The 288358-nt window shown below is 40.8% G+C and overlaps 5 protein-coding genes across 10 annotated transcripts; 4 read left to right on the plus strand and 1 right to left on the minus strand.

Moving 5' to 3' along the window:
- The first annotated feature begins 3407 nt into the window (after positions 1 to 3407).
- PRICKLE1 (prickle planar cell polarity protein 1) lies at positions 3408 to 45833 on the plus strand. 2 transcript variants are annotated; one of them, XM_072146862.1, is made up of 8 exons: positions 3408 to 3562; positions 39606 to 39781; positions 40671 to 40784; positions 41100 to 41237; positions 41778 to 41981; positions 42314 to 42500; positions 42802 to 43668; positions 43955 to 45833. In XM_072146862.1, exons 2-8 carry the CDS (start codon positions 39656 to 39658, stop codon positions 44812 to 44814), a joined length of 2496 nt encoding a protein of 831 aa, XP_072002963.1. In that variant the 5' UTR covers positions 3408 to 3562; positions 39606 to 39655; the 3' UTR covers positions 44815 to 45833. The 2 variants fall into 2 exon arrangements, with proteins under 2 accessions (XP_072002963.1, XP_072002964.1); XM_072146863.1 differs by lacking the exon at positions 3408 to 3562 and adding an exon at positions 35812 to 35923.
- A 3576-nt stretch (positions 45834 to 49409) lies between these two features.
- PPHLN1 (periphilin 1) lies at positions 49410 to 117314 on the minus strand. 2 transcript variants are annotated; one of them, XM_072146865.1, is made up of 10 exons: positions 117290 to 117314; positions 113017 to 113056; positions 112675 to 112769; positions 104326 to 104469; positions 104144 to 104205; positions 79329 to 79534; positions 75902 to 75984; positions 74936 to 75067; positions 73264 to 73404; positions 49410 to 50098 (listed from the first exon to the last, which is right to left on the minus strand). In XM_072146865.1, the coding sequence occupies exons 2-10, from the start codon at positions 113024 to 113026 to the stop codon at positions 49913 to 49915; spliced, it is 1059 nt and encodes a 352-aa protein (XP_072002966.1). In that variant the 5' UTR covers positions 113027 to 113056; positions 117290 to 117314; the 3' UTR covers positions 49410 to 49912. The 2 variants fall into 2 exon arrangements, with proteins under 2 accessions (XP_072002966.1, XP_072002965.1); XM_072146864.1 differs by lacking the exon at positions 117290 to 117314 and adding an exon at positions 116839 to 116982.
- Positions 117315 to 125619: 8305 nt separating this feature from the next.
- On the plus strand, positions 125620 to 133797 carry ZCRB1 (zinc finger CCHC-type and RNA binding motif containing 1). The gene is made up of 8 exons (XM_072146867.1): positions 125620 to 125777; positions 127350 to 127438; positions 130530 to 130558; positions 131287 to 131398; positions 131477 to 131584; positions 132698 to 132804; positions 132884 to 132959; positions 133459 to 133797. The coding sequence occupies exons 2-8, from the start codon at positions 127355 to 127357 to the stop codon at positions 133588 to 133590; spliced, it is 648 nt and encodes a 215-aa protein (XP_072002968.1). The 5' UTR covers positions 125620 to 125777; positions 127350 to 127354; the 3' UTR covers positions 133591 to 133797.
- Positions 133798 to 140550: 6753 nt separating this feature from the next.
- Positions 140551 to 152591, plus strand: YAF2 (YY1 associated factor 2). 2 transcript variants are annotated; one of them, XM_072146868.1, is made up of 4 exons: positions 140551 to 141008; positions 141146 to 141271; positions 143270 to 143422; positions 145598 to 152591. In XM_072146868.1, exons 1-4 carry the CDS (start codon positions 140983 to 140985, stop codon positions 145833 to 145835), a joined length of 543 nt encoding a protein of 180 aa, XP_072002969.1. In that variant the 5' UTR covers positions 140551 to 140982; the 3' UTR covers positions 145836 to 152591. The 2 variants fall into 2 exon arrangements, with proteins under 2 accessions (XP_072002969.1, XP_072002970.1); XM_072146869.1 differs by having other exon boundaries at positions 141006 to 141080.
- A 3474-nt stretch (positions 152592 to 156065) lies between these two features.
- GXYLT1 (glucoside xylosyltransferase 1) lies at positions 156066 to 184839 on the plus strand. 3 transcript variants are annotated; one of them, XR_011854919.1, is made up of 10 exons: positions 156066 to 156328; positions 160275 to 160367; positions 165800 to 165980; positions 167550 to 167675; positions 168312 to 168563; positions 169693 to 169816; positions 169984 to 170153; positions 179866 to 180018; positions 180815 to 182830; positions 183307 to 184839. XR_011854919.1 is itself a non-coding variant. In XM_072146870.1 (9 exons), exons 1-9 carry the CDS (start codon positions 156171 to 156173, stop codon positions 180872 to 180874), a joined length of 1317 nt encoding a protein of 438 aa, XP_072002971.1. In that variant the 5' UTR covers positions 156066 to 156170; the 3' UTR covers positions 180875 to 184839. The 3 variants fall into 3 exon arrangements, 1 of the variants encoding a protein (XP_072002971.1); XM_072146870.1 differs by having other exon boundaries at positions 180815 to 184839; XR_011854920.1 differs by lacking the exon at positions 160275 to 160367 and having other exon boundaries at positions 156068 to 156328.
- Positions 184840 to 288358: the final 103519 nt, after the last annotated feature.

Consider the following 288358-nt stretch of genomic DNA (forward strand, 5'->3'; position numbering starts at 1 on the left):
GCAATACTGGTGGGGGGAGCTTTTTTTTTTTAGATTTACCCTCAAGAGTAATTTACCTAGAAACTGCCCTACTCTGTTATAGGCTGTGATTCATGACCACTGCAAAGCTAAGTATAGCAACCTAGTTACTAGTTGCATCCTGTATACTGCTCAGAGGTGGCCATTCCACTAACTTCTGATCTAAATGGATGATATTTCATCACTTTGTTGTATCCGTGTTCTCCATGTGGGGGAATTCCGTTCTAGTTGTATATGAAAAGAAAGGCAATTATGAGGCTTCCGAGTCTTGCACCGGTGAACTTATTGTACATTCCTAGTCCTCATAAGCAGAGGTGAGCAGCCGGTGACTGAGTCTGGACTGAAGCCGCAGCCTCCTCATTGTGTGGACACGCACCCCCTGCAAGGCAGCAGCTCTGACAGTACTGTCCCTCTTATCACTAACATAGAAAAGACACCCACACAGAGAGTGCACATCCGAAATAAACCAATAACTACAATACTTTATTAAATGTATCAAAATAGAAAAGGAAAAGCAAAACACAAATGGACAGTCCTCCCAAAAGGGGCAAGAAAGAGTTAAAAACACTTAAAATGCTATAAAGGACAAAAGGAGATACTGATGTAACCATTCTCCCCCCTGAAATTACCTGGGCCAGAGAAAAGACTAAAAAATGTGCCGCCCACTGCCCCCACCCCCTTAAATATGGGGGTGGGGGCAGACAATCAAAAGACGGAAGAAATGGGGAGCAGACAATTGGCCTATAGAAAACTAGCTGCAAGGGGCACAAGAGCCAAAATAAGGGGAGTTATTAAAAGCTTAAAGGGTTAATGAGTCACAACACAATTCACAGAATAGGGGCTAACTTGCTCTTCAGTGGGGGTCTCAGTGATGAGACCACCACAGATTATGAGAACAGGGGTCCGTTCTACCCCTATTGCATGCCAAAAGGATGGAGTAGCTGGTCACCTGTGTGCTGTTGCTCCATTCACTGTCTATTGAACTAACTGAATTCCTCAGCAAGTGTCATGGGCAATATAGTCTAATGCACCTCAATTCCTCAGTAAATACTAATTTACTTAATATAATTTAAAAAACATAATTAGAGGAAATCCACCACCAGGTTGATTGATAGTAAACCAAGCACACTGGCATACTGAAGTGTGCCCCCTCTGGCAGGATCTGCTCTTCTTTTATATTATTTATGTTCTTGTTTTTACAAAAGAAGGTTTTTAAAATTATGCAAATGATATTGAGGGTCTCCAGGCTCCATAGGTGTTAATGCAGCCTAATGCCCGTCAGGCTCAGTTGCATAATTTTTAAGCCTTTTCTTTCTTAAAAACGTTTGCATAGGAAGCTAAATGAAGAGCTGGTCCTGCCAGAGTGGGCACACACCAGCATGTAAATTTGCTTGGCTTACAATCCTTCATCCTGGTCTCAGATTTCCTTTAAATATACTTCTCTCGCCAAATAAACACTGCAGACAATATAACATGAAGCACATCTATGATTATATATTCTTTGATATACAGCCTATAACAGAGTAGTAGAAATAAGCGACATAATTCAAGTATGAACTTATACAATTGTTACTATATTGCCCATGATATTTACAGAGGGATTGGGATGCATTAGACTATCACCCACTATATTTACAGAAGAATTCACTGCTTGAACATTAACCACACTGCTGACTCTTACTATACCGCTATTGACTGCTTTTCAAGGTGCATTCCATTATACTGCACATAATGTTTACTGAGAAATTCGCAGCTTAAGCTTTTAACCCTTTCACGACCCATGACGTAATAGCACGTCATGGGTCAGCTACGGTTGCATGGAGGGGGCTCACGGGCTGAGCCCTCTCCATAGCCGGTAAGTCTTTGCTGCATATCGCAGGAAAAACTTACCGATAATACCCGCACTTCGCTACCAGCGGCCTTAAAAAGATGGCAGCGTGTGGGCGGCGCCATCTTGTTGGAGATCGTCGTACCCCGTGAAGTCATCAGGGAGCGGTGATCGGTTGCCATGACAGCATCAGGTCTTCCGAAGTCCCGAGGCTGCCAGGATTTAACCCATTCATTAGTATGTGCTAATTGCACATATGGGGATGAAAATCCCCATATACTGCCATACTGTAGTATGGTAGTATATGATAGGATCAATCAGACAACCGAGGGTTAAAGTACACTAGGGACTCTGAAAAATAGTAAAAGTAAAAATATAAAAATTAAAAAAAAATTATAATAAAAAAACCCTAAAAATTCAAATCACCCCTCTTTCCCTAGAACTGATATATATAAATAAACTGTAAAAAACACAAACACATTAGGTATCGCAGCAATCGAAAATGCCCAATCAATCAAAATATAATAACATGATTTTCACTGTGTTTAACCCTGTAATGGGTTTGAAAAATATTAAAAAAAATCAATAAATCAAAAGTGATCAAAAGGTCATGCAGTCCTGAAAATGGTAGCATTGAAAACTTCATCAAAAGTCGCAAAAAATGACACCACCCACCGCTCCATACACCGAAGTATAAAAAAGTTGTAAGCACCAGAAGATGGCAAAATAAAAAAAGAAAATTTCTACACATGTTTTTAATTTTTGTAAATGTATGAAAACATTATAAAACCTATACAAATTTGGTATCCCCGTGATCACACCGACCCACAAAATAAAGTAGACATGTCATTTGTGGCGCACAGTGAAAGCTGTAAATTCCAAGCCCACAAGAAAACAGAAAACGCAGTAAATGCGTTTTTTCACCAATTTCACTTTATTTGGAATTTTTTTCCCTCTTCCCAGTACAAGGCATGGAATATTCAATACCATCACTATGAAGTGTACGGTAATTTTTTACACAGAAAACAAGGCGTCACAGAGCTCTTTACGTGTAAAAAAAAAAAGTTAGTAAAAAATGAATGTGAAAAAAAACAAAAAAGGGCGAGGTCCTTAAAGGGTTAATAACGCTAATTATTTTGACCCTTGTTCCCCCTGTCTTTGCCAGGATGCTGTTTCATTCATACTTGATGCCAGTACTGCTTTTTTTTGTGTGTCACTTCCAGCACTGACTGTAAACTGTCTGAGGAGACTTGTCTGTTTTCTTCCCCATTATGACCCTTTTTATTTGTATAGTGCAGACTAAAGGGTGGCGCAGGTCATGTTATTGGGGTGTCTGTCACCCCAGTCTCCCCTCTGTTCATTATAACATGTTATGTTTGGGGGGGGCAGTGTTTCTCTCTTGGTATGTGATACATTTGCCCTGTCTGCTTTGGGTTCTGTTATTCGGGATGTTGTATGTCAGTGATTGCTTAGCACAAGTTAGAGTAGCACTCCCTCCTAGCAGCCTGTGCTCTGATTGGCTGAGGGATGTGCACTGGAGCCAATGAGTGGCGAGGAGAGCCTTGTCATGTTAGCAGTGAGGAGAGCTCCGTGTAGTAGTAGTCAGTGAGGAGCGAGCTCACCTACAGGCAGCAGCAGCAGGACTCCTCCATGTGCTTGTGTGACAGGGCTCTGCGGACACCCGATTCTCTGCTGGCTCTTCTGCTACAGCTAACGGTAGGTTGTTCTTCCATTGTGCACTTTTCTGTAAGTCTTCCCGGTGCTGAGCAGTGTCGCCCCCCCATGTCACCCAGCGGCCCCCAGCCCTGTCTGACTGGAGTTTGGGCACCAGTTGCTTCATTAACCCTTCACTCCGGGGAGTCCTGCGGCGTATTGCTCTGGGGCTCCCTCTCCCGGCGACTCGTAGCTATAGCACTTGTGTTCTGCTTAGTGTAAAACATGAAATAGGAGCTGAAGATGAAATATTCCTCCAAGAAATGAATGTGTATGTGTAAATGAGTATAAACTGTGGTTGTGCTAGTATGTCAGAAATCCACATAATCCTATGTACTGGAAATGTGTCAGGAAGAATGAGCTGGAAAATCCTCTCCTATTGGAAAGTCTTTCCCTGAGGGGATGTAAAGGAGGCTTAGGAGTTTCTCAGACACTCGTATAATGCTGGACTGGAGCCCCTCTAGCTGTACACCGCTGGATAGAGAAAGCAGACCCTAGCCAAGGAAAACCTGCTTCACATTGCATCAAGTCTCCAGGACCTGTCACATCTCCTTCCATGCAAAGACCTCTAAGGGCTGCCAATGCTGAGCGCAGCTCCTCTGTGACATACAAGTGGAAGGACGCTGCCACAATCTTCATGGACATCTGTGGGAGAGAATTGAGCGACTAAAGTCCCAAACGTTTGGTGTGAAGTAAGTTCATGGTTGAACAATAATCTGGTGGACGATCCATCCCTCTTCATTCCCATTTCATTCTGGCTGAGGGATGGACAATCTTTCTAGGAATGACCTGGGCACACTCTTCTGTGGAAAGATTGTTGACCAGTGAATATCGGAAAGGAATTCTAAACTATTCTGACTTCTTTCCAAGAGATGATGGTCCGTCAGTTTTCAGATAATACAATTGTTCTTTGTTAAATTTTGTGCCATAAACGGTTAGTTTGATGAATGTGTATGGCCCGTCTGCGCCTGATCACCATACATCCCCAACCAGATGCTAGAGTTCCTGAGAGCTGGCATCGGGCTCGGTCCGGTGCTTTGTGCCCAGTATTATGATGGGATAAGACCATGTTGAGAAATTCCAGATAACTATCTAAACTTTCTATCCTGTTTATGCATGTTTCTATGTACATTGCGACCTCTCGGTGGGGATAATGCATTTCACTTCTTGTATTGATTCTCACTTAGTGCTGGTGGAGTCCTGGAACAAGATGATTGATTAGAAGTTAGGAGAGGCAGACTGGGTGGATGGGAGCCATTCCCTGAATCGGAGCTGTTTCCCATTGTGCTTAAAATTTCTCCACTCCTTGTGCATGCCAGTAGACATGGTTATATGTGGGCACCACTAACCAAGCTTATTTTTTTTATCATTGTGCCTGTATTAGCCTCTTACTTGTATATCCGATTGTGTGGCTTTGTGTACAGAGCTTCCAGCTGTCTCTTTAACAGCCCAACATTATAAAAGTGTGAGTTTCTAAGTGTTTACCCAATTGAGACTCCAGATGTAGTAATTCAGCTGTTCTGTCACTTTGGGGACAACTGGTCGTATCCCAATAAGCTTTTGCTTTCACCATTCTCTTTAACTAGATGTCAATGTTTCGGCCCATGCCGTTGTAAAGAAAATATACTAGCCCACAGGGAGACTCAACATGTTTAGCAATTTTTGTTCTTCTATTTTACTCTGCTGTATTGTTGGGAATTTGCCTTTTGTTGTCCTCTATTTAGGATTATAAGACTTGTCGAGTTTGATTCTTGTTGCCTTGACTATATGAACAGGACTCCAGGAGAGTGATGTAGCCTTTAAGGAATCTTCTCTCTTGAGCAATATTTACTCTTGCTGGAGGTATTAACTGGTGACCATCTATCATCCTGTCAGTTTAGTCTGCCTTCAATGTACTCTTAGTATTCTAGGGACTATCTCTTAGCCTGTGGACAGGGATCTATCATTTTACCTCTGCTGGGGGTCTGATGGACAAGGAAGAGAAGGATGTGGGTGATGTTGCAGTTATTGGGCCCAGAGCCAGGAAGCATTAGGGTTGGGGTGTGGGAGGTCGGCTGACATCTAGTAGATCTTATCTTCTATAGGGCTGTGACATTTTAAAACCACCAAATTTTCAGCATGTATGAATTAATTTTGATCATGCAAAAATTGTTATAAAAACTGTTATTAAGAGAACAAAAAAAAATATTTTTATTATGCGGTTAACCTAGTGAATTTTACTTTTTTTGTTGGTGGAAATGTTCAATCTCCCCAGTAGATGCCATGACCATTTTTCTGCCTGTTCTCCAGTCCCTGTTACAGGGGTGGAATTGGGTCATGTTTGAGAGACTCTCTTAAAGGGGGTAAAAGGCCATTTATATCCATCCACTGACAGATGCAATCTGTTCGGCCCAGACAAAGACAAAGCCCAGACAAGGAAAACTCTCATGTTTTATAATCAGATGGAGATGGAGCTGTTTGTCCACATAATAGGAACTGGAATGGGTTAAGATTTATGAATATGCACCATCCGTTCAAGAGGAAAGAAATGTTGTGTATGGTTAATGGCTTAGCTATTAAGATTAGAGGCAGATGTGTGCTTAGAAAAGGTCTGTTCTCAGCACTATCCCATAGGGAGCCGGGCATCGAGGTAAACCTTCATTAGTCTGTGACTTCTGTACTCTGTGGGCCTGTTAGGAGTAAAGGTAATTATTTATGGGAATTCCCTAGTAGCAGCCAGAGCATAGTAAAGGCTCAGCCTCTTCCAGTCCAGTATCTTTACTAGTCTTCTTGCCATGTGCTGTTTACACTGAATTGACCATGTGAGCCGAAATGCCTCAGATCCGTCTGTCTCATGGAGCTGTTGTCCTCTAAATGGCAGACAGAACAGATATAGTGCAGGACTTATCATTGTTTGGATGCCATAGGCTGCTATCTGGAGGACTGTGTCCATTAAACTTTTTTTTTTTTTTTTTCCCCTCTTTACCGTGTGTTAAACTCTACAGAAACACATACTAGAGGCATAAACCATACCTCAATATTTTATTACAGGCCCAATGACATAATGTGTAAAGAATTGTGGATATATTGATGTAAAACCTGTGTCGAACCCTCTGAAGGGCATAGATCTTCAACAACACCTTCCAGTTTTTTAGACCACAAGTTGCCAGTTGCAGGCCTTGGTGTGACAAAAGGAGACGACTCCTTGAGGTCTATGGAGTGTTTATAAGGCGGTATGCCCTGTGGAGGCAGGGGAGCGTCTCTGCTATGGCCTCACCAATTGTTGGTAGTGGATGTTATGTTGCTTACTTTAGACATGTTTTTATTGCAATCTTGTCAATGATGTAAGTGAGGTAACAGCTGCAAAAAACACCCTACAGAATGGGTGTTTATTATTGGGTTCCTTTTTAAAATGCCTTTTTAATGGGTTTTATAATAAAACCTTGGTCATTATTTGGTGGCACATTCCAAGTATAATATTTGATTCCTGTAGAATTTGGGAAGGGTTGTCTGCCTTTATCCATTCATTTCTACGCAAACATAAAGCAGCGTGCCTTGAGGACATTTTGACAGTCCATGCTGAGTGTATGGTAGTCTGACCTATTATGTAAGTCTTGAATGATTGAACAAATGCCAGCATGGAGCTCTAGATCCGTCTAGACCAGTGCAATATTTACAGCCCCCTAATAACATGGGAATCCAACCAAAACGGATAACCCTCCTTAAAATGGGATTACCAACTGAGAAAGTGAGCCTAAGAGACGGTTAAGTTTTATTAAATAGCTTTTGGAGTCTTTAGGTTATTTAGCATCTTTACAATTTTGAGCTTAAAGACCAGTTGTTTCATTTGGTCACTACCTAAAACCAGAAGAAAAGTTTTGCCCTTGTTGCTGAAAACTATGAAGTGTCAATCATGTAGTCACACTTTAATCATAGAGCCTGCTATTTTTAGGACTTATTTATCAGTGGACCAATATGTAGTTTAGAATTAGTAACAGTCATCTAAAGTGAATAAGTGATCCAGTATTGACTCCAGTTGCTGAACTGTTGAACAGGCTTTGACCACTTTCTCAAAGAGATCCTTAGCAGCTGCAAGGTCCCAGGGTAGTTATCTTGTACTCTAACAGCATACACTGCTCCTTAAATGTCATAGTGGCTCTTTTTGGTTACTACAGCTCAGTCCCATTCAAGTGAACAAAATAGGGGGATTTACCATGGCATGTTCTCCAGTATACTGGAATGTAAGCCATGGGAAAAGTTGCAATTCCTGTCTATGTCCCTCTTTTTATCCCTCAACTATACTTCCATACAAAGTGGGCAGGGGTCAGATCCGCCTGTGCCAGGCCACCCGGGAGCATGATCGTGCACTGTATAAATGAATTAGCGTGGTCCTCTAAGTGTAGCGGGCCCATCATGTGCATCAGTGGGAGTATCGCAATGGTGATACAGGATTCACACACCATGTAACAATGATAAATCTGGACAATCTCATCTACATGGCTTCTGTTTGTTAGCTTAGTTTTATGCCACAATTTATGTGCCAAACTTTTGCCTCATGACCACTTTTTTGGCACACAATTTATCTGCCCAAATCTTTTGTGAAACCATGCCCCCTTTTCATACACCAGAATTTCAGGCAATTTTAGAACTAGTATGGTATTATTCTTGTTAAACCTCCTACAGTTTATAGAGGTTGTGCCCTCTTTCACAGGAGTAACGAGGTCCTTTACTATCTTTCCAACATGCCATGTATAGTGTTATGTGGTGATTTAAAATTGAATTCTGAGAACTAGGTATGCCATACATTGTAGTATACATGGAAGGGATCAGTCAGGAAATCCTCCCAAGTACTTTGATGGCACACTTACTATTGAAGGACTCTAGAAATCGATTTATATCGGTGTGTCTGTGGACGGCTTTCATGGGCCAAAGCTGCAAGGTCAGTTTATTGACAGCTGTAGAAAAAAAATCTGCTAAACAAATTGTGTTTTTGTTTCAAGGCAATGTTGGGTAGTGTGTGATCTTCCCTAGTTTTGAAGGCCGTTCTCTGAAGTTTGTCCCGACACCAGATTGTGTCCAATATTTGTTTGTTTTGGAGTGACTCTTCCTATCCTGTTTCACAGGGCGCTCCCAACTTTTTGACAATTTTGCATTCTTTTCTGTATTTTATGTTGGAAGTTAACAAAGTGATCACATTTCCTTGGCCAACCAAGCATGTTCTCCAGCATGCAGATAAGTGAGCAATTATTGGCGAGAAGGTAGTCTGTAGTGACAGCCACTTTCAACAGATTGCACATCAAAAACTTACTCTGTTATTTCAGTTGCTTTGGTTTTAAAGTGTCACTATTTCCAAGATCTTGTCTGACTTCCGTCACTTGAACAGAGATTCTTTATTTCATGGTCACTCGTAGATTCTACCGAGTACTGATGTTTTAGGAGCCTGGTGGCATTAATGAGAAATGTTTAAATTTGCTGATTTCTCCCACGTAGGAGGGGGAACATGGGAGAACTGAATGACTCCTGGGACCCTGGTAAACTATGCACCTAGAAATTGGTTACTGGCTCCTAACTCTTTGGATTTTGTCTGGGTGAATTTTTATTACTAGTCCCCTACAAAATAAAAATAAATGGTAAACTAGCTCCTGGAATGAGCTTAATTGGCTTCCAAATTCCGTAGTATTTTACCAAAGCTTATGGTTATGGTTATTTTTAATACTTCTGTTGCTGGACTATGGAAAGTCTACCCCAAAATTGTGTATGGGTGTGCATGCTTTTATATTGAATCTATATTAGTTTGTCTGAAGTTTTATTTTGTGCAGATGTTTTTCTCCTTCAGCTGCCTTTGTTATCTGAAGCAAATATCCTGTAGATCACAATTACGTTCATTTGACTCTGGCGACAATTCTGTTTGAAATGCTTCCAGTTCCACACATTATTGGCAGCATAAGACAGCTGCAAGCCAAGAGTGTTTTCCAGTCTTCCCCGCTAGACTGATGGCATTCCACTTTAATAAAGTCTGTTGCAAGGTTCCCTCTGATGTATTTTAACACTTTTTTTTTTTTTTTTTTTTCCCCCTCTTTTGAGGAGATGACCTGCATAGAGTGTTTCTATTACATAATGTGGGCACATTGCCCACTTTTGTAAACTGTTGGCACTGCCCAGAAGGTGCAGTAGTGAGAAATAGTCATGGTTAAAACTGGCTGTAAAAGAAAATCTGCTGCATTACTCAAGTCTTTGCCTGGGGGTTAAATGCAGACCCCATGGTGATTCATGGATTTCTGGACATTCAAAGACTTTAGATCTTTGATGAGATTTTAGTTCTAGTGTAATTGATTGCAGATATCTCCTACATTCAGCCCACTCCACTCAAATTTGTTGGAAATTACGCCATTGGGCAAGTGCCTTCCGTCTCTCACATGAATTACAGTATTAAGGGATACTGCCTAACATCCACTAAAAGCAATCCGTCAGCAAGATCTGCTTTGGATGCTCTGAAGTTGTATGACTTCAGCAATTGATGATCTAATCAAGAATTGTCCTATCTATGCTGAAACTTTAAAAATGTTTGTGTATGAAGCCTTATACAGTGATTATCCAAATCAATGTATTGTTTAATAATAGGACAGGTCTTTAGAAAAAAACATCTACACTCAAGAGATGAAAATCCTGAAAAGTGGACCTTTTTATTTATCAACTTCCAGTTTTCTAATATGGAAGAGTGTTCAAGTCTAGAAAACCCAGTTCTTTTCCCAGACTTGAGAACACACTTACAGAAGTTTCTTGAAATCTGAGAATGTTTTGATCGTGTATTGACACCTTAAGACAGCGATGGCGAACCTTTTAGAGACTAAGTGCCCAAACTACAACAAAGACCCACTAATTTATCGCAAAGTGCCAACACAGAAATGTAATTTGTGGTTATACTCCCTTCTCTGTCACAGTTTTCATTTATACCAGCACCTGAGGACACCAATAAAGCAGAAAATAGTCCCAGGTAGAGCTGTCACTTTAAAATAGCTCTGTCCTGGGCTGTCTGGGACTGCAGGAAGTTACCTGGAGTCATCTCTGGTGATGGCCTGAGTGCCCACAGAAAGGGCTCCGAGTGCCACCTCTGGCACCAGTGCCATAGGTTAGCCATCACTGCCTTAAGAAGTTCATGCAGTAGCAGATTTCCACTACAGCTACAAGAAAGGTGATTGTCTATGGCCACCGCTTTTCTTTATCATTGTTAAAATCGTGACCTGATCAGTAGTGGAGAAGTGTTCCTCTAGGCATGGGAAAGGGATTTATTTGTAACCTGAGGCTAATGGTAGTTGTGTTCTTGAGGGAAATGGTAAGGATAACACTCTTTGTAACACAAATACAAGCAAATGGTGTTGAGGAAACGTTAAAACCTGCTTACTGTCTCACATTTGGAGAAGGCAAATGGGTACTTGCAGTCTTTATTTACTTAAGTTTTAATACAAGAGAGAAGCGAAGAACAAACCCTGTACCTTCCTACCCCCACTGTTTTTATTGGTGACTGCTTTATGAAGGCTGGTGTGATTTAAAGCTTCGTTTCAAGCAGAGATTTGTTATTTCAGTTTTCTTAGTGATATGCACATTGGAAACAAGCCTCATAACATAGTTATTGTCATATAATAATATGCAGTTTTTCTGTATGGTATATTAACTTGTGAATTCTTGAAACAAGGCTTTGGCTTGAACTCTGGGTGAATGTTGAATAATAAAGGGTTTTTCTATCTGAACAGATAGCGACTCTATTTCTTTCACCCTTTCATAACCAAGGGTCATGGGTTCCTCAATTTGGGGGGGGGGGGAGATATGCAAAGTTTTCCAGGATGGGATAAGGAAAACCATGCCTCTTTTAGCCACTCACTCAGCTAAACCAGTTCCCTATGCTTTACTGAACAGACCTAACCAGGTGGAAACAGCACTGTCTACAGTTGGGAGACTTTTCCTACTGGAATAGATATACTGGTTTTCATCATTCTAAGGCTTCCTGAAGGTCATGATTAATGTAAAAAAAAAGCTGCCTTACAAGATGGCTAAAAGAGGTGTGGTTTTCCTTATCCCATCCTGGAAAACTTTGAATATTTTTCCAGAATCCTCCTAGTGGAGCATCCATAGCTATAAGACTACACAAGCCTAGACGGCAGCCTTAATTGACAATCTCCATAAGGAGAACTCTTACTTTCCGACGCAGGTCAGAACTTTAGTTCTGCTCTTCTTTAAATGATGATAGAACAACTTTACATAACATAATTAAAATTGATATGCTTTCATGACTTATGATACTTAGACTTGAATCAGATAATTTAAAGGGAACCTGTCACCAAGAATCTTATTTTCACTAAAGACAGGTTACAGAAGCCAATTACGGCTGCATTGCAAATTAGCCTTTCTGCTTTCTCTAAGTATTTGATTTACAATATACAAATTCGTTTGGTTAGCCCGGCTTGTCATGTGATTTGTCTGTGCTGCAGGCTGCTCAGCTCTTGGCCCCCACCTTTGTGCTCCTTCAGAGTTCACATCAGTGGGAGAGGGAGGAGCACAAAGATGGGGGAGGGGCAAGAACTGATCAGTCTGCAGCACAGACATTGTTTTGGAGGCATTTCAAAAAACAAGTCCAACCCCTGGGACTACACAGAGGATTCTGTCACACACAATTTTATATTGTAATGCAAATGCTTCTATTTGTCAGATGCTAGTAGAAGTAAAGAAGTTAAATAAAAGTATAGATAAAGACTGTGCCCTGATAATCTAATCAAGTTGTCAGCATACGTCATAACATAGCAGTAGAGGGATCATGAAGTGTCTGCTTAGAGTCCCCACCCACACTCTGAAACTTTACACTGACCATCACTGATTGATGGGAGCCAAAACTGTGCAATAAAATTGTAAAGTGGTTAAAAATCATTTTCTTAAAATCTTTCTTTCATGGCAAGCCACTTTAAAAGGGGAGATTCCTCTTTTTACAATTTTGCCTAAAGTGTGCCACAGTTCAGAAAATATACCTGTTTAATATGTGTCCCTGTCATGACATCGATGCGCGTGCTATCTCCATGGGATGTGCGTATTTGAGACATGTATAGTGTATAACACTCATTGATGGATTGGTGGTTTATGTTCTCTTTTAGTGGTGTTAGGGCAGTGCACACTGATGGGGCAATCGGTTCCCTCAGATCTGATATAGGAGATGGTTCACCTCTAAGACACTCAATTGAAGAGAAAGACCTCCTCACTTACAATACTCCCTATTCCAAACACTTAAAATTGTCCAACTTCCAATTCTAGTCCAGTTCAGCTCTTGGTATATTTGTATCTGTTGGGCAGCCAAATCTCCAGAAAAAATTCAAGGGGCTCTACAGTAAGCCTCTCAAGTAAAGGCTTTACCCTTCGGACTTCTTCATACGGACCTGTGTGTACGTGTAATATCCGCATGTGTGTTGTGTGTGGTGGTTGAGGTTTTTTTTTTTTTTTTTTTTTTTTTTTTGATCCATTGATGTCCATGGTCTGCATGTGAGAAAAAAAATGGTGCATGCTGCAGTTTCTTTCTCCGTCTAAACATCAGTTAAAAAAACGGACGTGTGAACAGACCCATAAAAATCAATGGGTCAACATGCTATCTGCAAAAAAAAAATAATAGCATATTGATGTTAAAAACGCCCGTCTGAATGAGCCCTCGTAGTGAGGCTACGTTCACACATGGCATTTCCATGTGTCTTGAAATGCAATACAACCGCTGAGGAGAGAAGATTTGCCTAATAACATTGTGTTAACATTTTTGTTTTGTTCCTCTCTTCAGTTTCATAACGCAATGGAAACGCCACAAGTTAACCCAGTCTGAGGGTAAGAGGGCCCTCAAGTATCCAACAAAACTCTCTTCTATATCTCTTCTGATCTTTACTTTAAAGCTATATAGGAAACCTGTCACCACAATTTGTACATATACAGCCAGTGGCAGGTTCCTATAGAGCCCTATTAACTGACTGACACCTTTCTTTTAGCTTAAAATTGTTTCACTTACATTCACATAAATTACCTTTTTATCTTCTATTACCTGGCATCAGAGGGGGGGGGGGTGTCCTACTCGGGCCAGCTCCTCCCATCTAATCCTCCCCATGCCTTTTACTGGTCACAGTTTGTCATGTGACCAGAATGACATCTTGGGTACTTTAGCCTCTTAACGATTGCAAACTGTACCCCATGCATGTGTCTGACTTGTAACCCTTTATCAGCAGGCATTGTTAGTCAGGGGGGTCAAAATATGGTGACAGGTCCTCTTTAATATTTGACTTTCTGTTAAAACTGTGGATATAGATGTCAATATGGTCTGTACATAAAATTGTGTAAACTGTTTGGTGCTAAATCCTATAATAAATTGGTAATAATCCAGTATTCTGCACAGTATTTGCTAGCCGCATTTGAAAGCCAAAACTGTGAGTGAAATGGAAACCTGAAAGGATGGTAAATCACTGCCATTGTGGTGTCTTGGTTTTGGTTTACATATACTGAAAGAAAATCAGGATGCCAACTTCTAAATTCCAGAGCTTTCTAAAAGTTCCCACTTGATAATGCATAATGAACAGAGGAGAAGTATCTGAACGTGAAGACCCCCTCACTCTGGTGTGGAGATCCAGGTGGACCACCTTCCTTCTTAGTTTCTGTACAGATGGCATGGCGGGGGATTTGTGGCTGTTGCTATGACTGTCTGAGAGCTTAATAATTTCCAATGATGCACTTTCTACAGAAAACAGGGTTGTTGTAATTTTTGTAATTTGGTCTGGTTTGTGTTATAACTTGAGATTTTTTATGCATTGGCTCATAAGCCACAAACCTGTCCTAAATAATAAGGCACATTCTGATGACCTATCCCCTTTATTACTGCTTTGATTAGATTAAAGGTTGTACATTAAATGATAGACTTGTAAGTTTCTGAAGTGGACAGAATGCCGTGTATATGGTGGCCTTCAACTGTTTTTATGTTGTGTGTGTTTTTTTTTTTTTTTTTTTCAGCTGGCCAGACATATTTTGGTTGAAGTGAATGTGTGATTCAGTGTAACAGCTGCAGAGCCTTTAGTCATTCTATAAAGGCCTAAAATTACCATCCAGCAAGAATGCTGGCTTTATACTTACAATAACATAAGGAAAGCAGTCCTGGATGAGGGAATGTTCTGCTATGAAACCTTAAACAAGCACCTAATGTGTATGCGTGTGCCCCTAGCAAGTTGGCTCTTCAGTTTATTATCTATATGGCATAGAAATGCCATAGATGCCGAAAAACCGTTTTATATTCGGCTACATGTATAATCTTTATCACCTTTTTGTGGGTACCTCTCGCCACATTTGTCAATTGTTAATAATAAATAATAATAATTCTTTATTTATATAGTGCACACAGATTACGCAGCGCTGCACAAGAATGTCAAATCAGTCCCTGTCCCCATGGGGCTCACAATCTAAACAACCTAACAGTATGTTTTGAAGTGTGGGAGGAAACCAGAGTACCCGGAGGAAACCCACACATACACATTTATAGTGAATATCTGAATTTATTGTGAACTAATTCTGGAGCAACTTGTCTTCCAGACTTATGTTGTGTTGTACTATTCCTTTGTTATCCCTTCTGAATATTTAGAACTCGACAACTGGGTGTTTTACAGTTTTGTCTATAAAAAGAAAAAAAGCCTTGTATGGAATCTTACAGGCCACTCTGCTGGGGAATCCGGGTATGGAATATGCAGATAAGTGCCCCAGCAGAGAACACTTAGGTTACATACACCTGAAAAGGTGGCTAGTAAAAATCATCAGCATAAGGGGGGGGGGGGGGGGGGGTTCACATTAATTTTTTTCACATTAATTTTTTTCACTGAAGTCATTTTGGCTAATGGACATGTAGAGGTTGGTTTTCTCTTCCTGGCTTCAGTGATTTTATTTATTTATTTCACTTCTACCTTACTGCACCAATGTGTGCATAATCCCAAATGGCTTCAGTGGAAAAAAAAAACCACAAATGTGAATCCACCCCAAGTCTATAGCTTCTTGTCTAACCAAACCAGTTCCTATAGTCTGTTTCCAGACACTTACTGGTATGATTTCCACCATGGAAAACTTATTATACATGGTATTTAATATTTACATAAGTTATGGATGTTGTAGTCATATTCACTGTTTCAGATTGTGTGTTTTTGTTGACCCTGAATAGAAGACTCTCTTGGCAACTTTCAGAAAGCAAGTGTTCATGTGGTAGCCATGCAGTTGAAAACCTCATGTACCTCTTATGATTGCACCATTTTCTCCATGCTGCACTTCTTTTCTCTCTCCCCTTCTTTCTTTCAGCCTTCTATTTCCTTATTCATGTAAAATGAGGTCTGGTTTATATAATGTACTTTGAACCTCTTTTGCCGTTTTGGCTTTTTCTTTAAAGTTGTGTTTACACAGACATCTCTTGTAGCAATTATAAAGCTGCAAGGGATTTATGTGACAGAAAAGCACTAAACCAGTTCATCATAAATGTTTTCCTTCAGGGCCTCACATGTTTTGCTTATACTCTTTTTGACTCATTGTTGGGGGGGGTGAAGAAGAATATACAGTACCCTGACAAATATTTGACTATATAGTTCTATTTCTGATGTGAGACTCTACATCTGGACATTGTTCAACATGGAAATGTTTAAATGGAAAAAAAAAGTTTAACTTCATAAGCAAGGCACAGAGATGGCATTCATGTGCAGGGAATTTAAATGGATGCCTGTATTTTGTAGCTTGCTATATACCCAGATCATGTGGATACTTCTTGTATATGGCCATCGGAGCCTCTACTCTTATTAGATCAGCCCAAAGAGTGGATATCCACAGCCCACCCAGTGGTTATCCAATATAACTCCTAATCTACTCAGCAAGGATTGGTAGCATAAAATAACAGGGAAACCTCACCCCAACACCCCCTTGCTCACACTCACTAGTGCTTGCTTACTTGGCTGCAGTGGTGCTATGCCCACGTGTCTGTCAGTCACTACCATGAGTGGTGTACATCTCACTACTGTTGAGTCCAGTGATTAGCCGCAGGCGTTACATCTTTGGATAGTTAAGAACACGAACTCTAGTAAGGACACCAGACAACAAGGGTTTAATTACCGACTTGTCCACTGCGTGTCTTTCTGACTTCTATTGTCAGCAAATGTGGGAAAAATGGGGAAAGGGTTTAATTTATTATTTTTTTTTTTTTTTCTGATCATTTTGAAATAAACTGACATTTGAAAAAACCATTAATATAAAGCATTGTATGCAATCCGTGAACGTCACAAAAAGTAAAGAAATATATGGATGTGTGAATAAGCCCTAAGAAAGTAATCGGTATTGTGGTAATAGATCTGTGTTACTATTTGATGGTACAGTCATGTATGCATCTGGTCACTCCTAGAACATTATGATTATATCTTAAAGGGATTTTGTTTTACTGCTGGCCTAACTCATTTTTGGAACAAACTTTATCTTGACATAGTTGTATACATTTTTTTTTTAATTTTTTTTTTATCAAATCTTCCGAATGCCTGGTACAAATAACAAACATGAGGGTTTACTGCATGAAGCCCTTTACTGCAAATACAGTGAAAAGAGGAGTTACTGTTAAGTTGCTGTGTATTAATGTCTTTCTTTATCTACTTCTTAGTTGTTACATTCCTATAGTATTGACTTCCCGAGCAGGCCCTTTATCTTCCAGCCTTTTACTATTGGAGGGAAACATGGGCTAATGTGTTCTTTCTTCCTCTGTTTATCTATCTATCTAGACCTCAGTGAGGTCACAACAAAGTAGTCAGCATGAGGTAGCCTTTGGGGACAACATTTAATTATATTGTTCAGCAGAGGGTAATAAATTACAGCTTTCTGCATTAATGACCTTAAGCATATTGTTTGTCTTTGCTGGTGACTACTCAAAGTTACAATCTATTTCCCTGAACAGTCGTGGCTGATGGGAAAAAAAATGATGCGTGCCCATATAGGGTCACTGGTTCTTTCACCCCTTCAGTAATTGTATAGATTTCTTTGTTTCTAATGGAGATAAATTGTGTTTAACGCTCTTGACACTAGGTGGCGTATCTCAGCTATACATTGAAAGGTGGAGATATTTGTCCTTGCTTGGCATCCTTCTAATACAGCATGTCTTAGCAAGGTCATCTGCTTGTAACAAATGAAATATGCCGGTATTTTATGTCAGGTGCAAATGGTGTATACCAGATATAAGCCGCCTGCCCCCCCCCCCCCCCCAGTTTAAATTTTTATAGTGGTTAACCAGCCCACCAATCTACCATAGACGGGAGATTCATCCAATTATATTTAAGGCCTTTCATTGAATTAGGCATGTCCCGTCAAAGGATGTTTCCTAAAGAAAGTGATTCCTTTAGCACAATACAATCTTCTATAATTAAACTTGTACTTTATTCAGAGCATATAAAATCAAATGCACACAGAGGGTCAAAGACTGGTGCGTTTTGAGCTTCCTAGTGCTTATTCATAGTATTCTTCGTCCAGGGGTTGTAGTGAGCATTGCATTGCTTTGTGTATACTCTAGAACAGTGATGGCAAACCTTTTAGAGACCGAGTGCCCAAACTACAACAAAGACTCGCTTATTTATCGCAAAGTGCCAACACAGAAATTTAATTTGTGATTTATACTCCCGCTCTGTCAGTTTTCATTGATACCAGCACCTGAGGACACCAATAAAGCAGAAAATAGTCCCAGGTCCAGCTGTCACTTTAAAATAGCTCTGTGCACAGCAAGTCCTGGGCTGTCTTGGACTGCAGGAAGATACCTGGAGTCATCTCTGGTGATGGCCTGAGTGCCCACAGAAAGGGCTCTGAGTGCCACCTCTGGCACCAGTGCCATAGGTTAGCCATCACTGCTCTAGAATGTTTCCTGTCTGACAAGGCTCTGCCAAGGCTTTAAGACCATCTGCACACCATTGGTATTACCCACAGACCTTCAACACCAACTTTCCTTGTGGAAAATATACAGCGTAAGGCTATATTCACATGAACATATGGAGGATGTATATATGTCCCCCATACGTTGCAATGGGCGCACAGTGGCGTATGGGTGTTGTACTGTGCAGCATACATGTGGCACCGTACCTTTCTGTACCCGGGAGAAAGATGGGACATGTCCTATCTTTCCCTGGAATACGGCGCTGCGCTCCATATATTACTATGAAGAGGGGGTGGTGCCCATGTGTGCCGGCTGTAATACGGCACGGCAGGCATACATCGTGTGAATGTAGCCTAAGTCACACAGGACATGGATGCTGCAACCTGTTCTCACGCGAGGATGATGATGATGATGATGATAATAAGACTACAATGGGACATTCTATCTTTTGCTGTTAGGGCAGCCGAGGACACACATCCTCAATTCCTGGAAGTCTGCATGAGCTCTATTACATTAGCAGCATAAGAAGTGGGATTCTACCAAATCCCATACACACAGCAGGAAAAATGTCACACCAGGTCACTTATTTTCATATTTTGGTGTAGAATTCAACCTGCAATTTATCCATTTTTACTCTTCTCTTTGAAATAATCTCATCAGATCTGAACATTTGAACTCTACCGTTAAAATGAAGCACGATAAGCCAGGGACACTTACCCAGACACTGGCCTCATTCCTTTTGAAATCAACTTTTAGAACTCTGCTAATGAAAGGCTCTGGTGAATATTACTAGAGCCTTAATGTGTTTTAGCTTCAGCCTGTTTAAACTCTATAACCGCCCCACCCCCTTCCTCTGCATGGAGGAAGGAGCAGAGAAAGTTTCATTGCACAACGGGAGGGGGGAAATGCTCCTGCACCTGTAACAGCCTGTGAATCTACAGCATGGAGGGGCTCTGGGATGGAAGGAGAACATGGATAACAATTACCGTATTTTTTGGACTGAAAGGCGCACAAAAAATCCTTTGATTTTCTCAGAAATCAAAGGTGTGCCTTATAGTCCAGTGCACCGTATATATGAACCGTACTAAGACAACAGCTGCCTTGAACTGTGCACAGGTCTGCCACCTGATGGTCATTCATGCTTATAATCATGTGCGCCTTATAATCCGGTGCACCTTATATATGAACTTAGACATTTTTGCAGGCATTTATTAATGGTGCGCCTTTATAGTCCGAAAAATATAGTTTAACAAGAATACCCTTGTTATGCTTCCTCTATCTATGAGTAAGTGTCCCTTGATTTTAATGGCAGATTTTCATTACATTTTTTTTTTTTGTTTGTTTGTTTTCTAAAAGTAGACTTCAGATGCATCTTTTAACAATGTAGCTTTTAAATAGTAAAAGGTGGCTTTCTTTGAATGTACTTGTGATGTGGTTCCACCACTGAGGAGACCTGGTATATCCCTTCTGCTTGTGGCATTCATTTTCCATCATTATTATGCACAACATACTTCTGTGGCCACCTTCTTATGCTCCTATGGTCTGTGTTCAGTATATTAAAGCCTCTCCATACTGCTCAGCCTTGTAATCTGTCGAATGGGCCAGTCTTGTATTACTGATAGGCATTCGGAGCATGTTGTTTTGATAAAACATGCACTTTGCTAACTTCCCTTACATAATCTTTTCAGTGCTTTGAAATGTTTTGTCTGGCAGTGTAATGTGTATCAGCAGTTACTATAAGTATTTCCCTATTAACCAAGTCATTTGACATACTATCCACTATTTGTCTATACTTTTTTTATTTTGTATCTTAGTGTTCTCTTGAGAATGAATGCATTGAAATCTATCAAATTAGGGAATTGTGTAGAATAAATGAACAGTCTAACCAGTGATGGTGAACCTTTAAAGACCGAGTGCCGAAACTACAACCAAACCTATTTTCTTAAATGCAAAGTGCCAACATGGCAATTCAAGCAGTAACATGTTACTACCTGTTTTGTCATGGCTTTTAATTTTGTCAGTGTCCTGAAGACACCAATACAGTTAATATGAATTTCTTCCCTTTCTTTTATCATTGTAGCTTCCTTCCAGGGTCCCCTGAACAGGAAGAATCAGGGGCCCAGTGCAGGAGCTCCAATAATGTAGCCTTGTCTGCACCTCCTTGCTCCTCCTTTAGTCCCAGAAAGCTAAGGATGTGTAGCTTCAAAATGGCAAGGATCAGAACTAATCCTGGAAAGCCGGGGACAGCAGGAGAAGGTTTTGAGTCATGCCTGAAAACTCTGTGCTGGGATGATGGCTTGGCTGCCCACAGTGCTCAGAGTGCCACCTGTGCCATAGGTTTGCCACCACTGGTCTAGACATACCTTTACAAAGTCCCACAACTCCCCAATGCTTCTCTGTAACATACTGAAATGGCCTTTACTTGCCTTTGGTCTTAATTATTGGGTCCTGATCATTCTAGTTACGAGGCTAGAATGACTTCACTTGACCACCCTGGTTGTTCACCACTTTTGGGTCTTGTTTCCATGTGAGGGTTTTCTTTTATTTGATGTAGCCAAAAGCCAAGTATTTTATTTATTTATTTATTTATTTATTTATTTTGGTCTCTTGGACTTTCAAGGCAGTGATCGACTTGGGATACTCGTTTACCAAGGGAGCCAAGCATCTGTCAGGCAGCTTTTGCTTTGGCCTGCAGCTGTAGTTGATCTGTAACTGGGCACCTTTTTCCTGTTAAATCCTATCATACCATTATCCTTTTAATCTACCTTCCCATGAGAGGATCCAGACCTCTGGGAGAGATGGAAACGGGCAGCTTTCCAGGAAGAGGAGTTGGCAGCCACAGCCCAGTCTTCTTTGACAAGGCAGCTCGGTATACATGAAGAGGCTCACCATGCGACCTTACACGGCTGTGAGCTTAAGTCTGGCGAAGAAGAAATTGCAATGCAGTGATATCATACCTTGCAGAAAAGATCTGCTTATGTAAGCAAAAACGTTTGCAAGAAACTTAAAGATATTAGACCTGTCTTGAGTGCTATAGAAATGAGAGATTTGTGTACTTCATAACTAAGGATTTGTAGGGATCATTCTCATGGGGAGGGAGCTGTCTGAAACCTAGCTAACAGACAGATGTACAGTCATGAGACAAAGAAAGTACACCCTCTTGATATTCTATGGTCTTCGTATATAAAACCAAACATCTGGTCTTTAAAGAATTTTTAAAATTGGGGGAAACCTCGGATGAACAGCGACTCATGACATTAATCAGTGTCCCTATTTATTGTGCAAGTACAAAATCCATATCTGAAGACTTGTGGATCCTCCTTTAACTATACCTAGTTTTGAAATTATACGGTTAATTATCTGGCTGTTTTATGCCAACTAAACAGGACCTATTATTTTTTTATACAGCGAAGAAGCAACAAATATATGGTTGTGTGTGTGTTTTTTGTTTGTTTTTTTTTATTCCTAGAAATACAAATAACTTCCCATGGGCTTATGCACACAGCTGTGGTTTCAACAGCACTTGAAAATCTCCTTATTTCATTTTTCAAAATTGAAAGGCAGTGAGGCTTGCTGTGATAAGATCTTGGGTGATGTCTGATCTCCTTGGCATTGCTTGGGACTAGCAATCAGCCACAACTTGTGCTCTTATTGAGGTGGTCACACTTACTCATGATCAATGAATCAGGGACACTTGATTAGAAGCAATAACGGTGAAAGGAATCTTTTACACATCACTTCTGCATCTTGTTGAAGGGCGACCGCAGAGTCTGTTCTTTATTGTGTAAGAGGTCAGTGGAGCTAGAGGTTGTAAGGGCTATAACATTCATACAACCCCTCTAGGAGGTTGTAGTTGCCTAAATTTAAGACGTTCAAGGGACCATATAAGTTAAGCGAGAATTCAAAGAGGGTGTTATTCTTTTATAATGGGATTGTCTTAGTTTTTGTACAGGTATCAAACAAAATATACTGTATTTATAAAGATGTAAAATGTTAGTCTTCGCTTGTGGCGGTCTACTTTTAAACGAGTCAATATTTATAGTGCAAGGCAGAGGAGATTGTTTCATGTCCTTCTTAAAGAGCCAATGAAATGCCAGAATTGAAACAAAAGCCATCCATTTTATCTGTGACCCCTGACATCTGCTAACAGTTCTGATTGTCCCTATCACTGACTATTTACTGATATGGTCAGTTCAAAGGAAGACATTTATTCCGCATACTTCAACCATTTCTCTTGGAGGGGGATTGTCTGGGCTTGAAATGTCAGCCTGGATTTGTTTAAAGTCTTCCACACATTATGTTTAGATGATGGTTGATAAAATGCGCCATTCTTCCCTCAGAGGGTTACATAGAGTAGACTACTTCTAGTAAGTCATATAGTTGTAGTACAGTCCTGAAGCGTGTGTTTAGAATGGAAGTATTGAACAGTTTGGAAAGGGTTTTTTCTTTTCTTGGTCTAACATGTTTCCTTCCTGTGTCTCTTGCTCACTGTATCACATTTTCCCCACCAATAATTACAGCATGGCTTTATCATTAAGCAGATGTTTTCTATTCTGAATGAAAGTAAATGATTGCAATTAACCAGATGCTGAACTGTGGAGCTTGGACGTTCTCCCTCCACTCCCGGGCGTGTGCAATGAGGAGGCGTTCTTTTACTCAGAAAACTAAATCTATCTGAAGACAGTCGTACGAAGTAGGAATTGCCATGGGCCCCTACATTTGTTTTGAGTCACGTTCATCTCCAAACATCCATCATTTTTATGAATACAGGCAGTCCCCGGGTTACATACAAGATAGGGTCTGTAGGTTTGTTCTTAAGTTGAGTTTGTATGTAAGTTGGAACTTTATATTTTATCATTGTAATCCCAGACAGAACTTTTTTGGTCTCTGTGACAATTGGATTTTAAAAATGTTGGGTTGTCGTAAGAATCAGGATTAACAATAAAGCTTCATTACAGACACATTTGATAAGTTACAGCTGTTTATTGTAGCCTAGGGCTAAAGTACAATAAATTACCAATATCCAGAGGTCCTTTTGTAACTAGGGGTCATATGTAAGTCAAGTGTTCTTAAGTAGGGGACCGCCTGTAGTGAACCAGGCCAGTTATTTAATCGAATGGTTAGAACATTTTAGACTCCCCTAAAAATTTCAGAATGTGAATGATGCTACCAGCAGTTTTGACCATACAGAGCTACAGTGTCATGTAGCAGCTCTGGCGATCTCTGTAATCATACCACTTAGTGTGGTTAGTAGCAGCAGGGCTGTCTGAAAAAAAATGCATTTATATTCCAGGATTGTATCTGGACTTAAAGCATCAGGGGGAGTCTAACATTACTTTAGTGTTCTTTGAGCTGTGTACAAGGTCCAGCTACAATCCATCCATTTTTCAGTCAATGTTTTTCCTTCCTGAACTAAATGCTATGTTCTATAGGGCTATGTCCCCTTTCCCAAATACCTTTTGATTTTATTGCCTAGCTGCTCCTTCCATACCAAAATGTCACTTTAGAAATATGAAAATGAGGCTGAAGGGAAGGGCGGTGTTATTGCTGAGGAGCGGGGCCCAGCAGCACAAGTTTGTGTTGCAGACTACATCAAGTAATAGGTTAGACTAGACTGTAATATTCCAGCAACTTTTATCACGTTAAAGGCTGTCTAGTCTACATTTACACCATTTACATTCCACCACAACTTTTAGACCGTTTTGGTATATCTACTGCAGTTTGTCTACATTCCAACTTTTATTAGGGTATGTTTCATTGTAATATATATGCAGAATATAAGATCGTAGCAGACTGAAGTAGTAACCACAGTATTGTCCAGCCTGAGCGGTATGAGATTGAGATGTAATACAATGGCGAGTGATCCTGTCCTCCTTCCAAGACAACAATATATAGAGTCACTGGGTGTTTTTTGTTTGGTATCCACGCTAGCATATACCTAGATGAGGGATTCTTAGGAGTATATTAAACTCGTTTGAGATGGCGATGTACTTGATGCGGTCTTTACATTTGTATCAAAAGTTTGTAAACATATAAAACCATATAAAGAATAAATGTAAAACTAGATTGTAATAAATGTGTAGCATTAAGTGGATGTAAAGTGGCTAATATGTGTAATGCTTTGTCTTGGGCATGGGTTGCTGGTTGTCAGGGAACTCTATATACAAATACAGCATGCTTTGTTGTATAATAATGAGGGCGATTATACGTGGGAGATTTGCATTTTTATTTGTGGCTACCATACATAAGGGAATCTCGGAACCCTAACAAGCCTCTTATTGATTTGGTTGTGCCGGCCTGATATTACATGGTGAACCACCTTTCTGTGGAGGACTGGAAAACAATAGCTCCATACACTCTCTAACAGGCCAGAGCCAGCCTCCCATTTAATAGAAAGATTAATAGGTCTATTTCCATCTCTCCACGTTCCACCTTTGGCCTACACCATAAGCTCAACATCTCTGAGGGTTGGTATTTTGATTTATGGAATTCGCCATGCATCCCGTTTCATGACCTAATATTTGTTTAATCAACTGTAGTTACGGACTGAGCTCACCATGTATTATATCAATTTCATCATGTGGTAAGCTCCTTTATTAGATGATGTATGGGTTTCAATTTGCTAACTCGTGTATTCACAGCTTGGATGAATTATGTGGGCATTACAGCCATCCCTTCCTTAGACAGCAGAGGGCGCCCGGTCACATGAAGCTTATGCAGGTAGACCAATGCTCATTGACGCAATGGAAACAATGAAATGGCTGAAGACTAAAGTTTCTATTCTTAGTTGAGAAGTAAACTCCTTACTATCAGGTTAAAAAAAAAAAATCTGGAATCTAAGCGGATATTAGATTTTGTATCCATTTGATTTGTGCTGGGGCAGCAGCTTTGGAAAGTTTTTAATGCTCTTGGCTGCGTCCATACAGTATGAATATTGCACTGAATATTTAGAAGGCTGCATTTTATGAATATAAATAGTAAAGTAATATCTGGAGAGGCTTGTCTCCCTCCCACCTTGACATTTTCCTCCTGTACTCCCCTGCAGTTGGATAGCAGACAGGTTCAGTCTCATCAGAATTGGCTGCTAGGGATTTGTCCGCCTTCAGGAAGCATGTGTTTTTAATAAATCTAATGTAAACTCATGGATACCGAGCTAAACTGATTTCTAGAACTTTTGTAAAAGGAGTTTTATATCCTCCCTAAAATTTCTACCAGGGTTGTTACTGCCAACCTGGACTTCAGGGGAATACTGCAGCTTCCCAGCTGACTCTAAAAGATGTATAGTGCCACAGTTTACTCTCCAAACACCACCAACATCTAGGAAAAGTCATTGGTTGACTTGTTCAGGAGGATATAATAGATCCTATCTGAGGATCTAGAATAATGCATTGGCATGCTGATCACTTGTCTGTTACTTGCATACGAAATCTGTAAACTTCCATAGGAGGAGGTTTTTTTCTTGGACAATTAAGGTTGTTGTAAATATTTCCTGTGGAACATTTCGTTACAAATAAAAGTAGCTCTGAGTAGTTCCTCTTTGAAGAATCCGATCTATTCACTTTTACTGGATAATTCTTTTAGTTCTCTTATTGTAAATGTTTCCACATGTAGCCTGCTCTGCATTACTAGGTAGCCAAAATGGTGTACTGTAAGGTTTTGTATGGTACAATAAAAATACCATAAACATCCTGGCAACTGATGGTCCAGAATTCCTTCATTTACATGTTCTAGGGATCTTAAAGTGAATTGAAAGGATCCAGCAGCACAAAAGCAAGTGGACATCCCTTTATAATAGTAACTTATGAAGGGAGAATATTGTGAAATATTTTTGTGTATTTACTTTAAAAAATTTTTAACAGTTTCCAAGAATGGCAGCATTTTCCCTATTTCTACTCCTCCTGTACATTTGCCTGTATCTGGCTGTAAGGTAACTGGCTGGGGCAGGGGCCTCCCTCTGCTGGTCTTTCTGCAGTATTACACAAACATAAAATAACCATTTCCTCAGTTGTAGTCTAACTATTCTTTCAGAATAAATTACTTGTATTACACATTTTTAAAAAACGTATGGTTTCCTTTTAGGAACCTTTTAAGGAACCGGTAAAGTGCAGGTAAACCACGACTGTTTCCTTGATTTTTAACATCGCATGAAATTTTATATAAATGGGGGGCAAGGGGGATAAAAATCTTGAAGTACAATTTTTTTTATTTATTTTTTTTTGAAAGTTTGAAAATAGATATGTAGAAGGTGAATGTTGGTAACCTAGGCTATTCTAGTAAAGAGAACTTATTCTATAATAGATCTAAATGTTGGCAGGTGTTGACATGGAGGATTTTGAAGTGGAAAAACAAGAAATATGCCTGTAAATGGGCCACTGCCTTATATAGAAGGGTCTGTCCAAGTATAAAATGGAATTATCACCTGATTCCATAAAAAAATTGTGAGACCTCATTCATTTCACTTATTGTGGTGCATTACCTACAAACTAAAATACTGTAAAATAGATTTCCTGATACATAGTCTTCAACTGGAATGGATAACAGTAATTTTTTCCAATGCTCATGAATGTACACGAGTAATGTATGTACATATTCCCAGAGGGCACCACATACTATGTATGACGGCCATGTTCTAGAAACACTGTTCCTACAGTACAAGCTTGTAATGAAATCTATGCTTGATGGGAGATGCTTCTTGTCACTTTTGGATTGGAGCACTTCTGCCATTATATATTAAAGGAGTTGTCAACTTTTAAGCACATTCCATGCAATAGGAAGCTTCATTCTTTCTGTAGATGAACACTGGTCCATGGTCATGTGATGTCACACATGTGCACATGGGCTCATTATAACATATAGTGTAATCAGAGCTGCGTGATGCTAATGAGATGTTCACCTGTGTGACATCACATGACAGTGGACTGGTGTTTATCTACAGGATTTTTTTTTTTTTACACAATGTACTTAAAGTGGACAACTCCTTTAAGTGGCTCTCTCATAATTTCATCCCCACTTCAGAGTGGTCTTTGTAACCATTGGATGTAGTCTTGAAGTTTTCACAGCAAACACATATTTTGCAAATACTGTACATTAGGATGTAGACTAGTAGAATTTACAATCACAATTTCGAAGTTTCTTTAAAAGAATACCTAAAATCTGAGACTTGTGCCTGTCCTCTCCATATGGCCCATAATTCTTAGTTGTTTTCTGTGCTATATATAAATATACATTTTTGTCTTCCTATATTTTGGCTTTTAGTCATAATTTTTTTTTTTTTTTTTTTAATTTCTTTACTCTGTAATCTGCCCTTCACCCTACTACCACACAACCCTCTCAAAGTACAAGTTTACAGAGACCTGGTTAATGCAACCTCTAGGCCTCGGGATCACAAACTAGAACGGACTAAAAATAGATTTTAATGACTGCAGCTAAAGAAGTGCACCTTTGTGGAGTGAAGTCTGGTTCCCTACATGGCAAGTTGCCACCAAGTTAATGTGGCCAGACAACATGTAGCGCTAACACAGCACTGACTAAATGCCTTAGACAAAGTGCCATAGAACATAGACGAGGCACATGAAGCATTCTAGGAAGGCCCTGAATTTTCTGCATGGTTTAATACATGTGGCATAACCTGAAAACTGGTTGTTTTAGACCAATACAGACTATCCTATTGGACACTTTGCACTTTGAAGTGACTATGGATACATTATAATCCATTCCAATGGGGGTAGCCTTTCAGATTTTACAGAAGCTAGATGATGCTGTAATGGCTGCCACCAACACCTTTCTAGGTGATAGTCACAGAATTGGATGAAAGACAACTCTAAGACCTGCTTCATATCTGCAGTGCTTTTCCATTTGTCTGATCCCTTACATGAACACAGATCTTCTAACATCATAGGGCTCTTATAAGGTAGCCATCTTTTTTCTGGATGTAAAAGTGGAGCTTTATGACCAAAACTTAGGCCCAAGGCTTGTAACAGAATTTCTTAACCTGATATGAATGTGGACGATCATCTGATTTTACTCATTTATTGGGAGATGGAATTTATAGGAATTGTCTACAACTCAAAATCTGGGAAACTCAAATCTGTTGTACTGTGGAAGAAATCTGCTGAGCTTGTACCTAGATGGGGTCTGTCTATCCCACAGGTAGACATGTAGAGACATGATCTGAAGTGAAGGGAAGTCATGTAAATGAGTGTAACTGTAATGTCTGGGTGTATGTTTAGCCTCTCATGACTGCTCCTTTGTTATGCTAATACAAGGTGATAGCTTCTTTAACAAATGCAAAGGTCAGCAAAATAAGCTGATAATGTCTGTGATCCTGGACATATAGACTGGAAGCAGGTGAATCTATCACCTTCCCCACACATCCCTGAGAAGAGCAACTTGTCACTTTATGTAGCCACTTCACATCTTACTGCAGAGCCCATACAATACAGCCTACTACATGGAGCTTTTGTATAAAGGTGACACTTCCAAGGAAGGAAGGAAACCTAGAAGGCAGCAAGAATGTTAATGACTGGTGTTACCTATTTACACCTGCTTCCCCCAAATAATGGCATTTATTATTCATCTGACCACTGTTGTTGGGCTCTAGTGGGAATAATATAATGTACAGTATGTAACAAACTTCTAAACGTCTACATTGATTCCTGGTGCATAATATGTAGTTGGTGTTCTTGGATTAGTGGTCTCAGAATTTCCCATAGATAATTGATGAGTGATTTCTACCAATCTATAAAGCAATGCTGAAAATTGATCTACCAACCACCCACAGCCCAATCTAAGTGTGAGGGACAAATACAGTGTTAATATAGCACTGTGTTCCAGAGATACTGGAAGTTCTAATTTCGTTAAAACTACTTAGCTACGATAAATTAGAAGCTGAACGACACAAGGAAAAAGAAACAAACCCTCTTAAAAAAATGGAAGGAATTTATTACGATTCGGTACACACCAAATGAAATTCAAACAATGATGCACATGTTTGGTTACACGTCATGGTACAGTGCGCAGCACTTGAGAGGGAGGCTGGGGGCTTTGGAGTGTAGAGGGGCAGAGCAAAGATCACCAGAGGGGAACAGTTGGGTTAATGTTGTATTGGACTTATTTACCATGTGACAAGTAAAATAAATGAAAATGATGCCTCCGGAGAGGATTATAGATGTCACCTACTATATAATGACAGGAATGTGTGTATTGTTATGCACTGTATAAATTAACTCTACGTTTTTGTTTTTTTTTTGTTCGTGTTAATAAACAATCTTTATATTATAATAGAAGTCTATTCTCACAAAGGCTATAAATTGCATAATAACGTTAGTAAAGCTTTAACAATAAATAATGAAGTTTCCTTATCTAGTTTTATTACGAAGATTGTAAACTCTAGTGAACCACGCCCTCATTCGTATTGTTTAGTCTGATGTGATTTTTAATGTTATTTTGTTTGTTTATATATCCTATAATCTGACGTAATGCAGAATTTGATGGTGCTATATGAAGACTTATTTCTAGACCCCCTGTGATTTACCATTAATAATGTGAACATGTAATAAATGCCCTAAAAGGTATGGTGTGTGTGAGTGTGAAATTACCAGAGAGCAAAGGTCATCGATGGAGGAGGCCACAGCACGCAGAAGGTTCCAAAGAATGAAGGCTTTATTCACATAAAAGGCATAAAATTTGCAACGTTACGATTCGCAATGAATCTTTCTCAAGCATAAAAACATGGCCGATAGATAGATAGATAGATAGATATACACAGGTGTGTGTGTGATGACATAATTTCCTTGCGTGACGTAATGTGTAAAACTTGCAATAGTGAAATGTTCAATTAAAATACAAGATGATAAAGTGCTACAATGTGCAAAGAGATATTCAACAATTCATATCTATATAAATCTAAAACAACATTTCTTGTGGGAATCAATTGAGTGCAGCGAGTCCGTGTTAAGTTCAGGTGCACATGCGTCGCTGTTCTCATAGTCATGGCGATCAGGTCTGGTCACATGGTCCATGTAATGTAGGACAACCTGGGAGCAAAGGTAACATTTTATATATAGTGGACGGCAGTTTGTATATTTTCTTTAATATTGGTGTACATTTACCAAAGGTGAACCTAGACTTTAATAGCCAGCTGGGAATTTTCCTCTATATCCCCTCCCAGGGGACGAATGGCCTAATCACAGAGCACCTGGCATTGAAAAGTACTATATAACATATATATTTTTTCCTGTAAATCCTATTTTTTTATACAAAAAAAACACTTTTAGCAGTGTATGTACTATGCTCTATGGGGACTGGGGGGAGGTTCTAAAAATCCCCTCTCCATAGAGCAGCGCAGGGCCGACGCTGCAACACTGCAAAATATAGGACTCGTCCTATATTTTGCTGTGCTTGGTCACATGTGTGGTGAAACGACGTGTGCTTACCGCACAGTGACCGGGCGCCATAGACGTCAATGAGGACAGATATGGGACAGATTGTGCAAATTTTGGCACAAATATACTGCTGCCCCATACAAATTAGCTTGGAACTGATTGCAACTTTTGGAGACTCTTCAATACAGACTAAAAACCACATCTATCAAGAAGTAAAAACCACGACCAGCAGAATCTGACCAGCAAAAAAGTTCCAAAGCCAGACTTATGATACATGTGCCTTTTTTATAGTGTTTTTGTTTTTTTGTTTTTTTAAGTTTGTCAAATGTTTGTTCATGTAAAAGTCTCCAGAACTTCTCCACCAGCATCCTCACGTGTTCATGTGTGGATGTTTCTTAAATGAAGGAGACAAGTCATTGACAGATCTGCCAGCTGCTTATCTCTTGGGTAGGCCAAAGCATTCAACATTTTTGAAACTGGACATGCCCAATCCATGTTCCCTTTAACCTCTACTCTTGATAAATACTCGGATGTGACAAAATAATGTTAGCGTATTGGCACATTCTACTAAAATCCAAAGCATTGGTGACATTAATTTGTGTTCAGTAACAGTACAGCGGTCAGAAGGGGAAAGATATTCAGGGTAATGGTGGAAACGCTCTCTGGATCTGCTGAGCATGTGCTTGCGTGTGACTTTCAGCACAAAGGGAATAATATTGTTGTATTTGTCACCTGATGGTAAAAACACATTTCCCTATCCTTGCATTTCTTTAGACCACCTACTGATAAAGGGATGTTGTGTTAGTGGTGGTCTTTATTTATGCATAAGCATACATGTCTGCATTGCTGTCCAAAAGAAGACATGCCTTCTAGTGATGTGTTTACTCATTTTGCATTTGAAATGGAGAATGGTGGTTGTTTGGAGAATCTCTTCATATTCTGCTCATTTGGACCTTTTTTAATGCCTTCATAAAGATAATATAATGGCTACGTTTGTTTGGGGTATAGCTCTGTCACAGACTAACATTAGTCATCAGTCAAAAGTCTCTATTTTGTGTTATTACCTTTTTTTTTGGGGATCTTTAGTATTTATTACAATGACTTAGATGGTGTCTGGTTTGTGGTTAAACCTCTGTCTGTCCACATCAAGAACAAACCTCTACAGTGTAGTTATTCCGGCAACAGGCAAATGAAAGGGTAGAAGGAGTGACACAATTTCCTTGTATGACCCACTCCTTACTTTAAAGGTTTTCATTAAGTATTGTCTTTGTAGTCTCCTTATCCCACAGGTGTTTTATGTTCAACATGATCTGATAAGACCGGTCCGATGGCATCTTCATGAGAAGAATCTCCAACACGATACAAACCATATTCACATCTGACTTCTTGGATAACTTTTTTAGTGTGACCTGTAGGAAGCTGTCCAATAATTATTCTATGTGATTTACAGTATCGTATAGATCTGTTAGAAGCCAGTAACAGATTTTAATTGTAGAGCCAGATCATTGATCAGATGCCTTCTAATAAAGTAGTGAGGACCACTAAGGAAGACTCTTGGGGGTCATACTATTTTGAAGCTTTGGTGCCGGGTATTGTGAGGTTTGCAGAATACCAGTGTGTTGTAGATAAGCACCAGGTGTGAAGTATTGTTAGGTGACCTCTTCTTGGTTGTTTGGAGGGTAGGTCTTGTGTATATTTACCACACAAACTATAAATAATAGTGCAAACACCCCACATCTGTTTACCTTTATTCCCCGCTATAAAACCCTTGTCTGTACACAGTAATACTGTAGAAGTTATTACACATCCCTCATAAACCAATGCCTGCTCTGCATTCCACCTCCAACCCAAACCATTCCCAATTCCATCAGCACTAGCCATTGGAAGACTGGATTGCATTTATAAAACTCCTTTGGATATAGTTGGGTCTTTCAGATTCCTATTGCTGTTAGTGTTACAAGTGAGTGAAAGATATGTTGTCTAACATGTGTGACAGAATCCAATGTTGGTCCCACAACCCAGGGTACGGGTATGTGGTACGTTTTCCGATGAGGGCATTTGGGTTGTCAACAGAAAAACCTGTTAAAACACATTTTCTAGTGTCCCTGTAGCCAAGATGTGCGCTTTCTGCTAATTGTCCCAGATACAATTCCTCGCCATCTGTTTTGTGGGGGTGGTAACGTTGGTAAGATCACTGCTCATTGCTTTATTTGTGAGATTGTTTAGCATAGGTAAATTTGTAACTGGATAATCGGCATTCTGGGAACCGTTTAAGAGTTCTGGTGTAAGATCCATAGACCTCCTTGAATAAGGTTATTATAGGAAATGCCTGAATAATCCCTGTTCCCATAAAACGCCGTACATGTATATGCTGTCCGTTAGTTTGAGCTTCAGTGGTGCAAAGTGTTTTGTGATGTGTTTTTGCCGGGATTATTGAAGCCGCATTTGATTTCTACAAGGCTGAGCACTGTAAATTACTGGATGCTAGAAACCACCAGCAAAGTTCTTCTGTGTTGTTGACTTATGTCCAGAAAATCCAGTGCAGGAAGTCTGCAGGAGGAATAGCACTCAATCATCCCTGGCTGGCCAGGAAGGTAAACATACTCTGTATGGCTAATCATAGCCCATCCTGGACATAATGTGGCCATTCATTGGAGAGGAGAGAATTCTTATAGTAATTACAGGTGTAAAATGCCTTCATTCTCTGCATTGCCATCCATTTGTCACCCGTGATGAGTTTGTTACAAATTTTCTGTTTAGAAATCACCATTTAAAAAATTGTTGCCCTTGCTGCTAATGGAACAAGATGGTGATGTAGAAGAGAAGTAATGTACACTCCTGGATGTGGTTCTGTATGTTTGTGTGTGGGTGTGTAAATATATATAAATGAAATGCTTTGCATCTACTCATTGCTGGATACAGAGGCAGGTGCCTTGTAGTTAGCTGTCATCACACTGTATTGGGGCAGAACACAACACGCGCTTCTATTTCATGCATAGGCATAGAGAATGGCTGCATATCAACTTCCCATCGCCTTTACATGAGTCACCAGTTCTAGCCAGCAGGATACTGATTGCAAAATGCACGGAGGTATATTTTATATGAAGAGGTCCTCAAAAATGATAAACTGGCTTGCAAAATCAGGAATATCAATAAAAATATACAGTCTGGTTCAAAATATGCAAAAGTTCAGTTCACAGATTGGACTTTATTACAAAAACTCAATAATCTGCACCATTGTTACCATGAATGTAACGCATTGTGATGTCTCATGGAGTGTATTATTATTATTTACCTTTTGACCATGTTATGAATCATGAGGACATAGAGTATAGGTGAGAAATAATTGCTATTGCATGTACTTCTATGCTTATGAGTCTGTACAGCTGTACACTGTCTAGGATCTCCTACTAAACTTCTATGTACTGCAGGAGCAAGAATTTCAATTAGTAAATGACAAGTTATAGTACATGTTATCAAGCATCCTATATATCAATCTGTCTTCTAGAGAAGTTGGTCCTCCAATAGCTTATTAGGTTTTAGAAAATTAGGTGATCTATCCCATCAAATGGTTAAATCGCCACGGTTTTCAGATTTGGTTTCATGGCATTTACAGTACCAAAGGCAAGTAACACAGTTGAGACAGTTGTCCAGAGACTAGGCTCCTCTCTAACCATTGACAATAACCATGCATTTGAGATGGAAGACTAGAGATATCTCCAGTATTGGAGTGAACAATGGGCTGTGATCAGATCATGACGGAATACATTCACGGTGACAATGGTGCTGATTGTGTCCCATCTGTGACGCACACTGGTGCGAAAAATCCTCAGAAATCTCAGGACACGTACAGTTTGGGATTACATCTTAATTGCATAAAAAGAGGTTATTAAAAAGAGACTCCTCTCTGTTGTAGCAATCAGAAGACAAAGTATGTAAAATGCTGCCTCAAATACACTCATCCAAGAGACCAGCTTACCCTGGTCAGGTGCACAACCAACCTTTCTAAGTAGCCCAAATCTCATTCCATATGGATGGCCATCTGTTAAGAACCAATCATATGTGACCTAGGGCTGTCTGCACTGTATTTTATGTAGCATTACAAACCTACAGTAATATATGAAAGATCATGGCTATGATAGTCTAGCCTTGCATGATGGTGACATAGCTGCTTCGGTTTTGTTTTAGTTTTCTTGTTAAAATGTATGCTCTTATTTTGAACACTATATTAATAATCCACATAAAACTTGGTATCTTTGTAATGCATTGCTGCTTCTGGCTCTCCTCTTTAAAAATGATGAATTTTAAGGGTTGTTACCTTCACCTTTTTTGACCCTTCTTTCCCCCCAACATCTTCTTGGATAAGTGGAGATCCCCCCCCCCCCCTCCATGTGGTTTGCAGAAGGTTTTACACATTAATGTTGGTAATCCTGCTAATTTCAGTGTATCTACAAATGTACTCCAAGTTTCGACATGGCTTTCCATTGCAGTTTACAAAATGAGAGGCCATAGTGATAATGGGATTAAACTGATTAAAATAAAAGCATATGGCCGTAGTGAGAATCCATTGTCGGACAAGTACTTTTTAAATGAGGCTGGGGGGCATATGAAAGGATTAAAACTGTAAATGACATGAACGTATTGTATACTGATGATAAAACCCTTCAGAGTTTCCCTAAGTACTTGTTCATACTGTGCAGTGTCCACATTGTCCAGTAGGAGAGCTCTATGTATAAAGAAGGCCACCTGGTGGGACATTGGAAGGTCTTCCTCTCTGAGGAGTGGCCAGGGTTCACATGTAAGAGCTTTAGGTATAGGAAGCTGGGGTTGCTGGTGGCCATCTGAATCTGTGTTGTTGGAATTTGGTGCAATCAAAGGGATGAATGGGTGGGCAGGGCCAGTGCCAGCATGAATAAGTAGAGGGGCTGGCCCTCCTAAGTACAGGTATGGGATGGCTCCCACTGCTCAGCCAGACAGGATGGAAACAAACTAGGGGGAAGAACATCTAGTTATGTGTATAGCTGCCAATAGGATAAACAACTGGGAATATTCACATATCAACCACTGAAAAAGGTAAGACTAAGACTTTTAAAGCATTTATGTTGCATGTTTGTAATGTGGTGTGTGGGTTTTTTTTTTTTTTTTTTTTTTTTTTTTTTTTTTTTTTTGTCAAATACATAGTTTTAATGCCCTTCTATATTTTCCCTTTTTTTATTTATTTTTTTTTTTTCATGTTCTTAATTCTGACCTTTTACATTTCTAATTGAAAGTAATATGAATTACCCAGTGGCCTGTAGATACCCGGAGCTCAGACACTTAATCTCAGGGCTTTATGTAAGTGAAGGTTAATTGGATGTTGATGCCTGAACCACAAAGCTGTAGGCAGCAAAGGGTCAGGTGTGCTCAGGTTGTTCACTGTGCCTCTGTTCTAGATGACATACAAGATGGCCCCACATTTGATCCCTTTTATGGAACAAACGTTGCATTTGTACGTAGCATGTCCACGTTTGTTGTCAGCTGCCCTGTCTGATCTGCAGGTGGTCTGGGTAGGCTTTAAATTTCATCTGTGCATTCATGGGAATGTTTCCTGCTACATGGCCCTGTGTAATATGCCACACAAGATTTCTAAAGAGTCCATATAGCTACATAGGGTTTCTTATGTGTCCTAGTGATGGATGTATCTATACAGCTGGTTTGTAGAAGCTGATATCAGATCTGGTTACTTTATGGACTTCTTATAATGATTATTTAGGAGGGTTCCCTTAGCATTAACTATTCTGTAAAAACCAACTTGTGGATGCCCCTTTTTCCTGTAAATCAGTTTCAATGGGTCCCGTAATATAAAAGACAAAAGGGTGTTGTTCAGTCCAGCAGGTGACATTGTGAGATGTAAATATCTGTGCACATTGGAATAGTTGGTTTGCTGTTTCCTAGAGGTCATGACAGGACAGATCCCAGAAACCAGGGAATGGTGGCTACTAAAAGTTTTATTGTTGCTGGGCTTAACTAACTTCTTGTTGTGGTTTCAAATCAATCTCTCATTGCTCCACCTCTACCCCGGTGTCAGGGCTGCTAGTACTTGCTCACTCTTTTGAAGTGGAAATGTGGATGATTTACTACAAGTTATTAGAGAAGCAATCTGACCTTATACAACTTAATTGTATTGGGCCTCAATGGAATGAAAAATTCATCAGCAATGGGGAAATGGTCTTTATCTCACTATTCTTTTGTTTTGGACATCTGTCTTGATAAATAGTAAAAATCCATGTGTAGTGTTTCTAGGAAATCAATGTAATGGAAATACAATGACCCTAGATATAGACTGTGTTACGAGGGCAGCAATGGACTTTTTTCTGTGAGTTTGACCGACTTTTGTCTTGATTCATATCTGTTGTCAGGTTCAGAAAGGGTTGTGTGATGATGGACATGAACGTTACTGAATGATTAACCCCTTGTGGTGTTGCTGGTATTCAGAAAATGTCAGCCTGCATGTTACAAAGCAGAATTGTATTTATTCTTTGCAGGTTTTGCCCTAAAATAGCCTTATATGAGGATTAGTTTTTACAGCTGCTTTGCTGGTTTGTTCATGCTGACTGTCACTGACCGCTTCCTTTGAAGAACATGTACAACTGTAAAAGCATTCACTTGTATAAGCGCCTCCGCTCCCACAATCCTGTTCAACAGATTGCTCAGTGTAGTCCTTTCCTGCGATGTAATGTAGCCATTCCGTCAGGCCAGTGTGTCCTATTGCACCCCTGTTTCCAATGTGTGAAAGTTATTGAACTTAATAAAGAGAGGCTACTATATATGGGTCTCTCTGGGCTTGCGTGTCTTCTATATCCAGAGCGGATTAAGCCGCTGCCAGATACTACTTTCCAACTAGCGATTGATGGATCGGTTATCGAGAAGTTGGAATACAACCGTCCAGTCCTGCTTTCCCCTGACATCATCTACTTGGAGACAGTCATGGACACTGTTAATATGTAAAAATGGACAATATATGTAGTGATAGATGTAAAGATTATCTGTTGTCAATGATATGGTAAAGCTCAATATTACTGAAATCACTTACAAGGATCAGTAAAGAAGATGTAACATGTATCATTAAGGATTGTGGTTGTCCACCTAGTAAATGGGTTTCACACAGTCCTTTAACGCGGATTATGTTTTACAGCCTTATCCAGTAATCCTTGTAAACTTGCTCCGTACTTGTTATCCTTTCAGCATACTTCTAGAACATCTGCTTTGGAGAGGTTTTCCCTTTTTCAGTATAAAGTGACTAAACCCCTTTACTGTGTGTTAACAGCTCACCCTGTAAATTAAATTAATATTTCTTGTATAATCTACATCACATGGCTGCAATGAAAACTTGTGAAGAGGGGTTATAACAGTCAACATCCAAATTTTGTGATGTAGTGCTTTTTTCTGTATGGGTTTGAATATACCTATTGCATCCTGTGTCTTTAAGATGTCTGTTGGAAAGCTTAAGCCTTGACCTGCGTGTGAGCAGCTGTGAAGACAACTCTGCCATTATACGTGGATCACAGTGTCTGTACTGTATGCAGATGCTAATATTTCAGTCTGGTTAAACCATCAGGTTTCATATGGATAAGACCTTCTTTATAACTGCTCCTGAATGTAACACAGTGGAGCTTTACTGCTTTTGCCAAGGTGATGTCTCCACCGTTGGATCCCCCAGAAATCTGAATTGGCTCAGTAAAACAAGAACATATTTTCATATAAAAAAAAAAAATTCTTTTTGCTTTGGTCTCCATCACACACAGTGACTATGTTCTTTACTTTTTGAAATCCTAGAAATAAGCATGTTTTTTTATGATATTTTTTTATTTTATTTTTTTCTCTGTGTTCATGGTAGGCAATCTTTCCAATAGAATGGAAAAAAAATTGAAAGTGGTAAATTGTAAAAGTTCTATAAAGAAATGTCTGTTCTCCTCTTGAGATATAAGTGTGATGTCTGATAAATGACCGTGTGTGTGTGTATATGAGTATATGGTTGGTTTCTTCATGCAATATTCTGATTGTAGATGTGAATGGCAGGAAGAAGCACCTGGTAATATTATACTACTAGTTGTGCGGAGGCAGAAGTTACTTGTGAACAGTTGCTTGGTGTGAATAGCAGAGCTGCACCTGTTGGAGGGAACGTTTGTTTAACTGTTAGCAGTGGAAAGAGCAGCCCGGTATTCCGGTATTATCCAGGGTCAAAAGGTTAGAATCCCTGGAGAGAGAAACTGAAGCTTCCTTTGTTGGCGTGCTCTCTATCTAACCCTAATCTCTTATAGGTTCTGCTCTAATCTCTCCATATAGTAGCGGTAATCTTCTGCTGGTTTATAAAGCATGTGCTGGGTTATGTAGTGTATAAAGAACTAACTGTGAACATTTGTATTCACAGTTCAATAAATGGATTTTATTACAGCTTTGTTCTGCCAGATTTACCCCCAAAAGCCTTGTTCTTTTGACCTGTACAGTTTTCCACCCGTAAACCTGTGAGAAAATGAGCCTCTGATGTAGCAAATGAACTTTCCAGACCACCAAGGTCCCTTCTTCAGAGGTGACATCTGAGGAAGTGGCTTTTGGTGCCATGAATGGCATGTATTCATTTCAAAGTTGGCCTCTGACATTGCTGCGTGGATATAGATTTTCTTCTAAACCAAATACACAGTAAAACATTCTCTCAGCATGACACTCTCTTCAGGTTTGATGTGTTGACTTTGTTTTGTCTCATTTTCTTCCTTAGAGCAATTAATGACTGAAACATCCTGAAATAGAAGATCCCATTATCTGCCTATGGCCATGGAGCAGAAAGTCAGTAAGCTCATGTACGGGTGTCAGCGAAGCTCCACATCGGATGATGACTCTGGATGTGCTATGGAGGAGTACACTTGGGTCCCACCAGGCCTTCGTCCTGAACAGGTAGGCACAAACCAGTATACATATTGCAGGGCAATGTCTGTAATGCTGCTGTCTTGGACATGTACAGTATATGCTCTTATTTGCATCTGTATCTCTGAAGCACATCTTGTGAATGAACAATTTAAATAATTTTGGGTTATTCCTCACAGTAGCAAAACCTTCAGATTAAGAAAAGCCACAACATTACAGGGCAGCTGGCCGTTCTTTAAAGCACATAAGAACGTAGGCCTTATCTGGTGTAGTACTTGGGAGAAGATGCAGTTAAACTGTACCTCTTTAGAGTACAACCTGGCATCTGGCTAAAACATGTTTGGATTTGACCCCTCCTGTGAAGTTGACTTCAGGTCCTCTGGAAAAAGCTCAGATGGAAGCAATGAAAGCTGTGGCTTGGGATGAACCTACCAGCAGGAGTTGACAAAGCAGCTTTTGTCTCACCAATGTGTAAAATGCAAGAAGCAAATGAAACCTGTTTATAGGGGCTGTTTTCTAGATGGCTTCTCACGTTATGCAAAGTAATTGTAGGTAGAAATGTTGGAATTTCTATGGACTTGTTGACTAGTGGTAGAGGAGGTGGGTATAATGGTCACATTAAATGTGCATAATTTATGGTAGCCCCTAATAGTCAGTAAGACTTGCATTCCAGAAGGCAATTCAGCAGCTGGGTGCAAACAGGCCGTCTACTGGTGCTGACTGGGCTCATCTGGTGCTCATTATCGCATAAGCCTAAAGCCTCCTTAGTCCTAATGTCGCATTGTTTGCTTTTCTTGGCCATTTCACCTCCATTATACCTTCCCTTTAACACATCTTAAATACAAAGACGTCCATTGTTTACAGCACACGCTAATGTCTTATAAATAATAATGCTGAATGGTTTTGGTTTACTCTACAGGTTCAGTTATATTTTGCCTGTTTGCCAGAAGAAAAAGTCCCTTATGTAAACAGTATAGGTGAAAAGTATCGGATCAAGCAGCTCCTCTATCAGCTGCCCCCACATGATAATGAGGTAAGACTCTTCCCCATCGAAGTGGGAAGAATTTCAGTCTTCCTTCTACCTTTTACAGGGTTGTTGCACATTCTAGGAATTTTATAGGGTTTTATTTCAGCTTTTACTCACTCGGCATACTAAAATGCTAATAGATTTACTTATTTAGCTCTGTTTGAACTTTTTTTTTTATGGTCACTTGCTGTATTCTTTATTGTATCCTGATAGGAGCCATACAGTTTGTTTACCCATCTGTAGAATGTGTCGGTCAAGTGTCAAATAATTGCTAAGAGTCTGCGAATGCCAAGTATTGACCAAAATGGTTTGTTCCCATAGGTACGTTATTGCCAGTCATTAAGTGAAGAAGAGAAGAAGGAGCTGATATTATTCAGTACCCAACGTAAAAAGGAGGCCCTCGGGAGGGGCAATATTAAAATCATGTCGAGGGCTGTAATGCATGCAGTCTGTGAGCAGGTAATTTGGATCATGTACAGAAATGGTATAAGCTCATATGAGATGACTTGTGTGTTGCCGATCTTGCAGGCATTGTACTTGTGAGGGCCTCCCCGAGCTGTCCCCAAAACTGTATTGTAATCCCTCCACTTCACCTTGGCTCATATAGGGATTCCCTCCTGGGTACGTGCGCATCCCTTGTGCCTGTGCAGACTTTGGAAGAGTGTGTTCTCCATAGGAGAAGTGTCAAATTGTAGCCAGATGGCTAACTTTATTAAAACCACATTCAGCTAATGAAAGCCAGCTTAAGTGCTTCTTTATGTATCTACTTTACATTGGCAGTATTTTTCTTGGTTTAGAATCAGTTTATGGTTGGGGATTATTAGACTTTTCTCCCTTTAGATTTTAAATGGGTGTTTAAATTCCTGTGTAAGTTTTATGTCACATGTAGTATTTTTTCTTTTAATGTGAACAGCATCATATGTGCCAACTTTCAATCAGCAAGGTATAGAATATTAAATGTAATATATTTTACTATTTTCTTATTTTTTTTTTCTCTAGTGTGGTGAGAAGATTAATGGAGGCGAAATAGCAATTTTTGTTTCGAGGGCTGGTCCTGGGGTGTGCTGGCACCCATCATGTTTCGCATGTTCCACATGCAATGAGCTACTGGTCGACCTAATTTATTTTTACCAAGATGGAAAAATACACTGTGGCCGGCACCACGCTGAACTACTCAAACCAAGATGCTCCGCATGTGATGAGGTATGTAACCCCTGCAAGTTTTCTTTAGTTTGCACTAAAACTATTTTCATATTGTCATTACTTGCATATGGTCAACTGCATTGTGTTAGGGTTCTTTAACAGTGGCCAACTGAAGACCGTGTTCAGGAATGACAATCCATAATAGTTGTCTGCTTGATTCTGCACTTATTTGTACGGGATAAATGTTACATTCAACCACGTAGTTTGCATTTGCTGGCTGCACATTGCCCTGTTGACACCAAACCCTGCACTAACCATACTTTGTAGAAAAGGTCCTATTAATTTTGAGGGCATATATTACTTGTGTGGTTCTGACTGTTGTGTTCTTGTAGATTATATTTGCGGATGAGTGCACCGAGGCTGAGGGACGTCACTGGCACATGAAACATTTTTGTTGCTACGAGTGCGAGACGGTACTAGGAGGACAAAGATACATCATGAAAGATGGACGTCCCTTTTGCTGCAGCTGCTTTGAATCCCATTATGCAGAATACTGTGAATCCTGTGGAGAGCATATAGGTATTGTGGAACTTTTCTTGTAATCCCACTTACACATTACAATACATTAGACTGAAATGGATCCCTTTTTGGTTTTACTTTGTTAATTACAATGCTCTAATCAGCAAAACTAAACTATGTAATACACAAGTATGCAAGTTGATTTCAGTATGTAGTTAAAGGTACTGCTTTTTTAATCCACAAAAACCATGTTGCTATTTAGTATTTCTATAAATGTATAAACCAATAGAACTGACATTTTTTGGTACTAGTCTGAGATGATTACTTGATATTTATCTACTTATGTTTGTTCACCTTCTAGGTGTTGACCATGCCCAGATGACCTATGATGGTCAGCACTGGCATGCAACAGAAAGCTGTTTTTCCTGTGCACAGTGCAAAGTTTCCCTACTTGGATGCCCTTTTTTGCCAAAGAAGGGCCGAATCTATTGTTCAAAAACATGTAGTCTGGGAGAAGATGTCCATGCATCTGATTCTTCTGATTCCGCTTTTCAGTCTGCCCGGTCTAGAGAGTCGAGAAGAAGTGTAAGAATGGGGAAGAGCAGTAGATCTGCAGATCAGTGTAGACAATCCCTCTTGTTGTCTCCGGCATTAAATTACAAGTTCCCAGGAATGTCTGGCAATGCTGATGATACACTGTCTCGTAAGATGGATGACCTCAGCTTATCAAGGCAGGGTGCCAGTTTTGATAATAATGACTTTTGGAAAGGAAGAGAGGAGCAGGAGGCTCCAGAAGATCCCGAAGAATGGGCTGAGCACGATGACTACATGACTCAATTACTTATAAAGTTTGGAGAGAAAGGACTCTTCCAGCAGCCTGCTGAAGACAATCGATCCAGTGAGCAATGGATGTCAGAAAATGTCAAAATCTGTAGCGATTTAAAAAGAACTGGGCGCAATCAGAGTTTGGCGAGCAAAAAGTATCAGACTGATATGTACTGGGCACAGTCGCAAGATGGCCTTGGAGACTCTGCTTATGGCAGCCACCCTGGACCAGCAAGCAGCAGAAAGATGCAAGAAGTGGACATGGATCATACCACATCTGGTTACAAACATGACAAGATCCCATGGTATAAGGACTCATTGGAGTGTTTGTCTAAAGACCTCAAACCACAGCTTGAAAACATCTGCACCTCTATGGATTCATTAGCATTGTCCAATATCACAGGTATGTTCTCTTTACTCTGCACATGTGGTACTTGTACTTTGCCATCTAATTAAAGAAAATAATTGTAGTGGCTATAAGCCTTGTTTCACTTTGTGAAGATACATCAGCGTTTTCCTTCTTATAAGAATGTAAATTATGTCTTGTAGGTATAACTTGTCTTTGATTTTTTGGATCTACTTGGAAGTTCTATTTTTTATAAGAATTTGTTTTCTTCTTGAGCTTTAGGGTTCTTGAAAATTGTATAGATTACTTATTTAAACTAATACATACTTCTATTTTTACTTAGGTGCTTCAATGGATGGAGATAAGCCACGCCCATCACATTTCTCTTATCCAACATTCCAAGACTTGGACACAAGAGACTGTGAGAAAATGAGCAACATGGGGACTCTTAATTCATCTATGCTGAACAGGAGTTCAGAATCTTTGAAAAGTCTGAGCTTGGAAATTTGCCAGGAAAAGCCACTTCCAGAAGAAAAACCTGTTCACACATCTGCCCTGAGAAGGTCAAAATCGCAGACAAGACCACAAGTGAAATTTTCAGATGATGTCATTGATAATGGAGATTACAGCAGCATTGAAGTCCGACAGCCTCCAATGAGTGAGAGAAGTCGGAGAAGGGTTTATCATTTGGAGGAACGCAGTGAGAGACCCCGTCATCATCATCGGCGAAGGAAAAGTAGGAAATCCCGCTCTGAAAATGCACTTCACCTTGCAGCAGACCAAAAAGTACCTGCACGGGAGAAACCTAGATGTTATACTTCAGAGGATTATGACCGTGTCTTTCAGAACAAATCCCCTCAAGAACTTCAGGCTTACATTCAGAACAGTGAACTTTTTGGACAGTATGCTAATGCATCTTCAGACTATGGATTGCAAAGCCAAATCATGGAGAAGTTTCTTGGTCTTTATGGTGAAGATGAAGACTCCTGGTGCTCAACATGTTCTTCATCCTCCTCTGACTCTGAAGAGGAGGGATATTTTCTTGGACAGCCTATTCCACAGCCAAGGCCACAAAGATATCAGTATTTTTCTGGTGACCTGCCTAGTCCCATGTCTGCACTATCAAATAGTCATTTTGGCCAAAGGACCACTAAATCCAAAAAGAAAAAGGGACACAAAGGCAAAAATTGCATTATTTCCTAAGACTTGTGGCCATTTTTAGTTTCATTCGTGTGAAGACCATGCATTGACATTCTCAATCCACAGAGACATTTGTTATTTCGTAGTTCTGCTATTTGCTAATTAGTGTAATTTTTTTTTTTTTTTTTTTATGCTTTGCCATTTGTACCAAAACAGGCCGGCTGATGTTTGCAATGTGTAATTGCTATTGAAGATTTTGTGTAGCAGATTATTTACTTAGCCAATCACAGGTTTACAGTTCAGGTTTGCTTTGTTTTATTGCTTTGCACACAATACTGAAGGTAGAATGTAGACTGCACCATATGCTTGGCGTCCTCTACATCAGACTTTGTAACCTGGATGCCACCTTTTACAACACTTCTTCCATTTGTAGCTTCATTTACTCCTGAATATGATCTATTTTCATATGAATGAGGCTTGTTTGCTCCCAACAGTTTCCTTAATCGGTGATGTGTGTGTATGTACCATTATGCAAGCTGCTCTTTTGTTCCCGTAGAGGCAGAGCCAGATTTTCTCATTTGCAGGCATTGTCTGAAGCCTTGTAGGCCCCGCTAAGTTTAGAATATTTAGCTGCAAGTTATTTATAATGTTGTGTTTAAACCAATTTAGCCCTAATTTAACTGTGCATATAATAAGTGTAAATATTGTATATGTCAAATGTAGAACATGTTATTTTTTATATTAATTCTTTGCAAGGTTTCATTGAATTTGGGTCCAACAGAAGAGTTTTGGTTTGTTTGCCTTCTCTATTTGTTCTTGCAGTTACAGTATAGAAGGCAAACCCCAGCAGTATTTAGTGACAATGTTTCTTTCTTATTCCACCCCCTCTTGAGTTATTCTGCCCTATGCGTGGCACTGCAGTGGTGTAACACCCATGTAACCTATAGATTTTATTTATAGAGCAACTAGCAGATGTTGGAACAGCAATAGTTTGTGTCGCGGATGTATGTTTTTAGATACAATAAATCACTTGTTTGATATTTCTAAAAGACACATTTTGTGAATAAAAAATATATAGAACATTTTGCATTTGTTTTTCTTTCCATTTATTATTTATCTAGGATGTGGGGAAGTTCAGGCCACCAGCAGCAGATTATTATTTTTTTTTTTTTTTATATGTTCACTACATCCAAATACTGAAAAAATAAAATTGAAAAATATTTTTATATAATTCATTAAGAAATTATGCTTGGCTTGTAAAGAAACAGACTTCAATGCCCCCCTTGGTTACAATGTTACTTCTATGTTGCTATGGCAAATCTGTCTCAAACAAGTCTGTTTCTTTACAAACTAAGCAGAATTTCAAAATGAAGTATATCATAAAAATGTTCACACTTCTCCCCCAACAAACATTTATTAAAAATTCATCTCAAATGATGACTACACTTTAAGTTTACCATCGCGTCAAAGGTTCAATTTTATATCTGCAACAACAACCCCCCCCCCCCCCCACACACACACAATATCAAAAATTTCGCCTGAAATGATGGTTATGCTTTAACACTTAATATGGAAAGTAAAGTCCATTGCACAGTCAATATTGTGGGTTTTCCTTTGACCAAACCTCAAATCGCTGAACTGAATTTGGTGAAGGACATTCATCAGGACCTTTTTGCCAGGATTTTGGCGTACAAGCCCAGAAATCAAAGTTACTGGCAAACGCAGATTAGTGTGGAGGAGGAGCAGGGACTTTATCAAATGCCAGAGCATTGGTGTATAAGAAATTTCACCCGTTATGTCTGAAAGCCCTCTGAAATCTCGAATCACTGGCCTGAACAGAAGTACTTGAATGTAACTATACAAACACAGCATAATGGAAGCAAAAGGAGGTTTGTATTTCTAAAGATGTTTCCTGGTGACTGTTCCAAGACCAAAAAGTAATGATCAAAGTGGCTGCATATTCTCTACTGTCACTTTCCTAGATTTCAGAAATCTGCATTCATTTTCTTTTCACCCCATGCTCTCCAATTTTTTTTTTTTTTTTTTTCAAATATAATTTAATTTTCCAATTTGAAGAGAATCATGTAGGAAAAAAAACAAACTGCTTAAGTTTCACTTTTTCCATTGCTGAAGAAAGGCGTATCCTGCTTTTTAGATGTGGTAGCAGCCCAGAATTCTAGAATTATGCAAGCACCCAAGTCCAACTTTCTTTTTGGTACTATTACTTCATTTGAATTTGAAATTCTTCACAAGGTGCCCTACAAAGGCATAACTCAATGGAGCATTGGCTCCAAAAACAAAGATTCATTTAAAGGAAACCTACCACCATGGATCTACCTATTAAGGTGGCAGGTTCCTCTAATGTATAGTAGTATAGCCAGTTTTAGGGCTAATTCTTTCGTGGCCCAGAACTTTTATAAATTTTAATTCCCCCAAAATGCAAATTTCCTAAAGGGGCTACTGGGGCCTGGAGTAGCCGGAGCCGAGGCTACACGGTGCAGCTACTCCACGTCCCAGTAGCCCCTTTAGGAAATTTGGGGAATTAAAATTTAACCAAGGCACCTTCAGCGCGCAACTACTAGGAGCTTAGCACACTCGTATGCGAAGCTGGGTTCTGCACTTATTAGGTAGTTCCTTTGTGGTAGTTTTCCTTTTGAATGGGGCTGAATTCAAATGTTTACAACTTAAAACTTTTCATTCTTTTGGGTTATTATGGGTTTTGGCAGACAATTTTTCTGAAAAAGTATCCTTGTAAGCAATTGCCTGTGATAGTATGTGAACGTCTGGCGCGTGTTGCCTCCAGTGTGAAAGCTGGCAGACACTCAAAAATAAGAAGGCAATAGTATTGTACATCAAATGCCTGCATTACTAAAGCGTTTACCTTGTGTATCCCAGATCTATGTACTCATGACCTATCTGCTTGGATTTGTCTACAATACACAATCAGGCTAGTGGCACACAACTGTATTCAGTTTATCATGATCATGAGTGCTGGCAAGGACCCCGGATCCCATGCAGTGAAGAGTATGGGACTATGCATTAAAGTGATAGATGCTGCAAGGAGTCCCTTCTTCCCTGTGTAACTGTATCTTACAATACACAAATAGCTCATTGGCACATACCCTTGGTACTCGAACACAGTGCAGAAGACTGTACTCCCTGAGCCAAATCTAGCCTATTTGCTCCTCTCTCCAAAATAAATTATATGCAGTCCCCTTTATTATATTATATACAGCCTCTTTATTATATAATATGCAATCCGATTTATTATAGACAGCCCCACTTATAAGGGGATGGTAAATTATTGGGGTGATATATAATGTATGATACTACAACTTCATAGAATATGCAGACCCCATCTATAATATATAGCCTCCCTTATGTTAGAATATGCGCCTTGTTAAAGCCCCTTTTTTAAAGTTGATGCAGGCTGTACATACCCTCATCTTCCCTGCTCCTCTCCTACCTTCTGCTCTGTGTCGGGACCAGCAGCGTGATGTCATCTCACGCTGTGTGGGTGTCCTTCAGAGTGACACAGACAAAAGCTTCTGTGCTGCCATGTACATCAATCGCACCTATCTTAAAGATACAGACGTGATTGATTTTCCATGACGGCGATCATTACCCACATTATGGTCCCATATTTTGCCGTCTCCCTTGGGCTCTGACATCTGCTACTTGAGGCAAGATTCTCTTCTCGCTTCATGGCAGATGTGGTCCTGGTACTCAATGCATCATATGAGCCCCTCTCCTACGAACTCTGTGAGTTGTCTGGATTTCTCAAGCAAACCAACCTATGACCCACAGACTGACCACTCATATGCTGCTGCCAACCCCCAGTTCTACCCTTTAATATAGATTGTAAGCCATTAGGGGAAGTGTCCTCCTTCCACCTGTCCCATTTCAGTCTAGGCGTGTTTGTATGCAATGCATGTGAACCTCTTTTTGAATATCCATGGAATAAATGCTGCTCTATAAATAATCACCACCAAATGTGGAACTCCCACCATGGGAGCAAGATATGGCAAATTATTATGTGGAAACGACATATTTGTTTAAGACCAAGGAAAAGGTTTGGATCAATACTGCTCCTGTGTAGATAGTATCAACTTATGAGGTTACGTTCCTTTCAGTGTCACATTAGGATAACTTTTGGGCATTTGTAACCAACCATCACCTTTCACCTTCACAATCTCTTAAGAGACAGTCCTGGAAAGTTTTTCTCCTTCCTTTTCCTGGCTGTAAAAACTGCAATAGCCTTTTTTTGGAATAAGGTGATTATAAGGACGGAACTGAAATATATAAAAAAAAAACTGAAGTAAAAACAACCGATTACACAACATGGTCGAAGATGAAGAGGCCAAGTGTCACAAGTGCAGTGGCCTGTGATTAGACTACACCAGAAATATATCTTTGACACTTAAAATATAAGACCATAACGTCCACCTAAGAGGTCCCCCCCCTCTCTCCATCAGCTTTTCTTTCTCTGGATCTCCACATTCCTTTATTTAGAGTTTGAGCTACTGGGATTATTACACCTACTACACAATGTATTAGCATTTATAAAAAGGAAACAACAAACACAGATGCTTTTTTTTAAAATTACAGTTTATAAAAAAAAAAAAAAATATTGTAAAAGAATGACGAGTGACAGATCGTGCGGTAACATGAGGCCCATATTTATTTCTCAGTTCTTTTCGATGTCATTTTAAAATATACAATATCAGATTGATTCAAAATCACAAAACTCTTTTGCATGGATAGTAACAAAATAAGTTAGATTTATGTATATTCAGAAATAGATGTCATAAACATTTATTAAATAGAAGTCAAATTCTAGAAATATTTAATTTTTTTTTTTACTTGGTTTAGAAATACCGGGCAGATACTTGAATGAAAGTAATTTTACTAAACACATAAAAAAAACAATGGAGTAAAAAAGGAAACATTAGATAAAACATACATATTCCAATGCCATTATTATTTACATAAAACTGTTCAGGCAGCATACCAAAGAACAAAATATTAACAAAACATTTCTACTCTCTAACATCTACAGTTTGACCCATTTGCCTTGACCATATTCTTACACACAATAATTACATGAGGAACAGTAATAAAAAGAAAGTAAAATGGCCCATCTATCTTTTCAGCTGAAACTTTATGCCAGGTCTTGATGAGCAGCATCATATTCTGCAATGTACAATTTCAACTCATCGATACATCTCTCTCCGATCTCATTTAAATTCTGCCGTAAAGCAAACTGTATCTGCTTCTCCAGAGAGGGATCCTTGTCTATGAGCATCTTTACAACCATGCCGAAGGTCTCGCAGTCCTGCCTGTAGACCTGTCCCAAAGAGAAAAGCAGGAATAGTCATGAGCAAGGGTTCAACATATCACAATGAAGCCAATGACTGGCAGTAGGGATGACAAGTTCAGCTCGGAGACACACCTGCTGAAAAAACTTCAAATATGGTGGTTACAGTAGGGTATGAAAGGTATACAGATGTAACAGATACCAAACATTTACACATTTAAGCCCAGAATTCTAGAGTAACAGCTTGCCTGTAACATAAAGACTTTCTGGTGAAACCTTCAGAGAAGACTTCCAGCCACCTCCATGAACTGGACCTGTCACCAGGTTTTACCCCACTAAACTACTAGCACCCTCAGGTAGCGTATGAAATATCCTTTCTAGAATTCTAGAATTTTTTTTTTTTTAAACCATACATTTTTATTAATTTTCAGCTTGTTACAGAAAGAAAAAAAGATATAGTTAGTAAGGCTGACGACACAATGGACAACACTTCAGCATTTATACAATCTCGTTTCGGTATTATAAGTCCTTGTAGGGCCAAGATGGAGGCCCAAGGCCAGCAACAAACTAGCCTAACTAGTACTGTTGCTATTGTACTTTTCTATGGCGCTTTCTATGGCAGTTGTGTTTGTGCATCCATTGCATGAAACAACAAGAACACACGAAGGAAAGAACTCTAACCTGCCGAGGGGAGTCCACAGGATTAGGTCCAAAGGTGTAGAACAGAAATAATACTTGGAGAACACAACATCTAAGACAAGACTAGACATAACATCACACATAATAGACTAACAGGAAACAAAAGGGGCTACATGGAATTATCTCTCTGCTGTAAGACTAGAGGCATGAGGTTATACATCCCAGGGAGGCCATCATCATGTCCCGGAGAACCTTTAGGCATTCATGCCAACACAAATGCAGTAAGAATCCCATGGTTCCCAGATTCTGCTAAAGGTGTCTATTGTATTGTTCAGGGAGGCTGTTATCCGCTCCAAAAGAGTAGCTCTCCATTATTCGGACAAACAGGTCCGATTTAGATGGGGGAGCAGTTTGTTTCCAGGCCCTAGCAATCAAGCATTGTCTGCTACACAGAGCTTCAGGAACAGTTTAAATGCCTTTGCATGTTTGCTGGGAGTAAATTAAGGAGATATACGATAGGATCTAGCTGTATCTTAAAACCAAACAATTCTCCCATCAGGGATTCCTCCCATAAAGGAGTAATAAATGGACAGGTCTAGAATATATGGTATAATGTACCTACTTCTGCTAAACACCTCCAGCAGGTAGCTGGTATCATAGGGTGTGTGGAGTAATGCTGGGGTGTGTTACCAGTGCAGTAATACCTTGTATTGAGTCTCTTTAGAAGTAGTACAAATAGTAGAACATTTGGCGGTTCTGTTCCATTTAATCTGCCACGTCAGGGGTAATTGTTCTAATGTAGGAGGAGAGATTCCTATGCAGAGGTGGATAGAATCTGATAAATTGAAGATATGGTGCCCTTCTCTGAGGTGCCCCTTCTACACAGCCATTCAAATTGAGTTGGCTTAGATATTGCAACAGACCCAAATTGCTTCATAACAAAATGTTGTACCTGGCAATACCGGCACCATTCCTCTCTTGGTAAATTGCGCTCTTGCTGTAGGTATTAAAACTGTTGCAGCTCTTACATAAGGGGATCCACCATATCCGCCAGGTGAAACACCCCTGCCCTGGAGAATTCCCCTCATGTCATATCTCCCCCTCCCAAAGGCAGGCAAATACAACTCTTCCCATCCTATTTTCACAGAAGATGAGTCAAATTTAGTGGTTGTAGGGGTTGTGTCTCTTCAGAAGTCCCTATCTTCAGTTCTATAGTACCTAGAAACACTCTTTTTTCAGAGACTCAGACAGCTAAACACATAGGCCCACATTTATTATAGTGTTTGCACCAGTTTTCTGTATGACTTTGCACTCTCTTTCAAGTGCAAATTGCATGCACGTGTATTTATTAATTGTCTGTGCCAAATGTTTTGTAGCATATGCAGCAGCAAGTTTGCTACATACTAGGTTAGGTACCATGGAACAGAACATAGGGGCTTCTGAATGGACATTCCTACTTCAACCACTAAACTTGGCTTATTTCATCTGAAAATGGATATACCATGTATCATATGTGCCTGGCTTTGGGGGTAACATTGCACATACACTCACTGGCCACTTTATTAGGTACACCTGTCCAACTGCTCGTTAACACTTAATTTCTAATCAGCCAATCACATGGCGGCAACTCAGTGCATTTAGGCATGTAGACATGGTCAAGACAATCTCCGGCAGTTCAAACCAGTATGGGGAAGAAAGGTGATTTGAGTGCCTTTTAACGTGGCATGGTTGTTGGTGCCAGAAGGGCTGGTCTGAGTATTTCAGAAACTGCTGATCTACTGGGATTTTCACACACAACCATCTCTAGGGTTTACAGAGAATGGTCCGAAAAAGAAAAAACATCCAGTGAGCGGCAGTTCTGTGGGCAGAAATGCCTTGTTGATATCAGAGGTCAGAGGAGAATGGGCAGACTGGTTCAAGCTGATAGAAAGGCAACAGTGACTCAAATCGCCACCCGTTACAACCAAGGTAGGCAGAAGAGCATCTCTGAACGCACAGTACGTCGAACTTTGAGGCAGATGGGCTACAGAAGCAGAAGACCACACCGGGTGCCACTCCTTACAGCTAAGAACAGGAAACCGAGACTACAATTTGCACAAGCTCATCGAAATTGGACAGTAGAAGATTGGAAAAACATTGCCTGGTCTGATGAGTCTCGATTTCTGCTGCGACATTCGGATGGTAGGGTCAGAATTTGGCGTCAACAACATGAAAGCATGGATCCATCCTGCCTTGTATCAACGGTTCAGGCTGGTGGTGGTGGTGTCATGGTGTGGGGAATATTTTCTTGGCACTCTTTGGGCCCCTTGGTACCAATTGAGCATCGTTGCAACACCACAGCCTACCTGAGTATCGTTGCTGACCATGTCCATCCCTTCATGACCACAATGTACCCAACATCTGATGGCTACTTTCAGCAGGATAATGCGCCATGTCATAAAGCTGGAATCATCTCAGACTGGTTTCTTGAACATGACAATGAGTTCACTGTACTCAAATGGCCTCCACAGTCACCAGATCTCAATCCTATAGAGCATCTTTGGGATGTGGTGGAACGGGAGATTCGCATCATGGATGTGCAGCCGACAAATCTGCGGCAACTGTGTGATGCCATCATGTCAATATGGACCAAAATCTCTGAGGAATGCTTCCAGTACCTTGTTGAATCTATGGCACGAAGAATTGAGGCAGTTCTGAAGGCAAAAGGGGGTCCAACCCGTTACTAGCATGGTGTACCTAATAAAGTGGCCGGTGAGTGTATGAGAGTGCATACCCGGTGCTAGTAGTTTAGTGGTTACATGCTCTCTTTAAATGGGTTTGCCCATGAAAGAAAGTTCTCAAATTTTAATCCCCTAGTGATGTTCACACAATAAAGATCATTTTAACCCTTTACTTTACAATGTTCCTCAGTTTTATTGCCGTTTTAGCTCCTATCACTCCTATTCCAGAGTGTGGGCGGGGACTCTCTTAGCAGACACTTCATGATTCCTCTAGTTCTACAAGTCTCTATTTAACTGTAGCTGGTTTGGCTTAATTCCACAGCATGTTATTAGACTTCTTGTTGGTCATACTTGGTGTTAAGGGGGGTTCCTTTCAAGGTATGAAAAGGAGGCATTGTTTTCCATTTAACATTAACACCCTGGAAACCTTATTTGCATTCTTCCATTTACCAGTAGCTGTGATTGCCGTCTCTGTGTTGTTTATCAAGTGCAGGGGGGCTACTTTTTAAAGGAGTTAAACTGCCAGTAGAAAAAGTGTCAATCTAGCAACCTATGAGTGACAGTGACGGTGTGCCCATAGAATTGGGGTGATAAATGACATATTTTTGTACCTGATTTGAATGGGGTAGGAAGTAGGCACGAGTATACACTATGGGGAAAAAGCACGCCATAGGAAGCAGAGTGAAACCTTGGGTCATGACCTTCATTTGGATGCAACATTGTTCCTAACCAAGTATATCCCTTCATGGCAGTAATACCTAATGATGTGACCTCTCTAAGCAGGATAATGTGCTGAAAAAAAACTGTTAAGTATTGAAAAATATGCTAAAAAGTTCAAGATGTTTAACTGGCCACCAAATCTGATAAAACATAAGAGGAAAGATATCCTATTGGACAAGCTCATATTACTGCTCAGCAATGGTTTGGGTTGCTAGAGGTCAACACAATTCATCAAAGAAGGTATTCATTTAAGGAAGACTTTTTTCTTTCTGTTTGCAAAGCAGAATTTATGTTTTACAGTGGTGGGAAGTATTACTTATGGACATGAGGAGCTGAGGATTTATTAAGCAGAGTGACACAAGTATAAGGACCTGATATCCAGATAGATTCAATTATAAAGCCAGCGCACTTACACAATGATAATTTAAAACACACAGACATGACAAAGGAACATTTCCTGCTATGGTCCTTACAAGCTTGAAAGCTTTTTGAGGTCACATAACTTTAATGTAGTGGTTCACTTCCAGATGATGGATTATACCACAAACTGAAAAATTAAGCTCATTGCATTCCCAAACCCTGTACAGGAAAAATTACCTAGATTATTGATGATATTTCATCACTTCACCCCAATACATGGAATTAACTCAAATCCAGGTACTTGTGTAATGATAATCCGATAGATGCATTAAAACATGATCACAATGGACCTGTGATGTATTCTAGGCAGTAGCTTTGATGCATAGGATCAAATGATCTTGTGACAGATGTTGTCCTGTGAAACTCCTCTAGGAAATAGCCACCAAGTTCCCCAAACATCTTAACCATCGCTGAGTCAAGATGCAGCTTACAGATCTTTTTGTCATCAATCTCAAATTTACTGGGGGGTTATTTTCTTTTTTTTTTTTAATTGTTAAGAAGAAATGTAGTCCTGTGGAAAGTTCTGGGAAGTAGAGGCCCTCTCAGTATGGGAGACTCACATGGTATGTGTCGAAACACTGTAACATACACAAAGCTGATTGCGTTTAACATAACACCAAGTCAACAAAACTCTGTGGGACACCAAGGATCACAGGTCTGTTTCCAAACAATGAAACCACATTTCCATGAGGTCATCAGGTTTCTCCACTAAGCTGTCTTAGCCTATGGAGCATTAGAAATACTAAAAATCAAGTAATGAAAGGCTGATAATGCTTATGACTTGTACTGCTAACATCTACAGAATTAGACAAGTTGGACAATTTTCCATTCTGACAGCTGCAGACTGGTAGTAGCCATCACACATTGAGGAGAGAGCCTATCTGCTGCATACAGCTGGAGGCCAAGGAAATTAACTGCTGAGAACGGATCACTTTATGACTCCAGAGGCTTTTCCCTCTTATCAGCTCTAGGCAACTTGTCTGGAGCAGGTGAACCACCTGACCATTAACATTTCAACACTCCTTTACATTTTTGTGGGCATCACACTAAATGTAGAGCACTTGTTATCCTCATTAACTACAAAGGAACAAGTGACACATGCATGAATAAAGGAAATTGTCCCCCCCCCACCCCACCCCCGCACACACAATCTCCAGGACGCCGACCTTCAACGAGGAGGATCCGGATTGTAGTTGGGTGCAGCTGGGGCCCCTTGCATGCCGGTACTGTTGTTCTGCCCCATTTCTTAGCAATTAAATTTCCTATTTTTGAAGGAATATGAGTCATGTTATTTTCATGCTTGCTTGAGTCAGGGGACACTAATTTTTCATTTCGGTAAAATCTGCTCTTTACCAGCAAATAACAGATTGCGGCCCTCGCCCACAAACTCCTTTCATATTTAAAACCTTTCAAACTGAAACATTTTTGTCCTCAGAAGGAACCCACAAAGATCAACATCAGCGCCAAAGGAATGTTTAATAATTATTAACAGATGGCAGTAAGGCAAATACACTGAACAGAAATCTGTGGTTGAAATGGTGTAAATGTGTCTTCATTTTCTCCTGTGAAGGCTCAGAACACTGCAGTACTCAGTGTAACACTACAAAATGTATACATCTGGGCTCACAGGAACCAAAGTAAGCTAAAACAAAGGGAATGTCACCTGCTGTTCTATGCATGGGAATGGGGTGTTTTTTGTCCATTTGACCTGAACCTGCTATTTGAAGCAATGTCTACATCTACATGCAACGTTTGATTCAATTTAGGACAGATCTTGTTTTCTAACAAAAACACTCAAGTTGTCTGCATTGTAACATATATTTATGTTCAGGTCGTCCACATAGCGTCTGTACATTTAAATAATAAGACTATATGGGGTATCTACAGTGTGACTGTGTTATGGTCTATCAGCCTCAGTATGTAAGGTAGCATTCTAGCCTAGAAACATTTCTGGGAACTTAAGGCCACCTTCGCATGCTGCGTTTTTTGAGGTATAATCCAAAGGCTCCAACCATGATACATGCTAATGTAACATTGTGTTTCCATTGTGTTTGCTAATCGCAATGGTTTTTTTACAGAGCCATGCATGTGACCTGATATACAGCACTGAAGATATGTTTCCCTTATCCACAAATCTAGGAAAGGCAGCTGAAGAATGACCAGATTATCCTTGTATGGCCTTCCGAATACATCATTGTGTAACTGATCACAGAGCTATAGAATATGCAGCCGCCTGATCCGCACATTAACCCTTTCATACCATAGTGTTCTCGTGTAAATTAAAAAATGTTTTTATAGAAGTTTTCTATATAACAAAAGTTTGAGAGTAGATAAGGAAGTCTTATGCCAGAAGTCACGCCACATTCTTACTATGTGTGATTCATGCAATTGTTGATGAAGAGAACATCCAAAAACAAGACCTGAGATAATGCTCCCTTGGTTTTGATGGCTCAACTGCAACATCTTAAAGGCTTTTTTATAAACAACTTAAGGAACAAGGTATTACAAATACTAGGATTAGTGAAAATAGATAGTTCTGCACAAGTAACTCTACCCTCATTCTTTACATCTGCTGTAGACAAGCTTTGGGCCACACACAAACTGGTATTTAAGATAGTACGGACTTCATAAGGATGTGTTTCTAATCATAGCATCAGATACACATAGCCATAATAAGTAACTTAGTGAACAGCAACGTGAAATCAGATGGTGTCCTACAAGCAAAGAAGCTGATCAGGGATGAGAAATTGCCCATACTCCATACTTTATTTTTTCACTTATTTGCTGTATGCTGTGGGGGTCATTTAGTCTGGAAATTTGTGCCCATCTTGTGTGTGTCGCCAATTCTTGAGCAGCCCCTAAAAAATAGGTTTTACAGAAAAAAAGATATGTTCTATTGTACCTTTTATTAGCATCTTCTGTGTGAATAGGCAGTTGCCAATTGGGAGGGGCTGGAAAGGACCTTTTCAAATATATGAATAACTCCCAACACTCGGGATTGGCTGTAGAGGAGCAGGGGGCGTGGCTAAGCCCAGTGATGGGTGTTTTCATATATTTGAAAAGGTCACATGGAGAAGCAATTTCCCAAAGGTGGGGGGAACTGCTCCTTTCCAGCTCCTCCCAAAAGGCAACTGCCTAGTCACACAGCAGATGCTAATGAAAGGTACAATATAACACATCTTTTTTTTTTGTAAAACCAATTTTTAATACAAAAACACTTTTGCAGTGTATGTACTATGCTCTGTGGGGACTGGGGTAGTGCTAAAAATGGGTTTCCTGGTGACAGGTTCCCTTTAAAGAATGGCTGGACCATTGTACAAGTCTCCTTCTGTGTCACCCCTTCATCCTCAGACTGCAAGCTATTGCATGTAGGGCCCTCACTCATATTGCTTGATTTGATTATGTTCATTCTCTGTAATGTCTGCATCTGTTTTATTTGTATATATAACCTATGTTCTGTACAGCGCTGCAGAATTAAATGGCGCTATATTTACCCTTCAGACCACCATGACATTTGTGTGGTTAAACTACATTGCCATTTTTTTTAACAACTAAGCAAAAACCTAAACTAAACTAAAATATAGTATAAATGTGAAATACATGTCATGAAAAAACAGTCAAAAATAAAAATCATAAAAGAAAGTGTTCCAAAGATGAAAATGAGCTTGAGGTGTCCTTAAGGTATACTATTATTATTATTATCATCAATTTAGAACAGTTCCAAAGTAATTTCCTAACAATTTCAAGTCCACCCCAAGGGAGACAATGACTCAAGACATTCAGAAATGGACATCCCCGAAAATTCACACCTGGATTTTCCATTATGGAATGGTAACTCTGCTGCAGTTCCCATGGCTGGCTAATGCATAGAATGCATATATACTTCCGCCTCTGTTCTGTGTCCCCACTGTGAAAGTGTTGGAGCCCCACCAATCTGATGCCGATGACCTTAGCTGTAGATAGGTCATCAATATCATGAATCCGGAACCCCTTTAATAACCCCTTACAAACAGTATATTGGACGCCGGCATTATCCATACATGTTAATCAGAATGGCAGAAAATTAGAGATCCCTTCAACACTTCTGACTGTTTCATATCATATCATCACATCTAACAACACACAAGATTAAGCAACTACAGGAAATAGAACAATTACCTTCCTACTCTCTGCTGAAAACCATTTCCTATACCTTATCAGTAAAAATTTGCAGAGCATTCAAAAGCTCTTGCCTCTTTTCACCCTCAAAGAGTGGAGAAAGTTGGAACTTTTTCCCTTCACTTAGTATCTAGGGCTGAAAGCAGTGTGTCTTTGCATGCTGTATAGGTAATCAATTTATTTACATCATGATTTTTCACAGATATTGTGTTATTATATAGTAATGAAGGTAGTTGGGACCTGCTCTTAGCAAACTATTACTGCGCTTGAGAAATGCTTTTTGGTACAACTGAAACTTTGCAAAATGTAGGGAAATTAAATCCTCTTCATTTTATTGGAGTGCTGTGCTTTTTCATCTTTTTCGGTTTACATCTTGTAGACTATATAAAGAGAAATTATCAGGTGTCACACCCTTTCCCCTGTTTGGGATGTGCAGTGTATTGGGAAAATGTGTAACTACATATATACATACATATACACACATACATTATATAGTATATGACTAGAACATATTATGATATTGTCAGATAACCAGGAACAACATTAGAACATCAACATCTGCTATTTCAAAGGGAACCTGTCATCAGGAATGGTCCTAATAAACCACTACCAGTATATTGTCAAACAGCGTAACGCCTTCTAGTTTGTGTTTCTTTCATTGTCCAGTGTGGCTGTATCATCCAGGAAATCAACTTTTAAGTCAGATATAAATTGGTTGTATAAAGTCAAGGAGGCGTAGAGTTTAACACTGAAATCAAGGTGGGGAGGTCGGAAGTGATGTGATTGACATTGTGCATTAGGCTTCAGGAAATCTGAAAAAGTGATGTCCTTTAATGCAGGACTATTAATTATAGCTAAGAGGCCTTGCGGAGGAAGAAAGAGCTCAATTTCAGTGTTAAACTCCCCATGGACTTCTAATCCTCTCCATGCAGGCTGCTGTGATTTCATCTGCTCAGATATATGCATGGTGTACTGTTTTGTAATGTTAGGAGGCTAAAGGACCTGCAATGATGTCACCCTGGTCACATGACAGTACCACTGCATGCTGAGAAAGCATCGGGATGAGCTGCTGAATTAAGCCAGAGGAGGCAACTCCCACCTCGACTTACTATAGATACCCCTGGATACACACTACCTGTATTTGTGAAACGTGGTGACAAGTTCCCTTAATATGTAGAGGCTGCCACACATGCCCAATATTGCCCTTCTCTCTGCCCCTTTGGGTATTTGATGTATTCCTGTGTAGTGCCTGCTGCTTCGGTAGCAGTTATTTCTCTTCTGCTTGTCAGAGTGTAAATACTTAGTATTTTACTATAGACTGTATGCTTCATGGAACAACATGTTTAACTACTCATTCACATTTGCCTGTATGGAGAGGGCTTACAGCCTTAGCCTTCATCATACAGGTTGAGTGTCTGCTGTATCATACCTTTAGGACATGTGATCATAGCTGTCATGGATGATGGGTCACTTAGCGGGACACGGACCGCAGCCTCTGCATACTACCATCTTAAATCCATTCTGTCCTGCACAAAACAAGCCCTGATACCTCTCAGTAAATGAGACCAAAGTCCACCCAAAATAGTATAAAGGCAGTAGGAGCCTGGGATCGAGGGACTCTGGGGCAAAGCTCCAGGTCCCAAAAAGAGTGACAAGAGGTAGAAGCAAGGGAAGAAAGGCGCAGCTATCGTGTGATATCGTAATGGTCAAATGGTATAGAAGAGTAAGTCAAGACTCTCACCTTGATGAAGATGGTACTAGCATGTAGTAAAATAGCTACCAGCAGCTGCCACTCCTAGGAAACCACGTTTGCCAAGGACCAGGATCCCGGAACGATGTGGAATGGAGGAAGAGCCCGAAGAGAGGTTTAGGAAGGCGCTTGGTGCAAACAGCAGGCATAGAGATCCAATAAAAGAGATTCCTTTATCCATTGGATCTCTATGCCTGCTGTTTGCACCAAGCGCCTTCCTAAACCTCTCTTCGGGCTCTTCCTCCAAAATAGTATAAAGGAAAATGGTAGCACTCCTATTAAATTGAAAAAGATTTAAAGTGGTTTTCCCATGATTTTAATCGCCTAGTGGTGTTTACACAATAAAGCATTTTACAAAATAAACATTTTTAACCCGTTATGGTAAAATTTTATTCTGTTTTAGCTCCTATCACTCCCTAGGCTAGTCAGTGTAAAATTCCATAAAGTCTCTCTAATCAGACACTTCATGATCCCTCTAGTGCTGTGAGATGCTCTGTGCTGAAATAAGGTTATATTATCAGGGTACAAGTTTATATAAACTTTCATTTAGCTTCTGAACATTCACTAGTATCTGACACAGAAAGAGAGATGAGATCCATGATATGCATATAAAACATGATTACATTCTCAGTTCTGCTATATCTCACCTATAACACATGCAAGGAATGCAAATGTGGGGGCTGGTACAGAGAGGAGCTCAGTGCAGCGTCAGACATGAGAACAATCTGTCCTGCCCGACCCTAGATTTCTGATTTAGGGTCGGATCCCGAGGCAACCAAAATTGTATACACCAGGTAGATTGGAATTGGAATCTGTTAAATGCTGTATTTTTGTTAATAACACGGAGTTAGAGAATGTGATACTTTGTTATCCTGAGTATATTTAAGAATCTTGTCTTCGAGGGAATATCCCTTGAAGGTACTTCATTTACCATGTGTCCACAATAGTTTGAGGGAGGCTCCAGCTACTAGGTGCCAAAACACTGCCGTTGTAGACACATGGTAAATAACGTGCCATAAATCTATTCCACTAACTGAAGTGCTGCCATTTTCCTTTGTACGTCTCTGTAAATGAGAAGTATTACTGTGACTCGGGTAAAAGTCAGAAAAATGGAAAGTGATGTAAAAGATATGGTTCTTCCAATGTTGCTCTTCTACGGGTAAAATGATTTCTCTTCTAATCTCTATACAATATAACTTCTGGAAAAAGATCTACTTGGCAACATAAAAAAGAAGATTGCATTGTCACATTGAGATCTTTATCCCATTAAATGAAAACAGAGAAGAATGATACTAGGACACAATACTAGAGCTACAAATAACAGTATTTCATATTGCTCAAGCAAGAGCTCCATCATGAATAAAACCAGAAATCATAGTTACATGAGGGATATGGTAAGACAGCCGGGAGAAGTTATATAGGAATCAATAATCATTACAGTGCAAGCGGAAATAATATCCACAAGATAAAGCGCATAATGAGCCAGGAATCTCCATAGGCAGAACAAAGCCCTCAGTAAAACAGCATCCTCTCTTCTGAACATGGATTCCCAGGGCAGGATATGTGAATTCCACACTGGGCTGTGAGCTTATTCATGGATTGCTAGCTCTTGTAAAATGAGACATTCTGACAATAAATATATATTAGAGAACGGCTGCTAATGCAATTCTCTAACTTTTAAGGGTTAATTCCACTTTAATAAAATGTAGGAACAGAGGTATTACATTTATGAGGCTAATTAACGGGGTTCAATGGCCCTGGAATAACATTTTATAACATACGCGGTGTTAACATGCGGCCCCCAGAGAGGATCTCAGGAGCTTGTAGAAAGCATTTATTTCCCATACAGTCCATTGGAGGCACGCAGCTTTATGAAAATGAATGCTCTGTGTTATAGTGCCCTATAGTCTCCCTTCTCAGGGGCTAACGTTAACCCTTTCTATACTGTATAACACGACTTTTCATCTTTTTAAATGATTGTACTTGTAAAACAACAGATCCTAGATGACACAATTAACAGAAGCCATGATGGCAGACTTTTTATACAAAGCATTGACCTAGTTCATGTTATAAGACTATATAATTATTTACATTACTATTGCTAAATCTAACTCTGTCACCAGAGCTGTTCAATTTCAGACAAACTGTAATAAGCAGTTTTTATTGTGTCCCCATTTCCTGATTTATGCTCCAAACTGTTTAGAATGGAATGTGCAGGGGAACTGGAGCTGAGCAGCATGTATATAGCCATGACTGAAACCTTCCAAATATTTACTGACTAATCATTAGGGGAACTCACGGGATCCACATTATTTGTCCCAGCAAAAAAATTATATTCTAAACATCAAATTAAAAAAAACATATATAGAAAATTGTACATCATACATAAATACATTTTTTTTTTCACAAACAACCAAGAGTTTAACAGCTCAAATATTCCTTTCCAGGGCTAGTTAAAGAATGCCATATTTACTCCAGTGACTTTAGAAGGATCTTTCTGTTATGATCAAGAACCCCAATTGTTTGTCTAAACCATTTACCAGAATTTCCTTTAGGCTACATTCACATTAACGTGTGCCCACCGTACCATAGCATGGCTGGCACACGTCAGCACCAGGGAGAGGAGGAGGGGATGAACACTGCCCAAATATGGAGCATGGCGCCGTATTCCGGGAAAAGATAGGACATGTCCTTTCATTTCACGGGGTACGGAACGTCAAGGTGCCGCACTTGTGCTGCACCGTACCGCTCCCGTAGGCCGCCTTGCGCCCATTGCCCTCTATGGGGGGACATATATACATCTGCCATATATTTGTCCCCCATTCGGCTGTGTGAATGCAGCCTTAGAGAGGTCATGCCTTTAAGAAAATTAACTACTATTTGATTGTCGCTGTGACCCCAATCATGTCAAAAGATATGGGAATTCATAATGAGGGAAACATCCTCGACTTGGCAACTTTCTGCCAACTTTCTTCAATATCCAATTTTAACAATTCATCTTTTCCACTATCAGAACTTTCCTTCTTTCTTTTACTATCAATAATCCTTTTCCTTCTCAGAATCCTTCCACCTTCCTAACGGGAACCCATAGCGGTACCATGGATACTCACCAACTCCCAGAAACCTTGCAGTCTTAACTGTGCCCCATCTCCTCCTTTACCTGTCTACTAACCACTATAATCATACTGTCATCCTCATAGACTGTAAGCTCTTGCAAGCAGGGCCCTCACCCCTATTGTTCTGTATGACCGTTTGTACTCTGTAATGTAGTATTTTATATATATGTGTCCCCTATGATTTAAGAACTACTTAATATGATGGCGCTATATTGCTAAAGATTATTATTATGAATTACTTCATGGTAGAGAACTGCTTTGTATAACTGCTTTGGCTCTTTATAAGGGCAGCATATTATAGAACAGAATAAATAATTTGGTGGGGAAAAGATTAGCATAAAGGACCCTTTTCAAACATACGATATTCACCTATGGCGCCCGGCCGCAGTACTTTTTCCAGGAGATAGAGAGAGAATGCACCTCGTGTCCCTATGGAGAGGGGTGATCAGCACTATACTCCTGTGTCCTGGCCCAGCTGGAGCATAGGGTTGTGTGAAAGAAGTGCAGGCCCTAGGCTCAGTTCACACCTGTGTTGGGGTTGGACTCTCCACTTAGTGGTGTAGTCATCCCGGAGTTTTGCTTGCGACTGTTTTTTGATCTTGTAAGTTGGTTTATATCTGTTATTCAAGTATTTTTACTCTGCGGACAATTATTGTGGCAGATGCAATTTATTAACGCTGTTTAGACACTTGTACATAAAAGACCAATGCATCCGTAGTTCCACTATCCACAGCAATCCCTGTTTGTATTTATAAGTAAGAACTGCCAGGCATTATTGTAATAAAAAGGTTACTTTACTAGCCTCCAATCCTGTAATATTGCATTTTTATTCTACATAACATTGATGTGAATCTAATATTTTTATGTAATACCATAATAAATATTTATAAATAAACTTTATTAATTTTGTTGTGGTGTAGTTATTATTTATTTTATAGTTAATAATGTACTTGCCACCTTGTATATGATGTTATAATTGCAAATATTTAGGGCCAACATACATTATGTTATGATATAAGTCTGGATGACAATAGTAGTGTTACAATGGACCCCAGTGCTCAGCTGTCCTCTATTTTTGGTGTACTAGGAATTAAGGACAGAAGGTGAGCCTAATTTCTTCTGTTCCCCACCGACTTCGATGTATGGCAAGTTCCTCATGGTTGTTCTCAGGACTTGCGCCATTTACACGTGAGATCTGCTTCCACGCTGACAATCTGCTCAAACATGGTTTAGTGGAAATCACAGCCATATGTATGAGCCCATAGAAAAGCATTTGTTCATGTACTAATCTTTGAATCAATGAATAGCAAATGTACAAATTCTACATCCATGTACATGGTACCTAACTTCTTGGCTTAGCAGTGGAGTGGGTGGGTGGATCACCAATGACTGGTGGCCCCCAACATGAGTGTGTATACAGAGAGAGTTGTCAGTAACAGAATAGGCATATGTCTAACTAACACGTCTTGTCTTCATTTGACTATTGTAAAGGAACGTGTACTTTATATCAGAACATATATATGTACAAATGCTGACAATCTTATCCTTCATCCTTCTCAATGTATAGTTTTTTTTCTTACATGTCAAATTATTTTTCCTTGTGCCAGAAAAATAACATTAAGTGTATCATAGTGATGTATGTATGAATAGTCTTCCAAGTTTCGGCAAGCTTAGAGCCAAAGACAATAGAATTAGTCAGTCATCGCATGCTGCGTCTCTCGTTGATACTTTGCACTTTGCCAAGAACATGTCTGACTCATTTATCAATGATAACATTGATGTAAAATTAGCTAGGGGGTGTTTAATAGCATATTGATGGTGTTCACATCATATGGTACGCCTGTCTTATGAGCTATTTAGTGTCAGCGTAATATATACGCTATAATATAGAATTGTCATCATCCACACGTGCAATTGCAAGGTGCTAGTCTTGGATCGGGCTCTGTTCACTGTCAGAGACACCCAATTATTTCTGTATACCAAGGAGTTTCTGTTTGGCATATGGGGAGCTTTTTGTATTTGTGTTGTTGTTTTAAATCTTCCCAGTTAATTGCATGCAGTGATAGATACTGAAAAAAACAAGTAATATTCCATATTTTTACCTCTTGTAAAACCTCTGCGTAGTATAGTAATATATACTATGAAATTGAAGCAATGGTATGCAATTTCTGAACTCCCTTGCTAACTGCTTGCTGGGTGCAAATGGCTTGAGGATAGTGGCTTAAGGATTTAACCATTCAGTAACATATACCTGTGACTTTCATTTGCATATGAATGTGGTGCCTTATTGTGGTGCCAGTAGGACAATGAAGATGGTACTATAATCCATTTTAAGGCTTTATAAGTAAATAGAATACCTAAGTAGCCATAGATGAACTTATTATACATGTCATAAAGACAAAGTTGTACTAGAAGATGTTGTATAGCATTTTCCAGAAATATTTCTGTTCACAACTCCACTAATAATATGAATTTTTTGCCATGAATTATCTCATTGAGAAGTCACCCGCTTTCCAGGAAACTAGTCAGGCAGTTAGAGGTCCTTTCACCACCTGTATGTTGTATGTTTTAATAGGTGCTGCACCCATTGGCACAGCTGGGGTTTTCTCTCCAACTCCAAAATTCTAAGCAATCAGAACCATTAGTTTCATCATCCAATATGGTAATGAAACTCTCTGTTGTGAGGTAGGTGGTTCTGGGTTGTGGCACACAGCTTTGTGCCAGTCAAAGACATATTGAGATTATGAAGGTCTCCTTTCATGGTGGAGCTCCAGCTTGGGTCAAGCATATTGCCAGTCACCAAATCCAGTACCACTATTTATGTCAAATACTGCCAGTCCAAGCAACCGGGCAACTAAATGTCATTACATTGCTGTGAGCAGATGCATGGTATGGACCCGAGAAAAAGGACAGAAGTGTTTTATTTCCTTCCAGAATCATAGCACATAAGAGTGCTGGGTATAGAACAGACACAGTGACAGCTCTACCCTGTGCCTAGGGGAAAAGTGTGATTTGTGGTCAACCCCCTCTAGGGCCTGAGCTGGTGTCAGATTCCCTTTAAAGACAGTGTAGGCAGCATCCCAGTTGGTAGCAGAAGGAATATGTACTTAACATTTTAGCTCTTACCTTTCTGCATTGCAGTGTTCCACTGTCTCTCACCTCTTAGCGACCACTGCAGTATCCAACCATAAGCTTTTTAAGTTGACTTAACACAAGGAATTTGCATTGCTGGTCTCTACAAATGTTACCAACTTCAATAATGAATGTACGTCATCTTGGTATTTTCTGTCCAAAACCACAACTCAGTCTATTATTTTCCTTCACACAATAAATGTACATGATGTATAAAATAATTTAATTAGTAGGAGTTTGGAGATCGTACAGATGATAGCATGCGGATATCTAAAAACATGGCTCCTAACTTGTACTGGGTTCTAGTAAAATCCTGTTCTTTTACAGTGGTACATGGCGATCTGTGCTATCAGCATAGAAACACAGTTTTGGCAACAATTTTGTCTAAATCTTGTTTTAATTATGGCAATGAGACAGCCAGAGGAAACGTTGTGTAAGAGTAACTGAAGCAGCCTGAATAAGAATGTCTGTGCATAAAGAGGGGCCATACTGTATGTGTAGATGGATGTGAAAGTCAAGGAAACCCTTAACTGGAGCCCTTTCTTCAAGTAGATTTTTTTTTTTAAATCAGCAGACACATGTATGGAACAAATGATCCACTCAGATTTCTCCAGGAAATACAAACATGAGATTCCGTACAAATGAGATTTAATGAATTACTGAAGGAATAAGATCATGAAAAGAAAGTGAAAATATAAAACCAGCCCAGCTAAATAAACAGGCAGACACAGCACTGGATTCCTACTGGTTTAGTCAATGAACTAAGGCTTAGTATGAAATGTTATTCAGTGTCTGTGCCACAAGCAGAAGCAGCTACATGTCATAAAACTAACTCCAGACACAGAGGCTGGCGATTATAGATTTTCTACCTATCTCCATAGCTACAATCATGGGATAAAAGCCAGCATATTTGAGTATTGTACTTTTACATATCTTAACATTAGGTAAAAACAACCTAAGATATATTAAACAGATTCCACAGTGTCCTTATTTCCCAAAAAATTAGAAAGGAACATTAGAAGGGTCATTAGAGAGAAACTAAGCACCGCCCTGACTCGATAGTTTGTAGATACCCCTCACCAGCAATAACTTGTAGTAAGCATTTGCTATATGACTTTCCTATACAGCGTTGCTTCACATCATTGAGGCTAGTGGACATCTGTTTCTGCACAGCTGTCTTAAGGTCCCACCACAGGAGGCCAAGCCCTTCGGCACTGTGCTTTACAGCTGGTTTGAGCTGATGCTGTGTTTGCCAAACATTGCACTGTGCACTATGGCCAAACATCGCCATTTTGGTATCTAGCTAAAGGACTTTGTTCCTAAATTCTTCTGGTTTTGTTTAGTAAGCTGTGCTGCCATGTTTTGTTTTTTTTTACAAAGAAGTTTATCTACTTGCAACCCTTCCAAACAAGGCTGCCCAAGAGAGAAGTTGCTCTTGGCTGTAATGCAACTTCTGTGAGCATTGCATTGGTGTAAACTTGGCATGAATATATAGAGATATCAACTTCTGAAAGGATTGTACTGACTGTTTTCCACTTGTGAATATAATTTAGAATGTAGAATTGTGAATGTAGAATAATGGACTAAAATGATTTAAAAATTGCCTCACAAAAGTTCCCCAGATTTATGTGTTATGAGATCAGTACGAATGCCTTTCCTTCTTTGTATCACGTTATCAGACCAACACACTGACAAAACTTCTGCTTTTATAGAGTTGGTCCCAATAATTGAAAAGGTCAAAGGGGATGTACTCAATGTCCACAGTGAATTAGCTCCTTGCAGGGTGAACACTGGAAATGTAAAATGCATTCAGTTGTATGCTTAGAAGAAAGCACCAAGAGGTTAAAGTGGTATTCTAATCTGGGCATTCACATTTAATTTAATTCATCTTTTGTATATATACATTTTTTCAATTGGATGTTATTTAAAAAAAATAATATGACAATATGAAGAAGAAGGAAAGTCCTGAGTGGTCACTACTCCTTATAGACAAAAACTTTAACAAACTTCTTGTCACTTTGGCTAATGGTATTTATTCCTTAAACAGTGGTGCTCAGCTCTGATACAAGTAAACTGGAAGACGTGCCATGAGTAGGAAACAGTCATGGTTTCTTGTATATTACGGATGTCCTGTACCATCCCCTTCCTCCCGAGGCACAAGTATGTTACAGTTTCGTGAGTATTTGGAATAAATTTGAATTTTAAAGCAGACAGATGTGGTGAGTGCCGTTCTTCGGTTTTACTAATTGCTACAATATTAAAAAAATGTCCCTGTGTGAGAATTTCCCATAAATGTAGCTTATTGAGGCTTTTGCCCTACCACCGGGATTCATTACCACAGGATTTCTGTGGGACATTCCGTAACACCCGGACATTTAAGATAAAAAAATTAAAAATGTGTTTCTTTGTGCAATGACTGGTTGCACAAAGGAATGGTGGTTGTATCAAAGGACAACAATCTCATTTCTAAGGGACAATATAGCTACATTTAAAGGAACTGATCTTCACACAGGCACATTTTTTAATAACATCTAAATGAAGAAATGCATGTATGTGGTAGGTGTGTTAAATTAAATGTCAGTACCCAGGTGAGAATGCCCCTTTAAAATGACTCCCTATCATCAGTTTTAATGTCTGCTTTTACCACCAGACAGTAAGAGATTGTGTTTGTGTTCACCCTTTCACACCCTTTTCAGGACACTTGGGAAAATTCCCTACTACTTATTTGCAGACACTGCTGGAGAGCACAGTAAGGCACCACCCAGTAGCAAAGGTGAAACCACCACCAGGGATTGGGCCTCTTTTTCCAAAAGGGACATGTATTGCGGCACAGTAGTTATTCCCTTGTATAACGTACATACCATTTTAAATACAGGACTATAACATTAAGCATTTCATGAATAAAATACACATATAAAATAAACCTCCAGACAGTATGTTCCCTCAAAGTCTCCACATAAAATGACCCCGCTCATGTCCCTAATAAATCTAATTAGTAAAGTATTTCCTCTGCAAGTATTTACTGAAATAAAGTCACCAAGATCCCAATAATATGCTGCAGAGATCCCGCATTCTAGTTGTGAGCTAGAACAAGGATTATTCTGTTGAATGGATATCATTTATTCTGCAATGACAAAGATATGCTTTTAGCTGGATGCTGAAATCAGTGAAGCAGAAATGTGCAGTATGGAGCTCAACCAAAATAAACAGTTCACAAGTCTCTGGGCCAAGAGGTTGAAAGCTTACCTTCCACGCATTTATTTAATGCCTGTGTTTATGTAGACATTTATATCGCACTCTCAACAGGAAAAAGAAGCAAATATTTCAAAACGCCACTTCAAAATACAGAGGATAAAATGTAAACAGCGTACTGTATATGGGGTGCCTGGATATAGGGCTTCTGAGGCTTCAGCGTTTATTTCCTTTAGAAGGAGGTATATTTTATCAGAAACACAGCTCCAGAGCCTTGCCTTTGATCAGCAGTAAACTCCTTCCCATTATAAAAAGATATCATTGGACTTAACATAAGTGGAGCTCAGTCCTGCGTTAGAACGAATTCCATAAGCTGCATTCTAATGTAAGGGGTGAAAAATATTCTCTGCATTAAATGTGAACATGTACTAATATTTTCAAGATCTTTGCTGGCAGTCCTTCTTCAAAAACATCCGATTTTGACTTCCAAAATCATGGATATGTGATGGACATTAAGGTTACAATCACATCTTGTTATTGCTCTCCATTGTAAGGATACGTTGGGACGATTCATGACTTGTCCTTTCAATGGAGGGCAAGGATGTACCTCACTCTACGCACGTAGAGTCGGTTACGCCGTACTGTTCCTCCTCTTCCCCCATGAAAGAGGGAGGAAGAGCTGTAGCAAGCGATGTTCACGGTGCTTCCTCAGTGATGTTACTGTTATATGGACAGTTACATCACTGGCAACATCCCGGAGCATATGCTCAGCGGAGGCTGGGGATGTATGCCATACAATTGCATCTGTCCCCATAAGTTTTTATGGCCACGTGCTACACCTTTCCATCCTGTGTTTCCTGCAGAATGGCACGTATATTGTGCAAATGGAGGCAAAAAGGTCCTGCCAGTATATGTCTAATGATAAGCCAAGCCTTCTTCTGTGCCCTAATGTATGTGTCGATAACATGACTAGGACAGATTTGTATTCCCTAAGCGTCAGGAAAAACCTCCTGAAGGCCACTGTTCCTTTTAAGCCTTTGTAACTAATCAGTGTGGATATTCGTCACAATGTTCCTTCTAAACAAGGTTATATAAACAGCTGCGAAATAAGAGTATTACATGGGTTTATGGTAACATCTGTAAAGGTAAAGAAGAAAATAACATAAAATAACTGCATTGTAGGGGGTCAACCCTCTCTATCTGTGTATATATGAGTGTGGCTCGTACTGTCACTGAAAGTTTAAAACATTAGTGGGCCTCAATTGCCAGACAGACTTTGTGGCCTAATATACAGTATGTTGCAAAATTGAACATCTTTAGTGAACAGAACTAAAAGTTAACGGTGTATGAGCTCATCTGGGTGGTAGAAGAGCATTGTGTGAATAGTATAGAATAGAGAAATGTAGTAGATATCTCACTTTCCTGATATAAAGTAAGCTAAATAGAAGGGTTACAGGGTTTAGTTTACATCTGAAACTAATCCTACACATTTGTCAACCTGAAACTTGGATTTATAAGACCATTCCATGGAATAAGGTCGGGAATACTTCATCCAAAAGAAGGATATTACAAGGAAGAAAGGGAAAGATAGAATGTACCATTGACATTAAAGGGGTATTCCCACAAAGACAAGTTTCTTAAATGTACTTAGGATAACAAAATAACACATTAAAAAATACAGCATTTCACAGATATAAGTCCAACCTGTTTATCAGTCCTGGTGTACACAATTTCAGTTGCCCATGGTTTCCGACCATGCATCCTCTGACTTTGGCAGCCATTTTATTTTTCTGTCTTAAACTGTGGAGCTGAGCTCTTCTCTGCTACCTGCAGCGGACCCTCCCCCCTGCATCCCAGGACAAGCTCACACTGACACACACTGACTTCCTGCTGGCAAACAACAGCAGCAGCAAGAGAAAAGCTACAAATTACAGATAAGCAGATAAGTTCTTTATCACGCGAGGGGGAAGGAGGCACATCAGATCTGATAGTGTGAGAGCAGAGATATTGTAGAGTTTACTGTGCCATTGAGTGTAATATTCATCTTGCGGATCTTATCATCTCATCTCTGATCTGTCTCATCAATTCTTTTTCTGTGTCAGGTACTTGTGCAATGTTCAGAAGATAAATGAAAGTGTACATAACCCTGTATTCTGACAATCTAACCACATTGTCAGCTAACAGTACTAGATGGACCATAATGTGTCTGCTTAGAGACTCCCTACCCACACTCTAGAATCTCACACTGATCATCACTGAGTGATAGGAGCTAAACAGCAATAAAACTGAGATAAATTGTAAACTAAGGGGTTTTAAATGAACTTTATTGTGTAAACATCACTAGGGGAGCGTTTAGGATCACATGACCCTCTATTTGCTTCCATTTTGAGGACAGGTTGACTTCTTGAGGAAGTAAAAGACATTTTTGAACAAAGGGGTTTTACTTTACATATCACGAAAGCAGTGCAGAACTTTTCATAGATGTAGTAGATGAAGTAAAGTGGGCAACCCCTTTAAAACGTCTCTGCTCTAGATTAAATTTCCATTCTTGATTCAATATTTTAGTGTATCCAACACTGAGACCTATGTTTGTGGCAATCTTATAACCAGATAAACCTATGTGTTCATAGTTTACATTATCACTCCTATTCCTAACAAATAACAACAGATCATCTAAAAAAAAGTTCCATAACCGTCTCCTTGCCATAACACCCTTTATATATTTTCTTTTCAGGCTCAACTGTCAAATGAAATAAAAGTGGGGATAAAAGGGAGAATAATACCTGAACCTATTAGATATCTCATTTGGACACGTTCCCTCTCAAATTCCACAAGACTAGTGGGTATGTACTCAATGGGGAACATATTGTGCTTCAGCCCTGCCCCAGCCTACAAGCTTACACTCATGAAAGTTCACAAGCTGTGGCATAAAGGAGGAAATAATCACACAGATAACTGCCATAAAAGCCCTGGTAAATCTGCCCCAATTTCTAAGGCTAAGGTGAGGATCACCAGGGCAACAAACTGCAAAACTTTCCCTAGCCACTCACATTTCTAAAGCAAAGAATTATTGAAAGGAGTGGGGAAACAGACTGCAGAACAGCGAGGGGAAGGCAATGAGATGGATTTATCTATGTATTATAGTAATTCATTTTGTGTTCCTTCATGTGACACCCTAATGGTTGGATGTTTGTTTTTATAAAAAAAAAAAAAAAAAGTTGTAACATTAAATAAAAAAAAAAAGAGGACAAGACAATAGTCACACAACTGATTAGTGAAAATATAAGAATATACAAGATATTTGAGCTTTATGATGAAGTACATTGCTGGGCATAAGTATAGCCTTACCTCTTCAATCTCCTTAGTCTTTGCTGCAATTGCTTTGGAGCGATTGCCAAGTGGAGACATCTCGTACAGTTCTGGATTTACTGAAAGGCTTGCTTCAGTGTCTGCTGTTTGATCTGCATATAATGCATATGATGAGCCAGCCTTGGAAACAAAAGTACAAGATTTTACTAAAGGACAGCAACTCACGTGTTACTAATCTAAAGTTTTAGATTGAAAACCCCAAATGTTTTGTAAAAATAGACCATGAACCAGCAGCTATTGAGTGACCATCCCTTCTCAAAACGGCAAAGAGATATTCTTACATGGTGGGCAATAGTATGCTTGTGGTATGCTCATTTCTTAAAAATGCCACTTTTTGGATAAGTTCCCCAACATGCAAGTATTCAGGAGAGATGTACAAGATGAAACATCTGAGAGGAGGTGGATAGAAGGCCTCACAATACATTTCGTTGAATATAAGATAGATGAGTGTAATAAATGACAAGATCTGCTGGGACCCCACAATCTGGAGAACAAGCAAGTCCAGTCCATGTTTCTGAAGAAGTGGCTCCACAATGTTCAGTCATGTTCCACTAAGTACTTAAAATACTCAATTATATTATATACTGAAGCCACTTCAAGGAACACTAAATACAGTAAATGTACAAAACACAAACAAAATCATCCAGCATTTCCTCCTTTAATTTTCATCTTTGTATTTGTCTTTTCTTGTTTCTTATTATAATTTCATCTGAGAAATGAATAAATATCTATTCTCTGTGTGTTGCCAGTGCTCAGCAATGTTCCCCTCCTCCTGACAGACTGTAATACAGCTGGCTACAGCAGAAGCCTCCCCTGACTTCAGTAGGATGAAAAGTCTCCTGACCAAGTTGGAGCATTGCAAGACTGACAAACAGAAAAGCTTCAATTAAGTGTTCATTGTAAGGTCATCACTAGGTTTCAACATGAATGAAAAATTATCTTTTATTATGTTGTATGATACAGGCAGTCAGGCAACCCCGCCTCCTGCAGTCAGGCAACCCCGCCTCCTGCAGTCAGGCAACCCCGCCTCCTGCAGTCAGGCAACCCCGCCTCCTGCAGTCAGGCAACCCCGCCCACTCCATACATCTGATAACCCAGCCCTGCCTCCTAGATCCTCAGATAGACAAAGAATAACATCACAATTAGGAGGCTGAGCTGGGACGCCAGATGAATGGAGTGGGCAGTATAGCCAGATGCATGGAGTGGGCAGAGCAGCCATACTGCAGGAGGTGGGGTTGCCTGACCGCTTACTTCAAAAGATTAAAAGAGGACTTTTCATTCAGGTTGCAAACTATAAACATACTAAAAACACCTCTAGGCAATCTACATATTACAGAAGAAGGTATTGTTTGTGGGGATGGGGGGGATAGTGTGGTGACAGGTTCCCCTTAAAGGGGTCATCACAGCTTAAAGTTGTTTTCTTAAGACAGTCAAGGGCTGTAAAAACAAGAAAAGACGTATACTTGCCCCTCTCTGGGCCAGTGCTGTGCCTTCTGTCACCACCATTCTCTGTATGTATACAGCCCTCCACACCAGTCTTAAAAAATATTTGAAGCCCAGACAACCAATATAAGGTATTGCACTGTGCAATATTGCCAGTCCTGTAACAATCATAACTTTAGTGAGAAAATAATTTAACATAAATAAGTACTTTTGCAAATTCTTCAGCTGCATCTTGTAAGTTGCCTTCAGACACTTTGTCCATTTTCTCAGAAACCCATTTGGTAGCAGATTCTATCAGAGCACTGTCCGCCAGGCGACTCCCTTTCTCTATTTCTACATTCTGTAAAATGCAAACCAAATATGTTGTGATGCGGCTAATAAATGATGTTTAACCATTTACATGTGTCAAACATGTGTGAAGGTCTAGGTAGCCTCTCACCCACCTAAAAAAGTTCCCTACACTGTACTGAAAAGATGCAAACACACTGAAACAGCACAGGAAGTCTTTCCTTCCTGAATAGATATACTGGCCTGGCTTTAATCCCACATCATCTTATTAGGCTTCCTGAAAGTCATGCTTGATGGTAAGGGGCTGCCTTCCAAGGTAGCCAAGAAGCAATGCTATCCCATCCTGGAAAACATAATTGAATATCTTCCAAATATATGCAGAGAGATGGACTGTTTGCCGAGAATAGGTCCTGGAGAGGCAGAGGCAATACCTATAGTACAGTCTGCTTTTACTCTTAGCTTGGACTGATTGTAATCTGTCATGTAGATCACATGAACATTCACAAGAGTCATAGGGGACATTTGTGAAAGTTCATGATCTACTTGGCAGATTACAATTATTCCAATCTCTAAAGCAAATATGATAATTTCTGCCATGAAATGTGACTAGGTCTATACATACATTTATTACGCATAGCAATGACACAGTTGAAAATTAATATATTCACTTGTAATCCTCTGAGATTATTAGAACAGAGTTGGAACACGTTGGATTGTGTATTTAGCATTGTTTATGTTGGTTTGCTGTGTGCACCAGCATATACATATCTCACTTTAGGGGTGCCATCTAAACTTTGTTTCATCGTACATATCAAGTAGTAGCTTCCTCTATTGTAGACTTGCATTCCTCCAGTAATCTACTAGAAAAATTGTTAATAACACCTACCTTTGCTGGAGGAACACCTACTGAGCTTGCTGGGGATGGATCTTTAGATGACCTTACAGGATGTGCGAGAGGCCTTTCTTTACCTGAGGGATAAACAGGTAAAGTCTCATAACATTTGCGCAAGAATATTTCAGTTACAGTAACAACTTATTTACCCCCAAACATATAACAAACCACAGAATTTAACCTCTAAATTGTTTCTGAACTCTCAGATAGTTTAATATAAATCATTCTGGAGTATCTTATGATAAATGTCTCGGTTTTTGATAATTTTGCTTACATTCCTATTATTGTGAGCTTTTTCTATTAGGGTCCTCTCTCCCCTTTTGTTTCATCTGACCATGTTATTGCTCTGTAATGTCTTGTTTTGTGTATGTATCCCATGCACTGTGGAATATGATGGTGCTATAAGTATAAAGATGTTTTATTATTATTTACAGTTAAAGGCTGCACAAAAAATATGCCGGTCTAAAGGAGGTCACAGATATTTTTAGGAACCTTGTTGGAACCAGGGATCAGCCATTCATCTATTGTGTATGGGCAGTGTCCTGATGGGATAATTGCTATGAGACATATAAAAACCCTGGATCAGTCTCTTACATGTACAGAGTGGTTCCTGGCAGGGGGTCCCCAGTAGGGAAGAACCACAAAGCATCTGGATAAGTTTTGTTATCATGGCTCAGAGCAGGACTGTGCAGTCTGTTCCCATAAACAGAATGGCTATTGCAATAGGAGAGCTCCTAGACTCCCAAATACAGTAGGTATAGGGATGCCGGATGTAAAGTGATTCTACTGTGCTGGCTTATATGGGAAATACTCAAGTAGCCTGCAGAACAAACAGAGGCTGCTCCATACAGCTACTTAAAAGTGAAATCTGTCAAGTTACATAGATTTTTTTTTTTAACCGTTTTTACTAAGAGATTTTGCTTTTAAATAAAGCATACAAAATAACAAACATTTGGTCAGATTTATCAACCTGTTTACATCAGAATTCTGTAATAAATTGTGCACATTTATTAAACAGGGCGTGGTCTCCAAAAATAATGGGACATCACTTAGCATAATTTTGTGCACACTGGCAGTTATTGCAAATGTTGCCAGAATTTTGGTGCAGTTTTGTGGCATAATCTAAGCCAACTAAAATGAGCTGCAAAGTATGCTACGGCAGATGTATCGTCCAGCATTAGAAACGTTGCTAAACATGGAGCTGCACAAGACTGACTAACTTTTCATAAATCTGCCCCAATGTTTCTATGGAATTGGAGGTACATTTTAAAAACCAATCCCATTTTAGAAACACTGAACCAAAACTGCACTGTATGACTATGGCTTCATCCAGTGTTGGTGGCCAGGACCTTTTCTCTATGACAGAGCACATGTTTGCTATGTGGTCTCTATTGACCTAAAAGATCCAGCAATGTGAAAACACTTATCTTAACCAGATTAGCAATCTGATACTTCAGCACAAAAAAGGTCCTGTGTTGTCTCTGTGAAACAAAAGCCGTTTTCTGTAACACATTTATCATATGTATCTTGTCCCAAAATTAACAACGACAACAGACAACAAGAGAAATTTTTTATACATGTGAGAGAACACTAGAGAAAATACCCATAAAATTCTTAATTCAGATGTCATCAGATTCTACCCCATTATACTAGCCCCCTTGGGTAGGGTACAAATTGTTCTTTCTAGTATTCCAACCTTAATTTAAAAAGTCTCCCATTTACAGCTAATCGTTTTGGTGTCAAAATAAAGATGAGAATCTCATCTTTCAGACCCATCTGCCTTTGGTTCTGTGAGCTGCAGTGCTGGAGACACCAGCAGTTAAAGAAATAGGGAAACTGAGTTACAGATGAAGCTCACATTCCTAGCTATGTCTTTTAATTGCCTTAATGGACATCTACCACAAGGATGAAGGTTTGTAAACCAAGCACACTAACATACTGGTGTGTGCCCCATCTGGTAGGTTCTGCTTTCTTGTAGCATCTTATGCCCTTGTTTTTAAGAAATAAAGGTTTTAAAAATTATGCAAATGAGACCGAGACCCTGGGACCCCTCAGGTTCACTTGCATAATTTTTTAAAAACCAGGGCATAAGATTCTACAACAAGAGCAGAACCTGACAGAGGGGGCACACACCAGTATGTTAGTGTGCCTGGCTTACAAACCTTCATCCTATTGGATGTCCTTTAATCTCCGGTACAGAACCACAGGCCTAATATAATCTGAACAATGAGATGCTTTTGTTTTATATGACACCAAATTTTCTAGGTACTACAGAACCAAAGATAGGGGTGTCTAAAGTGACACTATCCCTGCAGTCACCAAATTTGACTCTTCTCTGCTCATTTCACATTTACTAACCTATTTTAGGGGGCTAGTATTTTAATCACCAGTATTACTAGTATTGCTTTGCATATAACTTCTACTTCAATGATACATGGTATTAAACCCTAACATGGGGCTATTTTACTTGATTTATGTGATGTATCTATGTTGTATAGTAAATCCAGCATACACAAAGGAGCAGAGAACTTTGTATTATTTAGGGCTTGTTGCAGTTCTCTTAGCTTATACGAGGAATGTATGATTCCAACAACTGTGCCTCCTTCTCCTCCTTGAGTAGTACAGCAATAAGAGCTTCATAGCTAGGATGCGAGAAGGCAACCCTCTCTAAAGCTCTTTTGCAGCGTCCCTCGCCACTGATGTAAAAATCGGTCACCAAAATCCTTATAGACTTCCATAGATAGTCCATGTATCCCTGAAGCCATTTCATTAGCCATGCTCCCTGTCTACTATTCTAGCAAATTATTATTTTAAGTAGACGACAACTACTCCTTTAAAAAGACATGTGGAATGTTGTTCTTTAATGGGAACCTACCACCACAAATCTACCTATAAAGGTAGAACGGGTGGTAGGTGCGTGTATAGGACGTGAGGATAGCCCTTTTTAGAGCTAATCCTCACGTCCCCGCTATCTTTTTAAAATCTTTATTGCCCTAATATGTAAATTTTCTAAAGCGGCTACTGGGGCGTGGAGTAACCGGACATGAGGCTACACGTCGCGACTACTCCATGCCCCAGTAGCCTCTTTGTTCCACCTACCCTGACATATTCGTCCTAGAAGCCGGAGTTCTGCGCACACGCAGAAGATGTCAGGGTAGGAGGAACAAAGAGGCTACTGGGGCATGGAGTAGCAGCAACGTGTAGTCCGGCTACTCCATGCCCCAGTAGCTGCTTTAGAAAATCTACATATTAGGGCTATAAAGATTTTTAAAAGATAGCGGGACGTGAGGATTAGCTCTAAAAAGGTTTATCCTCGCGTCCAATCCATGCACCTACCACTCGTTCTACCTTTACAGGTAGATTCATGGTAGTAGGTTCCCTTTAAAAGCAATATAAATATATAAAAAACACCACCACGTACTTCTAGGCTGATGAGCAGGAAGTGCTTTGACCCTTTCTGGAGAATAACTTCTGCTGCTGACACTTGAGCCGGATCTACTGTGTGGAGAATCTTTTCGAGTAACTGGGGATTCCCTGAAAAACGGAGACTCTCTTCTGTGAGGCGAGCGATCCCTTACATAGCCGGGGTGATAGAGGGGCTTTCTTCTTAAGCCTTCCCTGCTTTCTCTATGGCAAGATATAAAAATAAGGAAAGTAGACACAATGCATATGTAGTAATACCACTTCAATATAATCACTTAAGGTATTGGGGAGGTAAAAAGGGGGAAATACAGAGAGAAATAGCGCTACCTAGTGCAAGATTACCCTTGGTATGTTGGGGTTATGTAAATAGGTGAGGTTTAGTACTCACCTTTTTAGGTTGTGTTGTTTGCAGGCACAACACTGGTATAGGCATATGTGGCGATTGACCGCTGCCTTGTCTTCACCCTCACCCAAGGGTTGGGTATCAAGGGAGTGTAGCAATGAATAGGAAGGGTAGGTTACAAGCTGTAACCCCCCTGGTAAAAAAAAAAAAAAAAAAAAAAAAAAAAGAGACGTTTGTGGGGCGCAGATAGTCAATAAAACAGGTTTTCTTTATTCAATTGACAACGCGTTTCGCACTATACAAAGTGCTTCATCAGGTCTATTTTGTGGATAGTGCAGCCTATGAACGTCTCTTTTTTACCAAAAGGGTTACAGCCTGTAACCTACCCTTCCTATTCATTGTTACACTTCAATATAATATAATAAGAAGTAATATGATAAATAATATACTCTTAATAAGCATATAATAAATACATAATCAAATTATTTCTATGAATTGGTATGATTGACTTCCCAGGAGCTAGAGGTCACTGCAAGGAAACTGTCTGGTAACAAACAAAAACATCCTATCTGGCAGCCATAATCCAAGAATGGACTAAAAAGGCAGATGCTGAGGCAGTCAAATGACCCTGCTTTCCCACAATGCAGTGCAGCATATTTCTGCAACGTGGATTTCATCAAAGCAAACAAACATTTTCAATTAGATATTTATGAACATTCAGGGCACTTGCCTAAAAGCAGCAGCCGATAGAAGGACAATTTTGCCAATAAACCTGATATCAAAACCCCACTGCCACTATCCATCAGAGGCAAGTTTCAGCTACAAGCCAAGTATTAGAAAGTGCAGACTGTTAAAAGGTCATCCGTTATCTTATCATGTGGGAGAAAAAGGAATGTGGCTCATTTCCAACCATTTAGAATCTGATTTGTAAGTTTTATAGGGCTGAACAATTGCCGGGCTAATGATGAACCACATCTAAAAATAAACGCACCTGTTAATAGCTCCATGCAACATTCACAGTGTATGGGAGAAAGAAAACACTGAACTGAGCATGGGGACAGGTGGCCAGGGGTCTCTGCATGGACAATGACAACAGCTTTAATAAGGGCTTTTTCCCAGAAATAAGAAAGTATGGAATGAACTTCTTCTTGGATCACATACGATATGCTCCACAAAAATAACACCCCTTTTGTAAATGGTGATCAGCTGATGCTCTGGCAGGTATAGTATGGCAAACCCAGGCATATAATCTGCAATACATCTCTCCAGCTGTGAACATACAGGAAGAAGAAATATAATATCACATAGCTTGTCATGAAATATAAAGAGGGGCACGAGCTGCTCTTTGTGAGGGTGGTTTCTAATGCAGCTATATCTATATCTGAGAATATATATATATATATATATATATATATATATATATATATATATATATATATATATATATAAGAAAAGGAAAGTCCACAGCAGCACAATGTCCAAAGTTCCCCTACAAGGGGGGGGGGGGGTGCAGAGGCCTCAGAGTTTGGGGTGGGAACCCATGTATGCATGAAATCCAAAAAATGAAGCAGCACTCCAAATCCAATCCAAAAGTGAAGAAGAGTTTATTCCAAAACTGGCAACGTTTCGGTATGTTACCACATTTCTCAATATAGCAGTGTTAAGAGGAAGCTGAAACCACTACCATAAAAATAAAACAATGATAAAAATTTGTTTTCACAGGTATGTGTCTTTTCTACCCTCATTTAATGGGGCGAGAAGTCATTAGCACGGCTGTGTCACTTCCACAAGTAGAATACAAATAAACATTAATAAACTGGTGGAGAAGACCCCTCCATGAAGATGGGCAGCAGATGTGGGGTCCAGTCTCTTTTCCAAACAATAAACAAGTACAACCATTTTTACACAACAGGAAAAAGAAAGTGACATCACACAAAAGATAAAATCAGTTTTTTTAGGGGAAGCATGCAGTTTGCTCTAAGTGATAAGGTTGCCTACTAGGAAGTCAACCAATGTATAGCAATATGCAATACAACAGAACTTTACTACCAGCCACAACTTAAAGTGGTGATTGTCAGAGCGACTTCAGACACTGAACCACTCACAGGTGAAATAGTTTAGTGTCCCAAATCACCCTTTACTTGGGCCCTGGTCACATGAAGAAGCCTGTGTGCTACACCCCGGCTTCACTGCGTATTGATCCAACTTCACTGAATTACTGTGCAGGTGCTATGAGCACCAGTTATGGGCCTGATGAACCTCACGAGACCTATCTCTAGTTAAGTAATGTATATATATTTTTTTTATACTCCTAGATCCAGGCACCATGACAGTGGTAACCATCTTATATTTGTCCTTGGCTTACTGCCTTCTTAAATCAACTTTCAAAATTATAATAATGAGCCAGAGAGGCGTCACGAGAGCCTCTCTGTAATGTAGCATAAATGATAGATTTGCTTTAATAAATTATCAATACACCATCATCTTTCCATGGCTAGCCGCAATCATGGTTTTATGGAGGCTGGTGATGGCTCATTTACTTATTTATTCCGATACCTAATAAAGAATGGCTGGACCATTGTACAAGCAATGTCACCACCGGTGTCACTCATTCTTCATCATAGATTGTAAGCTCTGGTGAGCATTCCTAGTTCATCTGCTATTGCTTGTATATGTGCCCCATGATTTATAAAAGTGCTGCTGAATATGTTGGTGCTACGTACATTTTTTCTCTTTATTATTAAGATTGGTTCAGTGCTAATACAAATGGAGAAGTATGTTCACATAAAAAGACTTGTTTTGTAGTGTGAGAGTTAATCCTTTTAAACATTAAGTAAAAGAAAACAGATAATAATAGAATATTATCAGGTAAGGTCTGAAATCCATTGAATTTTGCTATTCCAAACTGATGACCTACGGAAGGACAGATTGCAGGTGATTTACTATACAAGATGAAGTTTTGTCACTCAGATATATTGATGTATGAGGGAGGTATATACAGTAGCTACATACTGTCTGCGTAACTTATTGTTACTGGGTAAAATAGAACAGTGAGAAGGCAATAACCATAATAGGTAATTATTATACCACATATATAAAATGCACCTGGTAAGAGCGACCTTTAGGCGAACTGTAAGCACGCTGCAAACAAAGCTCACTTTATGGCAATTGCCCTAACAAAGTTTTATTACCAAGAGAATGTTTATAGTATGTAAACTGGGGACACTGCAGCCAGTCACAACTCCTACCCTCCCATCAATTGTCCTGCCTTTATGGTAGCCAGCAGACACTAGCTATAGCGTCTACAGGGCCACAGCGATGACATTGTGTAACCTTACAGTCTGTACTGCATTGGTTATTGCATGAAACTAATGGCTCCTCCAAGCTCCCTCACTGACTGCTGACAAGACTTGGGCCAGTGACAATACTTTTGTGCCGTTTTGGTGCATTTTCAAACGCATTGAAAACGCATGTGTTTGGTTGCGTTTGCATTTTAAAAACGTAATGCCCGATGTGCTTTAATTGAATACATCGGTGTCTCTTGGAATCTGTTAAAACACAGTGATCTTGTTCTCCCTGCTGTTTGTGCATGTAAATCACATGGAAGTTTAAACACAGACCACTAACACATGCGTTTTCAAAAAACACAAGCACTTTGAAAAGCGCAATGAAAATGTACTTCAAAAACACGGACACAAAAAAAGCAAAAGAGAAAACGCAAAAGTTAAGGCGCTTTATCCAAAAACCCAATGTGCAAAACTGTTGCGTTTTACAAGTCTGCAAAAACACAATGAAAAAAAAAAATGTGCCAAAAACGCAACGTGTGTCACCAGCCTTATGTGTTAGCCAAGATGTACAATAGCAGAGGTACATGGTGAAGTCTCTTTCTTGCCTACTTTAAAATTAATCATACACATTAGGTGCCTACTTAACTGGATTTTAAGCTCTCAGTCTCCATATTTAAAGTACAAGAAAAAAACGCAGGAAAAATATACCAGTAAGCGAGGAACATGGCTGGTGCATGGCGTTCCTGCCCGATGCTTAGCGTAGTTTTGGCCGCTGGTGCAGCCACCTACTGGATACTTTTGATGTATCCGGTGATGCCGGGGCATGAGCTTCGGTTTATGATAAAACTCTCCAATAGTTAGTAGCTGCTGGTACAGAAATGACAGAGTATCTAAAGGATACAGGAAGATATTGGAAACCACCAAGAATTTTCAGTTCCAGTTTTTCTTATGTTTTATGTCAAAATATTACTTTTTTTAAACTGTTAAATATTATCTGACTCTAATATTCATACTTTTAAAGAGGACCTCACACAGATTAACATACCAAAATGTAGGACTTTTTCTATAGCCTCCATGGTTGCCCCATTATCTGACCATTATTATCCTGTGTACTGTCAGAGAGGAGGAGCTGGGGCTGGAAGAGGGGGCATGTGTTACACTGATCTTCTCTCATACTGTCCAATCAGCAGCCTACAATGTCACAGAAGCTACTGTGGAGTACACGGTGTGTTCTATGTATACTCATCTAGATGCAGTATTCACACATTGGGGCAGATTTCTCAAGCTGTCTGAAAGTCAGAATATTTCTTGTTGCCCATGGCAACCAATCACATCTCCCCTTTAAAATATTCATGAGCACTGGTAAAATGAAAGCTGAGCTGTGATTAGTTGCCATGGGCAACTGGAAATATCCTGACTTTCAGACAGCTTGATAAATCTGCCACATTGAGTTTACATTCCACTAATATTCTGTCAGAAACCCAATGTTATGAAATTGTAATGTAAACGCAAATGCAATGTTACTGCTAAGGGGATGCGTGCAAGGTCCTTGTTATGGAAAATTACGGAGTGACAAAAACTCTCTCGGTTTATACAATTACAACTACTGAATAATTCACAAGTCAAATATCAGAATGTCCGATTCCAACAGTATACAATCTGAATGGCACATAACCATATTCAACCAATGAATTTGGTGGATAGGATTAGACAATATGAGAGGGTATGGTTTCATAGGCATGGAAGGAGTGGAAGGGAAAAGTGGAGTTATATCTGGGGAATATGGAGATGAGATATAATGATTTGGTTTTATGGTCTCCCCTTCTCTCCTCTCTCGATTAAGTAATTTTTTTTTCCTTCCATCGGTACCGGTGGGGGGAGCGGTGGAGGTTGAGTGGGAATGAGTAAGAATACGCACAGAATATTATGAATAACCCTAGAATTGGTGGGTTGGCTTACTCAGAATTATTATGTGGAATATGCATAAAACGATATTAATGTGAAGATTTTGTGATGTGACAATTAAGTCAATATAGTTTGGGGAAATAAAAAAAGAATGGCACATAACCATGAAAAAAGCATAGCAATGATAGCATTTTCATGGCTTCTGTAAGTTGGCAAAATTAATGGCAATTTGGCATAGTAAAAGTCCCCAGTCCTTTTCCTTTCCTAAAAAAGAGGGAGTCATGGGGACCAGCAAGGGTTACTTACGATCCTGCATGCCAGTTTTTCCCTACTAGAATTAATTGTAGCGAGCTGTGCACCAAATATATGACAAGGCCGGCACATCCTCATATATAAGGCACATGCTGCACGGAGGTGATGAGGCATTAAGACAAATGTGAAATTATCCTCAAAATTGTATGTTTGCTATCCCTTCACCCAAAGAATCAACATATGTATATACATGTGATGAAAGTGGGAGAGATGTTGCAAGGATGAGTGGTTTTCCATTACTTATCCCCTTCTATGTGTTGATTAAGATTACACTTCTTATCTAGAGAATATCTTACAGAGCTGAATCCCTACTCACGTAATCAGTAGTTACATGGCTTTGCTAGATGCCTACACTGATAAGAGAGGTGACTGCTGGCTTTGAGAATTTCCTTAGTGTGCTGCTGACTCAGTATAAGCAGGTTCCTATCTTTAATGTCTTCTGAGTTGCATAAGACTTTACAGACACCAGCAGAAGTCATGAAGCAGCATTTGGAGCCTGCTTAATACTCCCTCTTTATGCTTTTCCTAGCCTACATCACCAATGGTACCAATACACAGACTGAAGCTCAACTATAAATCTAAGTTTATACTCTACCATACAAAGTAGACTCTTACATTCGCTATCTATAGACAAGCTTATTAATGCAATGCCACTTGTATAAAATGAGGAACGGGGAGTACAGATTGACTATCCTATTTCTCACAGTATCCAAAAGAAAGTGGTGCCGTACATTGTTCTTAACTTCACAGCATCAAACGTTGTTATGAATACTATAGTTCTGTTCAGGCCTACAGTTCTGTTCTAGCCTACATGTTTAGGCTAGAAAATATAACCAACACAGAACCAGGCCTGATTCATCTTATTTATTACCATTCAGATGGGTGTAAAGTATTGCACCAATGAAGGCCTGTCCTGTCTATGATTCTCCCTGGCAGACACAAGTACAATATGTAGCATTTTGAGAGTAAATGGACTTCTATTCTGCATATATTATCATGAGATACACTTATTACGGTGTTATTTTCAATTAAAAAGTTTGGAAAAAGTTTTTTTTTTAACCATTTTCTATGTTAACGGCCCAGTAGCAGGGAAATGCTGAGCTCATATTAACCCTCAATGATGACTTATCGCTTTATGGAGGAAATATAAAAATGAAAGTGTCAGTAAAGATGTTCAGACTTGTATATTTCACCAAGAACCTTTGATGCTATAAGCACATGTGGATCAATGAACACTGTACATACTTATAACAGTAAACCCAATTCCAATATTTTTTTAGAAATGGAACAGCAGTGACCATCTTTGGCCAGCACATTCTGTGGCCATTGCCAATAAGAAGGATCTCACATCCTCTCCTGAGTCTTGTTTATATATGTGGTTTGCACAGGACAGATACAAGCAGCAGGAACAAACAATAAGATAAGGCTTTTAGCTAATCTCAGCTATCTGTTCTGGGTTCAGGAGGGGGTAAAAAAAACATCACCACAAGCCACAAGACAGTTATATGTTAGGGTACAGCATTTTCTACAGTAAGGATTAAATGGCACCTACCACCCCGATTCTACCTATAAAGGTAGAATGGGTGGTAGGTGGATGAATGGGACGTGAGGATAGCTCTTTTTGGGCTAATCCTCACGTCCCGGCTATCTTTTAGAAAATTCATCCATCCTTATTTAAAAAGGGGATACACCACAGGCAATTTATACGAAATAATTTAAAAATTAGCTTTGCATTGTTAAATATTTTCCAGAGTATCTGTTTTACAGATAATTTAGGTATATTCAGTAATAGTGATTATGCTAATTTAAGATAAAAAATATTATAAAAATATTATTGAAATGAAGCACCATGCAAATAGCCCAGGATACACCATGTTCCAAATTATGCAAATCATATTTATTGATTTTCCTAAATGGTCAAAAGTTACATGTAACATAGGGACCTTTTGTGGATATCACATTCACAATTCTTGTACCTGTTGAACTTGTGAGCTTTTGGAGAGTTTCTGCTTGAATTTCTTTGCAAGATATCAGAACAGCCTCACAGAGCTGCTGTTTTGATGTAAACGGTATCCTACCCTCATAGATCTTTTGCTTGGTGATACTCCAAAGGTTCTCTATAGGGTTAATGAAGATCGTAGCCACACCACGGGGTGGCACAGTGGCTAAGTGGTTAGCACTACAGCCTTGCAGCACTGAGATCCTGAGTTCAAGTCCCATCCAGGTCAACATCTGCAAAGAGTCTGTATGTTCTCTGCGTGTTTGCGTGGGTTTCCTGGTAGGTTGGTTAGATTGTGAGTCCCATAGGGACTGATCTGGCAAGCTCTGTTCTGCGCTGTGTAATCTGTGTGAGCAATATAAATAAAGGATTTATTATTATTATTCTCTCCTTTTATCCCCATAGCAGCCAATGACACAGAGGTATCTTTTGCAGCATGAGATGGTGAATTCTTATGCATGAAGATGATTTTGCTGGATTCTTCTTTTTGTACCATAGAAGAAAAGTGGTCAGTCAGAAACTCTATATACTTTGCCAAGGTAATTTTCAAAACCTTCAGGAACCCTAAATGGGCCTACCCACTGTCTCACCATGATTCAGACCCAAAACATGACTCCGCCACCTCCTTGCTGATGTTGACGCCTTATTGGGACATGGCGGCCATCCACCAACCATCACTACTCCATCCATCTGGACCATCCAGGGTTGTACAACACTCTTCAGTAAACAAGACTGTTGGAAAATTAATCTTCACGTATGCAACCATTTCTGCTTGTGAGCACTGGTTAGGGGTGGCCAAATAGTATGTTTATGCACCACAGCAAGTCTTTGAAGGATCCTAAACCTTGAGCTTCGCCGGACTCCAGAGCCACCAGCAGCTTCAAATATCTGCCTGATGGTTTGTAATGGCAATTTAGCAACTGTTCTCTTAATCTGATGAACTTGCCTGGCAGAAACCTTCCTTATTCTACCTTTATCTGCACAAACCAGTCTGTGCTCTGAACCGGCCACAAATCTCTTCACAGAACGATGATCACGCTTAAGTTTTCGTGAAATATCTAATGTTTTCATACCCTGGCCAAGGCATTGCACTATTTGACGCTTTTTCGACAGCAGAGAGATCCTTTTTCTTTTCCATGTTACTTGAAACCTGTGGCCTGCTTAATAATGTGGAGCATCCTTCTTAAGTAGTTTTACTTTAATTGGGCTCGCTCACCTGGAAAATTAATTAACACAGGTATCTGAGATTGACGTCATTGATCCAAAGAGGCCTGAGACACAATACCATCCATAAGTTTCATTGAAACAAAAAATTTAATCTTTATGACACTTGCCATATATTCTTTTCCATGTATTTTTTGAATAAATTGAATTGTTTATATCATATGAAACATGTTGATACCCATTTTGTTGTGGTTTTATTCATTTTTAATTAATATTTTTTTTACTTTGTGGTCAGACACTTTCTAAGCGAATTGGATTAATAGTTACATTTGTATTGAACATACTATGAAATCTATTAACTATAAATTATATCACTTAATTTTATGAAAGCATTTAAACCCCTCTCCAACACATTAAATGAAGCCAGTACTTCTTGCTGCATTTGTGTAAATGTTACTTTATAATGCTTCATTAGCCAATCACTGTGGAAAGCTGTGGACCTGGTTATGGCATTGGCCTATTTTATCCCCTACATGACGCACTAAGATGACAAATGTCTTAATTACACATTACCTATGCAGTAACCAAATTTTTTCACCAATTTTGCTGCATTTGGAATATTCCCGCTTCCCAGTACATGGCATAGAATATTAAATACAGTCACTGCAAAGTGCAATTTTATTTTTGCAGAAAACAAGCCATCACACAGCTCTTGGAAAAAGGATGCAGAAAGTTGATGGAGGTGGTAAATAGACCTCTTTTAATGTATATAAACAAGAGAAGGGCAATTCATCCATTAATTAACAATATTATACATTTCACAATTATTACTTATAAAAGTGGAAGTACAGAACAGGACGACATTTATGAGTTTATTCTCACATTGGCAGCCTACCTAGTGGCTGCTTACTCATCCTGCCAGCCTGCTAAAGCCTGCACTGTAAATACACTATGATTCAGGCCTTTAGGGTCCTCAACTAGTTAAAAGATATATAAATGTAAAGTTATGCACTTGGGCCAAGGAAACAAAAAGTATAATTATGTTCTAAACGGTCAATTACTTGGTAAAACTGAAGCTGAAAAGGACTTGGGGGTATTGGTGGATGGTAAACTTAATTTTAGTGACCAGAGCCAGGCGGCTGCTGCCAAAGCCAATAAAATTATGGGATGTATCAAGAGAGGAATAGATTCTCATGATAAAGACATAGTTCTGCCCTTATACAAATCCCTGGTCAGACCACACATGGAATATTTTGTACAGTTTTGGGCACCGGTGTATAAAAAGGATATAGTAGAGCTGGAACGGGTGCAGAGGAGAGCAACCAGGATTATTAGGGGAATGGGGGGACTAGAATACAATGACAGATTACAAAATTTGGGATTATTCAGTTTAGAAAAAAGACGACTGAGGGGAGACCTCATTACAATGTACAAATACCTGAACGGACAGTACAAGGATCTCTCCAAAGATCTTTTTATACCTAGGCCTGTGACCAGGACAAGGGGGCATCCTCTACGCCTAGAGGAGAGGCGATTTTACCATCACCATAGACAAAGGTTATTTACTATAAGAGCAGTGAGACTGTGGAACTCTCTGCCGCAGGAGGTTGTTATGACGGACTCTATGTACATGTTCAAGAGAGGCCTGGATGCCTTTCTGTAGAGTAAAAACATTTGTTTAATTCTTAAAGGTTGGACTTGATGGACTTTTTTCAGTCTTATATACTATGATACCATGTATGTATTATCCATTGCTATCATCCAGTACATGTGGCTGGCTGACATGTTATAACCAGTTTTCTTATTGTGACTCAAGTTGCCACCCATGCAAGTTGTTAAAATAATCTCATCAGCCAACTAGTTAACCCGTAGGTTTGGAATTTCACTAGGCCTTGTGAAATCCCCCAGCCCATTGCTGCTCGGTGCTATAAAGCTAGCAAACACTATGACAATGGCAGTTGCTAAAGGTGGCCACATACATAGCGGTAAAGACAGCTGAGCCCACTGATGAAACCAGGCTGCTATGTGTATGGAGGAGTCTGGGCTGAATTTCATCATATCCCACCCTTCTGTTCTCACAGGGGACAATACACCACCAGATGTGTCTAGCAGAAACCCCTCTCCTCAGTAAGAACACATGCACACACAGCCAAACCAAATGTTCATGGATACACAGGTGTCGACAAAGGTAACGTTGACGCTTTAGCCAGAAACTATTGAGGGATTGCGCCCACACGTTCAGCTTTTCAGATGCAGTTTTTGAAGCCAATTGCAGATGTGGATTATAATGGGGAGAACATCTTATTGAGAAAAGCTGCAACTCCTCCGTTTTCCCTACCCTCCTGGTTTGGACATCAAAAACTGCATCTGAAAAACTGAACGTGTGGACGCACCATGAAAGTATCTGTCCTACTTACTAAAACAGCTTTACTACTCTTCAAACGTAGTCACTTGGGCACATTTAGTTACAAGGTCACCAAAGTTCACTAAAAGTGCATTGTCCGTGTATACTGCTGCGTGCAGCGATTCACTATGATCGTGCGCCAGAAATCATGAATCTGGCACTTCCCTGCAATGGTCTGACAGAGTTCACCATCTTTTTTGTGGTGCTCCTTTAACATAGGGCGTGCAACACAATTTGCAAGTTAAATATGGCGCTTGGTCCAAATCAGTCAGACCGACCGACGGCACACCCCCTAATTTGTGTCTCATGGAAGCCAGCGCCGCTGTATCACAAAAGGGTCGCGTTCGACACAATTCAAGTGCAGACACTTCTTAAATACCTGTGCAAGACGTTTTAGCCATGGATAATGTGCACGATCCGACAAAAGTGCATTGTGCGATCCTTAGTAAATGAGCCCCACTGTGTTTGTGTCCTGCTCTTTGTTTAAAATATTCTCAGAAATGAGAACACATGGTGCACGTTCCTCTTCACGAGTGTTTAGGTGTAAATGCACATGTTATAAGGAGAAACTGCTCCCCACAGCTTGGGAAGGAAGCCTTAAAGGGAACCTGTCTCTAGGAATGTGGTTTTAAGCTGGTTCCTTTGCTGTGCAGATTTCTAAAAATGCCTTTGTCAGCATTCTGAATCATTTCATTAGTTTATACAAGTTTAATTCACATTATCTGGCTCCCTGCCATCAACGTGTGGCGAGTCCGAGAAAGGGGGCAGCAGCAGCTTGTATGTGTCTGGGTCAGCCTCCACCACACTCACTCACCCCTACCCACTTCCTGTCCTGTAGCATAGAGCAGGCAGGGGAGGGAGGGGATGGACACAGGCACACATAGGCTGCAGCTGCCCCTTCCCAGGATTCAAAACATGCTGCTGGCAGGACAGAAAGTTGAATGGTAGGATTGTTATCCCAGTTGCTCGTTCACCTTTTTCTACCACATTTTTTCATATCAAGGCTGTGGTTAAGAAAATGGCTGTTTATAATTTGGGTGAGAATCAAAAGGAGTGGACTGCTGCTTCAAAAGCCACCACACACAGATGTATCCAGGACATGGGCTACATGTGTGACACTTGTAACCCATCCTGACAAGCCAATCCTGACCAAAAGCATCTTACTGGGGCCAAGGAGAAAAAGAACAGGGCTGTTGCTCAGTGGTCCAGGGTGTTGTTTTCAGATACAAGTAAATTCTGCATTTTATTTGGCAGTTAAGGTCCCCAAGGAAGAATGGAGAGGCACAATCCAAGCTGTTTAAGTGAAGTTTATACAATCAGCGATGGCATGGGGAGCCAGGTCCTCTGCTGCTGTAGGTCCACTATGTTTTATCATGAACAAAGTCAGCACACATCATGCTTTCCCAAGCTTTTTGGAGATGGGATTTTCATTTTCCAGCAGGACTTGGCACCTTTCATTGGCCAGAAAACTCAGGTATTTGTCAAGAGGATAAGGAGAGAAAACAGACCATATGCAGAGGTTGCTATCGAAGCAACCGCGGCCTCCATAACACCTCACAGTTCCATCAGTTGATCGCTTCCAGATAGTTAGATCTTAAATGAACCAAGCATTGAGGGAATTTACTTGTCATTTGTCCTATATTTCTGTGTTCAAAATTTTTATACACTTAGTTTTATATAATAATCTTATTTTCTGAGATAATGACTTTTGGGTGTACATTGTTATGGTAAAGATTTGGACTGGTGATCATTATATTAATGATAATGCCTAGAGTTACCACAAGGGGGAGCTCACTGAATATTGTTAGGACACTGGACTAACAAAACAGTTTGCAGTGGCTCATATGCAGCCCCTAGTGGTGGCAGCAGGCAGCACGATCAGCTCTGGGCTAAATCTCCTTTTTGGATTAAAGCTACAGATTCTGCGGTTCTGGAAGTCCACAGGCAGCAGTAGGTGTCTTCTTTGAAAACTGGCCCTTGTCCTATTACAGTAGTCTATTGCTGTGAGTGTGGACACTTACTACATACTATTACTTTAACCCCTTAGTGCTCCACGCCATACTAATACGGTGCTGACTCCTGCGATTAGCGCTCAGTGCAGTACTAGTACTAGACATCACCAGAACAATCGGATCGGTCCCACCCACCGACCGTTGCGATCGGCCAGTTAATCCTGACTGGCCAATTGCAATGTTTATAGGATGAAGACTTGTTTTCAGCTCCCTCCTCTTCCTCCAGCGGCTCCATTGTGGTTTGGTATCACTGGAGAGAGGAGCAGTGTGCTACTGTTTGCACCAAAACACTATTTTCCTATCTGATCCTTATTGATACCTATCTATTCCCTCCTGCGTCCTGTGTGTTCACCGTGCGTGATCACACCTGTCTTCCCTTTTTTCCCCCTATCCCTGTGTCTGTCCCTTCTGAACCCAAACACAATTTTCAGTGCGCTGTGTTAGCGGTGTTCTGCACTGGACGCACTTTTCAGTGCGCCGTGTGAATAGTACTGCTCAGTATCTTTAGCGGTAGTTAGGTTGCCTTAGGACAAGCTAGGTGCATTTGTGCAGTGCACATAGGGTTTTGTGTCTTTTTTGTGCCTGGTATTATTTTTTTTTAAAGCGCTGTAGGTGTACCCATAGTTGGGTACACTTATCTATTTTTTTTGTGTACCATCTCAGCGGCTTGTTAGTGTGGTTTGGTACGCATTATTTCATTTTTTTTCAGTGCCGGCTAGAGGGTAGTTGGGTGCATATAATTACATTTTTCTGGTGTACATTCTCTAGTTTTTTTCTGGTACACATCCTTATTTTTTGTGTGCAATGTCTCAGAAGACGCACACCATGTTGGAGGCATACAACATACTTGCTTCCAGTGACCTGGAAGGACCTCCGAGAAGGCGCCGGAGGGGGCCTGGGGCTTCTACGACTGAAGGGCCCGGGGCTTCTGTGACTGAAGGGCCCGGGGCTTCTGTGACTGAAGGGCCCGGGGCTTCTGTGACTGAAGGGCCCGGGGCTTCTGTGACTCCACATGGGTAGCCCCAGATAATTATATCCCTCAGGTCCCCCACTTTGTGGGCCAACCTCGAATTAAATTTGACACGGTAGGGCTCAGAGCTGTTCACTTTAAGTTTTTTTTTTATGAGGAGCTGTTGAATTTAATTCTAGTCCAGACCAATCTCTACGCTACACAGCAAATTGCCCAAAACCCCACTTCATTTTATGTACAACCCCACAGCTGGACCCCTATCACTGGAGATGGAGAAGTATTGGGGCATAATACTTCTTATGGGGATTGTAAAGAAGCCATCAATCTGGGACAACAGAAGCACAGACATTCTGTACCAAACCCCGAAGTTCCACATGGAGATCAGCAGTATGCGCTTTGAAACCATCCATAAGATGGGTGCACATCGACCACACACAGTGCCCACACAGAGATGACCCGAGTTATGATACTTTATTGAAGGTCAAGCCCATTTAAGATCATTTTAGTGCCAAGTTTGCCCAGGCATATACCCCAACCAAACATGTGAGCATAGACAAGTCCCTGGTACAATTTAAAGGGAGACTTCAATGCCCAATAAGAGGGCAAGGTATGGCGTGGATTTGTATAAGCTGTGTGAAAGTTCATCAGGGTACACATACAAGTTCAGGGTATATGAAGGGAGGGACTCCACTATAGTGCCCCCAGAATGTCCCCCCTTCCTGGGTGTTACAGGGAAGATAGTTTGTGATTTGGTGCACCCCACTGCTGGACAAGGGCTACCACCTCTACCTGGACAATTTCTACACCAGCACTACCCTGTTTAAGTGCCTCGCTTCCAGAAATACTGCGGCATGCGGCACTGTACGCAGAAATCAGAGCGTTCTCCCTATGTCGCTCTTTGGGAGAAAACTTAAAAGGCATGAGAGCAGGGCACTATGCAGCATCTCTGTATTGTGTGTTAGGTACAAGGACAAGAGGGAGGTCCTTGTATTAACCACAATACATGGGCACACCACCACCCATGTCCCAGTACGAGGTACCAATACAGAACCCCCAAGCCGGACTCTATTTTGGATTATAACAAGTACATGGGAGGGGTGGACTTGTCGGATCAGGTGCTTCAGCCATACAACGCCATGCGGGAGTCGAGGGTGTGGTACAAGAAGTTGGCCGTACATATCATGCAGATAGCACTATATAATTCTTATGTGCTACATAAATGTGCAGGCCAAAGGGGAACTTTCCTGGAATTTCAAGAGGTGGTAATAAAGAACTTTCTTTTTGGAGACCAGGAAGGGGGTAGCACTAGCACTTCTTGAAGCAAGGCCATATCACGCATTGTACCAGGGGAGCATTTTCCAGGAGAATCTCCCCAAACTGCCTGCAAGGGAAGGACACATAAGAGGTGCAGGGTGTGCTCAAAAAAAGGCATTCGGAAAGACACCATTTATCATTGTGAGACAGAAAAACCAGGACTATGTATGAAATATTGCTTCCGAATTTATCATACATTCCTGGATTTTTAGATTACCAGGTTGTTATCCTGATGTACTATGCACAGTTTATACATTATGCCGCACCTTCCCTTCTAAGCCCTGCCATGTACCCAGCCTGTAGATTACTGCCCCATATGGGGTATTTGCGTAAGACCTGGGAGCAGAGTGGATTGCACACTATGCAGTCTCCCTCCAAGAGAATAGGAGAGAGAACAGGGGAGATAAAAAGACAAGAGCGCTCTCCTAGTGTATTAACAACGATGAGCACGTGTAGATAGAAGATTTGTCCAGGTGGACTCTCACCTATTCCATGGTTAGTATCAGCATATCATCCTTATGGTCCAATGGGTCCTGGCAGCTCGATTTTTTGGATTGAAGCCCGTCCTCCGTATTCCAGGGTCACCGGGGATGGTATTCCAAATGAAAAAATGCAACCTGACTTCTCCACAATCACGCGGACCCGAGCGCTCAAGAACCTTCAGGACACTCGATATTCTACTATCAACGTATGTTTATTATTTAAAAAATAATAAAAACGCACTGCTGCGACGCGTTTCGGTCCGGTACTCGGACCTTCTTCAGGCAGTATAAGAAATTACACAGTCTGCTGTTACAAATATAGGGAAATACCGGAAACAAAGGCTTTCGGTGACTGCTTTAGCTTCCGGTTCGGAGGTTAACCGGGAACGGTAGGACATAAATAACTGTTTTTAAATAAAAATTCATAAAATCTTCTATGTGTGATAAATATTAAAAACATTTACATATCCACGCAATGGTAAAAAATACATTAATTCAAAAGTAAAAACTTTTTTTGTGTCTTTTCAGTGTGTGTCAGATGATAAGCTAATTGTATCAAACTAGATAGGAGAAATGGTAGGATTTTACCTTAGCGGGCCTCGTGTTGGTAAAAGAGTGGCCCCAGGTATTATTCAAATTAATTCCATCTCAGGGAATTTAGATATCACTTTGGCCGGTAGCCTTGGTGAGGCATGACGCTGTTGTAATGTGCGCGTCAGCTAAGGAGGCCGAGAGGTTACACTTCGGCTGGTAGCCGTGGTGATGCATGACGCTGTTGTTGTGTACGCGTCGGCTACGGAAGCCGAGAAGGATCAAAGGACCACTCGCGGCAAGCGGACTGGCGCTGCCATTACAGCGCTGCAGAGTTGCGCTGGAGAATAGATGAAAAAAGCTCCCCTGATTCCTCACAAGTGAACCATAATACAAATGGACCATAGTGATTAGAGGTAAGTATGATTAACCTTTTTACGGGGGTATACTAACTTGTTGGATATATTCAACATTAGTTATTAGACGGATTCGATCACTTCGTTTAGACCTAAAGGGTGAAGAGTGCTAAGCTTAAATATCCAGTAGGACTCTCTTCTATTTAGGCTTTTGACTCTATTCTTTACGTCGATTGGAATTTGCTCAATGGGGATTACTGTGATTGTTCCAAAGTTTAAACCTACAGTCATCTTTTTTAGAGATTGGCCCGACCAGACCCCTCACCCCGCAGAGACCCCCTATCGATCCCAGCACTCCTCAAGACAAAAACACGAGAAAATCGAGTCTATTGAACTACTTCATACCCCTAAACACTCCAAAAGCGGAAAAAAGAAAAAAACACATAGAGGAAGAAGAGGAGGAAAAAAGAGAACAGGGAGACAGGAAAAAAATCGAGACAAGAGAGATACACACGAAACGGTCAACCTATAGCCCACCAAAAAATGGGAATGAAGGGACAGTGAAAATCTTTAATCTCTCTACCCATAATCTTACTAAGGAAGAAGAGAGCCTCTTAACAAAAGGTTTAAACTTCTGCCCAGATAAAAATACTGATGACTTTGAACTTTTTGTAGATTTAAACCTCTACATAAAAAAGTTAACACAAAAAAGATATTTTAAAATTAAAGAGAGAAAGAACGCGGGTGCAATGGAACCAGCCCAACAAGTAGACCAATTTTTACACCAGAATGTAAAGGGAAAGTCCAATTTTAATCCTATACAACATCGAGGACACTATATAGACACTTTCTATAGTCTGGTCTCAGAAGACTTCAAAAAGATTCGAAGTCAACAAAAGAAAAAAGACAAAAAAAACTTAACCGGAGCTGAAGAACTAGCTCTGAAAAATCTAAAACAAAACACGAATATAGTTATAAGATCGGCAGATAAAGGTGGAGGGATAGTGATACAAGATCGGGAAGCATATATTAAGGAAGCTCTAAGGATCTTAGACGATCCGGTTTATTATGCACAATTAAAGACAGATCCTACCAAAAATTATATAGAAGACTACACACTTCTGATAGATAGAGCATATAAAAACAATCTTCTAAACACGAAAGAGAAACAATTTCTAAAAGTTAAATCACCCTGCCTTGGCTACTTTCTATCATTTACCAAAAGTACATAAGGATGCAATAAACCCACCGGGACGCCCTATCACTTCAGGGATAGATTCGCTAACATGCAATCTATCACACTACATCGACCTATTCCTGCAACCACTAGTAAAAGAGCTTCCGTCCTATTTACGAGACTCTACCAGCCTAATAGCGGATTTAGAAGACTTTCGATGGAAAGAAGAATATGGCTTTCTTACTCTCGATATCGCATCACTGTATTCTAATATTAAACATTATCTTGGACTGGAAGCATCCCGCTGGTATCTGGAGGAAACTAAAAACATACCACCAACACAAGTTGATTTCTTGATAGAAAGTCTACAATTTGTACTTGAGCATAATTATTTTCAATTTGAAGAACAACTCTATTTGCAAAAATGCGGTACGGCCATGGGAACTCGAGCCGCCCCAAGCTATGCAAATCTTTTTATGGGGCGGTTCGAGGACCAATATATCTATGGCTCGACCCAATGGACAGCGAACGTCGTCTACTATAAAAGATATATAGACGATCTGTTCTTCGTATGGAGGGGAACAAAAGAAGAAGCCAGATCCTTTACAAACCAGCTAAACGCCAATTCATGGGGTATCACATTTACAGAAAATTTTAATAAAAATACCACAATCTTTTTAGATTTAGAAATCACTCACAACAAAGAAAACATTGTAACTAGAACCCATTTTAAGAAAGTGGATAGTAATGGTTTTCTGGATTATAAAAGTAGCCACTACCAAAAATGGCTAAAAAATATTCCATTTAGCCAGTTCCACCGTATAAGGAAAAACTGTACCCACACTGCAGACTACACAGAACAATCAAAAAAACTAAAAGAGAAATTTAGGGAAAAAAATTACCCGATACCTATTATAAATGAGGCATATACAAAGAACCTGAAACGCACACAAAAGGATTGTCTGAAACCAAAACTGAAAAACAGAGAAACATTACAAACTTTTTCAGCTAATTTTCTCACAACTTTTGACAAAGGGAGCAATCATATAAGGAAAGTCCTGAACAAACATTGGGGGGTACTTCTAAAAGACCCCTACCTAAAAGGGCTAATACCCGAACATGCGAAAATTACTTTTAGGAAAGCAACTACCGTAAAAAATATAATTGCCCCCAGCAAACTACGAAAGATCAAAACCAAAGATACCAAAAAACAATCTACATCTGGCACTAAAAAATGCAGGCACACAAAATGTATGTGCTGCGATGTAATCCAAGATGGAATTACCACTTTCTCGTCAAATAGTACAGGAGAGGTTTTCAATATAAAACAAAATTTATCATGTGCCTCTGATTTTGTTATATATCTTATAAATTGTAGTTGTGGTCTACAATATGTGGGGCGTACCGTTCAGACACTTAGAGTTCGGATGAACGGCCATAGACATAAAACAAAAATAGGGTATCTAAAACACAGTCTGTCGAAACATTTACTTTTAGAGCACGAGAAAAACTTTGGAACAATCACAGTAATCCCCATTGAGCAAATTCCAATCGACGTAAAGAATAGAGTCAAAAGCCTAAATAGAAGAGAGTCCTACTGGATATTTAAGCTTAGCACTCTTCACCCTTTAGGTCTAAACGAAGTGATCGAATCCGTCTAATAACTAATGTTGAATATATCCAACAAGTTAGTATACCCCCGTAAAAAGGTTAATCATACTTACCTCTAATCACTATGGTCCATTTGTATTATGGTTCACTTGTGAGGAATCAGGGGAGCTTTTTTCATCTATTCTCCAGCGCAACTCTGCAGCGCTGTAATGGCAGCGCCAGTCCGCTTGCCGCGAGTGGTCCTTTGATCCTTCTCGGCTTCCGTAGCCGACGCGTACACAACAACAGCGTCATGCATCACCACGGCTACCAGCCGAAGTGTAACCTCTCGGCCTCCTTAGCTGACGCGCACATTACAACAGCGTCATGCCTCACCAAGGCTACCGGCCAAAGTGATATCTAAATTCCCTGAGATGGAATTAATTTGAATAATACCTGGGGCCACTCTTTTACCAACACGAGGCCCGCTAAGGTAAAATCCTACCATTTCTCCTATCTAGTTTGATACAATTAGCTTATCATCTGACACACACTGAAAAGACACAAAAAAAGTTTTTACTTTTGAATTAATGTATTTTTTACCATTGCGTGGATATGTAAATGTTTTTAATATTTATCACACATAGAAGATTTTATGAATTTTTATTTAAAAACAGTTATTTATGTCCTACCGTTCCCGGTTAACCTCCGAACCGGAAGCTAAAGCAGTCACCGAAAGCCTTTGTTTCCGGTATTTCCCTATATTTGTAACAGCAGACTGTGTAATTTCTTATACTGCCTGAAGAAGGTCCGAGTACCGGACCGAAACGCGTCGCAGCAGTGCGTTTTTATTATTTTTTAAATAATAAACATACGTTGATAGTAGAATATCGAGTGTCCTGAAGGTTCTTGAGCGCTCGGGTCCGCGTGATTGTGGAGAAGTCAGGTTGCATTTTTTCCATATGGGGTATTGGTATGGGGTACCCGGGAGAACCCGCATCATGATTTTTGACATAATGAATATTTTTTACTATGCATCATGCTTGGGGTCCACCTGTGGGGTTAAAATTCTAACTATACCCCTAGATTAATTCATGGAGGGGTGTCGTTTACAAAATACGGTCCGTTTTTAGGGGTTTCTACTGTACTGGTCCCTATTGGCATTTACAAATGCTTCATGATGCCAAAAACAACAAAAAAAAAGTACAATGCCTGTGATTCAAATGCAAGTTATTCCCTTTTGAGCCCCGCCGCAGATTATTGCAGCCTATGGGGGTAACCTGCAGAATGATTTTTGATGTGTTTCCCCCAGTGGCATGAGTTGGGCAAAATGCTTTTGTCAATACAATGGCATATTTGATAAATTGCAATACAATTTTTAATCTGCACTACAGTACTCACTTTGAATTACATTTGAGCCAGCATCTTAGGGGTTAAAATTCTCATACAACCCTACGTAAATTCTTTGAGGGGTGTCCTTTCCAAAATGGGGTCACTTCTTGGGGGGTTTCTATTGTACTGGTACCTCAGGGGCACCCCCAACACCAATCTAGTGAAAACGGAGCTCCAAAACCTAGATTTTGCTCCTTTCCTCCTGAGCCCCGCCGTGTCACCATCCTGCAGATTATTGCCGCCTATGGGGTACTGCCCTAACCGGGGTAACCCGCAGAAGTTGCTACTAAAAGCAGGGACAGCGGATAGCTTCAAGAAGGGTCTAGATGCCTTTTTACACCTAAATAACATAGATGGTTATGTTATATAGAATTGTTTCCCCTAAATCCCTTCCTCATCAAATCCCTTCCCTTCCTTGGTTGAACTTGATGGACAAGTGTCTTTTTTCAACCGTAGAAACTATGAAACTATGAAAACTTGAAACCTTCTCACATCCTTAAACAAAAAAATGGAAACGTAAAATTATGGAAATTAAAAGAAGACCAATGGCAAAAGGTTGCTACAAAAAAAAAAATTTGTGGTTGGTTTTTTTGTCCAAAAAGTATAACATTTGAAACTTTAAAATATGTAATTTTTTCGAATTTTTCCTAAATTACTGAATAGTTGCCCCGAAAAAAAGAAAATGATCACAGAAATGACACTGCTAATATAAACTACAAACAGTCTCAAAATCACAGGGATATCTTAAAGCGTTGAAAAGTTATTATCAAGGAAGAGACACTGGTCAAATTTTAAAAAAGGTCTGAGCCTTAACGTACAAACAGGCTGCGTCCTTAAGGAGGTCTTTGGTTGCCAGGATGGTGTTTTTGTACCTGATCCCTTCACAAGTGAGTATTTTCTTCTCCTTTGTTATAAAGTCTTATAAACTGATATTAATACCCACAAAGTACCTTACCATGCCCAGTACCCCTGTGAAGCAGGACAGGGATACGCTGGGTCAACACTGATCACACAGAGGCATTGGGCATGTGTGAATATTTGGCACCAGAAGAGGATGATGTCGCCGTGTAGGGGGCAAGGTTAGGACTGTAAAAGAACTACAGGAGGCAGGGTAGCTTGACTCTAAACTGGAGGTCCCCCGCCTCCTTGAATTTAATCAACGGTGGCATCAAATTACTATTTTTGTTTGTGGAAGTTATGGCTGCTGACAGGTTCCCCTTAAGGACATCTTCCATCAGTTTGACTAATGGTAGATGTGCAGTACTTACAAGAAAAGTGATGAAGTGTGATGGAAGGTGCAGTATTCAAGAAAAAGAATTTTTAAAATATTTAGATTAGCCAGAGGCATGCAGCTTACTTCACTTGAGCACCTTTTGGAATCGCCGTATTTTAATCTATGCACACCACACACTGTCATAGTCCTGCCTAAAGACCTTGGGGATAGCTCACCCCCACACTCACCGCTCTCCGGCTCTCTCCAAGCTCTTAGGGCGTTGCCAAAAGGAGCCCAGGTGACGTAAGCCAAGTGTCTCTGGCTTATCTGAATATTTTTTAAAAACCCAATTCCTTGAATACTGTGCCATTCCATCAAATAATAAGAACACTTCCACTCCGTAATAAAGACAACAATCAAGTAAGTTCTACACATCTACCATCAGTCAAGCATCAGTTAAGCTGCTAGTGTAAGCTTTGCATATGTTTTCAGCTTTGAATCCTAATGTTCTAATTTGCTAAAGATCAAAAAATCCGTAGCAGAAAGCCATTTCCATTGCAAATTTTTCCATGTGTGTACGGGATGCAGATACCCTAATTGTTTGCTACAAGGCTTCAGGTGTCAGGAGGATAAGGTACATTTAACAGAGTCTGCACCATCTTGTGGCTTACGAGTCACAAAAAACTATTCCCCACAATACAGTCTTGCATAACAATAACTAGAAATTAATTACATACATGGTAGTGCTTTGTGCGATGGCGTTTGATGAAAGCTCTGCCCTTCTAGATACATGAGGCTGAAATATACCGATGCATCTGGCGGCCAACCAGGCCCTGCCTGGTGCGGAGTAGAGCTTTTACCAGCAAACGATAAAGGCAGGAATGTCCCCAGCTGACCCACTCCACCGCTGGATCCTCCCCCACCTATTCCTTGGTGTGGAGGTGGTAAAGGCTTAAATAACTGCATTGCTGAAAACTGACACAGATGCCGTAATACCGTACGGGCAATGGCAGTGCATGGGGAGAGGAGGAGGAGGTGAGCGCAGCTCACCCCCGCCCCTGTCCATAGAGATACATGGCGCACGGCGGCGTATTACAGGAAAAGATAGGATATGTCCTATCTTTTTCCCGGGTACGGAGCCGCACGTGTGCTGCACCGTACCGCTCCCGTAGGGCGCCGTGCGCCCATTGCCGTCTATGAAGGACGTATATCGGCCGTATATACGTCGGCCGCATATACGTCCTCCATATGGTAGTGTGAATGTAGCCTAACTTTACAGCTTTTTTAAAAGGGAAAACTAAGATATATGGATTAAAGAAAACTTTAATAACATTAAACTTATCACTTAGTACTCCTGAGATTAAATCACTATGGATTTAAAGTGGGGGAATAGTATTTCAAATCAAAAGTAGAATGGTTGAGGGTTAAAAATGTGTCAGATTTCTTAATTAAAGATGTCAAACATGTACCAACATTGTTTAAAGGGGTATTCCAGGAATCAGCATAATTCATATACAAATGGGTCCTTAAAATATAAGCTAATATGTAATTAGTTGTTATTTAAAATGTTGCTCCCATTAGCAGGAAATGCTGGTGACATAGACTGTAATGAAGAATTAAAATGCTACTGGCCCTTTAATCAGTCCGTTAATTTCCTCCGCGCGGTCCGTTGTGGAGCAGACACAGGACAGAAGATGGCCGCTGGTCACATGTCCACATCACATGTCCAGCACCTGCCTGGGCAGGTCATGTGATCACCACTAAGTTTGGCCGTAGTTGGTTGGTTACAGTGCATCCAGTATGACCAGTGTTTTGGGATGGCAGTACACACCATTACTATGGTAACAGAGCAACAAAACCTGTTACATCATCACTGGGAGCAGAGCATAAGAGGGAGGAGGAGTTACTGAGAACTAAAGCATCTTGGGACTTGTAGTTTCCAGTATCAGCCATCTTGGTGATAACTCTGCATACTTTAGATAGGCCATAAAAATGTGAATCATAAAATCTAACTATTTAAGCTCCGTTTTGCGAATAATGACATCGAGTTTTGTTACATTCATTTATTTATAGCATTATGGGTTTTTGTATTAGACGTTCATATTCCCGGAATACCCCTTTAACAGTAAATGGACAATTTTTACAACATTTGCTACTTTTTATACTAGTTCTACTTTTTAAACTGATTGTATCGGACATTGAAAGGCTTGGATTCTTACTGTCAAAATGTATAGCACACAACACCCACTAGATGTCACTAGAACACCACGTAAAAGCGTGAGCATGGTTTGCCCATACAGCAATCCTTTGCCTTTGTATTTGTGTTGCACTAGGGAAATGACAGCTGTGTATAGGTGGTTACCTGTATTCTGGGTGGCGAGTCACAGGTGGCTCTCCTCTTGCCCACCTGTATCCTGGATCTTCCTATAATAAAGTAGTAAAATAAATAAAACAGCATGAATGATTGCTATTGTAACTTTTAAAGCTTATGCAACAATAAGATACTTTAATAATTAAAAGTAAACAAACAAAATAAAAGCATACCCCTCTATATGGTGGCGCATTTCTTCTTTCATATGAATGGGAATCATCAAACTCTCTGTAATACGGTTCATTGTACTCTTCATAGCGATGATATCCTTCATCATCTGGTCTCCGGACCATACTTACAACTCTGTGATAATCTCCCTGTATGTACATAAGGAAAAAAAAAAAAAAAGATGTAACTTCTACATATGTATCTGCGTACAATGCAATGCAAAATATGTTTGTTTAACCAGCTATTTCCTTGCTGTTCAACCCAGATTATATGTATTACTGACTTGCTCTTGGAAAGGAGATAAATATTTAATGTTGAGGTGCTCTGCAAAAAAGTTTGTGCCGTCGAGACCATCTTAAGTCCCCAGGACCAAAATCTGTCCCTTGCTCCAGAAATGAGTCTTGCAGTCAGAGAACAGGCTGAGCATACTATCCTGGAGCGGAGCAATGGCCGCTTTGGCAATGCACCAGTGGCTGACCGTGCCTGACAGCTCGTGCAGGCAGCGGACATCCTAATGTGGCGAGTGTTTTTCCGGGAACGCTAGTGTAAGCCGAGTGCAGTAGCACAGTTTTGGGTTGCTGCTAGAATAAATTTCTTTTGGTCTACTTTCCACCAGTTTACAGCACCCAAAAATGGCTATGACAAATTAATTGTGTCAAAGTTTCCACGCCCCTTTTCGGAGCAGAGTCGGAGCAGGCAGAAAAAGCCATTTTTCTGGCGCCGCCAGCTAATAAATGTGTCAGAAAGCATTTTTTCCAGATGTGATCATTTATTAAAATGGTATTGCCAGGTCTACGATACATCACTTATATTCAGGATAGGTGATAAATGTCTGTGGGACGACATAAAACATCTGAGCACTAAACTCCACTTCTTCTCTGCAGTCCTATACAGATGAGTTAGGCAGCATTGTGCGACCTGTTCTTGCAATCATATGGATTATAGGTCTATAGGTGACAAGTTCTGGGAAGCAGAGGTCTCACTACATTTGTCCCAGAATAATAAAAATTAATCTCTTATCATTTTTAAAGGGAACCTGTCACCAGATTTTACCCCTCCAAAAAGCTTAAGATAAAGAACTGGACATACAGGCAATTAAAAAAAAACTAGGGGGGGTGCTCAGCTGTGTGTGCTCTATGCGAATAGACTGCACCAGTCGCATGTATGTTTAACATCTGCTCAATTTCTGCCTTTTTGTGATGTTTTTGCACAGGAAATTCTCAGATTCCTTAAACATAAAACTGAGCAAAAACTTCCCCCTGTAGTAGCAGTGGACCCACATACACCACCTCCTATGTGGTGTAGTTTAGTGATTAAATCTGCGGTCTATTGAAAATTTTCAGTTGATAAATGTGGTGTATTTTTTCCGCCATCGCGTGACTTGTTGCGTTTTTTCCCCTCGCTAAAACTCCCCCCGACAATAATGCGCCAAGCAGATAAATAGGACTAATGATAAATCTCCCCCTAGACCTTTATCTGCAGCTGCTTGCATTTCCAATTATATCTTTAGCTGCCTGTATCTCTGGTTCAGTAGCTCACAAGGCCATAACCTGATGTGATCTGAAAGATGAGATCCTTATCTCATCCTTTTGACACAAAACGTTTTTTGGTTTCTAGGTACTATAGAACAGAAGATAGCGGCTTCTGAAGTGACACTACCCCTGTAACTTTGGGGGACATTTTTTATAGGTAAGCAGAGGAGATTTCACATAAACTAACATGTTTCTAGTATACGTTCACTCTTCCTCCCTCAATCTTTCTACCTTCTGGCAAGTATTTTGGTTGCTAATGATGAAACTCTATGGACTGGAGGATATTTATGTGTATAGGTTACTGTAGTGGTATAGTATGTTAGTATGGATGTGCAGAAGTCAGCATTATGAGGGAAAGTGAGGGAAAGTTGCTCTGGTCTCAGTATCCTTAGCTGATGTCAAAACCAAGTACTGCCTATCCACCTTAGGAGAAGCTGGGATGATCGGTATATCAGGCTGGATCTCAGGCTAGGAAGAAGCCAGCAGTATGATGTAGGCATTGTTGGAATTCTTGTCATCTCTCCAGCTGTGCTAAAAGAATTTTTGGCTCACTAACTTTAGAGTTAGACTTTAAATTAAATCTACCATCAAAATCAAGCATGGATAAACCAGGGACACTTACTCATAGACCCAGGCACTGGTAATCTTCTTTTGCAGTGGGTACGGAAAGTATTCAGCCCCTTTAAAGGAAATTTACCACTCGGGTAGGCGTGATTTAACAAAGTACACTTACAGGAGGGCCTTTTCTTCTTGGTTCAGGAACTTCTCTTCATTAGTCCTGAAACACCAAAGATTAAAAAGACTTTGTAGAATATGCTAATTGGGGCCGGGCGCTCCTGTGGACGTCGCACAGGCGGCCTGGCGATCTGACAGTTCCTAATCATGCATGCCTACAGCGTGCTCTATGGTACCCACCCACCCCCTGGCTCTCGGGAAGTCTTGTGCATGCGTGGTCCAGGTCTCAGTTAAGAAGCTGGCTTGCACTCACAAGACAATGGCACGATTGTGCACACTCTAGGTGTGTATAATTAGGAACTGAAGGAGCGCTGAGCCACCAGTGTGATTCTAGAAAGTATTTTTTTAATCTTTAAGGACTAATGAAGAGAAGTTCTTGAACCAAGGGAAAAAAAACCTGTAAGTGTACTTAGTTCAATTCATGTGTACCCGAGTGGTAGATTTCTTTTAAATTTTTCACTCTGTTTCATTGGTAAGATTGTAAAAGTTCTTATTTTTGCTCATTAATGTACACTCTGCTTCTCCCCCCCCCCCTTGACAGAAAAAAAACAGAAGTGTAAATATTTTTGCTAATTTAACTCCTCTCGGACTGCCCGCTGACTTTAGACGTCAGCAGGTGCAGGTCCGGAGTCTGCAGCGACGTCTTTAGACGTCGCTGCAGTTTCTGCTGCTCCCGCGCTAATCGCGGGAGCAGGACCCGGTCTCCGGGTGTCAGAGGCACCCGGAGACCCTAAGGAGAAGGGAGATGCGGTTCGTTACCGCTTCTCCCTTCTCCGATCCTCCCTGCATTGCGCTGAATGAGCGCTATGCATAGAGGAGCTGAGCGACTCGGCGGTCACGTGACCGCCGGGTCTAAAAGGGTTAATCAGAGCTGCTGGGCCTAATTAGACCAAGTACAGCTCTGTTCACCTGTGCCAGTGACAGGTGGGCATTTACCCTGTAACTGAGGCTCTTATAGATGCCTCAGTTACAGGGGAAAACTTGTAATAGAAAATAAAAAAGTAAAATGTAAAAAAAAGTGAAAATGTCCCCCAGGGGTCTTTTATGACCTCATGGGGGACAAAGTAAAAACACACTGACACACAAAAATTAACCCATTCACGCTCTGCATCCGATATATCGGATGCGAGCGCTACTTGCATGGCATGGCAGGCGTAGCGTGGAGGAGCAGGCGTAGCGTGGAGGAGCAGGCGTAGCGTGGAGGAGTAAGCGTAGAGCACGCAACGCCTGCCCCTCCACGCAAAGTGCTGAAGTGCCTAGGTATAAGGACAAGAGAGAGGTTGCATCATGATTCTTGGGATGTTTGTCTCCCGTGGCAGGAGCTGGGCACAATATGGCATAATAGCTATTTTGTACTATCCATTATGCATCATCCTTGGGGTCCACCTGTGGGGTTTAAAATGCTCACTACACCCCTAGATTAATTCATGGAGGGATGTAGTTTTCAAATAGGGTCAGTTCTCAGGGGTTCCTACTGTACTGATCCCTGAGGGCATCTACAAATGTTTTATGGTCCCAAAAAAAATGTAAATGTCAGTACTCCAAATGCCATTGTCTTCCGAGCCCTGCCCTGTCTCCATCTTTTAGATTATTGACATGTACCCGGGAGAACTTGCATGATGATTTTTGGGGTGTTTGCCTCCAGTTGCATGAATTGGGTAAAATACTTTTGACACTACAATTACAAATTTAGAGAAATTGCAAAGCTAATTTTACTCCACACCGTTCAATTTGTGTTACATTTGAGCCAGGATCTTATGGGTTAAAATGCTCATACAACCCTAAATAAATTCTTTGAGGGTTGCTCTTTCCTAAAATGGGGTCACTACAGGGGGGTTTCTATTGTACTGGTACCTCAGGGGCACCTCAACACCAGTCTAGTGAAACGGGTGCTCCAAAAGCTAGATTTTGCTTGTCCCTTCTCCGGCCTGCTGTGTCCCCAGCCTGTAGACTATTGCTACACATGGGGCATTGCCATACCTGAAGTAACTCACTGAATGATTTTTGGGGTGTTTATCCACAGTGGGATGAGTTTGGGCTGAATACATTTCTTCCTACTTTGGCACATTTGAGAAAACAATGCAATTTTTACACTGCCCCCATCATTTTGTATAACATTTGACCCAGCATCTCAGGGGTTGAAATGTTCATACAACCCTAGATAAATTCTTTGAAGGGTGCCCTTTCCTAAAATGGAGTCACTACTTGGGGATTCTAATGTACTAGTACACCCCAACACCAGTCTAGTGACAAGGGTGTTCCAAAAGCAAAATTTCGCTCCTTCCCTTCTCAGCCCTGCCGTGTGCCCAGCCTGTCAATTTTTTGTACATGTGTGGTATTGCCGTACTCGGAACAACCCAAAGAACTATTTTTGTGGTGTTTGTCTTAAGTGACATTATTTGGGCACAATATATTAGGTGCTAAAATGACATTTTTGAGATAAAAACTCAATTTTTAATATGCACCATTTACTTTGCATTAAATTTTGACCATCATGTTGGGGGTTAAAATGCTCACCACACCCCAAGATAAATTCTTTGAGGGGTGTAGTTTCTAAAATGGTATAATTTCTTGGGGGTTTCTATTGCACTGGTACCTCATTGGCCCTGCGAACATGACATGACCCTCTAAATCCAAACGTGTGAAAGCAGAGCTGCAAAAGCAAAATTTCGCTCCTTCCCTTCTCAGCCCTGCCGTGTGCCCAGCCTGTCAATTTTTTGTACATGTGTGGTATTGCCGTACTCGGAACAACCCAAAGAACTATTTTTGTGGTGTTTGTCTTAAGTGACATTATTTGGGCACAATATATTAGGTGCTAAAATGACATTTTTGAGATAAAAACTCAATTTTTAATATGCACCATTTACTTTGCATTAAATTTTGACCATCATGTTGGGGGTTAAAATGCTCACCACACCCCAAGATAAATTCTTTGAGGGGTGTAGTTTCTAAAATGGTATAATTTCTTGGGGGTTTCTATTGCACTGGTACCTCATTGGCCCTGCGAACATGACATGACCCTCTAAATCCAAACGTGTGAAAGCAGAGCTGCAAAAGCAAAATTTCGCTCCTTCCCTTCTCAGCCCTGCTGTGTGCCCAGCCTGTCAATTTTTTGGCACATGTGTGGTATTGCCGTACTCAGGACAACCCAAAGAATGATTTTTGGGGTGTTTGTCTAAAGTGGCATGGGTTGGGCACAGTATATTAGGTGCTAAAATGACATTTTTGAGATAAAAACACAATTTTTAATATGCACCATTTACTTTGCATTAAATTTTGACCATCATGATGGGGGTTAAAATGCTCGACACAACCCCAGATAAATTCGTTCAGGGGTCTAGTTTCCAAAATGGTATAATTTCTCAGGGGTTTCTATTGCACTGGTACCTCACAGGCCCTGTGAACATGGCATGGCACTCCAAATCCAGACAGGTGAAAATGGAGCTTCAAAAGCAAAATTTTGCTCCTTCCCTTCCCATCCCTGCTGTGTACCCAGCCTGTCAATTTTTGGCACATGTGTGGTATTGCCATACTCGGGAAGACCCGCAGAATGATTTTTGGGTTGTTTGTCTAAAGTGGCATGGGTTGGGCACAATATATTAGGCACTAAAATGACATTTTTGAGATAAAAATTCATCTTTTACTCTGCACCATTTACTTTGCATTAGATTTTGTCCAGCATGTTGGGGGGTTAAAATGCTCACTCCAACACCAGATAAATTCTTTCAGGGGTCTAGTTTCCTAAATGGTGACATCATTGGGAGTTTTCTATTATACTGTTACTTCAGGGGCTCTTCAAGTACACTGTGGCACCACAAAACATTTGCAGTCAATTTGGCCTTCCATAAACCCAATGGAACAAACTCTGTTCTGGACAGCACTGTACGACTAAAGAGCAGTTGACATCCACGTGTCTGGTATTACCGTACTCGGAAGAAGCAGGGCAAAAATTTTGGGATGTATATTTACCTCAAATTCATTCTGAATTTTTCCATTTTAGGGCTAAATGAAAATAATCTTATTCAAAAATTGAAATTTCAAAATTTTCAATCCATTTTTGTTTGCTTCCAGAGAAAGATTTAAAGGGTTAACAGACTTCTCAAATGCTGATTTGAATAGTTTGAGATGTTAGGTTCATAAAATGGTGTTACTTGTGGAGGTATATAGTACATAAGCCTTTATAGGGCACTTCCAAACTGAATTGGTCACTAAAAATGTATCATTTTTCAAATATCTTGAAAATCTGAGAAGTTGCTACTAAAACTTGAAACCTTCTCAGATTTGTAAAAAAAAATGGAAATTTAAAACAAATTATAGAAATAAAAATAAGACCAATGGCAAAAGGTTTCTACAAAAAAAAAATTGTGTTATGGCTTTTTGTCTAAAAAGTATAACATTTGAAATTTGAAAATTGTCATTTTTATTCAAATTTTTCCTAAATTATTGAATTTTTACCACCCCCCCCCCCAAAAGAAACAGATCACCAAAATGATAATACTAACATAAACTACAATATCTCACGAGAAAACAATCTCAAAATCACAAGGATATCTTAAAGTGTTGAAAAGTTATTACCACAGGAAGAGAAACTGGTCAAATTTTAAGAAAAAGGTCTGAGCATTAACTTAAAAACCGGCTGCGTCATTAAGGAGTTAATAAACCAGAAAAACGGAAATATCACATGGTCATAAGTATTCAGACACTCATCATTTTTATTTCCTTCTGTCCCTCCTTGAGGTGGTTCTATTCCTTCATAGGAGTCCAGCTGTGTTTAATTAAGCTGATTGGACTTGATTAGGTAAGGCACACACCTGTCTATATAAGACCACACAGCTCACATTGCATGTCAGATCACATGGGAATCATGAAGGAACCGTCCAAGGAGCTCAGAGACAGAATTGTGATAAGGCACAGAACAGACCAAGGTTACAAGAATTTCGGCAGCACTCAATGTTCCTAAGAGCACAGTGGCCTCTATAATCCTTAAATGGAAGAAGTTTGGGACGACCACAATTCTTCCTCAACCTGGCCATCCAACCAAACTAAGTAATCGTGGGAGAAGAGACTTAGTGGGAGAAGTAAAGAAGAAACCCAATATCACTTTGGATGAGCTCCATATCACTTCGGCACTTCAGTAGTCGGGGGCTTTATAACAGAGTATGCAGACGTAAGCATCTCCTCAGTGCAAGAGATATGAAAGTCGGCACACAGTTTGCAAAAATACACATGAAGGACTCCCAGACTATGAGAAATAAGATTTTCTGATCTGTGAGACAAAGTTTGCACTTTTTGTTGTTAATTTTTGCACTGCTCATAATCTGCCAAATACAATCCCAACAGTGAAACAAGCATCATACTATTGGGGGAGGGGGGGCAGAGCAGCTGGTTGCAATTCAAGGAAAGATGAATGCGGCCAAGTACAGAGATCTCCTGCATGAAAACCTCTTCCAGAGTGCATTGGACCTCAGACTGGGCCAAAAGTTCACCCTCCAGAGCCCTGACCTAAACCTAACTGAGCATTTCTGCGGAGACTTGAAAATGGCTGTCCATCAATGTTTACAATCCAACCTTAGGGAACTGGAGAGGATCTACAAGGAAGAATGGCAGAGGATCCCCAAATCCAGGTGTGAAAAACTTGTTGCATCATTCCCAAGAAAACTCATGGCTGTACTAGTTTAAAAGTTGCTTCTACTTAATACTCAGCAATGGGTGGCTGAGGGAAAGAAAAGTTTCAAGCATATTTATACGGCTAGGACTTTTTTTAGAACGTAAAATTGCCTGAATAATCTGCTACGATACATGTACAGCCATTGATGTGACCTCTTCTGAGAAGGTTTTTTTTTTTTTAATATTAAGAGTTATAATTGTAATGTTTTGGCTGTGTCTTTTATCAAATAGCATCATGTGATACTACTCCAAGGCTTTGGAACTGAATAGGAAATGAGCATATGACTATATGCTGGGTAAACACCACAACACAATAATTATGATGAGTAATCCTACTTCTGTAGTACGTTGTCAGCCTACCTGTCACAAATATGTTTTTAGACATAGTGTACAATTAATGACAGATTCTTTAGTACTTACTTCAGGAGGAACTTCACGGGGTGGAAGCCTATGTCTTGGTAACCTTTCATATTCATATCTACCATCGTTCCACATTTCCTCTTTTCTGTAGTCCACTTAATTGTAGAGAAAAAAATGTATATTAATGGAAATGTAGCATATGTTTTATTCTACTAATTATAACCAGATACTACATGTTTTCCAGTAGCCACATGGCTATTACATATTATCAACAGTGAAGCCTGTGTAATAAATATACAGTTTTCTTTGTAATATGATAAAAAAGGCAGGACTGATGAAGACATAACAGACAGACAGTACCAGGGTTCAAAATTACAGGAAACATCTTGTTCTTCAACTTACTCTGATTCATATGATATACTATTCACAACACATTCAGTTCCTGTTGTAAGAAAAATAGAGAAAACAAGAGTTAACAAAAGAAAAATTTTTTTCTCTACAATGACTTAAAGAGAACCCGTCATGCAAAATAACCCCCCATAATCTAAATAGATTTTCATAAACTGCCATTAGAGAGCATTGCCTCTATCCCTTCATTGTCCCTCTACATGCCTGTAAACCTAAGCAATGAGGTCCTAAAGCTGTATGCAAATGACCTATGAAATGTCCAATGAGTCATTAGCATATTCAAGCTGTCCAGTTTATTCATGAGTGGGAGGCACAGCCACACCCACAGTGCATGACTGACAGTATTATGATGTAATGGCTGCTCCATGTGCTTCCTGGTGCTGGCGGCCACGCCCCCTGCAGCCTGTGTGTATGTATGTGAAAGATACAACAGCTCCAGGCTGCAGCCATGTTACAGCAGAACATGTCAGATTCATGTGTAGCTGATGTCTGTGTCTCTCACCTGTATATTAGGAGGATGCAGCATGTCAGCAGATGCAGCACACACACTAGCAATGCTTTACTATACATTACACACAGACATGAGCAGGGGGATGAGAGGGGAGGGGTAACAGGGGTGACATCACTGCCTCTGACCATGTGCCCAGCCTCATTTACATAATAAAGAAAAGAAGATTTTATAATGATTAATGTATGAAATAACTAGATAAAGGTTGGGATGGGATCCTTGTGAGCTGCTCCAACAGGTAGTAGTGACAGGATAAGTGACACAGACCTGATGACAGGTGTCCTTTAACACTGGACTGCGTGGTATTTGTTAAAAAAAACTAACAAAAAAAAAAAAACAGGTTTATTTTGACAATATAGACAAGAGGCATGGGTATATAATATTAATTTTTTTTTTTTAAATGATAAAAATAGGACTACACTTTGTGGGGGTGGATTGTTCCCTTCCTTACACAACAAAAAATACACTGGCTAGACAGGGTGTTGTGAATGGTAACTTTGACCCAAAAAGAATCGAGTGTCAGCTGGCTATAGCAGTACATCTGCTATAGATGTACTATAATAGTGAGGAGGCCTCGGTAACCAGGCGTACACACAGTGTATGAACATTCGACTGAAAGGTACTATACAATCAGTTATGGGCAAACAATAACAACAATTTCATATCTATGGACATTGTCGCGTAGTTGGTTAATCGGGCCTGTTTGTGCTGCCTGGCTTTTATAGCTTGGTTTGCTCATTTAGGGAGTTCACTTCTGCTGCCAAACATCCGTGTAGTAGGAGGGACTACAAAGTGATAGTCATATAGTGAGAAGTGAGCCAGCAGGATTCCCACTATGGCACCTCTGGTTTACAGGACTGTAAGGGGCTGGTAACTACAATGTAATGTAATACAATGTAAGGGGCTGGTAACTACAATGTTTCTTCCCGCATCACATAACCATGGACTATATCAGTGGTGGCGAACCTATGTCACTGGTGCCGGAGGTGGCACTCAGAGCCTTTTCTGTGGGCACCCAGGCCTTCACCCCAGCATAGAGTTTGCCAGACAGGAATCAAGGTTTCCTCCTGCGGTCCAAGACAGCTCAGGATGTGCCATGCCAAGCGCTATTTTAAAGCAACATCCTTGGCTGCCAGGACTACAGGAGGAGCAAGAAGGTGTGGCTAGACATGGATTGTCATTAGAATTCCTGCTCTGGGTCTCATGATTCTTCCTCTTCAGGGGACCCTGAAGGTTATCTACAATCCAAATTTCTCCATCTTCTTTCTATTGTATTGGTGTCCTCAGGTTGCCAATGCAGTTGAAACTTTTGATACAGCAGGAATCAATAAATAATTGCTTAAATTGGCATGTCAGCACTCATAGGTGGGTTTTGGTTGTAGTTTGGGCACTCTGTCTCTAAAAGGTTCGCCATCACTGGACTATATTGAAGAAACCTGTGAGCAGGGACACTGAACATGTATTACTGCCTGACTGTCACAATAATGACAAGCACAGAGGATTGTTTCTTCCCGCAGTGATAAGCCATTGTCTAAAATGTAATTCTCAGATAATAGCTACTTTTCAATAAACTTTTCTGGGCAAGTACAATACCCTAATACAATATTTATCCTTGTAGAGTTTGCATAAAGCTAAATGCTGCTGAAGGGGGCAGTCCTGTCATTACTGTCTGCATGCCCCCTCCATCATAACTAATCCCATGACCCACCAACCACTGCATGAGTGGATCAGAGGTCGCACAAACTATTTCTAAGAAGGGTAATAATATTCTTCTCGCCATTTTTGAGAGGATTATTGAGAGGAGGAATATGAAATTTTCAGTTATACAAATAAATTACTTCAATGGGTATATAGTGTTAATAGACGTCTGTTTATACAAGAAAATTGTTACAGACCGTTTTCCATGCTTAGATACTCCCCCCCCCCCCGTGCTTTCCTGAACCAGACTAGGGCTGACACCAGACCCCCTCCCCAGGATCAGGGCTAACACACCAGACCAGACTAGGGCTGACAGTAAAGCAATGGTAACAGTCAGTGATCTGTATACAAACATGCAGAAAGGATGCACATTGTATCTTCTCGTGATGTCTCTCACCCCCTCAGAGCTTAGAATGAGTGTCATAAATGGGGATTTCTGTGACAGGAGACTTATGATATCTGCCCACCTGTCACAGTACAGGCTGGGGATGTCACACAGACAGCTTGATCCTGATGATTACTTTGTTTACAGGAGGGCAAGCTAAACGTCATGTAGAAGGTCATGTGACCGAGTAACACATGACTCTTTATCAGAGCCAAGAGCTGCAGCGAAGAGCACAAATGACCTGCCTCTCACAGCCCTGTGGGGATGGAAAGTCCGACATGAGTAAATCTGCATGGGCCTTTTTTGACAGAGTAAAATTCCCTGTACAAGCATTATACAGGTGTTAAAGGGGTTCTCCAGCTACTGCCAGCCCCATTCACAGGGTATGGCCTAACTTGCTGATTGGTGGGGGTCTCAGTGATGACACGGATCTTGAGAACGGGGATTCATTATACCCCCATTGTGTTCAAGATGTTCATCTATTTGATGCTGATGGAGATAGCCGAGCGACACACTGGACAATGTTCATCAGCGCCATAGACATAAATAGAGCACAACGGATCCCTGTTCTCAAGATCCGTGGGAGATTCTGTGATTAGGGCACAACTTGCAATGGCTGGAGAATCCCTTTAACACAGGTCCTTTGGAGTGGATAGAATGTACCCTCCATACAGGACATACTTCACAGGAAGTCCCGAGTACTGCAGCCGGTGGGTCACATAACCCGTTGGCCCCAGCAGCTTTACACAAACTTTACCAGGGTGAGTACTACATGGGTGACCCTACTAGGATCTTGTATTTACCTTGGTAAAGTTTGCAAACAGTGGCGAGCCCCTGTGTAAAGAGCCTGTGTTTTGGAGCAGCTAGGAATCATTTTCACTATTTTTTGAAGCTAGATCTGCAGTCATAAGCCTACAATGCATGGGATGAGTGTAGGGAGGGCAGGGGCCTGAGCAGCACTAAAGCCGAGAGTTGTCTTCCAAATAAAACCTAGCCCTCCCAGACATGTATGACACCCATGGGTGCTGCTACTTCCGGGAGTAACGAGGCGAGTGTGAAAGTAGAAGATGCGGTCAGACAGAGGGCTGTGTGACTGCACAGGATGCACATGTCTCTGTGGTGTATCACATAACAGCTCCGGATCAGTACCTTCAGTACTACACAGAGCCGTGCCGCACAGTAACAAGAAGCGCCCGGGCAGCGCATCAGTACCATCAGTCCTCACCTGTACACAGCAGCTCTCTCCTGCGCTCTTATCATCACAACTTCCTGCGCACTCTACTTCTGGTCATGTGACCAGGTGACGTCACGCGCTACAGAACGCTCTGTGGGACAGAAAGCTCGCGCATGTAGGGGGCTTCCAAAACAATGGAGGCAGGAGTATGGATGAAGAAATGTTCCATTTTAGATGTACCGCCTAATAATGTCCTCACTACCAACTTACATGATACAATGTAACCAACTAACTCTTTTTTATAGTAACCAAAGATAAAAAAAAAGGACCATACAAATCATATACCACACAGATATATCAGGCATATTATATAGTGGAAACATGGCAAACAATGTACCACTCTCTTTCTATTATATTTCCTTTTCTTAGCTTGATAAATGACCAGCACTAATTATAGCAATAATTATTAAACCCAAATATATCTTTAAAGAGGACCTGTCACCTGTAAAAACGGCACTAGGAGCTGCACACCAAAGTAAGCAGCTCCTAGTGCTACAACCGTCCCAGCAGTGTTACACTGGTAGTGTTATCGGGAACCTCTCTCAAAGCGGTCCTACCTATTGAGAGGGCGGTCCGAGGCGTTGCCTCTTTCCCAGACCCGCCCCGCCCACTCCATAGGCCACCAATGACTGCCGACCATTATGCGGCAGTCACCACCCCTAATCCCGCCCCCTCATGAATACCCCAGACCACTTTGAGAGCCGTCCGGCGTTTCTACTGTACATCGCGGCAGTATCTGCTAGTGTTATCGGAGGTGTCAGATAAAGCTAGCTGTGTCTGTTGTAGCACTAGGAGCTGCTTACTTTTTTTTTTTTTTACAAGTGACAGGTCCTCTTTAACACAATAAATTCTAAGTCACGGTCTCGGTCTCATCATTTTTTTCAAATGTTAATTGAGAGTATGTAAAGAAACAGGTATCCAGTATGCCCATTTCTAGTTTTAGAACTGAAAAGACTTATATCAAAACTTTTTCCATAATCTGCTGTAAATATAAAATATAATGACTTACCCACGGGGCATAGTTAATATTTTCTGGCAGGCCTAGAGAAAGATTGCCCAATATTGGCATAAAGTAACCCTTCCCCGCACCCCTTCTCTACCCTAAAACTATTAACGGCCAAACAAACAAAATTCATCAAATAAATAGTTGGCCAACTTTACTTCTTTCTCTTCCCCCACTAAACACCTATTTCCAACCCCATCTAACTCCAGAAAATCTTAGGGAACCTATTCTTGAAACAAAGACTTATGATCCCAAAACAGAATGGGGGTCATTTACTAAGGGCCCAATTCGCGCTTTCCCAACGTGTTACCCGAATATTTCCGATTTGCGCCGATTTCCCCTGAATTGCCCCGGGATTTTGGCGTACACGATTGGATTGTGGTGCATCTGCACTGGCATGCACGCGACGGAAATCGGGGGGCGTGGCTGAATGAAAACCCGACGGATTCGGAAAAACCGCCGCATTTAAAAAAAAATCTGTCGCGGAGCTTGCACTTACCTTCACTCAGCCTGGCTCGGTGAACTCCAGCGCGTTCCGATACTTTTCAGCGCAGCAGCGCCACCTGGTGGACGGCGGAGGAACTGCCCTAATGAATCCCGGCCAGACTCGAATCCACCGCAAAGAACGCGCCGCTGGATCGCGAATGGACCAGGTAAGTAAATCTGCCCCAATATATTTAACTTGAGCAGCCCTAAAATAAGTCAGAAGATAGGAAACTCCAAGGACCCCCTTTTCCACCCTCATCCTCACCTTTATCAAAAAATTTGGACACTGACACAATTTTTTTACCAGTTTACTGAAACATATTCAGTAAAGGTGTGGTGCTTGAATTTGGAAGATTTTTCTGTGAAGAAAATGTGGTAAAAAGAGCTCTCAATGCAGGTGAAATAAGCCATCCTTAAAGGACATCTACCACCAAATTACCGCTGCTAGACTGTCCTAATACTGATGCTACCTCTAGGGGATGATGGGACATCTTTTTCACTAAATCCTGCTCCTCCGTTGTTGCAAAAAAAAAAAATAGTTTATTAAAATGTATAAATTAGCCTGAGGCGTTTAGGCACACATCACCTGAGCGCCTCATGCTCCGCTGCTCTGTAATTATTATTCATATTCACATCTCCGTTCCTCCCTTGTCTTTGAAGAGAGCCAGTGACGTCAGCCAGCTGTCTGCAAATCTTGCGCATGCAGGAGAACTCGTTCCTGACGGACAATTACCCAAACATAAAGCCAAAGCAACCCAGGTGTTTATTAAAGGAAACCTACCACTTTAAAATGACCCTTCTGACCCACAAATACCTTAAGCTAGCTCAGGATGAGCTGATGCCGAACCATATTTTCAATTAAACCAGAAACCGCTGTATTTGTAGAAAAATGATTTTCTTGTGGTAGTAAAATCTGTCTTTGGCGCTTCTGTAAGCGTCATGCGGCGCGCACCCCGGACCCTGCTCCGCGGTCACGCTCTCGTCAGCGCCGCTCCCGTCACTAATTTTGCAGTGCCCGAGAGCCGGTGACGTCACCGAGCTCTCGGGCACACTAGCGCATGCGCACCACCTCCTCCCGGCGCGTCGCGGCCGGATCCCATTGCGCATGCGTGAAGTCCCGAAGCCTCGCGATACTACGAGGCTTCGGGACTTCGCGCATGCGCAATGGGATCCGGCCGCGACGCGCCGGGAGGAGGTGGTGCGCATGCGCTAGTGTGCCCGAGAGCTCGGTGACGTCACCGGCTCTCGGGCACTGCAAAATTAGTGACGGGAGCGGCGCTGACGAGAGCGTGACCGCAGAGCAGGGTCCGGGGTGCGCGCCGCATGACGCTTACAGAAGCGCCGAAGACAGATTTTACTACCACAAGAAAATCATTTTTCTACAAATACAGCGGTTTCTGGTTTAATTGAAAATATGGTTCGGCATCAGCTCATCCTGAGCTAGCTTAAGGTATTTGTGGGTCAGAAGGGTCATTTTAAAGTGGTAGGTTTCCTTTAACCCCTTAAGGACGCAGCCATTTTGTAGCTTAAGGCTCAGCCCGATTTTTTGGATTCTGACCTGCGTCGCTTTATATGGTTATAACTTTTGAACACTGTTACTTATCAAAACGATTCTGAGATTGTTTTTTCCCCACATGTTGTACTTCATTTTAGTGGTAAATTTTGGCTGATAAGTTTTGCGTTTACTTACAAAAAAAAAGAAAATATGATAAATTTTTTGAAAAATTTGCCATTTTCGAAATTCTAAATCATTGCGTTTTCAGGCAGATAGATTTACCACCTAAATAAGTTGCTGAATAACATTTCCCATTTGTCTACTTTACATTTTCATAATTTCTGAAATGTCTGGATAATTTATTTTGATGTCACGCGGCTTACAAAAAGAATATCGCTTTTCCGGATTTTCAGAATTGACTATTTTGGGGATAAATACAGTTTTGAATGAAATTTTACATATTTAGCATCAAAACCCCCTATATAATCTACCCATTTTCAAATCTGCACCCCTCAAACTATCAGAAACCGCTTTTACGAAGATTGTTAACCCCTTGAGATCTTCATAGTAATTGAATCAAAATGGAGGTGAAATTTAGAATGGTCATATTGTTCCCTTATACGTTCATTTAGCACTAAAATTTACACATTTCCAAAATATAAAAAGAGAAAACCCACCATAAAATTTGTTCTGCAATTTCTCCCGAGTACAAAGACCCCCCACATGTGGCCATTACTTGTGTTATGGGGGCACAGCGAGACGCAGAAGGGAAGGAGAGCCCTGCAGCTGCCAGGATTTTAGTTTCCTCATTGGCCCCTTTTGAAGGCTATAAAATTTTCGCTTTTTCGTTATTTGGGCCATGTGATGCCATTTTTTTTGCGCGATGAGATGCTTTTTCCATTGTTACCATTTTGGGGTTAGTATCACCTATTGTTGAAAATTTAGGAACTTTTTTTGAGGGCAGGAGTAGAAAAGCATCAATTCTGTACTGGATTTTTTACTCTTTTTTTTTTTTGGTGTTCACCGTATAGACTAATAATCGTGTTATCTTTATTCTATGGGTCGATACGATTACGGGGATACCAGACTTGAATATATTTTCTTACGTTTTACTAAATTTGTCAAACAAAACCCTAATGTGGGGAAAAATCTATCATTTATGTATTGCCGTCTTCCAAGTGGCATAACATTGTTACTTTTTTGGCTACGGAGCTGGTTGATGGCTTATTTTTTGCGGGACATGTTGTACTTTGCACCAGTATCATGTCGGAGTACACATGGTTTTTTGATCACATTTTATAGCATTTTTTGTGGGATTGAATAGCTAAAAATCATAATTTTTGGAAGGTTTATAGCAGTTTTTTTTACGGCGTTTATCGTGGGGGTTCAATAATGATTTGCTTGTATTCTACGGGTTGTTACGGACGCGGTGATACTATATATGTGGGGTTTTTGTTATGATTTAGACTTTTTTGGGGTTATATGTCTCTTTATATGTTATGGGGCTTATGGGCATTTTTATTGATTTATTACTTTATTTTTTATTGAATAACATTTTTTTTTTTACTTTTTCACTTTTCCACCATGGGAAATGACCAAGCAATCATCTGATTGCTTGTTCATGATAATACTCTGCAATAATCATGTATTGCAGGGTATTATCAGTGTTAGCCTATGCACTTGCATAGGCTGGCACTATGCCAGTAAGATGACGTCACAGACGCCATCTTACTGGCAGTGCCTGCAGGCAGTGCTGGGGACCAGATCGGACCCCAGCACTTCCATAGCAGCGATCGGTGCCCCCCGAAAATGGTTCGGGGGGGCCGATCGTGGGGGAAAGACACCCTAGAGACATGTTAGATGCCGCGGTCGTGCTGACCGCGGCATTTAACGGGTTACACACCCGCGATCGGAGCCGACTCCAACCGCGGGTGTTACACTGGGGTGCCGGCTATTAGTTACAGCCGGCACCCCGTGTTTCCCGATGCCGGTTCGGCTCTGATCCAGAGCCGAGCCGGCATAAGCGCCGTGGCGGATATATCCGCCACTGAGCGCTAACTCACTGCGCTCCGTGGCGGATATATCCGCCACGGAGCGTGAAGGGGTTAAAGCAAAGAAGTGGAATAATCTTTAATGGATAGTCACCTGATTTAAACCAAATTGAGCATGCATTTCACTTGTTAAAGACTAAACTTTAGACAGGCCCACAAACAAGCAGCAACAACAAAAAAAAAAACTGCTGCAGTAAACGCCTGGCAAGAGATTAAAAAGGAGGAAAGACAGAGTGAGATCCATTATGTGTTCACATACATCTCCTATTCCCCAACAGGTTTCTGGTTATTCCAACTTGCAGGCCACTTTTCCTGCCTTTGGAGTAAAACCCTTTGCAGACTGTAGAAGAAAACGCTGACAGATAAGACCCTGTCTAAGCAGCTCCAACCTGCCTGTATTTAATAAGAGGCGAGAGGCTTTTAGTAGATATAGGCACCACCGCGGACGATGACGTAAGCCGACAATTCGGACCGAATCTAAGTGGTACCCGGGTTTTCACCAGAGCCTGCAGCCAAGCGGGTTGGACTTGTTGCAGCGTGGTACAACCAGGTCGTTTCACAGGTCCAACTTTGTCCACGGTGGCAGCTAAGGCGAAGTATACAGACGTCTGGCAGAATTGTAGTCAGGGACAGGCAGGAGGTCAGCATGGGATCAGAGTCGGGGACGTAGCAAAAGGTCAAGGCAGGCAGCAGAGGAGCGTAGTCGGGAATAGAACCGTGGTCACAATGGGAAAACACACTTATAGCATGGGAACAAGCTTTTTCTAAGGCTGCGAGGAATGGTGCGCAGGGAGAGGCTGGAATATAAAGGATTGTGGGAAATTGCCAGCAGCAATTAACGGTGTACTGGCCCTTTAAATCTTTTTAAGCCACGCCCGCTGGACCGGAAGCAGGATCGAGAACAGGTGAGTAGTGCGGGCGCCGCGCAGGTGGGCAGCGGAAGACACGGGTGAGCCGCGGGTGAGCCTGCAACAGTGCCCCCACCCACCTTGTGCCTCCCCCTCTTCATGGTAAGGAAAGTCTCAACCTCAGCGGCAGGCAGGCACACCGGAGTAGCAGAACACGAGTCTCAGGAACCTGGCGCTGTTGCTGAGTAGCCATCACCTGCTGCAGCATGGTGGTAACTTGTCCAAGCTGTTGTCCTTGCGTTGCAATCTGCTGGGATTGCTGGACCACGATGGTGGTAAGACCAGCTAGTTCAGGAAGCTGAACCTTGGCGGGATCCATGGCCGGATCTTACTATCAGGCTCCAGGGGTACACCGCGGACGATGGCGTTAGTCGTCACCTGGGACCAGAATCTAAGTGGTACACAGTTTTCACCAGAGCCCACCGCAAAGCAGGTTGGACTTGTTGCGGCGTGGTACCACCAGGTCGTTCAACAGGCACGACTTTGTCTGCTGTGGCGGGCAAGGCGAGATACAGAGACATTGAGGAGAACCGTAGTCTTAGACAGACAGGAGGTCAGGACAGGCAGCAAAGGACCATGGTCAGGATCAGAACCAGGGTCACAACGGGAATTCAGAACATGAGCACAGGGTATCAGGAACAAAGCTTTCTCAAAGGCACAAGGCACAAAGATCTGGCAGGGAGAGGCTGGGTTATAAGGGATACTGGGAATGGGCAGCACCAAACAACGGTGCACTGGGCCTCTAAACATTCGCGAGCTGGCGCGTGCGCCCCTAGGAGACAGAGACACCAGCGCACGACCGCCGGAGGCGGAACAGGTAAGTGAAGCAGGCGCCGCATTGGAGCATAGTTGAGCCCAGACCCAAGATGTGGGTCGTGAGGGCACCCGTGACACCAGCACATCTGGGACAAGTCCATCCACCAATGCCACATTCTACCACAGACTGAACAAGAGTTGAATGACGCTTTCATGGAGTTGTCCAGAGGTTTAAAAACATGGATGTTTTCTTCCAAAAACACCTCTTCTCCTTACCAAGGTTATGTGTGTTATTGCTCCATTATTTGCTATAAATAAGAGCTGCAGCACCAACACAAACCAAGGTCCGGTGTGGGACTGTTTTTTGAAGAAAGCATCCAGGCTCTAACTAAGAGAGGCTGGGCCCCATAGAAGATTTCTGGGGCCCCCTCTCCCCTTTAAAAAATATATACATATTTGTAAAATCATACACATTTATATACTTATATACAATCACTTAAAGTTCTACACATATACACACATTAAACTCATATGCACACATTTCTGTACTTATATTTATTAATACACTCATACATACATTATATACAATTTCATAAAGCATATACACACACAAAATATGTACACATATTTATACATTATAGACATGTATAGTATATACACATCATATACACACATTATGTATAGTACATATACATTATAAACACATATTCATATACACTCATACAGCATATACATAAACACACATACAGCATATACACACCATAAACACACACATTATATACATGCATCGATAACAGCCACTATGCAGCTGAGGGTTTGTCACAGTTGAATCCCACCTGCCAGGTGTGCAAGGGGTTAATTACTGCACACTGATTAAACGTTACTTTTCAGGATCTCTGCTTGTTGTCAGTGACTGAAGACAATGGGGCACATTTACTAAGAATGGTTCAAACTGCACTAAGTGTGGCTTGCCTGTGTATAATGTAGGGTGACACACTTCTGTTGGACTTGCATGTTAAATCTGGCGCTCGGTCCGACTGAGCACCGGAACGCCCCCTAATTTGTGTCGCATTATTCCTAGTGCAGCTGCGCCACAAAATGGTGGTGCAGACACTTCTTAAATACCTGTGCAAGCAGTTTGCACTAGAAAGAAGTGCAGTGTCCACCAGAAAACTGGCGCAAAGTCCTTAGTAAATGTGCCCCAATGGCCTGAGGAGTTCCATTCATTGAAAGCAACAGAGGTCTTGTAAATGTAAAGTAATATTTACACTCTGCAATCATATGTTGTGTCCCAGGGATGGTGCAACTCTTTGGCCGGCATGTGCTGCACGCTGTGTGGCTAGGGCTGCTGCTGTTCCCCGAGACTCTGGTGGATCAGCAGCCCTGTGTACAGACAGTGCGGCAGCTGCTGTGTTAGCATGTGCCGGTGTAAATTGTGGGGATCTGACGGTGCCCCTACCTTGCATTTATCATATGCTGGCTTATCATAAGGGCAACTCCCCCATCACGACGGATACATCAAGAGGCACAGACCGCTCCCTTGCCACTGGGCAAAACTATGCCAGGTCCGACCTGGCATAGTTTTGCGTAAGTTTTAGAATGTGTGCAGGCACAGGGCAGGAATGCTTCATGCCGCCCACTCCGCCGGTGACCCCTCCATGCCCCCATGGTGTGGGGTGGCGTTTTTAGGAAAATAATAGCAATTTCTTGCAGTGCACAAGAATTTAATTATTTCAATGCTTTTATGCCAGAAAACTGGTGTAGAAGCAATGATAAATATCCCTCATAATTCACATGTAAAATATTTTTTAGATATCCAGGAAATGTGTGATCAGTGGGTTCCTCTTGCCTGCACAATTCTGAAAACATATATGCCTGGTCCAGTGTACATGATAGGAACAATATTCATTTTTATTATATTCTATGAAAGACTCTGCCCAATACAATCATCTTCCACCGAACAGACACGAATAAAGTAGCTATATGTAACCACCTGACTACTAGAGGATCTCTACTATTGCACAGTGTACATTTGTCTTAGTGAGTCTCCATTTTTCCATAGACCAACGTCACCAGGGTCTCCACCAAAATGGCTCCGTCACTGGAGACGGAAGTTTACACGGAGCTATCCCCGCTCCCTCAAACAGCGTGGGGTTTGGAGGAAGCTGCTGAGAGATTGGGGTGATGGATGGGTAAATCAGCGGTGACCCGCTGCTGAGCCCAGTAGGTTGGTAAGTAAGGCTTCATCTTTCTGTATGTGGAGACTAGAGTTCGGTGAGGTTTACAGATCCCTATCACACTGGAGTCTAGTTTACATGAGAACTACTACACTTCCCTCCCCAGTCCTGTGTATAACATTCGTTCTTGAAGTGCTCTTTGATAAGGCTACAATGGTGTTTGTTTATGGGTGACATACTGCCCATTGGATGTAGTGCGCTGACTGTGCAGTAGTGTACTGTAGGCAGAGGGAGCTGTACTAATATTAATAATTAAAGGGATCAGAAAGTAATGCTGTATCCTTCCCTTCTTGTCAGTCTGCTGTGTACACACATTACAGCTCACAACACTGCTGATGGTGATGGGCACAAAACAGCTACCACATTGAGTTAAAATGTGATTTCTTATATGTTACAATGTAAAGGTATATTTAGTCCAGTAATTTGCTCCAAAAAAACAGGGATGTGACTAAGAATCTGCCTGGTTAATTCTATGCCGAGCCCTGTCTGGTGTAGAATTGCACTATAACCTGCATCCAGATTCAGCATAGGATTCAGGATGCATATAGTCAATGTGGCTGGGAGGGCGAAGCCAGCCCTCTGGGCATAAGGGTGGCGTACGCTTGTAGGCCGGTTTTGTCTCACCATAGATTCCCCACAATGTGTATTCATATCTAAAGTGTATGTTCAAAAGAACGGTCTGGGAAATTATGTGGCAAAATCCCTTCCCTATTGACATAAAGGGTTTTCCGACTTTCATAAAAACTTTACTGGTGGGCTGTGAGGGAAAAAAAACTATAAAAATGTATTTGCACAATTTTCTTGTGAGCACAGTTTTTACGACTGTGCGTTCCAAATAACCTCTACTTTATTCCTTGGGTACAATCATGGGGTTATCAAATTTATATGACATGTCCTGGAGGCTCGTACGGACTCCAGGCTGCCATGTGAACAGATCGTCGCTTCCCAATGATGTCATGGGAGCGACGATCCACCCCAAGATAGAGGTGCCATTTTACCCCACTAACCTAAAACTACTAGCCCCATCATGTAGGGAATGAATTGTCCTTTCTAGAATTCAGTCTTTCATTTGGAGGGGAAGGTAATCAATTGCACAATTTTACACCAGGTAGGACCTGGCTTAGAAATGCGAGAATGCCGGTGTATGATAAATGTCCCCCCCTCCCCCCTATATTTGTAAATGTACACTACATTTAAAGATCCAGTTCCTGCCTATTTTTTGTCTGCTTGCATGTTCATTTCTGTAGCTCACACAACCATAAGGTTTATGTGATCTGAAAGATGAGCTCATTCTCTTTAATATGATACATGTATGTTTAGAGGTACTTCTGATGTGACGCTACACACACAACACTACTGAAGTAGATAGTTACCTAGTAGTTTAGTGGGGTACAACCTTTCGGTTTAAGTAGTATGTCCCTTGGCTTATCTTCGGAAAAGAACTTAAAATAAATAGGCTGATTTTTTTTTTTTTGTCTGTCATAATCTTCCTGTATGAATGTATCCTGAAAACTTGTGTGTATCTTTTTATATGACTGCACATGTAACATGTAGATTTTTCTATAGATGCCATGAGTGGAGGCCTTGCACCAAGCAAGAGTACTGTGTATGTGTCTAATCTTCCATTCTCCCTCACCAATAATGACCTTCACAGGGTAGGTATCTGCATCTCTTAAGCACATCTAAAATGTTTTTATTAAAGGGGTTTCCCAGTTACAACAAGTTAGACCCTATCCATAGGATAGGTATCGGTAGGGGTCTCAGTGGTGGGCCCCCCATGGATCACAAGAACAGGGGATTATTGTTCCGACATTTTACCTGAAAAGAATGGAGGGGCAGGTCGGACATGTACCCTGCCACGGTCTATGGAACTGATGGGGGTAGCCAAGAACGGACACCTGTTGTCATGATCCGTGGAGGTCCATCCACTGAGACTCCATCAATAAGCAAGTAAGCCCCTATCCAATGGACTGCATTGGAAAACCCCTTTAAAGCGGAATTGTCATTTCACTTATTTTTCTTATGTGTAGGGGATATGCGTCAAAAAATTTCTAATATGACGCATCTGGGTGGTTTGTGAACTTTTATTACGAATGTACCTTGAAAGCTTCCGCTGTTCTGTAAATGCTTGTTGCTATGCAAAAGCCGTCTTTATCACCCTCACTGCTCCTGCCTATTTGTATATTTACAGCTAAATCTTTCCCTGCACGTAAAAACCTATTTATTCTTTGTTTATCTAGACTGTCAGACTTGATAGCCGACATCGTCCAGTAACACACTAGTGATCTGCTGGGAGAGACGAGAGCCGGAAAGTGAGTCATCAGAGGTCACAGTCAGAGGAAAGCTAAAGATTTTACTACAAAATTCATTGAAAATATGAAGTTTCCCTCTGATGACTCACTGTTCAACTCTCCTCTCTCCCAGCAGATCACTAGTGAGTACATTGACTATACCAGTGAGCCATCTTCATTCTGTATAGCACATGATGAAGATAGATTTTACGTAGCAACAGGCATTTACAGAACAGGGGAAGCGTTCAGATAAAAGCTCACAAAACCCTCTACTAAACTATATTAAAAATTTTTAAGCATATCCTCGAAATGATTGGTTAATATTTGCCAAGCAGGCAGATGGCAGGGGTGTATATGCACGAAAACTTATATCAACGTTAGGTGTACAGGCAGTCCCCGGGTTACATACAAGATAGGGTCCGGAGGTTTGTTCTTAAGTTGAATTTGTATGTAAGTCGAAACTGCATATTTTATAATTGAAGTTCTAGACAATTTTTTTTTCTTTTGCCCAAGTGACAATTGGAGTTTCAAAATTTTTGGTGTAATTGGACCAAGAATTATCAATAAAGCTTCATTACTGACACCTTACAGCTGATCATTGCAGTCTGGGACTATAGTAACATCCAGAGAGCTTTACCAGAGGTCACAGTGGGCAGAGGGGTCCATCTCTAACTATGGGTTGTCTGTAAGTCGGGTGTCCTTAAGCAGGGGACCGCCTGTATATGGAAGGAGCTACGATAAAGAATCAAACTTCAGAATGCTGGTATGAGTCTCCCAGCATTTTCTGTTTTGTCAAAAAAAAAGTCAAAGGATCTATAAAATTCTAGGCTTTCTTCCCTTAGGAAAAGCCATTTCAGGTCTCCTTGTCAGAGCTAGCTGAAGGAGAAGAGATCCATGGTGCAGATCCAACAAACAGCTTTTCCCCTTCACCATGGCAGCACCACCTGCGAGAGAGGGATCTGTCCCCTGGATACTGAGACACTGCTCCCTCCTAGCCTCAGTGGTTTTCTGTCCCTGAAGGAAACCTGAGTGTGCCTAGCATGGCGAAGAGGATTGCTATCTAGTATCTGTCTGAGGGCAGATCTGACCCCCGGCCGATGAGCTGGAGTTCGTCCAAATGTGGAGTTCTGGATCTGATCCAAAGTAACAATCGGGGTGCCGCCTGTACGTCAGCAATGATGACAGCTGCCATGCGATGAGCCCAAGCCCTAGAAGTATCTTGCTGAATCCGGTTGAGAGCGCCTGTTCTAGTTTCCTGCTGGCCTCTGTATAGGAGCGGGTGTAAGGGGAGACGGGTCTGGCGCCTCCAGCAGCAGATTTCAAAGTTGCGTGTGTGCAACGATCCCTCTTCTCCAGGGCAACTTGATAGTTGTGAGTGCTTTGGTGCTGAGAGGACGGGTCTTCTGGTGTGGCAGGACATGTGGCCATACTGGCATCCCACACAGAAATTTCCAGTTGGATTGTGTCTAGTCTGTTAGGCTACATGCACACAAATGTTTCACTGCCCGGCCGTAGCGGGACATGTCCTATCTGCTCCTGTATGCAGAGTGGTAGCACCGTATTGCTCCATCCAGTCAATGCCATCTATGGGGGCCGTATGTACGGCCACAAGTTTGCGGCCGTACATGGGTCCCCCTGACGGTCGTGTGCATACTAAAGAGTTGCATACTCTCAATTATTGCCTGTGAGTGTCCTCTACAGCTTAGAGCAACAAAAAGGTTTCTAATCTCTCAGGCGGGTGCTGTCGTGGTGATGAGGAAAATATGAATTGCTTACCGGTAATGTTCTTTCCACAGCACTGTAGTAATTCCTACCCTGGAATTGTTTCTGGTGATGGTTATCACATATGGAAAAAAAAAAAGTTGGTATACATTTTAAGATGTTATTTCACTAAATTTAACTATAAGTGTTCTTGAAGACTCTGTAAACTACTGAGGTTAAGAGGGAGGCATGTCTCTCTTTAGGGTTTCCGTACACGGTGGGCGTCAGCTGTATTATACGCTGGCAATTAAAGGGGTTGTCTGACTGTAAACAAAAAAAAAAACCTTGGTGGCCGGGAGTGGGCTGCTGAAAAAAAAACATTTACTTGCCTCTCGGTGTCCTGGGGTGTCATCTCTAAGGTCCATGCCCCATGTAAACAAACAGTAGCACGGGAGCCACGCTGTGTTTAGCTGCCAGCAGAGGGGGCCTTCCACTCCCTGTAGCCAGCCTGTTCATTTACATGGGGCACAGACTGGAGAGACGGCAGGGAGGGTGCCAGGAGGTAAGTAAATGTTCATTTTTATTTAAGCAGCCACCTCCCGGTCACCAAGGAATTTTTTTCTTTTTTTACAATCGCTTATACTTGACTATATATGGTACTTACTCTAGTTGGTGCCCTAAAAATAAAGCTCTGTAAAGTGATGAAGCGCAGCTCAGTTGGATTTACTAATAAAATCCTTTCCTTTTTTTTCAGATCTTTTCTAAATATGGAAAAGTAGTGAAGTAAGTAAATGTATATAAAAAAAAAACACTGATTGCATCTGTGTTTTAAACTTACAAGTATACATGCATTTTATACCTTGTTTAGTGGGCCACTGGTGATAAAAAACAAATCTAGGGACTTTTTTTTTTTAATTTCAAATACCTTTATTTCTGTTAAGTATACGATTTTCTAATACATGATAATCCATACCTTACCATCTGGATCACTGCTATTCCTACCTTAACTATACCTTGTCAGAGTAGACATAACAAGACACCAGTGGGTCAGGTGGGAACTTTGGATTGGGGTTCAATACTTAAACTCTCACCGCCTCTCCCCATGCCACACATTACACTTGATAATACAGATATATGCTACAGACATATACACACAGCACTGTATTCATACACCTCACATGTACTTCCAGCAGCCTCCCCTCAGTTATGCAGTGTCCACCACCAGCCTTCCCTTAGTGATCACATATTCTCGCAGTGCCCCTTATATTTAAAAATAAAAAGAGTACTATCCTCCTGCGTTCTGGCTTCCTCTTCCCTCCCTTGTCTTCCAGCATCAGAAGTATTGTATATATCATATTATAACGCTTGGTGGAGGTGGTACACTTCCTTTAATACACTTAGGTGGTGGAAGCAGTTGCCATGTGCTGATTCAAGGCGCACAACAATAATTGTTGAACATCTGCTTGGATATATTATATATTTTGAATGTTCTTTTCATTTCTGTGTTCTAGGGTCACTATTTTAAAGGAGAAAGACTCCCGGAGGAGTAAAGGAGTTGCCTTTGTGCTGTTTCTAGATAAAGAAGCAGCTCAGAATTGTGTCCGAGCTCTGAACAATAAACAAGTATGCTTTTTCATACTGCATTTGGGATAATTGATATATAAAATAGGTATTTTATATAAATGCTTTCTTATCTTTCAGCTCTTTGGCAGAGCAATAAAAGCAAGCATTGCCATTGACAATGGTAGAGCAGCAGAATTTATACGGAGACGTAACTACACTGACAAATCCAGATGCTATGAATGTGGGGTGAGTAAATATTCCCTGCCTTGTAATGCTCTCGCCATCCATTTGGCTTGTGAATATGCCCCATAGGAGGGAACTGTTCAGTGGTACAGCCTCCTTGCACATCCTAGCAGGAATTATTATTGTGTGGCTTCTGACGCACTTTGTCCTTTAGGTGCATCTGGGATTTTCACAGAACAAAGTTAAGATAGTTCCCAGATTCCTACAGTAATGAGAAACTCTATTTTTATTAACAGAGCTTGAATATACACTAAACTTGTAGCTGAGTTACTAGCAGTCAAAAAAGTCAATTTTAACCCCTTCACAACTGCCTTTCAACTATATATATATCCTATTTGAACATGGCCCGTGCAGACAGCACATATATATACATTAGTGTCGCACTTAATCTGGAGCTGTGGCACTTAGAAGCACAATTCTGGTGTCCTATAGAGGAGAACTTTCATGTAACAGCGGGATTGTGTTTCTAGGTGAAACCTGAGATATGAATTGCTAAATTTTCTGAAAAAATAAAAATTAAATGCAGTCGGTTCCAATCGCAAATATCAGCGTGGTGTCAGCAGTAATATACAGCTGATACCCGCTGCTTTTGGTGCCAACTCCGTTTGTGAGCCAGTGCCAGAAGCGCAACGTAATATAATTTCCCGGTGTGGGAGGTATCTTCCCACAGGGATGTTCTATTACATCCAAGTGTGGGAAGGGATTAAATATGATAAAAAAAAATTTTTGGGCAAAAGTGGTAACACCGCACTGTGATTCAACCTGATATGGCAGGTCATATTTCTGCCAAAATTTCCGTCACAGCAACTCTGCTGGCGAGGGGAGGGGTGAAGAGCCATTCTTTTCCACCCAGCGGGGTGCTTCGGCACAGGGGAGCACCACCTCCATAAGTTAGTTTTTTTTTTCCCTACAATTTTCTTATCATTCAGCAGGAAGCTTCATTGTTTACTTCCTGTGGATATGAAGTGGCCTGTGTTCATGTGATATCACACAAGTGTACGGCTCATTACATCAAACCAATCTGATTACTTTGTGTAACATCACAACACTGCAGACTGGTTAGGAGAAAAACATTTTCACCACTTGTTACATGTTGTTTTCTTTTATAATCTAAAGGACACGGGACACTTGAGTTATGCTTGTCCAAAAAATATGCTGGGAGATCGTGAACCTCCACAAAAGAAAGAGAAGAAAAGAAAACGAAGGGTTGAAGTAGAAGAAGTGTAAGGAGAAAAACATTTTCGACATCCAGTAGAGTATTATTATTACATGTACCATCCTTAGACTTATTTTATCCTTCAGAGTCGAAGAAGAAGAGAGTGAAGACGAAGGTGAAGACCCTGCTCTTGACAGCCTTAGTCAAGCCATAGCTTTCCAGGTACAGTTGCATGTGTCTCTTCTGTTCTCTATTTGTCCCTTCATCCAAGTCTGTGAACCTGCACAACTTTCTTTTATCTCTCACCTCTCCTCAGGCTACACCACATATTCCTTTACTATTTGCAGCTTCCTCCTCCCTGTCCCTGCTCTCCAGGCACTTTACCTATATAGCAGGGATGCTTTTCATTCTTAGTAATTGCACAGTACAAACTAGACAATTCAAGCAAGTTCATTTAGCTGCCAGTTTCTACTACTTTTCCATGGTCAATAAGAAATAATAACAGCATGAAATACATGGACTTCTAAGGCAAATATATGAAGAACACAATATGGGCATCTATGTAATGTGTATCATTAATGGGTTAAAAATGAAAAGAAGGGCTCCTGTTATGCTGGAAAACACAAAAAACAGCCCAGTCATAGATGGCCGAAAAAAGAAGTTGGTCATAATGTGATTAATAGAAAATACATCCTTACGGTATTTCTTATTTTCATTATAGCAAGCAAGAATTGAAGAAGAAAAAATCAAAATCAGACAAACACGAGGGGAATCATCTACATCAGACGACTCAAGACGACCTAGAATAAAAAAGAGTGCATATTTCAGTGATGAAGAAGAACTAAGTGACTGAGTATATACTACAGATCAGTGTTACACACACAGTCTTGCTAATATTTCACTTACAGATGGCACCTGCCATTTAAATTTCATCTTCTAAAGTGATCAAAAGATTTTCCCCCATGGTTTTTATCCATATGTGTTATTTTATTAATTTCTTATTTTAGTTGTACAGTTTTGGTTTCTATATAAACTTTCTGAGCTTTGCCAGATTGATATATGTCAAGTAGCTGATTCACACAAAAAGAATAACTGGTTGGAAAGTGATTACAGGCAGTCCCCAGGTTACATACAAGATAGGGTCCGGAGGTTTGTTCTTAAGTTGAATTTGTATGTAAGTCGAAACTGTATATTTTATAATTGAAGTTCTAGACAAATTTTTTTCTTTTGTCCCAGTGATAATTGGAGTTTCAAAATTTTTGGTGTAATTGGACCAAGGATTATCAATAAAGCTTCATTACAGACATCTTACAGCTGATCATTGCAGCCTGGGACTATGGTAAAGCATCCAGAGAGCTTCACCAGACGTCAGAGGGGTCCGTCTGTAACTATGGGTTGTCTGTAAGCCGGGTGTCCTTAAGTAGGGGACCGCCTGTAATAACTACACCAATCATCTATGTAGACAATATGGCAGACCAATAAGCATTCTAAGCCACCTTTGTTGATCAAGGATAACAAGTTACTTGTTATCAGTTACTTGATCATAAGTAACTGATGAAAAGTTAGTGAGGTCATTTATCTTTAGACTGGAAAGGTGTGCGTGCGAGTAGTATATTTGGCATCTGAGCCTGTTGTTTATTTGTGAATTTTTGACCAACCCCTCCTTCTCTCGTCTGCTTGAGAGTGAAGATTATTTTCACAAAAAATTGTCCACATCTGGATTCTAAAGATAAATAGGGCACAACTGTGAAAATCTGTGAAAAAGTGTTTTTTTTTCTTTTTTCTTTGCAAAAAAGTCAATTATAAGAAAAGAAAAACTAAGATAAGCAGTAGACAGGCAAAGTTGCCAACCACTGCCTTCACCTGTTGGTTAACTAATCCACACTAGGTAAACATATCTTTAAAAACTACTGTACAGCAATATAACTATCCCTATATTGTTCCTACCAATGACATGTCTACGTTATTCTTTGGGTCGGTACAATCATAGGGGATACCAATTTTTTATAGGTTTTATAATGTTTTCATACATTTAAAAAATTAAAACCTCCTGTACTAAAATTTTTGGGGGGGATTTTGCCATCTTCTGGCGCCAATAACTTTTTCATACTTCAGTGTATGGAGCTGCGGGTGGTGTCATTTTGCGCGACTTTTGATTACGTTTTCAATGCTACCAGTTTTAGGACTGTACGACCTTTTGATCTTTTTTTTTAATTTTTTTTTAATATTTTTCAAAATGGCAAAAAAGTGCCATTTTTTTATTTCAGGCACTTTTTTCTGTAATGGGGTTAAATGCAGTGAAAAACCATTATTATATTTTGATTGGGCATTTTTCGGACACGGCAATACCTAATGTGTTTCTGATTTTTACTGTTTATTTATATCAGTTCTAGGGAAAGGGGGGTGATTTGAATATTTAGGGGTTTTTTTTATAATTTTTTTATTTTTACTTTCACTATTTCTTACACACCCCCTTGGGTACTATAACCCTAGGTTGTCTGATCGATACTACCATATACAGTATGGCAGTATATGGGGATTTTCCACCTCATTCATTAAAATGCACAAATCACACATTGTAATGAATGGGTTAAAATGAGACAGCCTTGGGTCTTCTGAAGACCTGAGGCAGTCATGGCGACCGGCCGCTGCTCCTAGATGATGACACGGGGAGCGGCGATCATCACCATGATGGCGGCGCATCTTTTTGAAGCCGCCGGCAGCTCTGGGCAATAATGCAGCAAAGAGCAGCCGATCGCATGCGTTTCTCTGGAAACGCATGTGCATTCGGGCCGAGGACCTCCCCCTGTGCACTAGTGTCGCGTTATGAACGGACGTCTAGCGGTACGTGTGACCGCGGCTTTAGGGTGAAGACACACGTGGCGTTTTTAGGCCGTTTTTAGTTAGTGCGTTTTCAGATCGTGAAAAACGCATGCGTTTTTGACCAGTTTGAATTAAGATAATTGGTCAAACCGTTGATTCGCCGTACACACGTGTGCGTGCTGATAAGGGAACATTGAGGACTCTTTCCAACAGGCAATTACGTTCAGTTAAAAGAGCAGCTGCAAAAATGCCTTGTAAGGCCGCGGTCACACGTACCGCTAGGCGTCCGTTCATAATGCGACGCTAACCCAGAGAAACACATGCGATCGGCTTAACAATCACATGCGTTTCCCTGGAAACGCATGTGCACTCGGGCCGAGGACCTCCCCCTGTGCGCTAGCATCGCGTTATGACGGACGCCTAGCAGTACGTGTGACCGCGGCCTAATAGCAGCAGACAAGTCTTTGAAGCTGCTGGTGCCTCCAACATGCCCCGAACAACAAGATGCAGGGTCCTTCAGAGGTTTGCAGCTGTGCGTAAGACATCTTGTCGACCTCCTCTATCAACTGCTACAAACATAAATGGCTCAAGTGGGCCAAACAATACATGAAGAGTGACTTCAAAACTGTTTTGTTCACTGATGAGTGCCATGCAAGGCTCGATGGTCCAGATGGATGGAGTGGAGGATGGCTGGTTGACGGACACCCCATGCAAACACGGCTATGGTGCCAACAAGGAGGAGGTAGATTAATGTTTTGGGGTGGAATCTTGGGGAGTGAGATTGTCGGCCCCTTTGGGATCCCTGAAGGGGTAAAGATGAACTCCATAATGTATGTGGAGTTTCTCAAACAGCACTTCCTGCCATGGTTCAAGAAGAACCATGCATTCCACAGCAAGATCATTTTGATGCATGATAATGCACCGTCTCATGCTGTAAATAACACATCTGCATCTCTGGCTGCTATGGGCATAAAAGGGGACAAAATGATGGTGTGGCTCCCATGACCTCAACCCCATTGAGAACCTTTGGAGCAGTGTTGGCGAACCTATGGCATGGGTGCCAGAGGTGGTACTCAGAGCCCTTTTTGTGGGCACCCCGGCTGTCACCCCAGGACGAAATTCACCAGTCAGGACTCTTCCTGCAGTCCAAGACAATTTTAGAGATGTTGCTCTCTGCGTTCTTTTAAGGGCGCGTTCACACGTTGCGTTTTGGTTGCGTTCTCATTGCGTTTGAAACGCATATACAACAGCGGATGTGAGGTAATTTGCCTAATTACATTACCGTTTACGTTTGTAAACGCAATGTTAACGCATGTGTTAACAAAATGCATGCGTTAACGCGTTAACATCGCATTTACAATGCGTTTTGTAAACGAAAACGTTTACAGTGATGTAGTTAGGCAAATCACCTCTCTTCAGCTGTTTCAAACGCAATGAAAACGCGACCAAAACGCAAAGTGTGAACGCGCCCTGAGGCGGCGATTGGAACTGCAAGAAGAGTGAGAAGGTGTGGACAGGGCCGCATTATCTTTGGAGGTCTTCCTGCTGGCCCCACTATTCTTCCTGTACAGATATACCCTGGGGAGGCGCTATAAAGATGCGCACATGAAGTACACATTGTGCCAAAATCTTAGTTGAGGATGTAAGTTATCTTCAAGTTTTCTCTAGAACAGGGTGCACAACCCTTATTGGTCCTATGACTGCATTGTCATACCACTTAGCTTCAAGGGGCCGCACTAGTAACCAGCTCCCTAGATGCACCAACATCCACAGTACAGCAACCCCAAAAATCAAATACGGCATTTGTATCCCCCCAGACCAAACACAATATAATACACAACCCAGTGGAAACAAAAAATCCAGTGCTCAGACCTGAGGGCGCGGTCCCACGTTGCGTTTGCAGACGCAGACCAAACCGCGGTCCAATCGCATCGGCGTTTCTCTATGTTTCTATTGAAAACGCCGATGCGATTGGACCGCGGACCGCCCGGTGGGCGCGGTTTGGTCTGCGTTTGCAAACGCAACGTGGGACGGCGCCCTGACAATAATAATGGAGATCACCTGAAGCTAATAATAAGGGGTTCTCCAGTGATAGAGGCTAACTTGCTGATTGCTGGGGGTCTCAGTGATGGGCCCCTCACAGATCATGAGAACTAGGGTCTGGTGTACATCGGTTGTACCCAGAAATGAAAAAAAGCAGCCGGTCATGCATGTGCTGGCTGTTCTATTCATCTCTATGGCGCTGAGGAAGATATCCAATTATGGCCGCAGTCACACGTACCGCTAGGCGTCCGTTCATAATGCGACGCTAGCGCACAGGAGGAGGTCCTCGGCCCAAACGCACATGCGTTTCCAGAGAAACGCATGCGATCGGCTTAACAATCGCATGCGTTTCCGTTCGGGCCGAGGACCTCCCCCTGTGCGGTAGTGTCACGTTATGAACGGACGCCTAGCGGTACGTGTGACCGCGGCCTATGGCGATTGGCCATCTCTGTCACCACCATAGAGTAGAATGGATCAGCCGATGCATATGTGACTAGCTGTTTTATTCATTTGGGATACACCCATGTTGATCAGAGCTAAGCTGTTTGTCACTGGAGAACCCCTTTAATAATGCCCCCCCCTGCATACAATAATATTGGTGACCCTTTGAGCAGACCGAAACTGGCGAAGCCCCCCCCAGAGCTGACTATTATGCTGCAGAACCTCCAGAACAGATTATTATACCAGAGACCCATAAGAGTAGACTGGGCTATACATTAAATTGTCTGATGACATGTCATTTGTGGTCTTGTGTAAATGTATATGGTTATGCATGTAATAGTTAAGTCATATATAAGAGTATGTGTTAATACTTAAAGGGATATTCCCATTTCAGCAAACTAACATTGTTTTTATGGTAAAAAGCTTATACAATCTTTCAATATACTTTCTGTATCAATTAGAAAGCTTCTACATAGGCATCCAGTGGACAGATCTCTGACCTTGGTCACACAGGTGCATGGCTCGTTAGTATCAGGGAGTAATCAGAGCCATGTGATATAACGAGCCGTGCACCTGTGTGACCATGGACAGATTTCTGTCCACTGGATGTAGAAGAAGAAGCTTTCTATAGAAGGAAGCTAGCAGAGATCTAGAAAACCACAAGGAAAGTATATGGGAAAGTTGTATAAATTTTTATAATACAAACAATAACATTAATTTGCAGTAATGGGAATACCCCTTTAATCATATTTAATATGATCTTGTTATACATGTAAAGGGTAAGTAATATATCAAAGTGTCTGGTGATAACATGTCATGAATTTCATGATGCCTGTCATTTGTTGTACACTGGGACGCAGCTTATACCCCAGGTTGGGATTCAGGTTTAGAGAAGGTGCAGGCCACTCTATTTGAGATATTTAAGTTTCCAGCAGCCATCCCCCAATGATGCGACCTTGATGAACTGTAATAGTATTGTCCATAAAGATGAAATAAGACCTGGAATGTACATGCAGAAAGCTGACTGCTTACTGATGTTATTAGAATAGTATGGCTTGTCACTGTACAATTCACAAAGTGTAGGGAAGTTCCGTATTGAGTAGACACAGCAGCCCATGCTGTAACACCACCACCACGTCACAACGGTGGCTGATGGTAAAGCGCTGTCCTCAATGTCCCTAACATTTCTGCTCCTCGTGAATCACCGAGGCCCAAGGCCTTTATATGCTGGAGTGAATCCTGTGTTTTCCAAAAGAAACATAATCTAGCTTTAGCTAAACCTACAATACTTTCTAAGCTAAATTCTACCTAGCTAATATGTTCATTTGCCACATAGGCTACTGGGGCATGTAGTAGCCTATCCGGACAGCGAGAGTATAGGCATAACATTTTATTTTTAAAGGAAACCTACCATTTGCTTTTATGCATTATGAACCAAACATACCTTTAGAATGCTGTAGCTTCCCTGATGCAGAAAAATATCTTGTTTAATCCCTGATCTGAGTGGTTTTTCTGAAAAAACAATTATAAAATTCAGGATAATGAGGCTCTGTTGGCGCTTCTCCTCTTACACTCCTTCAGACAACTAAGTAATAAATCGCTGCTTAATCACCCAGCTGCCGTGTACAAGTCATTCAGCTCAGGTTGATTAGTCCTGTCTGGACAGTTCAGTAGCTAGAAGCTCCACGTAATGTGTTTGATTGACAAGCAACATGCAACCCAGCTTTCCCAAGGTCCTGAATTTTATAATTGTTTTTTTTTCACTCAACGCAGAGATTAAACAAGATATGTTTCTGCATCAGTGTTGCTACAGCACTCTAAAGGTATGTTTGGTTCATAACACATGTAATCAAATGGTAGGTTTTCTTTAAAGGAACTCTTCCACCCAAATCCATCATGATAAACCAGGGACACTTACACATAGATCCAGGCACTGCGACTGTGGTAATCTTCTTATACTTGTTATCCGTGGCCACCTTCCTTCTAAAATCAACTTTTACAATTATACTTATGAAAGGCTCTTGGGAGTCTTACCAGATCCCCTCCATGCTGTAGCTTAGCTTGACATGCTATTAGTCTGCCCATTCTCCCTCTCTACTCCATCAGGACTTGCTCCTGTGATCTCTGGGCAGCAGCAGAAGTTTCACCAAACAGTGTAACAGCCTGTGAATCTACAGCATGGACTGGATCTTATAATCCCATTAGGCTCATTATCATAAGTTGATGTTAGAAGGAAGGAGACCATGCCTGGTCTATGAGTGGCTGTCCTGGTTTATCATGATAGATTTGGTAGATCTATCTACCATGATGATGGTAGAGTTCAAACCCAACAAATGCAAATGGATGTCCATTCATGAAATGCTACAATGTTGGCTCCTTGAAACGTCGCAGAAACACATCATGTGAATTGGTCCTTGGACTGACATTTCCTAAACGGAACGGAATCACAAAGGGGTCCTGACTAGACCCACCATGGGAGATCTGAACATGTGGGATTTCAATAAGACTGGTCCTTTGTTCTGACAGGAAATCAGTGGCGCCAGAGACCTCCCCTGGCTATAGACACACATGCATGCCCGGCACTACAGAGCGTGTGTGTACCAGGGCTGCAGGACTGGCCGCCATGTAATGTTCCATCACTAGGCCCTGTGCACTGGAGGTGTTACACGCGGCTGCTGAGGAGCTGTGTACAGCGCTCCGGGTCACATTCCCTGGGATGCCCTGAGCCCAGGACGCCGGGGCCCGCTCCATTACAACCCACTCAGATGATGAGAGGACGCCTCTCCCGCTGTTCGGACTCGGCCAAGAGCGTCCTGTGATTGGAGGGACTGGGTCACGTGTGGCGGCGGACAGCTGGCTGCGGCGGATCGCGGTCGGTGCTACCGCTTGTGTGCCGGGCTCTGCTGCTCGGCCCCCGCTTCTCGTCCTTTGCCGCAGCATGGGAGACAAGAAAAGCCCGACCAGGTGAGCAGAGGAGGAGGACGAGCCGACCACGGGAGGGGCTCTCCGCCTAGAGCGCCCGAGGCCACGGCAGATGTGAGCAGGCCTTGTTGTGCGCTGCCTGTAGACATGTCTGCGTCTCACACTTCTCTCTTCTTCAGGCCGAAGCGGCAGCCGAAGCCGTCGTCAGACGAGGGATACTGGGACTGCAGTGTGTGCACCTTCAAGAACAGCGCCGAGGCCTTCAAGTGCCTGATGTGTGATGTGCGCAAGGGGACGTCCACCCGGTGAGAGCTCACACCTCCTCCCGGCCATGTCCGAGCACAATGCCGCCGCTCACATGGGCCGGAGCGGCCTGCGCTGTGCCGGGGCACCGGGACATGGAGCAAAATGAAAGCAGCGGCCTGATTGGTCCCTGCCTGCAGCATTGTTACCTCAGGTAGCAGTACTGCTGTCACTCTGGCCTACAGTCATGAGAGAGCTGGGCTTATAGCAATCTGCATTGTGTATGGGGACACGGCTTCTAACCTCCGGTGACATTGCTCCACAGGACACAGTCTCCCCGTGTGGTCAGACCAACCAGTGTGACAGGGCCAAGACTCCATGATACAAGGAGTCCCTTCTTACACTCCACTGCTGCTGTTTTGCCAAGAATCAGGGACTCCCTGCATCACTATGATGCTAGGAGCACCTCCCCATCACTGTGGTTGGTCTGTTAGATTGCCCAATATATATCAGTAAAGTATCCAGATATGGGAAGGAATAAGTAATGCACTGACATGTTTTGTTGCGGTTATTTCATTATTATACCACAGTATCTTCTATTGGAGAAGATTTTTGCCAAATTGCCTCCGCTTCCCTGTAATGTTACAAAAAATGACGTGTGACTGATTTCTGCTTATTTCATAAATAAGGTGACAATATCATTTCTTTTTAGAAAAGGGGCAAAATATGTTATTAAATAAAATCCATGACTTATCAGTCCTCTGCTGATACCCGTGTCCTCACAGGAGTTTGAGTTATTACTTACTGTTTTGTCGATACCAATACAGTGGAAATTTGGACTACCATTGTAGCCTCTCTTCAGGGTCCCCCTGTACGGGAAGAAATGTGAGGGCAGCAGGAGGACCTCCAAAAATAATGCAGCCTGTTACACGACTCTCCCTGTTTATGTCATGTGTTGTTTTGATATAGCGCTGAGAGCATCTTGAGGCTCCTGCAGGAAGATTGAGTTTGTTTGGTGAACTCTGTGCTGGGTTAATGGTTCGGGTGCACGCAGAGAGGGCTCTGAGTGACACCCCTGACACCCATGCCATAGGTTCGCCACCACTGGCCTAGAGAGTATGGAGCAGTGAGGCAGCTAACAGAAACTGGGTCAATTAGGCCCTTTTTACACAGCTGTATTAAAACGTGTGTGCTTCCTGTACTGTAAAATTTTCATACAGTAGCACGCGTCCACACTCACTACAATGGGTATTATGGTCATGCATTTAAATGGCCGTATTATCCACCGTACCATACCATTAGCAAGATGTAAAATACTATACAGCATGCCTACTTTCTCCTGTATTTCTGTTCCATGCACCCCATAAAAGCTTATGGGAAGGTTTAAAATAAATGTTGCATACTCTTGCGCACCATATGCGGCTTTATATGTATATGTTTGTATGTATATGTATGTGTGTATATATATATATATGTATATGTGTGTATGTATGTATTATCCAGGGATTTTAGGGTTGGCCCAAGCTGATGATATTATTTGCCAACTCACCGTATTTTATACGGATACGGTGACATAAGTATCCATATATGGATACCCTTTACCATTTTCTTAGATATTTTACACCAAAAGAGAACTCTTTTAATAATAATCTACATCAGCAGCTTTATGGAGAGGCCCCATAGGTGTTAATGGAGCCTGGAGCTCGTTAGGATCATTTGCATAGTCTTTTATCCTGTTGTAGAAGTCCCAGTTACTTGTAATTCGATAGAATATAACCTTGCAGCCCCTTCAAGTTTTTGGGTGGAGGGGGGGGGTCCAATGTAATCTTGATGACCCATCCTAAGGACAAACCATCTACTTCAGGCCTCCTGCACTCAAGTATAGAGTTGCCTGTGTTTAGGGCAGTCTTTTATCCACAGCCATGGGTGTGTGAGCGGACCTCACGGTTCAGTTGTTTGTGGCATAAGCATGCACACATTTGTGTACAGGTGGGCATAAAGTTCAGGCAAACCTCTTTATCCTATAGCAAGTGCAAGAAATAACTATGTTTTCTTTGCAGGAAACCACGACCTGTTTCCCAGTTGGTTGCACAGCAGGTAACGCAGCAGTTTGTGCCTCCCATGCAGTGCAAGAAAGAAAAAAAAGACAAACCAGAGAAAGAAAAAAGTGAAAAAGAGACGTCTATTAAAAAGAACAGCAACAAGAAAGCAAGGTATATTATGCTTTAAAATGGTTCTTATTCTCCATTGAACTAACAGCTACATTTACCTAACAAATACAGAGCATAAAGGAGATTTTTTTACTTTTAGGTAAATAAGGTAAGACTATGAAATTATGTTAGAGGTCCTAACTCCCTACTATGCTTACCATTAAATGAAAATGATAATAATGATCTTTATTTAGATGGCACTACCATATTCCCTAGTGCTTTACAAATCATAGGGGACAAATAGAATTTAAATGACAGAATATGTATAATTAATCAACAACAAAAAGTCCAGCTCACCTCCCCTATTGTGTTTCCTGATGCTCGGAAAGCCAGCCCCGAGGACTTCAGGCACAAAGTGAGAAAAGCGAAGGTATCCAGCACTCACATGAAAATTACTATTCCAAATCTTTATTCCAGTGAAAGCACATTACATGGCAATATGAAAGACAACACACGGTATATTCCAGGTAAAACCGACCTAAGTATTTCGCTTTATAGCTTAATCATGGTCTGATTTCATATGAGGTCTACACTCATTTAAAGGACATCTACCACCAGGATGAAAGACTGTATCCAAATAATCCTGAGGGGCTCCAGGCTTCATTAGCTCCTCAGGCTTATTTGCATGCAGTCCTTATCCTGGTGGTAGATTCCCTTTAATTCATCGCACTCTGACAAAGGTGTATGATGTCACTATCACGTGACAAAAAGTCACCAGACAGGTTTACGCATACCCCCCCCCCCCCCCGCCTCCTATCATCGTCTGTGATTCATAACAAAAATATTAAAACTTTTTATACAAAGTTACAAAATCGTATTGCTTTACAAGTTAAATAGTTTAAAACTTTATCAAACACCCAATACAAATTCTCAGTTGTAACATGATCAATATATATCCCATATACAGGCGGTGCCCTACTTAAGAACACTCGACTTACATACGACCCCTAGTTACAAACGGACCACTGGATATTGGTAATTTATTGTACTTTAGTCCTAGGCTACAATAATCAGCTGTAACAGTTATCACAGGTGTCTGTAATGAAGCTTTATTGTTATTCCTGGTTCTTATGACAACCCAACATTTTTAAAATCCAATTGTCACAGAGACCAAAAAAGTTCTGGCTGGGATTACAATGATAAAATATACAGTTCCGACAACTTAAGAACAAACCTACAGACCCTATCTTGTATGTAACCCGGGGACTGCCAGTATAGGGTTATTTCTTCTTATCATTTTACTGAAAACATAAAAGAAAAATTACCCTCTATAAAGAAAAACCTTGTTATCATATATGAGTAAACATTCAACCTTTAGAAAATAGTAAATGATATCCCTCATAACATGTTAAACAATTACACGCATATTGCAAACCTATTATGGCATAAGATCAAGTCCTGCCTCAAATTCAAACCCAAGGGGTTGTCCAAGGGTATAAAAAACAAACGTACTTGCCTCCAGCGCTGTGATCTCTCCGGTTTGTTTACATGGGGCACGGAAGTGACACTTTGCTCAGCTTCCGGCCGGCTGGAGAGATTGCAGCGCTTGACGCAGGGAGTGCGCCAGGAGGTGAGTACATGTTTATTTTTTTTTTTTTTAATCCGCCCCATCCAGGCCACCCAACGGGTTTTTTATACCGTTGGACAACCCCTTTAAAACAAACATCCAATATGTTTCTCTATCCATCGATTTATTTCTATGGTCCCCTTCTCTTGTAGGGTTTTTCACTTTCTCTATTCCTTTCCAGGATAAAGAACTAAAGTCCCCCCCCCGATGACATTCACGGAAATCTTTAGAAGCCACAGATATATTAGTATCAAATTAGTGTTTTCTAATCCGTGTTTTCAAAGAATTAATTTTACAACGTACGTTACAAACAGTCATGTTACAATGGGACTGAGGGCCCGGCTGCAAGAGCTTACAGTCTATGCTTCTGTACATACAGTCTTCTAATTTATCTTTACAACTCTAATGTCTCGTAATAAGACTCATTACAATTTGTGATGAGGCTGGAACTGAAAGAATCAAAGCCTTCCCATCAAACTAGCTGTGAGTTTGGGTCAGAAAACTGCTTTCAGTTATGGCTGACACTTGAAACACATTTCCTAGACTGGACATCATCACGTGAGTGAGCCCTATGTTTCCCTAATTGCTTCTTTCTTTTTGTTATTGCCTAGGCCCCGGTTGAAAAATGTGGACAGAAGTAGTGCACAACATTTGGAAGTTACTGTGGGGGACCTGACGGTTATTATTACAGACTTTAAAGAGAAAACCAAGTCCCCTCCTACATCCAGCGCCACTTCTGTGGACCAACATAGTCAAAGTGGATCTGGCTCAGAAAACACTGAGCGGGGAATATCCAGGTCATCATCGCCCAGGGGAGAAACTTCATCTGTAAATGGAGAATCTCATTAAAGATTCTTTAGTGTTTTCTAGATATTGTGACAAACTTCTTTCTGCCAATATTCACCACAGTTACATGGGAAAAACCTGACGCAAATCTGATATTTTTGAGAAAGAGAAGTGAGTATGTATGCACTTATTTTTTTAATTCTATATTTTAAGTGCGCTGTGAAAGATAAGTCTTTCAAGATAAGGGACACCAAAAGATGAAAAATGGTTTGCATCAATGGAAACATGTATAAATATTCCTGGTTCACGTTGCTTGACGTAGGATCTTTTTCATAGTCCACACTGACTACCATCTCTACCCTGTGTGATATTTGCTTCATTAAACCCAAGGTACAGTAGTTACAGGGATACTATCACAGACTTCTTCATCCAGTAAGTTTGACAGCCTAGCTTCCTGAAATCCATTTTGCATAGGTAACAAAAATCAATGGCAGACATATGACTACATGTTGGAAGTACAACTCTTGGTCCCTTGTAAATAGGAGTTGCCCATCTCCTAAGGCTAGATTGTTGATACATCCTGAATATTTTATTTTTCCACAGTTGGGTGTGACAAGGAATGACTTCATAAGCCAATTTTACCCATTGTGAGTTGGGTGGGTTGTCTTCTACAGAACATCTGTGGTGGTGAGCTAGTCAGAGAATTAAATGAGTGTTGTAACTAGGAGATGGAGCCTCACATCAGTAAAACCCAGGGAAACCGTACATTGGAAGTCGCACTATGGATTTTAAATACAATATGATTTTATAAATTCCAATAACCCATTGAGACCAGAATAGTCCTTCAGCAGTTGCCTGCTGTAATACACATGTATAATAAGCAAAATGACATCACATGAAAACTATAGGGATAGTAATGCTTATGTACAATTCCTGTCAGTCATGGGGAAATGTATTTACAGTAGACCCTTTAAAATGAACTGTCTACTATTAGATGTCTTTTAATTTATTGGTTTGTATGAGACACCATCGCCCACTGTTTTAATAAATCATGTCAATTTTAGCAAGGAATTTTTGGAATGTAAATCAATTTTAGTTTGCACTGGGTTATGGCCTATTACTGTAAAGCTTCTTTACTTTAGCATTAGTATGGCCTTAAAGGCAATGGAGTTAAACATTATTTTGAAAGGAGAGGGGATAAATTCACACTATCCACAGGATAGGTGCAGGTCCAAGAGACTGGACCCATATCTCCGCAGCAGTGGTCCACTGAGCATCGGGATGAACGGACAGCTTGGTAACGCATGTGCACACTTTCCATACAACTCTGTGGGAGATCCAAGCCCACATGGGCAGCACACCCTCCATTCCTAGGATCGGTGCATGGCCAGAGATGGGACCTGCATCTTTCACCTGTGGATGTGTCATACATGGTCTAGATAAGAAAACCCCTTTAAAAGCATGCAATATAATGAAGTAAGTTCACCCTAAAATTTGTTATTGTCTTAGTCATGACACTGTTTGTCTTCTCTGTCTTCTGCTTGTTGCCTTGAGATATTACTGATTATCAGGTTTCCTACCATGCTGACCAGTGCTGGGTTAGGAACACTTTACTATAGTACTGCCTTGCTGTATTTTTGCATACATGTATTTGTGTTTCAGTAAGTACAAGCCAATAAATTAAGGCCTTCTAAAAGGAGAATCCGTTTGTAAACGATACACTTAATAAACCAGCTTATACACTGTGAAAAGGCAGTAAATAAATTAAATTGAGTCTTCAAAAAGTTTTAGAACGTTCTTGTAGTTCACTGCTAACTTCTTGTACACAAAGTTTTAAAGACCATGAACACATTTGCACTTTTAGTATTGTTCAGTTGCTTCCTGAATGCAAGATTAAGTAACTCAACAGTCTTGTTTAAGGTGTCCCACTGTAGAGTCTGTACAGCTCCTTCACAAAACTGACTGTACTGACGATTGTGATTCAAGTGAGTAAGGGCTGAGCCGCAAATCCTGGGTTGAAGTTTAGAGCTAGTCTTCCAGCTGCCTTATCTGTTACCTTTCCAGAGATGATTTCCAAGGGTCCTGTGTGACTGCCCCCGCTGATCTTACGTTGGTGACGTTTAGGCTACATTCACACTAACGTATGGGGGACGTATATACGGCCGACGTATATACGGCCGATATACGTCCCCCATACACTTCTATGGGCGCATGGCACCCTACGGGAGCGGTACGGTGTAGCACACGTGCGGCACCGTACCGTTCCGTACCCGGGAAAAAGATAGGACCTGTCCTATCTTTTCCCGTAATACGGCGCCGTGCGCCATAGGTTGCTATGGAGAGGGGCGGGGGTGAGCTGCGCTCACCTCCTCCTCCTCTCCCCATACACTGCCGTTGCCCGCTATGGTACGGTACGGGCGGGCAACGGCAGTGTGAATATAGCCTAACTATGACTATTACTATGGTCATTAATATAATTTTCCTGGCAGGCCCCGTTAATTCAATGTAACCGATAATCTACAACATCCCTTTTTCCATCCATAGCCTTTAAACCTGGAGGTTTACAATATTCCTTGAAGAAACTTGAGATAAGTGTGGAATGTTCTGTACCTTATAAGGAGTGTAACCATTGGTTATCCTGTGTTTTTAGTGAATGGTTAGGGCAGCTGAATCTGTAGAACTTGAATTCTTCATTTAAGCAGTTTCCCCCCCCCAATCTACTTTTATCCCATTTCTGTGAGATCTAAATGAGAGATTGAAAAGCAATTGGTGTTTGAAGGGCTTGTTGTTCAGTCGAGAAGGAAGATCTTTAAATCTACTCTGAATATCTTGAAAAAATGGTCATACTTCATCGCTTTCCAGCCCGGGCTGATCTCTACTTTCTGCTGCAGAGATGTGACTGTCGCTGCAGAAAGTAGAGACTGACAAGGACCTAGAAAGTGATGGGATGGGAGCTGCAAGGGGAAATAGATCAGCATTTTCCCGGTTTGCACGTCAGTCTAGCTTTATGTACAGTTTAGTTAATCAACCAACTATTTGCACACATTGCAGATTTTCTTGCGTACCATTAAAGTGAATGTGATTTGGAAAAAGTAAAGACAATATGTCTTTTTTTCATGGAAATTGTTGCTCAATGCAGAAAATAAAATACTGAACATGTCACTTTTCTTGCACATCCATGTAGTTTTTTGCATGCTTTTATTTTGCAATGAAGTGTATGGGCATGTGAAAATCTGCATCAAATCTGCCCCACAACGTGGATTTGATAGGAATTTCTGCTCGATCTAAGTCAGATCAGATAAAACTGTAAAAAAAAAAAAAAAAAAAAAAAAAAAAAAGCATGTAAAACGAGATCAAAAACACACTACCAATAATACACATCTGCAACAAAATTGCTCTTAAAGACTGTGTAAGTGGATTTTCATCCAGATTTTCTTCTTGACAATCTGCAACGTATGCCGATAGCCTAAAAAGTATTATTTATACAATTAAGCCTGGTAATTTCTAAGGTTTCCACCATTTTGGTCAAGTTAAGCATATTTTGTTATGAAAGACTACCCCTATGAAGATTTTTATTTTTAACTGCATATTCCCTACTTTTGTTGTATTTGGTAATGAATGAGATGATGGCTGTCAGAACTACTGACTTTTTTATCTTCTAACACTGGAGTTGCACAGCCTTGGTAGGTGAAGCAAGTATAAAACATTTTATTTATATTGGTCTTATGATGATGGTGTTGATGGGTGTGTATACTCTTAGCTTGGGTAAATGTCCTACTGCTGTCACAGATAACCACAGAGGATGTAGTGGAAGGAAGACCTCCAGGATTCCCTGCACTGAGATGTCTATATGATGTTTACAAACTGCTGAAAGTACAGAAAAGCTTCTGGTGATCCCCTATATAGCCAATTGTGTTTTGATCTCTTTTGGCACAAAATGTTTCCAGTTAATGTTGAAGTGCCATGGACATGTGGTGACCATTTTGTTATGCAGTGTTATTAGTAGTTCCATCTTCACTTTTAGGTTAGTGAGTACTAACACATCTTCAATAGATTTCTATGGGCATGTATTGAATTTACATTTTATTACTTAGATGAAGCTGCCTACATATGTATTCTTTGGGAAATTGTAATGCATAGTTACGTTTAACAACTCACAAATCGGCGTCAAGAACTTACCGCTACAGGAATTTCAAAGTGACTATCTTAAATGCACCTGCTGGTACTTGGTGTGAACTACATAGGAAAACTATAAATAAAGCCTTTGTATGAAATTTTGCCATTTATTTTGTTTTTATACGTGTATTTTTGGCAACTGTTACTCAGAATTTTGCTGCTGGCTATTATACTTTGTCATGAATTAAAATGCTGGCACGTTTGTTTTTATTGCTTTACTGAAATGATTCCTTTTACTTCCATAAATTATTAGTGCAAAATAATCTGTATTTCACCCTAAACTGAACGTTTTCTCTTAAAGGGGTTATCCGGGTTTAAAACATTTTTTATGGCCGGGCTGGGGAGGGATAGTTAAACATAATAAACATGGACTTACCTCCTCCGGCGCCGCCGATTGTCCCGCGGTCACTTCGATCCGTGCCCCTGTAAACAAACAGGGGCACGGAAGCCGCGCACAGGGAGCTTCCGGTCCGCGTTGTGGACGGCTCCTCCCATCCGTCCCTATCTCTCAGCGTTGTAAGCGCTGGGAGATGGTGTGCATGGGAGCATCCGGCCGGCCGGAAGCTCCCTGTGCACCGGTGTAATGAAACCGGCGCACCGAGAAGACGGGCTGCGGCGCGGGACAATCGGCAGCACCGGAGGAGGTAAGTACATGTTTATTATGTTTAAATACCCCTCCCCAGCCCGGACATAAAAAAAAAATTTAAACCCGGATAACCCCTTTAATGTCCTGTTTCCCCAAACATTTTGTTTGTGTCATTTTTTTACCCTTGATTCTCATAAGCTTTAGGGGGGGAGGTCTAAAATTGCACATCAAGGAAGAAATTAAAATCTTTGGTTTTCTATTGATGTTCACAATTTGATGTAATATGTATAGTCATCCACAACACATTGAACGTATTATAACAGGTTTTTCATCAGAGACCTAAAATGGGGGAAAACGGGCATTAGATTTCTGAACGGACAGAAGACATCTGCAATAAATGCAAAACTTTTTAACAGATCCATGCACACTTGGTTATTTTAGGGGACTGTGTATCTGTTGTGTTAAAAAGTTGAAATACGTTTCATACTAGGTTATGTTCATGGATCACTTATAGATTGTAGTTTATGAAGGTCCATATAAAAATACTAATGCCAAATGGATTCAAAATGGATATGTAAAACAGAACTTCCGTTTTTCATGGATGCAAATTGGCTTGTCTGTGTGCATCCAGTCTGAAGATGGGAGCTGCCTGCATATTGAGAAACCAAACTGGGCATCCCTGTTGTGTGGAGAATTGTTTGCACTGCATATGCACAGCTCACCCATTCATTTCTACAAGGTACATGCCACATCATTCAGTTACGTATGGGTTTTATTCTCTTCATAATACCACAAGGTTTAGTGCCTTCCTATTATTGGTCACGGTCCTGTCAGGACGACAATGCCTGGTTACCATTCAGATGGACCCTGGTCAATCCTTTGTGTAACAAGTTTTAATCAGGATTTAGGTCATTTTAATGGCGAAAAATTTTCTATTTACACAATGGGGCTGCACAATGAGAAAAAAAAAATAATAATGAAAACTCAAGATGTGCTCAGAGATGGTCTTTGGGTATTCAATACTACTGTTTTAAATGGAAAAAAAAAAAAAATAATCTAGAGCACCATCCCGAGTGTTCAGCGCCTTTTTGTTGTTGATTCTCTAGATATTTAATTTCTTCTTTTCCATTTTTGAAAAATAGTTCTATGTACATCAATATTCTTCAGAAATACATAAACTCTTAAGAATGCTGGTGTGAACGGGTGCTAAACCTTGGTGGCAATTTTTAAGAATTCCTTTAACTAAAAACATATGGTGCTATACAAGTATATTCCCTTCAGATTTCTGTGAACTGTGGACACATTACGATCAACTCATCAGAGAATAATTACTTTATGTTCCTCTTTGTGCTATACTGTACAGTTTACCAAAACATACCTTGTGCTTCCTTACTTTGCTTGTGTCATTGAAAATCGGAGGGTTCATATGAATGTCCAGGAATTGCTTTTCCTGTATTTTTAAACTATTCATAGTTTGTTCCATATTAGCTGAATATTGCTATGGCTGATCTTCTTACATCTCAATCCAATAAGTCACATGTCTATGCTGATTGGGTTTCTGAGCTAGTATATATACTGACTTGTAACTAGTAGATGCCTATGGCTATTATTTCTTCAAAAGACACCAAGGCAGATTTACATATGTGTTATAAGGCAAGACCGTCTTCTGCTGCACAAGATGTGTACAAGTGTCTGGTGCTGGATGATAAATCTATCCTAGTATAAGACTGTCTAGTCATACTTTGGATTTCCTATTCAATTGCTTATTTTCTGTCTGGCATTATTTTGGCAAAACACCCCTTTTTGTCAAAGTAATCCTAGGAGTGCCTGAAAACTGTATAAAACACTTAAAAACTGTGTCCACTTTTATTCGGTGCAAATTGGGACAGAATTATGTATAGACAGATTAATGTCCTCTGATGTGTATGTATTCTAGACTATTGGTAAGAAGATCTGATCATTGGAATATCTGGTAAATGACTATTCCCAACCCTAAGCATATGCACATGTAGGCCAGGGTTGCCTTGTACCATGAAGACCATTGTAGAGTACAAAAATACCCCCAAACCCCTTTTGCTTTGCTCGTTCTTACCTGTTGTGAAATCCATTATTTGGCATCCTTTATATGTATCAATAAAATATTTTTATGAACAAAGGTTTTGCATTTTTGTTTACAAGCACCACTTACAATAAACATGCAATGTTCCCCCTTTGAAAGCCTTTTGTATTTCCTGCCATTTGTGATGTATTCAATTCTGTAAGTAATGTTTGAAGTCGGTCCACTATGCACAGTGGTACTGGATTTTGTAAGATGTTAGCTGTGAAATATAGTTAGTTAAAGAAAATAAGTCTTCTGTGTTATGTTACCATATACATTGTACATATCCATGGCTGGAAGCTTAAGTGATGTCTCTCTCAAACCATCTTAGAAAACTGACTTGATCTGTGCACTACATAGAGTGGCCATCTTCATATCCGGCAGTTACATTTTTTTTTTTTTCTTCCTCATTCAGTTGTTAAAGGGGTGTTTTTTGGTGAATAAAGATCGTTTGCATGCTTAATAGTATAACATTTTTAATATATTTCTTGTATGAATTCCTCACTATTTTCTAGACCTCTGCTTGCTGTCATTCAGTGTTTACTTTCATTGGATAGAAATCTGTCCATGCTCATGTGATATCACACAGGCTCAGGGCTCGTTATCGTTGAGTAATCAGGGCTGTATGTTATAATGAACCGTGCACCTGTGTGACATCTCATGACACTGGTCAGATTTCTATCCACTGGAAGGAAACCCTGAGGGTGCGTTCACACGTTCCGCTAACGCCGCGTTCATAACGCGACGCTAGCGCACAGGGGGAGGAGTTTGGGGCGATCGCATATGCGTTTCCTTAGAAACACATGCGATAAGGTTATTAATCGCATGCGTTTCCCGGGAAACGCATATGCGATCGGCCCGAGCCCCGCCCACTGTGCGCTAGCGTCGCGTTATGAACGCGACGATAGCGGAACGTGTGAATGCGCCCTGAATGACTGCAAGATCTAGGAAATTGTGAGGAATTGACAATCTCTTGTGGAAAGAAGGGTGTAGAAAGAGGAAAACTGGTGCACCAGCTGCCATAGCCTTGTTGCTGGTACATTAAAAATTCTTTAATTTTTAAAATTTGGACTGGAGACTTCTCTAAAATGGTAGATGACTGGGACTTTAAAAAAAAAAAAAAAAAACTTAGATTAACATGGTACTTTTTTTTTTTTTCTTGACACACACTGCACAGTATTGATTTATTTTATGAGGTTTATGTGAAATCTTACAGACAGCTCCTCCATGAACCTTGACATATTTGTACTTCATGGGAATAGACCAGTTGTGTCGAACCTATAGCACGGGTGCCAGAGGTGGCACTTAGAGCCCTTTCTGTGGGCACCCAGGCCACATTGCCCCAACAAGTTCACCAGATACAACTCAAAGAATTGACCTGCAGTCACCGGGAATGTCGATGGCGCTCTCAGCATTATTTTAAAGCAACACATCCTTGGCTTCTTCAGACTGTAGAAATAGTGAGAAGGTATGGGCAGGGGCTGTTTATCGATGGAGGCCCTTCTGTTTAATTTGTGGTAGAACAGAGAGCAATACGTTACAGCTTAAATTGCTGTGTTGGCACTTTGCAATAAATAAATGGTTTTGGTTGTAATTTGGATACTTGCTCTCGAAAAGGTTAGCCCTCATTGGAATAGACTATTTGGTCTATAAAGCATTAGTCTATACAGTGGTGGGGAACCTATGGCACGGGTGCCAGAGGTGGTAATCGGAGCCATTTCTGTGGGCACTCAGACCATTGCCCCAGGACAGAGTTCAACAAATCTTCCTGCAGTCCCAGGCAAAAGATGCTGCTCTCAGGGCTGTTTTAAAGTTGTTTGGAACTGTATGAAAAGTGAGAAGGTTTTGACAGAACTGCAATATCTTTGGAGGTCCTCTGCTGGACCCACTATTCTTCCTCTACAGAGACACCCTGGAGAGAAGCTACAACGACTGAGTCTGAATTTACCCTTCCTTTTTTTATTGTATTGGTTTCCTCAGGGGGCCGATACGACTGAAAGATTAAAAGAACAGGTAGCAATAAGTTACTGCTTAAAATGCCATGTTGGCACTTCACAGTAAATAAGTGGATTTTTGTTGTAGTTTGGGCACTCTGTCACCAAAAGGTTCGCCATCACTGGTCTATAAGCAGGCGTTAACACTGTTATTGCATGTTTTAACATTGCATTAACAACCTCATGTGTTTTGTAAAAGCAGAGTTGACAGAAAGTTGGCAAATCTCCTCAGCTTTTGTAATGTATTTGAAAATGCAGCATGTGAATGCAGCCTAAACCAACTTTAGGTCCTTTATGGTTTAGGGGACCAAATCGACCAAATTGAAGGCGGTAGGTGGGCAAAAAAAAAAAAAAATTCACTCACCTAGATTTGAGTCTGATGAGGCACATAGGGCTCACTGTGACCATGCTACCAATGCAGAGCACACACATCTTTAATTAGGGTGGCAACGGGACATGGAGCTACTGCGCATACACAATAAACAAGGTGGCAGAGACGTGCAGTGAAGCAGCAGTAGGCAGTGCAAGTGACGGCTTTAAAGCTAATTTGCATATTACGAAACAATGCACAAATATTGATACTGAAGACCCCTAGAGCATAAACAAAAAAAATCCTCTCCTTTCCTGTCTCCTCCTCCATGTGCCTCTGCTCTGTGCCCTGTGCTGGTGGCATGCAGCAGGAGAGGACCTGAGAGCAGTACAGTACAGCTGGCAAGTACTCACCACTCTCAGCTGCACTCACTGCAACCCGGCCTCCTGTACCAATGAACACTTCCATCTGTTATGTTACATCCATTATGGAAGTGTTCATTGGACTCTGGCAGCAGGGTGTGCACCACTACTCATGGCACAGGAGCGCCCTGTGCACTCCTCATCCACCTTTTAGTTCAGTTGAATGTAGCTGCACTTTATGTACATGCTCAGAAGTGAAGCTCCTCTGCTATAGATTACAGGAATAAGGCACTAGGAAGGAGACCTGCATTTATCTCAAGCACTGCTAGAGGAACCAGGAAAGTAGGACTTGGGACTAGTATTTGGGAAATTGAGGAGTCAGAGTTGTAGTTTTGGCTTAGGGAAGCCACATCCCTGGTGTTTATCATCTGATTGCGGTATAGAGGACACTGCTTTCGTGAACAAAGTAATTTTTGGTTTTAATTTTTCACACTCATCACTAGTGTGAATTGAACCTGAGTTCTCTGTTCTAAGGCATGGGCCCAGGCCAATAGATAAGTGATAGATTATCAGACCCCATTTCCATAAGACAATATGAGGAATAGAAGAAATATTCTGGCATTCCAATGTTGCATGAACCGTGTTCTATGACAATGTCTGTATCCGCCAGGTACACTGCCACTGCCCGCGTGCCGAACCGCTCTGTGTGCACAGCCCGCCACGCTTCCGTGGAGAATATTACACGTCCGTATTTATGTTTCTCCCTCCAGTCTCCGCCCACCACAGGCCCGGGCTCAGGATTTGGAGTGAGCTCCCGGAAGGAAGCACATCTGTTGTGGCAGACGAGCTGGCCCGGGCCGTGGCGCAGTGTGATGAGGCGGCCGGCATGGCGCCTGGTGCTGCTGTGCCTGGTCTGCGGCTTCTGCTCGCTGCTCTACGCCCTTACGCAGAGGGGCGGCGGGAGCACGGAGGCGCAGCAGCCCGGAGCCGCCGCAGCAGTGTGGAGAGGGGCGCTGGATGGGTGGCAGAGGTAGGTACAGCGCGCCGCGTCACGTGACCCGAGGGTTCTCCCTCCTGGTGCTGTCCTTTCACAGCCTTGGTGCACTACTAGTCATATGGGGCAGGTTCTGTTACTAACTGCTATTACTAAACTGATGTATACAGAATATACACTATATACACTAAACCACCCACAGGTTCTTATGGAGCGCTGGTTTAGTGTCCAAAATCATCCTGTGTGATTTTTTTTTTTTTTTCCTTTTCTTCTTCTAAGCATATAGGTTAAAAAGCAAACGTTATACTCTTGTTCCGTCAGCGCCTGCACATTCAAGCAAGTGGAGCCGGCTTATTACATCCCGGCTTTACTGCGCAAAGCGTCGTAGGTACAGCAAAACCGCAGTGAAGCCGGGACACTGTCCTGGCTTCACCTCCCACATGGCGAGATGAGGCACAGGATCTACTGTACTCACATCCTAGGTAAGTTGCAACGTTTGTTATTTTTTTTCTACTTCTACAGACTTCAAAAGGGTCGATTTGGGACCTGTGGTTGGTTTAGGATCCCAAATCAGTTCTATCAGGAAGGAAAGATTTTTAATCCTTCTTACTTTTTTTTTTTTTTTTTTCCCCATAAAATAGCCTCAACACCGATGCGCCATGTGCGGAGGATCACATAAATATATAATTTTACACTCCTTTAAAGAGGACCTGTCACCCTTCAAAATGGCACTAGGAGCTGCTTACTTAAGTAAGTACAACAGTCCCAGCAGTGTTACACTGCTAGCGCTATCGAAAAGGGGGCGGGTTTAGGGGCATGGCCCGCGGCAGTCACCGCTGGCCTATGGAGTGGGGGGTCCATTGAAGAGGTAGCGCCAGCGTTTCTAGAGGACAGCGCAATAGTGTCTGCTAGCGTTCTCAGAGGTTTCCGATAACAATGTAACACTGCTGGCACTGTTGTAGCATTAGGAGCTGCTTACTTTAGTGCCGTTTTTGAGGGTGATGGGTCCTTTTTAAACAAATGTAGTGTAACACAAATTAAAAACTATATATCCCTAAACCAAACTACTGAGATACTAAATGTATATTCAGATTGCACACCCATATTTCACTTTAATTGTGAATATCTCCGGTTCTCTGACCACTATAAACACCATCCTGGTATCGGGTGCAGAGGAGGTTCTCCTTTATCAGAACTTTGTCAACAATCCAAAGTTGTGGCTCTCTATAGCCAGGATATATTACATTAGTCCTTGACAGGAAAAGGTTAAAGACACTGCTACAAAAATGTAAACGTTCTGCAAGTCGAGAACTTTTCATTGGGGTTTTCTATATAGAATAGCTGTCTGTTTCATAATTAATTTTTTTAAATGGAAATCGTAATCTATACCTCTTGAGATTTAAAGAACATCACCAAGAATTCAGGAAAACCCTTCAATGGGTTGGGCAGAGGTGCCAAAAAAAAGTCACTTCTGCCTTTCAATACCTCTTTCTGGCCTACATGATTATCACTTCCCCTCAAATGTGTTGTCCCATGGTCTGAGGAGGCAAGAGAAGGTCCCCGATCCTGTCTATTTAGTCTTTGTGCTGGTTACTTTCCTGGTAAACCTACAAAGCATTAGCAATGTGAGACGACCCTATGATCGGTTTACTAAACCCGTCACCACCACCTGATCTTTGAACAATGGATGGATCTTTTGTAGTGTGGGCTGCATTTTGCATCTGTTGTCCACAATATGGCAGATTGTGAAATCTGAGGACCAAGTGTAAAGTGCAATACAGATGCCTCTTGGTAGAAAGACTACTAATGCAAACAAGAATCCCTTCAAGTAAAAGTGCTTGCATCAGTATCATTAATAACTTGTACACTACCACTCAAAAGTTAGGGATCACCCAGACAATTTTGTGTTTTCCATGAAAACGCATACTTTTATTTTTCAAATGAGTTGCAAATTTAATAGAAAATAGAGTCCACACATTGATAAGCTTTGAAATATTTTTCTTCATTTGAAATAATAATTGTCAGACCTTTGGCATTCTAGTTGTTTATTTGCCTAGGTAATCTGTAGACATTTCACCCCATGCTTCCAGAAGCCCCTCCCACTAGTTGGATCGGCTTGACGGGCACTTTTTGCATACCATACAGTCAAGCTGCTCCCACAACAGCTCAATTCTGTTGCAATCTGGTGAGTGGACTGGCCACTCCATTACAGATAGCTGCCTGCTTCTTCCCTAAATAGTTCATGTATAATCTGGAGGTGCGCTTTGGGTCATTATCCTGTTCTAGGATGAAATTGTCTCCAATAAAGTACTGTCCACAGAGAATGGCATAACGTTACAAAATGAGTGTTTGCCTTCCTCAAAATCCCTTTGACCTTTTACAAGCTTCACCAGCACCAGAGCAACCCCAGACCATCACATCACCTCCACCATGCTTGACAGATGTCATCATGCATCTTCCGGCATCTCTTCAGTTGTTCTGCATCTCATAATTCTTCTTCTGTGTTTTCCAAATACCTCAATCTTGGATTAGTCTGTCCATAACACTTTTTTCCAATCTTCCTCTGTCCAACATCTGTTCTTTTGCACATATTAATCTTTTCCTTTTATTATCCAGTTTCAGATATGGCGTTTTCTTTGCCACTCTGCCCTGAAGTCGCCTCTTCTGTTGTGCTTGACACTGGCGTTTGGTGGGTGCTATTTAATGAAGCTGCCAGTTGAGCACCTGAGAGGTGTCAGTTTCTCAAACTATAAACTCTCCTGTACTTGTCTTGTTGCTTAGTTGTGTAGTGGGGCCTCCCTCTTCTCTTTCTACAGGCCTGTTGGAGTCTGCTTGTGCTCTCCTCTAAAGGAATTAGTACACACCGTTGTAGGAAATCTTCAGTTTTTGTCAATTTGTTGCATGGAATTGCCTTTATTTCTAAGAACAAGAATAGACTGGCGTGTTTCACGTGAAAGTTCTCTTTTTCTGGTCATTCTGAGAGTTTCATAGAAAAAACAAATGTGATGCCCAGATTCTTAACCAGCTCAAAGGAAGGTCAGTTTTGCAGCTTCTCTTTTCAGCCAAACAGTTTTCAGTTGTGCTCGCATACTTGAACAATGTTTTCTAAACATCCATTAGCCGCCTTACACAGTTGGCAAACACAATGTACCATTTAACCACCAGAGTGGTGGTTGTTGGAAATGGGCCTACATACCCCTATGTAGATATTATGTTCAAAACCAGTCTTTTTCAGCTAGAATAGTCATTTACCACATTTAACAATGTATAGTGTATTTGATTAATTTAATGTTAGCTTCATTAAGAGTGTGTGCTTTTCTTTCAAAAATAAAGATATTTTTAAGTGACTGCAAACTTTTTAACAGTAGTGTATATTGCCACTGTTTTTAAGCAATCACGACAGAACTGAACCTGTCATTTAAAGGGAGTTTCAGCTTCTTGATGTTCTATCAGTTATAAAAACAGCCATCTTATATGCTATTCAATGGAGCCTGCTGTTAAGGACTGTTACATCTTTGGGTGGTCATAACACGCCTGTTCTCTTGAGGCCCAAAGGTATTTTCACACGAGTGAACATGTATTCTGGCCATAAGTCCTGATCAGTGATCCAAGTAGATAAACGTACCAAATAAGCCTAGCGTGATTTTGCGCACACACCCTGACTTCAATTGTCGAATCTGGTCCACAAAATTCCATTAGGGGGAAAACTATGTCTGATTAGCATCGTGAACTTGTTTGCATCTGTGAGATGTCTTGTGTTAAAATGGATGGTATGCAGACCATAAATGTTTGGGGTAGTAGGTGTACTGCAGCTTCTCTATGCCTTGATCTTGGGGGGGGCAGTGCAGGACGTCTTTAGAGTCCAGATCACGTGTTTGAATTGTGTGGAAGCCTTTGCCTTTATATTTTTACACTTAATAACTTTGTTTTCTTGAATGTCAGCTCTCTAATAGCTGGAAACTTTTGTATCTTATTCTGTCAGGTGTAAGAATTGCTCTGTCTCTTTCTGGAATCCCTATTGGATGCTGCCCACTGGTGTTTGTGGAAAAGACTGCTTTTGGGAAGCTGCTTTTAGGTAGGACCTGACTTTATGGATTTGTTAAAGGAGTAGATCACTGTTTTTGGTTTTGTAAGTGATTTTAATGTTCAGTTGAGTGTTTTGGCTCAGTATATGCTACTGTTCTTTGCAGGCATTGATTGAATAAAAGGTGCTGTCCGATTTGGGAGACAAGTGATCAGTTGGAATGGGGACTGCAGTGCTTCTGTAACCCTGACTAAAGAACTGGTTAAGGCTTGTTCCAAATTTGACATGAAATATGCAAAATGAAAAGGCACACTTGACATCCCTAAAGTTATATCTCTGCTTCGTTGGTTACGTTCTTTAGTTTCCAGATTAATATACATGTATATGTTCCAATCTGTCCCCTAAAAGCCATATTTCTTACATCAGCAGTTATGAGAGTCTTGAACACCAAATATTTTAAAGGAAACCTACCACCATGGATCTACCTATTTAGGTTTCTCTGATCTATAGTAGGATAGCCCTTTTTCCATGGAACTGCGCACACTCTTCTACAAAGCCGGGTTCTGCACATACCGCAGGCCGGCGACTGTGCGGTCTCAGCTCCGAAGCTACTGCACATGCAGACTAAATGCTTAGCCCTGAAAAGGGCTATCTTACTATTGGCTACTGACATCAGTATATGCTGCTGGCTTGTCTGCTTTGATCAGCCAATAGTAGTAATCATAAAGGGGGGAGGGGGGTGTGAAACGCCTCTGGTCCCTGAGGCAAAAAGGGACAGCCGCCATCTTGCCCCGTTCCCTGAAATCATGTTGGCAAGTCGCTACCCGCCACACCTCTCTATTGCGGCGCACATCAGGAAGGGGTTTATAGGCTATACAATCTTTCTTTTTTTTCCCTATGGGGCAATTTGAACAAATAAGGGCTTATTCTTTGCATGACGAACCAGAACCAGTGGGAGGTGCATTCTGTCATCCAGCCATCCATCATCTGCTAGCCCACTGTATTTTATACGGATACAATGTAATACGTCACCATACTGTTGCAATATGTCCCGTTTTTACGGCCAGAATACAGTCGCGTATATACAGAACCGAAAACGCCATACGGTCATATGCATGAGGCCTCAGTGAGTCTTTGACTTATTGATGAAATTTTATTAACTCTTTAATGTATGAAGAAAAATCAAATGATCAATTCTTGTTTTGGATTTTAGCCAATTTTGTGGCAGGGCCGTTCACATAGAATAAAGATCCTATATTATTTTTATCACAACGATTCTGGTGATACCTCATTTATAGTTTTATTTATATTTGTCCAATTTTACTGAATGAAAAGCTAGAAAAGAGACAAGAGCTGGTTGTGGGCTTATTTTTTTGCTTGACAAGTAACATTTTTTTGATCATTTTTTTTAGAACATTTTTTGTAAAGCGATTTTGTTGAAAAAGTTTTTCAGGTTGATTTATTTTACAGCTTTCACCAAGTGGGTTCAATTCTGACAAATTGTTACGGACGCAGCAATACCATATATGTGTGTTGGTTTTTTTTTTTTTTTTTTGTTTGTTTGGGATTTAGTGGGGTAGTGGAGCTAGGAGCTTCTTGCTTTAGTAGGCAGCTCCTAGAGGGTTTATACAGGGTGACAGGTCCTCCTTAAATGAGATAAAGATTTAATAAAAATATTTACATAAAGTGCTCAAAGAATGCACAAAAAATAATTAGTAGTGCAGTTTGTGAATTCTAAATGTGAAATAATTTGACCAGGTGAGAAACATTTATTGAATGATTTTTTTTTTTTACTACAGCTGAACCAAACTCAGTATTTAACCAGACCTCAGCTCTTTGCGTTGCTTTTGTGGTTCAGTTTTAACTGCAAGATGTTAATGCTGCCTCACATGTGATATTTAGTAGGGAAATAGTGTCATCTTGTGGCCATTTTCATTACTACACTTCTAATGGTTTCCAAGTACCGTAGCTGCTTGTGGTTTGAATGCACTTTTAACATTATTATTATTAAGATGTGACAACATAATATGAATACCATGTACACTGGAGATCAACATTAGAGAACACACACCATTCCCTAAATGTCAAGATCACTGTGTATTCCTATGTGAATATATCCTAACATGAGTAAAATAGCAGTATTTTTAATCTTATTTCATAAATTGTGTATATTCAAAAGCACAGAATAAAAATGTAAAAGAACACTGATCAAAATTCGAGAACACTCTCAGATACCTTCAAGTTATTAGTGATAATCTGTCACCCTAATCCCCATTTTTCTACATGCACATTTTCCGAAAGTCCATAACATGACAATTCCGTAGTTGTTTTTGTCATGTTTGTGCGTAGTATAGGTTCACTATAAAGATTAGCGTATTTTAACCGGCTCCCTGCCAAGCTCCCACACTGATTTCCGGGGGCAGGAATTTAAAATCAAACTTCTGCTCCTGGATCTTTTCCCCAGCCAAAAAACTCCAAAGATCCAGTAGCAAATGTCTATTTGATTTTGAATACCTGCACCCAGGACTCTGCGTGGAAGCTTGGCAGGGAGCCAGGCAAAACACTCTATATGATTATAGTGAACCTATACTACTCACAAACCTGACAAAAGCAACTGGGGGAAAAAGGGGGGATGTGGTGACAGGTTCGCTTTAACTGGCAGCCTAACTTTCCAGTTTTCATTGAGTTTGCAAAAAGGATGTGTCGTTCCAAAGAGTGTGAAACCCTCCGGCAACAGGATGTCCACGTGAAGGCCAATGGGGTGAATCTTTACAACATTACAAACTCATTCAAGTCCCTCAAAAAAGCTGGTCACCCTCAAAAAAAACAAATCCAAGAGAGGACAGGAGAAAACAGAGAAACTTTTCCACTCTGCTGCTGGAATTGCTCGGCAATTTAGCACTGAACGGGGGGTGGGGGGGGGAGAGATCTGTTTTGTCATAGTGTCTCGACTGCAGAGCATTTGGACTGAAAGCCCCCTCTGCAGTGATCAAACCTCTCATCAGTAGAAAGAATCAAAAGCCTAGACTTGCCTTTTCTGAGGAACATGTTATGTGGACAGTAGAAGTGGTCCACAGTTTACTTGAGTGTTGAAAGCAAATTTTTTAATTTTGGGATCTGATTGGAAACTTTGTTGACAAAATGGGAAAAGAATGAACCCAAAGTGTTTAAAAAAAAAAAGTCACAAAGTTGATGGGGGAAGTGTCATGGTTAAGGGAATGTTTTCTGCAGCACAAGTTTGATCTATCATAAAATTAATGCAAGTGTGTATCAGAACCTTTTTCAAAACATGATTTCTTCCTTGCCTTCTTCACTCAATCAGCCAGCAATTTTCATGCACGACAATGCCCCCTGTCACATGGCCAAATGTGTAAAGCAGTTCCTTGAAACCATGAAATGGCCATCCCAAAGTCTTGATCTAAACTCAATAGAAAACCTCTGGAAAATTATTGGTGGCCAAGAAACCCACAACAGTCACATAACTGTGGAGGAGACTGAAAGAAGAGTGGCCCAAAATCCCACCAGGGCAGTGTGCTAGACCAGTGATGTCCTGTGGCCAGAGATGTACTGAAGTCATTCAAAGCAAAGGCCTGTGCAGTACTGATTGGTGACTTGTAACCTTCAGAAAATGTAATTATTATCTTTCTCCGTGCTACAGTCATTGCTGTTCTCTAATTATATCACCATGTTTTCAGCAAAATAAAGTGTTGATATACTTTTAAAACACTGTTCTAGTGGCATGGTGCGCCCCTGAGAGAAAAACCCTTAAACGTGTTTACGTTATTTCTGAAAAAACTAGTGATCATACATTGTTCTCTCATTTTGATCTTCAGTGTTTTATAAAAATGCACATTCTTAATAGCATATTTCCCACTTGGTAGGAAGGGATAGGGCTGATTCTTGCGTAACACTTTCTTTTACTATCAGTCCATAACATACATATTTTTCTTTTTATACAGTTTTATCTGGTTACTGTACTGTAGATGGGGTGAATAAATTTGTATTTAGCAGGACATAGATGTAATATTATTGCGTTTGTGCTATCCTTCTGAACACTTCTTTTCTGGGAAAACCTATTGACTAGGGTGGGAAATGCATAGATCACAGCCTCCCCCCAGTATATAGCCATCTCCATTATATAGCGAACCCTCTGCCCCTGTATATAGCCAGCTAGCATTTCCCCATTATATAGCCAGCCAGCCTTTCACCAGCCCCAGTTTGCCCAGTTCATTAAAAAAAAGTCAATGTTATGGTCCGGCGCACAATCTGTGACGTCGGCTGCCGGCACACACAATATTATAGAATCGGCGGTTGACGCCACAGCTTGTCCGTCAGACCGTAACATAGACCTGCCGCTATCGGGCGGATCGTGGAGAAGATTTTTTGACTCGAATAAGCCGAGCACATTTTTTGTGCAGAAAAACTCTCCCTATACTCGAGTATATACGGTAATACCAAAACTGTATTGGTTGAACTTGATGGACAAGTGTCTTTTTTTTCAACCGTATAAACTATGAAACTGTACCTCTTTTTAATAAAATAATATAAGTTTAATACATACAAAAATCTTTTAAATGTTGTGCAGCACTCTTCACCAAAGGAGCTGCAAAAACGGCCCATGACTGATCCAGAAAAATAAACAGTCCCCAAAAAACACTTGTAAAAAGAGAAAAAAATAATTCTGACCGTAGCTCCGAATGTAATAATCGTCCTTTGTTTTAGAATGCTTCTATGTTTAGTCCAAAGAAAGAAGAAAGTTGTTCCACAATTTGCAACCAAACGACCTCCAACAGGAATAGACCACCATTCAGAACCTCCTTAGTGTGGTTTGCCTTCCTCGACTCCACCACTAACCATAGCGGACCGCTAGAAGAAAATAATTGCACAAATACCGTAGTATTTGTGCAAGTATGTGGGTATCTTTTATTAAAATATACTCCACTAAAGAGCTTTAAAACTGCGCACAATTTACAGAAGTCGCCAGCTACACATGCTCGCCCGACCCTGGGTTTCGCCAACCTCAACTTCTTCCGGGGTGTTCTTCCGATTATTGGCAAAACGCAGGGTCGGGCGAGCATGTGTAGCTGGCGACCTCTGTAAATTTTGTGACTTATCCCCCTGTATAAATATACAGTGGAACACTTGTAGCTTTCCATTAGAAGTATTATTAAAACTGAAGGCAAAAACTAAATATTTACATAGTCTTAGTTTTCCAACACAGAATACAACACGATAGGCACATCTTTTTTTGGGGGCCCATGACCAAATAATAAGTTACTGATTGTAAAAAATGCAGGATATACACACTGCTTATTAAAAAGTTGTGTGTGACAGACTTTGTAATAATTGTGGCACATTTGCCGATAAATTCTAATTATTCTATATTAGAATCATTATATTGCAATTGACGCAGTGAGTATTCTCGTATTTAAGACTGTAGACCCCTATAAGCTACAATGTTTGTTGTTTTTTTGTTCTTGAAGATACCACCGCCCAGAACAGCATGAACTGGATCCGGACCCCATGCACTTGGCAGTCGTGGCTTGTGGGGAACGACTGGAAGAGACTATTACAATGCTTAAGTCTGCACTTCTTTTTAGTATAAAGCCCCTTAAGTTTCATATCTTTGCTGAAGACCAGCTGCACATTGACTTCAGCACAATTGTAAGTAATTTGCTAGAACTTCATTTAGCTTATTTTGTACTTGTGAATGTTGTAATTTAAGTAGATGGCGCTGGCAGCAGCTTTCATTCAAGGCTTGTGTTTTTAGAAGGCTCCGCTGTGGATTGAAGGCTTGATCCATTCTTCAGAGGTTCCTTCTGGCCTTAAGCAAATCCTTTTCGCAGATGATTGCAACTATCTACCGTAATTGATAATGGCTGGTGGAAGAAATTTTGTGTGTTTGTTTCCTTCAGTCTTGCAGTCACTATGAAGATGTATTTGTAATTTTTCATAGTGATTGCTTTTTCATAGCTCTTCTATTTTCAGTGCTACCATACAATTGAATAGTGGCTGCATGTGTGTTGCAAGCCTATCCATTCGGCCAGGCTGTGGGAAAGCGGTTATCAGAGGAAAAGACACATGAGACGGATCAGAGATGAGAGATGATGAGATCCATGAGATTGATATAACAGACAATGACTGTCAGCTTTATTATATATATCATCTCTGAGCTATAACACACACAGTCAGCTCTTCTTTAAGGCTCCTTCCTCTGCTATAAAGATATTATATTGCATGTAGAGAAAGTCTGTGCACACTGCTTGCTGGCAGAGAGCCCACAGCATCCTGCAGACAGGAGAAGCTATTCATAAGAAGCTTCTCCATATAGTCAGATCCCGGGGCAACCAAAATTGTAAAATTTTGTTAAATATACTCAGGATAACAAAAGAGCACTTTCTCTAAATCAATGTTATTAAGAATCTTGTCTTTGTGGGAATACACCTTTAATGGAGGGTGTAACAGAAAGCCGAGACGCATTTGACCATTTTATTACAGGATTTTTACAAGTTAAAGGGGTTGTCTGAGACAAATGAAAAATGCATATGTGGCTCGTGGGGGCTGCTTAAAAAGAAAAAAATAAAGTACTTGTATTTGCCTCCCAGTGTCCCACGCTGGCCACACCCACCCGACACTATTCTCTGCACTGTATCAGGAGCTGAGATATAGAGACGATTTGGCGTGGCCAGCCACCTCGGCATTCCAGAAGCTGTTCACAGCGCAGCTTCCGTGCCCATGTAAACCAACGGGCGCAGGCGGATAGATGGCAGCGCGGGACACTGAGAGGGACCGCACAGGTAAGTTCAACTTTTTTTTTTTTTTTACTTTTTATTAATTTTCAACTTGTTAGAGAGAGAAACAAGTAAAAGTAGTTGGTAAGTCTCAAGATACATCGGACAGCATATGAACATCACAGCAATTAACATCAAATGTAACACTACACAAGTTCACATGCTCTACAGTTTTATGAAGTATTGATACAATCTCGTTTATGTATTATAAGGTCTTGTGAGGGCAACTTAATTTTTTTTAATAAGCCTCCCCATCAGTCACTTTTGTATTTTTATTTGCCTATCCATGGCAAATGAAACATACAAATGTGACTGGGGGGCTTATTAAAAAAATTAAGTTTGCCTTACAAGACCTTAAACAATCTCGTTTAGGTATTATATCTGTTTACCCCTTTGATTAAATGTTATGAACACTCAGAGTAATATACTCCTTGTTTTACAGCTCAACAGTTGGGGATATTCCGAAAAGTTTAAGTATACAATATACCCTATATCTTTCCCATCAGAAAATGCAGCCGATTGGAGGAAACTTTTTAAGCCATGTGCATCACAGAGATTGTTCTTGCCGGTAAGATGTATTACATCTCCCCAATGCTGGATTGAAAATGTTGCAAAATATGACATTTGTGATCATATATTCTCTCACTTGACAACTCCAGTCTTGGAAAGTCGATGAGAAGGTAGAAGTGGTTACACTATACACTATGTTTAGAACTAAAGAGGTGTTCTTAATTCTGAGAATACTGCAAGCTTGCTTGATAAAGGTGCTATGTCGAAAGCTTGCAGTATTCTCTGAATTTAGAACACCTCTTTAGTTCTTTACTGGATCCATAAGTGCTGTTGCTCTTTCCTTTTGGATTGTTTTGGCTCCTGGCAACATGGACTTACAGCTTCGAGCACCTGGACTTCTTTAATGGACCCTACTGGGCATTATAAGAAGTGCTGTCTCACCTTTTTCTATTGGAAATATGCTAAGAACTCCATTAAAATTATTTGGAGAAAAAAAGTACATTTTAGGCATGGATTTTGACAGTATTTTGAGTAACTTCCACTTGATTCTGCTTGAATAAAGGACATTCCCCTCAAAACCACTGAAGAGATGTTCCCTGCTACAGCAGTTTGTATTGGATCTTGGAGAGGGTGATTCATAAAGCTGGAATAATTCGTCAGTACATTTCATGTTTGTTTTCCTTTTTCTTTATAGTTAATCCTTAAAGATGTGGACTCCTTGCTGTATGTTGACACAGACATTCTGTTCTTGCGTCCTGTGGATGATATTTGGTCCTTTTTGAAGGAGTTTAATTCTACTCAGATTGCTGCTATGGCTCCAGAGCATGAAGAGACACGTATAGGGTGGTATAACAGATTTGCACGCCATCCTTATTATGGAAAGACTGGTGTAAATTCTGGAGTCATGTTAATGAATATGACACGTATAAGAAGGAAACATTTTAAGGTGAGTGAATATTGCCTTCTTGAAGAGAAAACATAACCTATATGATAGCATTTGGAATGCACACAAAAGTGTCCAAAATGTCTCAATTCCTACTGATTTATAGGTTTTATTTTGGCTTCTTTAGTCTGCATTCACATGTGGAGTTACAGCCTTGCTAAAAGTTGGGTGAAATTATGCACTCCGCATAATGAGTGACAGAGCGTTTAGTAACGGAATCATAGGATTCAGCTCTTCCTAATGGAGTACATAAGATAGTGCTAATACTGAGGCTGCGTTAGTAAGGTTGAATTGTGGCTTTGAAACGCATTTCAGTCACGGCTGGGAGGGGCTTGTCCCGATCACATATGCGTTTCCACTTAAATGGATGCGACCTAGTTTTGCATGTAATTGATCACATGAGGTTGTTTCAAAAATTCACCTGGAATGTGTCTCCACCACAAACTATGATGCCTGTACCCTGCTATAACAAGTTGTATATAGGACTGTAATGGTAGTTTACTAAAGTGTCCAAAAGGTGGCGCTGAAAGATTTCAAATTTCAGGGTTGCTTAGTGCATCATTCACTGATCTTTATAATTCTCTCTACTGTACCTTGTAAATAATAACAGTACTTGTGATAAACAGACTCATGTAACTTAAAGAGGTCTTCCCATTTCAGTAAATTAGTGTTATTGTTTTTATGGTAAAAAGTTATTCCTATTTCCCAATATGCATTCTCTATCAACTCGTCACGTTTTTCTAGATCTCTGCTTGTTGTCCTTCTATAGAAAGCTTCTGTGTTTCCTTCCAGTGGACAGAAATCTGACCATGGTCACACAGGTGCACAGCTCGTTATATCACAGAGATTAATCAGAGCTGTGTGCTATAACGAGCCGTGCACCTGTGTGACCATGCTGAGATTTATGTCCATTGGTAGTGAACATAGAGCTTTCTATAGAACGACAGCAAGCAGAGATCATAAACCGTGAGGAATTGATATATAGAAAGTATATTGGAAAGTTGTATAACTTTTTATCATGAAAGCAATAACCTTAATTTGTTGAATGGGAATACTGCTTTAAAATTGAAAATATTTATGAAAACCAGACATCTGCATATGAGAGTAAGCTGTCCTCTACTTTTTCATATAGAATGATATGACCACTGTTCGTCTGCATTGGGGAGAAATGCTAATGCCATTGCTGAAGAAGTACAAACTGAACATAACTTGGGGGGACCAAGATCTATTGAATATTGTCTTTTCCCACAACCCAGGTAAGTCTTCAGTTACCTCAGAAATGTATTTACAAGGGTCTGTCTTGGTGATATCCAGCACTGCGTTTGTGGTATTGTCACAAAGTCTACCAATACGGAAATAATTTGTGCTATAAATCTATAATGTTGTCTCTCATGTAGAGCTAATACCTTTTACTTCCTTGCAGAAAGTCTCTATGTCTTCCCTTGCCAGTGGAATTACCGTCCTGATCACTGCATTTATGGAAGCAATTGTAAAGGAGCTGACGATGGGATCTTTATCCTTCATGGCAACAGAGGTGTATACCATGACAATAAGCAGCCAGCTTTTAGAGCTGTATATGAAGCTCTTCACAATGTAAGACTCAACAATTCAGGTTTTTATATTATTTGAGCAACATTTGGCACAGTACAAAGGTTTCCTATCTTATGTTTTCTTGTTGACTTGAGAGATCTCTTGATGAGAGGCACACGATGGCTATCTTTAAAAAGAAAAAAAAATGTGTTTGGGGCCAGCAGAGACCTGAGATTTTCTCATCCTTTATTTTCAGCCAAAAAAAGAGAGCATATTCAGATCTTTCTTTTTTACCACTCCTATACTGGATTTGGTTCTCAAAAACTGATGAAACAAATAGAAGGGTCTACTGACCCTTACTCTATTCAGCACTGTGAGTAACCCCTTATGCACACAAACATATTTTTCACTTGTGCTTTTAGATGTTGTTTTTTGTAGCTAGCTCACTTCTCTATGATTTCCATGGGCTTCTCTGCCCTAAGTGTAAGCCTGGTGCCCCGAGACAAACTCAGAGCAGGTCCTATTCTTGGCTGATTGCAGAAAATAGGGATTGCTGTCACTATTTAAATCAAATTATTCTGTATTGCAGTTTACATACTGGTGTGTGCCCCCCCCCCCCTTTTACACTTATGCAAATGAACCTCAGTGGTTCTTAGATGTTAATAGAGCCTGGAACCTCTCACACCAGCATGTAAGTGTGCTTGTATTACAATCTTTCATTGTGGTGGTAGATTTCCATTAAGGCAGCCTACGTTTTTTTCAGTGTACAAGGGTCATTAGTCTTCGCATGATTCTTGCCGATGTTTGCGGCTCTGGCCACAACCATGTGACACTTCAAGGGGTTGGAACAAGCTACTTGCCTCGTTTGAAAGCCCCTTTTTTTTTTTTTTGCAGCCTTGATACTTAAAGGGGTATTCCAAGAATAAGCATAATTTATATTCAAATGAGTCAATATAATATAAACTAATAAGTAATTAGTTGTTCTTTTAAGTTTTGCCCCCCTTTGCAGAAAAATGTTGTGGACATAGACTATAATGAAGAATTAAAATGCTATTGGCTATTGGCCCTTTAATCAGTTCTATGACTTTGTCCTGGCTGGACAGGTCATGTGATCACCACTTAGCTTGGCTGTAGTCAGTTGGTTGCAGTGGATCCAGTATGGCCATTGTTGTGGTGATATGCACGGATGGCAGTTACACATCATTTCTATGGTAACCAAGCAGGACAGTCTGTTATATCATCACTGGGAGTAGAGAATAAGAGAAAGGAGCGGTTACTAAGAACTGCAAGATTGTGGGAGAGGTATTTGTAGATGGTGCCATCTTGGAGATAACTCCGCCTACTTTACAAAGCCCATACGATTTTGTAAATCAAAAAAGCAAACTATTTAAAGGACACCTGTCTTAGTAACTATTTCTGTCACCACTACCCGTTGGAGCAGTTCAAAAGGATCCCATCGCAGCCTTTATCTAGGCAAGTCATACATTAATCATTGCAAAATCAACTTTTCCACCACGTTCCATGACGGCCCCCACCTGGAGGATGCTCCTATATCCTGTAGGGACAGGAAGTGCAAGAGATTAAAAGCTCCTCCCTAACACCAGTGTCTTCCTGTCCCTACGGGATATAGGATGCAAGAGAGTCTCCCTAGGGAGACACGAGATTCAGATTCTCTTTTTTACCTTTTATTTTTTACTTTTACACTTTTGCTGGGTTCCGCCTCACAACCGAGTGGGGGGAACACCAAAATATACCTCCTCCCCACCCCCCGTTCTTCCAGCCCAACCAACGGTCCCGGGAGACCAATGCTGGGTGGTTGCGGGGGGACATGCAGCCAGAAAAATACCTGTGGCTGGGGCCCCTTTCTCTGCTGGAGGACCGGCGTTCGAGCGGGCATCGGTCCTCGGCGGTGGAAGGGTTCCGGCACTGGCAGGGATGACGGCGTGCGCACGTGCTTCTTAGGTGCGCGGTTCCGGAGTGGCCGCGTACCGGAAGTCGGGCCGCGTCGCGTCATCAAAATGACGCGACTTCCGGTGAGCGCGTCATCAAGGCGACAGGGTCGCGTCATTGGGGGCGGACCCGAAAGCCGGCTCCGTGGACGCATGCGCAAGTCCAGGAGCACGATCGCTTCCGGTTTCACCGGAAGGGGGAGGAGGGACGAGCCTCTCCAGACGCGGCAGGAAACACAGCACAGCTCTGGTGCTTCCAGCAAATATGGCTGATGACGCATCCAACCTGTTCCAGGTCCTGGTACCCGTAAGTACAAGCCCTGGGTTGACCTCTTCTCTCACCATACATTTCATACCTGTCTATTAACTGTTATCATGTATGCTTCTCTTAGGGAAAAGAGCAGAAAGAACCTAAAGAGAAAGAACAGAGAGAGAGAAACCCCTTAAAAAACCCTCTAAAAGATGTGGCTTATGTAATTCTAAATTACCTGAGGATTATAGGAAAAGCCTGTGTTCAGACTGTCTGACCAAAATTTTAAAAGAGGAAAGATCGTCATTAATGGACGAAATAAGATCCGCAATAAAGGAAGAAGTTTCCTCCTCTATTGCTGCTCATTTACCCGAACCACCTAGGAAAAAACCTAGATATGTTCAGTCATCCTCTTCTGATCAAGATTCAGATTTCCCTTCCTGTTCTATAGATGATAGACCGGAAGAAAGCTTAGAGGGGGGACATTCTAAAGATCAGGGGCACACAAAGTATTTGTTTGCGTCCGAAGATCTAGACAACTTATTAAAAGCCCTGAGAAACACATTAGAAATAGATGTGTCAGAACCAACCTCAGTACAGAGTGACCTCTTTGGGGGACTTAAATACAGAAAGAAAAGTTTCTTTCCTGTAATTGACACACTAAAAGATTTAGTATTATCGGAGTGGAAGGAGCCAGAAAAAAGAATTTCTATCCCCAAAGAATTCCGAAATAGGTTGCAATTTGAGGATAATACATTATGGGATGAAATACCTAAAGTCGACATCCAAGTTGCTAAGGTAGTAAAAAAGACGGATCTCCCATTTGAAGATAGTGCCCAATTAAAAGACCCCCTTGACCGTAAATCTGATGCCTTACTTAAGAGGGCTTGGGAGACGTCTTCTTTAAATATTAAGACCAACATTGCCTCCACTTCTGTCGCCAGGACTCTATATTTTTGGTTGTCAGAATTGGAATCACACCTGGTAAATAAAACCTCTAGAGATTCCATTATAGAGTCTTTACCCCTCCTCAAATCCGCTACAGCATTTCTAGCGGATGCTTCTGCTGAAGCTTTAAGGTTTTCGGCCAAAGAGGCGGCCTTGACCAATTCTGTCCAGAGATCTCTCTGGTTAAAACAGTGGGGTGGGGATACAAAATCTAAATCTATGCTTTGCGGTATCCCATTCCAAGGTGAATTTTTGTTTGGCAGCGAATTAGACTCTATACTAGAGAATGCTGCAGACAGAAAAAAGGGGTTTCCGGTTAATAGAATTCCCCCTAAAAAACCTTCCTTTCCCTTTCGTACTTCCAGGGAAGAGAAACCTCCCTTTAGGGGCAAAGGAAAGACAGGTAGATGGAGCTACACAAAAGGAGGCGCAGGTCGAGGGTTTTTCTCTAACCCCGACCACAAGCAGAGGAAACAATGACTTACAGGTGGGGGGGAGACTTTCCCATTTCAGGCCCGAATGGGAAAAAATCTGCCAGAACCCTTGGATACTCCAGACCATCCAGACAGGTTACAAGGTAGAGTTTCTCCATATTCCCCCACAACATTTTCAGAATCCAAATCTGCCAGAAAATCAAACTCTCCATCTCTGGACCAACATCCAACAGTTACTTCAGATGGATGTGATTGTTCCAGTCCAGGAGATAGAAAAAGGGGAAGGATTTTATTCCCCTCTATTTATGATAAAAAAAACCAATGGGTCTTACCGTCTAATTATAAATCTGAAAAGATTAAACAGATTTATAAAGTACAAACACTTCAAGATGGAATCGTTGAAGTCAGCAACCCCCCTGATAGGAAAAAATTATTTTTTATGTACGATCGATCTAAAAGACGCGTACTATCACGTCCCTATTTGCCAGGATCACCAGAAATATCTAAGCTTCACAGTTCGTTCCCCGGGGGGAAAAATACTTCATTATCAGTTCAAGGCCCTACCATTTGGGATCTCTTCGGCGCCCCGTATTTTTACAAAAATTATGGCAGAGGTAGTGGCCCACCTAAGGTTGAAGGGCATAATTATAGTCCCTTACCTAGACGACCTACTTCTAGTTGCCAAGACCAAATTAGAACTAAAGACCCACCTTCAGATAGTCATAGATCTCCTCCAGGACTTAGGTTGGGTCATAAACAAGGAAAAATCAGATTTAAAACCAGAGATGGTAAAAAAGTTTCTAGGGGTAAAACTAGATTCTGTGAAACAGAGTTCTTTCCTACCGTTAGAAAAGATCCAAAAAATAAAGGAAAATATAAGTCTCTTCCAGAGAAAAGAGTCGTGCAGCATTCGAGCAGCTCTGAGTCTTCTGGGCCTTCTGACGTCCTGTATCCAGTGCGTGTCTTGGGCTCAAAATCACACAAGGACTATGCAGACTTGGACAATCCGGGTGTGGGACAAAAACCCTCTACATCTAGACCACAAGGTAAAAATTCCCCTTTTAGTTAAACATTCACTATCCTGGTGGAAGAATCCCATAAACTTAAAGAAAGGAGTTTGGTGGAATCCAAACCCAATCTTAACAATACGAACAGACGCAAGCCTGTCAGGTTGGGGGGTGCGTTGGCAGGCCACTATTTTCAAGGTCAGTGGGACAGCCAGACTTGTTCTAGGTCCTCAAAGTTAAAGGGAGTTAAAGGCAGTCCTAGAAACATTCAAAAAGAGCCACTTGCACATAAAAAATCAACACATAAGAATCCTTTCTGATAACACTACTACAGTAGCTTATCTGCGCAGGCAAGGGGGCACAAAGTCTAAATCTTTGTCAGAGTTATCACATCAAATTTTTAGGTGGGCGGAAACACATTTTCTATCCCTCTCAGCTGTCCATCTCAAAGGTACAGAAAATATAGAAGCAGACTTCTTAAGCCGGGTTATATTCGATCCACATGAATGGTCGCTAAAACCGCAAACTTTTAGGGAAATCTGTCATATTTGGGGGACTCCAACCTTAGATCTTTTTGCAACCCATCTAAATAATAAATCCCCTAAATACTTTTCTTTAGACCATAGGGGCTCTCCTACAGGGTTAGATGCTTTCAGTCATACATGGGGGTCCTGGTTAGTCTATGCCTTCCCTCCCATACCCCTAATTCCCAAAATCTTACAGAAATTAAGAACAGAACGGGTATTATTAATTCTTATTGCTCCATACTGGCCAAAAAGAAGTTGGTTCCCGGTTATTCAGGAACTAGCTATAGATAATCCTGTTCATCTACCTTATCGTCAGGATCTTCTTCTACAGGGTCCACTGTATCATCAAGCTAAAGCTTACGGCCTGGATCCTGAGAGGGCATACCTAATGACCAAGGGCCTTTCTACCGAAGTGATCGACACTATTCAAGCAAGCAGGAAACCAGTGACTAACGCAATTTATGCCAAGATCTGGAAAAAATTCTGTACATGGTGCGGGGATTATCCTCCTTCTCCAGAAAATCCAAACTTAAGTCAAATTTTAGATTTCTTACAGGCAGGGTTTTCTCTAGGTCTTAAACCAAGCACCCTTAAAGTCCAAATTTCGGCCTTAAGTATATATTTTGACTTCCCCTTAGCAGATCACAGATGGATCTCGTATTAAACCGCATATACACAACCCAGTCCCTTCTTGGGATCTCTCGCTGGTCCTAAATATTCTCACAGAGCCCCCCTTTGAGCCTCTGGATTCTGCAAACATGAAAATCCTCACATTTAAAACGATCTTCCTAATATCAATTACCACAGCACGCAGACTGGGCGAAATCCAGGCCCTCTCGCGCCGAGAACCCTTTCTAAGAATTCTAGATGACAAGATAATTCTCAAACTAGATCCCCTTTTCCTCCCTAAAGTTGTGTCTGATTTCCACCGTAAACAGGAAATTATTCTTCCCTCCTTTTGTGCTAATCCTAAATCTGAACGGGAAAAGAAGTGGCAGACTTTAGATGTTAGGAGATGTGTTCTCTTTTACTTAGAAGCAACAAAAGGGTGGTGTAAAGATTCTAGTTTACTAGTCAACTTTGGGGGAAAGAATAGAGGGTTGAAAGCCTCAAAAGCGACCTTAGCCAGATGGATAAAATCCACCATATCTCTCTGCTACAAGACCGCAAACACTTCCCTTCCGGGGGATATTAAAGCCCATTCCACTAGGGCCATGGCAACATCATGGGCCGAAAAAAGGGGTGCATCTCTGGACCAGATATGCCGAGCAGCAACGTGGTCAAGTTCCTCGACCTTTGCAAAGCACTATCGTTTGGATATTGCCTCCCAGGAGGACCTGGCATTCGGCAGGAAAATCCTGCAGGCGGTGGTCCCTCCCAAATAATGGGGTAATCTGGTAAGTCTCCAGGTGGGGGCCGTCATGGAACGTGGTGGAAATATGGAATTAGACTTACCGGTAATTCGGTTTCCACTAGTGACCATGACGGCCCCCCATTATTTCCCTCCCTGTCTTCCTTCTTGGAGATGGTTCTATATAAATTTTTGCACTTGCATCCTTCCGGGTGGTACTTTGGTAGACACTGGTGTTGGGTGCTAGGGAGGAGCTTTTAATCTCTTGCACTTCCTGTCCCTACAGGATATAGGAGCATCCTCCAGGTGGGGGCCGTCATGGTCACTAGTGGAAACCGAATTACCGGTAAGTCTAATTCCATATTTCTTTATTTTGTAAATGAGGCTGGTCACATGGTCAGAGGCAGTGATGTCACCCCTGTTGCCCCTCCCCTCTCCTCCCCCTGCTCATGTCTTTTTGTAATGGAATGTCAGCAGATAAAGGACAACTGCAATCCTTTACATTATGTGTTCTGCTATACACATGTGAGACACTCAGACTTCAGCTACAAAAGTACTTGACATCTCTCTTCTCCCATATACAGTACAGGTGAGAGACTCAGAAATCAGCTACACAAGTACCTGACATGCTGTGTTCTCCTATACACATGTGGGAGACAGAAATCAGCTACACAAGTACCTGACATATACTATTCTCCTATACACATGTGAGACACATGTTGCGAAAACAAGCCAGGTTCGGACATGGGCCTGTGCATCATGTGATTTCCCAGCTACACAAGTACCTGACATCTCTCTTCAGACGCATGCTCAGTTAGTTACAGTCTGGGCCTGCAGCCTGATGCATCTGAGCATTGTGCAGCCCCGGGGTACACATCAGACCTAGGGGCTACGAGGGAAATGATCAGATCCCCTGGTAAGTGGTTCTGGGGATCTGATTCAGGGGAGAAAGGTGCCGGTATTCCCCTTGCATGCCACAGCACGCTTGCCTGTGGCATGTAATATATAATATAAAATTAAATAGCGGCATCAAATTTCCGTAGCGCTTTACAAATCGGTGTATGGGATTAAAAACCACAATCTGCATTCTGAGGCTGGGTTCTACTTGAGGGTGTCAGCTGTAATATACAGCTGGCCCTCGACCGACTTGTTAGTCACTGCCACCCATACATTACTATTACGCTGCGCGTCAGGAAGGGGTTAATATCATGTTAGGTTATATAGTCCATATCCCATTAGATCGCTGTCATATAAATGTTGAAAAACTGCACCCCCCTAAATGGAGCACACGTCTTCAGCAAAACCTGAGCCCCTGATGTTGTCTCCATGGGAGTAATGATGCATGTCCTTCTTTGATTTCTCTTTCTTTTACAATTCCACACAGCATAATGAGAGCCTGGTGTAATCGTCCCCTACTGAAGTGCTACCTCTGTCATTTCATGTAGTAGTTCAGTGTGGGAATACCACAAGAACTTGGCCTGGTTATTCGCCAACTTTCCTGAGTTTATTACATGAAATGTATGCATGGTTTTCAGCCAAGCAGATCTAATTTCTTTCTTTCATGCCACAAATAAGCCTTCTAATAAACAATTTATTACTTGTACTGCCACTGATGAGTTGTAAAATTGGTTGGCACTCATTGCAATTTAAGAGTCTGCCTTGTATATAACCTTCAGAAATCAATACTATATTTTAATGGTGCTATATAACTGCTGTCATGTGGATGTAAAAATGAAAAAGTGTACTTTTGGGGATGTGAGGTTGCTATGCATTCCCTCAAACTGTTTCCATAAAATTCATGTTTTAATGCTTGGAGGAATCTCTCCTTTTCACTTGGAAAAATGACCTCTGTATCATTCTTTTGAGCTGAGTTCTTTTTATTTTTTTCTGTCCTCACTTGTCTTTTGTAGCATTGTAGTCAGGACACTCAGCCTTAACTCTTCATGCTTGCTAAATTTCTGTTATTGCTATATTGTGATGTTGACTGGTTCTTAACTCTGATTGCTATTGACATGACAAGTGATTATTCTGGCAATAAAATGGCAATTTAACAGCATTGTATATAATTAGCGTAATGAATGATTTCAAAAGGCAAAATCTGTTGTATTTGTTGAAGGAAATTAGCAGTCAACTTTAATATACAAGATGCTCATGAATATCTCCATATGACTGGATTCACACTACCGTTGCCCGCCGTACCGTAGCACTCACCCCCGCCCCTCTCCATAGGGATATATGGCGCACCGCGCCGTATGCCGTGAAAAGAGATCCTTGGTGATATCTAACAGTTGAGCAATTTTCCGGTAAAATGTTTCTTTTGAACAGCTATCTATGCCTGCATAGTCACATGGATGTAATTTTACTTAAAGGGGTATTCCGGGAATATGAACGTCTGATACAAAAATCCATGAGGCTATAAATAAATGAATAAAACAAAACTCTACGTTATTAGTCATAAAATGGAGCTTAAATTGTTTGATTTTATGATTCACAAAATGTTATGAGCTTTCTAAAGTAGGTCGTGTTATCTCCAAAATGGTGGCCACTGTAAGCTAAAAGTCCCATGATTCTTTAGTTCTCAGTAACTCCTTCTCCCTCTCGGGCTCTGCTCCCAGTGATTATGTAACAGACTGTCCTGCTCTGTTACCATAGTAATGATGTGTAACTGCCATCATGGTACATCACCACAACACCGGCCATACTGGACGCACTGCAACCAACAGACTACAGCCATGGTCTAAAGCCGACAGCTCAGTTTTGGCTGATGTCACTGTGGTTCTAATTCAAGTTACTGCAGAGCACTTTCCTTTCATTTGATCTGACTACTATAAAGGACAGAGCTGTCTGCTTCCTGTTTCACTTTTTGCTGATCAATTGGGCTAATATTGTACCCATAGTGTCTTGATGTTTTTGTTTGGGAGACCCCCCTTTTTAGCAACTGTAAAAAATATTCTGTAATCATTGGAGGGAAGATGGACAGTTTTTAAAGGTCCTCATATTTAGAAAGTCATGTGTGATATAAATGCCCCTAAATCTCCATGCACATAGGGAGCTGAGCGGCCATCCACAAAGGCGAGCAGGAGTAGGGCCTGGCCTACTGCCAAAAGGGCCTTTTGTGTTGTCACCACCCGTGCACAATGCTGGACTATGGTCACCATGAGCTAGCTGCTGTTTTTGCCATTTTGAGGACGTGTACATGGAGCCTAACTTGTATTTCCTGTACCTCGGTGGAAACACTGAGGACCTTCTGTTATGATTATGAGTAGTAATCTTTTTTTTTTTTTTTTTTTTTTTTTTTTTCTCCCATAGTTCTCATTTGGAGATGACATCATCCATTCTTTGTTGCATCCTTTAGAACTGGAATTGCAGAAAACAGAACACACCTACTGTGGCAGGATACATAAACTATTCACAAAACAGCTGACAAAAAGCATTGATGACTTTTCTAAAAGGCAGTCGAATGTAAGGTGATGCCTTTGGCTGAGCTGTATTATGTGTGAACTGAATGGAATCGCCACGGTTGATCATATGCTTCTGTTCATGGGAAGCACTACATGCTGTGTACTTTTACTGGAAACCTTTGTGGCCATTTATCACAAATGAGCAAATACTTTCAAAATATCCTACTGTGTTTTGCATAATACTGTTGAAGGATCAGAGCTTGTTGCAGGCTTTTTATTAGTCTGAACGCTTTTTGGGATAATATTTTGTAGCTTGCATTCAAGCCAAATGAAGGGTATCAGCATGTACTATGCATGTGTCTTTAGAATTGTTTTTCTGAAATCCAGTTGGCATATTTTATTATATTTATGTATTACTGAGCCGTCTATAACGTTGATTGAAGATTCTTTGAAAAGATTATATACCATTGGTTCCATCATGTGCTCATTTTCCCAACTCCCCACTATAAAACACTATCAGATTTTCCTAAAGTCATTCGGTTTGTAACAAAAACCTGATAAAGCTCTTGAATAGTTACCATAGAGCATTCCCTACCGATAACGTAATTTGTTCAAGAAAAAGTGATTCAACTAAATTCTTAAATGCTTAAGTCAATTTATTGAATAATGCATTGTGCAGGGCCTGAAGGGAGGAGCATGACTCCTTTTCATTGTATAGCTAGAACCTTCAGTCCGGCTCCTCCCTTCAGTCAAAGGGGATTTGTTGAATTAAACCTAGTGCAGGGCATGAAGTGTTCCTTTTTAAATGTGTGCAATTCAATTGGTTTTTAATCCCATTTTCACTTTCCTATCACCAGCAATACTGTCTCTTGGTGAAAACCAAAGAAATCTTAGGGATCCAAGGATGTGCCGCCTGACAACAAATAAAGAAAAAAATAACTGTAGGTTCTCCACACGTTTGCATTTTTAAATACCTGTATTTTTAAATACCATTCCAATATTGTTCCTAATAGAACCTCTGAACAGCTGGTTGATACTAGTAAGGTGTGACCTTACACAATTGGACATTTGTCCTCTGCTGACAGTTCCACATTCGGTAGATTTATCGATAACTGTTCAGGAGAAATTGCCTTTCGTTGGGAAAATCAAGTATTTATAAAGAAAAATACATTTAAGAAGAGATTTCTGTTCCTGAATGGCATAATAAATGAAAATGTGTGGAGGAGTAACTTGCTGCCATTGCCCATTCTGGGGTGTTTGATTTTTTTTTTTTTTTTTTTTTTTTTTTTACAGAGAACCTTTTTTTTTTATGCTGATGATGATTTTGGGAAAAAATTAAGATCTTTATAATGCAACATATCTTCATGTGGATCTATAGCTATTTTAAGATTTGTTGACAGACCATCCAACCTTACAGCCCTCAGGCCCTTTATACGCTTTTGTGAGTGAGTTTAAGTCTTCAGTGTTCGGGTGGGAGGTTCTAGCAAGCACACACTGCAAGTGTGATGAGAGTTTGACGTATGGCACTTACAGGTGTGTAAGGGGCCTAAGAAATATGTAAACCGCTCTTGTACTCAATTGCACTAAGTGACTTTTTGCACTGTCATCTTTTGGAGAATTTTATATCCTTGGTCCCTTTCATATAGGATCATGTCACTTTTAAGATGGTTGTCAACCAAATAAGTGTTTATACTGTTAAAAGTGAATGGGCTCCCGTTAACCTCTGTCCATCCCTTATGGATTATTATCAGTAGAATGTAATATGTAGGACTGCAAACATAATTAACATTTGCAGTTCAGCTTTTTAATAGTTTTTTTTTTAAAAGATATTTTAACCCAAAGATGTTAATTCTATAAAGTTGAGGATAATTTACCGGCTGTAATTTTTAATTTAATTTTGACTCTGCTTTCCGTTAGACATTGGAAAGTAGATTTTTACTTGGTGAACCCTATGTCTCCTTGATCAAGAGTCCTTTATAGTGTATAGGCTACCTGTCTCTTTTCTCTCCCAGGCTTTTTGGAAAACTGCAGGAATGATCACATTTGATTAATATTATTATAAATACTTTCTCCACATGCTTGTCTACGAGTACAGCCCCCTTTTCTCATCTTCCTCTTGCAGGTCAGGCTATAACAAAATACAGGCGGTCCCCTACTTAAGGACAACCGACTTACAGATGGACCCCTCTGCCATTGTGACCTCTGGTGAAGCTCTCTGAATGCTTTACTATAGTCCCAGGCTGCAATGATCCGCTGTACGGTGTATGTAATGAAGCTTTATTGATAATCCTTTGTCCCATTACAGCAAAAAATGTTAAAAACTCCAATTGTTACTGGGGAAAAAAATGTCTGGAACCTCAGTTATAAGATATACAGTTTCGACTTACAAATTCAACTTAAGAACAAACCTCCGAACCCTATCTTTTACGTAACCCGGGGACTGCCTGTAATGGACACCTAAAGTCCAGTAGAAAATTACTTCTATTCAGAACTGACTTTTGAGATGCCCATTTCCCACTATGGAATATTTTTTTTTTTTTTTTTTTTTAACCAGTAGTCTTGGGCAGTCTTGTGGATGCTTATTTGTATTGGGATATCATATTTCTAATATTAAAGTTCTTTTCTTTTTTTGTATCCCATTTATAGTTTAACGCTATACTACATCCGAAGTGAAATTAGAGTAACCCATATTGCATGGCGTATACCACCTGATGTACACTTGGCACATTGTACTAGACCACATCTTTTGGGATATAGATTCTTACAATCTAAGGAGAAAATAGGCTTGAAGTAGGTTAAAGGAACATGATGTACTATCCCTCCATCCAACCTCTATGGGGACAACCTCTATGGGTATAAAAGTACCATATACCGTATTTTCCGGACTATAAGGCGCACTTAAAAGCCATGGATTTCCTTGGAAATCCAAAGTGCGCCTTGTAGTCCGGTGTGCCCTATGTATGGCACAGGGCAGCGGACCATACTTACATAGGTCCCCGCTACCGGAGACCGGAGACGGCAGATCTCCAGCGGGAACTGCAGACCACGCGGCACGAACCACTTCAGTTCCCGCTGGAGATCTGCTGTCTCCGGTAGCGGGGACCTATGTAAGTATGGTCCGCTGCCCTCCTCCCCCTCACCTTCCCCACTCACCTTCCCCGCGTCGCCGCGTCTTCTCCGCGTCGCGTCCCGTCGGGTCTCCGCTCTGCCCCCGGACCTCCGCCACGCCCCCGACCCTGCGCCTTATAGTCCGATGCGCCTTATATATGGAATTATTACATATATAAGGCGCATCGGACTAATGCGCCTTATATTCCGGTGCGCCCGGTGGCCCGGAAAATACGGTAAGTAAATCTTGGCTGAGTATGCACTCCTGTAATAGTAGCTCTAACAATCAACTGATACAGGCATTGGATGGGGGAAAGGATAAAAGTGGCAAAACTTAAACATGCTTGAACTGTAAGTATTGTTCAGAGGCTTTTGAAGAAATAAGTTTTAGCATTTCCCCTTTCCCAATCCCATGTACATATGAGCTTGATATAAAGATGGTGTACACCTATGCAATTTACACATTTACACATGCACTTATCTCTATCCTATGGATAAGATCTGTGTAAAGAATGAGAAAACCCCTATAAAGGACATCTACCACCAGGATGAAAGATTGTATGCAAATGAACCTGAGGGGCTGCAGACTCCATAAACACCTATGGAGCCTGGAGCCCCTCTGGCTGATTTGCATACATTCCTTCATCCTGGTGATGTCCTTTAAGAACTAGTCAACAACCTTTTTTTGTATCTACTGCATTTATCGTGCTGTTCATCCTTCTAACATTAATGTAAATGTAAAAATCTACTTTTCTTTTGCAGAAATAACTTGTACATTGTGAGAATGCACTAAAAACACAATTAAATGTAGTGTCTAAGCAGCTAGTTTGTCTAAGTCAAAAATTCTGTAGTGTAAAATAGAACAATGATTGACCAACATTGGGAGTAAAGGTATGTGCACAAATAGCAGTTGCGTTGCAGGAATATTTTTGACTGATCAGTTCCCCATAAATGTGTAAGTAACCATTAAAGGAAAGCGATCATCAAAATAAAGCATGATGAAAAACCAAGGGCACTCGCTCATAGATACTGGCACAGAGACTGTGGTAAAAGTTTATATTTGTTGTCCATGGCCTCTTTCCTTCTAAAATCAACTTTTAAATTATACTGATGAGCCTGAGGGGCTGTGCAAGCCCCTCTGTGATCTGGATTTACTGACCATTACACTGTTTCACACTCCCTCCTGCTTCCTCAGCACTTGTGCAGTGAGCACTTTTATAAGTGCTCATGCTTGATTTTGATGGTAGATTTACTTTAAAGGGTTTGTCTGGACTTTTTATTGTTGATGGTCTATTTTTGATAGGCCATCGACGCTCAGCCGTTTGCGCTGATGAGTTGCTGACATCTGCAGTCCAACCTAGCAGTATACTGGACGGACCCAGTAGCAGGTGCCTTAGTGAACAGGCTACAATTTCTGCAACAATGCACCAGATGTGACCATATTGTAACACATTTTCTACTGTGCTCTATTACTTATATTAAATGTGAAAAGATCAGTATACATTATATGCTGTTATTTTAAAGACTTTGTGCCTTATTTTATTTTGTTGTATTCTTTGAGTGTTTGTGAGTCTTGACAATCATTACTTGTTAAAGTGAAGCAGTTTTATATGTTCTTCATGCCTGAATTTATCGTGGTAAAATTCCAATTTCACTACATCTGCTTCTCAGGTTTACTCATTGTAAAGCTTACCTTTACTTTTTTCCTGGGCTTTCTGGAATTTAAATGGATTGTGTGTATTTTTATATATTCATTAAATCTATATAAATCCTGTCCTGGCTGTCCTTATTCTGAAATATTAGCTATATGGTGAAAAATAAACTTTCAAAGATGACCTTTATGTTTCAATAATGTAAACTAGAGCTGTGGTGAAATAAAAGTCCACAAGAAGTAGCCACTTGGCTCAGTCTGATAGTTCCAGTGGCCACTTCAATGAAAACTCCAAGGGGGAAATTTATCATTGTTTATTCTCGAGTTTACTGGAATTGAAACTTATAAGTGTAAGGAGGAGTGTAGAGTCGGCTGAGGATTGGGCTGCCCTGGAATAGAGTTGATGTGGTCCAGGGATGTGCTCTTGGTATATCCCCACAGCCTGTCGGCCAGGGTATCAGGAAGAGAATTGTGGTACAGTCACTAGAAGTAGCACTGAGGGGCACTACGTACATATACATTTTTCCATGACAGCACTATAATAGGAGATGCTTATTAAAGGCTCTGGAGACTTGGAACAAACGATTGGAGGTGCTCTAGCTTCAGGTTCAGATTCATACAATAGAAATGTACAGAGAAGAAGAAAACGCTGGCACTCACCAATTATCGGTAAAACATAGTCCTTTATTCCATTTTGCTAAAACTGCGCTGTGGGAGAAGAGAAAATGCAGGAGCCCTTTAGAGGCGCCGGCCCATTTTGTGCTTACGAGCGCTTAATCTGCGCTTAATATCAGGAAGAGAATTGTGGATTAGCTCAAAATTGATTAATCCTTGGTTGCAATTTCCAGGAACCTGAAGGGGCCTTGTTCATCCATACAAACAACCCAGAGATAAATGGACCCAATTTCCTACCAAGTATTGTAAGAAGCTTGTTGAAGGATATCTAAAATGTTTGAAAAATATGATGGTGTGTAGAATTTTATAAAACATAAGTTTTATTATGAATTCATTAAACAGCAAGGGATCTATAATGTGAAAGTGTATCACTAATTCCCTAAGGTATAGGAAATACAAAAGCAAGATTGCCAGCACTGATCGCGGGTGTTTTCCCACCGGCGGCTTCAAAAAGATGGTGGCGCATGAGGCGTGACGTCATTGGGGATCGGCGATGCGTCGCTATGACAGCCTCGAGTCTTCCGAAGAATCAATGCTGCTTCGTGTTAACTCTTTCATTTATAATGTGCTATCAGCACATTGTAATGAATGAGGAGAAAAATCTCCATACTACAGTATGGCAGTATTTGGTAGGATTGATCAGACAACCTAGGGTTAAAATACCCTATGGAGTCTGAAAAATAGTAAAAATTAACAAAATATTAAACCTAAAAATTCAAAATAAACAGTAAAAATCATAAACGCATTAGGTATCGACACATCCGAAAATGCCAGATCTATCAAAATATAATAAACGTTTTTCACTGCGTTTAACCCCGTAACGGAAAATAGCAAGCAAGCCAAAGTCAAATGGTTTTTTTGCCATTTTAAAAAATATAAAAAATTCTATGAAAAGTGATCAAAAGGTCATACAGCCCTAAAAATTCATCAAAAGTCGCAAGAAACGACACCTCCCAAAGCTCTGTATACCAAAGTATAAAAAAGTTGTTTGTGCCAGAAGATGACAAAATCCCCCCAAATTTTTTTTCCCCACTTCCCAGTACACGGCATGGAATATTAACCCCTTAACGCTATATATATAAGGAGGTATAAGTAGTGTATGAAGAGGGCTCACGGGCTGAGTCCTCTTCATACAAAGGTGGGGGTTTTTGCATATTGCAGAAAACCCCCACCGCTATTAACCCCTCCGTTGCCGCCGGCAAAGTCACCGGCGGCATTTAAAAGACGGCGGCACGCGGGCGCCGCCATCTTTGTTGCGATCGCCGCGCCCCCGAACGTCATCGGGGGGGGGGGGGGGGCGGCGATCGATTGCCATGGTAGCCTCGGGTCTTCGTTTGACCCGAGGATACATGGCTTCTGCATATCCATTACAATGAGCCTGTGGCTCATTGTAATGTATAGTGTTCAAAAATGCCATATATTGCAATACAGAAGTATCTAGGGTTAATGTACCCTAGATGGTCTAAAAAACAGTGAAAAAAAAAAGTTAAAAAAACAAAAAAAATTAATAAAATATTAAAAGTTCAAATCACCCCCCTTTCCATAGAACGGATATAAAACATAATAAACAGTAAAAATCACAAACATATTAGGTATTGCCGCGTCCCAAAATGCCCGATCTATCAAAATATAAAAGCGGTTACGGCCGGCGGTGACCTCGGAGGCGGGAAATGGCGCCCAAATGTCCGAAATGTGACTTTTACACCTTTTAACATCACATAAAAAATCGCACAGACCTTAAAATGGTAGCAATGAAAACGTTGCATCATTTCGCAAAAAATGACACCTCTCACATCTCCGTGCACCAAAGTATGAAGCGTCAGAAGATGGCAAAAATTTTTTTTCTTTTTTGTACACTTTTGTTTAATTTTGGAAAATGTATTAAAACACAATAAAACCTATATAAATTTGGTATCCCCGCGATCGCACCGACCCAAAGAATTAAGCTGAGGTGTTATTTTGAGTGCACAGTCAAAGTCGAAAAAACTGAGCCCACAACAATGTGACGCATGTGCGTTTTTTTTTTCAGTTTTTCCACATTTGGAATTTTTTTTCAGCTTCGCAGTACACGGCATGTTAAAATAAATAACATTACGGGAAAGTAAAATTTGTTACGCACAAAATAAGCCCTCACACAGGTCTGTACACGTAAAAATGAAAAAGTTATGGATTTTTGAAGTTGGAGAGCGAGAAATGAGCCGAAAAACCCTGCGTCCTTAAGGGGTTAAATGCCACCATTTTGAAGTGCAATTTGTTACACAGAAAATTAGCCATAACACAGCTCTGTACATGGAAAAATAAAAAAGTTATACATTTTTGAAGATGGGGAGTGAAAAATGAAAACGCAAAAATGAAAAAGGACATTGACGGGAAGGAGTTAAAAATGGAGGTGAAAATTAGAATGGTCTGATTTTTATCTCTAAAAGTGCATTAAGCCACAAAATTTACACCTTAAAATTTGTTGGAGACTCCTAACATGTGAACGGTACACTGTGGTACACAGTGAGGCATAGAAGGGAAGGAGGGCTATGCATTAGTTTTAGAATTTAGTGGTTTTTAGTTGGTTCATGGCACATTTTTTAGTGCTATAAAATACTGTGTATACTGTATTTTTCGGCCTATAAGGCGCACCTCTAATAAATGCCTGCTAAGACATCTAAGTTCATATATATATATATATATATATAAGCGGTCTCCCTCTGCTCCCTCCTCAGCCAGGGTGTTATTCCTGTGGGGTTCCCTGTGGCTCCTTCTTTTTCCCCTGTTACAGGGCCGTCAGGTATGGGGGATTTACTGATGATGATTGCTTCGTGGTCGGCATTATGGCAGCTCCGGTCTGTCCGTGCTAGGGGAGGACAGGATGGGCACAATTTTAGTTGTGGTGCCAGGGCACTTCAGGAGCTAGGGACCCTGTATACTGTGTGGGAAGGTGCAGGAAATTTCTGGGGATGGAGCTATTAAACACTGGTAAATGTACAGTACATCTTGTCTGTAGTACATTTCTGTATAAGTTCATAAATAAGGCGCACCGGCCTATATAAGGCCGAAAAAAACGGTACTTGAGTATAAGCCTACCCGAGTATAAGCAGAGACCCCTAATTTTACCACCAAAAACCTATTAGCACTGTCAGCCTGTGCAGATGCTGGTCCCATATGTAACAGGACCTTATAGGCATTTACTATGAATAGCCCTGGGTCTTAGCTCAGGCCCCCGGTGTTGCCATAGCAATGAACGGTACCCCCCCTGAAAGCGCTGTGGGTGTTAATCTGTGATGTCAGAGGTAGATTACATCTGACACCCTACTAAACCCGATGTCGGCTCAGCTCTCGTACAGAGCCGAACCGGCATCTGCTCAGCGCCGTACTAGTTTGGCGCTGAGCGCTAAGGTGTTAATTGTTTATATACATTCAATTCTGTGCTCATGTCTTGGATCTAAACCCAGGTAAGTTTCATTACAGACCTCATGGTTTTCAAATTACTATTGACAACTGCCATGTCAATTGGTTAGTTTTGGCTATTGATCCAGAATGTACTGCTTAATTTTGATAAGAAGCTTGGCGAGATTTAACAGACTTACCACACGTCATACTGTGTAATCAACCACCTGATGTCTTCAAAATTACTTCCACACTTGGTAAATTATATGTCCGTGGTTACCCATAAAATATCACGACTAACTATAATCATCCCACAGCAGTATACGCAGATGCTCAGGGTGTAATTAACATTGTAATCCAATGGACTTGCTGATAAACTTCAGTCAAGATTATTATGTCCTTTATTCTCAATTATTTTCTTTCTTTTTAATTAAATACGGTAAGACTTATCTCATTTTGAATTCTGATTAATGGGACAAATTGCTAGATATGTTTACTCCCTCATATTCATCATCATCATCATTATATAGATCACGTAATTACATTACTCCTCCTTTCCTTTTAGTTGCAAAATAGCTTTAGCAAAAGTATTCCTCACTGTAGCTATGGGATGAAATTACTGTTAAAACAGCCAAAGAACAGAGTTTAAGAAGGTATCCCTTCAAAGCTCCAATCATCTTATGCTTCCTCCTCCTTTCTCTGTGTTGATCCAGGGGTGCAGATTTGGTGGAAGTTTAGTCTATAGAGCCCCCCTTTTCTTGGGACAGTCCCTACACCTGGTGAGATTCTTTGCTGGACTTCTTCTTTGCCGCATACACCCATCTCAGGTTGTAAGTTCTTCAGGCTCAATCCTGTACTGATCTCCATCTCCATTCAATCCACATTGTAATCCATGTGAAAGAGGGGGATTTATATGGTCTTCACCTCGCCTAAAATTATGTTTCAAATGTATATTTTATCTATCCAACACTCCATGCTCAGATTAAACATTGAGGTTTTCTGCTATAGCAAATATATTTACAAGTCCATTATATTTGACCTCCTGTAGTTTTTTGGAACAATATCAGTACATACACATGATTTTGTAATTGTAAGAGATGTAAATCATAAAGTGTGATTTATATGATACACTAGCTTGAGCCAGATTGATATACGGTAGCAGATTGATATACCTCACATTCTAAATAGACGATTGCAGCTCTGGATGTTACTGGAGTATCACAGATTATATAACACGAGATTAATACTCCAGTCAAATCCAGAGTTGCAGTCATCTGAGATGATATAACGGTAGATAGATGATTACTGCTCTGCTAGAGTATTTATTGGCAATGATTAGACCGCAGCTCTGGATGTGACTGGAGTATCACAGATTATATAACCGTTGTAATTAAGAACATATTGCCTAAGAATGACAACGGCAGATTAATATACCAGTCACAGCCAGAGCTGCGGTCATCTGAGATGATATAATGGTAGATAGATGATTTCAGATCTGGATGTAACTGGAATATATAATGGGAAGGATAAGACTGCAGCTGTGTATGTGACTGGAGTATCATAGATAATATATTCACAATTCATATGCTTTTATACTCTTATATTACCTCACATATTACTTTGCATATCGCCACACATATTACCATAATCAGATTGATACTGCATTCACATATAGCTGTAGGCATCTGAGATGATTTAACTGTCACTGTTTCAGAGAGAAGCGACCAGAGGGCAGTGCCACCATATTTGGGCCATATCGCCCTGCACATTACATCCCCTGAAGCATATTAACCTCTGAAACATATTAGCCAGACTGGTTGGAATGTAATAAACTCTATGTAATAACCTAAGGGAGGTCTCTGTCAATGACACCTGCTGTCTACCCTTGCTAGAGTACAGTAAGAATGTCCCCATCTCGCAGTAGTTCACAGCCTAAATCTGATTCCCACTGATCCATAAATTGTGACTTGATGTCTGGGGGAGGAGCATTAAAGATAGAATATAAGGGGGAATTGTCCCTAGACCGAATGGGTTTTTCAAACAAATGCTTTTAAATGCTGTTCGGGTGTCTGTGGTAGTGCCTCGGGCTAACTTTTATTAGTTGATTGAGCCGAAAGTGTTCCAAAGGGGGGGACTGCAACTTTAGTAATGATGTCATTGTTAATTAGGAGTTCTCCCCCAGACATCAGGTGCCTAATGTGGGAAATGCTTTATGCCTCCCACCACCTAAATACCCCACGCTCCATCCCCAGGGAAAAGGTGGGGTTATTAAACAACGATAGTAATGAAGAGGGATTAGATTGGAGCTTCTGTCACTTTAACTTTTTATATTAAGTCTTATTTTAGTTTTTTACCAAGCCTCTATGGTTGATGGTGTTCGCTGTGTTATGAATAGAGCAGTAAATCTGCCCTGCACTCTGCTCCTCTCCTACGTGACGGGTGCATGTGAGCAAGGTCTTTTCAGCAGTTAAAGGAATGGCACATTTCTTTCATTTTTTTCTGAAACAGAGAGATGTTTTTCCAATATATCAATGAAGACAGTTGGCTACAAGCAAAGCAATATTTTCAAGTCAGCGCTGATGTATTGTATTGATTTTTCTGGAATGTGCCGGTAACCTTAACATCACTGTCATGATGGATGCAGAGCCTCTAGCAGAAGAGGACCTCTATTGTACACATTTTCCTGTGTTTCTATGTTTTGGGACACTCATTTTATCAGCCTCTGTCTGTTAATAGTTTATTCCTTTTATTTAGCAGATACTGGTGGTCTTGAGTTCCAAAAATACATTAACGTTGCCTGGAAACTTAGTGTTTAAAGCAGAAGCTCTTCATATTCCCTGGTGAATTCCGAGTCTTGTTTGAAGTGCACTTTTGATAAAAATCAAAAAGCTCTCAAATTATTTCTGTATAACCTGCAGATATAGAAGTGTTTTCTCTGAAAAGCCTTTAAAGTCCTTTTTTTCTTCTTTAGTGACATTGGAAATGCGGTTTCATTTTTGGCAGTGTGTAGTCAAAACAAGCAAAAACTATTTTCTGATTTTAGCCGGTATAATCGTTATTTTATACAAAATTCAATCTTGTGTAAAACAACTTTATACCAGCTATGTTAGGTATATTTTATATTACAGAGTTTTACATTTTAAGCACAATCGTATTTTCAATGTTAAATGGTTTCTAAGATTGTTACTCTACTAAAATAAGTGTGATTTCACCAACAATTCCTAAACAATCATATTTGTGAAAACCAACTTTCACCCATACTTTTCCTTGCTTTTTTTTATTGAATAATTTTCACAACCAGGAACTCTTTTAGCCTTCATAATTTTGATTTTCTTTTTTATATAAAGTTTTCACATTGTAAGTAATCTATCTTTGTAACTATGGGAAGGCAAAATCATCATCATCTGAATGATTCCTGGATCAACATTTCCCCTCCAGAAGTCCAACACCTAGAAACTTATCACAAAGAACTCCAATGGACCTAATGGACTAACATTAATTCTTGGATTAATGCTAAGTACAATGGCATCTGTCATTTAACCCCATTGCGACAGAGGGTCATTGATGCCTAAATGTCCAGGTGATTTTTTTCAGTTCTGTGATGTGCTTCTTTAAAGGACATGTGTCATCAGGTCCTGTCATCACTACCTGTTGCAGCAGCTCACAAGGATTCCTTTATCTAGTCAATTCATACATTAATCATTCTAAAATCATCTTTTCTTATGTAAATGAGCCTAGACATGGATAGAGAAAGTGATGTCATCTGTTACCCCTCCCTTCTCCTCCCCCTGCTCATATCTGTGTGTAAGGTAAAGTAAAGTGTTGTTAGTGTTTGTACTTACATAAGTATCGTGAAGGAGTAACAGCATGTCTGGCTACTAAAGGATGCAGTCAGGTGTATAGGAATATCTCATACACACACATAGTGTGGCGTGGCCACCAGCACCAGGAAGTACATAGAGGAGCCAGCACCAAGAGTGTCACATCATTATACAGGCTGTCAGTCATGTGTATACAAGTATCTCAAACACACACACACACACAGACTGCAGGGGGCACCAGGAAGTACATAGAGCAGCCAGCACCAGGAGTGTCACATCATTATACAGGCTGTCAGTCATGTGTATAGGAGTATCTCACACAAAGGCTGCAGGTGGTGTGGCCGCCAGGACCAGGAAGTACATGGAGGAGCCAGCACCAGGAGTGTCGCATCATTATACAGGTTGTCACTCAAGCATTGAGAGTATGGCTTTACCTCACACTCATGAATAAACTGGACTGCTGAATATGATAATGGCTCAATTGACCCATTTTAAATAATTAGCATATTGCTTTAGGACCTGATTGCTTACATTTACAGGCCTGTAGAGGGACAATGCTTTCCAATGGCAGTTAATGAAATACACTCACCGGCCACTTTATTAGGTACACCTGTCCAACTGCTCGTTAACACTTAATTTCTAATCAGCCAATCACATGGCGGCAACTCAGTGCATTTAGGCATGTAGACATGGTCAAGACAATCTCCTGCAGTTCAAACCGAGCATCAGTATGGGAAAGAAAGGTGATTTGAGTGCCTTTGAACGTGGCATGGTTGTTGGTGCCAGAAGGGCTGGTCTGAGTATTTCAGAAACTGCTGATCTACTGGGATTTTCACGCACAACCATCTCTAGGGTTTACAGAGAATGGTCTGAAAAAGAAAAAACATCCAGTGAGCGGCAGTTCTGTGGGCAGAAATGCCTTGTTGATGCCAGAGGTCAGAGGAGAATGGGCAGACTGGTTCGAGCTGAAAGAAAGGCAACAGTGACTCAAATCGCCACCCGTTACAACCAAGGTAGGCAGAAGAGCATCTCTGAACGCACAGTACATCGAACTTTGAGGCAGTTGGGCTACAGCAGCAGAAGACCACACCGGGTGCCACTCCTTTCAGCTAAGAACAGGAAACTGAGGCTACAATTTGCACAAGCTCATGGAAATTGGACAGTAGAAGATTGGAAAAACGTTGCCTGGTCTGATGAGTCTCGATTTCTGCTGCGACATTCAGATGGTAGGGTCAGAATTTGGCGTCAACAACATGAAAGCATGGATCCATCCTGCCTTGTATCAACGGTTCAGGCTGGTGGTGGTGGTGTCATGGTGTGGGGAATATTTTCTTGGCACTCTTTTGGCCCCTTGGTACCAATTGAGCATCGTTGCAACGCCACAGCCTAGCTGAGTATTGTTGCTGACCATGTCCATCCCTTTATGACCACAATGTACCCAACATCTGATGGCTACTTTCAGCAGAATAATGCGCTATGTCATAAAGCTTGAATCATCTCAGACTGGTTTCTTGAACATGACAATGAGTTCACTGTACTCAAATGGCCCCCACAGTCACCAGATCTCAATCCAATAGAGCATCTTTGGGATGTGGTGGAACGGGAGATTCGCATCATGGATGTGCAGCCGACAAATCTGCGGCAACTGTGTGCTGCCATCATGTCAATATGGACCAAAATCTCTGAGGAATGCTTCCAGCACCTTGTTGAATCTATGCCATGAAGAATTGAGGCAGTTCTGAAGGCAAAAGGGGGTCCAACCTGTTACTAGCATGGTGTACCTAATAAAGTGGCCGGTGAGTGTATATTATTACCGTATTTTTCGGACTATAAGACACTTCTTACTATAGGAAGCACCCCAGATTTAGGCTTCCAAAAAAAGGAAAAATATATTTTACACCAATTAAAATATCCCTGTTGGTCGCACTGAAGCACAGCACACACTGACATACATTTACACACTCAACTCTGCATCATCCATCCACATACACACTCAACTCTGAATCATCCATACCTATACACACTCAACACTGCATCACCAATACACACTCAACCCTGCATCACCTATACACACTCAACTCTGCATCACCTATACACACTCAACCTGACCTCCGGTCTATAAGACGCAAGGACTTTTTAGCAAGATTTTTTCTTGCTAAAAAGTGCGTCTTATAGTCCAGAAAATACGGTATATATTTTTGGGTAGTTAATTTGCCTGACAGATTCTCTTTAAATGACAATATCTTTGGAAACACTTAATGTCAAATAAATTTTACTTTTTTCATGACATGTGAGACATTAACTTAAGATATATATATTTTTTCTTTATAAAATTAACCGATACAAATGTAAAAGAATAAACTTTTTCCAAAATGTTATATTGTTAGCATCATTCCATCTCCCTTTCCCGAAGTTCATCTACAAATGCATAGTGTACATGTACTTTTGGAATTCTGCAGACTGTAAGCTAATTCTTTCCTACAACCTTTAATATGATACAAGGATTGTGTATGGATGCTTCACAGAATCGGAGATATCAACTATTAACCGGTTCGCGACCGCCCGCCGTGTATTCACGGCGGCGGTCGCGTTCCGATGCATGGAGAGGGCTCACGGGCCGAGCCCTCTCCATAGCCGGTAAGTCTCTGCTGCATATTGCAGCAAAGGCTTACCGGTAACACCCGCGATCAGTGCCGGCACCGATCCCGGGTGTTTTCTTGCAGAACGCAGAACGCCGCCGGCAAAGCTGTGACCCGTGACATCATCGGGGAGCGGCGATCCATTGCCATGGTAGCTTCGGGTCTCACGAAGACCCGAAGCTACTTCGGGTTAACCCATTCATTACAATGTGCTATCAGCACATTGTAATGTATGAGGAGTAAAATCCCCATATACTGCCATACTGTAGTATGGCAGTATATGGTAGGATCGATCAGACAACCTAGGGTTAAAGTACCCTAGGGAGTCTGAAAAATAGTAAAAATAAAAATTAAAAAAAAGTAAAAAAAAAAAAAATTATAATAAAAAAACCTAAAAATTCAAATCACCCCCCTTTCCCTAGAACTGATATAAATATAAATAAACAGTAAAAATCATAAACACATTAGGTATCGCCGCGTCCGAAAATGCCCGATCTATCAAAATATAATAACGGTTTTTCACTGCGTTTAACCCTGTAACGGAAAATCGCGTCCAAAGTCAAAACTGGCACTTTTTTGCCATTTAAAAAAAAAATTTAATTCTATAAAAATGATCAAAAGGTCGTACAGTCCTAAAAATAATATCATTGAAAACATCATCAAAAGTCGCAAAAGATGACACCACCCTCAACTCCATTCACCAAAGTGTGAAAAAGTTATTGGCCCCAGAAGATGGCAAAATAAAAAAAAAATATTTTGTACAGGAGGTTTTAATTTTTTTAAATGTATGAAAACATTATAAAACCTATACAAATTTGGTATCCACATGATCGTACCGACCCAAAGAATAAAGTAGACATGTCATTTGGGACGCAGAGTGAAAGCTGTAAAATCCAAGCCCACAAGAAAACGTCACAAATGTGGTTTTTCACCATTTTCACTGCATTTGGAATTTTTTTCCCGCTTCCCAGTACACGCCATAGAATATTAAATACTGTCACTATGAAGTGCAATTTGTTACGCAGAAAATAAGCCATAACACAGCTCTTTATGTGGAAAAATAAAAAAGTTATAGATTTTTGAAGTTGGTGAGTGAAAAATGGAAGTGAAAAAACTAAAAAAGGCCAAGTCGTTAAGGGGTTAACCGGTTAAACTTACAATCAGACATCTCAGAAATGGGAAGCTGTATATATATATAAAACAATCTATAAAGCAAAAGTATACAAGCATGAAAGTGAGAATGCGGTACTATGACCACTCTGGCGCATAAAGCAGAGTCAAAAAGCTTAAAAAAGAGCATGTCCTCGGTAACTAGGGTGCATGACCAAACAGAAAATAACCCAAAAAAATTCAATATTGTGGTGCAGTAAACAAGACCAACTATTAGGAGGTTCAAAGTGCAACTTGCTAGTCAAGAACAAAAAATGTTTAATTTATTAAAATTACAAAACTGATAGGAACAGATTGAGTCAAAGAGACAACAAACAAGCACTGAATGTTTTCTAGCCTATGGTTGCTATATAAAGGTAATAGATTAGTTAATTTGGTCTCTTATTGTCCCATGCACAAGGCACTTAGATCCATATGATACAGTGTTGTGTTATTTTCCTGATCTATGTAACCATTTTTACACTATTGGATTTCGTAATATAAATAACAGCCCTCAAAGCAGCTAGCCAATGGATAGGAACACTAAACTCAGGTACAAGTAGCCGGTACAAGTAGCCACAACTGTACATGCGTTGGTTGGATTCCTGAATTTTTTAGACAGAAAAAAGTCCATTCAGTCATAAATACACAGTAAAGAAAGTTATTGTCCTCTCTGGTCTTTTCTAATAAATCCCTATTGACAGAAGATAAGCCAAATTACAATGAGATATTTCCTACTGAAGTTCCTTTACCTGCAGCAGTCATCCTATTAAATAATGAACTGTCTCCTGTAATGTTCTTTTTGCACCTTGGATGAAATTGAGGTATCTTTCGTGTCTTTGGAAGTCGATAAAGAAAAGTTGGTAAGTCACCTGTGAGAGTCGTTCTGAAAGTAAGTAATCACTAGGTAGCCTGCAGTTCTAAATCGATGCTCTTAAATCAATAGTTCCTACTCCTTGTTGCATTTTTCTTTTCACCTCACACAATATTCACTAGAAAATCAATGAGTACCTTCTCTAGAATTTGTGCATTGACAGACAATGCTGTAGAGACATATTTATTTTTGATTTGTGTAGCTTTTGTCACTTCCTCCTGAGAATTGTAAAGAAGTTATACAATACCCAGTATGAGAAGTTATCAATAGAAACAGTGAAATTGCTGTAAACTATGTGATAATCCATATGCTACTGTACTGAAAGACTCAGCATGCTCTACCTGTCAACTACAATATTTATCAATTCTGACAGTGACTATTGGACCTTGATCAGGAATATATACTTATTTTATTAGTTTTGCCCTTTCCCAAGCTATTGATGTGTATTCACTATTCGGGTGTGCAAAAATCTTAAAATTTTAGGAATACGTCACAAGTACAGTAAAATTTTCAAAAGAAAGTTGTGTTGTTTAACTTAAAGGGGATTCTTCTGATAGCAATCAGGGTCAAATTCAGAGTGTGATAGTCCAAGGGCTGTTCAGTTTGGTACAGAACTATTACCTACAGTGGGTACAGAAAGTACTCAGACTCCTTACATTTTTCACATACCGCTTATAATTATAAAAGTTCACTTTTAGTCTCAATAGACCCGAAAATCTTATTTCTCATAGTCTAGGAGTCCTTTGTGTTTTTTTTTTGCACACTGTTTGCAACTTTCATATGTCTTGCGCAGAGGAGAGGCTTCCGTCAGCACCACTCTGTCATAAAGCCCTGACTGGTGGAGGGATGCAGTGATAATTGACTTTGTGGAATGTTCTCTCATTTTCTTACTGCATCTCTGGAGCTCAGCCACTGTAATCTTGGGGTTCTTCTTTACCTCTTTCATCAAGGCTTTTCTCCCACAATTGCTTAGTTTGGCTGTACGGCCAGGAAGAGTTGTGGTCATCCCAAACTTCTTCCATTTAAGGATTATGCTATCAGGAACCTTGAGTGCTTCAAAAAATCTTTTGTAACATTGGCCAGATTTGTGCCTTGCCACAGTTCTGTCTCTGAGATCCTTATGCGATTCCTTAGACCTCATGATTCTCATGTTCTCAGGCATGCACTGTGAGCTGTAAGGACTTATATAGACAGGTGTGTGCCTTTCCTAATAAAGTCCAGTCAGTTTATTTAAACACAGATGGGCTCCAATGAAGGAGTAGAACCATCTCAAAGAAAATAATAAGGAAATGGACTTTGAGTTAAATATGATTGTCTCAGCAAAGGGAATGAGTACTTATGACCATGTGATGTTTCTTGCTTAATAAATTTGCAAAATTCTACTTTTCTGCCTTTTTTGAGTGTGCAGAGTGTACATTAATGAGCAAAAAAGAACATCTTACTACTTGGATGCAATGAAACAAAGAATGAAAAATGTAGGCCCCTTTTACATTGAAGTTAAACCCACCTATATATACATATACATATATCCACCTGTGGGACCTGCATCTATGTCAGGAAAAGGGGTTCTTTGATCTGCTTCCCATAACCTGGCCAAAATACATTTTACCAAACCAATAGTCATAGGTGCAGGTAAGTGGACCCCCATTCCCAAAAAAGGTGCAATAGAGCATTTGCAATGGAACGAATACCTATTAAAAAATATCTACTGGTTCCATCCATGGCGGTTTTCTCTAAGGATGTCAACCTCAGCTTCTTTAAAATAAAACATGTTGGGATTTCCAGATAGTAGAAATGCCAAGTACAATAGAGCAGCTCACAACACTGTAGGGGGAATTTACTATGCTTGTCCACCAGTTTTTGGGTTGACAAGGAATACAATAGGTCCCTTTTCCAAAAGTGTTTTTTGTAATTCCTCCAACACCTCTATACATTCCCCATATTTACCATGTTCTCATTAGGAAAACTCGTGTAAACTATCGCTAAAATCTCCTCTAGGTCGTACCTGGTCTAAACAGATCTGACCTGGCAGAGATTACTTCTGGATCTACTAAGAAGCCAGCATCTCTTATTATATATATGCTACAGAGTATATTAAGACTGCCATTCAAAACACCAGTCTTAGTTAATTCTGCCCCATGTATCTTCATGCTGGGATATTTCTGAATAGCCAATAAGAGCCACACTGGGGCGACACGCAGAGACCCTTTGTGAAAAACAGCAGGAAACACCTATCAAAAACTGTACTTGTACTGCTATATGTGGTGATCGTAACAATTTTTTTGATCTAATCACTAAAATGTCAATGTTAATAAGAGGTATCATTAATAAAAACTTGCATTCATGCTGCAGCACTTTAATAATACAATTCTGGTCACATCTTGGTGATACTGAAGAGCAGTGAAGAACCTGTTCATTCTCCTTGGCTGACATTTCATGTATTACCATAATAAAATACAGGATTAGTTTGCAGACTCTCAGCAAATAAATGATGTAATGTATAGTTTCATCAATGAACTGTAACACATACAATCATGTTCAATTCCCCCTGGGCTCTCAGCCAAAAGCCCCAGGAATTATACAAATTGTACAAAATACAAAACTGCATAAAATCATTGACAGGGTGGCTTTGTTTAATAAACTAATCTAATACATTTTCCACTTGTTATCTCATTTATTCTGAAATGTTTTGAACCCTCAGCAAACTTACACTGTCATAAAATTCATCAGGTTTGACAGCACATAGAAGCTGAACTCCTGAACCTAGATGATGATGCTTTTAGCTTCTGGCTGTCTGAGTATTTGACATATCACAGTTTTCTGTCTCATTGTATATTGGTGAGGTTTCTTAGGTTTTACTGTTCCTGTTTAATATGTGGTATGAAGAATTCAATTCTACTACCTTTACAAAGAGAAGTGACACTAAGTGAACTGCAGATGGCGCTGTCATTCTCTATATTACCTTGGGTGTTCTGGTTTAGGACATTTGTTTGCAACCAAGCAAATTTACTCTCATTTTTTGATATTTGATATGGTCACAAAGGTATATGTTAACAAAATTAACTATATTAGCTATAATTACAAAAGTGATTACAAATTCTATGTATTACATGTAAAACTAGGCATACAAAAGTCTTGACATTTCATAGGTCAGGGCTAGACATGAAAAGCCAAAAAAGGCTTAATGTTTAATGTTGTTTTTAAGTTGTGTTTTTTGTTTAAATTGTTTCCTTTTTTAAAAAAGATTTATCAAGCCATCTGTGCCAGAATTAGTCTCTTTTTCAGCTTGTTCATAAAAGGGGCATGACTTTGGGAAAAGGTGTGTGGCTTTTGCAAAAGCAAACTAGAACAAATAATAGTTTGTATAAAATATGACTGCAATCTCATATAATAATAATAATAATAATAATAATAATAATAATAATAATAATATAATCTTTGTTTATATAGCGCCATCTTATTCTGTAGTGCTTTACAAATCATAGGGGATATATGAAATATGCATATATATATAAAATACTACATTACAGAGTTCAAACATAGTCATATGGAATAAAAGGAGTGATGACCCTGCTCTCAAGAGTTTGCAGTCTATGAGGATGAAGGGGTGACACAGGAGGAAATGAGTACTTGTATAATGTCCAGCCATTCATAAGGGAACAAAATAATTTAAGTAAAAAAATGCTGCTGCTTTAACCTATTGGCCACCATTTTATATACAAGGTCCAAGGTGAAAGGGACTGCAGAAAAGCCTATAGCTTAGTACAGTAGTGGCAAACCTTTTAGAGATCGAGTGCCCAAAATGAGACCCAAAAACCACTAGCTTTTCCCAAAGTGCCAACACGGCAATTTAGGCCGTAAAAAAACTTATTGCTACCAGAATCTTTGAGCTCCAATCCGACACCTTTTCACTCTTCGGACAGGAGGAATCAGCACAGGATGGGTTATTTTACAATAGCAGGGCACTACTTGGACTACCTGAGACTGCAGGAAGATGCCATGTCTGGCAAACTCTGTGCCTGGGAGACTGCCCGTGTGCCCACAGAGTGCCAGCTCTGGCACAAGTGCCATAGGTTCGCCACCACTGGCTTAGTATATATCTACTGTTTGCTGGATAACGACAAGAGGAGGACACTTGATGGTTTAGTAAAGAGAGAGTTGGAGTTACATGCGGTCAGGGAATTTCGGAGAATTGATGCAGCTTGGTAGAATTCCTGGAGAGGTGCGTGAGAGGTTCAAATTAAACCCTTAATGACTGCAATATGGCTATGGCTATGCACATGCCCCCTGCAGAAAGGATGTCTATAAACGTCTTTACATTGACCAACTTCAAACATTCATATCTCTAGAACCCTGACACATGGATTTTGTATATATTCTTACAGGACCGGAAGAAGAGTGGAGAAATTAGGCGATACCTTTTTGAGGCTACCTGAGTATAATTGATGGTGAGCTTTCGAGAATACTAGTTCTCTTCGTCAGACATGATGTCATGCATGAAACAAAAAATTCACAGCATTTTATACACATTAGGCAGTGGTCAACAAAGGATATGAAATTTTTTTTAAAACAACAGATTGATAAATACAGGGACATCTTATTTATAAAAATAAACACACTAAAAACCTGTGAGTCATGACAAGAGAGCCCTGACTCTCATCTGCTTGTTGCCTCATGATGTTAAGACCACTTTGTAAAGAGTTGAATCTCCACATTCATTTATACTCCCATTCTTTCCTTTCCCTCTGTGTCTTAAAATGAACCATTAAAATAGTAATCTGCAAGTCTTCCATCGTGTGGTCCTCTCTGGAGAAATGTGCAGCTACTGGGAGATCTTTTCTTTCATTTTTTATCTCAAATTGATGCGAGCTAAGCACTGATGGAGTTTCTCACATGTTTCCCTGTCATAAGGATAAAACGTCCTCTTGATCTGATGTACCTGCTGTGATTGAGGTACAGGTAAAAGAGCAAAATTCCAGCTCACCTCCAGCCTGTTTTTGATTGTATACGGAGCCAGCAAGGGACCCACCATGTTTGAGAAGGCAAGCAACAAGCAAAAATAATCCGATGGTCCAGCCAGGTTCCAAAGCGGACAACCAGTTGCTTCAGGTTTGGTGGTTACCGGAAGGACAGTAGAGGGGAACTGGAAATATTTCTTTTAGTCTTGTATCTTTATACAGATTCGGTCGGGGTTTCTTGACAATATGACGTAGGATCTCCAGTTGTGGGCTGTAAGTGACTACTAGGGTTACTCTGGCCTCCTGTTCTTTCTCTGTGAGTAAATCATCTCTGTTGATGGCTGCTGCTTTTTCTATTTGGTTATCAGTCACTTTTGGTCTGTAGCCCAACTGGAGAAATTCAGACCTGAGCTCAAGGAGGTGTTTTTCCAGGTCTTTCTTGTCTGAACAGATACGGTTGTAGTTTATAGCCTGGCTGTATATGATAGACTGTCTGGTATGTTTGGGGGGGAAGCTGTTATTTCTCAGGTAGGCTGTTCTGTCGGTTGGTTTATGGGATATTATTGTGGTTAAGTGGCTGTCTTTAATCTGTATAGTGGCATACAGAAAGTGTATCTCCTTATCTGAATAGCTTAGTTTCAGATTGATGGTGGGATGAAAGTTGTTGTAGCCCTCATGGAATTGAATTAGATCCTCCTCACCTGCAGTCCAAATGATCAGAATGTCATCAATATAATGTTGGTAGAGCATAAAATATATACAAATCTACACTACTAGTAGCAAAACTGGAGATATTCACCGTTATACATAAAAAATGATTTTAGTTATTTTGAGTCCCAATTGTAACTTTAACAATGGATATCTCCCGTACTCTTAAGAATCCATGCACAATCCATATATTAAAGAGGAGCCTCCCTTGTTTAATATGACACTAGAATTTTGTTTCTATGTGCAAGAGTTCAGGATATATAGGTTTTTGAAATGTGACAGCCCCCAAAGCCTTTCAGCTGAAGGCAGAATATAGAAGAAGCTGCAGGAAACACTTTCACTTAAACTTTGCAGCAATACATGCACCATCTGCATCTGTAGCTGAATCTGGGAAAGAGTGATGGAATAATGCTGTCAATATTTATAACATAGCTTGGTAAAAGCTCCTACTTGTTTAAAAAACTTTAATTGAAAAAAATTACAAAAAATTTTTATAAAATTTTATTAAAAAAATACGTACTCAATAAAAGTATTCTATCAAGTTAAAGTCTCACATGCCATGAAGAAAACAAAGTAAAAATTGTTATGATGTGTATTGCTTTTCCAGAGATATCGTCATTTAAAGAAGCGCAAAGCAGAACGTCAAAAATTAAGGAAGAAATTAATCTAAGATCACTGGCAGATTAAAGAGCACGGGTTGGGTGATACTACATCAGATTTTTCATCCAGCATAATAAATGTGGCGCAGAATAAAACTATTAGCTGGTCTATTTACCGACATTTTGATACATTTTTTTCCAGACTTGGAAAAAGTTCTTGAGTGACTGAAACAATCTCCAGGTACTCTACATGGAATAAACCCGTAACTTCACAAACATAGCAGGCACCTTCTATAGGGGCCTCATTTTCACTTAAGACATGTTGTTTTTTAAATGCATCCAAATCAAAGCCCAACCTCTGGGACTACAAAGAGGATTCTGTCAGGAAGCCAGGTAAATTATAACACACAATTGGATTGTAGTGCAAATGCTTAGAGAAGGCAGAAAGGCATATTTGCAATGCTGCTGCAATGGACTTCTGTAACCTGTCTTTAGTGAAAATGAGGTCCCTGGTGACAGGTTCCCTTTAAGCGTTTTCATACAGCTGATAAAAAGTTATTATAATGCATACGCCTAACTCCTATAGCTTACGTGTAAACCTATGGATGCATTGAGCTCACCAACCACATTTGCAGGTATAACTTAAACACTTGACACAACATGACCCAACACTTCTGGGTGCTAGGTATAACCACTACAGTATTCTCTTTATAGTTACAGTTCATTCCCACAATAGTTTCACATATAAATGCACAGAAGAAATGTTCATGTATCTATGCAAATATTCGTATTACAGGAAAATATATTGTATAAAAAATATTATATATTTCATTTGTTGTCTGTTACTAGAGACAGAGTGTGATTCTCTTCACTTCACATTTGTTTTTGCTAATTACTCCTTACAGTAAAACCTATCTTTCATTACTTTAAATAAGGCTAACAAAAAATCTATATCAGAGGGCATGAACAAAATAACTCTCCCACATGCAATTAAATAAAATACTGTACAAAACTAATTTGCTAAGACACTTTGTGTTCTCTGGGAGTTAAAAATAGTCCTAATTTGCTTCAGAGTGAAAAAGTTTTAAAAGTTGTTCCAATGTAGCTCTTGAGCTTAGAGTGAATTGTGCTCTATTTAACTATTGTATTTACTTTTTTCTGCAAGTCTATATACATATGGTTTGCTATGGTAAGTTCATTTGATTATTTTAGCTACTATGTTGGCGGTTAAAGGAAATCTACCATCAAAATCAAGCATGATAAACTAGGGGCACTTACTCCAGACACTGTCACTGTGGTAATCTTCTCATAGTTGTTATTCATGGCATCCTTCCTTCTAAAATCCTCTTTTGAAATTATGCTAATAAGTCAGAAGAAGTTCGGGAGTTCTGGTTCACTAGCTCAATTTTAAAAATTTATTTCAAAAGGAAGGGGGCCATATTTTACAAATATAAGGAAATTAACACAGTCCCCATACCTGGATCTGTGAGTAAGTGCCCCTGCTTTATTATGGTGGACACACACCTTTTTTTATACCTCGGAATCTAGAGAAGGGGACAGGAGACAGGAAAATCTAACATATCTTTAGGGTTCTGAAAGAAAAGGCAAAATAAACATAAAAGAATGACAATTATGAGCAATACTCTTAACTTCTGGGTCAGTCTCGCTAGAATAGGCAGGTAATACTGAATAGTATTATAAAATACCTTGCAATTTTCTGTGTTGGAGTTTACTAGTTTTAAAAGTAGGTCAATTACCATGACTTAACCAGATTAGTGCTGGAACACCTTAATACAGTGCTCTGATAGGAAGGGAGCCAGAAACTGCAAAGAAGTAAGGCTCCCTGCTTTAGTCCTCACCCACCACTGCCCCAGCTGCAAGACAGGAGTGACATCTAAAGCCTTTGCAAATATTATATACTGTAGAGTAATCCAGAGTACCATTCTCACTAACTGATGGAGTGGCAGGTGGAGCATGTGTCATGCTACTCTGTTAAGTTGTATGGTACTTTGCTAGGCATGCAAAGTATGGGATACAGTTTTGGCATGCTTTTGCCATGACTTCAGTGAAAACACTATGAAACCTTGCGGTAAGCATACTGAATGCTCTCCATGGCTTGTGAAGGAGGGGGAAGTGAGCATCTAATGCGATGAGGTGTTACATGATTATAGAGAGAAGAACAAATCATGTAAAAAAACATACAAAGGCTACAAAAGTAAAATTACCATGATAAGTAAAATAATCCCAAATTATCTTACAAAATATAGTAAAAAAAACCTAAAAACTAAAAGTGTGGACACTCTGAGGAAAAACTGGGGGTTATTGTGGAGGGAGATGATGGCCAAAGTATTACATGCTGCCTGCTCAACTGTCTTTACCCAGTAAATTCCTGTGATGGAAGACATAATAACGAATAATGTAAATCCTTCATTAAATATCAGCTTCTTAACCCAGGAAGAGGTGAGGCTCTGCCCCAAAACCCCTAAAATGGACAAATCTCCAGGCCCAGATGGCATACACCACCAGGTAATGATGGAATTAGACAGACTGTTATTTTTATTTTTGAAGATTCCTTAAAGACACATTCTGTTCCACATGACTGGCAAATAGCAAATGTTGTCCCAATATTTAAAAGGGTCAGAAACCAGTGAGGTTCCCCAGGGGTCAGTATGGAGGCCATTTTTTAATATTTTTATTATTGACCTCATACAGGGTTTACGCAGTAGAGTTTCAATATTTGCAGATGATACTAAACTCTGTCATTTAATTAATACAGAGGAGGATCGTATAACTTTACAGAGGGATTTGTGGAAGGACCCCCACTGTGAATGATCAGGATCAACTTTATGACAATAAATTCAGTGAAATTAATTTTGCAGACCAACTGACAGTAGCGACATTACTAGAATTAGGGAACTATGATAGTGACAAACAGAATATTACAGCAAATTCATGTATTTTCAATGTTTCCAATCCTGATTTCTATCCAATACTGGCTAGGGTAGAGGCTATGGATAAGTTCCAGGAAGCCATTGAATGTGATCTGAAAAAGCTTCATCAGCGCAACTCCTGTGCCCCCCATAATTTGAATCACAAACAATATATGGCATTGAAGTCCTTACAACAGGACGATACAAAAATCATAAAAATGGCAGATAAAGGAGGCACAGTTGTGGTGATGAATAGAGAATTATACAAATCGCAAGTGGAAAAATTATTGGCAGACCAGAAAGCCTATAGAATTCTACCTTCCAATCCTACTAAAAAATTCTCAGATGAAATGTTCAATATCATTGATGAAGGAGTAGCTCTAGGTGTCCTTACAGAAAGAGAGGGTGATTTTTTGAAAATTAAAAATCCTGTTATACCTATTATGCACGCGCTACCAAAAATACACAAGGGGTTAATCCCCCACCCATGAGACCTATAGTCTCTGGAATAGGTTCCCTAAATGAACGTTTATGTCAGTGGCTAGACACTTATCTACAGCCTCTTGTTAGAAGGATACCGGGTTATCTTCAGGATACGGCTGATGTACTTAGGGGTGTGCAGGGGACCACGTGGCAATGAGACTTTTCTTGGGTCACTTGCGACGTGGTTTCCCTGTACACCTCTATACCCCATAATTAGTATACTACCACAGAGAAACAGAGTTACAACGTTCTTATAAAATCAATACATATAATCTTTATTATACACACAAGACAACACAAAATTGTATTGTCATGAATTAAAACAATATGATTGTGCAGAGGAAATCCAAAACAAAAAAGGTCCGGAGAGACAAATATCCACATAGATGTACAACAGGGTATACAAATTCAATATGAGTCACACCTCAGTACTAAGTAAAAGACAAGTGTCCTACCCATTATAGGTCGTCTGTGGCTGCCTCCCGGACTCCCCAATGATGTTGCCATGCAAGCTCTGGATTTACATACCAGAAAATATAGTGGTTATGAGGAAAATGTACAGCTTTTTCTTAAAGAAGTGGCCTGGTACCTCATGACCCATAATTTTTTCAGTTTTGATGACAAAGTTTATTTACAAACACAGGGGGTCTCGATGGGGGTGAAATTTTCGCCCTCATTGGCAAATTTAGTCATGGCCATGTGGGAAGATGAATACATCTTCACACCTAATAACCCCTTCTGTGGAGCAATACACTGGTACGGCAGATGCATAGACGATCTGCTGTTGGTGTGGGTCGGAGATGTGTCTGCCGTACCGGTGTTTGTTAATTACATTAACAACAACTCTTATAACTTAAATTTCACTTTTGCTGTAAATGAAAAACACATTACTTTCTTTGATTTAAAATTAAAAGCAGAAAAATCTGGGGCTATCTCTACGTGTACTTACCGTAAGGAAACTGTGAGTAACACAATTCTTCATGCCCGCAGCTCACATCCAATACATATGGTTAAAGCAGTCCCTCTTGGGGAGTTGACAAGGGCTAGGAGAAATTGTAGTGAAACAACAGACTATATACACCAGGTTGCAGAAATCAAGAATAGACTTAGAAAAAGAAAATATCCAAATTGGATGTTGGATAGGGCAGAAACCATTGTCTTGGGCAGAAAACGCACAGATATGCTTGTCAGACAAAAGGTCCAAAACACAACATGACATCAACAATATCCCTTGTCTGACACTCCAATTTTCAAACCAGTTCAATGATATCAAAAGAATCATCTTAAATTATTTACCAGTTTTACAGACAGATGAAAAACTATCTCAGATCTTATCCAAAGGAGTCAGAATAGTGGCTAAAAAATGTCCCACTATTGGCAGCAAAATATCTCCGAGCTATTTTGGCAGTAAAAACAAACCCAGATCCTCCTGGTTACATCACAAGGGGTTTTGTTAGGTGTGGATCACACCCGTGTACATTTGCAAAACCCCAAAAAAGTTTTTCCAATTCAGACAATACTCAGGTTCATGACATCAAGGGATACCTGAATTGTAATTCACATTATGTCGTGTATGCCATAAATTGCTCACTCTGTACTAAGATGTATATAGGATGCACCATCAGAAGATTTAAATATAGGTTCTTAGAACATATTAGGGATATTGGTAACTGGTACAAAATGAATGCCTCAGAACAAACCATAAGAAAAAAATCTCTGTCACCAAGGGAGAATTGCCTCTCTGGAGACTTTTGTCATTGAACAAGTACACCTCCCAAAACGTGGGGGTGACAGATATAAACTATTTTTAGACCGAGAGGCATACTGGATTTTTATCTTAAATACTAGATTCCCCCATGGAATGAATTTTAGAAGGGAGTTTCTATATCATTATTGATTTATTTTTGGTTTTCTGCCCAGATTGCACCACATTAATTCCATTTATTGGTTTACTTCAAAATACTCATCGGTGCGGTCATTACACTCAGCATATCCGAGAGACTATAGCACTCTATTTATTGGCTTTCTTTAAAATACTTATGTGCATGGCTATTACACCCATTACATCTGGGAGATTCTAACATTTACTTAACTTCCCTCCCCTTCTAGTTTATCTTTCTCTCCTACTTTTTCTGTGCATTTTGTGCATTTTGTGAACAGGGTTCTAAAAACATAGAAGATGTTAACTTCTCTTGATCTGTCAGCTGAGAACTGCTGGACAGGTGCATCACTAATTAGAACACATGGAACTCTCAGTCCAGAGCAAGCTCCTGGACACACTTTTTATACCACTATAGTCTTGCGATTAGACAGTGTCTGAGTGTTTTCCCTCATTGTAGAAATAATGTTTTTTGTCAAATACTAAATGTAAAGGTTTTTGTAATGGTTATATTTTCCATTGGTGTTTTTACTAAGATTTTAGGATTAGACCCCGCCTCTTCCCTCACACATGTTGGATGGATTACTGAAGGTGGAGAGACGGTGGAGCTATATATCCATGTCACATTCATATACAGACTAGCCATGAGTAAGGGCGTTTTGTACCCCTGAAATGCGTAGGTTTATTATCGCCATTACAATCATCCCGTGGTTACCAGGCTGCACTGCTACAGACAAAGCATGCTACGGAAAATTATTTTCTCTTGGATTATAATGTAAGAAGATGACAAATTAAAGCTTTGATTTTTTTAACCTTCATCTGGTGCGGTGTACAAATCCTTCGTTTCCTGGATTTGTGGAAACAGGAGACCTGGGCTGACAAATACCTACAGTATGCTTTAAATTAAAATTTTGGTAAATATTGGTATTGGTGGATATTAAACTTAATTTTATCATAGATTCTCATGATAAAGAAATAGGGGGAGATAGGGGAGATTTATCATAAGCTGACGCTCGTGCATTGGTGTATGATAGAGGCCACGCCCCACCCAATCACGCTGGATACAACAAGAGGTTTACGTTTGCAGGTTTTTAGAAAATACACAGGCACGGAGCAGGAACACCATGTTCCCGCTAGCAACTGCTCAGCTCTACGCCCCTCTCCACACCCTTGTGGCGTGGAGTAGTCACAAATATAATCACAATTTCTTGCAGTGCGTAAGAAATTGAGATTATTTCATTGCTTCTACACCAAAAATTGGCGTAGAAGTGCTGATAACTCTCCTGCATAGTTTTGCCCTTATACAAACCACTGGTCAGACCATACATGGAATACAATCTATTTTTAGACATCTAAAATCTATTTTTAGAACTATCCATATTGTATATAGTTTTAGATCGCAACATGCATTCATATGCCCGCAAAAATGCTAAGGCAATCTTGCCTTGGCCATGCCCCGATTGTAGGTTGTATCTATTAAGGTAATCAGGGCAATCTGTAATTTACCCAGGTAAACCTGCACATACATGGACCATCACTCCCTGAGTGCAAATTGTGCATTGAGGTGCTGAACAGTGTGATCAGGTTATAACAATATGGATAGAGTAAAGCGGAGTTGATATGTTCTCTATGACTTTTTCAAATTGTTATTGGTATTTTTATATTGCTGGTTGAAGTGTTAAAGGAAATGTATCATTTAGTTTTTTGCATTGTGAAGCAAACATACCTTGAGAATGCTTGTAGCTACACTGATGCAGGAACATATATTGTTTAATCCTTGAACCAAGTGGTTTTGCTTATAAACAATTATAAAATTCAGGACCTTGGGAAAGCTGGGTTGCATGCAGGCTGCCTACATAAACACATTACACGGAGCTTCCTGAACTGTCCAGACAGAACTAATCAACCTGAGCTGTATGACTCATACACAGCAGCTGGGGGATGGTGCAGCATTTGATTACTTCTGCCTGTCAGGGGCAACACAGTGATGGCGTATTCTTGGCTTATGCTGGGCAGGACAAGGCTAAAACAGTGCATAATTGGGGTAAGAGGAGAAGCACCAGGCCAGCAACAGGAGCGACAGAGCTTCATTATCATAATTGTTTCCTTTTTTTTCAGCAAAACCACTCCGCTCAGTGATTAAACAAGATATTTTTCAGCATCAGTGTACCTACAGCATTCTCAAGGTATGTTTGGTTCTTAATGCATTAAATTAAAATGGCATATACATAAATAGCAAAAATAGCATAACATGCTGACAAATCAACTTTATATTTACATAATTGACATTTATCTTCATACATTCTATACAATCTAGTACAATCACTTGCACGGTCAATAAAGTAGATTCAATTCAACGTGAGCTGACATCACCATATCCATAGGAACTCCATCCTAATGATCAACTTAGCTTTCCAGTGAAGGGAACCTGTATTATAATCAAAGGAAAATGTAAAAACGTGAGGATAAAACTCCAGATCCAGAAGGTTCTGCTTTTTGAACAGTATCATACAAATGCTGGTTATAATATCCAACCAATCAGGTTAATCTCAGAAAGTGGGTGTCCGAATAGGAGACAAACGCTGTCATTCAATTTGCAGGTAGTTGACATAAAAAGTTATTGAAGATGCGTTGAAAGGGCTGTCATAAAAGGAACTATGTTAATTGCTGCCGTTAACCAAGACGGGTAAAGTGACTTGCAACAAATGGATGCTATGGACGCTATAGGAATGTTGGCATGAAAGCTATGGAAGGCAGTATAGGACAAAATTGTATTGTGGTGTTGTTAGTGCAGATGGGCCGCTGCCAGATTGCTAAGTGTCGAGGAGCAATAGGTGATTCTGAGTGACTTAAAATTCAATGGAATTACGTCTTGGTTATAATAAATTATGAAAAATGTAAACAGACTCAATGGGGCACATTTACTAAGGGTCCGAACGCCGCACTTTCTTCGGGTTTTGCAATTATTTCCATTTTGCTCCTAATTGCCCTGGGTTTTTGGCGCACATGATCGGATTGTAGCGCATCGGCGCCGGCTTGCAAGCAACAGAAATGGGGGGGGGGGGGGGTTGGGTCGAGTCGGACAACCCGATAGAGTTGGAGTCAGATAAACTGCGGAATTTAAAAACGGAGTTGTGTCGCAAGATCAAGCACTCACATGCACCAGGAAGAAGCAGGTGAACTACCGCGGGCCTTGGTGCAGAAGCGACGCATGCAGGAACTCGGTCGCACGAACTTAGTGAATCGCGGCAGACCCGAATCCTCGTCGGACAATGCAGCGCGGGATTGCTACAGGGCTGGGTAAGTAAATCTGCCCCAAAAAGTTCATTCAAATACATCTATCTATATAATATTTTTTTTAATTCATGCATTGTTGATTCACATTTGTTTCTGGGATATGGTTTGTGGTTTTGTGATGGATTCAAAGTCACCCATTGTCTTCGATTGACTAGGCTTTGTCTTTTAAAAACACAATTCTCGTTTGATAACGGTATCATAGTATAGTATCATAGTATCATAGTATATAAGACTGGAAAAAGACGCAAGTCCATCAAGTCCAACCTTTAAGAATTAAATAAGTGTTTTATCCCCATAACCCGTGATATTTTTTCTCTCTAGAAAGGCATCTAGGCCTCTCTTGAACATGTACATAGAGTCCGCCATAACAACCTCCTGCGGCAGAGAGTTCCATAGTCTCACTGCTCTTAAAGTAAAGAACCTAGGCGTAGAGGATGCCCCCTTGTCCTGGTCACAGGCCTAGGTATAAAAAGATCTTTGGAGAGATCCTTGTACTGTCCGTTCAGGTATTTGTACATTGTAATGAGGTCTCCCCTCAGTCGTCTTTTTTCTAAACTGAATAATCCCAAATTTTGTAATCTGTCATTGTATTCTAATCCCCCCATTCCCCTAATAATCCTGGTTGCTCTCCTCTGCACCCGTTCCAGCTCTACTATATCCTTTTTATACACTGGTGCCCAAAACTGTACACAATATTCCATGTGTGGTCTGACCAGGGATTTGTATAAGGGCAAAACTATGTCTTTATCATGAGAATCTATTCCTCTCTTGATACATCCCATAATTTTATTTGCTTTAGCAGCAGCCGTCTGGCTCTGGTCACTAAAATTAAGTTTACCATCCACCAATACCCCCAAGTCCTTTTCAGCTCCAGTTTTACTAAGTAATTGACTGTTTAAAACATAATTATACTTTTTGTTTCCATGGCCCAAGTGCATAACTTTACATTTATCTACATTAAACCTCATCAACCATTTCTCTGCCCACTCCTTAAGCTTCCACAAATCCCTCTGTAATGCTAAACTATCGTTCTCAGTATTTATTACTTTACACAGCTTAGTATCATCTGCAAATATTGAAACTTGACTGTGTAAACCCACTACAAGGTCATTAATAAAAATATTAAAAAGAAGTGGCCCCAATACTGACCCCTGTGGCCCTCCACTGGTAACGTCATCTGAGAATGTGCCATTAATGACCACTCTCTGTTTTCTATCACTAAGCCAATTACTTACCCAAAAACAAAGATTTTCTCCTATTCCCAGCAGTCTCATTTTATATACCAACCTTTTATGTGGCACGGTGTCAAATGCCTTTGAAAAGTCCAGATATGCAACACCCACAGCGTCCCCCAGATCCAGTCTTGAACTTACCTCCTCGTAGAAACAGATTAGTCTGACAGGACCGATCTCTCATAAACCGATGCTGACGCTGGGTTATAAGGTTGTGCACAGTGACATACTCCAGGATAGCATCTCTAACAAACCCCTCAAATATTTTCCCCACCACAGCAGTTAGACTCACGGGTCTGCAGTTTCCAGGATCGCTATTTGATCCTTTTTTGTATATTGGTACCACATTTGCTATGCGCCAGTCCTGTAGAACATAACCAGTCCTCAGTGAATCTTCAAATATTAAAAATAACGGTCTGTCTATCACCATAAATAGTTCATGCAGAACCCGGTGGTGTATGCCATCTGGCCCCGGTGATTTATCTATCTTAGTGGTTGCGAGGCGGCGCCGTACCTTTTCCTGGGTTAAACTGTTGACATTCCAAAAAGAATTTACATTATTCCTCATTGTGTCTTCTACCAGGGGATTTTCCTGGGTAAAGACAGTTGAGAAGGCGACATTCAGTAGATTGGCCCTTTCCTCATCTCCTTCCACTATGACCCCCATGTTATTTCTAAGGGGGCCCACACTCTCTGTTTTTAGTATCTTATCATTTATATACTTGAAAAATAATTTGGGATTAATTTTGCTCTGCCTGGCAATATTTCTCTCAGTCTCTATTTTTGCGGCCTTTATCTGCTTTTTACAGGATTTATTTTTCTCTCTATAATCCTGTAATGCCTCATCGCTACCTTCACGTTTTAGCACCTTAAACGCCTTATCTTTCTCGCTTATTGCTTTCCTTACAAGACTAGTTAGCCACATTGGCTTTTTCTTGTTCCTCTTATGTTTTTTCCCATAAGGTATGTGTTTCTCACAGGACTTTTTCAGAATATATGAGAAAAAGTCCCATTTTTTGGGAGGCTTTTGTCTTTGAGAATATTCTCCCAGTCTATGCCTTTAAGGTCTTCCCTTAGTTGTTGAAAGTTTGCCCTCCTGAAGTTTAGAGTGTTGGTTGCCCCTTCCCTAACGTTCTTAGTAAAGCGTAATACAAAATTAATGATATTATGATCACTATTACCCAGGTTCCCCCCAACCTGTAGTTTTGATACCCTATCAGGTCTGTTGGTAAGGATATGGTCCAGCAGTGTCCCCCCTCTTGTTGGCTCCAGGACTAGCTGTGACAGGTAATTTTCTTTTGTTGTTGACAAGAACCTGCTACCTTTGAAGGACCTGCAGGTTTCTGCCCCCCAGTCAATATCTGGGTAATTGAAGTCCCCCATGATAAGTACTTCACCATGCTTTGAAGCCGCATCCATTTCACTTATCAGCATTTCCTCTGCTGCCTCCATTATATTTGGAGCCTTATAACAAACCCCTAGTAATATTTTATTATTATTTTTCCCTCCCCTTATCTCCACCCATAGGGACTCCATATTTGCATTTGCGTTACTGATGTCATCTCGCAAGACAGGCTTGAGGCAAGAATTCACATATAAACAAACCCCTCCCCCTTTTTTATTTATACGATCCTTTCTAAAAAGACTATAACCATCTATAGTAACAGCCCAGTCATAGCTACTGTCCAGCCATGTCTCGCTGATACCCACTTTATCATATTTGCTCTCCAACATTAAAGGGGTATGCTCGTCTGGGCAGTCATATACAGTTTCACTAATCTTCCATATATAAACATTTCTTCAATTGGATGTTATTAAAAAATATGTTCCTGTGTGAAGATAATTTCTCATAAATGTAGTCATGTTGTCCCTTAGAAACCAGATGGCTTCCTCGGATACGACCACGTCCCACTCTGGCAGCGGTGGCCAGACTTGGGCTATAAAGTCCTGCCCGTCCTCTTGGCTTCAGCCAACATTACCACAGGACGGCTGTGGGACTTGAAGTAACTCCAGGACATTTCATATACCAAAACCTTTTTGTTTATTTGTGCAATCTCTCAGGCAGAGGTGGCCGTATCCGAGGAAGCTATCTCGTTTCTAAGGGACAAGATCACTACATTTATGAAAAATAATCTTCACACAGGAACATTTTTTTTAATAACATCTAATTGAAGAAATGTTTATATATGGCAGATTTATCAAACTGAACGTGAATGCCCAGGCGAGAATACCCCTTTAAGAGTTCCAGTTCCTCTATTTTGTTTGTGAGGCTTCTGGCATTTGTGTACATACACTTTATATGGTTTTCCCTGTCCGTATTCCTTTTGTCCTTATTCCCCAATCTCATTCCAGCCCCCCTTCCTCCCCCATGGACTATGACTCTTCCCAGCTCTATATCTACACTCTTTATTTGCCCTGCACAAGTGTAGTTGCCCTCCCCCCAAGTCTCTAGTTTAAACACTCCTCCAACCTTCTAGCCATTTTTCCCCCAGAACAGCTGCACCCTCCCCATTGAGGTGCAGCCCATCCCTACTGTAGACCCTGTAGCCAACAGAAAAGTCAGCCCAGTTCTCCATGAACCCAAAACCAACTTTTGAGCCACTTATTTACCTCCCTGATCTCCCGCTGCCTTTCTGGTGTGGCACCTGGTACAGGGAGTATTTCGGAGAAAACTACCTTTGAGGTCCTTGCCCTGAGCTTATGGCCTAAATCCCTGATATCATTTTTAAGGACCTTCCACCTACCTCTTACTTTGTCATTAGTGCCAATGTGGACCATGACCGCTGGTTCCTCACCAGCCGCTCCCAGTAATCTGTCAACCCGATCCGCAAGATGCCGAACCCGAGCACCCAGCAAACAACACACTGTTCGGTATGCACGGTCTTTGTGACAGATTGCCCTGTGTTTTTCACTAACAAGTAATCCACAATATGTAACAACTGAATTGTACAACCTGCATAGTGAAGTCCACATGTACAATTGTCCAAATATACAACAAAAGAGGAGTTACACGTGTGGCGTTTTTTGATCTTAAAATCTTTGTCTGAATTTATATACTTTGCCAGCGCATGAGTGACTGTATTTTTCTATGTTTTTGTGGTCTAGATGATCTTGGGATTTTCAGCAACACACCAGGAAGGGCATTATACTGTACACACAGACACAACTCTTTCCACCCAAAGGACTTCCCCAGTAAGCACCTTGTGCATTGCTTTACAGTTAGTTGAGTGAGTCTAGACAGGTGAGTGTAACTGCAGACACTAATTGAACAGGGTTGTGCTTTATGTCAGCCAAATCCCTCCCAGTAAGTTGCAAATGTAATAAGGTGATATTTATGACAGGAATGTTGGTATTCATGCCAGTGATATTTATAATACATTAGCAGAAATGCAGATTGAGGTGAGATCTTGGCCATTTTATACTGACTATGATATAAAGATAGATAAGAGCATTGGGTCACATTTACTTTCGCAGCCGCTGGAGTTCACAGAAAGTGCATTGTCTGCAGATAATGCACTGTGCCTCGATTCACTAAGATCGTGCGCCCGATATCCTGCATATGTCGTTTCCTCGTTTAGGTATGCCGGAGTTCACCTTCTTCTTCCTGGTGCATCTAAGTGCATTGTCTTGCAAGACAATTTGAAAGTTAAATCCTGCGCTCAGTCCAAATCAGTCGGATCGTCTAGCCCACGCTTAATTTGTGACGCAGGGAAGCCAGCGCATCTGTGCCAAAATCCGATTGCGTGCGACTCATTCCCAGTGCAAACCCCTGTTAAATACCTGTCACAGCCGTGCAATCCCAAAAAACGGTGCACAGTCTGACGAAAGTGCAGCTCGTGAGCCCCATTAATTCAGCAAATTAAATGTCATAGGACAATATGAATCACAACAAAGCAACAGTCACTTTAGGTAAACAAATAAGAATCAATAATAATTCTGTGGCGCATTTACTAAGGGTCGCACTATGCACTTTTGTCGGACTGTGCACCTTTTTCGGGGCTGAAACGGCTTGCACAGGTATTTAAGAAGTGTTTGTGCTGGGATTGTGGTACACACAACTCTTTTTGTGGCTTAGCAGCGCTGGCTTCCGTGCTCGGACTGAGCACGGTATTTAACATTTAAATTGTGTTGCAAACCTTATGTTTAAGATGGTGGACTCTGTCGGACCTGAGTGGGGAAGTGACACATTCATCATTTCAGCTGCACAATCTCAAAAATAAAGTGCGGTCTGACCAGAGCTCAAAATGTCTCTTCAATGCTTTCTGTAGTGCACTAATAATAAGTTAAAACCTAACAAAAAAACAACTATTACATCAAAAGTTATATCTTCAGAACAAACTTCCAATTTTCTTCTTCCTTACACATATACAGATATATCTTTCACTAACTAAGAATAAGAAAATTGGAAGTTTCTTTGGAAGATGTATAACTTTTGATGTGATAGTTGTTTTTCATTAGGTTTTAACTAATCATTAGTGCACTATTGTATGTATAAATTGGAGGAGAGGACTGATGTGGATCTATGATATGCACATTTTTATCACTTTTATGTGAGTAGATTATAATAATAAAGCTTTTATAAAGCTTTTGTCTATACTATGTCCCTATTTATCTCTTCTATATAGCCATTACGAAACAAGCTATGGAGGATATTTGAGGAGGAATACTTGCAGCGTTTTCGAGTCTGAATAGCATCTTATTCTCACTGAAGATTTTAGTCAGATTGTTTTACCAGCTACAAAGAATTTTATACATATATTGGAATACAGAAAAATTGAAGAGACATTTTGAGCTCCGGTCAGATCGCACTTTATTTTTGAACATTGTATATTGGATGACTGTTGGATCCATCCAGGACCGTATGTATAGCTCAGATATCTGGGATGTGAAACATTTTGGCTGTTTTATTTGCACGATCTTAGTGAATTGAAGCACGCTGCATTATAGACGGACGATGCACGTTCAGTGAACTCCATTGATCGGGTAAGTAAATGTGCCCCTATGTGAACATTTAAGAGTTCCCTTCAATGGCTGTTTGGACAGTCAGTGTTCCTTAGGGTAGGTCACAAACTCCCAGAAAAATTCTAGTAGTATGATTTCAGCTACTATAAACCCCAAGGGCATCTGAAGTGGCGTCCCCCTGCAGCCTCTAAAAGTGACTCATCTCAGGCAAATAGTAATTTGCAAATGACATCCGTTCAGAGACAAAATCTGAACCAGAGGTGAACCAAATAAGCAAAACAGAATTTATACATTGCTAAGATAAAATGTCTTTGTGTTAAACACATACCCCCATTTTTATTTTTGCTTTAAAACTAAGACTGGATTATAATACACTTGATAAAATAATCAGCATCATACTGTTGCAAAGATTAAACTATGTGCACAACACCTTAGCAAAGGAGAAGCATGGAAAGCACAAAGGACAAGTATGGAAAGCCTTTTCCTTTAGAATTTGGGTTTTAAATTGATTTAATAGCAAGACTGTATGAAAACTTCTCATTAGGGAATTTCATATCACATTAATGAAAGAAAAGGCTTCACGACTGCTGGCCACGTTATCTCATTAATGGCTCAGCGTGTTGGATTAGCACTTTAATGCAGTTAAAGGATTACTGATGACAGCGACCACAGCCAGGATTATAGAATTGAAAGTAGGAGATTAGGTGTGGGTAGTGGAGAAGAAGTTTTTTATGAAAATACATGGCTGCTCATTACATCTATGAGTAAAATGATAGACATTTTAATTAGATTACTGCAAGAGATGGATTAAACATCAAAACCTAAATGCAGGCTAGATGTAATCATTTTACAAGTATGTGTTGATGTTACAGTAACGCTTTGTCAAATGAGCAAACCAATGAGCAAACCAATTATAAGTTTATACTGAAGCCCTAATTTAGCTGTGTTTTTTCATGTAATTGCTGCTCACTGAAACACATGGGAGCCATATGACTAAGTGTATTCCTAATGAGTGTTCATTGCAGCAGAATATATGGATATTGATAAGCATGAGCAAAGGTTTTACTTAAGGACACTATCAACAATTTCTCAGGGTCCACTTCCCTAAGGGTCCAGGAAAGCACAGGCATAACTACAGTGATAACAGCCATATCAGCCGCAGTGTCAGGGGACCCCTACATCCAACCTGACACAAAGAGTGGAGGCTGTGCACCATTATATACATATTATGGCTCACATTTTACAGTATAATATGTATGTAACATATATGTGATGTATCATGATGTATACACAGGGCTGTCGCCAGCAATGGGCATACCTGTGCAAGTGCTGGGGCCCACATGGCCCAATCTCAGCCTTACTTGGGCATCTCAATATAAAATAACCCATATAGGATGCTCTTTGAGATGGTAAACTAGGGAATATTTTAAGGAACAAGGAACTATTTTAGTTTATGAATTTTTAATTCCACCACCTGAGTTAATTGCAAAGGGGCCCCCTGAGGCTCTCTCGCCCAGGGGCCTACTGAAACCTGGAGCCGACCCTGTGTATACATGCTGCGTGTGTATACACTGTAAGTCTATATATCTGCTGTACATTTGTTTATGGCACTGTATGTGGGTGTATATGATCTATATGTGTGAGCATTAGTGGATGTGTAATTGTAACTAATGTGTGTATACAAATTGTGGAAAAAGGGGACCATTTAAAAGCCTGCTATGGGGCCCTGCCTCTCCGAGTTAAGGCACTGCACAAAAGAACCCAAGCAAAACCTAAACAAAAGTAAATTACTCAGTTAGCATGAATGTTCTGCTTGGCCCTAGATAAAAGCAAATTCTGTTATGATCAAACAGTTCCTTCTATTTGTCATACAAAATGTATAACAATACAGATGAACAATACTGTAGTGCGTAACAATAGAGATCAAAAATATAGTTATCTTTGTGATGCAACAAAGTCTTGTGGAAATCCTGGAGAGAATAGTTTTTTGTTCACAACCATAGTGCAGGGGAGGTGTCTCCGGCTGGTTGTCTTGCAGCTTGCAAAGATTCAGAGTAGTGACTTGTACTTCAGTAAAAATATCCACCCACTAATCATATTTACAGATATGGTGGTCTGGTGGTACAACTTTGTGGGGGTGTAAATATATACCTTAAATATTTTGGTCACAAATCTATTATTTTACCTTTTACCTTTTATACAGTTATATGATGTTTACCCTCTTAGAAACAAAATGCTTAACTAATACATTACGATAGGATTTATAACTTTTTATATATTTTTTTCTTCTCTCCATTGAATAACTTCTAATGTTTCTCCAGATTCACAAATATTAATAAAGCATAAAATGAAAGTATCAGTTAACAGTAATGACATTGTGTCCATCTTTCAGGCTTAGTGACAGTGCTAGCTAGTGATTTATCTATCATGTTAGGTGGATTTATTTCTGAGAAGTTCATCTGTCAGCCCAGCACGCTACATGAAGTAAGACAACACAATGAAAGTAATCACTGTGTTGAACAGTCATGGCCATGCTTTCAGGTTCTATCCAGTTATCAATAAGTCACTTAGCACGGCAGGCACCTGTGGCCTCCATGGGAAAACATGCTGTGAGGTGGATTTAATTCTATGTAAATCTCAGTGCTTTTTATTGGTACCTTACTCCAACCAGAGGATTCAGTGACTCTGATAACTTTCTTCTATTTAAGGACAAGCAGAGTTTGCTTGGTGATCTTTATATTTTTCCAATTGTTTATCAATAGTGCCATCTGAAACAACATTTTTTAAATTAAATATTTGAAAGTTTATGTTAAATAAATTTTTAAGATTTCTTTTGATTCACCTTTTCCTTAAATCACTAAACAAAAATCTACATTATTGTTTGGCCAATATGCCTTATAATAGTCTCCTCATTATTAACAGAAACTGGATTACAATCACAGACAGATTATATCTACATATTATGTCATCTGCAAAACTATGCAACCATTATAGTTATATTGTTGATAACAGCAAGGTTTAGTAAGCAAAACTGTTATTTTCTTGTAAAACGACACACACAGTTTCCAAACCGATTTGAGATTGTTGTTGCAAGGTATGATGGATGTCTCAGTACCAGTCTATGCATTGCTGTGTCTGACTATTTCATTGTATCCTTGGCTGGAGGTAGAGCCACATGATCCAGAAATACTGTACACAGAATCCCAAGCCACCAATGTTGGAGGCTTACATTCATGCTAGCAACTGGGGATATGGTCACATGTGGTCACAATGGGGCAAATTTATCAAAATTGTCTCAAAGTTAGATGAACTGTCTTATACTGGGGCAGATTTGTTAAAATGTCTGATGCTGAATGATAAATCTGGTACAGTATAAAACGGTCTAGTCTAGCGCTGCACCATCTACTAATTGGCGCAGAAAATTCAGCATTTTTGCAAGATTTTGATGATACCACACACTTTGCCGAGAGTTACCCATTTCAGTGAACCAGTGGCAGAAGTGTTTGAAAAGTGTATGAAACCATAAAATTCTGGCCCACATTTATCAAAACTAGTGCAAACTGCAAGGATCTAAATGAAGAAGAATCTGCTGTTCATCTTCCGGGTGTTCTCCTGAGTGCTAAGCTATTGCCTAGGTTCTCTATATTGACTATTTTCTCCATTATAACTTCAAAAGTCTAAAAAGTTGAAATATAGTGAAATAATGGATAAATCCAGAAGTTCATACTTCTCCCGTAAGGTAATCTTTGTTAAAGTATCATCATCGAATAAAAACACATGAACGGTGTAATGATGGCTCGGGGATACAGGGACAACAAACCAGACAGTGAGCCCTAAGTCTGAGCCCCCCAATGCTGTCACCTGCCTACTTGCCTCCGGTATCCTATTGATACGGGACAACCACGAAGACGATCCCTTCCTAGGTCACAGTGCAGACAAAGAACACGACAAACAAACAATACACAAAGGTAGCGAAGTCAGGTAAACCGGGTCACAACGGAGAGAGCAATATATAAGCAGAATCAGAAAGCGAGAGCCGAGGTAAGTAACGAAAGCCAAAGTCAGAATGCCAGAGAAGTCAATATAAGAACAAAACGCTGAAAGGACTGGGGAGCTGAAAATACGAGTATTACCAGCGCTGGGGAACCTGTGCTGGGAAGTAATATAGGTGACTGGGGAACCTCCCCTCAAGGTGACTGGAGGAGAGATCTGTCATTCACAGCAGGCTAACTGTTGCTAGACTGCAGGGAAGCGGGTGTGGTGCAACAATCAACCCTGCAGCAATCTCAGTCTCAGTTCACACACAGGAACACTGAACAACCTCAACGCCTTCTAAGCCGCATACCGCGGACAGAAGACGATACAGGCAAAGACGTAACAGTAGCCCCCTTTTATGAGGGGCCACTGGACCCTCACTATTCCCACCTGGTTTAGAAGGATTTTGGCGGTGGTATATGTTGAGGAGACGTGGAGCATGGAGATCTTTACCAGAGACCCAGGTACGATGTTCCGGGCCATAACCCTTCCAATGGACCAGATATTGGACAGAGTTTTGTACCCTGCGGGAATCCAAAATCTTTTCTACCTCAAACTCTAGTTCACCTTGGACCACCACAGGAGCTGGTGGTTTAGTCACGGGTAACACGGGAGGGATATATTTTTTCAGAAGAGATTTGTGAAAAACATTATGAATGCGAAGAGAGCTAGGTAATTGTAACCTAAAAGAGACGGGATTAATAATTTCATTAATCGTGTATGGCCCAATGAATCGAGGAGCAAATTTCCCAGATGGCACTCTGAGACGCAAATTTCTTGTAGATAGCCACACTCGTTCCCCCACATTATATTCAGGACCGGGAGATCGTTTTTTATTAGCCTGACGCCGTTGGGTATCTTGGGCTTTCACCAGGTTCGACAGAACCCGTGCCCAGACTGAGCTCAGCCTTTGGAACGTTGCTTCAGCGGAAGGGTTAACAGACTCAATGTCTTGGCAGGACGAAAACTTTGGGTTGAACCCGTAATTACAAAAGAACGGCGACATTTTAGATGAGGTACTAACCCTGTTGTTTAAGGCAAATTCGGCAAGCGGGAGGAAGGATCTCCATTTCTCCTGGTTATCGGAAATAAAGCATCTTAAAAACTGTTCAAGCGATTGGTTGAGTCTCTCTGTCTGCCCATTAGTCTCAGGATGGAAAGCGGAAGAAAACGAAAGAGAGATTCCCAATTGACCACAAAATTCTCTCCAGAATTTAGAGACAAACTGTACCCCCCGATCAGAGACAATATTTTCTGGTATACCATGAAGACGCAAAATATTGTTTATGAACAATGAGGCCAACAATTTAGCACTGGGTAATTTCCTGAGGGGTACTAAATGACACATTTTCGAGAATCGGTCACAAACCACCCAAATGACAGTTTTCCCTTGAGAGACAGGTAAGTCAGTTATGAAGTCCATGGAGATATGAGTCCAGGGTTTTTTAGGCAGAGGGAGAGGTTGGAGAAGTCCCTCTGGTACTCTTCTGGGCACCTTAGACCTGGCACATATATCACATGCTGCTACGAACTCCTGAACGTCACGTGACCACGAGGGCCACCAGTACAACCTTTCTAAGAGATACTTAGTGCCGGCAATACCAGGATGTCCGGCGAGCACAGAACAATGGATCTCTTCCAAGACCCGGAGCCGAAGATTATGTGGCACAAACAATTTACCCAAAGGAAGATTACTAGGCACAAGATCTTGAGAGTTCGAGATAGCGGTGGCGAGGTCATGGTCAATAGCAGATAACACAATACCAGGCGATAGAATCTTATCTGGGACAACCTCTGGGGTATTGTCGTTACCAAAGCTACGCGATAGAGCATCAGCTTTGATATTCTTAGTGCCTGGACGGTAAGTAACAACAAAATTAAAACGAGTAAAGAAGAGTGCCCAGCGAGCTTGTCTGGGGGACAGTCGTTTAGCATTATCTAAGTATAACAGGTTTTTATGGTCAGTAATCACAGTTATGGGATGTTTAGCTCCTTCTAGGAAGTGTCTCCATTCCTCGGATGCCCATTTTATGGCCAAAAGCTCTCTGTTACCCACATCATAATTATGTTCGGCAGAGGAGAACTTCCTGGAGAAGAACGCTACAGGTTTTAGGTTAGTGAGAGACTTTGATCCCTGAGATAACACTGCTCCCACCCCTACTTCGGATGCATCAACTTCAACTACAAAAGGGTGATTCAAATCAGGTTGAGTCAAAACTGGCGCGGTTACAAAACATCTTTTAAGCTGTGCAAATGCTTGCTCCGCCTCTGGAGTCCAATTGGTCAGATCAGCACCCTTTTTAGTGAGATCCGTCAACGGCTTAGCCACAACAGAAAAATTCTTAATAAATTTGCGGTAATAGTTGGCAAACCCTAAAAACAGCTGAAGGGCTTTAAGAGTGTTGGGATGTTCCCATTTCTCGATAGCCGTGACCTTGAGTGGATCCATACAAAAAGATTTAGGGGTGATGATATAACCCAAAAAAGTAATCTTTTGGACCCCAAACAGACACTTAGACAACTTAGCACATAAGGAATTCTTACGTAATCTAGAGAGAACATCCCTGATCTGTCGGATATGGGTTGACCAGTCAGGGGAAAAAATCAGAATATCATCCAGATAGACTACCACATATTGACCCAGGATATCACGAAAAATATCATTCACAAATTCTTGAAATGCTGCTGGTACATTACACAACCCGAAGGGCATCACACAATATTCAAAGTGTCCTTCGGGGGTATTAAAAGCAGTTTTCCACTCGTCCCCCTTTTTGATGCGAATCAGGTTGTAGGCCCCACGGAGGTCAATTTTGGAGAACCAGCGGGCACCCACCACCTGGTTAAGCAAATCAGGGATAAGAGGAAGTGGGTATTGGTTTTTGACAGTGATGTTATTCAGTTCACGGTAATCAATACAGGGTCTAAGTCCACCATCTTTTTTCCCAACAAAGAAAAAACCAGCCCCCATAGGGGAATTCGAGGGTCGTATATGACCCTTTTGAAGGCTCTCTTGTATATACTCTCGCATAGCCTCTCGTTCTGGGGAAGACAAATTAAAAATCCTTCCCTTGGGATATTTAGACCCGGGAATGAGATCGATCCCACAGTCATAAGGCCTATGTGGAGGCAGGGACTCGGCAGTCTTTTTATCAAAAACATCAGAGAAATCAGAGATAAATTCAGGCAGAGTTTCTTCCTCTGACTGACATTCAGAGAGGGACAGCGTATTACAATGGGAGGAACACAGCGGATCCCATTTAACCAGTTCTCCAGTGGTCCAATTAAATACAGGATTGTGTACAGATAACCATGGAAACCCCAAAATGACATCAGCGGACAAGTTTTTTAAAACAAAAAACACTACCCGTTCGGTGTGGATAGCACCAACCTGCATGGTTATCTGTGGAGTTCTGAAACAAACTCTACCCCCCCTTAAAGGGGTAGAATCTGCCCCCACAACCAGGACAGGAGGATTCTGGTTAACCAACTCCAGCCCTAGGGCTGAAACAAAAGCAGAGTCAATAAAATTAGCAACGGATCCAGAATCAAGCATAGCTTGTCCAGATATAGATTTATCATTAGCAAACAGAGACACTGGCAACAAAATTTTAGATACAGAGCCGGAAGATACCTGTGCGCCTGAGTGACACTCCCGATTATCACTCAGGCGCTGAAGTTTTCCGCCTGTGGACTGGGTCTGGTAGGGCAGCCTCTCAGGAAGTGTCCAGATTCACCGCAGTAAAAGCAAAGGCGAGTCTTCTGGCGATGCTCTTTCCGGGTTTTGGCTCTCGCCGTGCCCAACTGCATAGGTTCTTGTTCAGATATAGGAGAGACAGAGTTTTTAGGAGAAAGTAAAGGTGACCCGGAGGAGTGACTCGCATCTACTCTATCTTTTCGTCTGTCCCGTAGGCGACGATCAATGCGGACTGCTAAGGCCATGGTTTGCTCAAGTGAGTTTGGATCAGGATGACCAATCCAGGCATCCTTTACAGGTTCTGACAGGCCTTTTCTGAAAAGGGCTTTCAAGGACGGTTCACACCAGTTCAAGGTTACGCAGTGTTTGCGGAATTCCATGCAGTATTCCTCCGCAGAGCGGGTACCCTGCGAAAGAGACAGCAAACTGGACTCCGCAAGCCCAACATGATCGGGTTCTGAGTATATGGCCCCCAAGGATTGAAAAAAGCGTTCCAAAGAGGACCACTCCTCTGCAGCTGGAGGTAGTTTCAGGGCCCATGCCTGGGGATTCCCCTGGAGTAAGGAAATAACCACCCCCACCATTTGAGTTTGGGAGTATAACGGGTTAACCCGAAAATAAAGCAAACAGGATTCCCTGAAAGTCTCAAATTTCTCTCTATCACCTGAGAATTGATCCGGGAGTAACATTTTTACCTTGTTAATACTGGGGAGTGGAGGTTGCGGAGCGGCAGGAGACGTGGCAGGGGTCTCTGCTCTAAACTGAGTTAGAACATGGACCTGGTTAGCCAGATCAACCACAATGCCTGCTAGGCCTTCCATGCGATGCACAAGATCCGGGATGGAGCTCATCCTGTCGGATCCGGAAGACGTAGCAAACTAAGGATTTTTTTTTTTCTTAAAGGGCTGGTAATAATGTACTGATGGCTCGGGGATACAGGGACAACAAACCAGACAGTGAGCCCTAAGTCTGAGCCCCCCAAAGCTGTCACCTGCCTACTTGCCTCCGGTATCCTATTGATACGGGACAACCACGAAGACGATCCCTTCCTAGGTCACAGTGCAGACAAAGAACACGACAAACAAACAATACACAAAGGTAGCGAAGTCAGGTAAACCGGGTCACAACGGAGAGAGCAATATATAAGCAGAATCAGAAAGCGAGAGCCGAGGTAAGTAACGAAAGCCAAAGTCAGAATGCCAGAGAAGTCAATATAAGAACAAAACGCTGAAAGGACTGGGGAGCTGAAAATACGAGTATTACCAGCGCTGGGGAACCTGTGCTGGGAAGTAATATAGGTGACTGGGGAACCTCCCCTCAAGGTGACTGGAGGAGAGATCTGTCATTCACAGCAGGCTAACTGTTGCTAGACAGCAGGGAAGCGGGTGTGGTGCAACAATCAACCCTGCAGCAATCTCAGTCTCAGTTCACACACAGGAACACTGAACAACCTCAACGCCTTCTAAGCCGCATACCGCGGACAGAAGACGATACAGGCAAAGACGTAACAAACGGTCATTGTGTTTCGGCATAAGCCTGAATCCTGATCTAACATTTAGTTATACTATCACAATATGCAGATAACAGCTTTTTACAAATGCTATGTAAAAATGTAATCAATGTGTGGTAGAAATGAAGTGGGAAGTTTATTGCATTTATATGAAAAAATCTTTTGTATATAGCATTTGTAAAAAGTTTTTGTCTGTATATCGAGAAAGTTGTTTTAACCATCTCCGGAAAGTTCACACCCCGCCAATTAGGTGGTGAGGACGGGTTATTTTAGATAGTGTGATAGCATCCCTATGTACTAGATCAGGATTAAAGCTTATGCCAAAACGCGTCGACAGTTCATGTGTTTTTTATTCGATGATGTAAGATATGTCTTTAATAAAGATAGCCTTATGGGAGAAGTATGGTGAAGTACCTGGTTTATCCATCAGAATCCTTCTGGCGGCAGGGCATAGGTGAGCTAGTTTTCAGATCTTTTAGTAGAAATATAGTTTTCCTCTGTTTTGGAAATTTCCTTCTTATGTATGTTGACAGCCATCAGGCTGACAGGAAAGAGACCTCTCAAACTGATAACTTTCAGAATCTATAAAACCAAAGTTACCCATGTGAAAGTTGTCATCTCCCTATCTACTCATTTAATTTCTATTTTAGTGCATTGACCATTTTACTGGGGCTGTTCCATTAATTTCCCCAATTGGATTGGGTTGTTTGAACATAACTATGATGACTTACAATCCTCTAAAGGTAAGAAATGTTGTCAAAAGAAAGTGAAGTCATGGGAATCTAGCCATTCATCACTGGCATAACATGGCATTTAAGTGCCTTTATAGAAAATTAACTTGTCATATTATATATGTTCACATTTAAGAAACATCAAGGATTGTGCAGCATGTCATTAGTCATGATAGTCATCTACTAGTTTTGCATTTCATTATCTTTTTCGAGTTGTCAAAAATATTCATTTTAAATTTGCTTTCCTTGCTACATCTGAAGGTGACTGTTAAGCCAGGATGAATTAAGGGACCAATTTCAAAATGAATTAAATCCTGTATATTAATGTCACTGCTTTTGACTGCATAATATTCATCATGAAATAAAGCAATGTAACCTAGCCTGGTTCTACAGTATCCTTGGATTTGACATACACAAAGCACAGCATATCCTGGCAAAACATTTTAAACATTGCATTACTATCCATAAGTAACAGTGTTTAACCTGTTATTGCTAGACACCTCTTGGACCCTGACCGCTTGGTTCTTAAATGGACTGGTGGCACAGACTGGGTTCTCTCCATTTAAGTCAGAATGCTTGCTTGGCTAATTTTAATGCAAATCATGTGGTTTTCCTTGTTGTAGGTGTGGGACCCAGCAGGTATTTAAGAAACACCTTGAGGAGATTGTTCCTCTGGTGGACTGTACATACATCATTAGGGAAATTTAAATCCACAAAACAACATGAAAGACACAATTTTAGATTAGGGCTAAAGGGGCTGGCCATTCTTTTACATAAATTGCCCATGTCCCTTTACTGCCTTAATAATAATTTTTGAATTGTCCCTGATGCTTCCTTTTTAGTGCTGTCTGTAAACTCTCTGTGGATATTTGTTAACATGCCTGTGCAGAGGAGGGACCTGTAGCAGGAGATTATGTCTTATCTGCTTCCCTCTCTCCTTTCCCTGTGTCTGTCATTGAAAAGGATTGTGAAAAAAAAGACACAGTTGGTGACATCATTGGGCATGAAGGAGTGAGAAACCGTAAGTTGTGTATATATGCAGAGAGCAGCATGGGGAGAACAGGGAAAGGCTGAAGCTTTCAAAGGAGGCAAATGTACAGGTACATATGCATGCAGAGACATGTCTAATGAAAACAGAGTTATTGAAAAGTGATAAATGGAAGCTGAGCACCAACTTCTACTAAAATCCTAATGATCTTCCAAATCTGATTGCTACTCAGGAAGGAGCAGAAACGCATCTAGGATCATTAGTGGTTAAAAGACTTGAGTGTGATATGAGCAGTTCTGTGATAATGGATGCGGGTGATAGTCTGCCATATACAAAGTTAGAAGTACACAGCCATCTACAAACTTCCTGAAGAGAAAATTTAAGTCACACAAAGCTATCCTTGTATCGCCAGCTATATTCCATTCTGCCGAGTGAAGCAGAGGACAAATCACGGGAGTCTAAAGCAGCGGACCAACCACAGGAGTCTAGAGAAAAAGGCACATATGTGCATTGTTGATCTTGAGACGCTAAGCATGTAAGAAGACTCGATTACCACAGCTACAGTCATGGCTACATCCCCTGACGAACTGGGTGCGAAATGCGCGTCAGGGTGTCGGATGGTGTGACTAGGTTAGGCAACATGGCGACTGGTGGGTATTTAATTTGGTCCCATATTGTTTATTAGGTTTGCAATATTGTGATGATGCACAGGTACATGATTGGACTTTTGATATTATTCATTGAGTGATTTTGATATGCTGTAACTAGAGATGAGCGAACATACTCGTCCGAGCTTGATGCTCGATCGAGCATTAGTGTACTCGTAACTGCTCGTTGCTCGGACAAGTATTTCGCCCGCTCGAGAAAATGGCAGCTCCCGCCGTTTTGCTTTTTGGCGGCCAGAAACAGAGCCAATCACAAGCCAGGAGACTCTGCACTCCACCCAGCATGACGTGGTACCCTTACACGTAGATAGCAGTGGTTGGCTGGCCAGATCAGGTGACCCTGGGATAGACTAGCCGCTGCCCGCGCTGCTCGGATCATTCTCTGTCTGGATGCCGCTAGGGAGAGAGCTGCTGCTGGTCAGGGAAAGCGTTAGGGTGTTCTATTAGCTTACTGTTAGGCAGGAGTGATTCTAAAAGAACCCAACAGCCCTTCTTAGGGCTACAATAACGTTATAATTTTTTTTTTTTTTTATTTGCAGCTAGTACCATATTGTGAGGAATTAGCAGGGGGACTTGCTACCGTTGTGTTTAGCTCTTAGTGACACACATATCCACCTCAAACACCAAAGTGGGAAAATTTATTAGGGGTTTGAGTAGAATTAGGCACAGTCTGCCAGTTTCTTTTTATTTTACGTTTATTGTTTTAATAACTCAGTGTCATCTCATCTGGCATAGTAGTGTGCTGTAATACTTGGCTAGAAAATAGCCATAGGAGAATACAAACGGCTTAATTACGCCTACAGTAGCGTTATATATATTTGATTTCTGGTTGATCTGCTGGTGGCTGTAGTTGTTGCAGTGCATCTACTAGCAAATTGTGAGCAATTTGGAGTCAGACTTGCGACCACTGTGTTTTGCGCTTAGTGACGCACATATCCATCGCAAAGACCGAAGTGGGAAAATTTATTAGGGGCCGGGGTTGTATTTCAATTAGGCACAGTCTGCCATTTCCTTTTTTATTTTACGTTTATTTTTTTCATAACTCAGCGTCATCTCATCTGGCATAGTAGTGTGCTGTAATACTTGGCTAGAAAATAGCCATAGGAGAATACAAACGGCTTAATTACGCCTACAGTAGCGTTATATATATTTGATTTCTGGTTGATCTGCTGGTGGCTGTAGTTGTTGCAGTGCATCTACTAGCAAATTGTGAGCAATTTGGAGTCAGACTTGCGACCACTGTGTTTTGCGCTTAGTGACGCACATATCCATCGCAAAGACCGAAGTGGGAAAATTTATTAGGGGCCGGGGTTGTATTTCAATTAGGCACAGTCTGCCATTTCCTTTTTTATTTTACGTTTATTTTTTTCATAACTCAGCGTCATCTCATCTGGCATAGTAGTGTGCTTTAATACTTGGCTAGAAAATAGCCATAGGAGAATACAAACGGCTTAATTACGCCTACAGTACCGTTATATATATTTGATTTCTGGTTGATCTGCTGGTGGCTGTAGTTGTTGCAGTGCATCTACTAGCAAATTGTGAGCAATTTGGAGTCAGACTTGCGACCACTGTGTTTTGCGCTTAGTGACGCACATATCCATCGCAAAGACCGAAGTGGGAAAATTTATTAGGGGCCGGGGTTGTATTTCAATTAGGCACAGTCTGCCATTTCCTTTTTTATTTTACGTTTATTTTTTTCATAACTCAGCGTCATCTCATCTGGCATAGTAGTGTGCTGTAATACTTGGCTAGAAAATAGCCATAGGAGAATACAAACGGCTTAATTACGCCTACAGTACCGTTATATATATTTGATTTCTGGTTGATCTGCTGGTGGCTGTAGTTGTTGCAGTGCATCTACTAGCAAATTGTGAGCAATTTGGAGTCAGACTTGCGACCACTGTGTTTTGCGCTTATTGACGCACATATCCATCGCAAAGACCGAAGTGGGAAAATTTATTAGGGGCCGGGGTTGTATTTCAATTAGGCACAGTCTGCCATTTCCTTTTTTATTTTACGTTTATTTTTTTCATAACTCAGCTTCATCTCATCTGGCATAGTAGTGTGCTGTAATACTTGGCTAGAAAATAGCCATAGGAGAATACAAACGGCTTAATTACGCCTACAGTACCGTTATATATATTTGATTTCTGGTTGATCTGCTGGTGGCTGTAGTTGTTGCAGTGCATCTACTAGCAAATTGTGAGCAATTTGGAGTCAGACTTGCGACCACTGTGTTTTGCGCTTAGTGACGCACATATCCATCGCAAAGACCGAAGTGGGAAAATTTATTAGGGGCCGGGGTTGTATTTCAATTAGGCACAGTCTGCCATTTCCTTTTTTATTTTACGTTTATTTTTTTCATAACTCAGCGTCATCTCATCTGGCATAGCAGTGTGCTTTCATACTTGGCTATAAAATAGCCATAGCAATAGGATAGCATCGTTTGGTTTTAAAAACTAAAAAACACAAAAAAAAAAAAAAAAAAAAAAAAAGTTAAAAAAAAAATTCAAGTTATAACTCTCATTTTCAAAATGTTTAACCCGAGGGCTAGGGGTAGAGGACGAGGGCGGGGACGTGGGCGTCCAACTACTGCAGGAGTCAGAGGCCGTGGTCCTGGGCGGGGTGAGACACCACCTGCTTATGAGGGAGCAGGGGAACGCCACAGAGCTACACTCCCTAGGTTCATGTCTGAAGTTACTGGGACTCGTGGTAGAGCACTGTTGAGGCCAGAACAGTGCGAACAGGTGATGTCGTGGATTGCCGACAATGCTTCGAGCAATTTATCCACCAGTCAGTCTTCCACGCAGTCCACCCATGTCACCGAAATCGGCACTCCTCCAGCTCCTGCACCTCAGCCTCCTCCCCCCCAGTCTGCCCCCTCCCAGCAAAATTTGCCTTTTGAACCGGCATACTCTGAGGAACTGTTTTCTGGACCATTCCCACAGTCACAAACCACTTGTCCGGTTGCTGATGAGCAATTTTCCGATGCCCAGGTTTTCCACCAGTCGCAGTCTGTGGGTGATGATGACCTTGTTGACGTACTGGAAGAAGTGTGTAAAGAGGTGTCCGACGATGAGGAGACACGGTTGTCAGACAGTGGGGAAGTTGTTGTCAGGGCAGGAAGTCCGAGGGGGGAGCAGACTGAGGGATCGGAGGATGATGAGGTGACAGACCCAAGCTGGGTTGAGAGGCCGGGTGAACACAGTGCTTCTGAGACGGAGGAGAGTCCTCGACCAGAACAGGTTGGAAGAGGCAGTGGTGGGGCTAGACGGAGAGGCAGGGCCAGAGCTGGTGCATCAGCGCCAAATGTGTCAACTAGTGAAGCTCCCGTGGCGAGGGCTCCTGCGGCGAGGGCTAGATTTTCAGAAGTCTGGAGGTTCTTTAAGGAAACACCGGATGACCGACGGACTGTGGTGTGCCACATTTGCCAAACCAGGATCAGCAGGGGTTCCACCACTACTAGCTTAACTACCACCAGTATGCGCAGGCATATGAATGCTAAACACCCCACTCAGTGGCAACAAGCGCGTTCACCTCCGGCCGTGCACACCACTGCTCCTTCCCCTGTGTCAGCTGATAGTCAGCCCCCTGCCCAGGACCCTGCCACAAAAACCCCATTGTCGCCTCCACGATCCTCCACAGCATCCACCAGCGTTCAGCTCTCCATACCCCAGACGCTGGAGCGGAAACGCAAATATAGTGCAACCCACCCGCACGCCCAAGCCCTTAATGTGCACATCTCCAGATTGCTAAGCCTGGAGATGCTGCCCTATAGGCTAGTAGAGACCGAGGCCTTTCGCAGCCTCATGGCGGCGGCCGCCCCTCGGTATTCGGTCCCCAGCCGCCACTACTTTTCCCGATGTGCCGTCCCAGCCCTGCACCAGCACGTGTCAGACAACATAATCCGTGCCCTGACCAACGCCGTTTCTGACAAGGTCCACCTGACCACGGACACGTGGACGAGTGCTGCCGGGCAGGGCCACTATATATCGCTGACGGCACATTGGGTTAACTTGGTGGAGGCTGGGACCGAGTCTGACCCTGCGGCTGGTCTTATACTGCCGACGCCGAGGATTGCGGGGCCTACCTCGGTCCAGGTGTTTAAGGCCTACTATGCCTCCTCCTCCTCCCACCCCTCCTCCACCTCCTCCTCCGAACGACCATCCGTGGGCATGGCGCCATCAGTCGGTAGCTCTAGGCACAGCAGCAGTGCCGTCGCTAAGCGACAGCAGGCGGTGCTGAAACTGCTGAGCCTAGGCGATAAAAGGCACACCGCCCAAGAACTATTACAGGGCATCACGGCGCAGACTGATCTGTGGCTGGCACCGCTGAACCTGAAGCCAGGCATGGTTGTGTGTGACAATGGCCGTAACCTGGTGGCGGCTCTGCAACTCGGCAGACTGACACATGTGCCATGCCTGGCCCATGTGTTAAATCTGATAGTTCAGCGTTTCCTCAAGACATACCCCAATCTGTCTGATTTGCTCACGAAGGTGCGCCGCATCTGTGCGCATTTCAGGAAGTCCAGCACAGATGCTGCCACTCTCAGGGCAGCGCAGCGCCGCCTCCAACTGCCCGCTCACCGACTGTTGTGCGACGTGCCCACGAGGTGGAATTCAACACTGACCATGTTATCCAGAGTTTACCAGCAGCGCCGAGCGATTGTAGACTGCCAGATGTCAACTTCCACCAGAACTGGTAGTCAGGTCAGTCAGCTTCCTCAAGTCTACAATGAGGAGTGGATGTGGATGTCTGATATCTGTCAGGTGCTGAGTAACTTTGAGGAGTCAACACAGATGGTCAGTGGCGATGCCGCCATCATCAGCCTCACCATCCCGCTGCTTGGCCTGTTGAAAAACTCTCTGGTCAGCATGAAGTCGGAAGCTTTGCGCTCCTCACAAGAGACGGGGGAAGAAGATTCCCTTGTTGATAGCCAAAGCACCCTTAGGTCTGTTTCTCAGCGCATATCGGAGGAGGTGGAGGAGGATGAGGAGGAAGAGGAGGAGAATGTTGGCGAGACACAAGAGGGGACCATTGTTGAGTCCTTCACTGTTGAGCGTGTATGGGCAGAAGAAGAGGAATTGGAGGAGTTGGAGGAGGAGGAAATGGACAGTCAGGCCAGTGAGGGGAGCGAATTCTTACGCGTTGGTACTCTGGCGCATATGGCAGATTTCATGCTAGGCTGCCTATCCCGTGACCCCCGCGTTCAAAGAATTTATTCCAGCACCGATTACTGGGTGTTCACTCTCCTGGACCCACGGTACAAGCAAAATCTTTCCACTCTCATCCCTGGAGAGGAAAGGAGTGTGAGAATGCATGAATACCAGCAGGCCCTGGTGCACAAGCTGAAACAGTATTTCCCTTCTGACAGCACTAGCGGCAGAGTGCGTAGTTCTGCGGGACAAGTAGCGAGGGAGAGTAGGCGAGCAGGCAGCTTGTCCAGCACTGGCAAGGGTACGCTTTACAAGGCTTTTGCCAGCTTTATGTCACCCCAGCAAGACACTGTCACCTGTCCCCAGTCTCGGCAGAGTAGGGCTGATCTTTACAGAAAGATGGTGAGGGAGTACGTAGCTGACCATACCATCGTCCTAAATGATCACACAGCTCCCTACAACTACTGGGTTTCAAAGCTGGACATGTGGCACGAACTGGCACTGTACGCCTTGGAGGTTCTTGCCTGCCCTGCCGCTAGCGTCTTGTCCGAGCGGGTTTTCAGTGCAGCTGGTGGCATCATCACCGATAAGCGTACACGCCTGTCGACTGACAGCGCTGACAGGCTGACGCTTATCAAGATGAATAAAGCATGGATTTCTCCTAATTTCCAATCTCCAGCAGGTGAAGGAAGCTCAACCTGAATAATTTATCCACTCCTCCTCCTCCTCCTCATTTTTCTCCTTCTCCTGCTCTTTGTACAGTAAAGCAGAGGAAACTGGCTATTTTTTGACAGGGCCCACTGGCTCTACCTATAGTACTTTATGCATTTAATTTTTCTGGAGGGCCACCGACCCGGTCCTCTGTTTTAAACAATTTTTGGGAGTGCCACATACAGGCACTCAATCTATTCAATTTTTCTGGAGCTCCACCTACCTGCTCCTCTGGTTTGAAAAATTTTTTGGACTGCCACATACAGGCACTCAATCTATTCCATTTTTCTGGAGGGCCACCTACCTGCTCCTCTGGTTTGAAAACTTTTTTGGACTGCCACATACAGGCACTCAATCTATTCCATTTTTCTGGAGGGCCACCTACCTGCTCCTCTGGTTTAAAAACTTTTTTGGACTGCCACATACAGGCACTCAATCTATTCCATTTTTCTGGAGGGCCACCTACCTGCTCCTCTGGTTTGAAAACTTTTTTGGACTGCCACATACAGGCACTCAATCTATTCCATTTTTCTGGAGGGCCACCTACCTGCTCCTCTGGTTTAAAAACTTTTTTGGACTGCCACATACAGGCACTCAATCTATTCCATTTTTCTGGAGGGCCACCTACCTGCTCCTCTGGTTTAAAAACTTTTTTGGACTGCCACATACAGGCACTCAATCTATTCCATTTTTCTGGAGGGCCACCTACCTGCTCCTCTGGTTTAAAAACTTTTTTGGACTGCCACATACAGGCACTCAATCTATTCCATTTTTCTGGAGGGCCACCTACCTGCTCCTCTGGTTTAAAAACTTTTTTGGACTGCCACATACAGGCACTCAATCTATTCCATTTTTCTGGAGGGCCACCTACCTGTTCCTCTGGTTTGAAAAATTTTTTGGACTGCCACATACAGGCACTATCCAAATTGAATTGTCTCCATAGCAGCCTCCACACGTTGTCTCCATTGCTACCTCCAAAAGTCGTCCATATAGCTGCCTCCATACATCGTCCCTTTATCAAACGAGGTTTGTCAGGCCGAAATTTGGGTTGTTTTCATGGATTCCACATCAAAGTTGTTAACTTTGTCGCCACCCTGCTGTGTTATCCACAAAATACACTGGCAAACTTTTACCATTTACGGATATTATTTCAGCGCTTCTTGCGCATCTGTTTACATTCCCCTCACCCGCCATATCCCAAACTTATAAGAACGCTACTACACTTGATCTTATACAAAAGGTTCTTAGAAGTGCTGTTTGGGGAGTAGCCTAGAGACACGGGCTTGGATTGGCGAAAGCTCGCCTGGCAGCGGAGCGGCAGCTCCATGCCAAGAACCAACTAACATAGTTTTAACTGCAGCACCTTTAATCTACTACTAGTTCACTGCCTCCATACATGCCCGCCTTATCAAACGTGCTGTGTCAGGCAGAATTTTGGGTTGTTTTCATGGCTTCCACAACAAACTTGTTAACTTTGTCGCCACCCTGCTGTGTAATCCACAAAATATACTGGCAAACTTTTACCATTTACGGATATTATTTCAGCGCTTCTTGCGCATCTGTTTACATCCCCCTCACCCGCCATATCCCAAACTTATAAGAACGCTACTACACTTAACTTGGTGCAGGCTGGGACCGAGTCTGACCCTGGGGCTGGTCATATACTGCCGACGCAGAGGATTGCGGGGCCTACCTCGGTCCAGGTCTCAAAGGCCTACTATACCTCCAAATCCTCCCACCCCTCCTCCACCTCCTCCTCCTCCGAATTACCATCCGTGGGCATGGCGCCATCAGTCGGCAGCTCTAGGCACAGCAGCAGTGCCGTCGCTAAGCGACAGCAGGCGGTGCTCAAACTGCTGAGCCTAGGTGATAAAAGGCACACCGCCCAAGAGCTATTGCAGGGCATTCCACATCAAACTTGTTAACTTTGTCGCCACCCTGCTGTGTAAGCCACAAAATATACTGGAAAACTTTCTTCATTTACGGATATTATTTCAGCGCTTCTTGCGCAGATGTTTACATTCCCCTCACCCGCCATATCCCAAACTTATAAGAACGCTACTACACTTGATCTTATCCGAAAGGTTCTTAGAAGTGCTGTTTGGGGAGTAGCCTAGAGACAGGGGCTTGGATTGGCGAAAGCTCGCCTGGCAGCGGAGCGCCAGCTCCATGCCAAGAAACAACTAACATAGTTTTAACTGCAGCACCTTTAATCTACTACTAGTTCACTGCCTCCATACATCGTCCCCTTATCAAACGAGCTGTGTCAGGCAGAATTTTGGATTGTTTTCATGGCTTCCATGTTAACTTTGTCGCCACCCTGCTGTGTAATCCACAAAATATACTGGCAAACTTTTATCATGTACCGATATTATTTGAGCGCTTCTTGCTCACCTCCTTTGGTTCCTCTCTGCTACCCATTGGTTTGAAGCATGAGTCCATTTAGGGTATGTCGCCATGCCACTCTCTAGCCTTCCGCTGCTGCCGCTGCCTCTGCATGCCGTCCCCTATAGTGTCAGGGTCAATTATTGGATGTTTTAAATGCTATCTAGCTTCATTCTGTCACTCTGTCATGGCCATGCTGTTGCCCATAATTTTGGCATAATGGTGCATTTAAGCAGCCTCAGAGGCATCCATGCATGCTGCCCCTGCTGTTTCCTGTCCATTTCCGTGGTGTTTCCATCCTTTTCTGAGGTTCCCAGGTGTTTGGCCAAGCTTCCCTGTGCAGAGCCTTGGTCCCCTTGAAAAATGCTCGAGTCTCCCATTGACTTCAATGGGGCTCGTTACTCGAAACGAGCACTCGAGCATCGGGAAAAGTTCGTCTCGAATAACGAGTACCCGAGCATTTTAGTGCTCGCTCATCTCTAGCTGTAACGCATCGCTTATCTGTTGTGTGGACCCTTAGTACTTTGGATAATCTTTTTACCAGCGCCTATGATGTGATTTCTTGTTTCCGAATTGTGGCAAAACTTGACCAACTTCCTACAGTGAGTAATTTAAACTATTGCTCCCCCACGATCATGAAATAATTCTCAACAAGATGTTCATTTGGTGAAATACTTAACTTACTTACATAACTATTTATATGTTTAAATTCTGAACATTTATTTGGGACACATCACCACATATTACTAACACATTTTAAATTGCTATATACCGTATATACTCGAGTAAAAGCCGAGTTTTCCAGCACAAAAATCCTAACTCGGCTTTTACTTGAGTCTATAAAAATTAACACTGTATTCACCTTTCCGATGTCCCCCGTAGGTCCTCTTCTGCTTCCGATGTTCTGGTGCTGCCTCTTCAGGTTCTTCTGCTCCTCTTCGGGAAGTTCTGCTCCTCTTTGGGTCCCCTCGTGATGCAGGCAGCTCACAAACAATGATGTCGACAAGCGGCTGACATCATTTTGTATGCTGGCCAAGCGCGAAGACCTGAAGAGGACCGAAGGACCTGAGGAGGCATCAGAAACAGAAGAGGACCTAGGAGGGATGTCGGAAAGGTGAGTACAGTGTTATTTTTTTTTTGTACTAATGGGGCTGGCAGGCTGTATACTACAGGGTCTGGCTATATTTACTGGGGCTGGTGGACTATATATTACATGGGGCTGGCAGGCTGTATACTACAGGGGTTGGCTGGCTATATACTAGGAGCTGGCAGGCTATATACTACAGGGGCTGGCAGGCTGTATACTACAGGGGCTGGTAGGATATATACTACAGGGGATGGCAGGCTATACACTGGGAGGCTGTGACCAATGCATTTCCCACCCTCTGCTTATACTCGAGTCAATAGGTTTTCCCATTTTTTTGTGTTAAGATTGGGTATACAATATTAAGTTTTATTATATTGTTATCATCCAACTTATGGATTTGATACCATCTACATGCACAAATAAGCAATTATCTATGACATTTAAGAAACAATTTTTTATGGCATTGTATCTTCATTATTTTCAAATTTTTTTATTCTATTTTTGTAATTCCCTTCATTTTTGGTTTGACTGACACTAGGGCACTTCAGTGTTAGAAAACTCACTAGCCTGTAATATCAAATATGTTAAACAAGAGCAACTAGAGGCTATATAAGGTTCAAATGTATTCTATATGTAACATTGCATATTCATAGATACTTTTTATATTATATTTTTATTATTTTCTTCCATTCTTGTATAGATATTTTAATAAATATAGTGTTATTTAGTAGTGGTTAGTGATCAGCTTTCATTTATCACTATATTTTCTATTTTTGGTCCGCCTGACACCCAGACACTTGTTTGTAGCACAACTTCTGCATCCTATGTATACCTAGATTGCAATCTTATAGTGCTGGAACAACATCTTTTTACAAGCTATTGAAAAGTGGCCAACCCCTTTAAGGCTAAATTCAGAATTAGAGTTATGTAACATTAGAGCACAGAGCACAAATTTTTTGAAACGCAAGCTGACTAGCTTGGAATTTGCTGTAAGAGTATCAGCTTGCTGCACAGTTCTCTTTAAGATTGGGCACAATAACTCAGGATGGGCATAAAGAACAACCTGCAGAGGAATTGGGCTGATTATAATTTACTTTATTATGTTTTAATACTTAACACCTCTAGATTCCATCCACAAAGTATGATTGGAAGAAAATGAAGTCCTGGTTTTGCTAAACCAAAATATATCCATTGTGCCTTTCAAAGAACATGGATATCTATTGTGTATACATTGCCTCTGCTTTGCAAGCAGAGCACTTACAAAAAGGAATGATAAGGGAGGCTAAAGTCCTAGAAATAATCAGTACATTCTCTCTTCACAGTTATTAGGAGGAGTGCGGCTTGCAGAAAGATGGGTTATTTTAAAATGTAATTTAATATAGTTAATCCCCTGAGATGGGGAAGTTTGAGAAACAACAATTTCCTTGCATAATGTGGCCATCATTGTTTTTCTATTCATTATGAAAGGATAATGAATTTAAGGAGAAATAAGAGAAATCTGCCAACACACATGAAACCATTGAAGCACCACTAATTGAGGTGAGGGAAGAATCCTGAACATGATTTAACTAAGGATGAGACATGCTGTACAATTCCGTTTAATGGCCATATAATCTAATAAACTTCGACATTCAAGAAAGTTTATATGTTGTGCAGGACCAGTCTATTCTTCAAGGGATTCATTTGCCTGGTGGATGGGTATAAGAATCCATTTTAAAATAAAATAATACATATTTGATGGTATGGTAACCAGTTTCTTTATTTTGCCCCAGATTTTCAAGAATATCGTTTCCTCTGTGTTATATGGTGGCTGAGTAAGCAATCTAATTCTAGTACACGATAAGAATACAATACAAAGTCGCTTACTATGCTCTTTTTCAATGCAAGTTCAGGATAAAAGGAAAGGAAGAAAACTCAAACACAAAGCAGAACACAGTTGGGAGCATAATATATCATTCATGACAGTAGACATTTATTACACTGAAGAACCAGGTTACTAAGGATTACAAGCAATACATTGGATCAATGAATTACATACACACTAAGCCAAATATGGTTGTGTGCAGACCAAGTCATAAACACTCCCCAAAATATGTTTCCATATGGCAAACATTTCAACAATAGGCTGCTGTTACCCCCCCCCCCCCGGTGTACTTACATCTGTTTACAACACTTGACATGGTAATGCCCATCCCACATGACATTGTTGTCTTATAGGGTAAAAACTACTTGCTTTCTTCCTAAGTGATATTCAATATTAAAGCTTATTTTCTAATACCAATTCTCAAATTGCAGAGATGAGTAAGTGCCATACAAATCTCTCAAGTACTTGAGGGAAAAGACATGAATATAGTAACAAATACACAACACAGTCTTAAAACTGCAGAGAACAATGCTCTACAAATTCAAAAGAGAAAACAATGGAATCTTTGTGAAATCAAAACATGGACTGCAAATGATCACTTTTGTGACAACAAGAATAAACTTAATAAGCTTCAGTGAAGTGCACGTGTATTGAATGGTTATTCATACATATGTCATATAATCAAACAGAAAAAATGTGAGGGAAGTTTTTAATACATAGAAGCTCTAAGAGTGCAGAAATCATTATAAACAAACACAATAAGAGATGCTTGGAGGAAGCAAATTTCATAAAAGGTTTGCTTGCTATACATCTTATTTGGAGCTAGCTGGTATTTATCTTGACTTATGTATCGTGCATTCCTTGACCCTTTGCCTCTTTTTGACCATCAAGATGGATCAGGTCATGCAGTACTGGGATAGCTTTTCTGCCCACTGGTGGACTCGGCTGTCATGAACTTGCATGGTGACCCAAGACAAGCCATGATCTCCGCCTTTAGCTGGGGGTACTCAGGGGCCTCCATCTCACTCAGTTCGTACTAGGTCTTCTACAATTCACCTATAAGAAATGGTACCACAACATCTGCCCACTGGTCAGCCGGATAGCCCTTTTGCTCAGCCACTCGCTCGAAAATGGTGAGAAACGCCTTCATGTAATTGGTCTCCGTCATATTTTGTAGGGCCTTCTGGACTGTAGCTGTGTGGAACGCTAGACAAACCGGAGAGTTTTAAACAACTGGTCCAACACATAGCTTGTTTTAGCCGTGCTACTCGGATTTACAGTGTTTGCAGCTGGACAAACACTTCCTCCACATGAAGGCCTCGCATAATAAGAAAACCCAGGGGAAACATATCGCCCATGCACAGTTAACCCCTTCAGTGACTCACAATGTATTAATTATTATACTCACACACTACTTACACATCCTCCACATAAACATGCACACTATTCTACATTGTTTTACTTACCTCTCTTGCTGGTAGCTGGACACATTCAGGTGGCCAAAAGTAGGACAGCATGCTTCCCACAACAAGATAACTGTGATGCAGAGCCATAAGTATACAGGACAGCAGGAGGGAAGAAGGAGCACAGGATTGTGTCGCAAGATCAAGCACTCACATGCACCAGGAAGAAGATGGTGAACTCCCCCGGACCTCAACGCGGAAGCGACGGATGCAGGAACTCGGGCGCACAACCTTAGTGACTCGTGGCAGACCCGAATCCTCGTCAGACAACGTATTGCGGTATTGCGACAGGACCGTGTAAGTAAATGTGCCGCATTGTGTCAGGTTTTGTACCAACAAACTGGATTACATGGTGTGTGCCAGATTTCTGGTGCCTTAAAAGGATGCTACCATCTCTCAACTCCTCACAAGTAAAACTAGCACTGCCTTTTAAAAGCCTTTCCATAGATACATTTCCTGTTTCCTCATCTGTCATTTGAAAAAATATAATTTTGATATTTTGATGCAAATTAGCTTCTTGGTCCAAGGACAAGACTGTGTCTGCTAATGTACCTGTATTCTTCTTTTGATGTTGCCAAGCACCAACCAGCAGCACTTATTTAGACAATGACTGATATATAATAAGTAGAGAAGATGTATCAGAACAGACAAAGCTTTGTATCTAGTGCACCATAAAGCTTTGCACATAAATAAAAATTATTTTAAATGACTGATAGTAGAAAAACTGTAAATGCATCTCTGGAAGATTTGTAACTTCCCCGATTCAATGCTGGTTTTCCTTGTGGAAAGATTTGGGAGGTGGTTAAATTTGCAGTATCACATCACATGGCGAAGGGTCTATGTAGAGGGCTCATGGGCCCTCTCAGAAAACACCCAGAATTAACACCTGTGATCAGTGACAGCAAAGCTACTAGTGGCATGTAATAGCTGGCAGTTCATTGGTACCATCATCCTGACTGTGATCGCCTCTCTCCGTAACATCATTGGGTATTGATGATCCATTGCAATGACAGCCTTGGGTCTTTCTAAGATCTGAGGGCTTGTCATTTCTGAAGATCATGTGAAAAATCCCCAGATACTGCTATACAGTAGTATAGTACAGTAGTGTATGGTGGGATAAATCAGACAACCCAGGGTTAAAGTACCTTAGGGGGTCTAAAAAATAGTAAAACATTTTTATTAACAGTTAAAAAAAATAAAATAAAAAACCCTAAAAATACAAATCACCCCCTTTTCCTAGAACCAATATAAAATAAATAATAAAATCATAAACGGCATTGCTGCATCCCAAAAGTCCCAATATAGCAATACATAAAAACTGTTATCCCCAGCGGTGAACCCCATAGCCCAAAATAGCAACCAAATGTCTAGAACGCAACATTTTTGTCATTTTGCAACTCATAAAAATGTAATCTAAACACTTTAGCACACTTTAAACACAAAAGTATGAAAAGGTAATAACTTCTGAAAATAGCAAAATAAAGAAATGTTTTATGTACAAAAGGTAAAAATTTTTAGATTCTATTTAAACCAAATAAAACCCTTATTTTCACTGACCCAAAGAAAATAGGGGAGGTGTCTTTGGAATGCACAGTGAAAGCTTTAAAAACAGGAGCTAAAATGATTTTTTTGTTGTGAAAATTAAATACTGCCAATAGTAGGTAAACTTTGTTACACAGAAAACAAGCTCTTATAAAGATCTGTACATGGAAAAATAAAAAAGTATTTATCTGCAACTGGGATTCACACAGAAAACAAAGCTGGAAGCAAAGGTCCATTGTCTATGTAGTGCTCATGATGGGCTACTTAGAGTAATTCAGAAAACCCCTCTAATAATAAATCCATTTTGTGCTCCCCACCTTCAAAAATCCATAACTGTTTTATTTTTCTGGGTAAAGAGCTTTATGAGGGGTTGAGTACTGAAAACCTGGAAGAAAATTCCAAATACAGTGAAATGTCTGAAAAAAATGCTTATAAAATGATTGTAATGAGCTTGAGGGCTCCTGTGGATGTTACTAGAGCCCTTCCATGCTGCAGCTTCATAGGCTTTTACAGTGCACAAGGAACACTTCCCCTTTCCCACTGTGTGGTTAAACTTCCTCATCTGCAGTGAGATTAGATCAGACAGAGAGAGAGGGAAGTACTGAGGGAGCAGCGGGAGGGTGAGACAGTCTAAGAGCCTATGAACCTACAGCACGGAAGGGCTCCACTTACACCCCTAGGAGCCCCCATCAGTGTAATTTTAAAAGTTGATTCTAGAAGGAGGGAGAAACTTACCACATTCACAGTCCCTGGTTTATCATGTTTGATTTTGATGGTAGAGTTCCTTTAAGTAGCTTTTCACATTCATATTCCTTCATGGCTTTCATTTCTAATATTTTTGCATTATTGCCTCACTTTTATACACCTTCAGCCGTACACAGTTCAAGCTTATGAATTTGGAACCCTAATGTATTGTTGAGAATCATAAAAGAAAGGATTGCATTATGAAAGTAACAATTTCAGCCTGCTTATTGATATGCCATTTCATCTCCACCCTTCTACTCCTGGGCTGAACAACTTTTATTAGGTATAAATAATAGCTGTCTCCCAGTCCTGTCTCATTATACGCACACACATAGCTAACAGATTGCACTTTGACCACAGCTCCTCAATCTGATTTACTCAATATGGTAATTTTTGTCATCCAGTATGAAGGCTGAAGTTGCTTATAATTGACATTCTGGTTTACATTTGCAATAGAAATGAAGAGTTTTGCAATTGTGCTACAATATAGAACCTTAGCCTTAAGAAATCTATTGCTACTCAAATAATGTGAATTTTGTGATGTGGACATTAAAAAAAACAAAATCTCCAAAATTCTATGCTGAACTTATGTACTTCTTTTTTCTATCAGCTCTGGTTTCACAGTGATGAGCAATATCTCGGGATCCTTTAAAGCATGGCATTAATAGCTTTCCAACCCTTTGTATTCAACGCTTAGTATGAGAATTGCCTCCTATTATACAATCAAAATGTCAGAATTAAAAATGAAAATTATGTGAATATCTTAAACTTTAAGGGTACATGTGTTAAAAAGTAAAAAGTCTAAAATGTTTGCATTTGACATTTTTCCAATTTTATTTTTTAGTAATTGCCTTTCATGGTGCATATTACATGAATTTATAAGATTAATGAAGTGTTCAGGTTCTGTGTAGAAGAAGGTCTCATCCTTTTCTAACTTGGTCCCTAGCACTAGCTTTTTCTAGTCTCAGCCACATTGAATATTAAATGATGGATATCTATGTCTATTAACATATGAGATAAACAGCATTACAGTACTACTAGTGATATGGTTTGACAATACAATATAGTTTGGTAGGGGAAATGGGAAGCAGTAAAATAAAAGGTTATCCACTTAAAAGCTGATGCTAGAATAAATTTTAAACCTTTTGACTTGGGCATCAAGAGGGTTTGCCCTCCCGCTACACAGCAATAATCACTGTTGCCAACAACTATGTACTTGGCATAAAATCCCACGTTGTTGAACTAAAAGCTCCGCGAGCAAAGTGCCCTCTATAATTCCTAAAGACTTTTGGCTCAACTAGAAATCATCAAATATTATAATGGGGTATAAGAACATAATGGTTAATGGTGATCTTTTGGAGAAGAGAATCTGACAGAAGGTCACCTATCACTACAACTTAATCTCTATTTAAAAAAAAGCATGTTAATGTTAGCCTCAGCTGCAAAAGGCAGCATGGTGGCTGAGTGGTTAGCACTACAGCCTTGCAGCACTGAAGAACTGTGTTCAAGTCCCAGGGTCAACATCCGCAAAGAGTTTCTCTCTGTGATTGTGTGGGTTTCCTCCCACACTCCAAAACATACTGATAGGATGATTAGATTGTGAGCCCCATTTGACATAAAGCTCTGTGTGGTGCTGCATAATCTGTATGCGCTATGTATGTAAAGGAATTATTATTAAAAACGGAAAAAATAATGCATTCAAAGACTGTGAAGGGAAAGATTGTATAGCCTGATTCTTTCTTAGCATCATGGAAGAAACCAGGCAGTTCTGATTGTCTGTGCAATGCCGTCCCTACAGTGCAGCATGGTTGTGGCCTGGTCAGGGTTGTAGTGGGATGCCTAGAGGATGCCAGTGTAAAACTATTCCTTGGGCCCACCACTGTACAGCTAAATGCAAAATGTCTGACACTTATTTACAAACTCCTAAAATAAGCGAACACAAAATTCTTAGATTAGATGATTGCCTCCTATCCCCTTCCTCGACCTGTTATGTCCAGAAGATGGGGGCGGCCTAGCTCAGGGGCCACTGGTGGATTTACCTGTTCACCCTGTAACAAGACAATGCACCTATTCACACTTACATGATAACACAACGCAGACAACTCTATGAGCATTCCTGAGTAGTCCAGACAGAACTCTGACTTGATCCCAAACTAGCACAGGAATCCCCAAACCTGGCTTGACCTGTAAATTATATTGTTTTCCATTTCAATCAATTGTCGTTGTAGGGTACTGATTACAGAATGATGTAGGAAAACCCTTTTTTATAGCACAATTCAAACACCTAGGAATACCTTAAAATAAAAATCACTTTCATACTTTCTCCTTAGCTGGATTCAAAGGGGGTCATATATCTTTATTTTTCTCCCTCTTTTTTCTGTCTTTTTTGAGACATTTTTTGGCGCCTCTTTTCCGAAATTTTAAAAGGTCCACCGGACTTTTGTTTTTTTGTCAGTGAAACACATTTATCTTCCATTCCAGATGTGCTAAACGTTGCAAATGAAATTTATCATTTCAAATTGTCTAAAATTTGCAACATTTTTTGGTGCAAAAAATTCCAGACCAAACCATACTTAAGGAAAACGTAGAAAATGGAAAGAAATGACTTGAGACAACTTGTCCAACATTTTTGCCACATTCGTAACAAATGTCTCAAAAAGAGATCTGAAAAAAAAAATAATTTAACATAATCAAAAAGTGAGATTGATAAATAAAGAAGCAGACGGAAAAAAGACAAAAAACAGCCCAAACAAACAGACATAAGATAAATGACCCCCAAAGAATTGTGGGAAGATACAGATAGAAGTGGAAAAAAAACTTTTTGGTGCCAAAATAAAATCTTTACCAAACTCTAACTAAAACAAATTTTATATAGTTCAGGTCTCTTTATATAGTAAATGACTACCAAAGATCTGGATTATGTGTAAAACCACAGCATGTCCATAAAGTTATGCCCCTGCATACAAAAGAGTACAACTAGAACGGTTAAATATTTTGCTGGTGATAATATATTCCTAGGCTATGTTACTATGGATTCATTTTCAGCTTCTTGATTTCTTATATATAAGTTTGACATCTCCTGAGCAATAACACTACAATATCCTACAATTATATTTCCAGTAATCACAGAGTAGTCTAGATTTATTAGCAAACTGGCAGTTAGTAATATCATGAAATAATCGTTTATTGTTTGTTCTATTGATTACTTCTCATAGAAAGATACTTTATTAGGTAAGGTATTTTACATAGGAATGGGAAGAGGCAACTGCATGGCTATCCACATACAATGAAGCAATATAGTGATGCTCACTCACAGTTCATTGATGAAAAATATAAAACTGTAGACGTCTCATTCTTATTATAATCTAACACAAGACCGTCTATCATTGATGGCTGCTCAACTAAAATATCCAGCTGTCAGTAGCAAGCGGCAAAACTGCAACACTGAGGTGATAACAAGAGGGCAGTTCTGCTGTTGCAGTGATGTATACAGTATAAAAGCTTCTTGCAGATATATTCTTCATACTGATTTCAGTGTAAAGAATAAGCAGAATAATACAAGACTGGGAGTCATATAAATACCATCCAGATGTTGAGTAATAATTTACAGCATAAACAGAAAAAGAATATTCCTTCCAGGCCTGCCATAGCCTTAACAGTATCCGCCTCCTGAGCTGCCCGATATCACCAGCTTTTACCCCACTAAATAAACAGCCCCCTCCGGTAGGGTATGAGATGTCCTTTTTAGCATTATATTACATCTAGAAATATAGAGCCTATTAAGGGGTGTCTGAAGTGACTGGTTTTTTCCTCTTCCAGCCTCAAAAAAGTCCAGTAACAAGGCTGCTCACATGCACACATTTTTTAAGAAAGCAAACCTTTCTTCAGTTGTTTATATCCCCTCCTGTGTTTCCTAATGCTGTGAAATTGTGTAAACCAAGCCTATTGTTCACTTTGCATTCTACAGTTATGCAGTTTTTCTTTTAGCTTTGACACAGCAAATATCTACAGTACTCATCAAGTAAAATCCAAATATTCATTGTGTTGTATTTGCTTTTATTTTAAAAGCAATGATAATTTGACATTAGGAAAGATCGGGAATAAATCAATACAGTTTCTGTAGAACAGCAATAGACAGCAATTTACCAATAATTTTTACTGATATATATTTTTTAATTTTAATTCTTTATTTGTAAAGTACCTTTTGCCCTGGCAACGCCACTGCACTATATAAACTTCACAATAACATCCATGGTTCCCCTGTCTGTGCTCAAACCCAAATTTTTAACAAATAGAGAAATAAGAAGGGGCCAAGAAAGACCAATAGCAAGTAAAAAAGATAGGGAGACGGTTCTCGTAGAGGGGAATGGAAAGGAGGAGTAGGGAATAAGTAAACGCAAAGAGGCACTTCTTCCCTCCTTCTCTGTCCCATTCCCCTGTATAATATTGGCTTGCGCACACAAGAGACGTGCATGATTTTGAGGGAGCACCAGAATTCTCCTCCAGCACTCCAGGCAGTGATCAGTCTTTGTTTAAAAGGAACGGGGCCCTCATGGGACTAACAAAGATAAGATCTGTGATCCCCTAAGCTTTTTTTTTTAAAGTGGCTGATCTCCTTTAAAGGAATTTGACTGTGATGGAGGAGGAAGTGTGCTAGGTCTAGGTCCCCACCCAAGTTAGTCAGTCTTCTAATATTCTCAAACATTTCAGACCAGAATGAGGAGAGGACAGAGTAGGACCAAAATATTTACAGCTGAGAACCAGTAGCCTTTTTGCTTCTCCACCAGGTTGTACTATTCTTGAGGGCAGAGGGTTGGGACATATTTATTCTAAAATACCAGAGCTTGGAGCATGTCTAAAGCTATTTTATAGAAATGAGTAATAGTCAGGTTGGAAATAAGGAAAAGGGGGTCACTAGCAACACCCTAAGGTAGGGCACGTAATAGCCTTTCCAGTGTTTACTCTTTTATGTTAAAGCAAATATACTAGTAAGTTTAACAAAAAACAAAGTGCATACTTACCTAGACTCCTCTTCATCCTGATCGCTGTGGTGTTCTTCTTTAATCTTAACTAGCCAGGATTGCTTGGAAAAAAGACTTACAACTAGCAGGCTGGAGTCGGGAACAAGATGTCCGGCGCTCCCGGCTGCTAATTATTCAAACCTCTTGCACCTCTCTCTCCCATGCAGGAAGAAGGAGGTAACGTCATGCAGAGGTATGAATCATTAGCAGCCCGTAGCACCAGACATCTTGTCCCCGCACTCCGGCCTGCGAATTATAAGTCTTTTCTCCAGGCAATCCCAGTGTGTCAAGATTAAAGAAGAATACCAACGAGATCAGGATGAAGAGGAGCTCAGTTGAGTACTTTGTGATCTACTTTGTGGTAGATTTCCTTTAAAGCCTACATTTCACCAAAAACTTGAAAATGAACAGAAAAGAGTGACTTTTTCTCCTTGGATGAATCACTTTCAGATGATTATTTATTTCAGAAATCACTTTTTGGCTATATAGCAACTACTTTCATGGTTCTGGTGTCATTCTAAAAATGCATCATGGTTGTGGTTTGTGTGCTACAGAACTGGAGATGGGCAGCTACATACATTGTCAGATCACATTCCAAAGTATATGTTTCAGAACTCTCAAATTGCTCTGAATGGGATCAGAATTCAGGCTTCTGTGCTTTGAAACCACACCCAAGGCTGCATTATTGGACACCTCCCTTTTAGGTTCTTTCCTTAGGAAAAGCTGGGTGTAAGTTTGAGCTTGTCTTTTGTGCAACTGTGGCTTGAGTGATGAACAGCTGAGCCAGTGAGTGCTGGGAGCAGCGTCCATTACTCTCTTTAGATTGTGCCCAGTCCCTTCAGAGGATGCCTTTTTATTTCTCTTTGCTATATCTTTCTGCTATTCTGTGTATTTGGCTTCATCTTAGTGTTATCGAGCATTTTATTTCTATTTGATTCTGTACCTTTTCAACATCATGGTTTTGACCCGGTTCTGTCTGACTCCGCTTGTCTGTCTGTATCTATTGTAATAATAAGATAATAATTCCTTTATTTATATAGTGCACACAGATTAAGCAGCGCTGCACAGAGCTTGCTAGATCAGTCCATGTCCCCAATGGAGCTCACAATCTAATCAACCTACCAGTAAGTTTTGGAGTGTACTGTTGTGTTTGTATTTAGCTTGACACTTTTCTGGGTACTAGTGTGAAGACTGGTCTATCTCTGATTTCCTTTCACCTCTCCTGACTTAGTTTGTTTTTTCCGTGTCACCTTGAAGAGTCACTCAGGGTCTGCTTGTTGGGATCCTTAGAGCGGATTCACCCTTGTCAGAGCAGTCCTACCTGCTGTAGGCAGGGCCACAGGGTTTGTTCACCACCACTTACCCAGTCTGACAGAGTGCGCCAAATCTGGTTGTGGTTGTGCTATTGCTGGACAGGTTTGTGACAATATGTTTAACTGCTTGTTTCTCAGGTTCTATAGTACACAGATACACAATCCTGATGCATTTTGAAAGATGAAATTCTTTACACAGTACAGGCGGTCCCCTACTTAAGGACACCCGACTTACAGACGACCCATAGTTAAAGACGGACCCCTCTGCCCCCTGTGACCTCTGGTGAAGCTCTCTGGAGGCTTTACTTAAGTCCCAGACTGCAATGATCACCTGTAAGGTATCTGTAATGAAGCTTTATTGATAATCCTTGGTCCAATTACAGCAAAAAAATGTGAAACTCCAATTGTCACTGGGGCAAAATTTTTTTTGTCTGGATCTACCATTATATAGTTTCGACTTACATACAAATTCAACTTAAGAACAAACCTACGGACCCTATCTTGTATGTAACCTGGGGACTGCCTGTATTGAAACTTACTCATCTCAGGCAGAGTTGGTTCCTCAGGTCTAATTCTGCTTCTTTCACTTAAATGGGAATGCTGAAGATAGGGGACATGTTGAGGGGGACATTATTGCACTGACTGCATTTTCTTAGAAGAAAGTGAGAAAATTGGAGCAGCACTTGTATAGGTAAATCACGGGTGCAAGTCTTGATAATGCCTTCATAGAGAGGGTGAAACATCACTTTGTTATTATGGTGAAATAAAGAAATACTTTTTTTAAGGAGTCCTGCTTTTCTGCTATTTATTTACTATTTTTCTGGTGGAGTTTCTTAGTGTAGGGCTGCTGAATCAGAATTAAAATATACCCAATAAAAACAATAGTTTAATTCTATGTTAAACTATCTGTCAATGTAGCTTTGTGATAACCGGGAAGTTCATCTAAATATTTAATGCTTACAGTAGCAATCAAGTCTACAGCTCAGCCTGTCTATAATGAGAGGAATATATGCCTTCTCCATGTTTATTCTCTACTGGTGCCAGAAATGCAATGTGAGCTTCCAAATATAAATGTAATAGCATGCGAAATGGGGACGAATGAACACAAAAGTACAATCATTGCTTCCTTTACAAAGAAGAACATCAAAAGGCATTGTGTATCGTACACGGCTGGACTATTTTGGGCAAAAAAATTTTTTGTGAACGGTTCGCTTCCAAAAATATAATGACAGAGTGGGGATTAGTATTCTTTTGTGTCTTAGTGGTGACATTTTCCTTTTGTTTATCAATGAGCCACAGCTCTGCGGGTATTCATGTGTATAGAATATGCCTGAAGTAGATGGCTGGGACTGGCACAGCAGTCGTTCTAATTTCTCTGTGGGAACATTTAGAGAAACATACAGCTGTTTGCTAACTTTGCAAAACCAGCCTCTGTTTTGCGGGGTGAGACAATTATATTCCAATCCAGCAAACAGTTGTAAATGTCTACAGTTTGCAGCAAAATGTGTTTCTTACTGGTAGTTAAAAATTCCAATATGGTCATAATGAACTCTGTGTGCAAATGATCTCATTAAGGGCATGTGCATCGCAATAATCTTGTTAGGACAGCTTTAATATGGAGGCTGTGCAATAACATTGTAGTTTTAAATTAAGCTAAATACGCTGAAGTGTTTTGGGAAAATTTTAGACTCAAGTGAGCCACACCAAAAACATGTATACACATTCTGACTATTTCTTAGTTATACGACATTTCAAGGTCCATTTTTTATATCCACATCACACTTTTCTTCACCAATTTGTCATCCATACACATTTGAGTAAAGATTGATCAAAAAGTTGTACAGGTTTCAAAATGGTTTCAATGAAATGTCAGCCTGTCCCGCAAAAATTATAAAATGGGGCACAGTTTACTAAAGGCTTTGCGACAGTTTTCTGTAGGACTTTACACATTGTTTTAGGTGCAAACTGCTTGTACAGGTATTTGAAAAGTGTCTACGCCACATTTGTGTCACACTCGACCATTTTGTGACTCAGCTGCACTATTCTTGACGCAACACAAATTTCTGCACTAAAGAGGGTGTTCCAGTGCTCTGTCACACCATGTGCCAAATTTATCTGGCAAAGTCCAACAGAGACGTTTTGCACACCAAATTTTAATGGTGCACCAAAAAAAGGGATGAATTCTTTCGGGGCAGTGAAGAGAACGCCAGATTCATGAACACGGGCACCAGACATCCAGAATCTGGGGCCCTCTACACACTACACAGGCAAACTGCACATGGTGTCGTTTGCACTTTTATTAGTAGATGTGGGCAATTTTACAGCTCTGTTACATGTGTCAGACTATGGGGATAAAGAGAACTTTTTAAAAAAGATTTTACATTTTTAAGATATTAAAATGTAACAAAATCTATAGAAGGTTGTTTTTTCCCCAAAATTGTACTGACCCAAAGAATAAATGGAGATGTGTTGCTTGGACCTCACAGCTCATAGCTCATAAGAAAATTGATAAACTAACTCAACACAACTGTATCCTAAAATGCTATACCCTGTATGGGTCTGTGTAGCATCTCCACAGTCGTTATGTTTTTAATTGTAATCTCTTAAATTCTTTGCTAGCATGTTCTGAGTTGCATTAGTTACATAGTATTGAATAACACATTTGTACAAGCAGTATTCATCCATAAAATGAATGTTTTGTGAAGATCCCAAGTTAGCAGAAAGTCCAATTTCATCAGTGTTTGGAATATGGTTCTGAGGAACTGGTCATTCTATTCAATCCAATCCTGGCAGGTTCCATTATCCTGCTGACATTTTTCATGTGGGGATGGTCAAACTTAATGTTTAGGTTACGAACCAAAATTTGTCCAGCAGAATAATCCCTAAAGCAGTGATGGCGAACCTTTTAGCAGCCGAGTGCTCAAAAAGCAACCCAAAACCAAAAATTAAAGCAGTAACTTATTGCTCCCTGTTCTTCAACAACTTTCAATCATATTGGCCTCCTGAGAACAGCAACACAGTAAAAAAAAAGGAAAAATATGCATCATTTTAGCTTCTTTCCAGTGTCCCTCTGTACACAGAGAATAGTGGGGTCAGCAGAAGGTCCTCCAAAGATAATTCGGTCCTGTCTACTCATTCTCCCTCTTCCTACAGTCCCCAGTAGCAAAGTAAGTATCAAAATATGAATGAAAGCAGCCCCCAGGAAGGGCTCTGAATGCCGCCTCTTACACCCGTGCCATAGGTTCGCCACCACTGCCCTAAAGTATCAAGCTGCTTTTTTCACCCCTTCATACACCTATAGAAATATATAGGAGGTTATTCATCCTATGTATGATAATATTGCAACCTCTTCTGTGCAGCCCGATACACCAAGAGGTGTAGAGAAGTGTTTATTTCCAAGCCAGGTTTACCTGGCGTAGAAATATTGTGCAGCATGCGAACATTCACTATTGAGAGTTTGCACCCTCCAGCTTGCGTGCAGCCCCAGGAGAGTCCAGGCCAGCCCACTCTGCCGCCAGCCTCACCACACTACTACACACCCCCTTGAAGGGGAGCTGCTGTAAAGGCAGATTGTCAGGGCTTCCATGCCAGTTTTCTAGCTTAGAAGCGCTGATAAATTTTCTCCATAGTATATCATCTTAAAATGATATTAAATCACTGTGCAATTCAATGGCAAATTGCATCTTTATAAATACAATACATTTATGTTATACATGTAAATACATTACTGTTTGCCTCACAATAAATTACATGTTTTTATTTTTCACAAACAAGGCAGCACACAATAGGCAGCACACAAATTAGCTGGACCAGATAAAAAGATGTGATGACTGACTACAAGAACTCTTGTAACCATGGTAAGAAATGACATCTCCATTTGTGTATAATAGCCATGCAGGGAAATATATTTGTAGATCTTCTCCCCACCTGTGTTCTTTAAAAATCTATTCATTTTCTGCCATCCTCTCGAGACTAGTAGGAGCTTGGAGAAAGAACACTCCTAGTGAAATTTCAGCATCTCAATATGTTTTCTCCACCTTATTTATCATTTCAGGATAATTGGCTCATATGTTGTTGACATTTCGTAATATTTTGGGAATTGACCCATGATTCCGAAGAGTGAAGTAAAATGTGATTTAAATGTATCTATTTTTATCTCCACAATGAAGAGATGCTGCTGAATATGATATTATAGACAGGTTTTATTCTTGCCATCCAAGCAGATCCATGAACTGTTAGAGAAGTTGTTGTTTCTCAAGAGACCACCTGATATATAAACATTTTCTTTTTAATTGATCCTTTTTAAAGGTTAGTAAACCAGAAAAATAAGCTGATTGATCCTGATGAGAAGAAAGGGCATGACACCAATTCAAAATGCTAAATTCTTTTAACTGTCAACAGAGGGTAGTTTATAGGCAATATGTTCTTCTGTAAGGCCATCAAGCTTGACAATGTGATAATAGAAGAGCTTATATTCTTTTTTTTTCTAAAACAATGTGCTCTGTGGGGTTGTATTTGAGAGCATTTGGATGCAGTTGACCTAACAACATTTACTGTACAATACTTCATATACAATCTAGATCTGTCAACATTAACATTTTATAATGCAGTAGTATATCACCTGCTACATACAGTTTATGCAGCAAACCTTTTTGTCTTGTATATAGGTCACTGTGTATCACAAAATAACAGTCTTGCAGGAGTGTGACATTTTTCTAATGTATTTTGAGTCATAGCACAAAGGTCACTTCTGTATCCTTTTGTGTTACAACATGGTGTGTAACTGTACAATTATATTTTCATCATGTATTTCAGTAATCTTAGAAGGTTCCTTATAACTACAAAGCGGAATTAAAAATAAAGTAATACTAGTTGATATTTACCTTATATAGTATGAATGAATGCATCATGTATATTTGTTTAATTAAAATGAGATACCTTTATGTTTTTTGTTATTATAGATGACTCTGAGCAGCCATCTTAGTTAAAGGGAACCTGTCAGCAGAAACTGACCTAATAAACCACTACCAGCATGTTGGTAAGCAGCTGAACACCTGCCAAATTGTGTATCTTTCATGACCCAGTGTGGCGGCATCATCAAACTCATAAAATCAACTTTGAAGTGAGATGTGAACTGGTTATATAAAATCAGGGAGGCAGAGATTTTAACACTGAAGTCATGCTTCTAGATGATGCCATCACACTGGATGATGAAAGAAACACAAACTACAAGGCGATATGCTGTTTGGCAATATACCGCATATACTCGAGTATAAGCCGAGACCCCTAATTTTACCACCAAAAACTGGGAAAACCTATTGACTCGAGTATAAGCCGAGGGTGTAGTATACAGCCAGCTAGCCCCCTGTAGTATACAACCAGCCAGCCCCTGTAGTATACAGCCTGTCCCAAGTAGTATACAATCAGCCTGCCCCAAAAAGTATACAGCCTGCCCCAAAAAGTATAAAGCCTGCCCTCAGTATGCCTAGCGAATAATAAAAAAATAAACTTAATACTCACCCTCCGACGATACTCACCTTTGATGCTGACGTCATCAGCGGCGACACCGCTACATCATATTGTGCGCCCGCCAGCAGATTGCATAGACGCGACTGCCGGCAAGTGAAGATAGAAGAGAGAAGCCGCCACAGAGGATCGGGAGCTGCCGCCGAGGACCAGGAGCCGCCGCCGAGGTTCCAAGAGCCGGAGGGTGAGTATTAATTTTTTTTTTTATTATTATTGACTCGTGTATAAGCCGAGATGAGGTTTTTCAGCACATTTTTTGTGCTGAAAAACTCGGCTTATACACGAGTATATACGGTACTGGTAGTGTTGTATTAGGCAAATTGCTGATGACAGGTTCCCTTTAAGCTGTTTTCATAGCTTAAGGTTCATGGTCCCTAGTACAGTCTGTGCCTCCTACCCACACCCTGGCTTCCCAAATTTGATTCACACAAATGGAAAATAGAAACTCATAGGTGGCGATCGGCTTCATCCGTTATGGAACTTCCACATTTATTACATTCTGTTACAGTATTATGTCCCCTGGATGATAAGTCTATTCCACACAGTGTTAATAAATAACCATTAACCAATTAAAGTACTCCTGATAATTGACTGTGATGTGAGTTCAGAAGATATTGCCCTTTTAATATATTATAATGTAGACATGATTGAATCAAATTAGATGAATTAGAATGAAATCTGATTTTCATTAAAAATCTGAATCTGCACGAATCTGAAATTTTCTGATAATTCAATGTAATGGTGTTTGGAGACAGGTAGTTTCTGGAAACAGTGACTGATAGCCTGACACTTTTTCCCAGTCATGGCAGAATTTATGCTAAGATTGGGAGTCTCTAAAATGAATCTTCAAGGAGCCATGACTCGTCCTGAGGGAGTGGTTCTTGGCGGTAGTGACCAAAAGTTGTAGATTCCAGGGCTATTCTGGGTCTCTATGGCAAGAATGGGAACTTTTCTGACCTGCCTCACTCTAAACCTTCCTTACTTCTTGTTTTTTGCAGGAGCAAGTTTCTGCAGATGAGCACCCAGTTGTGATGTTTTATGGGATGCTGTTGGTGTGACAGGTCATCAGCCTCTCTAAACAGGGGGTATGTCACTAAGGCTAGTGTGAGTGCTGGAGGGCTCCACCAATCAGTTCCGGGTGTGGGACACTCCATTTATACTTGTGCCAGTGTCTGTTTCTAATTCCTGTTCCTGTAATTGTCTATATTGGCTCTCTGTGATTTTCTACAATATTCTGCTGTAATTGTAATTTTGGTCTGTACCTCAACAACTCTCTTGTTTCATGATTTTGTAACTCACCTCCATCTTGGTTTCAACCCAGTTTGTCTGAACTTACCATGTTGTTTGTTTTGTGTGCTTGTCTTTATTCATCTGTATTGTACACTTACAATATAGAGAGCCACCCATTTGTCGCTTAGCTAAGCACCAGTTCAGCAAATAGGCAGGGGTAACAAAGGTTGTAGGAAGCTCAGGGTTTACTTTTCTTACCTGTCATGACTCTATTCCCCCCAATATATAGTATTATTAAAAGCCAATACCCTGAAATAATTATGTGACATACTGTGCCCCAACTTCAAATTATATTATAACTATGTGGGCCATACTGGCTTGGGGACCCTATGAGAGCTATGACCTCTGAAAACCCTTATAGGTACGCCATTGTCCATTATTCTGCACTATGAACACTAGTTTATAGATCTCCTATACAGCATTGATTTAAATAGTTCTGTAGTCTTACTACTGTGCAGAGGTCAAGGTACAGGGAATAAGGATGGCTTCTATGTTATCTGCCTCCAGCATTATAACAGTTGTGTTATTTCCATTGTTACCCCATCTATGGCAGAAATGAGAGGACTCCTGAAAAGTGGTTTCTACAGAACAGAAAATGTCAGTTGTTTTTTGGGTCTCAGCGATGTTTGTGAAAACTGCAGGATTTCAAGATAATTTTTTCAGATAATGACATGGGAAAATTTTGCAAATCACCAAAAATATTGTCAATGATGTAAAAGAAATAGATCTAGATCTTTATTTTAAATAGATCAAATATTAAATCCTAAATACTTGGCCTTCATATCAAAGCTCAGTGTTTTAGGTATACTATTCAGAGCACAAAATTTGGAGAACAGCATAAAATGTTTTACTACTCGGTTTTCTGTGGAAAGCAGTAAGTGACATCAAGACGTATTGCAGTCTGTTTTATCTCCTTATATACAGTCTTTAGGGGCCAGAGGTGAGGAGTGTATAATACGGAGGCTGTATTTCATGTAATTACCTCCTTTACCATTCAAGGACTATGTATTCTGATTGTGACATGAAGAAAGGGTTAGGGGTTTCTTCTAGTAAAACCGTAAAAAGATGAACAGTTGCACATCAAACTATGCACTTAAAGCCCTTAGTCAGACCATCATATATTTGGAGCCATATAGACCACTTTTATCTACAGGTTAATGGTAAAGTTCAATTACAACTTTAAATTTGTTCACCAATAGAAATTTAAAAAGTTACACTATCACATAGGATTCTCTACTCTCTGTCTCCCACCTATATGTCTACTTAGTCTGCAATTCACCGCCAATGCTAAACAGATTAATGTCATTGCTCAGAGAGAAGTACAATCTTTGCCTGACAAATCATACCTTCCCATGTATCAGATAATATAGATCACACACATGTATATGTATATGTGTGTATATATATTGCTCAGGCTGTACTGTGCCATAATTTGACACACTTATAACATATAAATTGTCAAAAAAATTGTAGGAAACACAACAGCACTCCTTCGGTTTTCACTGAATCAGAGTGGCCCTGATAAAGCTTGATAAAGACATACTGGGGGCAGATTTACTTACCTGGTCCTGTCGCGATCCAGCGGCGTGTTCTCTGTGGAGGATTCGGGTCTTCAGGGGATTCACTAAGTAGTGCGCCCGATATGCACCAGGTGTCGCTGCTGCGCTGAAGTCCGTTGGAGTTCACTGGAGTTCGCGACCCATTGCTGGGTGCAGGTAAGCGCGTGTCAAGCGACACTTTTTAAAAAAAAAATACGGCGTTTTTTCAGAATCCGAAGGGTTTTCTTATGGCCACGCCCCCCGATTTCCGTCATGTGCATGCCGACGTCGATGCGCCACAATCCGATCGCGTGAGCCAAAAACCCGGGGCAATTCAGGTTAAATCGGTGCAAAACGGTAATATTTGGGTAACCCAACGGAAAAACGCGATTCGGGCCCTTAGTAAATGACTCCCTGTATGTCAAAATGTTGTATATATTGGTGAATGAAGGAAATCTGTGGTTCACTGATAATCTAAAGTGTGCTTCTGATTTTTCTTCTACCTAGATCTTGGAAACTTGGGCTGCAGGGCACTGTGCATGTTGGGCAGAGGGAGATTTGAGAGCCGTCCAGTAGGGGAGGGAGGTGGGTTTGCTCCTGCGGACTAGCTGTGCATTTCCTGTTTTGACCCGGAGCACAAACACGGTAAGAAGTCCCCTGGTCCCCAAACCTAAGTGCATTTTGCTGCTATTATCTATCATCTATCCTTTCGGAGCCTCCTGATAGATCAGGTAGCTGCAGGGGAGCAGGGACACCATCATATGCTGGTGCACTTAGCTCCAGCATATGATAAATGTGTCCTTTAGTACCAGAACCAAGATTATTACATAGAAACAGCAATTCAACTAAACATAATACATATATACATTATCAGAACCAAGATTATTACTGGGAAATAGAACTGAGACCAAGGCTACTACATAGATACCGGACCAGACCCAAGATTATAATAGAGTTATGTAACCAGAACCAGGAGTACAATAAAGATCCGAGATAACTACATAGACACATTACCAGATCAAAGATTACTACACTACTCAATTATCAGAAACCAGATTACTGCATAAATACAGCACTGGAGCCAAAATAACCACGCATTGTATTAGACAGTGGGTCAGATTTATTTACCCAGTCCTGTCGCGATCCAGCGGCACATTCTCTGCAGAGGATTCGGGTCTTCCGGCGATTCACTAAGGTACTGCGCTCGATGTCCACCAGGTGTCGCTGCTGCGCTGAATTCCGTTGGAGTTCTCTGAAGTTCCCCGTCCTACACTGGGTGCAGGTATGCGCGTGTCATGTGACACTTTTTTTTTAAATGCGGCGGTTTTTCCGAATCCGACGGGTTTTCTTATGGCCACGCCCACGATTTCCGCCACGTGCATGCCGGCGCCGATGCGCCACAATCTGATCGCGTGCGCCAAAATCCCGGGGCAATTCAGGGAAAATCGGCGCAAATTGGAAATATTCGGGTAACGCGACGGAAAAACATGATTTGGGCCCCTTGTAAATGACCCCCATTATATCTATGTAGTAATCTTAGTTCTAGTCATGTAATATACTTGTCTCTGGTAACAAATCTAAGTTGCAGTCTTAGTTCTGGTAACAAACTGCATCTATTTAGTAATTTTGATCCTGATACTCTATGCAGTAATATTAGTTCTGACATCATATGTATGTAGTAGTTTGGTTTCATGCTGTATCTATGTTGTAATCTTGGTTTTGTATCTATTTAGTAGGCTTGGTTCCCTGCTGTATCTTTATAGAAAGATTACTTTTGTACTGTCCCTGTGAGATCATTTAAAAACTCCAGAGGGTTAGGGATACCACATTCTCTTTACAGCCCAGGGTCCTGTAATGGGTATAAACATATGTTTATGATATGTTGTAGTAGTATAAGATGGGAACTAATGTGCGGGGGGAGGGGCACATAATGTGCAAGTTAGGGGCTCCAAAGTTCCTAGGTGCGGCCCTGGCTGCGGGCACCTGCAAAAATGTAAGCGGTCCTTTAAATGGTCCTTTTATATGGTGTCTCACATCAATTTTTCTACATGAATTGTCATGTTAGCACTGCTTCATCTTTATTTCACTCACAATACAAATCTGTTAAGTTATAGTCAAGAGTCAGGGAGTAAAAAATCTCCTTATGGAGAGTTTGTCAATTAAGGTCGCCTTATAGGCATGTGGAGACTTATAGCCATTGATGCTCCACTAGGGAATTTTGGTAAATATACAGTACAAATAAGTTTTCTAGGATGTGACAAGGAAAACCACACCTCTTTTGCTACCTTCGAAGGCAACCCCCTTACATTCAGGCATGACTTTTAGGAAGCCTAATGACAGCATATGGGATTAAAAACCTACCAGTATATCTATTCCAAAAGGTACAGATTCCCAGCTGTAGACAGCACTTTTTCGACCACATCAGTTCCCTACACTGTACTGAAGAGACGCAACCATGTCAAAACAGTACTGTCTAAACTTGGGAATCTGTTCCTTTTGGAATAGTTATACTGGTTTGGTTTTAATCCCACATCATGTAATTATGCTTCCTGGAAGACATGCTTGATGGTAAGGGGGCTACGTTACAAGGTGAAAAAAAAAGTGGTGTTGTTAACATTGTCACATCCTGGAAAACTTATTTTCATATTTTCGAGATATGGTCAAGGCAGAGTTAATTTTACATATCTTGGCCCAAACAACAACAGCAAATGAGCTAATCATGGTAACCCCTACTCCCCTTCTTCCAAAGAGCAATGACATTTTATTTTTTCTGTTTACAGAGGTGAATGAGGACATATTGTATTTTTTAGTGGAACCGATTAATATTTCATGCAATGTGCCGGAAAGTTGGGGGTTATGCTCTACCACATGTTAATATAGAAAAAGCTCCTTTATATCCCTTCCTTTTAACACCATACTTCCCTGTTTAGATATTTCTTTCCCATGACAGAATTGTAGTTCTATAGTATTCTTTCATAAGTAAATGCCGTTGTCCCACTCCTAATTATTTACTTTGCACAATTAATAAATGACTTTTGTTATGTATAGAGTTCCTCTTGCAGCATAGTAGAGATTAAGCAAGAATATATGTGCACGTTGTATATCATTTGATTTATAGTAAAGTATGGTTTGTCAAGAAAAGATTGCATTTCTCCCTCTGCTTCGGCAATGTATTCAGGGGTAAATAATTCTGAGATATTATTAATGATGTGAAAGAAAATAAATTTGATACTGGAGTATGAGTAAAAATGCATATTGAGGGTATAAATCTTCCATGCACCTGCACCTGTGATTTGTAAATCTTTCCTGGTCTGGGAACAATTTCTTATGTTTGCTCCCAGATTTCAGGAACATGTCACATTTGCATGCTTGATATGTAATTAATCACAGTCTGATTACAAAAATTATCTATCATTTAAAGAAATGGATTAACATGAATGGTATGCTGTAAAGTTAATACTAACTTCATTATTCAATGCATATTTCTTGTTCAATAAAATCTCTATGAAACAGTATAATTTATCCTGTCAATTATGTGAAATTACATTGCAATTAGTATTTATGAGTTGTTTCAGAAAATTCTGACTCCATAAATATGTCTTACATGTGTCATTGTCATTGGCAAAAGCTATAGACACTGTAAAACATGTGAAGGAATTACTTCAAAATTCTACACTATGTATATGTCAGTATACAGGCGGTCCCCTACTTAAGGACACCCAACTTACAAACGACCCCTGGTGAAAAACGGACCCCTCTGCCCACTGTGAAATTTGGTGAAGCTCTCTGAATGCTTTACTTTATTCTCAGGCACAATGATCAGCTGTAAGGTGTCTGTAATGAAGCTTTATTGATAATCTTTGGTCACATTACAGCAAAACATTTTAAAACTCCAATTGTCACTGGGGCAAAAAATTTTTTGTCTGGAGCTACAATTATAAAATATACAATTTCAACTTACATACAAATTCAACTTAATAACAAACCTATGGAACCTTTCTTGTACGTAACCCTGGAACTGCCTGTATACTGCTAGTATTTTATTCATTATAATGTAGAATTAGGTTCATGAATAGCTGTATTAGTTTGAAGATCAGAGGATATTTTTTATACTTTTTTCAAACTACTCTACAGACTTGTATATATATCACACTAGGAAAAAATAACATAATTGTCATGTTATAATAACTTGCTTAATATTAATAATACTGCATTTGTCTGATCCGATAGAATAGCAAAGGTGGAGTTTTAACAAGAAACTGGGATATTGACCTATGTAGCACAAAACTTGTTATAAATATGCACCTTCATTTTTAAACAAGTTTTTCAGTTTTCCATGTACAGAGGTATGTGGGGGCTTGTTTTCTGTGTAACAAATTTTACTTCATAAGGACAGTATTAAATATTCCATGCCGTGTACTGAAAAAATTCCAAATGTGGTGAAAAAATGCATTTACTTTTCATTTCTATGGCTTTTCCTGTGCACCCCTAATTACACATCTCCTTTAATCTTTGGGTTGGTACTATCACGGGGATACCAAATTTAAATAGGTATATGTGGATTTTGCGCATGATCTGTTTCAATGTGCCACTGTCATGGTGATTGATCTTCACTCCCCGACGGCGTCACAGGGAACAGCAATCAAAGCAAATATGGTGGCACCCACATGCTGCCATGGGAATTCAAAGGGTTAGGGTATGCAGCAAACACTTGGCTTGTATGGAGAGGGGTCAGAATTTTTTTTATTGATGTGATATCTCTGTGAACCAGGGTTCACAGAGAAAGATTTGCCAGATTTGTACAATTTAGAATCACTTGAAGAGGAGTGCATGAGAAATCCAGGTGAGGGAGCATCCACAGATCTGTGACTTCACTGTGCAAAATTGCAGATGTGGAGATGTGTCTTAAATGTTATTGATGTTATTCTTAAAGTGGTGATGGAACAAATAAGTTTATATGACCCCATGGTGATAGTGAAACCATTAGACAAAGGGGGCAATGTGGTAGTGCTTAATAGTGACAAATATTTCAGGATGTGTATGAGGATCCTACAGGATCAGAAATGCTATGAAAGACCATTTTCGAATCCAGCTGAGAACTTTGGGCAAGAACTATCCTGTATACTGACAAAGACTATGTTTGACAAACGTATTAACAAGAAAGAGTTTGACTTTATGGGGCTAATTTACTAAGGGTCGTGTTTGAACTTTTGTCGGACTGCTCGCCGTTTTCGGTGATGTCATTGTCTACATAGACACTATCCTACGTCTCTTTGTGGTGTCCCTACCTACTCATGTAAGGTGCATTATGTATGTTTTGAAGAGGCTTAATGATATTAGTGTACCTAGTGGGACTTTGTTGGCGAGTCTTGATGTGGAGGTCCTCTACATCTCCATCCCACACATAAAGGGATGTGAATCTGTCGGGTACTTCCTAAAAACAAGGAGTCCAACTTGCCCCACACAATAATTTTGTTTTGGGGCTGCTTGACTTTGTTCTAGCAAGGCATTACTTCCACTGTGAGAACAATTTCTTCCATCTGCTCAAGAGGGTTGCAATGAGGAGCCCTTGAGCCCTTGAGCTCCCACATTTGCAAACTTCTATCAGAGCTGGTGGGAAATGGAGGTTGTTTTCCACTCCCCTTGCGAAAAGGAATACATAAGGGGCAGTACTTATGATCCACAGGAACCAACCACGCGTGATTACCATGAGGCAGCAAAAATGACCAGGATCAGAAATTACTATTATTTTTGGCAAATGTTATGAATGCCATTAAGAGATACGCCAAATCCTGCAAGACAACTGGGGGATTCTAAAAGTGGATCCAGATATTGCGAATCCACAATAGGATTCAGGATTCTGTGGATCACAGTCACTTGAAACCATTGACAATGCAAACTTTGCTTCTGGAAAAGCTAAGAGGGTCACGTTGTGATGCGGAACGTGCAAAGCCTACAAATATATCATTACATGCAAATCCTTTTATAGTTCAGTTGTTATGCTGGCAAACAATATTAGACAAGAACCTTTTCCAAGAAGAAATTCTTCGGATACCACATATTGGGGCACATTTACTTACCCGGTCCCGGGTGCATTGTCCGACGTGGATTCGGATCTGGCGCGATTCACTAAGATTGTGCGTCCAAGTTTTTTCCTGTGTCGCTGCTTCTTCCTGGTGCATGTGAGTGCTTGATCTTGCGACACAAAACCTTTTTTAAATTCCGCGGTTTGCCCGAATCCGTCAGGTTGTGCAACGGCCACTCCCCTTATTTCTGTCGCGTGCAAACCGGCGCCGATGCAACGGGGCAATTTGGCACAAAATGGAAATATTCAGGAAACCCAACGAAAGTGTGGCGTTCGGACCCCCATTCTCTCCATGTTTGTTTAGAAGCATGGGGCTAATCATAGAGTGATACACTTTGATATTATTGTAGTTGTTGAACACTCCCCTAGAGAGGGTGACTACAACATCAAGATTTTACAATGTGAATCGAGATGGACTTTTCTTTTGTGTACATTACAAACTGATGGCTGAATTATAACATACAATATTCCTTCTTTATGTGGCCTGTGGTGATGGAGGGTTAATAGTGTGTTACCATTAGAGATGAGCGAGTATACTCGTCCGAGCTTGATGCTCTTTTGAGTATTAGCATACTCGGACCGGCGCGTTGCTCGGACGAGTATTTCCCCGGCTGGACGAGCATTTAATTAAGAAAAGACAGTGAAGAACAGTGAAGAATACAATGAAAACAGTGAACACAGGATCTTTTAAGTGAAGAACACATTGAAAGAACACAGTGAAGAACACATTGCAGGATTTCGAGTACATCTGCTAACTTATCCGAAGACACGCGTGCAGAACGGTGTTCTTCACAATAGTATGTGAAGAACAATATGTGTTAAGAACACATTAAAGATGTTTCCATACATCTGACTTCAATGGGGTTCGTTATTCGAGACGAGCACTCGAGCATCGGGAAAAGTTCGTCTCGAATAACGAGCACTCGAGCATTTTAGTACTCGCTCATCTCTAGTTACCATCTTTGATTTTTGCATTTTAAATTTGATTATCATATGGGTGCAATATACCATGTTAATAAAGCAGGGGTGCCTGTGACAAATAATACCTAAATAATGACTTTACTAGAAAAAGATCAATTGCCCAGCTAGGACCTGGACCTGAATCCAAATAAATTCTGTGGGTAGCCCTTAAGAAGGTTTGCTGATACTATAATTGATTTAAGAACTCACATGTCACGGCCTTACCCGTGATCCTCAGTACGGATTGCGCGGTCACCCCCTGGCCCGTACTTAACTCTCCAGGCTCCAGGCCGTGGTCAAATCCAGGCTGCACGCCTCCTCCGACAAAGCCGCGGGCTACCGCTGCTAGGGCGCGTGTGCCGACTGGTCCTGATTTAAAAGGGCCAGCGTCCTCCTAATTGGCGCTGGTTAATCCGGTGGTCACTTATAATGCGGCACCTCCCTCCTGTGCGTTTCCAGATACCTCCATGTTTCCCGTGTTCCTGTTGTATTCCCATGGTCCTGTGTTCCTGTGGCATTCCTGTGTTCCTTTGGCGTTCCTGTGGCGGTCCTGTGTTCCTGTGGCGGTCCTGTACTCCTGTGGCGGTCCTGTACTCCTGTGGCGGTCCTGTATTCCTGTGGCGGTCCTGTATCCCGGTGGCCATCCTGAGGTCCTGCCATCCCAATGGCTGTCAATGCGGGCCTAGTCCATGCCAGGTCCAAGCATATCGTCGGGGTTTGTCCTTTTTCTGCTTTCCTCCTCAGGTGTCCCGTCACCAAGATAAATTGGAGGAGATGGAAGAAAAGGAAGAAGAAGCTGAAGAAGAAGAGGGGCCCTAAAGGGGGTGGGTACTGTCACGGCCATACCCGCTATCCGCACCGAGGACACGCTTGCCCTCTGGTGTGGTGCAGTCACCCCCCCGGCCCGTACTTACCTCTCCAGGCTGTGGTCCCATCTAGGCCGCTTGCCTCCTCCAACAAGGCTGTGTTTTCCCACTGCTAGGGCGCGCGGGTGCCGACTGGTCCTGATTTTAAGGGCCAGCATCCTCCTAATTGGCGCTGGATAATCTGAATTAGAAGAGAAAGCCTCCTGTGTCCCTCCTCTGCGCTTCCAGATGCCTCAGTGTTTCCCGTTTTCCTGTTGTATTCCCGTGGTCCTGTGTTCCTGTGGCATTCCTGTGTTCCTGTGGTGTTCCTGTGGCGGTCCTGTGTTCCTGTGGTGGTCCTGTACTCCTGTGGCAGTCCTATATTTCTGTGGTGGTCCTGTATCCCAGTGGCCATCCTGAGGTCCTACCATCCCGAGGTCCTGCCAGCCTGCGGTCCTGTCCACCCAAGGCCCTGCCTACCCAAGGTCCTGCCTACCCTGCTTCCATAGCTTGGCTGCCACCGCGGGCCTAGTCACACCCATAGAACGACCTGCTGCAGCAAGACCATCCCGCTTTGCGGCAGGCTCTGGTGAAGACCAGGGGGCACTTAGATTCCGATCCCTGGTTGCGGCTAGTACCATCATCTCCCGCGGTGGTCCAGGGATTCCACAGACTTTAGCCCCAAGAGACTCTCCCACACCCCCGTGAGTGACATTACATCACTTATAATTATGCAACAACATCATTTTAGTCCTTTATTGTTATTTTTCGATTCAAAATATTTTCAGTTTGTTCTTTCACATGACCTACAGCTAATAGGTGAAATTACAGCTGGAAAAAATGCTCAATTGTTTCTTGGATTGATGTTTTGAAATGACAAAAACTTGACATTTTAGCAGCAGTGTTGTAAACAAGTACCATAGATCTTTTGGTTCCTGTCTGTTTAGAAAGTATACCTGAAGTCAAGCTGGGACATGCTGACCATTTATTGGTTCCTATTTTTACATTTCCATAATGGTGCTAACTGTTGAGCCTCTGTGCATGTATTAAATTGATGAGCAACATTTAAATGTACCATGACAGGGGTACAGAATGAAATTATATACTGTGATCAGTTACTAAATATTAGATGTATAGAATTATAGCAGCTTTCATAAATATGTACATTCTGCTCTGCAAAAAGCCTCAAGCCATGCTACATCTACATATTTTATGATGATCTTCAGTGGGCATTATATGAAAGTCTCATCAAATAAAGTCGATTTATTCTTAAAAGTTCAACAGAGATTCAACATTAACATAGATACTCCATGCCCCACAGTCACTCTGCAGTAAGGAGATCATTACTAAACAAGATATAGAGGATAATTTTTTTAATACCAGCATGTAGTACATAATTGTGATACATATCTGTATTACAAGGGTAGTCCAGCTTAGACACATTACTACTTGAATGCACCAATATATCCAATAAATTGCTGCCGCAGCTCATGCGGTCCTCTTGTTTAGTTGTGTTTTGTCTCATCAGTGACACAAATGGCCCTTCAGTTCCAGAAAGCAAACAAATCCAATGGTAGAACTGTTTGCTGTATTATTTTCCTATAAAAAACTACAAGACTAGGACAAATAATATATCTTACAGTCTGACAGTGTGGGGCAGTCCGGCAGTATACAATGGTAGGTACAGGGATGCCCAGTGTACAGAACATCTTGGACTGTATGGTCATATTGGTCACCAGGAGCTTGTGTAGTTTAATATGGGTGGAATTATCAGCTTACAACAATGGACATGTGAATATTTCAAATAGTCATATTTTATTGGATGGATTTGAAATGTTCAAGATAACTAGTATTTGTCCTGTAAAAATAATCAGGTTGGGGGTCTCCTGGTTCCAGCACCATGCATGTAGGAGCACGAGTCTGAGTGCCTAGTCTTGACCTCCACAAAACTGACTCCACTCATAAAACATTGCACAGATGGTAAAACTTATCCCTGAACACATTTCGAAGCAGGCAGTGTTATATGGACTAGTACATAATGAAAACAGGAGCTCCACCGACCCCCTTGCAGAAAACGTCCAAGACGCAGAAAAAGACAGGCAAAATGTCACATGATGCACAGACAGGGCAGGACCTCAGCATTGCAAGCGCCATCAGACTCTGAGGCCTCGGGAATTGACTACGGGCAGCCACCTGCAAAGCTCAACTGCTGCAGGCTGGCAGCAATGGTGGCTATGCGAAAGGCAGCGGAGATATCAGATGCTCTATCAGTGACTGTATCAGAGACCCTGCAATCCCTCCGCCAAGAGGTAAAGCAAAACATAGAGAACATTGCTGTATTAGAGACTGTGGTACGCACTCTTAAAAAGGACTATCATTATATGTCAGAACATGTTCAGCAAGTAATGAAAGAAAATAGAGTGCTCTGGGATCGGGTAGAGGAAACAGGTCCAGCCATAACAATTTTTTTTATTGTGAATGTGCCAAAATCCATCCCTGCACAGGACCACCATTTATGCGAGTTCTTAATACCAGCTGCTCTGGGCCTCACGGAAATATGTGTGGTGGAGAGAGTGCATAGGGAAGGCCCTGCAGAACCCTTCAGAGACCGAGGCAGGTCATTGTAAAATACTTTGTGGACAAGAATAACACCCTGTGGGCCTTTAGGGCTAAATTGCCACCTCTAGATTTGAATAGGGCCAACCTCTTTATATTCGGTGTCTATTTGGGTGAAGTTACCAGATTGAGGAAATATCTCTCTGCCACATGCTCCAAGGCCATGTTTTGCTTCACACTGCAATACATGGCAACACTTCGGATTTACCATGCTAATCCTTTAGCTCTCCTGCGAAAGCAGATTGTAACGGTTACACCCGCGATCCTCAGTGCGGATCGCGGGAGCACCCGTGTCTGCTTCCGCAGTCCCCACTCCACCTGCCCTCACTTACCTCTCCTGGCTCTGGTCTATACTCTTCCCTGCAGTTTTGCGCTCCCGCCACTAAGGGAGGGGGGGCGCGTGTGGACTTCTCCCAGCCTTAAAGGGCCAGCGTCCTCCTTATTGGCTCTGGCATTCCCGACTCGGCTATATAGCCTGGCAACTCCCAGCATCCCCTGCTGGATCTTCATGTCCTGTTACTGAAGAGAAAGCCCTCTGTGTTCCTGAGCGTTTCCAGACGCCTCCGTGTATTCGGTGATTCCTGTGGTGATTCCCGTGTTCCTGTGGTGATTCCCGTGTTCCTGAATCCTGTGGCAGTCCTGTTATCCTGTGGAGGTCCTGTTATCCTGTGGTGGTCCTGCAATCCCGTGGCGGTCCTGTAATCCCGTGGCGGTCCTGTAATCCTGTGGTGGTCCTGTAATCCTGTGGTGGTCCGGTATCCTAGTGGTCTTCCGAGGTCCTGCCAGCCGTCCTTCCAAGGTCCTGCCAGCCGCCTCCGAGGTCCTGCCAGCCATCTTTCCGAGGTCCTGCCAGCCGTCCTTCCAAGGTCCTGCCATCCTGAGGTCCTGCCTTCCCGAGGTCCTGCCTTCCCGGGGTCCTGCCTTCCCGTGTCGCACCCGTGGAGTGACCTGATGGCTCCCCGTCGCAGCAAGTCCATCCCGCTTTGCGGCGGGCTCTGGCGAAGACCAGGAGTCCACAAGACTTTAGTCCTAAAGGGACTATTCCCATAGACTGTGATACAGATGATTTCATCAGGCAATCCAATCTACTCAGATCAGGTGGCAAAGTCACCAATGGCGCAAGAGGACTCGCAAACATCTGCAGATCAGGATGTTTGGCTGCTGCCACAATGACCAGTGGCTGCTGCCACAATGACCAGTGGGATCACGAATGTGGAAGATGAATGTACCTGACATTTTGAAGACATTTGAGGAAAATTTTGAACTTAAAAAATGAAGAATTTTTAGAAATTTTTGCCTAGTTCTTCTAATAACTAAACACAAAAGATATCATCTAAATTTTTCAACTACCATACTTTGAAGTACAATGGGGCACATTCACTAAGGGCTTTGCGCCACACTTTTGTTGGACTGTGCACATTCTTCTAGGCTAAATCGGCTTGCACAGGTATTTTAGTAGTGTCTGTTTTGCGATTGTGTCAGCGCTGGCCTCTATGCAACACAAATTAGGGGGCATGCAGTTGGGTGGTCCGACTGATTCAGACTGAGTGCTGTATTTAACTTGCAAATTGTGTTGCATGCCGTATTGTAAAGGTGCACCACAAAAAAGATGGTGAACTCTGTTTCGCCACTGCGGGGATGCGACAGATTCATGATTTTTTTTATGACACAGAGCAGATTTAAAAAATCAGGCTTGGTGCTAAAGGCTTAAAATGGCTTAGTCCTGACATAGAGCATGCAACACAATTCTGTCAGACACTGCATGATAAATGTGGCGCATGGTCTGACTGTGCACCGGAACACCCCTTTCAGAGCAGAATTTTGTGTTTCATTGGGTATAGTGTAGCTGCGACACAAATATGTTGCAGAAATTTTATAAATACATGAGCAAGCAGTTTACAATGAAAAGAACATGCTTCAGGGGCTTCAATAAATGTGGGCCAGTGTGTTTCCATAATTTATAATATGTTCCGTCCTTCCGTGAAAATGTTGAAAAACGATAAAAATTATATTTTAAAAGAAGCTTATTGACTTATTTTCTCTACATCTTATTGTTTGTACGTTATTCCTCTTGTTTTTCTTGTGTGATGAACTTCCTTATATTTGAAAAGAAACTAATAATTAGCTTGACAATTCTGGCTTCACAATTTTGTACTGAGGAGCCTGTATGATGCTTGAGCACTCCTATGGAGGACGTGTGCACAAGGCTCAGTCATATGCAGGAGAATTTAGCCACTTGTAAATACCAACTGGATTATGAATAATCCCGCCTGAGCCAATCACCCAGCTGTGATCTGTGCAAGATAGAAAATGCAATATGGAATAGAGGGAAGGGAGTTTACATCAGTGTTAAGAATTTATGTGAAAATGTACTACATTTATTTAGAGGTGCCTACTAAACCTCATCCACTTAAAATGAGGAACACAAGGTTGGTGTTAACTTTGACTTTTAATGCACAGAATGTTAAAAAAGAAAAAGAAAAAGAAAAACTATACTATTATAAAGTATATAGCTCAGCTGCCACAGTTAAAAAGTGTCAAGGGTCAGAGACAATAATTTGAAGGTATAATCCCACCCTGAATTAACATAACAGAGTATATAAATAAATGGGGACATCCTTATATGAAAGCACCAATATGGGACTTTGACCAGGTTAGGTCTTTTTTTATATACGGATAGGTTCCTGTTGGGGTAACAGCTAATGAGGGTTGTGGCCCCGCGTTGTGGCATATAAAATCTAATAGGATGTAGTAGGGACAGTCTCCTTAGTCCCAGCGTGCACAGCTTTATCCTACTTAACTCATTATGACCGCCTCATCTACTCACAATAAAGGTTTCTCTGACTAGACAGTTTACAAGTCATGACGACATAACTTGAAGTTTCACAGGCTTTAGCTCCTTTTTTCCCTGGCTTTCATGTTCAACTATTGGTAACCATGTTCCCTTTATTTTCACATCATGAGCGCTGGCATATAACAATGCCATGCCCCCTCACCACTATGGTGGATACATCAAGAGGCTTAGACCTCATGATGTATCCACCAACCGTTCTGGCTAGCGGACAAAACTGAGCATAGTTTTCAGTGTTCACTGAACGTTCGATGACTTTCACCTGCCCACTGGTGCCTGCCCACTCAGCAAGCGGCTCAGCTCCTTAATGTTCCCACCACGCCCACATGGGGTGGAGGTGGCATATGAGCAACGCAAGAAATGAATTGAAAGAAACTGGCGTAGAAGCACTGATAAATCTCCCCAATATACCCTCTTTTATGTACAGTTAGGCAGGGAAAGTAATGCAGTATACCTGTTTGGAAACCATGAATGTCTTAAGAATCTCTCCTTGGGTCCCTGTTTAACGGGGACAATCTTGTCAATGTGAATTGGAGCTATTTTTAAGGAACAGTGGCTATACTATAACACTCTGGGTTATCTTTAAATAATATTGAGTAACCTAAAGAATTGTTTCTATTCTCTATTTTCTCCACTCACTGTTAATAGTGTATTAAAATAGTAAAAATACTACATGATGCAATATGCCCAGGGCTAATTAATGAAGACTGACATGAACAATATCAGGACATTCCATTTTCTTGCTTCTGTAAAAATCGCCAAGCCTTCTGTTGGGATAATAAATGACAGCATGGGAATGAGCGTAGTACATCATTGACATGTTGAAAGTCATACTTCTTTGTGTGACTGAAACATTTAAATGTAATATGTTATAGTGTGGATCATTAACTGTGCGGGGGTAATACAGTGGAGAGATTGTAGACATTGAAAATATCTCACTGGCTTCTTTTGATGAAGGATGTTTAAATGTGTAGCAGCGCTTGGGGCCAGAATATTCTGTGTACTGACATAAAATATTGCTCCCTTTACTTCTGAACATCTATTCACACTAGAAGAACAGTAGGAGATACTTTTGTATGCTCCCTTCAGTCTGTTCAAAGTCTAATATACTGAACTTGAATTTCAAACTGGAAAAATAATATTGCAACATTCTTATTTTATTGCAAATTCATATTTCCAAATTTTCTTAGCTTATTTTGTTATATGTACGTCAATACATCTATGAAAACTGCTAAGACCAACAGTAATTTTGCCTAGTGGTTTGGTACCTTATTATGAATGAATGAATTTATTCATTTTGCATTAATGTCCTGAAACTTACATCTTAGCGTAGGACATAACTGCATCGGTTTGAAGTACATCATCTGCTCTACTTAAAAATACATCTTGGTATTTTACTTTTGCCAACTTTATCTTGCTCTGTTTGTTATCAATCCCATAATGCCTGTGCATCTCCTCAAATGATCCTCTAGATGACACTGCACTATGATTATTCTGCCAGTATTCTCACCATTAGTGCACAATGAGAGGGGTTCAGCTCTGAAGTCCTTAGTTGTCAGAAGGTTACACATTGCTTTCCGTAGGATCAAATACAAAAGCTGTGTCACTAGAGGCAGAGTTGCACTGCTGCCAAGTATTATAATGATATTTAGAGATATCAAGTGAGGGGCTTACTTGGAATATTATGGAACACATGAAAAACCTCCCTTTAAATGTTGAGCACAGGTACAAAGGCAGTGATGTGCGTCTAATAATTGTTTTGCTTTTAATGTGCTTAAAATGTTTTCTTTATTTTATAAACTTATTAGTGACCTATTGATATTAATAGGTCATCAATTCAAGTTTGTAATGAGGGGCTTCCAGCTCTTGACTCTTTAATTGTCAAGCAGGCTTACTGTAATTCACGTAAATGGGGGTTGGTTGCAATACCCTACCATGGTGGCCACACAGAACAGAACTTTCTGGTTATAGCTTGTTCCAGTGTGTTGAACAGGAGTCCTGAAAACAAATGTTATTGGTGGTCATCAATATGTTTAGGCTGACGTCCAGTTTAACCATATCAAAATGATCTTACTTCCTCATCTTTCTGTACATTAGTTGAAAATGTGATACATGTATTTGGGTGATTGCAATGCAAAACTTTGATGCCAAGAGGTCTATGTCCATAAGTAATACAACAGGTTGACGAATCTAGTTTATAAAAACGAATACACCCACTTAGTTAGCTGTGAGACTTAGACAAGACAAAAAGTCATAATTACCTTTCTTCATTTGGCATTTCAGTTACCTCATGGAGCCCCAAATCCATAAAACCACACCAGTTAGCAAAGCTGGGAGCCTATTCCTCTTTTCTTTGCCATAGCTTTGTCATAACTTTAAACTGGATCAGTGTGCTTAAGACGCTGAAACTGTCTAAACGCACAATGGGAGAGCACATCTCACTGGTTTCTCAAACCAATGTTTTTTTATGGTGGAGGAGAACTTTCTTCACACCATTGTGTGGGGCACTCCTGATCTCCAGGGCCCTATGCAGTTGCATGGATGTGTTTTGGGCAAATACATAACCCTTTGGGGTCGGGAAGTAAGAGCTTGCCTTATAGATACTATGCCAATTAAGGCAGCTTTGCAGACATGTGGAGACATATGCTAAACTTAACTTTTCTTTATCTAGTCATGAAAAACATATTTGTACATTTCCATTACAATCTGTCAGAGGAAGAAAGAAGTAAAATCTAGAGCTTAAATAGGGTATGGTAAAATCCAAGTTTTTTTTTAATAAGATGATCCCCAATGGTTATAGCTAGTTTGAGAGCTAACTTGCAATGTGATCGTTACAATTATAAAATATAAATTCCGACTTACATACAAATTTAACTTAAGTACAAACCTGGCTGTGTAGATAACTTAAATGGTGACCAGAGTCATCATTATTTTTTATTTTGCTGCTTGTCATGAACTGGTGTTCAACGTGTTTCTGAATCTTCGGATAGATTTAAAAGACGTTAAAATGAGTTATATTATGTAATGCAATGTAAACTGGCAAATATGTTGTAGTCTAAATATGGATTCTGAAGATGTCTTTCTTCTTAAATACAGGAACAGAGAACAACCATATTTCATTTATATCAGAGATCATAATAAGCACAGTAAGGAAGACTTGTTATTACTTTTGATTTCATTAAAAGGAATTGCTGATATGATCTGATGAAGTCCAAGGAAGTGGAAAATCACAAAAATGTGGAAAGAAATCAGATGTCAACATGAACAATATCAGGACATTCCATTTTCTTGATTATGTGAAGACCCCGATGGTACCTTGATGTTCAGAGTATAAAGTTATGTTGTCCTAAACTTGTATTGTACTTGATGTGTGAGAATATAGAAATAATTCTCCATGATTCCAAATGATGGCAAAATTGATCATTACAAAAATAAATTCTTTAATAGCACCATTTTTGTGGCTTTAATTCTCCATGATTCCAAATGATGGCAAAATTGATCATTACAAAAATAAATTCTTTAATAGCACCATTTTTGTGGCTTTAGCTGCTTTACTTTTTTTTCCTCAGTGAAAAGCATATACCCCTATAGATATTGGCAGCAATGCTTCTGCTTTAGATGACACATGCCATGGTAATGGTAATTGGAGAAAATCTTGGTAAAATTATTCAACAACACTTGATTACATTAACATTTGCAGACATTTTTCATACATCTGAGCTGATGGAACATGATTAAAGAAATGGTCTAATTAAGTTTCGGATAATATATGCTTTCCTATATCTATCATTTCAATGATGTTTATTTAAATTGAGCAAAATGCTAAAGTAGGTAAAAAACATTAATTCAAATTGCTACTTACAATATGTTTAAAGCTTCTTTATAGAACTTTTTTGGTGGAGGTAGCTGTAAGGTATAAAACACATGCACAGAATTGTATTAGACACATAAAAAGAGAAACCTGTCAGCCTGAAGGTATATGTCAGAATGTCTCACGTTTCAGAATCTTTAGAGGCTTCTGTATTAAAATGGACTTAATTTCTAATGGCATTTACATCCCACAACAGTAATGCATACAGTTGGTGAACTGAATTCATTGTGACAAGGAAAAGCAACAAAATTAAGTAAGAACTGTATGACAAAGTAGAGAAATGTATATTAATATATATATAAAAATATAGAGCACAGATAATTTTTCATAACATTATTTCCTAGACTGTGTCTCCTCACTGGTCTAACACCCACCCCTGTGGTTATGGTCTAGAGAAGATTTCTCTGGCCTGAAAGACAATATACATTGCAAGTTTTAGCTCCTTCGTGTTATAGTCATAGGGTTTTTGACAATTACAAAGACTTCCTTATTTGAGAAACAGTGCCACGCTTGTTTGTGGGTTGTATAAAAGTATGGCAATGCCTCAAAAAGACAATCCATAAAGCAGGGTAACAAACCCATAGGGGCACATTTACTTACCTGGTCCCTGCGCGATCCCCGAGGTGCGTTGTCCGCTGGAATGCCCATCTGCCGTGATTCATGAAGATGCTGCGCCCGATTTCCTGCATGTGTCGCTTCCCCGATCAGGTCCGCCGGAGTTCGCCATCTTCCTCCCGGTATATATAAGTGCATTGGATGCGACACAAATTGATTCCCGTGCGTTGTCTGAATCCGTCGGATCGTCTGTAGGCCCGCCCCCCCGATTTGTTGGTATATTGGTGAGTTCACAGAATCTGTTTGCCCCTACAACCGGTGCCTTTGCCTATAGTTGGCACTCTTTATATCATCAACCAAAAAAATGGCAAAGCAAGGGGTGTGGGCGTGAGATCACTGTCACATGCCACCCCTGCTGTCTCATACAATACAACCGAAATGTTGAATATACTAAAAGAAATTGAATTAAATCAAATGGATGCCAGACAAATAATTTTTATTAGATACACAATTACACGGCAACAAAAGAGTAGCAATAAAAGTATAAAAACAGAGAGTGCCAGAGTACATATATAATCAAAAAACCAATAAGAGGAGTAAGAAACAGTGTATAGGAAAGGATACCACTTTGAGCCAAATATATAAGTTCCAGCAGTGGAGGGAACAAAAAGTATCTCATATGGAGTAAGCGCTGAAGTGTAAATACCTATACCAGTTGAGCAGGCACACGCTGTACACCCCGACACGTGTTTCGCAAGTAGCTTTATCAAGGGGAGTGTCTTAGATTAGGCTGGGTAAAGCTTATATATAAGAGTCCACCAATGAAAGAGAATGTAGCTTAAGTAACATATTATGTGCACCTGCGTGCAAACCGGAATGGGAGAATAAGTAGAATCATAGTGTCGCGAGATCATGAGTCACAGCCGCGAAATCGCGGATCTCGCGATACTCAGGCCAGAGCTGCATAAATGGATTGCGCATGCGCCAAAATGCGCCCGTGCGACAGAATTACCATATTTAGGCGCAGCAAGTATGCGGCCGTGCGACAGATTAACATATTCTGGCGCAGCCGCAAAGGAGTAAAAGTTAAACAGGAAGTATCCTTTTGTATGGGGCAGCGCAGAAGGAAGGATCTGATATCTGTTATGTGCAAAATATCGCTGGAGGAGAGAAGAGAGGGAAGGGGAAACAGGACAATATGTGCAAATCTGTTCAAAGTAAAGAGACGACTGGGTGTCAGTATGCAGTTAGTTATAAGTGGAAAACAAGCATAATAGAAATGATGAGTGCTCAATAATGAATCAATAAATATATATATAAATACAACAAGTAGGGCTGACTAGTAGTCACCCGTTATATATGATAAAATCAAACAGCATACAAATGATGAAAGTGACTGATGCATTAGCATATACTAAACATATGTGCAAATCGCGCTATAAAAACATGATGACCATTGATATAAAAAGCACCTAAAATAGAAATATAGTGGAAAGTATATATATAAGACCATCTAGTATGTGCATGTACACAGTAATATGCCATATAAAATTTGCGGCATAATAACTAGTATAATATATATACATCATGAATAAATATTAGAATGGGAATCCCGGCAAATTGTTATATAAAAAAACCTGAAATAAACAAGAAGTGCAAAAAACCACAAAAGTGACATGCTGTGCAAAACCGTGCAAAGTGCAAAAAGTGACATGCAGTAATATGGGTAAAATACATATGTAGTACAGATAAAGGGGAGGGGGGAGGGAGGGGAAAATGTCCAGTGGAATGGAACATGAGGTATGAAGAACAGATCCGTGATGCAAATATCCGAGCTAATATCTGTTTGGTGGAGGCTCCTAAAAAAGAAAGAAAGAACAGAAACAGAATAGAGAGGATGAAAAAGAGATAAAAAAGATAAAACATATTAGTAACAATACTGAAATGAAATGCCATACTAGAATCTAGACACTAGAAAGTATTACTTAAAAGAGGAACACAGCTATATCAGATAAAAAATAGTTATTACAAATACGGGGCAAAGCTCAGATTCTCATTTAAGCCCCTAGGAGATACTGTATCCAACAGGAAGATCCACTTTGTCTCTTTCTGAGCTAGGACAGATTTCCAATTGCCTCCCCTTGAGTCAATGATGACCCTGTCAATCCCCCTTACCTTAAATTGGGAACTGTCGCATTGGTGATATTGCTTGAAATGACGTGGTATTGTCTTGAGATTCCTCACATCTTGTTCAGCCTTCGCTGCTTCTATGCCAAGTACGTGTTCTCGAACCCTGCGTTTTAGTTGTCTTGTGGTCAGTCCAACGTATATGAGTCCACATGGGCAGGTGGCAAAATAGATGACTCCAAGTGTGGTGCATGTAATCGAATGTGTAATTTTATACTCTTTCTGTCTGTTGGAATCAAAGAAACACAAAGTTGTTTCCATATTCGTACATGCCACACAATTGTTGCAGGGGCGACTCCCCCACTTAGGACCACTAGACCCAAAAATCCTGTTGGTCGGCCCTTTGTGAATACTGCTCACCAGATGATCGCGAAGATTTTTTGAACGACGGTACGTGATAGACGGATGTCGAGATGTAAATTCATGTAACGTCTCATCGATCGTCAAAAGATGCCAGTACTTAGAAAGAGTCCCTTGGATTTTCTTCCATTGTGAGTTATAGGTTGTTATAAATCGAACAGTGTCCCCATTGGTCCGTTTAGTTGATTGGGTCATGATGAGATCTTGTCTTTTCGCCTTTTTTGCTCTCATGTAACCTCGTCTTATGGAGCGGGCTGAGTATCCACGTTCTTCAAAGCGATTGCGTAGATCTGCTGCCTGAAGTTCAAATGTAGAGTCATTGGAGCAGATACGTCGTATCCGTAAAAATTGCCCAATGGGGATACTTTCAATTAGTTTCTTAGGGTGAGATGATTGTGCGTGTAGAAGCGCGTTGCTAGAGGTTTCTTTCCTAAAGACATTAGAGGAAATAGTTCCATCATCATTTACATTGAATAGCACGTCCAAAAATTCCATGTTGTTGCGTCCAATTTTGTACGTCAATTTGATGTTAGATTCGTTCTCATTGAGAGATGATATAAATTCATCAAGTTCATTTGCTTGGCCCTGCCAGATCATGATGATATCATCAATGTACCTAGAGTACAAATGTACCTTGTCAGTATGTGCGCTCGGATTGGTAAGGAAGACCTCCCGCTCCCACAGCCCCAGGAAAAGGTTTGCATATGAGGGCGCACATGCCGCCCCCATAGCCGTTCCCTGGAGCTGTAGGTAGAAGTCTCCCCTAAACATAAAAAAATTATGTGACAGGGCAAACTCTAAAAGACATAATAACAGGGTAGCAAATGCAGGATCAATATTTGACATACCCAAAAAGAACTTGGCTGCTGAGATCCCGTCCTGGTGTCGAATTGACGTATATAATGACTCAACGTCACAGGTAACAACATACATGTCCGGCTCCAGATGCAATCCTTCAAATTTTCTCAGTACATCAGTCGTGTCCTTGAGGTAAGAGGGAAGTGTTTCAACCAATGGACGCAAATGAAAATCAATAAATTTACAAATCGGTTCACACAAGCTGTTGATACCTGATACGATCGGACGACCGGGGGGATTATCCAATCGTTTGTGCACCTTAGGTAACAAGTAGAGTGAGGAGATCCTAGGATACTCTGGTATGAGACAGTCCATCTGGCTTTGTGTCAGGATGTTGTTGTTCACTGCTGTTGAAAGAATCGAGGTTAGCTCATTTTTAAATTTAAGTAAAGGGTTAAAGGAAAGCTTCTTGTAACAAATACCGTCACGAAGTTGACGAAATGCTTCCTTTTCGTAGTCCTTAATGGACCAGAGTACGATATTCCCACCCTTATCTGAGGGTTTTATAACCACGTCTTTCATTTTCTTTAGTTCCATAATAGCCTTTTGTTGTATCACGGTACAGTTCTTTTCTTTGCCCACTTTTGATATTTTCTTAAAATCCTGTGATACAAGTTTGACAAAAAGGTCAATATTAGGGTAATCTGCTAATACGGGGAATTTCTTTGACCTAGGACACAGGGAAGGTGGAATAATACCTTTTGTTCGAGGGATTTCCTGTTCTTCAAGGAGTTCTTCTAGCGCTTGCAAGGCCAGATGTTCATTATCCTCGGGCGATCTCCCCTGGTCAATATCAGCAAAAATTTTTTTAAAAGCCAGTTTTCTTGCAAATAGATGTAGATCTTTTATTGCTGCAAAGCAATCAAAATTTAGAGTTGGTGAAAAAGACAGCCCCAAACTTAGCACTTCTATTTGTGACTTGGTAAGAATTTTGTCAGTCAAATTGATTACCTTGAGTGTGGATTTGTTGGTATCATTCATATGGTCACCACGGGCCCACCGCTTGGGTTGTTGTCTTTGGTATGGTTCGTAACGTCTTTTATTTCGGATAGGTCTTGCTTCGGATCCCTCCATGGACTGCTGAGAAAGTCCTCCAGAGGATATTTGTGACGAAATGGAAGATGATCGACTACGAGATGGATTCTTATTGTTTTTCCATTTATAAATTCGTCCTGATTCAACATCCTGACTGTCTCTCTGAAATTTTTTTGTCTTCTGACCTTTGATCTGTTTTTCCCATACTGTATAGACATCTTCAAGCTCTGTATTAAGAGTGTCCATCTCAGTGTTCGATAGACACTGTTTGATCTCTGTTTGAATAGTATTAATCTCAGCATCCAAAGTTTCGAGATGTTTCGTATTCTGCTCTATAATCAGTTGCATCAGGGCTATGGAACTCTTATTACAGATTTCCTCCCATCTACTGCAAAATAATACATCTTCCAACCCAAATGAGGGGCAAATCTGAATCCGAAGTCCCCTAGGGATCATTCCTTTTAAGACATAATTTTCTAAAGAGAGGCGGTTCCACCATAGTTTGGTTCTACGATGTAATATATTTTTTAAGTTGGTTATTACCTCCTTCTTATGTTTCTGCTGTGTGTCCTCGTTGCTGCTGCTGTTGTTGCCAAATACCGCGTCTGCTTCCAGGCGCCAATTCGATTCTCTTGCCCGAAAGTCCATATTAAGGACAAAAAAACCTCTGCAAAGAAATTTACAGGAAAATAGCATCAACCAAAAAAATGGCAAAGCAAGGGGTGTGGGCGTGAGATCACTGTCACATGCCACCCCTGCTGTCTCATACAATACAACCGAAATGTTGAATATACTAAAAGAAATTGAATTAAATCAAATGGATGCCAGACAAATAATTTTTATTAGATACACAATTACACGGCAACAAAAGAGTAGCAATAAAAGTATAAAAACAGAGAGTGCCAGAGTACATATATAATCAAAAAACCAATAAGAGGAGTAAGAAACAGTGTATAGGAAAGGATACCACTTTGAGCCAAATATATAAGTTCCAGCAGTGGAGGGAACAAAAAGTATCTCATATGGAGTAAGCGCTGAAGTAAATACCTATACCAGTTGAGCAGGCACACGCTGTACACCCCGACACGTGTTTCGCAAGTAGCTTTATCAAGGGGAGTGTCTTAGATTAGGCTGGGTAAAGCTTATATATAAGAGTCCACCAATGAAAGAGAATGTAGCTTAAGTAACATATTATGTGCACCTGCGTGCAAACCGGAATGGGAGAATAAGTAGAATCATAGTGTCGCGAGATCATGAGTCACAGCCGCGAAATCGCGGATCTCGCGATACTCAGGCCAGAGCTGCATAAATGGATTGCGCATGCGCCAAAATGCGCCCGTGCGACAGAAATACCATATTCAGGCGCAGCAAGTATGCGGCCGTGCGACAGATTAACATATTCTGGCGCAGCCGCAAAGGAGTAAAAGTTAAACAGGAAGTATCCTTTTGTATGGGGCAGCGCAGAAGGAAGGATCTGATATCTGTTATGTGCAAAATATCGCTGGAGGAGAGAAGAGAGGGAAGGGGAAACAGGACAATATGTGCAAATCTGTTCAAAGTAAAGAGACGACTGGGTGTCAGTATGCAGTTAGTTATAAGTGGAAAACAAGCATAATAGAAATGATGAGTGCTCAATAATGAATCAATAAATATATATATAAATACAACAAGTAGGGCTGACTAGTAGTCACCCGTTATATATGATAAAATCAAACAGCATACAAATGATGAAAGTGACTGATGCATTAGCATATACTAAACATATGTGCAAATCGCGCTATAAAAACATGATGACCATTGATATAAAAAGCACCTAAAATAGAAATATAGTGGAAAGTATATATATAAGACCATCTAGTATGTGCATGTACACAGTAATATGCCATATAAAATTTGCGGCATAATAACTAGTATAATATATATACATCATGAATAAATATTAGAATGGGAATCCCGGCAAATTGTTATATAAAAAAACCTGAAATAAACAAGAAGTGCAAAAAACCACAAAAGTGACATGCTGTGCAAAACCGTGCAAAGTGCAAAAAGTGACATGCAGTAATATGGGTAAAATACATATGTAGTACAGATAAAGGGGAGGGGGGAGGGGGGGGGGAGGGGAAAATGTCCAGTGGAATGGAACATGAGGTATGAAGAACAGATCCGTGATGCAAATATCCGAGCTAATATCTGTTTGGTGGAGGCTCCTAAAAAAGAAAGAAAGAACAGAAACATAGAATAGAGAGGATGAAAAAGAGATAAAAAAGATAAAACATATTAGTAACAATACTGAAATGAAATGCCATACTAGAATCTAGACACTAGAAAGTATTACTTAAAAGAGGAACACAGCTATATCAGATAAAAAATAGTTATTACAAATACGGGGCAAAGCTCAGATTCTCATTTAAGCCCCTAGGAGATACTGTATCCAACAGGAAGATCCACTTTGTCTCTTTCTGAGCTAGGACAGATTTCCAATTGCCTCCCCTTGAGTCAATGATGACCCTGTCAATCCCCCTTACCTTAAATTGGGAACTGTCGCATTGGTGATATTGCTTGAAATGACGTGGTATTGTCTTGAGATTCCTCACATCTTGTTCAGCCTTCGCTGCTTCTATGCCAAGTACGTGTTCTCGAACCCTGCGTTTTAGTTGTCTTGTGGTCAGTCCAACGTATATGAGTCCACATGGGCAGGTGGCAAAATAGATGACTCCAAGTGTGGTGCATGTAATCGAATGTGTAATTTTATACTCTTTCTGTCTGTTGGAATCAAAGAAACACAAAGTTGTTTCCATATTCGTACATGCCACACAATTGTTGCAGGGGCGACTCCCCCACTTAGGACCACTAGACCCAAAAATCCTGTTGGTCGGCCCTTTGTGAATACTGCTCACCAGATGATCGCGAAGATTTTTTGAACGACGGTACGTGATAGACGGATGTCGAGATGTAAATTCTTTATATCATGTCTACATTTAAGCACTAAAACATCCCTATATTTTTTGAAGAGCACGCTGAATATTGAATCATTTAACCATAATGCTTTGATTTATTAGGGTGCCATTCACTAGTCTGGTTTGCTTACCACATGCATAAAGAGCCAGCACCTACAAGATGTAACACATTCTCTGGTTATCACTGCGCAATAGGGTAGAGCTACATCATTAATAATAAAATAATGAAACATACAAATAAAATAGCAGCATCTCTAGGGAGCCATTTGACAGGGCTAACAATATATATTACTTTTTAATTCCCATGTCATAACAATATCATGGCTTTTTGTTGTAAATGGTTATGATAATGCTATAAAAAATAGTTAGCAATATGACAACCAACTATTGGCTGTGCTGAATGGTTTCTGTTGTTTATATTTTAATTAATTTCAAAATACTTTACTGTGCAAAATCAAGTGTGAAAAAATTAAAGGAGCATTCCCATTTCAGCAACTAAACGTTATACAAGTTTCCAATATACTTTCTGTATGAATTCTTCACAGTTTTCTAGATCTCTGCTTGCTGTTCTGCTACGGAAAGCTTCATTTTTTATTTCCAGTAGACAGAAATCTGTCCATGGTCACACAGGTGCACAGCTCGTTATATCACACTGCTCTGATTACTCTCTTTGATCCTAACGATCTGTGCAGCTGTGTAACCATGGTCAGATTTCTGTCCACCGGAACTAAACAATAAAGCTTTCCATAGCAGGACAGCAAGCAGAGATATTTCTGCAGTAGGACAACTATCAAAAACATACAGCCAACTTTATTAACCTTTGAAGGACACAGACTTGGGGGGAGATTTATCTTTTCTCTTTCTAGTTTTTCTGTCTTGTTCCTTTTTTGTCACATTTCTTTGTGTAATTTGTCTTAGATGGACATTCCTTGTGTTAAATTGAACCTGTGCCTGTTAGTGTAACATTGTTGCATTTTTTAAAAAAATGAGCAAATATTTGCATAAAAAAGTTGTAAATTCGGTTGTCCTACTTCCTCCAGTCAGGTTCACCTAAGACCAGGTAAGCTTTTGCACACTTTTTTGCAACTATTTCAAAAGTAGCAGATTGCCAATACAACTAACTTTAGTCTAAACAGCTGGATCGCTAATATTAACCCCTTAAGGACGGAGGGTTTTCCGGCTCATTTCTCGCTCTCCAACTTCAAAAATCCATAACTTTTCCATTTTTCCGTGTACAGACCTGTGTGAGGGCTTATTTTGTGCGTAACAAATTTTACTTTCCCGTAATGTTATTTATTTTAACATGCCGTGTACTGCGAAGCTGAAAAAAAATTCCAAATGTGGAAAAATTGAAAAAAAACCGCACGTGCGTCACGTTCTTGTGGGCTCAGTTTTTACGACTTTCACTCTTCGCTCCAAATAATATGCCTACTTTATTCTTTGGTTCGGTGCGATCGCGGTGATACCAAATTTATATAGGTTTTATTGTGTTTTAATACATTTTCAAAAATTAAACGAATGTGTACAAAAAAGAAAAAAAATATTTTGCCATCTTCTGACGCTAATAACTTTTTCATACTTTGGCGCACGGAGATGTGTGAGGGGTCATTTTTTGCGAAATGAGGCGACGTTTTCATTGCTACCATTTTGAGGTCTATGCGACATTTTGATCATTTTTTATTTCATTTTTTATGTTATGTAAAAAGGTGTAAAAGTCGCATTTCGGACATTTGGGCGCCATTTCCCGCCTCGGAGGTCACCGCCGCCTGTAACCGTTTTTATATTTTGATAGATCGGGCATTTTGGGACGCGGTGATACCTAATATGTTTGTGATTTTTACTGTTTATTATGTTTTATATCCGTTCTAGGGAAAGGGGGGTGATTTGAACTTTTAATATTTTATTAATTTTTTTTATTTTTTAAACTTTTTTTTTTATTTTTTTTTTCACTATCTTTTAGACCATCTAGGGTACATTAACCCTAGATGGTCAGATCGCTGCTACCATATACTGCAATACTTCTGTATTGCAATATATGGCATTTTTGCAGCACATTCATTACAATGAGCCACTGGCTCATTGTAACGAATCTGCAGCTGCCAGATAGCCTCGTGTCAAAAGAAGACACGAGGCTACCATGGCAACCGATCGCCGCCCCCCGATGACGTTCGGGGGCGTGGCGATCGGAAAAAAGATGGCGGCGCCCACGCGCCGCCGTCTTTTAAACGCCGCCGTCGACTTTGCCGGCGGCGTTGAAGGGGTTAATAGCCGCGATCGGTGCAAGCACCGACCGCGGTTATTAGCGGTGGGGGTTTTGTGCAATATGCAAAAACCCCCACCTCTGTATGAAGAGGACTCAGCCCGTGAGCCCTCTTCATACATCCCTTATACCTCTGCGCCGTAGAGCTACGGCGCAGAGCGTTAAGGGGTTAATAGAGCAATTCCAAAATCTCTGCATGAGTTGTGGTGCAAGTTTGGAAAAATCACAGAAAAATGTGCAAAAAGCAAACTGTTCAAAAATGTCTTTTTTGCACTAACATTTGAAGGAAAAATAAAGATAAATACTCCTCCCTTACCAAAGCCATAACTTTTTATTCTGTTTCCAAAGCTGTATGAAGGCTTGTTGTCTGCAAAACTAATTGTACATTCTAGTGGCATTATTTCATATTCCATGCAATCTAATATGAAGCTGGAAATAAATTTCAAATCCAGACAGAAATGTTCATGAAAAAAGTAGAGTCAACTCTGGAACCGTGAGGAGGGGGTCTTTAGAGCTGAAACATATGTGGGAGCTATCTTTCTTTGGTCACTAATATTCATGGGTACATGCTAATTGACTTATCTGCGGTTATTTAACATCGATTTTCATGGGCTTTTTTGACGTTGCATTGAGGTTTTTTGAGAAATCTCTCACAGGGCTTTTTCCACCACTTCATTAATCTGGCGTAAACATACAACTACTGCCACTGCAATGGTGAGCAACACTGTACAAAGCCAGATTCATGACTTGGGACTTTTGCAAAAAGTCACATAAAAAGTCACATAGTTACTACAGTCCCCTGCTGGTGTATATGCTGGGACTTTTTATGCATTTTGAGACTTTTGGGGGACTTTTTTAAAAACAAAATCCCAGACATAAAGTAGACAATAAGAAAATTTATTAAAGTACTAAAGCCAATTTAATGAATCTAATGGGAATCGGATCTCCCAAAATAGACATAGAACTGTCACAAGGAGCTGGCCTAATGCTAAATAACCCCCTTGTGTGTATTTGTAGATGGACAAGCACAATTTGTAACCTAGGTTTTTGTTTTCTCTATGCACAAACATATGTTGTTTCTCATACTGTTTTGTGCAGTGTACTATAATTAATGTCTTGACTGGAAGGCTTATACTTACACTTCTATTGTATAATCACACATCGGAAGGATGCTGACCTATCGTGATACCAGAAAAGGTCAGAGGCTTGAGAAAGTGCACACTTACTTAAAACGACCCATCACCTTGCGACAGCTGAGCCTCCTCCTGTTATGCTGCATCAGTAAATAAACCTTATTCAACTAATAACAGTGCCTGGTACACCATTCCTCCAAATGATCAATGCAATCC

This window comes from Engystomops pustulosus, chromosome 4 (genome assembly GCF_040894005.1).
Source record: "Engystomops pustulosus chromosome 4, aEngPut4.maternal, whole genome shotgun sequence".
NCBI classification, from domain to species: Eukaryota; Metazoa; Chordata; class Amphibia; order Anura; family Leptodactylidae; genus Engystomops; species Engystomops pustulosus.

What these genes read in the sequence shown, in the direction of transcription:
- ZCRB1 (XM_072146867.1), top strand. Translation starts at nt 127,355, where the DNA reads ATGAGTGGAGGCCTTGCACCAAGCAAGAGTACTGTGTATGTGTCTAAT. An exon ending in AAATATGGAAAAGTAGTGAA is followed by an intron (nt 130,559 to 131,286) that starts GTAAGTAAATGT and finishes TCTGTGTTCTAG; the next exon opens with GGTCACTATTTTAAAGGAGA. An exon ending in CCAGATGCTATGAATGTGGG is followed by an intron (nt 131,585 to 132,697) that starts GTGAGTAAATAT and finishes TATAATCTAAAG; the next exon opens with GACACGGGACACTTGAGTTA.
- YAF2 (XM_072146868.1), top strand. Translation starts at nt 140,983, where the DNA reads ATGGGAGACAAGAAAAGCCCGACCAG. An exon ending in GACAAGAAAAGCCCGACCAG is followed by an intron (nt 141,009 to 141,145) that starts GTGAGCAGAGGA and finishes TCTCTTCTTCAG; the next exon opens with GCCGAAGCGGCAGCCGAAGC. An exon ending in CGCAAGGGGACGTCCACCCG is followed by an intron (nt 141,272 to 143,269) that starts GTGAGAGCTCAC and finishes TTTTCTTTGCAG; the next exon opens with GAAACCACGACCTGTTTCCC.
- PRICKLE1 (XM_072146862.1), top strand. Translation starts at nt 39,656, where the DNA reads ATGGCCATGGAGCAGAAAGTCAGTAAGCTCATGTACGGGTGTCAGCGA. An exon ending in GATGCTCCGCATGTGATGAG is followed by an intron (nt 41,982 to 42,313) that starts GTATGTAACCCC and finishes GTGTTCTTGTAG; the next exon opens with ATTATATTTGCGGATGAGTG. An exon ending in AGCATTGTCCAATATCACAG is followed by an intron (nt 43,669 to 43,954) that starts GTATGTTCTCTT and finishes ATTTTTACTTAG; the next exon opens with GTGCTTCAATGGATGGAGAT.
- GXYLT1 (XM_072146870.1), top strand. Translation starts at nt 156,171, where the DNA reads ATGAGGCGGCCGGCATGGCGCCTGGTGCTGCTGTGCCTGGTCTGCGGC. An exon ending in TGTCTTTTCCCACAACCCAG is followed by an intron (nt 169,817 to 169,983) that starts GTAAGTCTTCAG and finishes ACTTCCTTGCAG; the next exon opens with AAAGTCTCTATGTCTTCCCT. An exon ending in TTTCTAAAAGGCAGTCGAAT is followed by an intron (nt 180,019 to 180,814) that starts GTAAGGTGATGC and finishes TCCTATCACCAG; the next exon opens with CAATACTGTCTCTTGGTGAA.
- PPHLN1 (XM_072146865.1), bottom strand. An exon ending in TAGGTGTTCCTCCAGCAAAG is followed by an intron (nt 75,068 to 75,901) that starts GTAGGTGTTATT and finishes TGCATTTTACAG; the next exon opens with AATGTAGAAATAGAGAAAGG. An exon ending in CAGCTGAAGAATTTGCAAAA is followed by an intron (nt 73,405 to 74,935) that starts GTACTTATTTAT and finishes TTTGTTTCCAAG; the next exon opens with GCTGGCTCATCATATGCATT.